Source organism: Mesocricetus auratus, unplaced genomic scaffold, assembly GCF_017639785.1.
Source record: "Mesocricetus auratus isolate SY011 unplaced genomic scaffold, BCM_Maur_2.0 Super-Scaffold_100010, whole genome shotgun sequence".
In the NCBI taxonomy this organism is placed as follows: domain Eukaryota; kingdom Metazoa; phylum Chordata; class Mammalia; order Rodentia; family Cricetidae; genus Mesocricetus; species Mesocricetus auratus.
The window spans coordinates 49564765-49808659 of record NW_024429194.1 but is presented as its reverse complement, the minus strand read 5'-3'; the positions used below and the strand labels follow the sequence as shown (position 1 = coordinate 49808659).

Below are 243895 nucleotides of genomic sequence, written 5' to 3'. Positions count from 1 at the left end.
AGAAACCATCTAGCTAGCAAATATGAAATGCATATGGGCTGTCTACGGCAACACACATGTGAAAAAAGAAAAATTAGCTCCTCTGTAACAATGAAACCGTATATATTTCATGAGGCTGACAGGAGTGAAAGTGAGAATGACTCCTTTGAGGCCACACCACCAACCAACTTCTTCGAATATGTAATTCTGGAAACAGCTGGAAACCGATACTTTTCCCCGTTAGCTATTCATGATGCTTCTTTTCTTGGCTTTACTGCAGGCTTGAAATCCTGGGCACTAATGCAGCCTCTACAACGCATCACCCATCCACTGTTCACTGACTTGGGAAATAGCAACTCGCTGACAGCTTTCAAGGGAAAGTTTCCACAGAAGAGGAGGGACAGAATTCACCATAATCAAAAGGGTCCTAGTGGACTTACAACACACATGTACTTCATTTGCTGGAGTAGAAACTCCTTCCCTCATCATGTTCACACTTTCCAAGTAGTATTTATCCATCATCAGGACCAATGTGAAGTAAGCCTATTCAAAGAAGTGAAGGTGTACCACGGTCTTCTATAAGATAACCTCCCATTCATAGTGTTAGCTTTTACGGGACAATTTACTACCATAGGCCTTTGTATATGTTCAAAATGCTACATCAAAAGTTTTGGGTGAATGATTTCTCAGATAAAGTTCACTATGCCTGCAAACCAGGCCCTTCTGTAGAAATTGAGACATGGATGGGTAATTGCATCACATTTAACCACAGACACAGGTTGAGTGGATAGACTTCAATATTTGCACTTGCTAAGGAAGCAGTAGGATCCGAGGTGAAGAGGCTAGGAAGCACTGGCTCCACCCACTCCAGCACTTGGAGATAGGTATCTCTGAATTACTGAGAATGACTTCATTAGTCCTATCATTAGGACAGTGATTACTAATGGCAACTGATTCTTAGCACATTATTTACTTTCCAGATAGCAGAAACCTTGCAGGGTCACAAAGCAGCTCCTGTACCCTTCATCATCTTCACTATCATCATCATCGCTATCATCACCATTATCAACCATCACTGTCATCATCTTCATCATCAATATCATCCTTATCATCACTATCATAATTATCCTCATCTTTACTATCATCATCATCCTCATCATATCACTATCATCATCATCACTATTATCATAATCACTATCATCCTCATCATCCTCATCATCATTCTCAAACAGGAGACCATTTAAGGTCCTGGCTCTGCTTTTCCTGGGTACCCTCCCAGGCAGTGACTCTTAGAAGTAGCTGTAGGGCATGGTGAAGACAATTTTTTTCAACTTTTGTTTTACTTGTTTGTTTTTTTTGAGACAGGGTTTCTCTGTGTAGCCTGGTTGCCCTGAAACTCACTCTATAAACCAGGGTTGGTCTCAGACTCACAGATCCAGCTGCCTGAGTGCTGGGACTAAAGGCGTGAGTCCCCACCGAGGACAATTTGAGGGAGTGGATTTTCTTTCCACCACATGGATTCTGAGATCAAACTCAGGTTGTCAGGGGCCTTTCACAGTTGAGCCACCTTTCTGGGCCATGATCTTAAAGTTCTCTTCTTCCTGTGCGGACCTCCTGTCCTGGGATTGGAGGTGTGTACCACCAGACCTGGTTTATAGGAGCTAGGGATCAAAACACGGGCTTCGTGTTGCTAAGAATACACACTAGCAACTGAGCTGCAGCCGCCCGCATGCCCACTCTGAAGCCGGGGGGTTCACATGTGGAGGCTCTGTCCCCGTTCTTTCCAGCTCCCAAACCTGCTCCCCTGGAAAATGCTCAGTGAGTTGAAGGAGAAAAGGAAGAGGAATTAGGAGCCACTAGGTGTTGGGCATCCTGCCTAAAAACAGAGAAATGATTCAGAACTGGTGGAAGGGGAAATAACCCTGAGAATTAAAACCATTTACCAGGCAGACAATTCAGGCAGCCTTCTCACCTGCTCAGCAGAAACCCCTTCAGTGCGGGCTAGGCGTAAGCCTTGAGGAGGTTTCCTAGAGTCCATATCAAGATGACACAGTGACTATCAGCATAAACTCAGGCAGGAATGCTAACCACCCGCCCCCTCCCTCATCCCAGCATCTGTGGTCTGAGGGCCAGATTTGGACAAGGCTTGATCTGCAGATGTTATTTGAAGTCTCTCCCACACGAGGCATTGCCAGCTTGTGGGGAGCCCAGCCTCTGTTGGCCATTCTGAGCGCCCAATTTTACTGGAATCAAGGCCCTTTAGATGTTTTATTGTTCTCAGATCTTAGATTCTCTTAAGATTTTCCTAGTATATATTGTATCCTGGGGTCTGTCCAAAAGTTGAACACCACATGTGTGGCTGAATATGGAAATCATGACACAGAAATCATGACACGGAAGAGTCCAGAGCATCACATGATTTGTTTTGTTTTTAAAAAGGTGACTCTGACAGTTATGTTGAGAACAGAGGGGGCGTGATTAGTGGGAATCATCCCTGAAGAGAACATGTAACAGCTCAGTGCTGTAGTCCCTGTGTGGGATAGCATTTGTGTTTTGTCTGCAGCAGTGGCAAGGAAAGGAGACAGAGAAGATCCAATTCAGGAGGCTGGGGAGGTGGCTTAGTGGGTAAGAACACTTGCTGTGACATGAGGTCGTGAATTTGGACTCCCAGTACTCATGATTAAAAAACAAACAAACAAACAAACAAACAAACAAAAGCCAGCTTTGGAGGGAAGGTGGACCTAGGTGGACCTAGGGAGCTTAATGACAATACCCACCCAGAATCCTCCTCTGGTCTCTGTGCACTCGCGTGTATGTGACTTCTACCACTGAGCTACACCCCAGCCTTAATACTTATTCTTGAGGGGTCTTAGTGTCTCGACAATATAACTATTTGGACCAAATGGCCTAAGCCTCTCTAATTAAGTGGCCCATAGGTTTGCTAGAGAATACAATGTAATAGTTCTAACACATGCCCACCATTATCTTACTAGATTCTCATTGCAACTATGTGAGAGAGTATTGTGTGTGTAAGAGTGTGTGTGCATGTGAGTGTGATGTGTGCATGTGAGTGTGTGAGTATTATGTGTGTGAGAGTGTGTGTATGTGAACACGTGTGTACATGTGTGTGAGTGTTCATGTGCAAATGTGAGTGAGTGTATGTATAAGAATGAGTATACATCTGAATATGTGTAAGTGTGTATGTGAGAGTGTGCAAGTGTGTGTGAGAGAGTATGTGTGTGTGTTTTTTCCTAGTTTATAAATTAGGAAATTCAGGCTCATGGAGTTTCCATGATTAACTCAAATGCCAATAAAATTAGAACCAGCTTTCATTCCAGGTTTTTTAGATGAAGACCCCATCCACTTCCTCTGTGATGAGAATTGATAACTTCTGAGCAAAGGTGCCACGGGGAGCTAAAATCAGTGCTGTTGTGTTAATCAGTTGTTCTTTTTTCGGTCAGCGTGCAAACTACTGGGCTTCACTGTGGCGTTTTTCATACACACATCATCACACTTTGTTCTTAGCCTTCCTCCTGCCCCTCCCCCATCTTAATGTGGTTGTTGTTTTTTTTTCCTTTTTTTACTAAATAGACATTCCATATTGTTAAATCTATACAAATATCGTTCTAGTGGCTCAGATGGAAGTGATGGAATATGGAGGTGGTGATATACTTATAATCCCAACTACGACAGGGGTTGACTCTCCTGCTCAGTTCCTGGCACACACTAAGGAGATATGAGCTGTTGTAATTATTGTTTAACTATACATGGTCTTGTTCGTTAAATAGTTCAAGTTGGCCTCAAAATCCCACTCTTCCTACTGCATCCTTCCAAGTGCTGGGGCCACAGGCTGTGTCACATCCCCACTCTGCAACAGTACAGTTTTGTCGCTGCTGCTTGCTCGGCCCATTTCTCCCTATGACTTAGAGAAGACTTCATTGGTTTATGTACTCAAAACTACATATATAAAATCTTACATATTTAAGTTAACCCTGTACAATCGGGGGTAACAAGGTTTGTTCAAACTTGCTATGTAATTTAGGGTGACCTTGAACTTCTGATCCTCTGCTTCTGCTTCCCAAGTACAGGGATGGGATAACAGGCATGTATCATCACACCTGGCTATTAATACCTAAACACACACACACATATATATACACACGCACACATACACACATATATACACACATATACACACACATACACATACACACACATATATATACATGCATACACACACACACACACACGCATGCACACACACACACACGGCACCTAGAAATTATGCTGGGGTATATGGTCATTCAACATTGACACACTCTTCAGTAGACTCCCTGCCCTGAAAGTACTGGTAGCTTTATATAAATTTCTGAGAACTGAGGTTCCAGTTGAGTTAAAAGTTATCATAGTTACACCAAAGGGAAACACAACTTAAGTGAAGTTTTCAGTTTTAGAGGAGTGGACAAAGGGTGTGGAACTGGTGGTGAGTTGGGAAGGATCTCGGAAGGAGTTGGAGGGCACTGTGATCAGAACATATTATATGGAAAAATTTCTATTAAGATGTTCTTACTAATGATTTAATCCTATTTATATACATTAACTCCTCATCACAAACTGGTATGCCTAGATCAATGCCCTCAAGGGGAGGATTGTCAAGTGGGAAGCTGTGTGTGGAGCCGGCTAGCCCAGCAGCCACCATGCTTACAGCACCACCTTAGAACTGACTTTTGTTGTTAAGTTTTTCTTCATATTGATTTATTTAGTTTATGTGTATTAGTGTATACCTGGTTTTATGTATTATGCCATATGTGGTTGTATGTATGATTCCATGTGTGGTTGTATGTATGATACCATGTGTGGTTGTATGTATGATACCATGTGTGGTTGTATGTATAATACTATGTGTGGTTGCATATACTATACCATGAATGGTTGCATGTATGATACAATGTGTGGTTGCATGTATGATACCATGTGTGGTTGCATATACTATTACCATGTGTGGTTGTATGTATTATACCACATGTGTGCAGTTCTCACAGACATCAGGAGCATGGGGTTCCCTGAAACTGGAGTTACAGATTGTTGTGAGCTGACAAGTGGGTGCTGGGTCCTCACAGCTATCCTCCTGCCTCATTCTCTGAAAAGTTGGTGTAAGCTGGGTGGTGGTGAGATATACCTTTAATCCCAGCACTTGGGAGGCAGAGGCAGGTGGATCTCTGTGAGTTTAAGGCCAGCCTGGTTTACATAGCAAGTTCCGGGACAGCAAGGGATACACAGAGAAACCCTGTCTCGGGGGTGGCAGGGGAGGGAGTCAGTGTCTTGGGCTATCTCCCTCTAGGCTGCAAGCCACTAACTCCTGCCCAGACTTGCATGGGACAGTGGGGGGGGTGCTGCTGACCAGTGTCCCAGCTGCTCACCCTGCTCGGCAGCAGCCACTGTGCCACTGGTGACATCCGTACCAGTGACAACCACACCGACAGCAATTCTTCCTTGTGGGTAGACTGATGGGGGAGTGTTCTTCTGATTGACTGATGGCCAGACAGGAAGTGACATAGCTAGGCAGAATCAGGATATAAGCAGGGACAAACAGGAATTTACTCTCTGCGGAGATGCTGAGCAAGTCATCATGTAGCAGGCAAAGGAGTTGCAGGTCTGGCATTCCCCGGTAAGCCAAGACTGTGGAAATTCATGGATTAATAGAAATGGGTAAATAATTAAGACAGAGTTAGCTAATAAGAAGCTCAAGCCGTCAGTCAACAGTTTCATAATTAATTAATGTAAGTTTTGTGTGTTCACTTGGGGCTGACGAGTCACTGGGACCAGGCTGGCAGGAAAGAATGCCCATGCCAGTAGATGGCTATGTGGAACCAGACCTCTCTTATCAGATTGCCCATGCTTGACCCTCTCAGAAGTTCTTTTTTTTTAATATTCTGGCTTTCACATGATTAAAAGCAAGACTGAGCCAAGGTCTAGGTCCAGCTTTGAAATGTTTATCCTCTACTGTCCAGAACCCATGGATGGGGAATGTGTGAGGCTGCTCTCCACACCAGAGGCACACGACCACACAGGTGGCCACCAGCCATGTTTCAGGCCTTGAGCTCTGACAGTTCGTAGAAGCTGTGGCCTCTGTTGGTTTGAGGGGACAGTGTTTCCTTACACCTGTCACCATCAAGACATTACATCTAATTTTCTGCCTGTATAACACTGTTCTTTTTAGAGTCTCCAGAGACTGAAGGACAGTTACATACTAAAGACACTGTGTAGTCCACTTACCTAAGCTCCACTTAACAAAAACAGTAAAGGCCTTAGGAATGCAAGGTTGTCTTGCAGGAACTGTGGCAGGGGTGAGGGTAGGAGGGTAAATACTATGAATCGGGGAGCTTGCAGGGCTAAGGCAGGATAAGGCTGGACTGGGAACTTGTTTCCTGCGACTCCACTCTTCTGCAAGACCTCTGATCTCTGCTTCCAACCCAGGCCAAAACAACTAAGCCATATTTGGGGTGAACTGCATAAAATTAGTGTTTTCCCAGTCCAAAAGGTAGGATGTAGGTAAATTCATTTTGGCTCAGTACAATAATCTGCTCTCCCAAAGCCTTCTGCTGGCCTCTTTTGTGGCCTTGTTTTCTGTTTCGTGAATAATTTGGTTTCTACGTGACCTTTTCCTCTATTCTGTGACAAGGCTCCTTGAGAGTGGAAGCCTTAGCTGTGCTCATCTTAGCCCATGATGAACCCTACCATACTTGAGTGGATGAGACAGCTGCAAACTTCAGGTAAGTACATCTTGGAAGAGGGACATATAGCTCAGAGCAGTGTGCACAGTGTCAGGGACTAAAGGCTGAACCAACAAGGCCACTGCTCTGGATGAGAGTGGGTCTCAGTGAGACCCAAAGAGATGGGTCTCTTACTGCCACGCAGGGGTCTGGATTGCAGTAATGTGGATAGTTGGGGTCAGATAATTCCTTAGTGTAGGTGGCTGGGTTGTGCATCTAGGACATGTGGCCTCTGTTTTCCAGCAGCTCATTGTACTTCCTCACTATGGAATCCATTCAAAATGTCTCCAGATCCTGCCTGGTGTCCCTCTGGAAAACAAAGTGTGCAAAGGTGGAGCATTGCTCACCATGCAGCGTGGTGATACAGGGAAACCGGAAAGGATGAGGAAGAATCGTGAAGGTGAAGCGAGACAGAGGCCACTGCACAGGCAAGGACATGATGGCCTCCCAGAGTTTCAGGGGACCAGGTGCATGAGTGACACACATAACTGACAGACAGCTGAGCACACGCCCTCTCTCTTTTCAAAGGACATCCTACCAAGCCTTGGTTTTGGATTTGCCTATATTCCATGGCTGCCTCCAACCCCAGCAGTGTGTGGTGTCATCAGAAGACCCTTGTGGACCAGGTGAGACCACTAAGATAGAATAGGCTTGGTGCTAGCACAGCTACAGCTCAGAAGTCACACACTGTCTTCCTTCGGTAAGACTTTTTTCTTTCTTTATCAGGAAGGTGCTGGGATTTGAACCTGGGTCCTTGAGAATAGTAAATGTGTACTGAACCACTGAACTGCACTTCAGCCTTGCATTAATATTTACTTTTGTGAGTTGTTTTAAGTGTACAAAAGACTGACCAACATACAAGCAGCAGTTACAGTGTGCCCATAACTGCATGCTGTCAGAGCCCTAGACTCTCTCTGGTCTTTGAAGCCCTTTGAATGCCCTCTTGCTGACTTCAGTCTCTTTCCACCCCCAGGAGAGGAAGAGAGCTGTTTTCACGCCTATTCATTCAGCAAACATTTCTCTAAACATTCCAGTGTTACATTGTGAGAAGTCATGAGAACACCTTGGAGGGCCTGTGACCTATACGAGTTCTGGCTATATTCTGCCGCACAGAATCTAAAGGTGGGCTTGGAGCTGCTGTGGGTTGTGGTTTCAGTAATCAGGAGGAGCTGGAGGTGTTGTGGAGAAGCTCAGAGACAAGCTAGAACCTGCTGGTCCTCCATGCCTGTTGCCACACGGAACCGCAAACACCCTCAGAGAGGAATGGTGGCTGCTTCACAGCAGGTTGGGGTGACATTGCCCTCCTTCACCAAAAGTGCTTTCCCAGGATCCCAACTGATTTCATGTTCCCAGTGTCCCCAGGAGAGGTGTGCACACAACTCCTTTCACAGGTGAGGAAATGGAGACTCAGAAGTGTTGACTTGTCCCACGTCACATGGTTTGTAAACGGCAGAAATGGGAGTAGAGAGGTTCATGGCTACCTCTGGTCACCCACATCCGTTGCATCATGGCCTAGCCTGGCAGCATGCCAGGGGTTCCAGTCACTGCAGCAGAGGATCAGGGTTAGGAACTGGCTAGGATATGGAGCCCCCTAATTGCCCTGGAGAGGGTGCAAGCAGTCTCTAGGGATAAGAACCCCTACAACTGTCACTGGTGGCATTTTTTGTTGGTTTAATTCTCCAGTGAATTGGGGGGTACAGTGTATGTGCTTAATTGTTACCTATTCAAGTTTCATGAACATGGTACCAAGGATTTATAAGTCAGTTTCCACTGCAGGTATTGGTTTTCTTTGGTAAGGACTTCCTCATAAAACTCAAATACTGACTAAGCTTCAGTGGGCCTAGGACAGGAGGTACTTGTACCCCTCCTGTGTTACCAGATGCCTACAACTACAGAAGAGACCATGTAGATTTCACAAGAGACAAATGCACAATCCAATGCTTCAGTATAGTCCTATTGAAAACTTCCCCAGTGTTAAGCAAATTCTTAAGTTTCCCATCTATTTCTTTCCTCTAGCTTGTCATCATGCAGCAGTCAGACTACGGGGCTGGGATGATTGAATGTGATCATTATGGTACAGTACTAACCTCATTTTCTTGATCTTTAAGAACTAGAAAAGACTTCCTTCATTATGATGCTGTTCTAAAACTAAAAAGCAGTAAATAAAATACATGGAAATACTTATACAGCAACACAACCAAAATAAATCCATTAGGTCAGCCTTCAGCTCTCTGCTTCACAACTAACCAGATTTGACCAGGAAAAACCAGTTTTCAACAAAGATTACTGGATGTGCACATTTTTCTGCAGATGAATAATGCCTACATATCTAGTCACTATAAATCACTGTCTCCTGACCCAGACATGGGAAACTACTTTTCAAACTATTTATACATCTTTTTTCCTTTTCAAGTTTTTCCTTTCTATACAGAAATGCACTAACTTCTGTCCAGTTATCCAGTCTTGTTGGAATCTCAAATATAGAGTGTTTGAAGGACAAAGAAGTAAATAAAATGTTTTTTAAAACTCCACCCCTCACCCACACATAAAAGGCAAAGGCAACATCCAAGGAACTGCACTCAAGTAATAGTCTGACAGTCCAGCATTCTGAACTTGGCCATTAACTGCTCAGATTTGTGAATGAGTATCTGCCCCCACCCCAGCCCTGCCACCCAGGACCAGCTCCAAATGCATTCTTACATTTATTTACTTTTCAGATAGTGACCTCCACCATGGCCTGTGTGGAGGTCAAAGAACACCTTGTGGAAGTTGGTTCTCTCCTTATACTGTGTGGGTTGCCACTTGGTGGTGGCAAGAGCCTTTGTCCACTAGGTCATCTCTCCTATCCATCTAATCCATTGTTCATCACATGACCCAAATGTATTCTTACAAAGATTAAATGTGTTGTATGCAGTGATTTCCTCTAAATTACTTGCTGTCATAAAAGGAGGCCGTTGACTGAATTATCCATGATGCATCTTCAAACGTTTCCTTTCTTGGTCATCATGTACAAAACACACTTTATGTACATCAGTAAAATTTTCTTATATATGAATTATATATGCAGAATATCCTAGTTCAAGTAATAAGTGTAATGTCCAAATTGGGAGCCCCAAGACATCACTCATCTTTAATTTTCAAGTTGTTTGAGTGCTCTAAAATAGCACTGGTTTTAAAGGTGACTAAATAGTTTATATACTCCAGGATGCCATTATGGATCTTCAATTAAAAGCCTTTCTACTCAGCTAAACTACCTTCTTAGAAAGGTACTAGTAGATATTTATTCAAAATTGGTTATATTATTTCATAGAGTAGCAAGACAAAAAAGTAATTTTGGAAACAGGGATAGGAATCCTAAATAAATTAGTAAGCTCTCAAACTATTGCAGTTTAAATAAGTAATCACAGAAAATGTCATATTTTTGTGGAAACGTTTTATTTATTTGAAAGGAAACACCATGAATATACCTGCCTTACTCTTTCAAAGTAATACAAGTGCATGCCCAGAATCCAAGTAAGGAGCATACTGCTCGATGAACCATCTTTAAAACGCTGAAGTACAGTGCTCACGAAGAGTAGAAATGGAGAGTCCAATTACCAAGCATAATACGTAAGAGTAAGCACATACAATTCAATGGTCATGAAAAAATAGAGGATTAATCAAAATATTTTGTTTAAAAATATGAAATTCAAGTTATGTGGAAATTGTATGCATAAAACCTAGTGTATAATCAGAAGAACTCTTCAATGGTCACTTCTAAGAACAAATTAACTTGAGTTAAAAAGTTAACCTTATTTAACTTCTCTCTTTGAAAGCACTTCAAAACTTCACTATTCAAATTAAAACACCAATTTGAACCATTCCAAAATGCATTCCACATTGCTTACCACATGCCCCCCATCCCTTTGTGGTGTGTGAAGACACATCAGCTAAAGGATCTAAGCAAGGAGCCAATCGAGGGAAGAAAACCTCCCAATCAAATGAGAGTCCAAGTCTAGTCTTTACTTTTATTCTTTCACTTCCCACTGTTCCTCTTCGGAGAATACGCAACTCTGAGCAGCTTGTGGATGCACATTCCCTCTGAGACTCTCCTGGCCACCACACAGTGTGGCCAGCACTGACCCCCCTCTCCATATGACAAGAACCTATGCCAGGCCTCAAGACCCCTGGACTACAGGAGTAACATTACAAAAGGGCCAGGTGATTCTAGTATTACTGCAACAAAAGGGGAGATGTCTCTCGTGATTACTGCTTAGTCACCTTGATATCAATTAACCATTTAAATAAAGCTTAAAATGAAAAACTAGAAAGCCAACTGCACACAGACAACCTTAGGAAAACGCAAAGTAAATAATAACCGCACCACCAAGTCTCCTCCTCTACTCCCACCCCACGGAATTCACTTTTCCTACAAGAATCCTAAACCTCCACATGGGTTTTCCCTTCTGCCGACAAGAACAGACTCACTTGTCGGAATCAGTGCACTGGAAGCTGCAGGACCGACAGGCAGTTTCCAGTCCACTTTATCCATCAGGCTGGTCTTCCCTAGTCTCAGTCCGCACACCTGAAGTGATGGAAGCCTCTGGAGAAGGCTGCTGAGGGGAGCCTGCTTGGCTCCCTGCTGAGGGGGTGGGCAAGGAAGGCCCCACACACAGTGGAGTCCTCCTCAGCTTGATCACTCGGTTGGGCGGAGACTTCTTGTCAGAGAGGAGCACCTTGGCTGCTGGTGGCTGTGTGGCTTGGTTCTCAGCACTTTGGGCTTGAGGGGAAGCAGGAGCATGCCCAGATGCTCCCGTGGCCACAGAGCACTGGGCTGCCTTTCCATAGCTGCCTCTTTGAGACCGGTTTGCTGTAGCCTGAGAGGAGATCTGGGCAGCACTGACAGGTGACACTCTCACTGAAGCTGAGTTCTTGACTTTAATTTGGGTGCTTGTGGAAGGGCCCAAAAATCTGACAGGCTTAGGACCAGCCTTACAGTTGACACCTTCATCCTCTTCATTGAGAGTTAGCAGCCGCCTGGAAACACAGAAGCACCCCTGTTTCAGCACTTGCACTTTGGAGAACCCCAAAGAACAGGTCTCCAAAGTTCACATTCAGGGCTAACAAAAAACAGCAGGAAGTTTATAGATAGCATTACAGACAGCAACCCGCCTCCTCACTCATCCCCACCAAGGTCAACTGAAAAGTAACAAGTTTACTAGATACTGGTTCCATGGCTTTACAAAATGTATCTTGAAATCATACACAATTCCACCAGTGAGTGTCTGGAGTGCTGGGTAAGAATTAGACTACATATCACTCTGTCCCCAAGAGCTCTGCTGTGCTCCACAGAATAATCAAGATTATTCAGAGCTTTAGTCCAAGAACTGCAGAGTTCACAAGCTTACTGACAAGAAAAGGTGATTCATGACCAAATAAATGCTTAAATGCTACTCTCCAACTTGAGCTTTAAGATCCCTGAGGACACAGAACGGCCTGAAGGGTTCAGGAAAGGTGCCTGTTTAACTGCTGCAATGTATTCATTCACCAGTCACCATAGCCTTGACAGCCCCTAGACATCTTGTGCCACACGTTTGGGGTCCTGCTAGAACAGCCAAGTCCATTCTAACGTCGGATAGTTTTGAATATGAAAAGTATTGAATAAATTACGAGTCCTGAACTGAGTCAACCGTACATTATAAACAGCCTAAAAAGGAAAAACACTGCCAAAATTGACCTTAAACCCGTGACAGTCACTGGTCGGTGGTGGCGCACACCTTTAATCCCAGCACTTGGGAGGCAGAGGCAGGCGGATCTCAGTGAGTTCCAGGACAGTCAGGACAGTTACACAGAGAAACTGTCTCAGAAAAAAACAAAAAAAAACAAACAAACAAAAAACCCTATGACAGTCCCACCTTCTCTGCCCTGGTTTTCCACCTGATTCCTGTCCTGAGACACTCAGCATATGGGGAACAGCGAGCTTCCATGAGCTTCCTCTCCATGGGGCGGAAAGAAGCTGCAGCACAGCACAGCGAACACTTGTCCTTGGAAACTGAATCATAATCTAGTTCTATGAATATTTCCATACATATAGCAAAGAACGCTAATATAATATACTCAACTTTCAAATGCTACTGAACACTTGAATACATCACTTTCATTGTCTGGTCTACACATCAAAAACGATGCTTCCTACAATCCCAGAGAAAAGATCCCTGACAAAGAGGGAGGTCACCATCAGTCATTCCTGTCTGCTTTGTTTCCCGTCTCTAACTGAACTCTACAACAAGGTCTCTCCAACTTGGTACAATCACCATTCCAGTAAAAGAAATCTTTTGTTGGAGGAAGCTATCAGTAGAATATACGCCAGTAACCCTGGCCTCTGCCCTAGCCACTAGCATCCACCCTCCTATAGAGCACAACCAAAAAACTCCAAACATTGCTACATATTTCAGGAGGGGAGAGTGTACAAAAAAGTCCATCCCAGTTGAGAATCACTGCTCTAGGCTTGGCATTTGCTGCTGGTTCAAATGGCAAAATAATGATAATATAATCAATGTATTTTTTTTACAAAAAATAAAATGTTGCAAAGAAATGATTACTAAAAAAATGCACCAACTTCTCTTCATTTCTTTGAACAATCCAGCGGGAAGAAGTAGGAAAGCAGATTTGAAATTCTAGTTATGAATCAAACTAAGAACAAGTGATCAAGAAACAAAAACACCTCCTGATACTATGAGTAAAACTGAGACATTAAAAAAGAAATACAATTTTACATGCACTTAAGACACAACTGAAGACATAGTCATGCAGTGAATTTAATGCTAATAATAAAATATTACCGAATAAAAATTCTATTTGTGTCAATAGAAAAGAAAAAGAAAAAGAATTCAGAATAAGGCACAGGGAATTTCAAGTACTAAACCTACAGAGACTCTTTACTATGACCAATAAATCCCGGGTTTCCCTTCTGTGGGAGGACAGCATTTCCTCCCAGTGTCCACCACTGTTCTTATAGCCACCTTCTGCTAACAAGAGCATACCTCCACAGCTAGAATATAATCCCCTACTTTTTCATAGTTTGAGTACTGTTATTTATTGAGATCATTATTTCATTGATAATGTAGCACATGCATGTAGGTGATAAGAAGCTTAATCAAGTCAAGAGTTACTCATTTCCCCTTTATGATGGCGACAAAACATATCAACTAGAGTTAAAAACAAAGTAGAATCACAGATAACCTCTTTCGGATTGGGGCCATATGACGCAGGCTTCCATGTAGAGGCCGCTCTTCCAGGGTCCAACACTCTATCAGCTCATGGGGCACACGCCAGTAGCTTACACCTTGAAGATGAAAAGATAATTAAGAGAGCCATGGGTAAACATTGTGTGTCTAAGACTGCCCAGAGGCGGTCTGCACCTTGTTCCTCTCAGATGATGAATGGAAGTGCGCACAACACGAACAGGAAGTGCTCACTGGTGGCGAGTGGAGTAAAACTCATGAGCTAGATCCAAGAAGAGCCGGCTGCAAGCCAGGGCTCTATGGTTGCCTGGCCTAGAAAGTGGCTCACCGTATGTTCATGTGACTGAGTGTATGCTGGTTAAGGGCACAGGTTCTGACCCAGTGTCTAAATCCCACTCTGTCACTTACTAATGTGACCTTGGGAAAAGTTTTCCTCACCCTAATTATCACAGTATGTACTCCACATGGAAGCCGTGATCATCAGACGTGAAATGCTCAAAACAGGTTAAGCACTCTGAAAACCTTCTGGGCTTTACAAACAGTTGCAGCATTAGTTATAGGTGTAAAGGACGTGAACATTGGTGGGTACACACCACTGCTTTGCCTACCGCATTGGTCACCAGACATGGCTCAGTAGTTAACAGCACTTGCTGCTCTTGAAGGGGACTGTAGCAAGTTCACAGCACCCATGTCAAATGGCTCACAAATTCCTGGAACACCAGTGCCAGGAATCTCAGGACCCCTTCTGGCCTCTGCAGATACTTGCACATGTGTGGGAATACATACAAATAAAAAAAAAAAAACTTTAAACAAGAACAATCTGATACACTTTTGAGTCAAAGCTTAAAAGTGTATCCTCACGAGCCTCTAAGTAAAAGAAGCCAGGTGTAAAAGGCCACATATTTTATGATCCACTTATATGAAATATCCAGAACAGGTAAGTCCACTTTGACAGAAAAAGGACTGGGGGTGGGAGGGGCTGCAAGAGAAGGTAGAGAGGAGAGCAAGGGGGGTTCCTGAGATGATGAGAATGTTTGGAACTGCACAGCTGGTTATATGCAGCAAATGCCACTGATCCACACACATGTTAAACCAGTTCATTCTATATCATGTGACTTCAATAAAAAAACACACAAAAATTATATACACAAAAACATACTTAAAAAATAATCTTCAATAAAAAATTGTGTTTTTTTTTTTTTTTTTTTACAGTAATAGCTCTCAGGTCCCCAGAATGAGATCAGTGTCTTTTTTAATCATTAAAGTTCTGGTAAACATAACTACCTTAGTAAATTGGGCATATAACATTTTATATATAACAGATATACCTAATACTCAAGAAATCAACGGCCCTCATTAAGGCCAACACTGAAACTATTTGACTACCATTTCCAAACATATATTCTGCTACAAAAGTATTCCTAAACTTGTCTAATAAGTTTGCCTGACTTTTCAAGTCACATTTATCACAAAATTTACATGAAATAAAATGTACTTTTTTAAGGGACACAGTTCAATGAATTTTGACATTGCATAGTCATTCATCTGTCATGACTAGAAGTTTCCTAATACCACTTCCGAGTCGGTGCTTCCCCTCCTAGCTTTGTCTTCTCCCCAATGTCATATAAATGAGTCATAGAATAGCCACACTTGTGGTTTCTTTAATGTACTTTACCAAGATGTATCCACATTGATATATAGATAACCATGGCGTGTGCCTGTAGATTACTGCTCAATAGAGTTCTCTTGTGTGGATGTGTCACTGCAACTAGTTTAAGGACTTATTTTAACACTGGTGTTCTGAGACAGCTTACTGCTACACAGTCCAGCAGGCTGGGCCTGATCTGGCAAGCCTCCCGCCTTTGCCTCCTAGAGCTGGGATGACAGGCTGGAGTTACCAAGCTCAACTATAACCCTTTCTTTCCTACTTATAAGTGATTCACATTCATTGTACATAACCTGGAAAATCTAGAAAAGTAGACACACGAAAATCAAGGGTGGGGACACAGCTTAGTCGGTAAAGTGCTTATTATAAACATGAGGCCCCTAGGTTTGATCCCCAGAACCAACACCCAAAACAGAAAATCAAAATCACTCCTTAACCTTGAACTCAGTGAGCCTCCTGCCTCAGCCTCCTCAGTACTGAGTGTACAGGAATGAGTCACATGTCCAGTCAATTCCAGTCTTTGTTCTTTTGTTTGCTCTCTTTTTTGTTAACATTTACTTTAATTTGTGTGAACATGGACATGGCCCAGTCTACACCAGGGGTCAGAGAACAGTTACAGGAGTTTTCTCTCCTTCCACCATGTGGCTTCTAGGAATTTAACGTGGGTCATCTGGCTTAGTGAAAAGCACGAGCCTCCTTGCTTACATCTTATGCTCAGGTTAGAAGCACACTTCTTAGAGTGCTGCCAGCTACACCACAGGTCTAAATAAACTCTTATTTAATTAAGTAAGACAACTAACAGGACCGTCCTTGATGTCACTGAATTATAAATAGATAATAATATCTAGCAACTCATGCATGGGGGTAAAGACTTGAAAGCAAACTGCCTCTATATCACCTTATGGTGACAGACATCTGACACAATAAAAAGTGTACTCCTAGAATGAGAGGGGGCGAAGTAAGAGGGATGGACAAAACAAGGGATATAGAGGAAGAGAGATGCAGCATTTACTCTTACTTTGTGTTTGGGATTGATGGTGACACAAGCCTATAATCCCAGCACTTAAGAGGCAGAGCAGGAGGATAGTCTCAAGCCCCAGGGCAGCCTGAGCTACAACGGAAGACCTTGATTCAGAGAGAGAGGGACGAAGGGAGGGAGGGAGAGAGAGAGAAGCACACCTGTGTCCATGAAACAAAAGAACTGTACTGTACCTTTTCCTTCCCAGGCATCAAAGGCATCCATCATTTTCTTCAGCTCGGCTACTGAGTAATAGCTCCAAATGTACTGAACATTATTTCCTGCCTCTCTAGAAACATGGCAAACATGTAATGAAAATCTATTTCTATATGAATGTGTCTATTTATATCCAGCAAGCATATGCTCAATAAATACTAGATAATCAAGTTAAAAAATATCTAAGCACAAGTCATTCCTCTATGACCCTAAGCTTAGGTGTGCACTCATTAATTACATCACAGTCTAATAATAAATTGGATCTCCTTTTCATGGTAGTATCTGTCAATTCCACAACATGAAAATATATCAATCTATTTTTAAAACATCTTAAAAATTTTACATATATACATATATATCTGGGCATAGTGGTTCAAGCCTTTAAACCCAGCACTTTGGAGGCAGAGGCAAGCAGATCTCTGCATCCCAGGCTATCTTGTCTCAAAAACAAACAAACAAACAAAAAACCAATGAAGCAAAACCAGCTAACTCTATTTAGAAAAGATCTAACTTTACGCCATTTTCCTTGCTTCATACCAAGTGCTTGGACAGTTTATGCAGAAATACTATTGCCTGGAAAGGATTCAGAAATGACAGTACTTCCTGTCACCTGAAGGCAAGCTTATGTGGCTATGGATTAGTACTAGTGTGTGACCCACTTCACTCTCCCGCGGAACATATATAAGATAGAAAATATGTTAAGTGACTTTACCAGTACAAGTAATATTATAGGGTCATAATAAGATGGCAACTTGTAAGAATTTAACATGTCCAAATAATAGAAGCCAAACCCTGAAAGGGACAGGCACAGCATGCAGTCTGACCCTGGGTCACTCAGTGGGCCTGGTGACCCTAGGCTAACTCTTTGGCCCACACTGTGGTTAGGGGAGATATTGGGCACATGACTTCTTCCTTTCAGCTCTATAAAGGCCTATCATGGGACTTGAGAACCACCGTACTCGATCCTGCAAAAGGCCTAGGGCTGAAGTCTCTGCAAAGGGTATAATGCTCACCTGCTCCAGAGACGCCCATCCCACAGCTCTGAGGGCTCTGTGCCAAGCCCACAGCTTCTTGTCATCAAGCATGGTATTTCATACAATCACAATTCTTAAAATGGTTAAAAGATGCCAAGATTTTATGTTGTTCTTTTCCACATTTAAATCTGAACATACCTTTTGAAGATACTTTTACTGTGAATTCTTCCTCCCAGTTGCTTGTCAATGGCATCTGTGCCATCAGCTTTTGTAGCATAGACACCAATAATTCTACTTTCACAGCTTGCACCAGATGTGTTCAGATAGTGGAGAACCCAAACTGTTGGTTTATTGCAAACCAAACCATATGAATCACAGAAGTCTGTTAAAGCCTAAAGCAAATACATATATATAAATTTAGATTTAATTATGGAACAAAAGATAAATGTGCTATATTACTTTCAAGTAAAGCTAAAATTTGAGCTGATCATAAAGAGAAATAAAATGATTATAAATTTTAACTTAGTCTATAAACATAATTGTTATGAATTAATTGGAGGGAGGGTTTTTTTCTTTGTAACAACAACAAAAATCTTAACAACTCTTCATTTAGAGAAAATACTTTTCCAAACAGAATTTCTCTTTTATCTCTTCTTCTGGCTTGCCATCATCACTTTTAATTTTACAATCTTCATATAATAATTAAAAGTTAGATCTCTACTTTCCTCATTAGAATATTTTCTCAAACTTCTCACTTAGCTTCCATTTTTCAGCAGGTCCTCATTTTTAACTCCAAATTCCAACTGTGAACTAATCAAATGAACTTGCTCTTCTGCACTACAAGGTAGCTACTGGGTGAGGTCACCTGGCATTTACATACTTAGGTCATGCATTCATTTACTTGCAGAGTAAGTACCCACTGTCTGCTGAGCACCCTTAGGTCCTGCAGTGAAGAAGAGAGCCAGGCCAAATACTCCGGGTTCATAGCCAATACAGCAGATAAACACAGCCAAGCTCTCAGCACACCACATACTAAGTCTGGCCATGACCACACAAGGAGCACAGGACAAGGGACTCCTCTTAGTACTGTGACAGCAGCCTCACTGAGAGAAATGGCACTGCTGATTTAAACACATCCAGGATATGCAGCTTAGTCTGACAGATCCTTAGTGTCTGGGAGAGCAGGTAACATGAAGATGACATCTACCACATGTCACCTCTCACCTACTGCTTACCTACTCAGTCATGAAGCCAGGGTCTGTAAAGGGAAGCCTTTCCTTGAGAGAAGCCTTCCCGCCAGCCTGATTCCAGAGCCACATTGAGTCCCAAATAAACACACAGGAGGCTATATTAATTATGAAGCTGTTTGCCTTGCTTGTTTCTTACTGGCTAGCTCTGACTTAAGTAATTACCCCATAATTGTTAATCTAAGCATTTCTCTTACCAGAGAACTTTCCGGGCTTCCTACCCCATGGCGTTACATCTCGACTCTCTGTGTTTCTCCTTCCCAGAGTCCTCCTGGACTCCTAGTCCCACCTATCTTGGTTCCCTATTGGCCAACAGTGCTTTATTGACAAATACACAGGACTTCCCCCATCAAGGGTCCTCACATGGCTTGCACTTTCATTTAATCCTGCAAAATAACTCCTCTGTTGATCTATAATATTATGTGTGCACCTATAAGAATTCCAAACTATACTAGAAACTGTTTTAGGGCAAGAACTGGATTCTAATTTCTTGGTGCTCCACAGAGCCCCCTTTACAATGCCATGCATGCCACAACATTTGAAATAAATGGGTTTTGACTGCTGGAATACATGCAGGCACAAAAACTGTAGAGCTGGGACTCAGAAGACAATGCTCACCCTCTCTAATCTTCCAGCAAGTCTTTTTTTGGCCTTTTCTACCATTTGGTTAAGTAGCATTATCAAGACTATCACTTGGCAATTAAATGTATGAAACATCAATAGCAGAATTCATAAACCCATGCAAATGCCTAAAGGGGATTTTGTGCTGCACTCCTAATAACCAGTCATCCATCAGTTTGCTTCCTGAACTGATATCAAAATCTAAAGCTCAAATCAGTTCATATCAATTTTCAGGATCAACAACTGACAACAGAAATAATTATGTGGTAAATAGCAACAAATACAATAGCCATTAATAGGACATAGATAACAAGGCTCTTCAAGTCATGTAAAGATCTTTAAAATGTGATAGAAAATAAAAATGTCTTTAAAAAATATTTGCTGGTCTCAAAGTGAACTAAGCATGTCTCTTAATATGACAAACTGCTACACTCACGAAGTCAGGTAAGAGTTTATTATTTAGCAGTCCAATTCTTTAAAAAAAAAAACAAGTTACCTTAGTAAATAAAATAATACCATCATACCTTCATTAATGATAGTATTTCTCTAATTTAAAAAGAGCTTCAGAAACCAAGTGTAGTGGTGTGTACCTTTAATCCCAGCACTCAGGAAGCAGAGGCAGATGGATCTTTGTGAGTTCAAGGCCAGTCTAGTCTATAAAACCAGTTCTAGGCCAGCCAGGGCTACATAGTGAGACCTTGTCTCAAAATAAAAACAACAATAATTTCAGAAGAATAGTTCTGTTAAAAAGAATCAAATATATTATATCTTCAGATAGGTACATAAACTTAATAAAGTTTTTTTTTCCCCTAGAATTAACTTTGGCCTTTAAACATGAGTAGGAATAATTAAGAAACATATTCAAAATGATTACAAACTGCTTCATGCTTGGTATATGTGACATCACAAACTATGCAAAATAACATACTGCTTTGTGCATAATAAATACGTATTTTAAAACTTGAGAAAATGCCAAGACCTTTTTAAGTTCTATATTTGACCTTAAAGAATATGTCTCCATTTCATTGGCCAAGTGGTCAGACAAGCTGTATGGATAAGGGATGCCAAAATAATCAGCCTCTTCTTGCAAGGCAGTTCGAGTCTGCTCATCCGAGGGGATCTGAACTTCTCCGTGGAGATAATCCAAAATGTATTTAAATAGCTGTCCATCACGGTCAATAATGCACGCCCCTAGAAAAGAGTTCCAAGACAATTGTGCAGAGTCATCAGTTTTGGTTCTCTGCTACTGAATGACCCACAATCTGAACCCTCCATTTTCAATCATACACACTAGCTCACACAAAAGCACATGGCAACACTGACTCTGCAACAGCTGCTCTGTCAGCTATGAGGGGAGCTGCTTCTCTGGGGAAACACTTTCTTCCTTGAAGAGCACAGAGAAAAGCTATTATACAGTCAGCTTCCATCCATCGCCCACAATGTCACATGAAAGGAACAACTTTCAAAACACAGTGATCCATAATTAGGTCCTGGTCTGCCTTTATACCATCTCACTTCTTTGTCAACATACAGCAGCAGCACCATAGACTTTAGAAAATACTATTTAATTTCTCTACATACTTAACGAATCCCAGTACAGTCCTAATGAGGTCAGTAATTAGGAGGCTAGTATATGTTCCAATGCAATGAAGAAAATCAAAAGGAATTTAAAATCGATCCCCACTTGAATGAACATTCACACCAATGCTCCAGGCTTCAAACATTTACCGGATTCATCTGTTTTCAGAGGGAAGCGCCCACTAAACATGGATGCCAGCATAGAACCCTCAAAGCGGCACAGAGACTCTCGCCGGGCTGTGTAAATGCAGCCACCCACATTCAGCCGAAGAATGTCTAGTAGGCCTTCTGCTCTGTGGTCGGCCATGTTTCCTTGGACTCCTGGAGTTTTGCTGTAAACTTTCAGAAACTTTGAAACAATTGCAGTCCCAGACCTCTGTAAAAACAAAGGACAAATATCACTGATCTTGCTGAAAATAAATGGATATGATAAACATATTTTAATATTATGTTTTGTGAGATATGAAAGACATCTGCAATACGCTAAGTTGGGAAAATTTGTATCTGAGGATTTATAAATATCCAAGAATTATAAAGCACAGTAGATAAAATGACTAAAGAATTATACAAGATAATACATAGTCAGGCACATGAAAAGCAAAGGCAAGACGTGCTTGTAATCTTTGGCACTGATACGTTTTTTAACAAGTCTGAAGGAACCATCTAGACTGAAGAGAACAGCGTGTAATACGGGGAACCACAGGGCTTTACCAATTACAATCACTGGGTTCTTGGGTGAATCACTTATCTTCATTTTCTTGTTGTCTCAAATATAAAATGGGGGCGGCAATGGCTTAAAGATCTCCAGAGAAATAATTAGGGTGACACATAAAACACATATTGCACAGACTACGTATACAGCAAATGATAAATTATACATGACGATACAAAATTTCCCATAGAGTCTACACTGAGAAACTTGAGACAAACTTTGGAGACTAAGGAAACAGAATTAACTGCCGATAACTGTAATCCTTAAACTGTAGTTTATTATACAACTAAGTAATATATCATTTATTAACTGGGATCAAAGTTTATTTATATCAAGAGCTAGAGGGATGGCCCACGGTTGAGAGCACAGGGCTATTCTTACAGAAAGCCTAGGCTCAATTCCCAGCACCACATGGCTCACAACTGCCTGTAACTCCAGTTTCAAGGGATCTGATACCCTCCTCTGGCCTCTGTGGTCACATGGTACGCAGACAGATATAGACTCAGGCAAAATACCCACAAACACAAAAATAAACAAAATGTCCAAAAATGAGTTCTATCTATACAGGTAGCCAGATTGCTCTAGATTGCTTGTCAGTCATCCAGTTCTTTCATTCTAAAGTGGCCAAAGCTTTGGGGAAGTTTGTTGTTGGTGTTTTGTTTTTGTTTTTTGTATCTTTATCCAGTCTGAAGATTGTTAACAAATGAATGTGGTTCTCTACGAAATCTGAAATGGGCTGGAAACATACTGTCACCACTGACAACCTGCAGTATCTAAACTTCTATAGCAACTCTTTAAAGGATTGCCAAACTCAACTATATCCACAGCAATTCATTTTTACTAACCCATCAACTGAAATCCTTCCCCGGAGGCACCAACTTCACATTAAAATCTGAGGAAGGCCGACAAAAACCATTAGGAATCAACAAGGTTCAGTCTTCCAAAACCACCTACTGATGTGGCCTCTTGCTGCCTCAAAGTCCTGGAGTAGCATTCCAACCAGTCAAAAGGCATGGGACAGAGTGGGTTCACCGTCCGAAGTTACCTGTTCCCTAGAGTTCTAGTTTCATGTTCCTATACAAGCCTCATTTCTTGCAAGATCTTTCCCGTGCAGAGTTAGAATCCTTGCACAAACTCTGATTTTATTCCATGTGTTTAATCTCTACTTCTTCCCCCTCCCCACTCCTACCCTAAGCTCAAGAAAAGGAAGGGCAGTGTTGTTCTCAGCAATTCCCATTTACTGAATGCCTACTGTGTACCAGACACTGTGAAGAGAACTAGACAGACATTACCTAATTCACAGAAAAAAACGTTAGCATACAAGAATTATTGTCCCTACTGACAGATGAGAACTGGGGCAAAAAAAGAGAAAAATCACTGGTGTGTGCGATGTCCACACAAACTTGCCTGTTAGTGAGCCATGGAGCCTGTCATAACCCAGGGCAGCCAGGCAAACCTGAGGGGCCAGCTTCAGGTTGTCATGGACGCACCCACAGACCATCCCCGATTAACCCAGTTCCACCTCTCGGGCTCCTGGTTTAGGCCCTTCACTCACATCAGCAGCCATCTGGGGACCCCAGCCCCTGTGACTGAGGCCTCATGCTGTGTGAAGGCAGGGCTCCCTCAAGGCCATCTGCACCAAACCGTCGAGGATGTCTGCTGAAGAGGCAGACTCCCCGGCCACAGCAGGCTCTGATTCAGGAGTCTGAGAGGCGGGGATCGGCGTGCCGGCACTCCACTTTGAGAAACACAGTTCAAGGGGCTCACACTGCTCCGCCCCAGCCGGACAAAACCCAGAAGGGCAGGCAGGCAGGCGAGGGAGCGGGCGGGCGGGGATCACCGGGCCCCGCCGGGGGTCTTTCTGGGCCGGCAGACCCCAATTCGGTCCACGCAGGCGCCTGCATTCCGAGGCGCCCGGGTCATGAGAGCGGCCGGGACGCCCCCAAGGCTTCGGGCCCGCCACCCACCCGGCGCCCGGCTCCTCCGCACCGGCAGGCGGAGTGGCGACTGCCTACTGACCTGCGGCCGCCAGGCCCTCGGCGCAGCCGCCCGACGCCGCGGGGCCGGACGCGGAAGTAAGCCGGCGCCCACTCGGATGCTCCGCGACTAGTAGAGCGGAGCGACCCACGGCGCCCCCGTGCGGTCCCGACGCGTAGTGCGTCAAAAGGGGAAGGAGGCCTCGCCCCGGGTACGCCCCGCCCCCGTACGGTGATGACCACACCCCCAAGCGCCTTCCGGAAAGAAGGAGTCTGGATCCCTCCTAGGTCTTCCTGTCATAGAAAAGGTTGTCTTCCAGCCCTGGGGAAAAGCTGCTCCGATCATAAATATGTAACTTGGGAATATCCATTGGCAGATTTTGTGGCTTTTTCCACACAGTATTCTTTTTGGCTGTGACAGCTCTGAAAGGTGGTAGTTGGTTTCTAGAAATATTTTTTTATTAGATCTTTGGAAATTTCACACGTCACCCTAGGACGGTAGTTTTATTCTTGTTACAGGAAGGAAAACTGATGAGAGGGAAGCAACCATTCATTCAATATTCTTGCACACCTGGCTCTGCATTAAGTCCCTTGCCGAACTATTTAATATCTTCTTAATAAACTCCACAAAAGTCCTTTCATCTTCCAACTGCACCCTTTTGGGCAAGGAACAAGGTGTTTCGAGATGAATGGGACAGTCCTGTTTGCCGAGCACTCCACCAAATCCAGACTGAGATCTTCAATTCTGCTTAGGAAAGAGGCCATTGAGAAGTAAGGCTGCTGTCCCTCAGCAGGAAGCATCTTGGGAGACAGGGAAGGATAGGGACCAGACACTGAGAATGTAGCACTGGTCAAGACAGTGTCACTAGTTTACATTCTAGTATTTTCCATCACTATGACCAACACCTGACAGAAACAACGGGGCTGGGGTTGGGGGAGATTTGGGGTGAGATTCAAAGGTGTCAGCTTGTCGTGGCAGGGAAAAACAGTGCACATCATGGAGTAGGAAAACAAAGGTTGTTCTGCTGGTGGCTTGGCTTTCCTTTCACTCTTTTATTCTACCAGGGGACCCAACCCATAGTATGACGCCACCACATTCAAAGTGAGTCTTTCCAGAACGCTTACTCCTCTCTTGCTGTGTCCACATAGACACATACATAGGTTTGCATCACCAATCATCGTAGGAAAAAAATTCTGAAAGTATTTTAATCACTTTAAGCATACCTGATCAACTCTGCTAATGTGGTCTGAAAGCAGACATAGACAATGCGAAAATGAATGTTATTGCAGTCCAGTTTTATATAGAAAGTGAAATTAAAATTTCTTATTGCACAGGTTAAGAAATATTCTTCAAAATGTGCAAGTTTTTCTGTAACACTAGTATGTGATATCTATTCTTACATCACGGGCTATAGAAAACCAAAATGGCTGCTTTGGGTCATCACTTGCCTTCTTTTAAGTGGGAGAAACAGATGCTAATCAAAATAGTTACGAATTTAATGCTATTTTGAGTGATAGCTGCCTCAGAGCAGAATCAGGGCAATGTTGGGTTGAGATGAAACCCTGAATGGAGATTCCGTTGCGGATATGGGGAGCTTTAAGCTGAAAACTAAAAATGAGAATGGGTTCGCTTTCTGAAGAGACTCAGTAATTATATTTTAGGGACGGGAGATTGCAATGAAAGTCATCGGGGCACAAAAGAACTTAGAAATGTGTAGAGAGAAGGAACCAGTGTCTCTGAAGCTGGCTGGGTACTGGGACACAGGGAAATGTGGGAGAGACAAAGTTGAAGAGTTAGTTAGGAGTTTTTATTGTTTTGAAAGAAGGTTCTGCTATGTAGATCAGGCTAGCCTGGAGTCCGTTATCCTCCTGCTGACTGGTGGGATTTCAGGCATGCGCAGCAGAACCAACCCATCATAGAAGTCACAATTTAAAACATCTGTGGCCATAGTAAGGGTTTAAATCATAGTTTGAGCATAATGGGGAACCATTAACAAGGCTTAAGCAGGGAAGTAACATTGTGAGCATGTGTGTGTGTGTACTGAAATGAGAATAAACTGGAAAGGTATAAAATTGAAGCAATCAACTGTTGTAATAATCTAGAGGAGAAATGTAGTAGCTTCTACTGGACTCATGATGGTTACAGAGGAAAGTGGATAGCTCATGCATGTAATGTACTTAAGAAAAAGAAAGGACATGGAATCTACTAGTGAATCAACCATGCTGTTTTAGTTCAGCTCCACTGGGCAAGCATCAGACAACAGGATCAGATTAGGTGTGCAAGAGACTTACTGAGGAGGGAAGAATAGGAAGGCATCCGAGAGGAACTGAGAGAGATTAAACTGGCTGCAAGTGTGATCCCTGCAGAGACCAGGAAAGGGCAGCACTTGTGCAACTCTAAGAAAGCTTCAAACTGGACATGGTGGCTCCCACGTGTGAACACTGATTTGGGGAGACTGAGAAAAAAAACTATCATTAAGTTTGATAAGTCAGCCTTAACTACATACTAAGTTATAGGTCAAGCTGGGCTATGGTGTGAGACCAAATAAGAGCATTTCAAAGAAACCAGTAGAAGCCTTCGAACCACAAGAGTCCAAAGTCTCCAAAGCCCAAGTTTGCCTTAGTGTCCCCGCTACATTCAACTGCCAGCAGGGGGCATCTGAAGGAAGTATTACAGCTTTTAGTACAGGGATGGATTTCAGAGCACAACAGCCAGTGTAATCAACAGTGCTGGAGATAAACTCAAGACTACCACCTAGAGGACAGAAAGGAAAGGGGGAAACGGGAGTACCTTGAACTTGTTATTAGCTTGAACTGAATAATGGCAAATTTCCTAAGATGATGCATTATGGGGGAGAATCACACATACTAGAGGGAAGAGATAAGAAGCTGTCCCGTGGAGAGATAAACAGGAATGAAGTTATCTAGAGCTCAGGAGTGAGGGTCTGTGATAAGGTGTCCATTTGGAAGGCACATGAAACTAGATGGTCACCTGCAGAAGAGACAGATAGAACGCTGACTTCATCACTTCAAGGTCAGATTTACAAGAATCAGTCAGAGGAGGAGGAAAACCAAAAGGATAGGAGTCACAAGAGCCATGAGATCAGAGCCACTGCTATCAAATGCCACTAGGAAACAAAGGTCCATTAACTTGGTAATGCTGAAGGTTTGGGTATTCTGACAATTATGGTTTTAGGTCTGCATTAGTCAGCATTCCATTGGGACCAGGAAACAGAGAGAATGGATTGAAGGAAGCCATGACATCTTGAAAGTCCCCAGTGACCTTGCATCTTCCCATGAACCCTATTTCCTAAGGCTCCACTGCCTCCAATACTGCTACAGGTTGGAAACCAAACCTTTAACACATGGCTTTGGGGTACATTTATAGCCTGACCCATGACAAACACTATGGTAAGGCTACAAGCCCAGATTAAAGGGGATTAGAGAGTAAACAGGACATGGAACATTAAACATGACTCTCTAGGGTTGGTTAATTATAAAGAAGAGGGAGGTAGGGTATGGGTATGTTGTACAATAGTGTTTTCCTCCAGCATGACAAGATACCAAGGCAACTAGAACAGAACGGTACAGTGGTAGCCAAAGCTATGGGGATGGCAGTTGACAGTCTTTAGCAGGCCATTACTCCCTCCCCAGCACAAGTGATCTTAGGAGATGCTAGTGTAATGTTAAGTAAAGCCTGGTTGGAATGGGACTCTGTGGTACAACTGCTATAAGATTGCTATGCATGGTGGAGTGGGACTTTTTTGGTCACTTATTGTCAGTTCCTTATTTTTCTATCTGTGCCAACTGGGCTGCATTTAGACACACAAAAGGATCTCAAACAGACGAATTCATTATTTTCTGCAGCAGCTATTCCTTTGTGATGAGGGTGGATATGAAGATGGAGGGGTCCATGTGCTGATGGGATGTGCTGAAAGGCCCTGTGCATGCCGGCCCTTACTGGGAAGTTGATATGTAGAACAGGCTAGCCTTGAACCCACAGAGGTCTGTCTGCCTGCGCCTTGTGCATGCTCGAATTAAAAGGTGGGTGCTTCTCCAGGCCCAGCAGGAGTACTCAAACCTTAGTGCACATACTTGTGGATGGAAGTTGGAATGCAGATGACAGTCCAGCTTCTCAGTACCATCAAGAATCTGGGTTAGAGTGTGTGGGTAAGCTACAACTGAAAGTTATCCAGCCAGACAATGGACTAAGTCTCTGGTTATCTTATTCCTTCCCAGACAGACCTCCCTTCCAAACACACACACACACACACACACACACACACACACACACACACCTAGGCCAGCAACACAGGGTCTTGCCTAAATCACTGAAATATTCTTGAGTCATCAGAAGTCTCCTGACCCCTTTCCATCTATCACTAACAAAGCTCCTGGGGTTTTTCTGTTTGGTTTTGTTTTTTACAAAGTTCAACTGATCCATCTCCCCATCCACAACCCCATCAAACTTCTCTACAGTACACTCTGTAAAAAGCCACGCATTCTAGGCTGACCACTAAAGGTGCATCACCTGACTTCCAGCTCTGCATCATATGACCATGTGTGGCCATGCCCCTGGCACCCCAGGGGTTCACAGCTAAGCTATGGCTGTCAGCCTGACGAATCGGAAGTTGATTTCAGAGCTTCTGCTGCAGCTGTGCTTTCCATGGCGCCTTCCTTCCCTTCTTTCACTCTTCTTTACTTCTGAATTATTTCTGGAGGTCCTTGTGCAATCTCAGAGTCTTGTCGTCACAATGTGGAGGAATGACTTATTTATTTTTCCTGCCTTCTCCTCTGCTAACAGATGAACTGCATTACTGATCTTTAACCTCAGCAAAGTCCACACTCCATGTATAGAAGGAAAAAGAAGCTGGCAAGCAGGAAACATGAAGAAATTCAAATGATGGGTTCCATCCGCAAAAGTCAAAGGACAGATGACACAGATTGTTTAGGTTCAAATACCAGCATGCCCTTCACTAAATCTTACAGACATTATTTAACTTTTCTATGCCTCAATGTTCTCAATTGCAGAAGGGAAGCAGACTCCTGCCAGGGAAGCAGGTAGACCGACCGCAGATCTTCACCTTTCCCTCTGCTCCTCCAAATCCATTCCCCAGCTCACTCTCAGATCTGCTGCAGAATGCCTGCTGCCCCCTCCCTTATCTCAGTGGATTCCACTGGCCTTCCCCCTCCTCACCTCCCTCCCCACACTTGTTGCATTGTCCCAGGCCCAACTGCAGCAGGCACTCCCTGGGAACCCACAGGCCACTCTGACCAGGGAAGCAGGTAGCTACCTGCAAATCATCACCCCTCCTCCTGCTCCTCCAAATCCAATAGCCTAGCCACACCCCCAACTCTGTAGCAGACCTTCTGCTGTGGCCTCTCCTCTCTCTCTACCACCACTCCCAGGGAAATAAACAGATCCTGGTGAAACACCTCACTTTTCTCCCTCCTCATACCACCCCGAACACATCTCTATTCTTAAATGTCAGCTCCCAATACCCAGAAACACATTTTACCTGAACCCTCCAGTGGTCACAACTATCAGGACTCCAGACAACACACAGCCATCACACGCTCCTAAGAACTAGAGAGAAAACGGAAACCAAAGAACAAAACATCCACCCAACAAAGACCAGACATCAGCATCTAAAACTATTATAATCTTCCCAATCCCAGAGGCAAGTGTAAAAACACAGTAACAGCCAGGACAATATGTCTCTACCAGAATCCAGCAACCCTACCACAGCAGGTCCTGAGTATTCTAATAGCTGAAGCACACGAAAAAGATCTTAGAACAGTCTTTATGAATAATATAGTGGTTATGAATATGGACCTATAAAGAGGAAATGATTAAATCCCTAAAAGAAATCTATGAAGACAAATGAACAGTGGAAGGAAATGAATAAACCATTCCAGACTTGAAAGTGGAAATAGAATCAATTAAGAAAACCCAAACTGAGGCAAATCTGGAAATGAAAATCTCAAGAACTTGATCAGGAACTATGGGGGCAAGCTTCACCAACAAAATACAAGAGTTGGAAGACAGAATCTTGGGCACTGAAGACAGGATAGAAGAAACAGATATCTAGGTCAAAGAAAATGTTAAGTCTAACAAACTGACACAAAATATCCAGGAAATTTGGGACACTATGAAAATACCAAATCTAATAATGATAGAATAGAGGAAGGAGAAGGAAACCCAGTTCAAAGGCCCAGAAAATATTTTCAACAAAATCATAGAAGAAAATTTCCCTAACCTAAAGGAGATACCTATTTGTTAGTTAGGGTTTCCATTACTGCGATGAAACCCTATAACTAAAAATCAAGTTGGGGGGGGTTGACCTACACTTCCAGAGTATAGCCCATCATTAAAATAAGCCAGAACAGGAACTCAATAAGGACAGAACCCTGGAGGCAGGAGTTGATGCAGAAGTTATAAAGTGATGCTGCTTACTGGCTTGCTTTCATGGCTTTGTTCAGCCTGCTTCCTTACAGAACCTAGGACTGCCAAACCATGGATAGCACTACCCAGTACTTAAAATATGAAAGACATCTATCTGTGTAGGCCCTTCTGGGTTTTAGGACTCTCCCCATCAATCATTAAGTAAGAAAATGCCCTACAGCTGGATAATTACAGAGGCATCTTCTCAATTAAGGTTCCCTTCTTTTTGTGCCAAGTTTCCATAAAACTAGCCAGGACTCCAGTCAAGGTACAAGAAACATACAGAGCACGAAATAGACTGGTCCAGAAAAAGTATCTTTAGTCCATAATAATCTAAATACTAAACTTACACAATGAAGAAAGAATATTAAAAGCCACAAGGGGAAGAGACAAAGTAACATATAAAGATAGACCCACTAGAATCACACCTGACTTCTCAATGGAGACTCTAAAATCCAGAAGGGTCTGGAAAGATGTTCCACAGACTCTAAGAGACCATGGAAGCCAGTCCAGACAACTATACTCAGTAAATCTTTCAATCACTATAGATGGAAAAAATAAGTTATTCATGATAAAACAAAATTTAGGCAACAATCAAATTACTGGTCATTGATATCTCTCAATATTAATTGTCTCAACTCCCCAATAAAAAGAGACAGGCTAACAGGATGGATTAGAAAACAGGATCCATTCTCCTGCTCCATAAAAACAAAAAACAAAAACCTTAACACCAAGGATAGACATTACCTTGGGGTAAAAGGATAGAAACGTATTTTCCAAGCAAATAGACCTAAGAAGAAATCTTGTATAGCCATTTAAACATCTGACAATGTAGACTTCAATCCAAAACAAGTCAGAAGAGTTAGAAAAGGACACTACATACTCGTCAAAGGAAAAATTCATCAAGAGGGCATTGCAATTCTATGCACCAAACACAAGAGCAGTCATTTAAAGTCTCCCGAGGCCAGGGCCAGATGATTTTAGCACGAATTCTACCAGACTTTCAAAGAAAAATTAATGTCAATACTCATCAAATTATTCCACAAAACAGAAACAGAAAGCCCAGCTGATTTTATGAAGCACAGTAGCCCTGCTACCCAAACCATATAAAGATCCAACAAAGAAAGAGAATTACAAACCACAAAATTTCTCAGTAAATTACTACAAATAAAATCCCTCCAAGAACATACTAAAAAGGTCATCCACTATGATCTGGTATGGTAGTCTTCATACCAGAAATGCATAGATGATTCAACATAATAAATTGACAAATATAATCCACTACATAAATAAATTGAAAGACAAAAACCACATGGTCATCTCATTTGATGCAGAAAAGGCCTTTAAGCCTTCATGGAAAAATGTCCTGGAGAGTTTAGGGATACAAGGAACATACTGATACATAAATAAAGGTAATTTACAGCAAGCCCATAGCTAATATGAATTTAAATGAAGAGAAACTCAAAGAAAGTCCATTAAAATCAGGAAGAAGACAAGGTTGTCCACTCTTTCCATACCTATTCAAAATAGTATTTGAAGTCTTAGCTAGACCAACAAGACAACTGAAGGAGACCAAAGGGATACAAATTGGAAAGGAAGAAGTCAAAGTATTGACTTTATTTGAAGGTGACAGATAAGTGATGCAAAAATTTCCACCAGGAAAATCCCACAGTTGATAAACATTTTCAGTAACTATCTGAATACAAAAATGGACTTATCAAACTCTGTAGCCCTCCTGTATACAAATGACAAATGGATTGAGAAAGAAATCAGGGAAAAGGCTGGGCAGTGGTGGCGCATGCCTTTAATCCCAGCACTCGGGAGGCAGAGGCAGGCAGATCTCTCTGAGTTCGAGACCGGGCTGGACCGACAGCCTCCAAAACAATACAGAGAAACCCTGTCTCGTAAAACCAAAATAAATAAATAAATAAATAAATCAGGGAAACAACACCTCTCACAATAGCTTTAAATAATATAAAATATCTTGGCGAAGCTCTAACCAAGCAAGTGAAAGACTTGTATGATTTAAAAAAAAACATTCAAGTCATTGGAGAAGACATCAGAACATGGAAAGATACCCCATAGTCATGGAGCAATAGAATTAACACAGTAAAAATAGACAGAAAAGCAGTTTATACACACGCACACACACACCAGAATAGCTAAAACAATCCTGACAATTAAATAGTTGCTGAAGGTGTATCACCACCCCGATTTCAAGTTGAATACAGAGTTACTGTAATAAAAACAGCATTTTTGGCACAAAACAGACATATTTATTAATGGAATCAATTGAAGACCCAGATACAAATCCACACACCTATGGATGCCTGATTTTTTTGTTTTGCTTTGTTTTTTGTTAAGGAAGTCAGAAATACATGCCGGGGAAAAAAGACAGCATCTTCAACCATTGGTGCTAGTCAAAGTGGATGACTATGACCATGTGGAAGAATCCATATAGATCTGTACTTATTGCCTTGCACAAAACTCAGCTCCAAATGGATCAAAGACCTCAACGTAAAACCAGAGACACTGAACCTGATAGAAGAGAAAGCAGGGAATAGTTTTAAATTTGTCAGCACAGGACGACTTTCTGAACAGAACAACATCAGCACAGGCACTAAGATCAACAATTAATAAATGGAACCTTATGAAACTGAAAAGCGTCTGTAAGGCAAAACACACTTCCAATAGGACAAAACAGCAGCCTACAGAATGGAAAAAGATCTTCACCAACCTCACATCCTATAGGGGGCTGATTTCCAATATATATAAAAAACTCAAGGCACTGTATACCAACAAACCAAATAATCCAATTAAAAGTGGTGTACAAATATAAACAGAATTTTCAACAGAAGAATCTCAAATGGCTGAGAACACTAAAGAAATGTACAACATCATTAGCCACCAGGGAAACAAAAATCAAATCTTTGAGAGCTATCGTACACTTGTCACAATGGCTACTATCAGTAAAATAAGTGACTGCTCATGCTGGCGAGGATGTGGAGTAAGGAGAACGGTCCTCCATTGATGGCGGAATTCCAAACTTGTACAGTAACTAAGGAAATCAGTAGGGCTGTTCCTCAGGAATCTGGAAATAGAGTACTTCAAGATACAGCTTTTCCACTCTTGGGCATATACCCAAAGGATGCCTCATCTCACCATAGAGACACTTGCTCAACCATGCTCATTGCTGCTCTATTCATAATAGCCAGAAATTGGAAATAACCTAGTTGCCCCTCAGCAGAAGAATGGATAAAGAAAATGTGGCAATTTACACTATGCAGTACTATTCAGCTGTTTAAAAATGATACCATGATATTTGCAGGCAAATGTATGGCACTAGAAAAAATTATCCTGAGTGAGGATGCCACACCCACAAAGGTGTGTATTTGCTTATATGTGGATATTATCTGTTAAATCAACAATAATCAAGCTACAATCCATAGAACCACAGAGGGCAGGCAGAGAGTAGGCAACCAGAGAATACAGATATCATTAGGAAAGGGAAAGGGAATAGATAGTCATGAATGGATGGAGGGACTAAAATAGGAAGATCTAGGGGGAGGGGAGAAGAGAGGGGATTAAAGGAGGGAATACAGGGAGACAGGGTTAAAATTAAGGGACATTGAGGGGTAGTATGAAGCATAATACAATAGAAGCTTCCTAAAATGTATACATATATAAAGGTGATCTAAACGAATCACCAAATATTGGGGAGACTGAATCCCAATTGGCCATCTCTTGTCACTAAATGAAACTTCCAGTACTGAGATTGGGTTATATCTAATTGAGTTGTTGGCCAAAGAGAATTGCCAAACAACCCAGGCTGTTGCCAAAAAAATAGATTGCTCTCCTCAAACTGTCAGTGAGGCCCCATTGGTGAAGACAATACTATACAACTCACTGAACTTGAAGAAGTCAAGATGGTATCTATATAAAGTCTTCATCACCAAAAGAGAAATGTAAACAACAAGCCAGCCACAAACCCTTTGTTCTATGGTGTCCTGCCTATAATACATGCTAGGGCAGCGATGGCACAAAGTATATGGGAGCAAGCAGCCAATACTGATGGTTCTTAAGGCCTATATCATGAGATGGAGCCCATACTGACACTGTGAACCAGAGACTAGATAGTCCAGGGACCTAGGGTAAAACCACAGTAATAGTAAAATGACTCCCAGTGGTATTCTGCTATAGGCAGTGATTCTCTGGATCAAGACCCCTTTGGGGGTCACATATCAACTATCTTACTTAGAAAATATTTATATTATAATTCATAACAGGAACATAATTACAGGTTGAAATAGCAACAAAATAATGCTATGGTTGGGGGGTCACAACAACATGAGGAACTGTATTAAAGGGTTGCATACAAGGAAGACTGAGAATCACTCTTCTCTACTCATAGATCTGTGCCTTGCTCAGCCATCGTCCCAGGAGCTTTCTCCAGCAGCAGATGGGGACAAATACACAGACCCACAGCCCAACAATTTCAGAGAATGAGAGACCTTGGAACGTCATCCTAAATTGGATGTTTCCATCAAATCCCTCCTTTCAGAGCTCAGAGAACCCTATGAAAGAGGAGGCAGAAAGAATGTAAGAGCCAGAGGGGATAAAGGACACCAAGAAAAGCAAGGCCCTCCAAACCAACATGATCAAAGCTCATATGAACTCACAGAGACAGAAGCAGCATGCACAGTTCCTGCATTCTGCAGCAGATCCTCTGTGTAAGTTTTATGGGCTCCAGTTTAGTGCTTTTCTGGGATTCCAGAGTGTTGGGGAAGTCCTGTTATTTGCCTGTGCATTTGTCAATAAAGTACTGCTGGCCAATAGGAATCTAGATAGGTGGGGCTAGGAATCCAGGAGGATTCTGGGTAGGAGAAACACAGGAGAGTCAACATGTGACGCCATGGGGGTAGGACGCCGGGAACTATTCTCCGGTAAGAAACATACTTAGATTAACAATTATGGGGTAATTACTTAAGTCAGAGCTAGCCAGTAAGAGACAAACAAGGCCAACAGCTTCATAATTAATATAGCCTCCTGTGTGTTTATTTGGGACTGATGCGGATCTAGAACCAGGCTGGCAGGAAAGCGGCTCTGGAACCAGGCTGGTGGGACGGCTTCTCTCAAGGAAAGCTTCTCTTAACCCCAGAGCATGTGAACTAGTGGGTCTCTGGTTCTCGTGCCTTCTTTCAGGCTCTTTTCCTTTTGTTTGTCTTGTTCAACTCCAATATGATAGTTTTTGTTTTATCTTATACATTTTTTGTTATAGTTTATTATTCTCTCTTAGAAACCTGTTCTTTTCTAATAAGAGAGAGAAAAGGAGTAGATCTGGTTTTTTGTTTGTTTGATTGATTTTTCGAGACAGGGTTTCTCTGTATTGTTTTGGAGGCTGTTCTGGAACTAGCTCTTGTAGACGAGGCTGGCCTCTAACTCACAGAGATCCTTCTGCCTCTGCCTCCCGAGTGCTGGGATTAAAGGCATGCGCCACCACCGCCCAGCTTGAAAAAGAGTAGATCTGAATGGAAGGGGAATGGGAAGGAACTGGGAGGAGTAGCGGAAGTAGAAACAGTAATCAGAATGAACTGTGTAAAAAAAGACTCTATCTTCAATGAAAGGGAAAAATAAAAGTGGAAACAATAGTGCCTATCAAACAGGATCACTGTAAGAATTTAAAAGAAAAAACTAAAGGGCTTGGCACAATATGTGCAACATGGTGAGTACTTGACAAACATTATCTGCTGCTGTTAGTACTTACCACTTACCAGGCACAGCAGGAAGTTTTCTACTAAAGAAAATAAAAACAATTACCTTAGTAAAGTGGCATAAAACAATGATATAAAGCTTTGCAATTTGGGGGAGGGTTTGGCCAGCTCAAAATGTCCTTTCTAAGCTTGGGTAAATCATTGTCCTATGAATCTAAGTAAGAAGGAGAAATGTCCTCTAATTAAAAAGATCAAAGTAAGTGGACAGGGTTTTCAAGACTCCCTTGCAGTTAGGACTCATATGATTCAGGCTTGCCTAGCTACACATATCCAGCTCAGGTCCAAAACAGGAACTAGTGACACAAAGCCACACTCAATTTTCTTATAGACAGCACCGGTGGTCTGAAAGGTAGCATCTAATATAGGGAGTTGGCCTGGCCTAGGTACCTTGAGAGGCATGCACCATGGGTTTTTCAGGTTAGAGTCCATAGCTCCTGGGGCACTGTGTACCTTTCCGTTCCTGGGAATATTGCACTCCCTCAGTGAAGTGTTCATGCCGTTTTGTGTTTCTCTGTATATCCCTTTGGAAGTCAAAGAAGCATGGAAGCTTGACAGGATAATTGGTCTTGGACATTAATCTTGTATATCCTGTAAAGTTTGCAAGTATCATTGTATCCTGGAAACTACAACTATATTGATTCCTGCAGTTGCCATTGTATTCTGCTTCTGATAAAGGTATAAAAAGTCTGATTGCTCTCCATAAAAGTTGTCACAGCCTCAGTTTTGCTGTGGCCCCTCCAACTAACCTGGTTTAATTCCTCACAACCATACCAGGTAACCTTGGCTCAGTAGATAAGTGTGGGCGCTTACAATGTAGTACAAATGCTGTCTTGTAAGCTCACCATCATCATCATAGAGTGTGGTAATTAATAGTGATTATGTAAATGGAGTTCCAATTGGTCTAAATAATATAGAGGAAAACGCTGATATCAGGGGGAAGACAGAACAAACCAAAGATACCTTTACGTCATTAGCATCCCAGTGGAAAAGAAAGTGAGTTCCTATTTCTTCCTACTTACATCCTCTCTTTGCCCAGCCATCTCACTTCCTGTCTCCACCCAGCCATCTCACTTCCTGTCTGCCTGTACAGACCTCCAGACCTCTAGAGTTAGCTAGTGGCAAGCTCCATCCTCTGATCTTCAGACAAGTTTTATTTGTACAAGCAAGATGTCACCACATGACTGTCAATGTGACAGGATCTGGAATCAACAAGGAGACAAAGTTCTGGGATTGTCTAATAAAGGAGTTTCTAGGTTAGGTTGACTGAGGTAGAAATATCTGCCCTAAAGGTGGCGTTTCCATGGTCCCTGACTGAATAAAGAAGGAGGAAGTGAGCTGAGCACCAGCAGTCATTGCTCTCTGCTTCCTGACTGTGGATGTAATGTGACGAGATGCTTGAGCTGCTGTTACCATAATGTCTATGGCATGATGCCCTGAACCTCAAAACTATGAGCTGAACAAGGTGGTTCTTGTCAGGTATCTGGTCACAGAAAAGCAACCAGGGCAGAAATCCATACTGAGAATTATGGCTGTTGCTATGATAAACATGACTGTTCTTGGGCCCGTTGAAGAGTTTACAACTCTGGGCGAGGATACTGAGAGCAAAGTTTAATGGGCCATTCTGGTGGAGGTTAGGAGGGGACATTAGCAAATGTGGACAGTGCTCATCTGACTTGTTAATGTTGGAAACTGGGCTACGTCACAGTTATGCTCACTGCTCCTACCGGGTCCACAGTGAGGAAGGACAACAGCTGGATGGAAATGATATGAAAAGTGGGACGCCTGGAAGGGAAGGAGAGAGAATTTGAAACTGTAGACAAGGCTAGGTTGAAGCAGCAGAGATGCTTGTTAAAGAGCTTAGCACCTTTGAAGAGAGACCTTTGCTCTACACGACCAGTCAAAAGCTCCATCTTGTGGAAATTACAAATTAATTTGAAAGGAGAAAGACTAAAGTTGAGGAGATGGCTCAAGAGTTACAGCTCTTCCATGTAGCAAGGGTATCCACAGAGCCCATATAAATAACGAGTTGGTGTGGCAGCCTACATGTAATTCCAGCCTCAGAGGGTGGAGACAAGGGGTCCCTAAAGGAAAACATACAACAAAACAGATATTATCCCTACCTGTGTTGCAAACTCTGCATTTGACTGAGACACCTGCCCCAATGAATAAAGTAGAATACCAATCGAGGAAAATCTCTGATATCAATCTCAGGCCTCTACATGTTATCCCCCCCAACATGCACCCATACACATGTCTACTTCAGGAGAGTGTCACAATTAAACGGTGAAACCCATTAATTAATTTAATTAACAATAATTGTGCCCCACATAAAAACGCCATGGGCTATAATACTGCCATTTCACAAAGCTACATGTAATTCACTTATTTTACGGACGAGGCATTTACAACAAGGGACAGACAACTAAAGACTGAGCCACAACTAATTATGTCTCCAGAGGCTTAAGCCTGGGCTCCCATGCCCATCTATTGTTGCAAAGGTGAAGTTCACCTCAATGTATCATCATTTTAGGTTTCTAGGGGTGTCTGACAAGCATTTACATTTTCAAAAGGTTTTTAAAATAATTTCAAAGCTCTTATACCCTCTTATTTGCCCTAAAAAACAAGCAACCCCTTAAAAGGAAGAGGTGTTTGAATCACTGCCCTGTTTTTGGCATTTGTGGTACCCCTGGCTTCTATCTCCTTTTCCTATTATTTTAAATTTTAACATTGTAGCTACAAGGCAAAGTCTGTTGCTAAATATATTAGTTATTTCCCCCATTGCTGTGACAAAAACCTGATGAAAGCGACTTTAGGAAGGAGGTTTATTTGGGCTGGGGATAAAGTTGTCATGGTTAACAACTAGCTCCATTTCAAGCTGACTTTCAAACTAAGTTACTGTGTTAAAAAGAAAAACCCAGGAGTGGAAAGGATCTCCTTCTTAGCCTAATCACAGGATGTCTAGACCCTAAGGTCAGCCCCATTAGGTTGAATCTTGACAGCAATCTTAAAGTGAAAACTGATCTCAGAGCCACCTGGCTCATCTCCCCAAATTGCTCTCCCTTCCCCTTATTATGTAACTGTCATTCTAAAATATTAACCAGAAATCTACTCTGCTTCTGTAATCTTGCTTAACTGTTGCTTGCTCTGGAAAAACAAACGAAAAACATGATAATGCCTCATGAAGCAGAAAATCATGCTGTTTCTCAAAAAATGGAGACAGTTGTTCTTTGTACTTTAAAAAACCCAGCCCTCCTTCCCCTTTTGCAGCAGCTCTCAGATTTGCTAAGGAGGCTGTGGTTACAACATTGGTATAAATTAAAAAAAATTGTTTTTTTATATTTTAAATTGAAGTTTTATTTTGTGGGGGTCTTTTCCTGGTGGTTTTATAATCTGAAACACATTCTTGTATGACAAAACTTTTCCTGGGTAGGGGACATAACACACATTTTGACTCACTCCAGATAGGGAACCCACAACAGACCAAAGTATGGATACCATCTAAGTCCAACCTGGCACATCAATGAGTTTTATTGAGATTACTTACAGAAATATGGGTGAGGGGTTCCTTACAGGAGTTCCTTACAGCACGGGTGACAGGTCACAGAGCTGGGAACCTGGAGCTCTCTTCATGCAGCCTGCAGGCCACTCCACAGGATGGACACTGTCCTTTCCAGGCTCAGCTGGTCTCTGACTCTTGCAGGCAGCTGATCTGGCCTCAGGGGCTTTGCAGCTTTTCTCCTCTGAGAGTTCTCTCTGTGTTCAGCTTCATTTCATCTCAGCATTTCAACTTCCTTCTGTCTGAGAGAGACAATCAACTTTTGTTGATTACTCTGGCCAGGAGAGGTCTAGTGAATCTGGTCAGTTTCAGGGACTTCCTGAGACTATTTCTAGTTGTTTGCCTTTCTGTTTAAAGAACTTCCTGCAGGGTGGACTGTTTTGATCTCAGAGGGAACTGTTACACAAGCCTGTTATAGCAAGAAAGGTGTGGTAGTGGGTGTTATGCCCAGTCCACAAGACACCCAGAGAGACCACCAAGGAGCTGACTCCCTGAATGCAAGTGCACAGGGTTTATTAAATTCAAGCCTAGGCAAGGATCTTGTCCCACAGACTGATGGCAGCAGATGCACGAGAAGGCCCCAAGCCTCATAAGTGAGGGATTTATAAAGGCAAAGATCACAGAATGGGGTTAGGGGTACATTACGGGCTCGAAGCTGATTGGCTGCAGAGTTCAGGGGGCTTGGGGACATTCCAGAGGTTTATCTCTTGTACCATTTGTGCCCATAAAAGTTGTTTCTCAACTTTTGGGGTTAGTTGCCCTGAGGTCTCCCCTTCCTACCTGTTGGAGGCTGTTTGTAGTTATCTCCCCTTCCTGCCTGTCATTTGCTGCTGTAACTTACTCAACTGGCAATAACATGGAGTATGGAAAAAAAGAAACTATAACATAGATTGAATACTTAATGAAATAGGTAAACTAGATATAGGTTAGTTAATCACTAAACTTTAGAGTCCTTAAGGTATAGAACAGGAAGTAGTATCGCTGGGTCTAATGGAAGTTCTATTTTTAGTTTGGATCAACTTGAATTCCTACCAGCAATGTATGAGAGTTTTTTATTCTCATAAGATTTTTTTTTAAATGATAGCCATGCTGACTGGAGAGTGAGATGTAATCTTAATACAGTTTTAATTCCTTTTTCCCTGAGGCTCAGAATGTTGAACTGCTTGCACACTTACTGGCTATTTATGCTTCATTGTTTTTGAAAGGGAGGGGGACGCTTGTGGCAGGCTAGTGCTTGGATTTAGAGTGCATATGCACATACTTGCACGAGGAGTTCGTTCTCTCCTTCCTCCATCTGGGGCCCAGACAATCAAACTCAGTCCATTAGCCTTGCAGCAATCACGGTTACCCGCTGAGCCATCTTACTGGCTTCTTCCTCTGAGAACTGTCTATCCATTGTGTTAGTTATTAATTGGTCCCTTTGGCTTTTATTGATGTTTAGTTTTAAACTTTTTCATATCTTCTAGATATTAACTTTCTGTGAGATATGTAGTTAGCAAAGATTTTCACTCATCCTATAGGCAATCTCGTCATTCAGTTTTTCCTTTGTTCTGCAGCAGCCACTTGTCAGTTCTTACTATTCTTCCTAAGACACTGGAATCCTTTTTTAAAAAGTTCTTGCCTAGTCAGCTGTGGTGGTGCACGCCTTTAATTCCAGGACTTGGGAGGCTGAGGTGTGTGGATCTCTCTGAGTTTGAGGCAAGCCTGGTCTACAGAGTGAGTTCCAGAACATCCAGGGTCATTATACAGAGAAATTCTGTCTTGAAAAACAAAACAAAAAGTTCTTGCCTATACCTATATCTTGAAATGTTTTCCTACATGGATTCAACTAGAGATCAACATATTCAAGAAATTAGACACAGAAAGGTGAACATCACACTTTTCTCATTTGTAGGCACTAGGATTCTTTATAGATATATAAAGCCATTTACACACACACCACACACACACACACCACACACACACACACACACACACACACAACACGGCATCAAAGCACAAGGAAGACTAGGCAAAGGGAGGAAACAAATGGGAGGTGGGAAGGGAAGGGGAAGAATAAAGCTAATGGGATAGGGGTTGAATACAGTCAAAATGGATGACATCCCTAAATTTGTCATGAAGCCTGGCACTATGTGCAATGAATATACAGCAATTCAAAACTCAGTAAGTATTTATGTAAAGATTTAAAGTTTTCTTCTCTATATCTAGGCTTTCTTTGTTCACTGTTACTCCCAAATTTGGCCAAATGGTTTTTATGGTTTCATCATTTTTTCTTTGTATTTTGTTTTGTAAATTTATTTTAAAAGATGTTTTCATATCTCCCCCCAATGTATGTATAAAGCAAGCTGCCATTCCATTGACTCTTTAAGATGCAAACTCTTAATAATATTCAAATGTCCTCAAATGATCAAAAGAAAAATGTCAAAACATGAAGTTGACCCCAATACCTTATGGTAAATTAAAAAAACATGGTATTAAATTTTTTAAGATTTATCAATTTACTTTTAATGTATAAATGTTTTGCCTGCATGTATATATATGCACTATATGTGTATTTGGTGCCTGCAGAGGCTGGAAGAGGGTATCAGAGCCACTGGAACTGGAGTGACAGAGGGTTGAGAGCCACCATGTGAGTGCAGGGAACCAAACTGGGTCCTTTGCAAGATCAACAAATGCTCATAACCTCTGAGCCATCTCTCCAGCTCCCTACTGCATTTTTAATATGATGGAATAGAGCAACAGTTATTTTAGTTTCCCTAAATTCTTCATATATATTATTAATAATCTGTGAAAGGAACCAAACTGACTTGGAAAATCAGTTGACTTTGAAATACAGTTGTGAGAACTTAAAATGCCAGTCTGTGTACTCCGTTAAAATGGAGTATCACCGGGGTTGGGGATTTAGCTCAGTGGTAGAGCACTTGCCTAGCAAGTGCAAGGCCCTGGGTTCGGTCCTCAGCTCTGGGGGGGGGAAAAAAAAGACAAAATAACAAAAAGACCAAAAAAAAAAAAAAGGTAAAAAAATGGAGTATCACCGCTGCTCTTCCCAGCACAAAATGAGAAGGGCTTTTAAGATTAGCGTGAAGAAGCAAGGATCCCCTCTGGAAGGCCAAGATCCAGAAACTGGACACAGGCAAGTAATCTCACAGTGAACAGCACAAGTCCTGAGAAAGACATGAGGTGCCTGTCAACCTTTCGGGTATCTCAATGATCGGTGGCGCATTTCTTTCCCACCAGAGTTCATGGAAAAGTCTACAAGAGGCTCAAATACTCACGCTGCCCTCTTGCCGCAAGCGGCTCACCCGCGGCTCGCCCAGCCACGCCCACTCGGCTCTGCCCAGCACGTCCCGCCCCTTCCGTCTTCCACTTCCGGGTAACAGCGCGCCTTTGCGCCGCCTTCTCAGAATCCGATTGGCTGTCTCGTTAACCGCTAACCGCCGCGAAGTTTAAACAAATGCTAGTCCGGGTCTAGGTGAGTTGTAGAGTTGTGGCTAGCCCCGGAGCTGGCGGGGCGGTAAGTCGGCGCCGGTGAGGCCAGCAGGGCCGCCGCGTCTGCGGAGCCCGAGCCCTTCTCGGCTGGTTCCCTCGGCGCTGCAGTCCTCCCCTCCCCGCCGCGGGGCGCTGGGTCTGGAGAGCTGGCGTGGGATCCGGGCCGCCACCTCTGGTCTGCCTTTGAGTTCCCAGCTGGGCAAGGGGTCGAGCCACCAGCTTTTTTCAGGTCAGTACCCCGAGGGAAGATCCGGATCCCTGTGACCGGTCTGTACCGGGTCTGCTACGTCTGCCTGCGCGCTGAGAGCTCCCGCACCTCTGCCTAGAATGGAGAACCCTGAGCTTGGTTTGGATCTGGGATGCTCTCTGGATGAAGGATCTAATTCAGGAGAAGGGGCGGTGGGATTTTGGTTTTAGAGAGCTGAGACACTGGTTGGGTGAGAGTTGCAGAGTAATAATGAAGGAATCCTGAGTGCGGACCAGATAATCCAGTTCCAGTTCTGGGCACTGCGCATCCATTAGCTCAGTTCCAACCAGGGATTTAGCCTTATGTCCTGTATCCTAGTATACTTGGGAATTGAGACTTATAGATGTTCAGCTCATTTGGGTAAAATGTTCAACAATCGGAACCATTACAAGTAACTCATCCTGGATCCATACCCCAAGGGGTCTGGTTTTGGCTTCTGTTAATGCCTCTTGGTGAAGTCATTGATGTATTGGGCCGTTAAGGGAGACTCTAGTTTCTAATTTGAGCATTTGAATGGGCGACAACGCCATTTATTAAATTAAGGGATTGCGTCAGAATCAGCTAATTGGGAAGGAAAGTTCGGGTGAAATTAATTGTTTTTGGGGGGAGGGAGGGCTGGAGTATTTGAAAGACAGACTTGGTTTTTATATTCGGTTCCCTTTGGAGTGTGTTGGAGGTGACAGTTTATTGCTATGTGCTGCCGTCTATGGGACAGCAGTCATCTTTGATTTTATACTTTCTGGTCTGGGAGTATGTATTGCCTGTGTTCTTTTGGGTGTAGTTAACCTCTTTTGGTTGGTGTTTTCCTTCAAATGTAAAGAGCTGTATTTACTTTCAGACAAATTTGCTGAAATTTGGTTTTCATCATGGAATATCTTATTTTCTCCATCTCTAGTGATTGAAAGTTTTACTGGGTTTGGTAGTCTGGACTGGCATCGGTAGTTTCTTAGTCTGTCAGGCCCTTCTGACTTTTAGAGTCTCCATTGAGAAGTCGGGTGTAATTCTAATAGGTCTGCCTTTAGGTGTTACTTGGTCTTTCCCCCTCTCATCTTTTAATATTCCTTTATTCTGTATGTTTAGTGCTTTGATTATTATGTGCCAAGGGGATTTCTTTTCTGATCCAGTCTATCTGGTGTTCTATATGTCTCTTGTACCTTGACAGGCATCTCCTTTTGGTTAGGGAAATTTTCTTCTATGATTTTGTTGAAAATATTTTCTGGGCCTTTGAACTGGGTTTCCTTCTCCTTCCTCTCTTCCTGTCATTCTTAGATTTGGTCTTTTTAGAGTGTCCCTGATTTCCTGGATTTTTGTGTCAGTTTGTTAGACTTAACATTTTCTTTACCTAGGTATCTGTTTCTTCTATCGTGTCTTCAGTGCCTGAAACACTGTCTTGCATTCTGTTAGTGAAGCTTGCCTCCATGGTTTCTATTCAGGTTCTTAAGTTTCTCATTATAGATTTGCCTCAGTTTGCGTTTTCTTGATTGATTCTATTTCCACTTTCAGGTCTGCAATGGTTTATTCATTTCTTTCCACTGTTCATTTGTTTTCATAGATTTCTTTTAGGGATTTATTCATTTCCTCTTTATAGGTCCTTGTTCATAACCACTATAATGTTCATAAAGGCTGTTCTAAGATCTTTTTCATGTGCTTCAGATATGTTAGAACACTCAGGACCTGCTGTGATAGGGTTGCTGGATTTTAGTGGAGACATATTGTCCTGGCTGTTACTGTGTTTTCACGCTGGCATATGAGCCTGGATTGGGAAGATTATAATAGTTTTAGCTGCTGATGTCTGGTCTTTGTTGGGTGGGTGTTTTATCCTTGGTTTCTGTTTCCTCTCTGGTTCTTAGGAGTGTGTTGTGGCTGTGTGTTGTCTGGAATCCTGATTGTTGTGACCACTGGCGGGTTCAGGTAAAATGTGTTTCTGAGTATTGGGAGCTGACATTTAGGAATAGAGATGTGCTGGGAGGTGACTTAGGAGTTCCACAGGAGGGAGGAAAGCAGGATGTTTTACCAGGATCTGTTTATTTCTCTGGGAATGGAGATAGACAGGGAGGAGAGGCCACAGCAGAAGGTCTGCTACAGAGGTGTGGTGAGGCGAGGCTATTGGATCTGGAAGAGAGGTGAAGATCTGCACTCCGCCTACCTGTTTACCTGATGTTTTATATTTTCTTTTGGCCAAAACTTTAGAAGAGTTGAGCTTTAATGTTGAAACATTATTGTGAACTTCTTCCCTGTTGCAGAAATCCAGCAAGCCATCTTCCCAATATTTTGCTGACAGCTTCCAACCTCTGCTCAATGCTTTTCACACACCTACATTTCAACAGTGAACAGATTTTTTCCTGTTGAAGAGTTCTTCCATTTGTCCATATTTGTTTCTATCACAGATGTTTATCCCAGGAGCTGCTATGTGCCCGGCACAAAGAGTCAGTAAGAGTTCAGTAGCAGACAAGTTTGACAAAAATCTGTGCCCCCATTGAGTTTACATTTTAGTAGGAGAAGAGAGATGATGAAATTATTTTGAATTTGGAAGGCTCATTAAGAAAGTGACATTTGAACAAAGACTTGGGGCAGCATTGCTATAATCTCTGTTCTTCCCTGTGAAGATGCTTGTGATTGCATTCTCGTTCAATGAGAATCTCACCACTGGATTCTTAAATCTGCAGACTAGACATAGATTGGGAATCGCAGGTACCTGGTTTGGTCATTTTCCAGCCTGCTATAGGACCAGTTACAGGCTATAGAACTGGAAGAGAATTAGAATGAGGAAGATAAGGATGATGGGATTCTTGTGATAGACTTGAAAAGAATAGTGAGAGAGTTCTGTGGACTCAAAGCAGGTAGTAGTGGAGTAGTTGAATATCTAGGGTAGGAGGGTGCAGGTGACAGGGTTTTTTTTATAGGTGTATACATGTGGAAACAAGGAGATGTGTGGAGGGAGTATAGATTTGGGAGGTTGGCCCCATTGAAACACAATGCCCAGCATCGCCTCCATCTCTGTTTTCTCATCCGGGAAAGCACTAAGCACTAACCACTTCTCCAATATCTTGTGTGTTAGAGTTAGTATTCTTGTCCTATTGTATGATTGTTTGTCTTCCTGTTTATATTATATTGTAGACTTAGTAAACAATAAATCTAGTAGACATAGGTAAGCTTATAATTTCCAGTCTATTCTTCCAGCCCTTTACTGCTCCTTGAATCAGTTGTTTCTTTTGTGCTTCCATTATGACCCTCTTACGTGTCTAAGATTATGTTTTTTAATAATAACAGAACAGTGTCTTTTCACCCTGGATTATTCCTTCCATAATAGGAAGGACCCTGCCCTGTCACCTGCCCCTAGCCCATAGTGTCTTCCGGGCATATATAATACAGGTCTGAATGGAAAAACAAAACAAAATATTTTTTGGAGTGCACTATTTCTCCTGATTATATAAATTCCTATTTTCAGTTTTTATGCAAAGGACTTTGCAATAGTTATGTATGCAGTTTAAGTCATGGTGGTTGCTTTTTAGAATATATCAGTTTACTTTTATTAATCAGTACTATAGTCTCTCCCCATCCTTTCTCTTCCTTTCACTTTAGTGATGGAGTACCCAGTGATGGAAGTTAACTCTGTTACCTCAGGAATTAAGAGACGAGTGAAAGACAGAATTGGGAAGACAAAGTTGAATGTTTCTCTTGCTTCAAAAATCAAAACAAAAATATTAAGTAAGTGTCATTCATCTTAATTCATCTTAAGCTTCACTTATCATTTACCTTTCTGAAGAATCGATTCACTTACTACCTTATTTTAAGAAATATAGCAAGGTTAATTGGTACTTTTTCCATTTGATCTTTATTATGGTTTTTAGCTCCCCTGCTGAATGGTTTTGCTAATTTACCCTTGGTGATGGCTGAATTGTAAGCAGTGTGGCTGGGGTATCCCCAGGCCTCTTAGCTTGCAAAGATAATACCAACATGGCTTTTCTGCAAAAGAGCTAAAAGAGTGAATGATTTGATTTGGCATGTTCCATGGCAAATAATAAGTAATCTAGAGGATCTGTAGGTAAACCTTGTAAATTAGTCATGTGCCCGCAATGGCCATTTCCTCCTTCATTTATCAAGACCATTTGGAAAACAGCAGGAAAATATTATTCTTTTTGGCCAAGGGTCTCCGAGTGAGACCGCTCTGTGCCAAAGATAGTCCTGCTTGGAGTCTTTTCTTTTCAGATTTCCAAACTTTCTCTGAATATCTAAAAAGGTTATATTTTAGTGAGATGTGTTAGCTCATACCTATAATTCCAGCACTCAAGAGACTGAGGCAGGGGGAATCACAATTTTAAGGATAGCCCCTAACTGCATAGCAAGGCCCTGTCTCAAACATGTGTGTGTATATTAAACTGTGGAGTAGGTAGGTTTTTGGCATGTAGTAGAATCTAAGTCCAAATTATGAAAATATAATTATGATTTAACTCTACTGAAGAAACATAATACTTTTAAGGTGAATATAAATCATCCTTTGCTACCATTTCAGTAATGGTTTATGTCATGCTGACATATTTCTTTTCATTAATAATGTCAAGTTTATATTGCAAGTCGATTACTAGAAAAGGTGTTATCTTCTGGATAGAGGTGAAGATCCCACAGGTCCCAGACAATCCGTCCTTTCATTTGAGGGTTAAGAAATGGTATTTGGAAGCATAGACAGTTTTATTGAGTTGTGGAGCCACAGAAACCTCTGTAAACATTTCAGGTCAGCTGCCCTATCTCCTGTGTGTCCCCAGTGAGACTGTGAGGTCGGCTCTCCTTTGTCCCCAGTGAGAGTTTGAGGTCGGCTCCCCCGTGTCCCCAGTGAGACTGTGAGGTGGGCTTCCCACCCTGCTTGTGGTCAAGGTGCGAAGTGGGTCAGATGGCAGCATCACAACCACCTTGTGACGACTGTCTGCAGTGCCACCACTCCATTCTTCCCAGCTGTACGCCTCTCAGCTTCTCATCTTCTCTCTAGCTTTTGTTTCTTCAGCTTCAAACTCTGGGTATATTTTTTTTTCCTAAAACAATACTTGTTTTGCCATTCTTTTCCAACCATCATTTGAAATTTATAAAGTAAATTGTACTTTTTCTGAAATTATTTTACTAAGGAATGTGAAATTTTATTAAAGAAATATAAAATGCAGTTCAGTATTAACTTTTAAATATTTTGCAGACAATTCTTCTATTTTCAAGATCTCACTAAAGCATAACAACAGAGCATTAGCTCAGGCTCTAAGTCGAGAGAAAGAGAATTCTCGAAGAATTACTACCGAAAAGATGCTATTACAAAAAGAAGTAGAGAAACTGAATTTTGAGAATACCTTTCTTCGCCTAAAGCTAAATAACTTGGTATGGAAATTGTATTGTTTTGGTCTCTACATTAAAATAGAATCTTTTAACTATGTTGCTACAGAAATGCTAATTTTTTTAAATTCCAGTTGTAGAGAATTATTGAAAGTCTGTGCTAAAAGACAGGCACCTCTTTGTAATAGAATAACATCTTAAATCTTATTCTAAATGCATGCGGTGTGGTCTATAAGCCAGGATAACACTATGACCAACATTTGATTGCCCACTGTAAGCAAATTGGCCCATTCTTACATTTTTTCATGCTGAGCATAATTCCTCTAATGAATTGAAGAGGGAGTTCCTACAGTATTTCTGTTCTCTCCCTTCTTTGGGTTATTTATTTATTTATTTATGTTTGTTTGTTTGCTTTTTGAGACAGGGTTTCTCTGTAGCATTGGAGCCTGTCCTGGGACTTGCTCTGTAGACCAGTCTGGCCTTGAACTCAGAGATCCATTTTTCTCTGCCTCCCAAGTGCTGGGAATAAAGACGTGCACCACCACCTCCCAGCATTCTGTTCTCTTTAATTTTGCATTTCATTGGCTATATGCCAAACAAAATGGAGATTGTAGTCCTTTGTTCTTTCTTCCAACCTCCAACTATGGACAGAGCAATGAGAGTATCTGACTAAGTTGTAATTATAGTTTTAGGTTTAAAATGAATAGAAATTAGTTTAAAGTGGAAAAATGGCCTGTAATCCTTTGATGATTAAGTTCGTATTACTAACCAACTATGTTGATTTTCCATTTGATATGTGATAGTAAGAAAACAGAAAAATAAAAGAACATTTATAACTGATGTCATAAGTGTTCACAGTTTTTCTGTGTGCATACCTGTTTTGACTGTTCATTAGCATTTGAACTTAATATGATCTCAGTTGAAAACAGTCACCAGGTGCGATTTCATGTCTGAATCCCAGTAGCTTGGAAGCTGAGGCAGGAGGTTTGCCTTGAGTTCAAAGCCAGTCTCTGCTATGTAGTTAATTCTACAGCAACCTGGGTTACAGTATGAGACCTTGTCACAAAAAATGAGAATAAAAACAATCTTCTTATACTGATGCTATCCATAAATGTGTGGTATCATTACAACAAACTCTGAATCTAAGAAATATTTATTTTACATTCACAGAATAAGAAGCTTATAGAAATAGAATCACTTGTGAACAATAATTTGATAACTGCAATTGAAATGAGCAGTCTTTCTGAGGTAAGTGGGTTCATGTGAGTAGAGCCATTTTGTAGCATTACTAAAGATAGTTAAGATTAGTTAAATTGCATCAAGGTTAGAACTTCAAATGTCCAAAGAAATAACAGTAATCATGTATAGCACATCATTTGTATAATTGGCTATGAAATCATTAAAATCACATTTTTATTTAAAATAATAGATTAAACAGCTCTTTGGAATATAGTGGCTCACCAAACAGATTTAGAAACAAAGTCATAGTAAAAAGGTAGCATTTCAAGTTAGAAAAGAATTTATTTTAAAATAAAAAAACAAATTAAAATTATATTAGGGTAAAAAATAGAGGCAGATCTTATGTATATCAGTCTCTAAGATAAATTCTAGGTGATTACATAAAACAGACACACAGAATCAGTATAGGAGCTCACTTGGAGAAGTGAAAGAAACAGTTTGGTGAGATGTGGAAGAAACTAGTCCCAAGAGTACTGCTTAGCTAATTGTTGTGAATTATGTGACAAGCCTTGTCATTGGTCCTTTAAAATGGTGCTAAAATCACTGTTCCCAGAGGGTTTTTGTTTTCCTTTGGTGAACTCAAAGACAGCTGGGGTTAGAAGGAAGAGGGAAAATAGGAGCATGTGGGAACAGAAGTGAGAGGATGAAGGTGAGCTTGAGATTTTGCTGCTTGCTTTCTTGGGATTGTGACCAAGCAGACAGGCTTTGAATCACCTTTCACAGTTCCTTTTCACTGTGGTTGTCACTGATGGAGGCAAAGGGGAGTACAGACGTCCTAACTGAACAGTGGTTCAGAGCACGGGTGAAGGCTCATACCCACTTCTGTCTTTGCCCTCAGTTTCTAAAGCTTCCTTCATTATTTTGTAGGTGTGGGTATGGGTGGGGGCCCACATGCCATGATGGGTTGTGGAAGTCAGAGAACAACTCTCAAGAGTTGTTTCTTTCACATCTGAGTCTGGTCTTGAACTCGGGTCTTCTGTGTGTAAAATGCCTGCGGAACTATCCTGCAAAGCCAAAGTAAATACTATTTTTTTTTCAAGTCTTGTTGTACATATGGAGGTCAGATAAAACTTTGTAGTTGATTCTCTCCTACCTTAACATGGGGTTGAACTCAGGTTATCAGGTTTTCTTGCAAGTACCTTTATGCTGCAGTAACTTAGGGATTGACCTAACTAGAATGACTGGGCACAAAGAAACAACAGACTCAGAAAGTGAAAAGCTGGAATCAGGTGGACCATGTATGCTGATGGAGGTGTACCACCAGCAACCCAGAAACAGGAGGAGGAGGCAGGTTAGCTAATGGAGGTGGTAGCGGGTCTTTATAGGTGATTGGTCTCAGATTGCAGTCATCCCAATCAGTTGATAACTTCGTGTGCACACTGATTTTAGCTAAGAGTCAGCTGTATCAGCGCTCATACTGGAGTCAGGGAAAGCTTTGCCATTATTCTGAATCTAGCATGGGGGAGGCCTGGGCTGAGGTATTGTCCCTCGTGTCAGTAATACACATTTTCTAAGGACTTCATCCACTCCCTACACCTTTACCCACAGAACTATGTCCTATTGTTAGACACATGAGTTGTCTTTTGCTGTTGCCTTGATGTCAGTGTAGAGTACTTTTTTCTCCTGTATCTTTAAATTTTTTTCTTTTCTGGATTATTTTTCATCAGTACGCAAAAAGCTTCTAACTCATCTTGAAAGCAACAAAAGACACATTCCACTTCTCAGCTGGTGTCTCAGTTTTACTTTGTGAGAGAGTTGTTCCCATATTCCTTTCTTTGAATCACACCTATGGCTTCTACATCACTATTGCTCTTCAGAAAGTGAGTGATAATGGTAGCCTTACAAGATCCCAGGGGCAGTTGTCAGTCCTTAAACTGTTCTTAGACTTTCAGGACACTGCACTCCCCAAAATCTTTCCCCATCTTTCTGCCTGTTCTTTTAGCCTGTTTATTGATTTCCTTCCCCAACTAAGTGTTCAGAGTGTCTAAGACTCAGTTCTTAGATTTCTCTTTTCTATCTATACTCATTCCCACTAAGTAATTTCACCAGTCTTTTTTTAAAAATTACTAACATGTACTGGTAGCTCCCAAATGTGTGTTTCCATGCTACATAACACATATGTAGTAGACATGAAGACATTTTGTTTGTAGCTATAACTATCATGTGTGTGTCTGTATGTCTGTATAGTTGTATACATTTGTATTTCTGTTTATAGGAAGTGGAGAAGATTGCTTAACAAAAATATCAAGAATGGTTATCATTGGAAAGTTAATCTTATTGTTAATCCTATACTTATTCAGCTATTAAAGACTAAAGACTGACATACACAGGGTCCTGAGTTAATCCACAGCAACACACATGCATGGTGCAAGAATTGTTTTGTTCTGTTTCTGTTGGTCCTGATATAATTTGCTATTTTAATGACAAGTCTGACATGATAGACTATTTCTTACATTTTCTTTGTTTTATTCAAAAATAGTTCCATCAAAGTTCTTTTCTCCTGTCAGCTAACAAGAAGAAAAGGATCAGTAAGCAATGCAAGTCTGTGCATCTTCCATTTGCAAGGTAATTGTTTAAAATGTGGTTAAATACTGACTTATGTTTCTGCTTTAGAAGAAGGTAGATAAATAGTTTGTAACATTGCTTTGTTGAATTAGATATTTTCATAGACTTCTATTTTAAACTTCAGCATAGTATCTTTAGTTACCTGGGCTGCAATGACACTAGCTTAGAATACAGACTTCATAAAACACTGTCAGTGTTCTCTTGGTCAGCCTGTAGCTGTGCTACTGAGATGGAAATGGGGATATCCTCAGTGTATAGTGGTATTCAAGTTTTCATTTTTACTTCCCTGATGACAAAGAAAGTTAAGAATTTGTTTATATGTGTTATTTGAGTTGTATTTATTTTTTTACTTTGTGTATAACAAATATTTTCTACTTTCTGGCTTGCATCTTTTCTTTTTTTTTTTTTTTTTTTTGTCTCCTTGGGATATTTAGATGAACAGTTCTTTGTAAAGCCCAGTGTGTGTGTGTCTGTCTGTCTGTGTGTCTGTGTCTGCTTGTGCGCCACAGAGTTTGTACACAGGTCAGAGGACAATTTTAATGGTCATTTCTTTTCCACCGTGAGTTTTAGGGATCAAACTCAGGTCCTCAGATTTGCATGGCAGCCACTTTTATATAATGTGCCAACTCACTGGACCTAAGCCTACAGTTTTGTTTTGTTTTTTGTTAAAATTTTTTGGTAATGTGTCATTTCTCTTAATAAAGTAAGATGTCCTATTTCTTTGTCAGGTTTTTAACTCTTCTTTAAAGAATTCTTCCATTTTTCATTTCTCAATCATCTAAAGAGTCAAATTATAATGAATCAAGTGCAGCCAGCCTACACAATAAGACTGTCTCAGAAAAAGCAAACATAGCTTAAGATTCCTTTGTCACTAGTTGCTGAGAGTTTCTTCATGAGCTGTTCAGTTAATCAAGTGCTTTTCCTGTTGCTGTGGAAAAGACTGCTTTTCTCTGTTAGTATAATGAATGTTTAATGTTTTTCTATTCATATAATGAAATGCAATGATTGGTTGCTTATTATTATTAGTGTATGTATTTGTACACATAGGGGTACAAGTGCATGGCATGCCTGTGGGGTTCAGAGGATAACTTTGTGGAACCTCTCTGCTTTTATGTGGGTTCTAGGATTGAAATCAGGTCATCAGGCTTTGCATGGCAATAATATGTTACCTGCAGGGCCATATCTCTCAGTGATCTATTTCTGAATATTATTAAACTACCATTGCATTCCTTTACTGTATCAAAAAATTGTAATAGTTGTTTTAAAGGTGTTTTGCATGTATATTACAATGAAAATAATTTTCTTTTATTGCAGTTATTTTTTCTGTGTTAGGTATTTTGATTATGCTGATTGATAAGTTCTGTTTTCTGAAAGTATATCATAAAGGATATTTTTCTTTAAGAACTTGAGAAAAGTTGTCTATGATTATAGTTTTCATGCAGAGAAATTTTTATAGCATCTCATTTCTTTTTAAAATACTTTTCTTATCTTTAATTATGTATGTGAGTGCAGATGCTCATGGAGACTAGAGGGGAATCCTCCTGATGCTGAGTTATGAGTAGTTGTGAACTACTCATAGGTAGGAACCAAATTCGGGTCCAAATTCGGGTCCTTAGGAAGAGTAGTACATGTTCTTGACTGTTAGGCTATCGCTCCAGCTGGTATCCCATTTCTTTAATAATCCCCATGTTTTACTTTTCAAGTTCTTACTTTTCCTTCAAATAAGTTTTACGTTTCTTCTAAATGGTCAGATTATTGGCATATGTATAGTGATATCCTTTTCTACATACTTTTGTAAAGCACAGGATTTCTCATTTCATTCTCACTTGCCTTTAGGGTTCCATTAACTTCAGAAAATGATGATGATGATGATGATGATGATGGTGGTGGTGGTAGTGATGGTGGTGGTGGTGGTGATGGTGATAAATGGAAAACAGAGTGTAACAACAGAATTACATCAAAGACATCAGCTGATACCACCTCTTCGGAATCAAGACAATCCTTGTCCTTACATCAGTGTGATTTGGAATTATTACTTCCTAAGAAAGAGAACCAGAATATATGTGGCTCAAGTTATTCAGAACATACTTCTAGTGTTGATGTACTTCCTAAAGGTAGGATTGTTTTAAAGATATTCTGTAGTTATTTGTTCAGCAGATTTTCCTGAGGGCAACAATGTCTAAAAAGCTCATGAGTTAGTGTCTTAGTTTGGTTTCTATAGCTGTGAAGAGACACGATGACTAAGGCAACTCTAATAAAGGAAAATATTTCATTGGGGTGGCTTGCTTATAGTTTCAGAGGCTTAGTTCATTATCATAATGGCAAAGAGCATGGCAGCTGAGAGTATGGCAGCATGCAGGCAGAAATGGTGCTGGAGAAGTAGTTGAGAGTTCTGCATCTTTCAGGCAACAGGAAGTGAACTGTGTCACTGGGCAGCATCTTGAGCATAGGAAACCTCAGAGCCCACCCCCACAGTGGCACACTTCTTCGAACAAGGCCACACCTCCTAAGAGTGTCACACCCTATGAGATTATGAGGGCCATATAATTCAAACTACCACAGTTAGGTAGGTCTCTTGTATTACTAACTTGTACTTGCTAAGTTCTACCATTTAAAACTAATGGTGAAAATTTCAACTTGAAGTAAATATCCTGATAAATGTCAGATCCACAGGTTCCTAATACTGTTAGTCTAGAAGCAATCTTCAAAAATGAGCACAACTAAGACTTCCATTTTGTTTAGCTGTTACTTCAAAAATACTTACATTCATGTATATGAAAAGTAATGGTCTAGATGGATATAGTGACTTTTTCAAAATCATAACCAGTTAGTCATTATGATGGTTAGTTTTAATTTGTCAACTGAACATAATCTAGAATCCCTGGAAAAAGAATCTCAGTGAGAGATTGTCTAGATTAGGTTGTCTGTTGGCATGTTATGGAAGATTGTACCGAGGTGGGAAGACTTGCCCCTGTGGGTGGCACCATTCCCTAGGTAGGAGATCCTTAACTGTTCAAGAGTGGAGAAAGCAAAATGAATACAAGCGTGTATCATTCATTGCTTTCCTTTCTTGAATATGGATGTGACTGTCTGCTTCAAGTCCCTGCCACTTTGATTTCCTGACAATGATGGACTGTAACCCAACTGTGAGCCAAGTAAACTCTCCCTTAAAGTGCTATTGTCTGTATATTTACCAGAGCAGCAGAAATGACACTGATAGTGCTAATGAGCTGGAGTAATGACTTAGTGAGAAAACATGATGACACATTTCATTTACATGGTCTTCCTAATTGATGATCCTGTGCTATAGTCTATGGTGCTTACATATTTGTTAGATTTTTCAGACTGGAATACGGAACCTTAACTGTTAAACTTAGAATGTGGTAGTTTTCCACAGTCATGCTGATAAAAGATTAATTGGAATAATTGGAGTACTCGCGTGTGACATTTTACATCTGAATCCATGGAAAATGCATACCATTGAGCATCACTCAGCCTCCACCACAAGATTAAAATGGAGTATATCCAGCAGTGGAGCTATTACTACTTCTAGAGCTTAAGGAGATTGGTGAACTCAAATGATAGCAGCAACTCCAATAAGGAAGCTAATTTTTGCCAGCTTGAATTCTGAATAATAAAAGGACCTTAGAACAGATGATCAGAAATCCTCTCTGTGAAATAGCTAAGTATGTTTTGTTTACTGTAGTTTAATAGTTATTTTATATTTCTTTATTTTGCAGAAAGCTGTGATGACTCAGATCAAAGTCCTAAGAGTTCTCTGAGTGAGATGAAAACTGCCCCATCTCCCAGCTTCAGAAGGGAAAAACCATCACTTAATGTGACTGAGAGGAGGAAGCGTGGGTCTTCTACTGCAGATAATCTATATGTGACAGACTTAGATTACCAACATATTTCAAGTCCAGGATTCAATTGGAATGATAAGATAAGTGGTTGTACTAGTGAAACCAAAAGTAATCTGCAAAGAAATACACAGTGTTTTCCTGACTTGCCTCCAGAGTCTGCCAGCGACCCTAATGCACAGCACATGGAGACAGTGCAGAAGACTGATGACTGTCAGTTGCAAAAAACTGTGTACGAAAACGCTGACATGGATTTAACTGCTAGTGAAGTAAGCAAAATCATTACCATTTCAAAAAGCAATAAAAATCAAAGTAAGAAAAAGGCAGATTGTAGAAAGGAAACTTTTAGAAAAGTGAAAGATCCAAGCTCTGAAAAAAAGAGAGAAAGATCAAAGAGAAAATGTAAAGGTAGTTCAGAAATGGGTGCTGAAGGAAAAATGGAAAGCAGACCAGAAAGAGGCTCTGTGGTCCTAGATGGCAGAGGGGACTCAGAAGATCCAAATTGTATTCCCAGTACTGAACAGTTGCCTCAGGCAACCATGCTAAAGAAAATCACCCTCCAGAGCAGCTGGGATCAAGAGAACATACAAAGTACAAAGAGGAAGCGAACACATAGGACAGGTGAGCAAGAGGAAACAGGCTCTTTCTCTCAATGTGCAGTCAAACTCCTTCAAGATAGCAAATTTGATCAGTGTCAGAATACCCTACATTGTAATATAAATAAGCCTTCTCGACAGACATTTGTAATTCATAAATCAGAAAAAGATAACTTATTTCCAAACCAAAAAGATGAAGAGACCAGTAATGAAAACTTAGAAGTTGCAAATGAATTTCATAGAGCTAATATTTCCACCAAAGATAATGAAAATATATGTGACTATGAGACCCAGACTATGTTGGACTTGAAAAAGTATGTCAATGCTCAGCAAAATCAAACAAAAGTAAATAAGCCTAAACAGAAAATAAATCGGAGGACAAAAATAATTTCTAGTATGAACCAAATATATGAGGATAATGACAAAGATATTTGTGTTTTAGAAAAAGATAACTTTCCCCTCCAAATCCAAGCAAATAAAGAGACCACCTATGGAAATGTAGAAGCTTCAAAACAATTTGAAGCACCTCCACTTTTCACAAGAAACAATGAAAACTTACATGATTGTAAGACCCAGAATATTCTGGATTCGCACAAGCAGATCACTAGTATATACCCTGCTCAAAATGAATCCCAAATTAGCAAAATCCCTAGGAAGAAGGTAAATCGCAAAACAGAGGTAATCTCAGTCTCTGTAGTGAATCATTTTAGTAATGACAGAGGTGTTCATTGTTCAGAAAAGGATGAGTCTTTCTTACTTGAAAAGGATAAAGACATCCCTGAAACCTTGAAAGACTTAAGTAAGTTTGAAATGCCTGCTTTTTGTAACAAAGATAGTGAAAAGTTATGTGATTATCAGACTCAAAAGCTCCTGGGGTTGAAAAAGGATGACCATAATGTGCAACCTGCTTGTCACAATGATTTAAAAGTAGATAAGAAGCCTAGACAAAAGGTACATCGAAAGACAGAAATCATTTCTAAAACTAATCAAAAACATGAAAATGATGGAGAAAGTATACATGACCCATTAAATAAGAAGCTTTGTCAGGAGGTTAATAAATCGGAAATTGTTTCTCAAATGAACCGAATACATGAGAATAGTAATGAAGATATGAATGGCTTTAAAAGCTTTATCAAAGACCAAGATGTTATGAGTTACTGTGGAGAAATCAATGGTAATAAAGAGGAAAACTGTGATCCAATTCCAGATGCTTGTGTACTAGTTAAAAAACACAGGAAAAAATTACCAGGTGGAGCCAAAAATATATTGACAGGTGATAAGAGCAGACATATTTTGCAGTTAACAGATTCTTCACAGAAGTCTGTCACCTTAGAATCTGGAGTACACCATGACAATAAGCAAACAGATTCTGGTCTTGGAGAACCAACTAACCTGCCAAAGAGCCAGAAGCAAAGCACTGTGAGCACGCTGGAAGATGCCTTCTCTATGGGTGTGGTAAAAGGAGAAAGCTGCCCAGCCAAAAAAATTAATAAATTGACATCCAAATCAAAGAAAAGAAAGACCTCCCTAGATCTTTCTTCAGATACCCATGGGGTGGTGGAGATAACACCCAACACTGACCACACACAACAAATTGATAAGGAAAACTATTTGGAGAATGAGAAAATTACCAAGAGTAAATCAGACTTTTGCACAAAGGTATTAAAACCTTTATCTCAGATATGTTCATCTAACATAAAGAATTCTTCCTTGGATCACGTGTGTGAGAATTCAGTACCTTTGAGTATTTCTTCCAGTAAAAATCTGATGATGGAGGAAAATTCTTCCCTGGAGAGTACATGCATCTTTCAAGCAGGTGATGATGCTCGTGAAAAGATGAAGGAGAGAACTCATAAAAGCTGTCGCAGAACACAAATGTTGGGAATAGGTAGGCCAGAGTTTTAGAATTATATTCTTTTTACTTAACAAGCGCTGTATTTTCTGTTGAAGTGGCCATTTTTGTGCAAAATTAAAAACAGTGTGACTGTATATATAAAAACAGAAGAAATGAAAGTTTTGTATATTGAGAAGGTAGCACATTATCTTGGGCATTTAAATCTAAAACTCGGTTTAGCCTTTACTACTACGTTATTTAATAGTGGCTTTAGGCAGATAATGCCTCTCTTTGTATGTTTGGAGGAAATTAAATGTTTTAAATGCATGTAATAGGAAATTGTATTGAATTAATTCTACAGAAGACAACTGCCAGTTTTGTAAGGTGGGGCTCAGTCCAGCAGCATACATTTAATGTGATCAGAGCAGCATTAAGACCAACTCCTTTTCCTCAGGATACATGCATATAAATGTAAAGGTTAACAGATGCAGAGTGTACTAAGTCATTTATAAAGCAAACATCAAGCTAAGAGTAGATAGTGAGGACTTTGATTAGAGGAAACTGCAAAGATAATCAAGTCAGTAGCATTTTAGACTAATGGATAGGTAAGACTTTTAGCATTAGTGTTCACTTTTGTTTAACCCTGGTTGTTAAAATAATAGATATTATAAATAATCAGATAAAATCAGGAGAGAAAACCCTCTGAGAATGTCAGTCACCATTTACCATGTATACACAGACTTGAATCTATGTATACATATACTTGAAATCATAATTTTCTTTTTGGTTTTGTTTTTTGGTTTTTCGAGACAGGGTTTCTCTGTGGCTTTGGAGGCTGTCCTGGAACTAGCTCTTGTCGACTAGGCTGGTCTCGAACTCACAGAGATCCGCCTGCCTCTGCCTCCTGAGTGCTGGGATTAAAGGCGTGTGCCACCACCGCCCAGCTTGAAATCATACTTTATATAAAACTATTTGTTCCACTTCTTCCTCAATGTCCAGTCATAAGGATTTTCTTTGTTATCAGAGATTTTATAACATTAGACATTCTTTCATAAAAGTTTTTCTACTTGGGACCAACATTTCAATGTGTCTATAGAACACTACAATTTTTAGGCTAAGACTAGTCTACATAAAGAGTCCCAGGGTAAAAGAATTACAAGAGTCTGGAGCCCGGCGGTGGTGGCACACGCCTTTAATCCCAGCACTCAGGAGGCAGAGGCAGGAGGATCTCTGTGAGTTCGAGGCTGGGCTGGACCTACAGCCTCCAAAACAATACAGAGAAACCCTGTCTCGAAAAACCAAAAAATAAAAAGAGTCTGGGTGGTAGGATATGTTAGAGGAATAGCTCATCTTGTCTGCCTCCATGACTTTTACACACTGAGTAACCAGAACTGTATGTGTGAATGAGTGCAGAGATACCAATGTAGGTTTATGACAAGTTGAACCATGAAGAGCTTTTGTGATTTTAGAGCAAAAACATTGTAGGCCTTTTTCTGGTATCCTGGCTAGTTTTATGTCAGCTTGACACAAGCTAGAGTCAGTTGGGGTGAGGGACTCTGAATTGAGAAAACGCCTTCTGCAGGCAAATCTGTAAGACATTTTCTTGGTTAGTGACTGGGGAGGGCCCATCCGATTGTGGATGGTGTCATCTCTGGGCTGGAGGTCCTGGGTTCTATAAGAAAGCAGGCTGAGCAAGCCAAGAGGAGCAAGCCAGTAAGCAGCAGCCCTCCGTGACCTCTGCATCAGCTCCTGCCTCCAGGTTCCTTCCCCGATTTCCTTCAGTGAGACTGAGTGAAGTAACCCTGTCCCACCCAAGATGCTTATGACCCTGGTCTTTATCATAGCAGTGAGAACCCTAAGTAAGGCAGTTGGTTTATTTTACATTTTAAGCCCCATTTCCTCTCAAAATTGAATTTTTAAGTTTTAAAATTTGTTCTCTTTGATTGGTGAACTGTTTTTATTTACTTCATAGGTATTTCCATATCTTTATACATGCTTTTACAAATATTTGTGAAAATATTCTCTTTAGATAGAGGAACATCCCAGGACTTGGTGGATAGCAGTTCTGTTTTGAGTAACACTGCTAACTCTGAAAATGCGTCCGAAGAGCAGTCTGCGCAGCTGATGAGAAGGAAAAGACAGTGTGCCCCTCTCAACCTGAGAGAGCCGAACCTCGTAAGGCAAGTGTGACAGGGCATATTACTGTGCTTGAGAAATGCTTTGCCTGGATTAGTATTTGAACACACCTGGATGTCAGTCACTAAAACATTAGTGTATAACACAATGTGAACTTGGTAGAGATGAAAACAAAGTGAGCCTTTCGTTTAAATTAATATAGTTTCATTTAATTTTCATCTTACTACTATCATTTTTGAAATTTTATTTGGTAGCTATAATTTTTTAAATTTGTTGAATACAATTTGCCAATTACTGTTTTCATAGCTATTACCCACATTTATTTCCTGTGTTGCTCCCTAGAAATCAATGTGGTTTATATTTCCTTTGGTCTCAAAGAGAAACTTTTTTTTTAACTACAACTATACACTAGCAAAGACTTCTACCCAATTTCCCCACTCCTCAGTTTCAGTAGTTGATAACAATGTGCTATATTCGATTCAGCTGTAATGCTTTTAAAGCAAATCTCTGATACTGCGTTGTTTCATTCAGAAAACACCTCTGTATTTGTCTTTAAAGAATAAGGCTTTTCTTGGGCTGGAGATATAGCTTAATCAGTAAAGTGCTTGAACAAACATGAGGACCTGAGTTCAGATCCCCAGAAATCTTGTACAAGTCAGGCCGAGCAGCATGCACCTGTGTTCCCAGTACTGGAGAGGGTAGAGAAAGACAGCAGGATCTCCGGAGTGTGCTGGCTAGCCAATTTAGCCAAATCTGAGAGTTCCAGCTCAGTGAGAGACCCTAGCTCATGAGGAGGACATCTTGATATTGACATCTGGCCTCTAAATTCTCTCTCTCTCTCTCTCTCTCTCTCTCTCTCTCTCTCTCTCTCTCTCTCTCTCTCTCTCTCTCTCTCTCTCTCTCTCTCTCTCTCTCCCTCCCTCCCCTCCCTCCCTCCCTCCCTCCCTCCCTCTCCTCTCTCAAGAATTTCTTAACAAAGTTACCTCATTACAATTAGGCAGGACTGGGCTTATATCTCAGGGTATAGCTTGCCCTGCATGCAGGAAGCTCCAGTTCAAAAAACTATCAATAAATTCTTGCTGTCCGCTAATTAGTCTATTCAAATTTCCTTGATTGCCATAAAAATACCCCAATGACTATTTACATTGTTTTGTTCAAAAATCTCATGTTTTTAAAGTTAAGTCAAATAATCTCATAAAAATCAGGTTTTTCTCAAGATTTTCAAAAAAAATCATTTTACACAAATATTTTCTGTAAGCTAGAGAAAATTATCACAAAATGTCCTTTGTATTATTTCAGTTTTCTCCTTTTATAAAAAACCTGATTTTGACCAGCATTTTCAAGTAGTAATCAGCAGATGGCAGTACTACAGGGGAGGGTGAAAGGAGAAGGGGGAGAGGGAGGGAGAGAGAGAGGTGGAAAGAAAGGACCTAGGGGTTTTCACAACATAGTTTTTTGGGGATGCAGAATATGTCTTTTGGGGGATGTACTATATATTTCACCCATTTAAAAGTGTATAGAACCATGGGATGGGTTTTTAAATATTCACAGATAAGGGATACGGGACATACTTCAATAGGTGAGCCCTTGCCTGGTATGTACAAGACCCTGGATTCAATTCTGATTCACCAAAGAAAACCCTCTCACAAATATGTATAGCTACTATCACAATCAGTTTTAGAACATTTCTTTATTTCAGAAAGAAATCCTGTACTTCCATACTTCCTAGTTGTAGATAGCTTTATTCTGTACATCTAAGAGCATAATTGTATCTAGTCATTGTAACTAGCTTATCCCATTAGCACGATGTTTTCTGGGTTCATCCCTGTGGTAGTTGTACAAGTATTCATTCCTTCCTATATTAACCAGTACTTTTCTGTGTGAATAGACTACAGTTTTGCTTTATCCATTTATGGTGATTTACTTGACTTTTGTTTTTTCATTTCTCTTCCCACTTGTTTCTGCTATTATGAATAATGTTGGTTTGAAAGTTCATGTGTAAATTTTTGCATGACAATGTTTTAATTTCTCATTGAGTTTACACTCAGAATTGGAGTCATCTAAGTGCTAGACTTTTACATTACTGCCAACTGTGTGTTAGAGTCCACTTTCTTTTTACTCTCATCTCTTGTTTGGCTCTTTGGTTCTAGCCCTTTATGAAGTTGTATCTTACCATGTTCTCATGAGTAATGTTGTTGAGCATCGCTGGGCAGTGGTGGCGCATGCCTTTAATTCCAGCACTTGGGAGGCAAAGGCAGACTGATTTCCGTGAGTTCAAGGCCAACCTGGTGTACAGAGTGAGTGCCAGGAGAGGCTCCAAAGCTACACAGAGAAACCCTGTCATAAAAACAAATAAACAGGTGGAGGGAGAAGCGGGGAGCTGGGATTGACATTTGAAGCATACATGTTTCTAATTTAAATAAAAAAACATACATAAAATAAAAAAACAAACAAAAATGTTGTTGAGCATCTTTTCATGTACTTACTGGCTAATTGTATACCACTAATGGCCTTTCTCTGTATTAGAATGCTAATCAGAGCCCTAAGTTAGGTTTAGCTTTGTTTCTCCTTAACTGCATCATCATCACACCCATCAATTCCCTGGTCCTTCTTTTTCTCTCATGATATCTTGAACATTACAGGTTACTTCTTTTGAAGAATATCCACAAATTAGGTTTGTGGATATTTTAAAGTTTTTGTCCTCATGAACACACTGAGGCTATGCTTTTTAGTGAATTCCACGTGCAGGATGCATCTTTGTTGAGACATCAGGAATTCATTGTATTAGTCTGTTTCACTACCATATTAAGGCTAAGCTTGATCTCTTGGCGACCATGGTATCCACTGGGTTTCTACAATGAAAATTTGATGTTTTCCTTCAGGATTTGGGGGAGATACTTTGAGTATATATCATATTCCTCAAATTTTTTCTTAGTGATTTTAGTATTTATTAGTAGATTTTGCTTGAAATCAATACCAGTGTGATGTATGAGACCATTACTGACTTTCTGTTCTACTGTTTATGAGGAAATACTGTCTTTTCTTTCTTAATATTGACACAGTGAGGTGAAATAATAGCCCCATATTATATTCTAGTTGAAAATCCAATATTATCCATCTTTACTTCATTATTGCAGTGATCCCTACTTTGGTATTAGGAGCCCCTTCAGACTAGCTTCTGACTTCATACTCTTTTGACCATTTCATTCCTTTCTGACACCACAGATGTTCCAGGTTCATCATAATGTTTTTCCTGCCCTGGCCCTGCAACCAGAAACTTTCAGGGATTCTGATTTCCTTGATTGTAAAATTATGTTTAGCAACCAGAATCTAGGCCTTACATATGTTCATGGCTGATATTATATAGTACCGCCTGTGATTGCTACACAGTATTACCATGAATCTAGTAGCTAAAAAAACAGCATTTATTATTTCTCAGACTGTAGGCATGGCTTAATTGGTGTTTGGCTTAGGGCTTCATAATACCACAATCAGGGTGTCAGAGAAACTGGTTCCCATCTGGAGGCTCTCCTAACAGACACTGTTAGTAGACTTTTCTCATCTTGATTTTGGCCACAGACTGCTTTCACTTCCTTGCCACATGGGCCTCCCTCCCTCCTCCCCAGAAGGCCACTTGCTCGAAGTGAGCTGTGGAGTGAATCTACAGCAAAGCCCTCTAGTGAGATAGTGTTCTATAATGAAATGTACTCTCAGAAGTGGGATGACCTCTCACCCTTGTCATTTTATTAGTTACTGTTCCTGTCCACAATCAACTGGAAGGTCTTATATAAAGACATGAATGCCAATACACGGTGATTGTAGGTGGTGTTCTTATTAAAGTCTGTCTACCATAGGGAGTATGATTGGGCCCTTTGGAAGCATATGTATATATATATTAATCCACTATTGTATGATGAAAGATTTCCTGGGGTATACAACACACATGTCTACTCACATCAGGTAGGAAACCCACAATAGATGGATACCAACTTGGTTAACCAGTGGGCTTTATTGGGGTTACTTAAAGGAATATGGGTGAGGGGTTACTTGAGTAAATATGACTCAAACTAGCTGCATCACCAAAGCCCACCCTAGCATGGGTGACATCTGGGAACCTGGATCACACTACATAGCCTGCAGGCCATCAACAAGTTGGACAGGTGCCTCAATTGGTCTAAACCATCCAAGCAGCTCAGCTGGTTTCTGCCTCTTCCAGGCAGCAGCTCTGATCTCAAGAGTCTTCTTTGCAGCTTGGTTATCAAAGAGTCTTCTTCAAGGCTTAGTTTCCTTCCATCTGAAGAGGACTCTCAAGCTTTTATTGCTTAGTATGGGGTTCTCAACCTTCCCAATGCTGCAACCCTAAAGTTCCTCATGTTGTGGTGATCCCAACTACAAAATTATTTTTGTTGCTACTTCTTAACTGTAATTTTGCTGCTGTTATGAATCATAATGTGAATATCTGTGTTATCCAGTGATCTTAGGCCACTGCTGTGAAAGGGCCATTCCACCCACACTGCCAAAGCGGTTGTGGCCCATAGGTTGAAAACCACTGCTTTAATGAATCTGGTCAGTTTTAGGGACTTCCTGAAGCTATTTAGGGTTATTTACCTTCCTGTTTAAGGAACCAGCAGGATGGAATGTTCTAATCTCAGAGGAAACTGTTGTGCAACATCTACATAGACATACACTTACTCTCTATGTATTATGTATATAATAAAACCATGATATATTAGAGTTATTTAATACCTCTAGTTTTTTTTTTTTTTTGGTTTTTTCGAGACAGGGTTTCTCTGTATTGTTTTGGAGGCTGTTGGTCCAGCCTGGCCTCGAACTCACAGAGATCCGCCTGCCTCTGCCTCCCGAGTGCTGGGATTAAAGGCGTGCGCCACCACCGCCCAGCCTAATACCTCTAGTTTTAATGCAATACCCTAGGGTTCATTTTAGCATTCCCCTTTGCTTGATTTGTAATCTCTCAATCACTGAGAAGCCTAGTTCTCATTATCTAAAACTATTTACTTGTTTGTTCAATTCTAGTACATAATTTCATAATTATGATTCCATGTCCCCATTAGAAGCATTTACCACCTGCACTGATCTATAATTCTTTGCCTTGGATTAGATAATCTAGTAAACCAGTGAGGTTTAGGCATTACTGCTTCTCTTTGATTGTACCAGTGTGCACTCCCACCAGCCCTGCCATAGAGCACCCTTACCCTCAACAGAATGTACTGCCGTACTTTAAATTTGTGCCAATAGTAGGCGAGAAAGGTTATCTTGGCACTGTTGTATTTGCATTTCTGGGGGTATTATCCCTATGTTTACTCTGTCCTCATCTCTTATTTTTTTCTCTGACCTATCTTATATTAGAAGTTCTACAGTGAAATCTGTGTTGCTATGTCCCTATCTGTCTCCTCTGTTTAGTCTTTGTTTTCAGAAAGATAATTGCTCTAACTTAACATAAAATCATGATTATATATTCATTATGGATTGTGTATTTAACTGTTAAAATGCCTTTTCATATTCAATGCTTTGCAACTTAAAAGATAAAGATTTTTAAAATAGCTTTGTTTCATCTTCCTGATGACTCCTGTATCCCAATCCTCAAGTGTGGGAGTATCTACCTGAAATGGACACATCTCCAGTATTGTTTCCAAACAGACAGAAGAGAGTGACAGCTGGGTTGTTATCATTCACTATTTTTACTGAAAGTATATTGGGATTTGTGTTTAAAATGTTTTATCAAGGCCAAGTACTCCAAGTGATAATGTCATTGGCTCTGGAGATGAATTAGGGAAGAGAAGGGACCCTGATGCCCAGCTAGCCTTTTCTGCGTTTTCAGTTTGGGACAGTATGCATACGTTTCATCCAAAACAATACAAACCTTACACATGGGCTTGCACACACCACGAAGAGATGCAATGCCACCTACAATAGTACTGTGGAGGATGATCAGTCCTCTTTCTGAGAAATAAGAATGTTGGGTGAAATACTGAAAAACAAAGTAAACTGAATGTACCTCTTAACTAACATCAATGTAAAAAAGACTCAGATCAGAGCAAGGTGAGCAGGAACCCAAAGAGGTAGGTGGACCAGTAGCTGGCTTTTGCCAGAAGGTGCTTGTCTAGCTAGGGGAGGCTGACCTAGATTCCCAGCCTTATGATCCTGGGGCAGAATGAATATCCTAGGGCCTGGTGGAAATGCAGATTCTTTCAATAAAGTGAACTATCTCAGTAGAGCAGCAAACTAAAAGTAAGTTCCTACTGACCTTTTCAACCCCTGGAAATAACTCTGGTCCTGAATGTGGAACAAACATAAGAAAAACCAAGCCCTTATTCCGATTTCAGCTACAATCTAGTATCTGGAAAGTGTAGACATGGAGTTGAGGATGGAGTGTAAGAAACCCATGAACTGTAGTTTTCCTTTTGTTGTAAGAAGCAAGGCAGATCTTGTCTGGAGGAGGACACCTCCTTCTCAGGCCTCATGGATATTCCACAGCTAATGTTCTGAGATGTGAACAGCTAGCTCACAGAAGACAAACAAAGCAAGCAACTACGAACCTCGGGCCACTCTGGAGTAGCAGGATGGAGTAGGAAATGAGTGCCTATGGTTCCAGACAGGAGACGCTTGAAGATGACCACAATGTTGAATGAAAATAGCCAGTCCCAGAAAAGCAACCACAGTGTGGCTCCATTGAGCTAAAGAAACTAATAAGGTAAACCCAAGTACTGTTTTAGGAGTACAATCCTAGGTGCTAAAAGCTACAGAGGAAAAAAAAAAAAGCTCTGGTTCTCAGTGCTACCCTCATCCATGTCACAAAGCTGTGGTTTAAGGAAACTACTTACTGGATATGATTTTTTTTTCTCAGTTCTTCACAGAAAAAACATAATAAGCTTGGAATTATTATTGCTGATGGTACTTTTTCTTTTCTTTTGCAGCAAAATGAGAAGATGAAGTAGACAATGGATCTTAGTTTCTCAGTTCTCAAAGCACAAATCAGAAGAGAAACGTAACTAGGACCAAGACATGAAACATGAAGAATATTCTGTTTGGTTTTCACATGAAGAAGAGTTCTGTTGTTTTCTTTTTTTTTCATTTTGGGGGAGCTTTCATGGATTATTGCTTTGTCTATTCTTACATTGAGGTATATGTGCATAAAATAGCTATATTTCAAATAGCAAACTTTTTTTTAAAAAGCATTGGTCATCACATACCTTGTTAATTTAAATTTCTATCAAGTATTATTTAACCATTCAACTATTTTCCTTTTAAACAAATAAATACTTCTGCACTGGTTATCTTATATCTTGTTTTTTGCTTTTGAGCCATTCAGTATACATGAAGATCAAAGAGGGTTTGAAAATCATCTCCTGTCCAACCTGTTGCCATTCTGCTTTTAGAAATACTTATTAGGAGCCGGGCGTTGGTAGCACATGCCTTTAATCCCAGCACTCGGGAGGCAAAGGCAGGCGGATCTCTGTGAGTTTGAGGCCAGGCTGGACCGACAGCCTCCAAAACAATACAGAGAAACCCTGTCTCGTAAAACCAAAAAAAAAAAAAAGAAAAAGAAAAAGAAAAAGAAACACTTATTAGGGATGAGCACTTTTTTTTTTAAATCGCTTCAGCTATATGTAATCTTATGATCCAGGCAGTGTTAGCTATGAAGGTTACTGTTATCTCAGCAGGATCTAGGGTCACGTCAGAGACAAACTCTGAGCGTGTTGTGAGTGGCTTTCTAGACTAAGGAAGGTGGGCAGGGCAGCAGCAGCTCACAGACTGGGGTCGTGTATGAGGGAAACGGAGAAGCTGATCCGAACACCAGCCTGGATCTTTGTTTCCTGACTGGGATGAGAAGGGAACAGCCACCTCACATTCCTGCTGCCCAGCCTTCTCCACCATGCTGGATTTGATCCCTTCAAACCACAAACTGATAAACCCTTACTCACTTACTCAAGCTACCTGTCAGGTATTTGTCCCAGAAAAGTAGCCAATACCCAACTTTCCCAGATCCTATTTGAATTTTATTTATTCTTTTAATACATGTGTATTTGTCTATGTGAGTGAATGCCATGAATGGAGGCAAGAGGGAGCCACTGAAGCTTGAGTTAGAGGCCATCGGGAACTGCCCGATGTGAGTGGTGAGAACTAAACTCAGTCCTCTGGAAGAGCAGCAAAGGCTCTTAACCACTGAGCCATCCCTCAGTCCACATAGGGAAGGGAGGCTGGGCTTACTTATTGCCCTGCCTTCTCTCTCAGATTTATTAAAATTATGCGGGTGTGTGCAGGTAAGTGCAGGACCCTGAGGGATCCAGAAGAAAGCCATGGGCGCTAGGAACGGCACTTGGGTTCTCTGAAAGAGCATGAACTGAACCGACTCTAGCCCACTTTCAGGCACGTTTCAACTTGTTTCTTACAATGTGAAGGAATAATTCTACTTGTGCCCACAGCTGTGGGGAACCAAACATTGAAAACATAAGCTTATGGGGAGAATTCCTATTCAGATCCTTCCAGGTAAACACTTCAATTCCAGTTAACCATTATTTCACTTCTATTAACATGACTGAAAAGCAATTGGCCCTTAGTTTGATTTGTCTGAAGGTCAGATAACATGATCTGTTTAGAGAAAAGTTACTGATTAATGAACCCGTGATCTTCTCTTAGGAATAGTTGACCATTAACAAACACATTTTTTGTTGGAGAACAGGTAGAAATAAGAGTTTTAAAACATGAGTCTGAGTTCCAGGACAAGCTCCAAAACAATATAGAGAAACCATGTCTCAAAAAAAAAAAAAAAACAAAAAAGCAAAAAAAAAAAAAATGAATCTACTTCATCTACAATTACACTAGTATTACTCAAGCCGAATGATCTCCAAAATTAATGATTTTGAAAGTCAAAGCAAATGAAGCTGAAGAGTTTTTATTTTCCTTGATTATGATTCTCCAGCCATGCAAAGCTTTTCTTATCTAGTCACATGTCTGTTTCCTTAAAACATTTGCTAGTGATGGAAATAGCATCTTTGTCTTGTTCCTAATTTCTATGAGAAAGCCTCTTCTGAAAGAGTTGGTATCATGGCCAGAACACCTGTTATGATTGCATCTCAGCATAAAGAATCATATTTGAGAGTTTTTGAAATCCCAGTTGGTGCTGACTTTGTCAAGTGCTGCTTGGAGCTTATAAAATTTGATTAGCCAAGAGATCCAACCAAGAGATAAAATGCACAATTATTGTTTGCTGTAGTCTAGAACTGAGAAGGCAAGGGAGAGGAGCACCTGGGGTACCACAAAAGTGACTCCAGAAATCACCCACACACCTTCTCTGAGGTGGGACACAGAAAGAATGGAATTAAACTCCAAGACAGGCTGGAGAGATGACTCAGACGTTAAGAGCACTGGTTGCTCTTCTAGAGGACCCAGGTTCAATTCCCAGTAACCACATGGTGGCTCAAAACCATCTATAATGAGACTTGGTTCCCTCTTCTGGCCAACAGGCATAGGGGCAGGGTGACATTATATACATAATAAATCTACAAAACAAAACACACCTCCAAGTGTGAGCCCTGGGCCTCTTGCTGGTTCCCCAGAAGAGATGTGATGACTGATCTGCTAGTGTGGATCAGCAGATGCTGCTGGAGTAGGGAAGTATGGACTCTGGGTAACAATAGCAAGTGGTCTAGGACTATTTACTCTTCAATGGAATGATATGATGAACACAACCAGAGATTTGTTGATACTGAAACCTTATGTTGTTTTGCTGGCTCAAAACACAGGATTCCCCTGCCTTGGCTACCAAATGCAGGAAGAATTACAAGTGTGAGTCACATTAAACCAAACTCCACTTTTTCATACATGCCAGCCATCATCATCTCAACTCTAACTTGACACTTTCCTGTATGGTACCAAGACTGACAGTTTTCTGTTCTTTGCTAGCTGATCTGTTTTAACACTGCCGACGGGGCCACCAGAGGAGAATAGTACACAGGGCAAAGGGCTTTTTTTTTTTTTCTAATGACTGACACTTTTGTCAGCGTCACCCTAGCAATGGCATTTTGCCCAACCGTACCAGTTGGTTCCAGTTGCCAGCTTGCTTCAGCATTCCCAGAATCAGCCTGCTGTTCAGTCTGGAGCTGTGCACCTCCGTGAGAGGCCACAGCCTGCCTTCTCACAAGACCCCTCCTCCTCCCTTTCAGCCCTCCTCACAAATCTCAGGTCTGACCCCTGAAAATCCCCCTCCTGAGTTACTGACAAAGACTGGCAGTGACCTCCCTCAGAGGTTCCCCAGATAGCTAGGTTTTATTTAGCAGCCCCTTTTCTTTGTTTTTTGTTTATTTATTCCAGATAGGCTTTCTCTGTAGCTTTGTAGACGAGGGTGGCCTCGAACTCACAGAGATCTGCCTCTCTCTGCCTCCCCCAAGAGCTGGGATTAAAGGCATGCTCCACCACCACCCGGTGCCACTTCCCTTTGTTACCACAGTTGGTTCTTACCCATTGCTGGAAGCAGCAAAACTATATAGAAAAGATTGTGACGTATCCAGAAAGTTTACATATACATCTACTATTTGTTTCTGCAATCCCACTTTTGGGAAACTATCAAAAATTCTCTTAGACGAATGTCAGGGTGCCATGGTACGTGCTAACAAACAAGAGCAGGAAAAGCGCCCTATCCACCGCTACCACCACAGCAAGTCTAACAACTGCCAATGGTCCTTTGAAGAACCTGTGAAATGAAAGTATCTTTTCACTCAGTTGTTGACCTAGAAAGGGAAAACTGTCATTGGAGAAGATTCAGTTTGCATCTCCAGCAGAATATGATGCAGGGATAAAAAGAATCCCCCCCCCCCCGTTTTATTGATACTATAATATTGATGTTTTTGTTTTTGAATAGATGTATGGAGAAAATAAAGCAAATAGCTTGGGTTTTTTTTTTGTATTTACTTTCTGTGTATGTGTGCACACAGGTGTGTGTGTGTGTGTGTGTGTGTGTGTGTGTGTGTGTGTGTGTATGTGTGTGTGTGTGTGTGTTATGTGCATGCCTGGGGCCCTGGGACATCAGAAAAAGGAAGTCAGATTCCCTGGAACTAGAGTTACAGATGACTGTGGGGGTTGGAAATTGAACTCTGTTAGAATAACAAGTGCTCTTAACCACTAAGCTGCCTCTCTAGGCTCTAGTTTAAGATTTGAGAATCCATATTGTTGGCATCAGGACAATGGTACAATTAATTCTAGCTCTTGCTCTGTGCACTATTGCTGATACAGAATGCCCAACACTGGACAGTTTATAAGGAAGACAGGTTTGTTCTACTCCTGATTTCTGGAAGCTCTTAACCCCTATCATCCCCCAGCCCCTGTTAGCAGTATTCTTCAAAAAAGAAAATGTATGCCAGGTATGGTGGCACACACTTGCACACCTTTAAACCCATCACTCAGGAGGCCGATGCTGATAGGTGTCTGTCAGTTCAAGGCCAGTAAATGTCCAACCAGCATAGCTATATAGTGAGTCTTTGCTGCAGGAAAGGAAGGATGAAGGGAGGAGGAGGAAGGCAGGAAGGAGAAAAGGAAGGAAGGAACAAGTAGGAAGGAAGGCAGGAAGAAGGAAGGAAGGAGAGTGTGTGCACACACACACGCTTTGTGTCTACTGATGCATTTAGGGGTAAAACACTGTGTCTGAAATTTGCTTGAAGATATCCAGGAAGCCAGGAAGTGTTAACCGCTTACCACTAGAGCTCCTGCTGGAGTTGTGAGATGTGGGTTATTCTCTTCTATTTACAATCTTGGCAAGTTTTCACAATGAAAATGTTGTGTAGCCCAGCACTCAGGAGGCAGAAGCAGAGGCAGGCAGAGATCTGTGACTTCAAGTCCAGCCTGGTCTACAAAGAGTTCCCAGACAGCCAAGGCTACACAGAAAAACCCTGTCTTGGGGGAGGGGCGGTGCGTTTGCATGAACAATATAATCTAGGAGGGTGTACTAAGTTAAATGAGGTCTGAAAATGAGTTTGATCTCATCTGAGATGTGCCAAGTTTTATAATGTAACGAGAGAGAGAAAAAGTTACCTTCTTTTACAAGCATGTGGATAAGTATTCCCAAGTAAATAAACACAGTTATTTGTTGTTAATGGCACTGGACTCTGAGGATGTGACTCAGCAGTCTGACCTCCCCTTAAACAAACTGAGAGAATTCAAAGCAACTGGAAGCCAAGTCCAATAAGCTAAACAGTTGTTGGCAAACGGTTACCAAAGCAAAGACTGGAGACTTTCTGATCTGCAGCGCTGCTATGATGCACAACCCGTTCCATCGATGCCAGAAGAGTTCAGTGTGTCTCCCTCTTGGCACACTCGATAGGGGCCAAGATAGTTTTCCTGTTGAGAACTGGGCAGCACTGACTCTTCCAGAACTTTCTGGGTGGGTGGAGGCTTGAGACTCAGACAAGCCACACCCCTCAGCCTCAGGCAACTTATTCTCTCCCAAGGCAGGAGCTGCTCTCAGGACCTGCTGGGACCTCAGGAGTCATGGACCCCCAGCAGCTGCTCTTCTTTGTGAATGGCAGGAAGGTGAGTGCTCTCAGGTTGCCCAGGCAGGGCAGGCCCTGCCCCTGTCCCTGGTCTTTCCAACCCAGGGCCCTGTGATTTCCTTGAGACCCGGGCATGGGATGACTTTGCAGGATCACTACCTGTGCGTAGGAGACAAAGGACAAGTTTCAGAATGGCCTGAATCCCAGGGCCTCTCTCCTCCCAACATTCTCTTTAACTGGCTTTTCTATCATAGTGGGTGGGATACCCAAGTCCATTCCTTCCTCACACAGCAGGGAAAAGACCCTTGTTCTTGACCATCCAGCACCCTCACAGCTCTGACTAATAACATCGAGCGGCACATTCAAAGAGATAGCCTCAGTTCTCAGTGTGCCTGGGTGAGCAATGCCTGTAGTCACAGGACACAGTGACACACTGACTGAAGCTGCCCTGCTATTTCTCAGATGAAGCCTGACTTTGTGAAGTCACAGCAAGTTCCTGGCACATCACAGCTTGTCAGAACCAGACTCTGGGGGACCCCTTCTCAATGTGACAGTAGTTTTGTTTCTGTGTGTGCTTTGGCTCTGTTCCAAGCAAGGCCTGATGTTTGTAAGCAGAGCCCCTGGGCATCATTTACAACCAGGTTCTGGGCAATGACCTTGCTTACTGGAGTGTTCTCAGTATAAACTGATGGCACTTTGTGGGTGTGGGAAGACACCTGCGATCCACAATGTAGGTGTTCCTCTGTTTGGAGCCACCTGCGGCCCCTGCATATGGCTGTGAACAGAGTCCTTGCCCTGGCTGGCACTGGCTGACCCTCAGGAAGTCAGAGAAGGTTTGGCACACACCCTTCATGTGTGAGGTCTGTTCTGAGGCCATGAGTTGATTCCCACAGCTGTGGTTTTGGAATGCGTTTTCTTGAAGACTAGCATCTCTCCAAGCCCCCAAAAAGTTTGTGTGTCCCTGCTTTATGGGCCTCACATGGGGTAAGATGGATCCTTACTGGGCTCCATTAGGGCCGCACAAGACCAGTGTGAGATAGGCTAATTGGATGCAATGTCTGCCTTGTTCCTTCGTGTTTTCTTTTGCATAGCAGAGTAAGCACACGAGTCTTCAGTCCCCACTGAACAGACAGGGATTCCCTTACAGATCACTGAGACAGCCGCATGGAATCACACCACTTTACTAATGGGGGCCGTGCTACCCCCCCCATAAGGAGTGATCATCAATATTCAATCTATGCTTTTTTCACAGCCTACCATATGTCAAACTGTGTTTGGCTTGTGGGATACAGCAAACCACAGAAATGATGAGGCCTGGTTGGTGTGGAGTTGACACGTCCTGGGGTAACAGCTAACCCGGGTATACATATGTGGAGAGAGTGTGGTGTCAGGCAGTGACAGTTGCTGGCATAGAAACAATGTGAGGTGGGCAGGATCTCATGGGGTAGATGAATGGGTTGGTTTGGACTTTCAGAGCTGGGCCATTGGAGCAGTGTCTGAGATGAGGTAGCCAAGCAATGTATGTAACGCAGAAAGAACATTTTGGGCAGAGAAACCTGGCGCACAGGTCCTGTGGCAGGAGAATTCTCCCACCCCCAGAGAACAACTGTTGGAGCTGCAGAAGTGGCCAGGGGCCAGAGTGCAGCCTTATAGGTGATGCTCAGGGCTGAGTTCAGGAAGGCAGCCACCATGCTTAGTCTGCAGTCTCTCACTTTCTCCCTCCCCTGCTTCCAAACAGGAGATTATTACAAGTAGTGCAACCTTATGCTCTATTGATTTTTAAGAATAAAGAGCCGTTTCTTATCTGAAGACTCATTTAATCTCTTAGTCACACTGCTGGCACCACTGGGGACCTCCAAGTGCCTTGTTCCTGGTTCTGGGGCCAAATGTTCTGTCATGATTGTAAAGTAGACTCTAGAAATACTGGTTTAGGTTTTGAAACTGTCCCCTCCCTAACCTCACCAAAGCAAACATCATGCTAGCATTTCCCGCCCATTTGTGTCCCTCCCTATATTAGTGAAGCATGTGTTTCACCATTGGTTAGCAAGTGAAGGAATGTTGGGAGAAGCATGAGAAGCCACTGGAGAGAAGGTCCCTGTGAAAAGCCAGTCTCTGTGATTCAGATCTGCCTTTGCAGGACTCCTGGAACGAGAGAACCGTTTTCAGACATTCAAGGAGCAGAACTTGGTGAAAATTAATTCAGTGGGCAGAAAGAAAGGTTAGAAATAACCCAGGTTTCAAACCTTAGATGTTCTAACAGAGTGAGAGTGTGAGTTGCTGTGAGAAAAGAAGGAAGAGAGCAATGTAAATAAACGGCCAAGAAACTTTTCTGAGGACTGAACTCATCCTATGGAAAGAGTGTGTGTGCATGGGTGTGCACGCTCGGACACACACACACACACACACACACACACACACGCAACACACTCTTCTGTATCACATGTCTGCTAAAAGGGCTTGATTTTTTTCCTGTAAAGGCCCGAGTAGAGTTGCAGGAGGAGTCTGCACTTCGTGTGTGCCTTCTTTTCCTTCCTTCCAGAGGGACAGAGTAAGGCAACAAGGAAAAAGATAGTTAGGCTTTGTGTTATATGAAGACGTCATGCTGCTGTCTGTTCCATGAATGCCATGGGACATGAAAGCAGAAGAGGGGACCAACTGGGGAAACAACGGAAAAATGCCACCAATGCATTGTTTGATACACTAACTTAAAACATTAAATTAAAATTTTATTGTATGTTGCCCTGGCCAGCAGGACTCAACGAAGGTCGAGCCCACGGAAACCTGGAATGAAAGGGACAAGAGACACAAAAAATGGACAGCAAGACAGGCTCTCTGATCAAGCTGCACTTTTTAATTTTCTCACAAGGATTCTTATAGTTGTTGAAGCAGGAAGCTTGGCAGAGCAGAGGGGTTAGGTGGGAGAGGCTATTGTTCTTGGCAGGATATGTTCCAAGGACTCAAGTCTGTGGCTTGGGGAGTATGAACTACAGGCCTTGAAAATATGCTGTACAGCAAGATAAGCAGAAACAGAGAAACAGAAACTTGACTAAGTGTTAGCCTCTAAGAATACAGTAGGAATATTAAGATGGCTTTTATTATGCTATCCTTATTTAGGGCCCTCCACACCGGCAATATTTACAAGAGGTTCAAGTGTCGCTCCCAGCAGTATGTGTATAGGTGCTTTTGCTTACACACACACACACACACACACACACACACACACACACACACACATGTATGTATGTATTATGTGTCTGTGTAGCACATGCCTGCTTACAACATTAATTTTAAGGAATTTAATCAATGTAGAGAAAGCAGAATTCCAGGGAGCCATGACCTTCCATCCTGTTTCCGTGGCTGCAGCAGACTGTCTGCCAGCCCAGATGCTTCAGTGTGCCTAGCTACACAGCCTTGCCTGGCTCGGCACTGGCGTCTACAGCTTTAGTCTGTGTATTTGGGGGCGTGGTTCGTTTCTGTCTCCAATAACACAAGCTCTTGGTCCTGTGTGTGTAACTGTGTTTCTCTTGCACAGGTGGTAGAGCAACATGTCGATCCTGAAATGATGCTGTTGCCGTACCTGAGGAAGAATCGTATCCTTTGCTGTGTGTTGTGAGAGTGTGCATTTGTGTGTGCTAAGTCTATGAGTCTGTGAGTGTCTGTGAGTGCATATGTATCTGAACATGTGAGTGCATATATCTGGAAGTCTGTAGCATGTCTGAGCGTGTATTTGTATGTTCTAGTGTGTGACTTTTGGAGGAATGTGAGTATGTGGATGAGTGCAAGTGTGTATGTGTGTGTTTGATATGTAAGATGTTTGTGTATGTCTGTGAGTATTGTTTGTGTGTGTAACTGTTGGAGAGTATGTGTCTGAGTGAGAGAGAGTTCATTAACGTGTGCATACATGTAAATGTGTAAGAATGTGAATATTTGCCCAAATGTGTTAGGTATGTGTATAAGTCCTGTGTGTGTGTATGAGAATGAATTAATGAGCCTCTGAGAGTGTGTGCAAAGTGTTTGCAAGTATGTTTGTGTGTGAGAGTTTATGGGAGTTGGAATATGCAAGAGTTTTTAAGTGTGTGAATACAGGCCCTTGAGTGTGTACACATGAGTGTAACTAAATGAGTATACGTACTTGTATGAGAGTGTGACTGGGTTTGTGTGTGAGAGAGCATTTTACTTAGAGTGTCTGTGAATGTGTATATGTGAGTGTGAATGTGTGTGACAATATATGAGTTGTGTGAGAATTACTGTCCTTGTGTGTGTTTATGTGATATAAGTGTGTGTGTGTGTATGTTTTTGTGAGTGTATGTGGAAGTAATGAATGTCTGGATGTCTGAGAGTTAAGTGAAACATTGTGATGTGTTTGAGTGTGTGAGTGGTGTGTTTGAGTGTGTGAGTGGTGTGTTTGAGTATAGGAATAACATATGTCAGTATGTGAGTGTGTGTTTGAATGTGTGTTAGTGTTCTCTTGCCCTCCTCTTTAACAGGAATTGGGTGATGTAAAATGAAGAAACAAGCAGGGAATTAAAGAGAAGGATGTTGAAAAGCATGAATTAAGAATCCTCTAGAATTAACAGACAATAGTCATACCTTATCCTCAGTGACTGATGTTTATGCAGTGAGAGAAAGAAAACATCAGACTTTCAAAAGTAAATGAAAATTGGGAAGTGCACGGTGGTGACACTCACCTTTAACCCCAGGACTGGGACATAGAGGCAGGCAGATCTCTGTGAGTTCAAGACTAGCCTACTCTATATTATGAGTAGTAGGACAGCCAGAGTTGTTACACAGAGAAACCCCGTTTCAAAAACCTATAATAACAATAACAATAGTAATAATATAATAGGAATGAGAGAAGAGATTTGAGGGAGCAGTCAGAGGTGTCTCTGACAAGATGCAGACAAATGACTTCCTGTGTTTCTAGTGTGACACAGATGGTTCATCCAGTATTTATAATATAGCATTTTGTACATTTCATCAGAGAGCTCCATAATGATGAGGGCAGATATACAGAGCATTCGCACCTGCAAATTTTCAAACACTTCCATGCATAGACCCTTCTTCAGTCTGGTCCTACTTTTGGCAGCCAGGATTCCAGCTTCATACAGAGGCTGGCACAAGCAGTAACGCACAAAAGGAAGCAGGAAACCGAGAGACTTAGGTAGCAGCCGTTGGAGAATCCACACTGAACTTTCCTGTGCGTGTCTGTGATGATGCCGCGTCCTAAGTAAGGACTGTTCTAGAAAGAAAACCATAGTACACAGTATCTTTAACTCAGCTTCTTCCAGTCCGACTCACAGGCACTAAGTATGGCTGTGGAGGGGGAGGCTGTGGCGCCTGCACCGTGATGGTCTCGAGATACAACCCCAGCACCAAGACGATCAGGTACCTCACAGCAAAGTCCAGCTCTGAATGAATCTGCAGTTCTCAACTTCATCTTCTGCCTTCACAGGGTGAATGTGTATGGAGAACTACTGTGTGGAAATACCTGTGCTAAGAACTGAGGACAGTCTCCTTGCTCCCACGCGGGCATTCTCCATCCGTGAGCCTGAGAGCTCTGCGTCAAGAGACAGTTAGATGGCTTCACTCTCCTACCTAACACTACATGTGCTTTCCTATTTTGTTTACCTTCTGTATTTACCTTCAATGAACTATGGTTCCACAATTTATCTGTTCCGGTCTCTCTCCCCTCCTCTTCTGGGACTCCACTCATGCATTTGTTAAACCACTTTCCTCATTCCCCAATTCCAGATGAGGTTCAGGACCTGAGCAGCCACCAAGGCTGTCCCATGCCTGCATTCCTTGGGAAATCTCCTTGTTTCCCAGCCTGACTGCCAGCTCTTTAGGACACTGAAAGTTCTCTTTGGGCTCCTCTCTTGCTGTCTGTGCTTCAGGAGGTCTTTGACCACCATGCTGCCTTATTCTGAGCCCCTAAATGGTAATGCTGACATTATCCTCAAGGTAAGCTTAGCATTTTCTCTCATGAGCTTCTTTGTTTCTGGGCCTGGGTAGTAATCTCTCTCAGCTCATTCCTCACCCCTGCTTTGAGCCACTTCCCCTGCCACCAAGCATCCAGTGCACACTGCTGGGAAGAGTCCATTAATGATTTGCTGACAGACACTCTGGTTTCTGCTTTCTGTAACATAAGGAGGACTCTTTATTTTCTTACATTTCAGAAACACAGCAACTGAATCTTAGAGATGAGGACAACTGTTCATATATCTTCTCTCTTACTAAGAATTGACAATAGAATGCAAGTTTTTCTTAAATTTTAATGAATCCCTTTTAAGTAATGAATTATATTTAATGGCTTTGTGTGTTACATTATTTCAAAGTAGCAAAACAAACCCACAATAGGGGATTATTTTTAAGGATTTATCAGACAATTATTATAGACAATGTGTACATCCATGACCATCTACCTATGACACTTCCACAGAGGTGTGCATACAGAATTAAAGAGCATGTGCATTTTAAAGTTATTTTTTGTCTTTCAAATGCACTGTCTCCCAGAAGAACTCAGAGAGTGTATTTACACTCATGAATGGCAGGAATGCCATTTCCCCAAGCCTTGATTAGTAATAGACATTCTAATGTTTGAGAACATCTGGAATTTCATTTGATGAAATGGTGTTCTCTATGTTTAGTTCAAACCTTTGCTGATCACAATGGGCAGGGAAGACTTTCCTCTTGTGTCCACCCCGTCTGTGGTTGTGGATAGGACGTGAGAGCACTTTAGGTGTTGTTGGAATTGGGCGTTTTTGGCCATGGTCCTGAGTGTGGAATAACTCTTCACCTGACACTAGTTCTTCCCTTTAAGAGCAAGCAACACCACACTCACTTTATTGCCCAACCAGCCTTGCCCCATCTCCACCAGCAGGGTGAAGCAGCTTCAGGCTCTCACCAGTTACATGTAATTAGAGAGTGTCAGCCCATCTGAATGGGAAATGATTAAGTTGGTTGATGCTTTCAGGAATTGGAATTATGAGGTCTAATTTTAATTCTGCCACCAGCACTCCAGCTGTGACCCTGAATAAATCATTCTGATCCTCAGATCTGGTTCTGAAAGATGAGTTTGTGCTGAGAATGAAACACAGATTCAGAGCCTGGGACATCACTCCTGACCTGCCTATGGGAAACGCCCAGGGGTGCTCAGTCCCCTTTCCACTGGATGTCATGTAATTTGTCACCTATGCTTCTCTTTTGCATTCTGAAGACATCATCCGGTCAATGCCTGTCTGACCCCCATCTGCTCTCTGTATGGTACAGCCGTCACCACGGTAGAAGGCATAGGCAGCACCACAACCAGACTTCACCCTGTTCAGGTGAGGGTGCGCTGCTTCCCCAAAGGGACTCAGAGAGTAGCAAGTCTGGGTCCTGCTATGTGGTCACTGATAGCAGCTGAAAAGCTCTGGAGCTCAGACTGAAGCTGGGAGCTGGGACATAGGAGTAACTGACTTCTTGGGAGGGTGCTTCTGGAAGACTAGAAGACTCCCTTTACTTTGGGAAATGCTGAGACAACCAAGTTTGTTTCCTCTGTGTTCCAATCAGAGGAACAGCTCTATCTTGTGTTTTCCAAATAAGAAGGAAACGGCAGCCATGTGCATTGATGTGCATAATTTTTGTTTTTTTGTTGGAATGTGAAAGACAACTTGATTTAAATGCTGAATTAAAAATATCATCCCCGCACCCATACCAAAAGATGTGTTGGGCTTGGTCTTGTGGGTGGATAGTCTCTATCCATGGGTCTTTAACTTTACTTAGAAGGCGCCTTGCTGAGGGCTGTTGCTCTGACCTAGTCCAGTTACATCAGTGCACATGAGCACACACCCCCAATATGCCATTGCTCCTTGTCTGGATCCAGTTATTGAGGGCCATGGGTGTGGAGTGGACACGAGAGCGGAGAGGTAGGAGCCACATAGGAAACAGCCAAAATTCACCTTCTGTAAATGTGACAAAATCTTGGGTTTAATGTTCTCAAACCCCATTAAGCTAACGGAGGAGGATGCTGCCTGCGCAGCAGTGAGACTTAACTTCCTGCATGCAAAGGGACCCTTTAGGTTTTACTCTCACAGTGAGCTCTCATTGGTGCAATGCTCTAGGAGACAGTGCCATACCATGCTCTGGGAGACAGCCCCAGAATGTCCTTGTCACTTTAAAGTCAGACCCCGAAGTGAAAACGGTGTGGAGGGGAAGAGTATGGAGAAAATAAAGCAGTGTTTATTTCTCCATTGGATCTTGGGTTCTAATGCTTTGCAAACTCCTACATGCTAGAGCACTAACACATCTGTGGGAAGTCCAAAATTCTCATGAGAGGTAGAGGTGAAGGTGTGCCCGTGTTCCTGTCTAAGCATGTGCTCTAGCACGCGTTTTTCATGTTTTCCAACTTGAACATTATGTGGTTATTTCTTTAAGGATTTCCTCTACTGCAGTGGTTCACAACCTCACTGCATGCTGAGGAGTCTTTAAAAGACATACAATTTTACGTCCCCCCGACACTAAAAGTCTGTTGAATTGGTGTGATAAACTCCCCAGTCATTCAAATCCTCAGAGTAACTCACTGCCTGAAGTCAAGCCAAGCAGCTTAAGGGGCTCAACAGTCAGACTGCTCAGTCCAAGGGAAATCACCTGAGATGTGGGTTTTTGGAGCCTCCTCTCCAAGTCCAAGTCCAGTGAGCACAAGAATGTCCAGGGGATGTTGCTCTGACTTTGTTGACCCGGAGGAGAGTGCCAGGTCTGCATTTCTATCTCTGTGCTTCCAGGAGAGGATCGCCAAGTGTCATGGAACACAGTGTGGATTCTGTACTCCTGGGATGGTGATGTCCATGTATGCACTGCTCAGGAACCACCCGGAGCCCACACTTGATCAGCTTACAGATGCCCTTGGTGGTGAGTATGCTTTTATTTTTAAGTTGTGATGACAGAAATAACTGGACACCTATCATATCATGTGCTGAATTAAATGCCATTTGAAAATTCATTTATAAAATAATTCCCATTATCATCTTACTTAGTAGATGGAGCAGTTGAGAATTAGGGGGAGGTTATTAGAAATTATCCTTCCTGTATGCAGAAGTATTGGTTTCTCGAAGTCAGTCTGCAAACAGGATCTCCACATTGTGTTTGAGGGATGGGTTGCTTGAGGCTCTTTCTTTCTTTCCATACTGTTTACTACAACCATCAGAAGGCTGGGTTATTCACCCACCCTGGGAAAGACACTTCATGTCTGAGTGCTGCACTTTAACCACTGTTTTCTGTTTGCTGAGTGTGTTAGGGGAATCCTAAGCAACAGGCCTGACTCTGGGGAACCCCCAGCAAACCAGGTCCCAGCCCTCATCCTGGAGATCAATTGGAAAAGTGAAGAGGAAAGGAATTATATTTTCAGTGGGATTATACTGGGAGAAGAGGGAGGCTGAACGTCTCATGTCCCTTTCGACCGGGACACTGACAAGAGAGCCTTGGTTTAAACAGAGGGTATAGCGTATGAGCAACAGGCCGGGGCTGCACAGCTGAGCCTCGGTGTTGTTCCCCTTGTGGTGTCAAGGAAGTTGTTCTGGGGTCATCTCCATTGATGCCACAGGAGGTTTGTCTATCAAGCCTGTGACCCCGGGATTCAGACTCAGGAGATGGTTGCTCCTTAATGGTGCAGGCTCATCCTGGGTTTTCTGTCTGCAGGACTCTTGGGAGTTATAGGACCATGACAGAAGGCTTCTGGGTACCACTCCAAGGGGTCTGTTCAGGACATTTGAAACTGTCCCTGTAACTCTTAAAAACACCTTAGTTATCTGTGTATGCTCTGCCTTGAAGAGAGAGGAATAGTGGCTTTGGATAACAGTCTAAAGGATTTCAGGCCTCTACACAGAGTCGACCTGGACTCTCACTGAAGTGTGAGGGGAAGGAGACATTTGAAATGAAAGCAGAGGTGGCTGGTGTCATGTGGAGTTTAGTTACTATCATTCATATAGGTCCAAGAGAGGAGTCAACAATAGATTCTTTAGCAAAAGCAGCGTCTAGGTTCTGTGACAGATTTGCTCACCACCACAGAGCACTGGTCAGAGGGGTGTCACTGAGTATAGTTGTAGTTGGACTGAAATCTGCTAGTGATGCTTATATTGATGACATCCCTCTCTCGCACAAGCACATGTGCCTGTTGTGCGCACACGCACACCTGTGTGTATGTGTACATTGAGAAGATTCTGAACACATTTAAGAGTTAATAGCTTCTCAGATTCTCTGTCTGCCTGGTGAATGCTTCCTGCCTCTACTTGTCTTTGTCTCCCACCTCTTATTTCTTTGCCAGGAAACATAAGTCTAAAGCTTGCATGTTTACTTCCTCTACAAAGTGTTCCAGGGACACTCAGAGTGAACACAGACAGAGAGGCCTGACCTAGCACCTAAACTGGATCCTGCCCGATTCCCTGGATGTTCCATTATTACTTTATGTCTGTTTAGGATGCTTAAATCTTGAGGGAGTCTGGTGATGGTGGTGCATGCTTTTGATCCCAGCACTTTGGAAGCAGAGGCAGGTGGATCTCTGTGAGTTTGAGGCCAGCCTGATCTACAAAGTGAGTTCTAGGATGGCCAGGGATACATAGAGAAACCCTATACTGAAAAACAAAACAAAAAAGGAGGAAACCTGTCCCCAGAGAACTTGATCTAGTGCTGTTTCTAAAGCCTCAGGAGCTGGGGAAACAGGCTCAGTCAGTCAGTGTCTGGCATGAGGACCTGGGTTTTGATCACTATCTCCCACATGAAAGTCTGGGATTAACGGTGTGTAACCACCGTACTGGGGCAAGAGGATGTACAGACTGAGGAGGACCCCTGGAGCCCATGGGCCAGCCAATATAGTAGAACTGATGAGTTCCAGGTTCACTGAAAGACTCTGTCTCAAAAGTACATGGAGAGCAAGGAGCAAAACCCCCAGTGTCCACCTCTGTACTCCATATATACCCATACACAATTGTACACACACCAACAGATGTGTACATAGACCACACACACAAATACAACATGACCTCATTGTGGGGGTCGAGTAAGGACACAGAACCATAGTGAGAGAAACACTGGTGAAATCATTTATTGTTAATAATGGTTGTGCTTAATCGCCTCCCAAGGTAAAAAAAAACAACCCACTTTTCCAACTGTACTGTTACAGAACTGGTTTGATCAGTTGAAACTTCCCTCTATGTCTCTCTCTCTCTCCTTCTGCCTTTGCTTTGCCTCTGTCAAAAACTGATAGCTGCTACAGTAAGTATTAATAATGAGAGGAATCTTCCTTAAAAAAAACAAGAAGAAAATCCTTCTACTGTAACATGCATGGATTATAGCACACAATGTTAAGACAAACAAGCCAGACCCAGAAGAGCAAGCACTGTATTATATAAAGACCCTAAAATAGTACAATAGAATGGAGAATAGATTGGTGAACCAATAGTGATTATCTGAGGTTGGATAAGGAGAAAATGAGGAATTATCTATCATTCAGCGGTTACAAAATTTGTTATACAAAATGAACAAGTTCAATAGATTCAACCTGGTTCCCACAGCTATCCACACTATGTAAACCGCTGCTGAGAGGGTAGGTCTTCTGTGAAACGCCTTCTTTCAGGCTGAAGATCAAGGACATAAATGGCACAAGAACACAGAATGATAGGCCTGCTCATGGTATCGACCCTGAAGATGGATTTCCACTGTACACTATCTCCAGATACATCAATCACTAATCAGTTGATTACACATGCATGTGAGTTTATGTCAGTAGCATCTCAATAATGTGGCTATTGTTTTAAGTTTAGCTCTTGATTGTAGCTGCAGAACAAGTTTTGTCTTTAAATTGTGTTAACCATCTGTCTCAAGAGGAGGGTATAAAATGTGTTTATAGAGAATAAGTACAGATAGCTGAGATGTTATACTGCAGGACTCCTGACTAAATAACCCAAGATGCTTATGTAAAAATGAAATTTTAAAGCCGGGATTTCAGAATTAAGGCATCAAAAGAGTTTTCTTCTAAGATGGGGTCGTTCATGCTGTCATTCACTTGGTGCTCCATACCTCTGTCCGGGCACTTGAGTAACAGGACTGGCTCTGTCTTCTTAGGAAATCTGTGCCGCTGCACTGGATACAGGCCCATAATCGACGCATGCAAGACTTTCTGTAAAGTAAGTAGAAAGGAATGCATGTTCAAGAGCATTTTCCCCCAAATAAAGCAAAACGGTGTAGGAGTGGCTGATTGTGTTCATAGCAGTGCTCATTTTTACTAATATCCTGTATTAGTGGTCCTTCACCTCTCATCTCAAGGTCTACAATTCCTGTCTTTCATTTCATCTTGTGCAGGAGGCTGACCTTCCCTGCCTGGGAAGTCAAACTGTGAGCATCTATCAGTTTGTCATTGGCCATAAGTCATTCCTTCTAAGAAGTTGTTCTTGACCTGTTTGTCTAAGTTAGGGACCCTGTCTGGGTGCCCATAGTCTCCTGCAAACATGATATGTGTCTGTGAGTGATACAGCTTAACACTGGTCACAGTATTGTCTAGTTGTCCCTGTACCACCGTATGTTTCTAATGGACTGACTATTTGACAATGGTTACTGCCAATCCCCAGGACAGGGTTACCATATTCTAATTGTAAGCTACTCAATCATTAATATTAATAGAACTAACAAAAGCCTATGAAAGACTTTGCTTTTTTCTGAATTTTTATACAGCTATATAGAGGAAAAGGCTCTATAGAATTTTAATACACATTCAGTCATGATGGGTCCTCCCTTTCCACCAGACAATCACTTCTGCAAGGTGAACTATGGAATCAATACCTCATAGATAAGATCAAAGCAAGGCATTAATTCTTCTTACTACTATTAGTGGTATTTAAAATATTGTTAGTGTCAGTAATTAATATTGATAATGCTTATTGCTATATGACAGGATTACCTAGTAAGAACTTTGTGAAGTTTACAGAATAATCACTGGTATTCAGAATTTATTGTAAACTTGCTGTCATTAGAGTTAGCTTGGATATGTGGAAGTATAAGTGGTTTTCTTTTACAACGCTTATGATATTGGTTCTACAGCTTCAACTGTGGCACCCAGGTAACAACAGAGTCACCATGGAATTCTGATGGGCTTGCTTTGTTTTTCTCCATTAGGCTTCTGGATGCTGTCAAAGTAGAGAAAATGGGGTGTGCTGTTTAAATCAAGGAGTAAATGGATTGGCAGAGTTACCAGAAGGTGATGAGGTCAGTGAATGGTAAAGTTGTTATGAAGTTGTTCAATACAGGAGCAGCCAGCGACCTAGTCTTTGGAAGAATCAGTGGCTGCCCGAGTTGATGACTTTGACTGTGTCAACATGTTCCCTCTCCCATTCTCACTGTCTCTATATGTTCTACAAATTCAGCCCAGGAAGAAATTGGGGTGGAGAAAGGAGGGTGACCAGGTACTGTGGTACAGCTGGGTGAGAGGAGTGGCTTCTGATTGTCCTGTAGCACAGTGGTGTGACAGCGTTTGACAATCAGTTGACTATTTCAGAATAACCAATAGAATCTTTAACATTCTCCATACAGAGAAACAATGTCTGAGATACTAGGTGCTAAACAGTGACATGATCTTATCATGTGTGTGTACTGCAATGTCACTCCGTCTTACAAAGAGATGCAATTAGCATAACAATTGAAAGCACAGGAATTTAATATATAAACCTGTTGTATCCACTCTGTCCCTTATTGCACACATCGGCCCTATCCAATCTCTACTATTTGTAGGAGAGAATTGATTCTAGAATCTCTCGGTTTTTAAACAGTATTTCCAGCGACCAGTAGCAAAGGAGACAGATGAAAGAAGAAAGACAGAGAGGTGGCGACTCCAACTCTCTCTTGATCTCTGTGTCTTTTGCTCCTTCTCCTCCACTGTCCCAGACTCAAGGGAATGTGTAGGGAGCTGATGGGTGCAGAGGCACGCTGCGAGTTACTAGAGGCCAGGTCTGCATCAGAGCCCTTGACTGGCAGCTAGGATCATGACTGACTAGTTCCTTTCCTCTTCTGTTTGTCTGAATGCCTTCTGCTGGGGGGAGAGGAGGTCTTGTGAAGCTCATTCTGTCCTCTGACTTACCATGTAACTAAGCCAGCTCTTGAATTCATGCTGTTCTGGAGTCTGTCTCCCAAGTCCTGTGATTATAGCCATGTGCCACCTACCTGGATTGTCTGACCATCTTCCTCCAGTCTCATTTCATAAATAATTTAACATAGAGGTCCTTGACAGTAATATAGTAGTCACCCCTTGTCTACAGTTTCCCTTCCTGCAATCTGAGTGACCTGTGCTCAACCATATTCTGAAAATATTAAGTGGGAAATTCTAGAAATAATTTATGTTTCAACATGCATGCCATTGTGAATAGCATGAGGCACTCTCACTATGCTCGCCCATATCTCACTTAGAATGTGAACCACCCCGTTGTCCAATGTATCCATGCTGCATACTTTTCTGCCCATCTGTCACTAAGTAGTTGTCATTGGTATCAGTTTGACTAGCACAGTATTGCAGTACCTGTGTTCAAGGTACTTAATAATGACACCAAGCACAAGCTTAGTGAGGCTATAGTTCAGATATGACAATGAATACTTACAGGTACTTTTTTTCCAGGGAAAATGTGTTTAATACTAAAGTATGTTGCTAATATTTGCAGTAAGAATGAATAAGGAAAATTGAAAAGTGTGTAAGAACCTTGCAAAGTTCAAACTGCCTGTAGTTGTGTGTACCAACAGGCATCAATGTCCCCTGAAATTAGGGGGCACTACTGTAACTTCTGTCATTTTTTCTTTTTAAAGACAAGTCCTGAACTCTTCTCAGAGGAGGAGTTTCTGCCACTAGACCCAACCCAGGAGCTGATATTTCCCCCAGAGCTAATGGTAAGGAAGACTGTTGTTCATCTAAAAGAGCTCGGGTTCAAATGGCAGGAGTGGCCTTTTCCAAAGCTGATGGTGTGGCTGTCAGAGGTCATCAGGAACATGTCACTGTACAGCAGACAGTGGTTAATGCAGATATCCTCAGCTTGTCAAAGTAGCGAATAATTACCTATGGAGTGCTCTGCTCAGCATGAAAGGGACATCTACATTACACTCCACCCCCAAAACTCAGGGACCACTGGGAAAAGGGAGAAGAAGTAGTGTCCTCTAGACATGACATGGTCACTGCACTCATGAATTCAGTCTGCAAAAGCTCAATGTAGTCAACATTTAGCATGCAGAGGTGAGAAGTACATGAATCCCACCCTTAGCTGATACAGTTAAAGGCTGCTGGAGAGGGAGGGTCAGTTTTCATCAAGTACATGACTCTTTCTAGGGTGACCATGACCCAGGCGATGGCCTCATATGCATCAGTATATGGAGAGCACAAATTGTATTCAGTAGGTTTTGGAGGAAGAAAAGGGGACATAAAGTTGGAAGGATGGAGCCAGGTGTTAGTTGGGCACACCTTTAATTCCCAGCACTCGGCAGGTAGAGGCAGACAGATCTCTGTAATACAGCCTGGTCTACAGAGTGAGTGCCAGGACAGTCTCCAAAGCTACACAGAGAAACCCTGTCTCAGAAAACAAACAAAAAAAAGTTTGGGAAGATGGAAGGTTAGTTAACCTTGGAGTAGTTAGGGGAAGAATGGAAGGGAATATAAGGAATGTATACTGTGTTCATATAGAAAATTCTCAAAGGATTAATAGAATTTTATAAAGGACAAACTGATGGGCAAACAGGCAGCACTCACCCGTCATCCTTGCCTCAGAGCCCAGGCAAGGTGGAGAGGGGAGGGTAGAGCCGCCATGAGGGTTGGAGGATGTAAACACAGCTGGTGATACGTGTTAAAAGTCATGAAGATACAGTCAATGTGTTCAATGTAGACTTGTTTTTCCTTCCTCTTATGCTGAAGTTCATGTTTCCATAGAATGATTTGACAAAATGCGTAGATTGTTATGTTAGTGAACACCAGAATGAGTTACTGTGAGGTATTGGAGAGCCAATGGGAGCATGAGTTTCCAGGAGTAAACTACAGCCAGACTTTAACCTTCAACTCTGGCTCCTGGTTAAGCTCTACTTCCAGGTCACAAAACTTAGTTCTTAGAAGATATGTATGTCTTTTCTCTGTTTCAATAAAAATAGAGTGAAAAGAGATGGGAATTTTGTTAGAAGTTCTTTCAAATCCCTGTTGTGTTTTCAATAGGTAATGGCTGAGAAGCAGCCTCCCAGGTCCAGAGAGTTTTGTGGTGATAGAGTGACATGGATTTCCCCAGTGACCCTGAAGGAACTCCTGGAACTTAAATTCAAGCATTCCCAGGCCCCCATTGTCATGGGCAACACCTCTGTGGGTATGTAGACACCCTGGGACAGCTCATGAGGGAAACAAGCTTCATGTCGGTTTCTTGTCAGGAGAACAGGTAGAAAACACAGTATTGTTCAAGAGATGTTACAGCAATAGAAAATTGCCTGCCCTATTGGAGCAGAGGTGGGCACCATGGTAAGTCAGCAGGGGGTCTAGCCTATGCTTCACTAGAACAGAGGATTCTCCCATGGTAAGCCAACTGCAGGGCTAGCCTGTGCTTCACTGAAGTAGAAGGTGGCCCAATGGTAAGCCGGCAGCAGGTATCAGTGTTCTGGCTTTCCATCTGGGGACCACACTGGTTCTCCTTCTGAAACTGCTCTGTCTTTCCTGTCTGGGTGGGGTCTCTGTGAGTATAATATGTTTTACTTAAAAGACAGTTTCAGAGCTTTCTCTTTTCCCACAAAGTCCTAGTGTGGCTGCCCATCTCTTTGAATGGCCTCCAGGACCTTTTCCAAGTGAAATTTAAGTGTGCATGTCACACAAGTTTTAGGGATACCATTTCCAAAAATTCCAAAGTTTAATCTGCCTCTGCCTCTGCTTGTGGTTTGCAATAAACATCTAGATAAAAGGAAACAACTTTCAGATGTCTAACGACATGGGCTTAACCATAATTTCAAAATAGGAGAGTAATTAACAGTCATATGTTCTAATCTTGTGTCTTTCCTACAATCCCTTAGGGCCTGCAGTAAAGTTTAAAGGGGTCTTCCACCCCATCATAATTTCTCCTGACAGAATTGAAGAGCTGTGTGTTGTAAGCCAGGACCATGACGGTGAGTTCTTCTGGTTTTTGTTTCCCTGGAAATGCACTCATCAGGTCACCTGCTTAGTCCAGCAGCCAGTCAGGAGAGAGATGTTTCTAGTTAGAATTCACATTGTCTTCAGGCAGAGTGGTGAGGACCTGGTGGGAGTCCAGGGGGAATTCTCTAAGTTCCACCAGACATAGTTTGAAAAATCGATTGTCACTGGGAAACTTTCCTATCTGCAGTATCAGGGAATGAACAAGTATTCTAGGAGGATCTATGCCATGTGTGCAGAACAGAAGATGAAGATGAATGAGACAGGCTGGCTGCTCTCCATAGCACAGCAAATGGAGGAGAGTTGGGTGTTAAGCAACTGCAGTCTGGCCTTTTTCATTCCTAGGAAAGGAATTTGGTTTAATGGCAGTGAGAAGCCACAGTCATTGTAGTGTGTGTTTGGGATAAAGTTACAAAATTCACTTCTTGGTGATGATGTATAGTATCTCTGAGATCTTGGGACATGACTGAACTGAGTCTCAGGGTAGCCATCTGTGAACTGAGCCTATTAATATCCTGTGGTTTGTTTTAATATGTGGAGGTTTTTTTATGCTACTGTAATATGAGATAAACTCAGTAGACATGAAAGTTAACCTCCATGACCGCCAATAACACCTTAACTAACCCTCCCACACATCACAGCCACCACCACACCCACTTCCATCACCATCGGTGTCTCTGTCATGATCATCATCACTACCACAGTCACACCACCATCACATCACTCAAGGTCACAACGCCATGTATCCAATATAAAGATTCCATGTCTGTCACTTTGGTCTAGCATTGTTAGGCCATCAGTGATCACACGGCATTACTTACACAGACTTTATTTCAGGGCTGACCCTAGGTGCTGGCCTCAGCCTGGATCAGGTGAAGGACATTCTGGCTGCTGTGGTCCGGAAGCTCCCAGAAGAGAAGACACAGACGTACCGTGCCCTCCTGAAGCACCTGAGAACTCTGGCTGGCTCCCAGATCAGGAGCATGGCTGTATGTATTTGGCAAGTCAGCTTGGGCATTGTGGTCTCTGGTGACCGTAACTGATGGCTCCTTTCTGTTCTTTAAACACACAAAAGAACAGTCCGTGTCTGTCCCTTCCCCAGTCCCCCACCCTCACCCCCCCATCACTCACTGGGTATCTGGGTATTTCATGCTTGTGCTTTGTAACTATGTAACAGAGTGAAATACCTGCTTTTTAAAGTCTTTAGGGGGCCACATTGTGAGCAGACATCTGGACTCAGATCTGAATCCCATCCTGGCTGTGGGGAACTGCACCCTCCACTTGCTGTCCACAGGTAAACAGCAGTTTCAGGGTGGGGAGTTATTAAGCTTCATTTATTTCTCTCACCTCTGGGGAGGCAGGGAGTCCGGTATGGAAAAGGACTGTTTACTAAAACATTACTAATTTCCTTCCCTTTCTAAGGCTGAGAAGTTCATCAGTCTGTCTTAAAACTATCTACCAGTCTCTCCATCTGTATCTTCTTGAGACCTTGATCTATCAGGGGCCAAACTATTGGACCTGGAGACCTGATACTGTCTTTACAAATGTGTTTGCCCGCATTTATACCTGTCCTGGGATTCTGTTAAGTATTTTTTCCCATCTCCATGGACAAGCTTGTGTTGGTTAATGTCCAGATGTGAGCTGATCATTGGTGCAAACTATAAACTCTGGAGCCACTGAGCCCCTTTGGTTGCAGACATTCTGCCTGACACATGGGTTTTTGACTCCCATGTCATCCATGCTTTGGATTTCTACTCTGTCTCATTGAATGCTCACCAATCTTTTCAACTGAATGCTTATCAGACATCATGCTGAAATTATGTAGTTGACTATTATTTTTGAAATTTAGGGCAAGACTATTCTTTCTCCAGTTTTTCTAATAATTTTAGGAAATTTTTATAATTGCTTTTCTACAAATATATGGAGGCTTCATTTAAACTGTGAACTAGCTTTCTGTTACATACATCGTGAAACATCAGCTCCTAGCATTTAAACTTGTAAGTAGTCTTAAGGAGGAAAATCTAAATTCTGAGTTTCAACTTTAGTAAAACACCTTTGAGAGAACTCCTGTCATGAGAAGTAAGGCTGGATGAGAGACTATGAACACAAAAAGCTTTTTATGTTTTTTTCATTGTTATATTTTCCTATGGCTTTAAACTGTTCCTACCTCCAGTCCATTGACTGAAGGACTGAAATTCTTTACATGCTGGTGTGGGTGGAGCATACCCAAATAAAATAGCACTCAGTGGTGTTAAGTTCACTGAAGGGATTTTTTTTAAATTTACCGTTGGAGATGATAGGTTTCCTGGTTATAGACCAAAAACTGGAATGGTTGTGCATTGACTTGATCAGGTATCAAAAGGGATATTGATATCTGGTGTCTCATGGGAAGCCCTAGGCTATTGGGAAGAGGATGCTAAGGTGCCTGTTCTTTGTGAATCTCTGGGTGCTGTTGTCTGTAAGCAAGGAGATAAGGCAAAGGAGGGAGGAGGGCTAGACTGGAAGAAACGTTGTAAGATGTTGTAAGATGTTGTCAGAGGACACACACACACACACACACACACACACACACACACACACACACACACACACACACACACGCCAGTAGAATCTTTTCCCAGTTCGGGAATTTTATTCAAGAGACTGAAGATTCCAGAGAAGGTGTCATTTTTTTCCACAGATGGAGAACGACAGATCCCGTTAAGTGAGCAGTTTCTCCGCAAGTGTCCTGATGCAGATCTTAAGCCTCAGGAAGTCTTGGTCTCAGTGACCATCCCCTGTTCCAGGAAGGTGAGGATGGCCTTCCTCTCCATTCCCCAGTGCCCCAGCATCTGTAGCTTGAGTGGGCTCAGGACAGACACGTGTTTGCAGAGCCTGAAGCTCACTCTAGGAAGTGACAGAGGTCACTGTTCCCTGGGGGATTTGTGCACAGTCACTGCTACCCTGGTGTGAAGTCCCCTGCCACTTCTAGATCTAGGAGATCTTCCTCAAGAACTAGTAGATCTTCTTCCTTCTTCCTCTGCCTTAATCTCTAAAGATTTTTAAAGACATTCTTTGTCCTTTCTGACTTCTTCCCTAAGAGATACAGGATTCGATCCTGCCTCACGAAATGTGATGGTTTACGGGAGCTGCCCTCCCAAAGAAGCATACACGGAGTGGCTCAAATAATGGAATTCATTTTCTGGGAAGTCTGGGGCTAGATCTCTGATGTCGGGGTGTCAGTAGTGCTGATGTTTTCCTTTGAACATAGGTGCCCACCTTCTGCTTTTTTGTGGTCCTTTCCATGACTCTGTCCACTTCGGCTCTTACCAGGGCCCTCACTAGTTACCTCACTTTCACCTTAGCGATTCTAACACCCTGTCTACAAGAGCTGAGAGACCGGGGTTAAAATCCCAGCCTCTGAACTTAGGGAACGCGGACAGAGCCCATAACAGAAGATGGGCTGAAATCAAATCACCCCTTCAGCATGGAGTGGTCTCTCAGGGAGTTCTGTTTGTGCCTTTTTCTTCAGTGGGAGTTTGTGTCAGCCTTCAGACAAGCCCAGCGCCACCAGAATGCACTAGCAATTATCAACTCTGGAATGAGAGTCCTATTTAGAGAAGGAGGAGACATCATTAAAGAGTTATCCATTTTGTATGGTGGTGTCGGCCCAACCACCATCTGTGCTAAAAACTCCTGCCAGAAACTCATCGGAAGGTAAGACATTGTGTCTTTAGCTTCCAGGTAACAGAAAAACCCAGCCAGTGGGAAGCTGCAATAAAAAGAAGAAAAAGACTTAGGATCTCACAGTTTGATGGCTGGAACCCCAACAAGATTTCATAATCAATTTCATGTTGCTTTTTAGCAAATGCAGAAGTGATTTTTATATAATCTGTGTATGTAGTGTGCGTAAGCACACAAGTTTCTACGTATGTATGTGTATGTGTGTCTGGTATGTGTACATGTGTATATGTGTATGTGAGAGACAGAAACAGAACGGGGGTCAGATGCTCATTCCCTGTAGTATAAATTTGCATTCTTTTGTGGGAGATTAATTTACCCTGATGAAAAACAGATCATGTGCTAATTGGTTTCTAACCATCTCTTGCTTACCTGAGTTGATTTATCTGTGGTGATAATAGCTAATCTTTCTTGGGAACTTACTAGACAAATGAACAGAGAGAAGTAATTCAGCGTATGTGTCTTAAACCTTTAATGGTTCAGACAGCCTGGTGCATGTCTTACTTCAGTTTCCTTAACCCCATGAGCCCAGGTATTCTATTTAACACTGTGGAACATGTTTCCTTAGCTGTCAAAGAAGAGACTCAAACCTACCTTGTGAGTCCCTGTGAGAATTCTGTAAGTGAACACACACAGTGCTAATGTAGGTGCTGCCATACAGAAATGACCTAGGAGTAAACAAGGCAGTGAGTGACTCCTGAGCTCAGGAATTCTGATGGGTGAGGTTGTGGTGAGACCCAGTCCAGATGCTTGGAGAGTGGCCGACCAGCCTGAACTCCACTCCTCCTCCTCTAAAGACTGCAGCTGGCTGCCTCATCTGTCAGCCAAACCTGTGAGGTAATGAGTTCTGCCTGTGAGTCTCCTCCTCTGCCTCTCACAGGCCCTGGAATGAAGAGATGCTGGATACAGCGTGCAGGCTGCTTTTGAATGAAGTCACCCTTCCAGGCTCTGCTCCCGGGGGGAAGGTGGAGTTCAAGAGGACCCTCATCATCAGCTTCCTCTTCAAGTTCTACCTGGAGGTGTCACAGGGTTTGAAGAGGATGGTAGGTGGGACTCATTTTGTGAACTGTGGTGACGAAAGCAGAGGCACAAGCCCTGCTGAGGAATGTGGACTATAATGGATGACAAACTGGAATCACATCCTAGTGATGGCTTTCCACGGGGCTGTCTGTGGATGGCTGTAAGTTAGAGGAAGAATTGCAAGGGGGCACAGACCTGCACAGGGTTTTGCTGAACACCACTCAGATACTATATCTTCGCATCTGTCTGTATAACACTGAGAAAATCCTGTTCCTACATTTGATTTTCTTGTCTGGGTTAACTGCCCTCCACAAGACAATGGCAGCCACTGCTGTATTGTTAAGCGAGTCATTGCAGGAAAAATGTTTAGTGAGGTGTCCAGTGATTGAGAGGCATGCTGGGGAGAAGTGACAGTATTTAGTAAGGCTACTGATATGCACGCATCTTTCACCTGCTCTCCCTTATCACAGGGCTATGTTATTGTGATACATATGTGGTACATATGCTGCATATATGTGCGACAACACAACTGGAAAGAAAGTTCTCTGAAAACCATTTCTTACAATCAAGCCATGATTGCTTGCCTTGTATAGAGAACAACACAATAATTTTAAATAGGGGGGAAGAGTGGGGAGAGGCGTTAATTTGATCAAAACTCATTATACAGATATCTCAAAGAATTAATAAAATTACATTAAATAGATAAATACAGGAAGTCTTCCCATGGAGATTTTTTAAGGTTGTCCTCTCAGTATAGATGAAAACAAATAAGAACCAATTGGTTGTATCACATCTTTAGAGGGGTAAGTCAAAATCATGTATAAATATTATACTACTACCAAGTAACCAAAAGTAAAAAGATAAAACTAATTGTAGACACTCCTAATGAATAGCAAATAATACAGTCCTTTGCTGAATTAGCTGATATATTTGAAAGCTTCTGCACTTCATGTACCTTCCTCTCTTTGAAAATAATAACTGTTGGTAACTTTATTTTCTATTAAAATTATTTAATTGTAAAAATTAAATAATTATTAAATTATAAAATAATCACAAAGTATGTTGTCCAATGTCACATATAAAGTAGTGCTTGGCCTACTCTTCTGTTTTCAGAAGACATCCTCCTGTGTGGTGACAACAGCAGTGCCATCTCTGCACTGGCAGATGCCACCAAGCAACTTTGGGGATGTTTGCAGTAATAGGCATTGGTTCTGACTTTTCCTGCTTTGAGTTTTGTCTTTTGTGTTTTATTTGACTTCTGTTTCATTGTTGTGTTGGTGTATATGACCCTTGCCCCAGACACTTATGAAACAGAGATGATGGCAGTCAATGATATTCTGATTTTTGTGGTTTATCACATCATGTAGGCAGATATGTATCTGCATGTTCCTGTCCTATGGTCAGGTGGGATCTGAAAGGGTAAATGCTTAATCAACTCCAGACTTCAGAGTAGAGATGCTTGCTGGGAAGTGTACCAGCTTCATTCCTCCCCTAGAGCATTCTGGGAGATGTTAAATGTCTACTCTCATTTTCCTCTGCAGGACCCAAGGCGATATCCTAGTCTGGCAGACAGGTATGAGAGTGCTTTAGAAGATCTTCATTCAAAACATTATTGGAGAACATTAACCCACCAGGTTAGTGTGTGTGTGTGTGTGTGTGTGTGTGTGTGTGTGTGTGTGTGTGTGTGTTCCTTTGTGTGTGTACGTGAGTGTGTGTGTTTAAAATCAAAGAGGCAGAGCAGTGGTGCACACTTTTAATCCCAGTACTTGGGAGTCAGAGGAAGGCTGATCTCTGAGTTCAAAGCAAGCCTGGTCTACAGAATGAGCTCCAGGACTGTCAGGGCTGTTACACAGAGAAACCCTATCTTGAAAAACAAATAAACAGACAGACAGACAAACACAACAAAGACAGGACTGCAGGGCCTTTGCCTGTTGGAGACAAGTTGCCTTCCAGTGTTCATTAAAACTTCCAAACTAGATTGAGAGTGCAGTTCAGTGGTAGATTATGGTCAAGGCCCTGAGTTTGATCCCTCTTACATCAAAAAGAGAAAAAGAGAAGTAACCAATTAGAAATCCCCTACCAAAAAGAAACCTGGAAAATGATAAAGAAATATGCCTGGTTTTGTCTTAAAGATTTTTTTTTAGTATGGTTTCAGCCCATGGACACAAACAAGCTGGCTGTTGCTCCATGCTTCCTACCCTGGCATTGTGGCCTGTGAACCAAGCCAAAGACTAGTTCTGAGATGGACCATGAGCTGGACCTTGTCATTTCAGATGACAAGGACACACCCCTGTCCCCAGGGGCCATGGAACCACGGTGCAAGATATTGCAACAGCTGGTAGTTTGTTTTGTCCTGTATTGGGATACTTTCCTTTCCAAGTCCTTCCTGTCCACGTGGTTTTCTGCAGATTACATTTTATTGTGAAATCAAACAAGAGTACTAAGAGCTATTTTCCAGATTTCCTGATGAAGGCTGACTACTAGAGAATGTAGAACTCTCCGTAGCCCTGAATGTTCTGGAGATCACTCTATGGAGCAGACTGACCTAGAATTTAGAGATTCACCTGCCTCTGTCTCCCAAGTGATGGGATTAAAGCCATGTGCCACCACTGCCTGGCTTTCCTGTAGCTTTCAAATGGGAGGTTTAAAAAGCAGTGTGAGAGAGAAGGACACAATGTGATAGAGTTCAAGAGGAGGGTTTTTTTTAATTAGTGGAAAAGGATCTCACAAAAGGGAGAGGGAAGTGGGAGACTGGTCTTAGGGGACAGAAGACAGAAGCAGCAGGAGGGAGGAAAGGGGCAAAGGGGGTGGGGGGAGGAACAGACAGAGAGAGGGAGAGAAAGAAAGAGGAGGATGGGAGGTGGGCAGGGCTCTTTTAAAAGGGAACATAGTGAATATGCACAGGTGGTGTTCTTAGTGGCTGCAACTAAGGGCCTATCCTGCCAGGACTCCAAAGGCAGGCCAGCACAGATACCTGGATACTAACAACAACATCATAAAAACATAACCCGGAGCCATTCTATTGGCTAACTGGATACGATTTAATGCTTATTTCCTTGAAATTATTGTCAAGAACCTGGACCCAGAGTTTTAAGTCAGGAATGGGAAGAGATTTTAAAACTGCAGTGCATGTGATCTGCTGGCAGAGTTGTTATAAGAACTTATATCATGGCACAGTGAACACTGGAGGTGTTGTAGGTCTCTTGAGGTTTGGAATTCAATATGTTCAAAAATTTACATATGCCAAACTGCTTTGGAAGTGAACAGCTACCTTTTCCCCTAGTGTTCTGTGAAACACAGTCTGTGACTTATGGGGACCCTTATAGCACTTTGGCAATGTATTGCATTTCAGGGAGGAGCCAAAGTCAAGTGATGAACTATAGAAAACTGAAAGTCTCTCAGTAGTTGATATGGGACGGATTTGTTATGCTGGGTTCTGAGACAATGTTTAGGGAGCAGTGTGTCTCCCACATAGATGTATTTTGTTTTCATTTCCCCTGTGGTCTCAGTTTCTCTCTCTCTCTCTCTCTCTCTCTCTCTCTCTCTCTCTCTCTCTCTCTCTCTCTCTCTCTCTCTCTCTCTCTCTCTCTCTCTCTCCCGTCTCTCTCATAAGCTTGCTTTTAAGCATGCACACACACAAGCATCCATCTGAGCTTCTAGAGCTATTTCAGCTATCACAAAAGTACATCTCCCAATTCACTTACTTGCTTTGGAAGTTCACTTTCATCACCCACTTCACAAACACAAGGTCATCAAGGGACAGAGGAGGGTTGTGTGGCATTGAGGTCCTTGATACGGTAGACCCTTGCATCTCAGCTACTGTTGTGAGGCAGAGATGGCAAGGGGGAAACACATGGTGGAGCAAACTGTGAATCTCATACCAGCAAGTAAGAAGGAGACAAGGGCGTGCTCCCCCAATGGACTATAACCTCTCCTTCCACCTCATCCCAGCAGCACCCAGCTGAGAACCAAGCCTTTGGGAGACATTCTGCATCTAGACTGTCCCTTATGGATTCAGGAGATCACCTGATTGAGGGGATACCCACCTTTACCCACTGTGTCTATAACCATGTTACAAGTCAAGTGCACTGGCCCGCTGTTGGTTCCAGCTGGCTGATAGTTTGAATAATCACTTTCCACATTTGGCTGTCACAGGCTTGAGAATTTCCTCAGTGCTTTGGCAGAACTAACACAGTAAAGTTTTCTTCACAGTTGTGAAATGTTCCATTATTTACAGTAAAAAGGTGTTAGCATTAATAATAGAAAGCTCCAGAAGCCTTATAAATCCCTGTGAACACATTTACTCAGTGTCCAAGCCTATAAGTTACCTAGAATTCTGTTTTTAGGATGGAAACAAAAAAATCTCTGAGAGTATTCTTTAAAAAACAAAAATGAGATGTGGGTAATTTTTCACTCAAATAATGGGCAAGCTGAGAGCCTAATATAATATGATTTTGGTACTTTTAGGAAGATTTTTTCAGAGAAATCAATGTCTACCTCTGCAGCACTTGAGAAAGCATGCCTGATGATGCCTTATCATCTGTTTTTCTTTTCCTCGCCAGTCAGGTCTCTAAGGAGGTGGGAGGTTATCAGGGAAGCTGAGCAGGTGGGATCTGAAGAGCTAGTGGATGTTGGGGCAGCTTCAGATCCCTGCTCAGGCCTGAATCCCCCAGTGTGAATCTGGTTGCATATTAAAGAGAGACTGAAATCCCTGTGCTTAGACAAGTGCAGTTTCCCATTAGAGTCATGTGGGATCTGCATTGCAAAAACTAAGGAAAATAAAAATGTATCATGTTTCCACATTCCAATTTGATTACCAAATTGTGCTAATAGGCTCTTTGGAATAGTGAAAATAGTGACAGTTTTCACACTCAGAAGTGTTCTGGCTTAAGCATAATTTCACATAGCTACTATCTCATGGTAGACTCACACTCTGTGATTTTCCTACAGTCTCCATAGAAATATAAAAGTTAGATGTTGGTTCTTTATTAAACAGAATGTAGACCCAAAGCAGCTTCCTCAAGACCCAATTGGGCGTCCTGTCATGCACCTTTCTGGTATTAAGCATGCCACCGGTGAGGCCATCTACTGTGACGACATGCCTGCAATAGACCGGGAGCTTTTCCTGACCTTTGTAACCAGTTCAAGAGCACACGCCAAGATTGTGTGAGTGTCCTCACCCACAGCTAGGAGATTCCCCCGATGTCTAACTCTGCTCTGTTAGTAGAAAGTAGTGGTGTGGAAAGGGTAAACGGAGGCTTGGTGACACCCACACCAGAGATGAAATGGGATTGGAACGTAGGATTCCTCACAAATGTCCTGCATAGAGTCATTTTACTGTGCCCCTGTGCTTGGTGGTGAATTGTTAGAGCAGTTACCTCCCCAACTCCTTATTTCCCAACTGCTACATTCTCAGTGTCTGTGGGCCAGGAGGCTGCCTTGTGATGCTGTCTGCTGTCTTCCTAGGTCCATGGACCTGTCAGAGGCGCTCAGCCTGCCAGGCGTGGTGGACATCATTACTGCAGATCATCTTCAGGAAGCAAACACCTTTGGCACAGAGACGTTTCTGGCCACAGATGAGGTATTGCCTTTTTGATTTCTTTTTGAACAACTTTCCCAGTTAATGGCACCTCATAGAGATAGTGTCTAATTTGTCATACCATGAAGAATTCAGTATTCTTGAGCAGTAATTATGAACTACTGATATTCTAATAGGTATGAATTGAAGTTTATTCATTTCCCACTTGGGTGAAGCTGATTGGTTATGTGAGCTGCTTTCAAGGCTGGGGGTGCATGTGACTCAGCTGTTGGAGTGCTTGCCTGGTGTGTAGGAAGCCCCAGGATCCATCCCTGCCAGCACCACTTAGACTGGACATGGTTGTGTGTTAATCTAATACCCGGTGGTTGGAGGCAGAAGGATTAGAACTTCAGGGTCATCCTCAGTTACTTAATGAATCTGAGGCTAGCCTGGGATACATGAGATCCTGTCTTTAAATAAAAGAAATAGATATTTCTGAGTTTTATATTATTATATTATATTATTTTTATATAATTATATGTAATGTTATGCTGCCAAGAAGTGTCAAAGAACAAATGCACAGAGAACGGTTTGTGTGATTTGCAAACCTCTCCCACAAGTCTGTTTATCTATTACCCCATTCCCAGTGGTCCACGATGCACGTTTTGAGTTAAGTTGGTCTCCCCAGTATGTAGTCATCCCTGGTTCTTTTTTGTTTTTTTTTTGTTTGTTTGTTTTGTTTTTTTTATGTTTTTTGGTTTTACGAGACAGGGTTTCTCTGTTTTGGAGGCTGTCGGTCCAGCCTGGCCTCGAACTCACAGAGATCTGCCTGCTTCTGCCTCCCGAGTGCTGGGATTAAAGGCGTGCACCACCAACGCCCGGCGATCCCTGGTTCTTGACCTGAAAGTCCTCCCTCCCTCTCTAAAGTCAGATTCTGATTGAACCAATCAATGATTCATTCTTCCGCACTGTTATGTATCCCATGGTATTTTTCAATTGAGCTCAGCTCAACTCCAAAGACCACCCTTTCTTCTTGTGTGAAGTTCATTTATATGTTGTAGACACTCCCCTACCTACTGTAATTCCTGAAGTGAGAGCTCATACTTAATTTATGTGTATATTACATGTGCTGATTCCCAGATGGTGTGAAGCCAAGAGAAGCTGTTCTAACATAGGCCAGTTGAAAGCTTCAAGTGATATGCTTTGGCTTTGGGATCTCAGGCTACTGCAGTACAACAAAGACAGGATTGAAGCACCCCTAGGCAGGACCATGTAAACTTACTTACATGTAAAATTATGGCCTTTAAATGTTAAATAATCAATCAAGAGTTCCAGGCTGCACATCGTACCTGTCCTCTGATGTCTACCCCACACAAGCAGAGATTTGTGTCTCTCAGAATGGGAGAGAGGGCCACAGTCAATGACAGGTGCCACTGTGTTGTGTGCCCTCTTCTCTGTGCCACAGGTACACTGTGTGGGTCATCTTGTCTGTGCCGTGATTGCAGATTCTGAGACACACGCAAAACAAGCCGCAAAGCGAGTGAAGGTTGTCTACCAAGACTTGGAGCCTCTGATCCTAACGATTGAGGTATGAGATCAAGTCGATGGCAGTTCAGGAGCCAAAAAGCAGGTGTGAGTGGCATGTCTGTTACATAGGGATAAGAAAATCTGATGCAGTGGCTTCCAGAGCCCAGGGAATCCATGGGCTCCAAGTGTGAGCATCAGCAATTCCCCAGGAACCTGGCTCTTTCTGTCTCCTCTCTGCCATTCACAGCAGAACTTCCTCCCCTGAGTCCTCAGAGAGGGCAGCTGAAAATCTTGTGCTCTCTGTTCATGTTTGTGAGGAGAGCCACACGATTGTCCCAGTGCTCCAAACACAGGTCCTGAGATCCAGACTCATTTGTCCACATCTGTCCCATGCCTACCTCTGGATTAATGACTGACCAGATGAATGGAAGGAAGAGCTGTTGTCACAACTGAGATGGGTGTTGGTTAGATTTTTTTAAGTGAATGGGCTGTTAGGGTGTAGAGACATAAACAAAGGCATTAATATGGTTTGGAAGGGGAAAGGGCAAAGTGCTGAGTGGGCAGCAGGAGCAGCCGTGGTAGCAAAACCTGTCCTATAGCTCAAATTCATAGTGTCTCATGCTTTGTCAGGTACACAATGGGAACTGACAAGATATTCCATAAAGCATACAGTAGACACCACTTTCCTATTCTTGAATGCACATCTCATATATCCAGGAGACATGGATCATATGATGCCTACAGAATTTTGGCAAATGGAAAAACTGTGTGTCACATTTCTATCCTAATTTTCATATAAAAGTTGAAAAGTTATAGAGGTTGTATGACTTGCCCCATGAAATGATAGTAGTCACCTATGCATTCCCGTGGTTCTCCAACATGGCCTTTGCATCAATGTTAACAAGCAAGGCTTCCAGGCTCTCATGGTACCCACGCTCTCAAGTGTGCCCCACATCATCCAGTTTTGCCTCTCTCGGAATGGGGGAGAAGGGCACAGACAGGAGCAGATCTGAGGGTGACTCCTTGACAGCAGAGGCCTCCTGTGCCACAGGCACACTGTGTGGCTCATCTTATCTTACAATGAGGAAACTGTTGGCCAGTGTCTCCACTTAGCCTTGAGTGTGTTTCCTGTCATGCCTTACACCTAGGAACATGGTCCTTGCTTCTGGAAATTTCCCTTAGTATTTTCAAATTAATATAAAGTCACGTGAAAAGGACAAAAATAAAGAAGTTATATTGTTTTTCTGGCCTGTTTGAAGCTAAAACCCCCCTTTCAGTTTCTTTCTTTCATTCATTGCATGGTGTTCTTGGCTACTTTGTATATTTTTTCCCTGAAAATTTTGTTTTTGAGTTGTAATTACTTCTGAAAGAAATTATTTGAGTAATGATTCATCAAATTGTCTTTGGAATCTTTACCAGTGACTAAGTATTCACTTTCCCCCTTTTTGCTTCACAGCCAAATGAAAGTTGTGCGTAGCCGTTTCCCTTTCTATCTCATTCTCAACTACCAGACTGCTAATTGCTTGCAGAAAACACCAGACTTGGTCTTGCATGAGAATCACCTGTCATTTTGAACTGAGATGAAGTTCTCCTGTGTCATGCAGCTGCCAGTCTATGTCAGAGAGCTCTGCCCAACTCTCAGCACGTGGCAGTCCTATTACAGCCTTCCTAACAAGGAGTGTTCAGGAAACGCACCCAGAGAACAATCAGCAACTGGGATTGTGGTACCCAGGCAAGCCTTATGTGAACCATCAATCCATGGCTGGTGGCCCCTGGTGCGCCACTGCCCTGTGCGAATGAAAAGCTCATGGCCCTGAAGGAGGAGCTAGAGTTTAGCAGGCAGAGTCTCTGGTTGTAGTCATTAGTGGTTTTAGCTAGCACTTACATGGCACATAAGCCATCCATGTCTTTTACAGTCTCGTTTTACAGTCAGATGTATGCATTCCTGCCACAGATGATGTCCAGAGAGGCCTACAGTCACACACTAGCAAGTGGAGGAAATGACCATGGAAAGATGTCTCTGTCTGGGTCTGAGTGAGTTAAGTGGCCTAGGTTACATAGAGTGAATTAGTAATCCCAGAGAAACATCTGCCTAGAAAACAATAATTCCATTCTGGTTCCCCAAGGTATTAGGTTTTTTCTGAGCAGGCTCAGTGTCCTTGGACTCACTGGGCACATTTGCATTTGGAGAAATCTTGGGGGATTTCTGAAGCTTTCAGCTTATCTTCCCAGGGCCAGTGGGAGAGTGCCTGGATTCCTTCCACAAGGGGGATGCTATCCAGACCTGATCATTTCACACAGCACTTGGCACTCCCAATGGCAGGTTTTCTAACCTAGGATGCCTCACTTTCTACTCTCTGCAGGAAGCTATACAACACAAGTCCTTCTTTGATTCAGAAAGGAAACTGGAGTGTGGGGATGTTGATGAAGCATTCAAAATGGTTGATCAAATTCTTGAAGGTAAAACTTCCTTTAAAATGGAGCAGCTGGGAAACATTCAGGGCATGTCTAGTTTAGGGCTTCCTTTGCCTTCTAGAAATCATCCCACAGCCTCACATCTGCCTACAGCATAGGTCCCTGGCTCCATACCACCTTTCCCTGTGCCTCTGGTGGAATCCCAAGTGGTGTAAGGAACCCAGAAATAGGCATCTTCTCGTCCAATCCCAGCCTGTCCAGTTACTGTGACTTCCTTCTCATTGTTGTAGGACATTGTCACCAAATACAGAATTCTGAATTGACTACAGTACAAAAGTTCTGTACCACTTCCTCAGGTCACCATGGTTACTGAGGAGAAATAATAGAGTGTACTTCGAAGTGCTCTTTCTTGTAAAGCAGGCACTGACATTTTCTCTTGTTGCTTTCATGATAGGATAGTTTTGTGTTTAGTTTTAAAAAATTGAACTTTGCTGTGTCATGCCAAGGATTTCATTGGATTTACCCAGTTTGGGGTCACTCAGTTTCTTAAATCTGTGTGTTCATATTTTCGGTGAAGTTTGAGAAATAGTCAACCATGACTTCTCAAATAATTGATTTCAGTGACACAAAGGTCAACGTCCCTTTACTTTGTCACATGGCTTAGGAGACTCTCCTTTTTTCTTGTCTATTCATTACATTTTTCAGATTTGTGTGTTTGTCTGAAGGGATTCTGTCATCCTAGGCTTCTCTCCTTAGGGTCCTTTTGGCTTTCATGAGGCTGTTTGTTTTTCTATAGGTTCAAAATTAATTATATAACCAGCACATCTTTTGATGTCCTCTCGGAGGTTGAGAAACAAAGGGGAAATGAGAAATATATGTCTTTTCAAGCTTTAGCACCTAATTGACAAGAAGCAGTTAGGACAGTATTGGAAAAGAAGTGGCAAGGCACTAAACGCACTAAATCAAAAAGAACATGAGTGGAGGATTCAGGAGAAAGGAGGGTGTGGTGAGGGCCAGAACTACCCAGGAAATCCTACAAATAAGACGCCTTGATTTGCCTCTGTACTGGGAGTGAGGTTTTATTGCCTGTGGGAGTTTTGAGATTTCTGGCTTCTTTAGAACCAACATTGACACACATGAGGTGCATGATGGTGGTTACCCTGAAAGACACTTGCCAATGGGATCCTTTCCTTGTATCCTGAAGTCCCTAATCACTCTGCTTTTCCTGTCTACTCTTTAGTAACTTCTGTCAGTTTATAGTGTGTGTGTGTGTGTGTGTGTGTGTGTGTGTGTGTGTGTGTGTGTGTGTGAGAGAGAGAGAGAGAGAGAGAGAGAGAGAGAGAGAATATAGAATGGATTTATTTGGTACAATATACGAGAAATAGAAACACAATTATCTTTTATCTAGATAACAAAGGAAAAGTCAGTGTTTGTTGGTGAAGAAAAGATTATCCAAGTTCCTTCTTAAGAAAGCCCAGCGACACTGGCAACATCACTAGCAGGACACAGATACATTCTGACAGGCATGAGTCATTATTTGGTAGATAACAATTAGACTAGTGGACTTACAGATAGGCCTTATCACTTTGGGTTGGGCTTGGGAGATGGCTTTGGAATACAAACAAACAGTGAGTGTTTTCCCCAATGGCTTCTTGATGCCATTTTTTTTGTTGGATATGACACTAATGATTCCATTTTGCACAATTAACTATCACATTTCTTAAATCCCTTTACATTTAAGGTTTAGGTGATTAGATGTATTTAGTGGGAGTAATGGGGGCTGGGGGACACACAATATTCCATCTCATCTTGGAACTAGAAGTCCCCTGTCACAGAATTTTGACTCTAGAAACTCAGCTCTCTTTCCATAGGGATCTAGCTGCACATACTAAGGGGTATGAGAGTCCTCTCTACCCCTGTGCTTTTAACTTGAAAGCTGAATGTCGTTATTTGTCACTTTCACTGTGGCTTGTCTGTCTAGAGATCACTTGATGGAGTTTCCATGTCATGAGACAAAGGGAGTGGGTGGGAGAGACTGCCTGTTTTATCTGTTGGCTTGTGACTTTTAAGTATTTTCCAAAACCAGGTGAAATACATATAGGCGGCCAGGAACATTTTTATATGGAAACCCAAAGCATGCTTGTTGTGCCCAAAGGAGAGGATGGAGAAATTGATGTCTATGTGTCCACACAGTTTCCCAGATATATTCAGGTAATGTGGGGTCATTGTGGGTGGGGGATGTGGCTCAATGTCTTCTGACAGCAAAATGTACCATGAACAATTACAGGCAAAACAACATATTTTTTTTAAAGTCCTAATACACAAATAAAATTGGATATAACAGCCATATAGTTTCCTAACTTAGAAAAGGGTTTATATTAAAGTAGAGAGACATCTTTGTTTGTGGATCCATAGTTTTAAAATCAGTTATGCAACCAGCAGGCATCTTTTGATGTTCTCTTGACTGTTAAGAAACAAAGGGAAATGAGAAATGCCTGTCCTATCGAGCTGATAGTACCCAATTGACAAGAAGCAGTCAGGACACAGTATTGGAAAAGAAGTGGCAAGGCACTAAAGCCACTAGGTCAAAAAGAACATGAGTGGAGGATTTAAGAGAAAGGAGAGTGTGGGAAGGGCCAGAACCACCCAGGAAATCCTACAAACAACGCCTTAGTTTGCTTTGTAGTTAGTGAGGTATTGGAATAGAGGCTGTCCCTGGCAGTTCTGCAGCACAAACACTACTCATTCATTCACCCACCTGTCTCTTCTGAAATTATCAGTTTCCGATGTCCGTGTCCCAGGCACTCAAATGCAAGGAAGGAGATGATGCCTGCTGGATTGGGCTAAGCATGGATTTAAAAGTCAGGGAGCAAAGTGGAGGGATCCAGAAGCGTGGGGAGGTACCAAGAACCCAGAGGAGGAGGAGGAGTTCATGAATGTGAACAGGGACACTGGGGAAGGTCTATCACCAAGAGGGAACAAATGACTGCTCTTCTCAGCTCTTCTGCTCCATTCCCTGTGTGACCATGGGCCATTCATCTTGGGTTCCCCAGCAATAAATAAAACAGTTGTTAAGACAGGATGATCTATATACATTAGGATGACCAAAACAGGAACCCACATTCTGGGATGACCAATTAATCATTATCCACAGTACCCAGTAAAGATATTAAATGTAGAAAAAGGCAAATAGAGAAGCCATGAAGACCATGACCTCACTGTTTCAGGAAACATACCTGAGGAATTAGCGTGATAAGGATACTCTGGATATAGTTCTAGCAGGCACAGAAATATCTCACTGCTGTAGAAATAAGTAGGTAACATTAATAGTACTGTTGGCAATGTCATTCTAGCCAAATATCCACAAGCATGGTTGTAGGTGATGGTAAGGTTATTGGATATTTTCCTCTCTGTCATTTATCACAACAACATGAACCTCATGTCTTGTGTATCATATTGAACATTATGGAATCCAATTTTGTAAAGGTTCTGACCCTCAGGGGAACAGGCTTCCTGTTTAGCTTGTGGATATGGCAGTGATGACCTTAAGTCTTGCTGAAGATGGGCCACAATAATGACAACTGGTATTGTCCACAGGAAGTAGTTGCCTCTACCTTGAAGCTCTCAGTCAACAAGGTCATGTGTCATGTAAGGCGTGTTGGTGGTGCCTTTGGAGGAAAGGTGGGCAAAACCAGCATCATGGCAGCCATCACTGCATTTGCCTCCAGCAAGTAAGTGGGGCAAATCTGTTAAAGCAACTAAACTGAAGTGAAATCTTTTTGTTTTTTTGGATTTTCGAGTCAGGGTTTCTCTGTGTTGTTTTGGAGCCTGTCCTGGAACCCGCTCTGTAGACCAGGCTTAGTCTCTAACTCACAGAGATCTGCCTCTCAAGTGCTGGTATTAAAGGCATGCACCACCAACACTCAGTTGAAGTAAAATCTTAATACTGGCACTTGTAATGAGAAAGAATCACAGTTAATTTATATAAGATCACACATGACAAACCAACAACAAACAAGATGTCAGTTTATTAAATGTCTATCTGTCATTTTCAAGGTATGTAACAAGTGAAATACATATCAATTACTGAAAAACATGGTGAAACCCATTGTAAAAAAATATTACAATGTGTGGGCTGGTGTTGGTGGCCAACACCTGTAATCCCAGTACTTAGGAAACAGAGGCAGGTGGGTCTCTGAGTGTTCAAGCACAGCCTGGTCTACAGATTGAGTTCCAGGACAGCCAAGGCTACAGAGAGAAACCCTATTTCAAACACCAAACCAAACCAAAAAACAAACAAATGAATAAATGGAATATTATAATAATTAGAAACCCAACACAAACAGGTCCTAAGTAGGTGAGTTTTTTTGTGCCAAGCATTGAGAATCTGTTCTATATTATTATAGACCTACTTAATATATATAACCTACTTAATCTCCCCAAATCAATCACTCTTCTTTTGTCTCTCTCTCCCTTCCACCCTGTGTGTTTGTCTTTCTTCCTTCCTTCCTTCCTTCCTTCCTTCCTTCCTTCCTTCCTTTCTTTCTTTCTTTCTTTCTTTCTTTCTTTCTTTCTTTCTTTCTTTCTTTCTCTCCCTCTCCCCTTCCACCCTGTGTGTTTGTCTTTCTTTCTCTTATCTCTCTCTTGAATCAAATAGATGCTTTTTGGATGAAGCTTACATTTATTTATCTCACTGTTTTCAAGGAGGATGTTAATACCTCGCCACAGGAAATTACCTTTGGAGCCAACACACCTAGAATGTATAATATCAGTACAGAATAATAGCTCACTTGCTTGCTTGTTTCATTCTTCTTTATTTTCTATCTCAGACATGGTCGTGCAGTCCGCTGCATTCTGGAAAGAGGAGAAGACATGTTAATAACTGGAGGCCGCCACCCTTACCTTGGGAAGTATAAAGTGAGCAGAGGAAGGAGTGAGGGAAGGATTTGCGCTGCAAACAGAACAGTCTATAAAGGCACATGGCAGCATTGACTACTCTGATGGGGAAGGAAAGGGGCATCAACAGACGTGTCTATGTCAGGGTGTCTACTGCTGCCGTGAAACACCATAACCAAGAGTTTAGGGAGGAAAGGGTTCATTTCACCCACGTTTCCATATTACAGCCCTTCATTGAAAACAATTAGGGCAGAAATTCAAGCAGGGCAAGATCCTGGAGGCAGGAGCTGATGCTGAGGCCACAAAGGGATTGTCTGCTCCCTATGGTTTTCTCAGCCTAGTTTCCTATAGAACCTAGGAACATCAGCCCAGGGGTGGCACCACCCACAATGGGCTGAGTGTTCTCCCATCAACCACTAGTAATAATTAATGTGCAACACCTTGCCTAGAGCTCAATCTTATAGAGACATTTTCTTAATTGAAGTTTCCTCTTCTAAGATGAATCTAGCTGATGTCAAGTTGACAGAAAAAACAGCCAGGACAAAAGAGCAGTCTGTTTTTTGTACTTCTTGTGCTCCGTTTAATTACCATCCAGTTCAATGAGATTTCCTGCTCTGCTCAGAGATGTCAGCTGCAGAGAGAGAACCAGCTAGCCCTGTGAATTGCAGAGTGAATAATTGGAAAACCTGTGACTGTGTGTGTTCATGAAAGTAGATCTGATAGTAATTCTTTTCACACATAAAGGTAAAAATAGAATAATTTCTGTAACAATAGTGCTATATGAAATTGCAATTATTTGCCAATGGTTCCTCATTTTTTAAATATATCAAGCATATCTTGAAAAACCATGACACAGAAATTCCTAGAAAAGTTTCTATAGTAGAAAATAATTATCTTTTGCCTCTTAAAAGACTATTTTACATTTTAAAGTTGTCTGACAGCTTTAACAGATAACCAAAGTCTCTCAGGATCTTAAACCTTTATTATGCTGTTTCTTATTTAGGTAACAGCCTTGAAGCCAGCATAGATTTTTGGAGGGAGGGCTTGCTCTAATCATTCAGGGAGTTGTTTCTCTAATGACACCATATCCCTTTAGACTGCACTCTCAAATATTAAAACCATGAAGTGCCTTATGACTATTTCAATTCACATTTAAATTAACAAAATACAATTAAACTAAGATTATGTTCTACTTTTGCATTAACTATTTCAAGTACACAATGACCACCTGTAGTTATTGTCTACCATATAGTACATGTAGACACAGAATATTGTCATCATCTCTGAGGGTTCTATTGGAACCCTGTGCAGAGACTCTGAGTCCTCCACAAAGCCATCTACACAAGGCAGTAGGCAAAGGCATACTCATGTGGATGATACATCAAGTGCCAAGCCTGTAAGTGTTGGGTCTTGTTTCTGACTACCACATAGTGTTTTCCTAGGAGAACTAAGTCAGCTCCATATCCAAGAAACAGCTGTCAGATCTGAGTCCATGAAGCTTTTCCAAAGTATGGCTGAGCAAACTTTCTATAGACTTGGCCTCCTGAGCCTGTACCAACAGTCAGTTCTCCCCTGCCCCAGGTTGGATTCATGAACGATGGCAGAATTTTGGCCCTGGACATGGAGCATTACTGCAATGCAGGGAGCACCCTGGATGAGTCATTATGGGTAAGTGTATTAAAGGAAGTTTTCTTTCTCCAAGGGTGTTACACAAAATGATTCCACCCAGGAACTATTCACTCTTTACCCAATGCATAATGAAGGTATGGATACTCTCACTGCAGGATACCATAGAGTTTCTCATTGCAAATTACAAGTGTAGCCCAAAGACCTTGGCCAAGCATGCATCTGTGTTTCCTCTCTTTGCATTACACGCCTAGATGTGAGCAGTAGACCAGGCTTTCCCAGCTTTGTCCCTTAGACAATATTAAGTGTGTAATTCTTCATGGGGCTGTCCGTGCATTATGAGATAGTCACCAGCATCCTTCACCTGTAGACGACATTGGCGTGTTACCTTCCAGTCTTAGCAGGCATAAGTATTCCAGACATTGTAAATATCCACATTTGGTAGAAGGAAGGATTTTCTCTGGTTGAGTATATGTGCATTAAAGCAGATACCAGAACTCCTTTTAAAAATTTGACACTGCTGAAAGCTAGTCTTTTAAGCAAAAAGAAATATCTATACTGTTTCATTCTATAGCCCCACTGCTTAGGAGCTATAAACATATCCAAGGCTTTGGAAATAGCTGAAAGTTGAAAAACTGCACTTGCTTTAAAGTGTGAAAATTAAAGATAATAATTAGGAATTGAAATCCTTTAAAATTATTTTACATCAAGATATATTTAACTGAGGTGCCATGTCTTTTGGCGTTTTCTCTGAGTTGTGAAGAGGGGAGCTGTTTCCAGCCTGGTTTCCTTGTGAGGTGTCTGCACGGTGGGACATGAACAGAAGGCCAAGGTCTCTCACATCCATTCTGGGTTTCTCCAGGTGATAGAAATGGGACTTCTGAAGATGGACAATGCTTACAAATTTCCCAACCTTCGCTGCCGGGGCTGGGCCTGCAAAACCAACCTTCCATCCAACACAGCTCTCCGTGGGTTCGGCTTTCCTCAGGCAGGTCTGGTCACTGAAGTCTGTATCACTGAAGTTGCAGGCAAATGTGGGCTGTCCCCTGAGCAGGTAACTCTACCCTAATCTCCTGAATAAAAGATGCTGACTATATGAGATAGCAATGCTTGGGATCAGTCAGGTTAAAGAATTAGTGAGGTGATCTGGAGAATAAATATTTGCCTGAGTTTGCCCAGTCAGCTAGTTAATTCAGTCAGTAACCAAGTTAGTGGTCTTGCCTTATCAGTGCCCCACCTTATAGAAACTGAGAAACACTATTTATAAGATTATGAATTGGATTTTCACCTTGTTAGTGAGAAGTTACCTTTATTGGGGTTGTGATACAATTGTGTATTGCTATAAAAATGTTGGCAGCATATATATATATATATATATATATATATATATTCTATTTCAATCATACTTTAGTTTTCTAAGACCATGATGCTGGTATCAGTTTGATTCTGATGATTGTATATCAGCTGATGGTACAAGATCTTACCCAGAGGGGGTCACATGGAAGGACAAGAGGTGGAGAAAGGTTTAGCAATGACACTCACTCTTTGTTAGTAATTCAATCCCATGGGAAGTAACCAGGATCTCATGAGAACTATCAAGGCTCTAGATAGGACATCACTTCCCACCTGACCTCACCTCTGAAATGTTCACCATCCCAACACCACTATTCTGAGAAGCTCAACTCGCTAGCTTGTTCCTGCCTTTGAGAGATAAACAACACCCACACTATAGCAACAGTGTAACCATCACTGAGGGCTTCCAAAATCCTTTCATCGTTTCCCTAACATCTGAGGCAGCTATCACAGGGTATCTTCAGCCTGGAGGACCAGCCTTCAGCCTGCACAAGACTTGTAAGGAATCCGCAGCATTGGTGGGAACTGAGACTTTTCTATCTGAGGTAGAAAAGAAACCCTCAGACAGTGTCTTGATGGTTTGTTTCTTTATTCTGCATACTTCTGTGCGCTTCCTGCATTCTAACTCCGTCTTTCCTGTTGATGTTTCCTTTTTAATTGTCTCTCTTGAGGTTTTTTTTCTAGCCCATTTTAGCTTCTTCATCTTCCTCTTCTGTCCTTTTCCTTACAGCTTCTATACCCCATAAAATGTTTCAGGCAATACAGGGGCTACACGGGGGTTACATTCCATTTCTCAAGTGAATAATTACATGTAAAAGATTAAAAACATAATTGTCCCACTAACTCACATGAAATATGTCTAAGTAACTTGCCAGAGAACAAAGAAGGAGCAACTCTTTCATTAGCAAGCTGCAAATTGTTGTTTTAAAGAAAGAATCAATCACTTTATTTTATATCTTGAGAGGTAATCTTATAAGGAATTTTAAAGGAGTCATAAACCTAAGCCAATGAAGAACATAAGGAAAATGAGAAAATTGTGCATTTATATCCTATGTAAACATTTTGAACTAACATCCTGTAAGCATGTTTAGTAATTTCCAGATTCTCTTTGGGTTCATAGGTGCACAGAGGGTACCAGGTATAGGATAAAGAGACCTTGGGGTGTCCTCTACTTCAGGCTCAGGTCAACATTCCTGAGCTTCTAGAAATCTTTTAATATCAGTTCAAATCAGCGCTCCCAAGAAACTGTGACACCCTAGTGTAGCGATATATTTATGTGCCCCCTGGCACCGCAACTGTAGCACTGGTGACTCCCTTTTGGGAATGGTCACAGGTGTGGACTTGACTGGTTAAAGAGAATAAGATTGGGGCTCAGGGCCCCTTCTCTGGTTGCAGAGAGCATCCTAGTGGCAGGGTCTCCATCCTTGGAGCAGGAGTCTGCTACAGTCACTTGTTTCCTATGTAAGTTATTTTCTTCAAATAAACTCCACTTCATCTTACTGGTCAAGCATCCTGATTTCCATGCCTATATCCTAGAACTTGAAATATCAAATCAACTTTCTATCCTGTGTGTAGCCTTTGATCACAAAAAGAAACTTGTATCCCTGTCTCAGGTCTATAAAGTCAAATTGTTTTCTATTTCTCTGACCAGCCAGAACTTCTCTCCCCACAGTGTTTCTGAATAAAAGCTTTTTATGTTTCTACATCTCGGTCTCCTGCTCCACGTCCTCTGCACAAATCCAGGACCCAGACGGTCTACACATAATAAACAGTCAGCTGAACTTTTAGTGTTTAGGATGCATACCCATATGAGAAAATGGATGCCAGGAATCTGTGCAGAAAAGTAGTCACTGTCCCAGGTCATCAACCAGACCTCCCAAGGAAAGAGTGTGCTGCAATCAGGCTGCTTTGCTGTTTCAGCCCTGACCCAACATATGACACAGCTCAGCTATATGTCCTTGTTAATTTTAATTAATCTTCTGGGGTTGTTTATCTTAAAAACCATTAGTAAGGCATCTGGTCTAACCTAAAGTTATTTTAAAGCTTTGCTTCTGCTAATAGTGAACACCAAAATCTGTAACTGGGTCTTTTCAGCATTAAGAGAATCAGAGCCAGCCTGGCTTCTGTGTTAATTCAATTGTTCACGTTGAGTGTTAACCAGAGCTGTGTTCTAAAGTAGCTTCTTCAGTGGAACTCATAGGCCTTAGCTGTGAAACATATCCTTGTATATTTTTATTTGTAAAAACTCTGCATAAGCTATCATTAGTATTATCACTTAGACAACATAGTTAAGGGGAGAATAATCTTCTTGACAATCTACAGATAAAAATGCTCAGTAGATCCAGATGTATTCATAAAATAAACACATCAAAATACACGCAGTGTGGGTCTCTCCACATCCACTCACACCGTATCATCCCTGATACCAAGGAAAAAGGTTGTAGCAGCAATATGTAAACTCACAACAGAAGCAAAAGACAGTCCAGAGTCATGCCTTGAGAAGGGCTTTAGAAACAACTAGGCAAAATGTAGGTCAGCCCTATAGGATGGGCAGAAGTGGATGAACAGGACAGTGAGTGGATAATACTATGTCTTCTGAGCTCCCTTACTTTTTAATCTCCTTTCATAGGTTCGAACCATCAATATGTACAAGCACATCCATAATACCCACTACAAGCAAGAGATCAATGCCAAGACCCTCACTGAGTGCTGGAGAGAATGCATGGCCAAGTCTTCCTACTCGATGAGGAAAACAGCTGTAGGGAAATTCAATGCAGAGAATTCCTGGAAGAAGAGGGGGTTGGCCATGATCCCCCTGAAGTTTCCTGTGGGCATCGGATCAGTAGCCATGGGACAGGTCAGTTCTTAAAACATAGTTTGAATGACACCTAGCAGAGGCCTGAGGCCTGGGGAAACAAAGATACTGAGGAAATGTCCCTCACATTGGATCAGTCATATGATGGCATTGGTCAACTGTTAAACCCCACCCAGGTTGTGCTTAGCAAAGCCTGTATTACTCTGAGACATGAGAACTTGTCTGCTTATGCCCCCAACATGGGGAGAAACATTCTTGGTGGGAAATGTAGGTGACCCTTGGTTTTCCCCTGGTTGGTGCTGAGCGGCTGACATAACTTCCCAGGGTCCCAAGTGTTCATGTGTCCAGTAAGAGACTCCTGTTCTAGACACTATGACTCAGTGTTTCAAGACAAGAACTAGAAATGGGAAATTGTGGAGTCTTGGGTGGCCTTCTTCACTAGGTGAGGGTTAATTAAACATGGAAAAGTAAATTATTTAACTTTTTAAATGCAATTTTAGGAGTTGGTTCTCCTTGTATCTGTCAAGAGGGAACTGTTGCTATGGCTCCTTATCTGACTAAATAAGTCTTTGCTTAGCTACTAAACCCCACTGTGTATGTATGTGTGTGTCTGTGTATATGCATGTGTTTGATGTATGTGCATGTTTCTTATACACACAAATAAAAATAAAACAAATCTTTAGATTTTGTCTTACCCTACACTCTGGCAAACCTACAAAAATTATGTTCTAATTTTCAGTGTGAGAACACTGAAATTAGGGAATTTAAACACCTGCCCCTACCCCACCACTGGTAGAATCTAGGCCAAGGCTGACAGTGGTGTGCAGGCAGCTGTGGGCATTGTCTCCTCAACGCACCCTTTGATGGAAGTGAGGTGGGAGTCAGCTGACCTGAGGAGAGAGGAGGCAAGGCCAGCCCTGCAGCTTCATCCTTAGAGCTGTGAAGAGGCCTCCGTGGGCACCCTGTGCTTTAAGCTGTGCTTAGGGCTGTGGAGGGTGGGGGTCTGTCACACACAGAACACTTGCTGGAAGCACATCCTGCAAGACTATGTTCTGCAGAGAGCAACGAGAGGAGGGAACTAGGGATGAGACTGGAGGCCTCCTCTCCATGGAAGGCCTGCACTGGTGGGTTTGTCTATGCAGGGCCTGATCTCATCTCTATGGTGATTCTGTCTGTCTTCTGGCAGGAGGCACAGGGGGGCTAGCCATCTGTTTCTTAAGATGCCGTTACTAATTAGGGGCATTTAAAGACATGTATATCCAGGATATCTACCCCCCCCCCCCCGCCCCAGTCCCTGGGCAGAGTAACATTCATGTTGATGTGTAGAGACCCAATGTTTAAAATGCAAATGTATGCACACATAAGTTGAAGGGAAGAGGATAGCTGTCTCCACACATGCTCCCATAGTTGGAGGTCATCCAGACGGTGAGAGACAGAGCAAGATGTGACCTGACCATGCCTAACTCCTGATCCCTCTCTTCACTGCCTCCCATTGCCTTCCCTAGCAGAAGCAGCTCTCACCCAGCTGCTCAGGGTTCAAATGCACTTGACCTGCAGATTCTTTCATGTCTCTACTGTGAAACATGAGGGATGCAGGTGGCATCTAGTTAACTTCTGCATTTCCAGGGCTTATTTCAGAGGAATAGAGTAGGGCTCCAGATATGGCATGACTGGGGCATTATGGGCCTCTTAAGATTAGAGGTAACTTCTCACCAAGTGGGTGAAGTTCTCTCCATACATTGGAGAGCCGTCTGGGTCAGCACTCTTTTGTGTTGGTTTTCTAACTAGAGCTTTGTGGAATTATCTTTTGTGGTGCTAACAGTGAGCTATATGGTTACTTAACACAACCAAATTTGACATTTTTAATGGCCTATGAGTTTGGATACCACATAGAACTAATTACTCAGCAGGCTCTGACACAAATCCCCCCTCTGAGGCCCACAGGGAGAATGCTCTCACAGCAGGGTCATACAATAGAGAGCATATGAAATCCAGTGCCATTGTAGCTTAGTCACACATACTAAGTTCACATATGAATCCTACCCTCATTCACCAGAGCCGATAAGACAAAATACAAAACCTATCAACTTATTGAAATAGACCAAACAAATCATAGTGCTCTTGCAAATTCATGTATCAAGCATGTTGAGCACCTCGGCCATCTGAACATTATGTCCAATGTGAAGTGATGACTCAGGATCCATCCTTACCAGAGTACTGTGAAATGTAAGAGACCAAAGCTCAGAGAGACTGTTCCATCTGGCAGCACAATGCAGGCAGCCAGCTCTGAGCTGTTGGAAGAGGATCACTCCTTGTGTTCATTTGTGAAGACGTGCCAGGAACATGAAATGGGGTCTCCAGGAGTGGTGTAAACACAATCTGTCCCATCCCTGCAGGGTCCTTATGTATACTACTGTGACCCGATATTCTAAGACTGTCTGTTTGGGCACTGACTGCCTTTTCCCTCAGACATAGGCTATCCTTTTGTCAAAACATCAGTAGTTTACACCTGTTGACCAGGAAAATGGACATTGCCTTCACTCTCACAAGTGTCTTCCTTTGAACAGTGGTGATTTCACCTTCTTCGCTAGAATAAAACACACCTTTGGATGTTTATAAAGGAGTAGTTCTCCAGGTGTGGTCCACAGGCCACAAAGGTATGTGAACCTTCTAGTGGTCAAAGAATTGATTTAGTAAAACAGTCCTTTGTGTAGGTTTATGTGGTGACTGATGTGGAATTCCTGAACTTTGACTTGTGACCAGAGCTGCTTAGAAGTGATCTGAATAATAGAGTTTTGGTAGAATTTTAGGTTTACGAAGTAGAAATTAACTTGCTACCATAATGTTCTATAGATGTTATCTTTACAAATACCAAATTAAGACAGGAACACCGGAGAGAAGGCAGTGTTTGTTGTGGCTCACAATTTGAGGGCACAGTCCACCATAGTGGACAGTAACTTGAGACAGATGGTCACTCGGCATCCACCTTCAGGAAACAGCTAGCAATCAATAATGTGTCTCAGCTCATTTTATGCTTTTAATACAGTTGAGCAACCCAGCACGTGGAATGGTGCCACCCACATTTAGGTGAATTTCCCCACTTTAAGCCACCCAAACTCCTGACTCCTTGGTTAGAATGCCCAGAAATTTCTCTTGTGAGTGATTTTAGGTGTCTTTGACTTAACAGTCTAGATAAACAATTGCAGGTAGCACAGTGAATTTACCTTTATAGTGAACATTTCTAGCTCAGCAAGACTTGGAAGAAGCTCCATGCTTGACAGTGGTAAAATACATTCACTTAGTCTAGCTGCTTCTGAGTAGATGAACTTTTAATTCTGTGAGCAACTTGGTTGTTTCTGACTCCTTCAGAGGACCTACACAGTCAGATGATGACTCCAGATATCTGCAGACCTGTGCCAAGATGGTTTAGGTCAGTGGTTCTCAATCTGTGAGATACGACCCCCCATGAGGGTCACATATTAGATATTTACCTTACCATTTATAATAGTAGCCAAATTACATCTGTGGAGATAATTTATAATTTGGGGCCACTACAACATGAAGAACTCTATTAAATGGTTGCAGTATTAGGAAAGCTGAGATCCACTGGTGTAGGGTGATCCTAGGTCTTTTTGCAGCCAAACAATCAATGAATGTGTCTCTGTGCACCTTATTTGGATTTGCATTTGGGCATTATCACTATGCAGCACTTGTCCTGCCATTGGTCTGGCTTTGGTTGGAATACATGTATGTATGTCTATATATATGTATGTACGTATGTATGTATGTATATATGTATATAAAGAAAGAGAGACAGAGACAAACAGAGAGACAGAAAGAGGCAGAGACAGACAGAGAGACAGAGAGAGACACATAGAGAGAGAGACAGAGAAAGGGAGGGGAGTCAGGGTCTGGGAGGAGGGGTGGAAAGTGTTTTAATTTCAGTATTATGTCCTGACAGGGGTAAGCCTTCTTCTGATTGGCCTCTTTTCAACCCTTCCGTAGGCAGCTGCCCTGGTTCATATTTATCTTGATGGCTCTGCACTGGTCACTCATGGTGGGATCGAGATGGGGCAGGGTGTCCACACTAAAATGATTCAGGTAAGAATACAAACCATGGATTCTTGAGTAGGTCCTCACAGATGTGTTCATGAGAGAAGACTGTGAACATCTTTCTCTGTCCCAAAATAAAAGGGTAGGATGCTGTAATTTGACTGCTTAAACATTAATCTATTTGCAGAAAGTGGTAAACAAGTCAGTTTCATTATTGAACACCAGAAAAGCATGTGCCAAAGATGGGTTTGTTTTATTGATAAAGAGGGCTACGTGTTTGCTTTCGGCTTTCATTTGGATGTATTGAAAACTGAATTGTCCTCTTGTGAGTTTTTGCTGGGAGGTGAAAAAATGTGTAAATTCTGATGGATTGTAGTGTTTCTTGCCCTTTTCATATTAAGCGCTATGAACAATCAATAACATAAATCGGACTAGATATCTCTACCCAGTGCTTATTAGCAATTCTGTGTTAGGGTCTTTATATTTTGTTTGATTTTCTTACTGTAAATTGCTAAGATGTTGCTGGTGTAATTTGTTCATTGTCAGGTGTTTTTCAACTAACCTTACAAGAATGAGCACTGCTTTGTGTCATTTCAAATTCTTCAAATTTGCCAGGCATGGTGAACTGGCCTATAATCCCAGCACTCTGAAGGCTATAAGACATGAGGATCAAACTCAGGCCAAACTCAGCCACATAGAGACATCTTGTCAGAATAACTAAACAACGACATTCTTAACAAGCATGATTTTAATGACTGCAGGGGATGCGTTTGTAATTAATTCTACCCCAGATATTTGACTATGCAACGAATATTCCTAAAATAAACCCATTGTTTCCTTAAACTGCCTCTCCAGCGGAGGAGTTACTGGATCATGGGGTGTGAGTATTTGGAATCACTGACACACATTACTAAGTTGTTTTCCATTAAATATCTGTTGTGTTGTGCCCTTAACACTAAATTTGATGAATTGTTGAAATAATTAGATAATTTGCCAGGTGAATGAAAGCAGCTCAAGTGATGTATTTTTGATTTTTTTTTAATTATAGGAACTGGGGATGCATAAGATTTTCAGTTCGTTTACTTATTTGTTTTTGTTTTCATGGTGCTAGCACCTGAGACTTCTCTAGTTCTACTTTTATATGAGATTTCAGTGTTTTCTTCTTGCACCAAAGAAATTATGTTGAGAGCCTGTGACTCTGTCTGGACGCTTTCTGAGAGCCTCCCATCATGGAAGGCTCAGGATGCCTGTGTCCTTGGACAAGCTGTGGACAAACTCTATCAAGCATACTGCTAGGCAGAGAGATGAATCATCTAACATGATTTTCTCCAGCACTAAAAGTACAGAACAAAGCAACCTCCAAGCCCCATGCTGGCCCTCAGCTCCCTCTTCATCCCCTCCTCTGTGATGCATGTGTTCCTAAGGCCATGTCCTTCCTGAGAGGTGTTCTTTTCCTGCAGTGTGGCCAGAGATGTGCATAGAAACCAGACAGCTCCTGCTAAAATGATGTCCTCTTTGCTAGAATTTTGCAAAGTGTGGTGGTAAAAGTAGCTCCACAGTGTCTATTTCATTAATAAAGAGATGTGGGTGAAGCTTTTCCTCCTGGAGTAAGGGATAGTGTGGAGCCTTTTGCTGATGTTATTTCAATGAGAAAATCAACAGAAAAGAAATTTGTTTAAACCTTGGACTCCACACTAGCTACCAGGATTTTAGAAGGGGGTATTTTTTGTACCTGAAGGAAGTCATTGTTCAGCCTCTTCATCCTTGTCATGCATATAAGGGCTTCACACATGTGCTATGCTAGCCGGGCATGTGCACAGGTGTCCAACTAACCAGTATATGAAAATAAACTTATGTTCAAAATTCCAGGTGGTCAGCCGCGAATTAAAGATGCCGATGTCCAGTATCCACTTGCGTGGGACAAGCACAGAAACCGTCCCCAACACAAATCCCTCTGGAGGGTCTGTGGTGGCAGATCTTAATGGGTTGGCAGTAAAGGTAAAGGCTGCTGTAGTTGCTTCATTCATTAACCTTTCAGGTCAAATCCATAGCTGGAGATCACAGGCATCGTTTATCTATAAATTCTCTCAGTCCAGGGCAGGGCAGGCACGCAGACCCAGCAGATGACACAACACCCTGCTTCTTCACAGGGTAGCAAGTCCTTCTAATGCCACCCCACACACCTCAGTGGCTCCCCCTCCTGTGTCAGACTTCTACCTTTGACCAGAGCCTCTCCATCCCAGTTCCATTGCCCTTCACTCTGGCTTCTTGAAACCTGAACAAATGTGCCCAGAAAGCTAATGTTCTGCAGTCAGTGAGTGGTGGTGTGCAGTGGTCCTTCTGTTAGGTCTTGACATAGTATAGTGTGTAAGGCAATTGTCTTAAACCAGTGCGTGTTTGACAAGCTCACACACACAACCCTGCATGAAGCCTTTCATGTCATCTTCTACTGCATTGATGCCCATGTGTGCTTGTTCCTATGTACCTGTGAGGTAACTGTGGGATGACATATCATGTTGTTTTGACATTGATACTTCCACGAAATGATTAGAATTTTCACCTAAAATAATCTGCAGGATGCCTGCCAGACTCTTCTAAAACGCCTTGAACCCATCATCAACAAGAATCCTCATGGAACTTGGAAGGATTGGGTAAGACTCACTGGCTCTCTAAGTTTTATCATAGAAACAACCAAGAGAGAGGAGAGGGGAGAGAAATAAGTGTGAATTATGTTATTCAAAGGCACTGGCATTGCATAATGACAACTAAAAGACCCCTCTGCATGTGGCATATGGGGATCCACACAGTGGGAGAAGTAGTGTACCCAGGGATGTTTCTTACATTTTTTGTTGTGAGCCTAGCTTTAATAGCTCAGCCATCTCTGCATCCCCCCAGGGACGTTTCTAATACAGAGAAAGATGGCGTCCATGTGACAACTCCTGCCATAAGCTACAGTTAATGGACGTTTCAGCCTGTGGATCCTAGGTGCTTTCTGGATGACAGCTGTGTGTTCTTCTCCCTTGGATTCCCTCTTACTAGAATAGAGAAACAATGCTGGCAGCATTCTGAGAAGCTCAGGTAGTCACTCATTTAGAGACAGGAAACCAGAGACTGGAGAGATGCCTCAGAGGTTAATAGGACTGTTGTTCTTCCAAAGGACGTGGGTTCAATTCTCAGCACCCACATGGCAGCTCACAACTGTCTGTAACTCCAGCTCCAAGGGATCTGATGTCCCCTTACTAGCTTCTGTAGGCAGTGCATGCACAGTCACATATACAGGGAAAATCCCATACACATAGGAATAAAATAATTTATACAAAACAAACAGGCAACCAGCACAGGGATATGTTCTATTTAAGTCACACACACCAGTGGACTGAGAACATTCACCTGCTTCCTGATACCCTGGCAGTGGAGTTAAAGGAGAAGGTACACCATCTGTAGAGAACTTGCTAACTTCAAAATGGTAGATTGTTAGGTGTTAGATGAGATGGATAATACGTTCATAAACCCCTGACATAGCTGTCATGCCGACTGCTCTAGATTATTAGTTCTGCATGTCAAAGCACAGGTTTGGCAAATAGTGTGTAGAGTTTTGCTTGGGAAGACTCCAGGACTGAGGGTGCTCAGTAATAGAATGTGTGCTTAGAATGCTGGAGGCTCCATTCAGTCTCCTATATCTCACCCAAAGACTCCTACTATTTCATAAAGGTCATTATGTAATTAATATGTATGGAGTGAACTGGATGGTGGTGGTACACACCTTAATCCCAGCATTTGGGAGGCAGAGGCAGACTGATTTCTGAGCTCCAGGCTAGCCTGGTCTACAAAGTGAGGTCCAGGACAGCCAGGGCTACTCAGAGAAAACCTGTCTCAAAACACAATAATAATAATAATAATAATAATTTTATTACTATTACTATTATAATTATGGAATATGAAACTTCTTAATCTGGGCATAGATGATGTTTTCCCCTGCCTAGGCCCAGAGATGTTAAAAGTGGCTGTCTGGACAAAGTTGCATCCAGATGTAATTCAGGAACAGCCCTCCTTTGCCATCCATTGCAAGTTGCTGCCACTGAGCCTGCCTTCTTCCGTAATGCTGTACCTTTCCCCATCCCACTTGAGTCTTCTGACCTAGCCTTTGGTTTCTGTTCAGTAATCAATCATATGTACTTGCAGAAACAGGAGACCATTTGACGGAAGTGGCACAGTTTAGTAAAACAAGTTCTCTCAACTGAAACCGCTATGAATATACAGTATAAAATTAAACATCAAATCATTGTGCCCAAAATTGGCCATGTTAATAGCCTAAGTCTTTCAAGATGACTGAATAGATCTCTTCATAAGGAGTATGTGGATAACCATTATAGTTAAATTTATGAGCATAACGCATCAGGGCAGACACTTTTTACAACCATAGGCATGGAACAAATGCTGCTATACACACAGTGAGCCGTGAATGTTTATTTATATGGAAACTGTGACAGCAAGAGTTCATCGTGGGCCTCTCCTTGTTACTGCTATACTACGCGGTACAGATGAAACTAAGTCCTGAGCATCTCTCGGGAATCCTTCTTACATCATGCTCTTCTGGTCCCTCACAGGCACAGACTGCTTTTGATCAGAGCATCAGTCTCTCTGCTGTTGGCTATTTCAGGTAAAATGTCCCTCGATCCTACGTCATGGACAATACCAGTATGAGTTTTGAGGAAGAATTTCAGTTCTATTTGCAATTTTGTCTCCCGGCCTAACTCACTAACTTCAGTTTGCCTGCTGTTGGAATAAACTTGTATCTGCTAATTAATCCAGGTATCCAGAAGACCTGTTGTGGAGAAAAAGGTTCACAGAGGTGAACTAGACTTGAGTGCTAATTTGGGTCATACTGTGGCCATGATGTAGCCTTATGATAACTGGTGCTTGTAATCCACAGCTGTAGCTTTTTGTTGAAAATGGAATTTATTCCTAAAGTTAAGAAACAAGAGTGGGGGGGGAGAGTTAAACCCATAAATAAGATATGAACATCCTGTATTGGCAAAAAGCAGATCTGACTCACTGTATAGATCTGAGAACCACAGCCTCTAGGAAACCATTGGTTGAATATTTCCATAGAGAGTGAATGCCAGCACAGGGCAGTGTCTGGGAATCCTACTGGCTCCCAGGAGTAGACACTGGAAGTGTTTTTCATGGCCACCTCCAGGTTGGGGAAACAGAGGAGGCAGGGCATATAACTTAGCAGGCTGCTGGCCTAGACTTTATTTTACCTTTGACATCCATGGGGAGTTCTCACAGAAGACTGTGGCATGGAGCAAGCATAGAGCCTGTGGTAGTGCCAGGTATTGGAAGCCAGCAGCCTGATTCCTCACACACAGTGCTGTATCTTGGAGCCAGAGGGAGAAAAAGCAGATAGACGAGCCCCTTTGAACCAGTGTTTGGCTTAAGATGCAGGTTGAACTCCCAGTCAGATGACTATAGAAGAGGTGTTTATTGGCCACATGTATAGAGCATGTGTTATATGCTGCCATGTCCCTGTACACATTACTCCTCTGAGTGGGCCATCTCCCTTTGGGCTAGCTTAATCATCGTCTGTGTTTTCAGGATTCGATCACTTACAGTGCTCCTCAACAATTCTGTTTCTTTCAGGGGTTATGAGTCAGACATAAACTGGGAGAAAGGCGAAGGCCATCCCTTCGAGTATTTTGTGTATGGAGCTGCCTGCTCAGAGGTCGAAATAGATTGCCTGACTGGGGACCACAAGGTCAGTCCCACCTGGGAATGCCTTCTGACTGTACTTGTGAGATGCTTCAACTCCATACCTGCTGCCTACTGGTAGGCAGTTGGGCGTGTGTGAGTTGCACCATGCATTTGCCCTAAAGGTGATATCTTCATATTACTAGATAAAAACAAAACTCATTACTAACCTTAGTGGTATAATGTCTTCTATGGAAAACAATAATCCTTCCTCTTAAGTGCTATCTTTTTACAATTGTAACTGCTAATAGGAAAGAATTCAATTCAAAACAGCCTGATTAGGGCTTCCATGTAGACTATTGTCCTGACCTCTTTTGAGATGTGTCTTAGTGTGATGTTCTTGAAAGACACCACAGGTGTCCATAGCTTGTTAACAAGGACCAAAGGCCACCTAGGAAGGCAGTGGCCAAGCAGACCCTCTCCTTGAACAGTTGAAGTGTCATTATATGCTTTTGGGTATGTGTATTCACACTCATGTACATACATCTACTATAGTTTCAAAGCCTCATCTTCCTTTCTTGTGAGTGGTATTTAGTGGTACAGAAAACACTCTTGGCCATTATATAATTAATGATCACAGATACATTAAATGCGGTTGCAGTCACCTTCACAAATGCCATGTGACTAAGATTCTTGTTTAATGATAATCTGCCCTAAAACCTATCCAGAAGCAAGCTCCAGCTTTTGATATTTCCAAATACATTTTGTGTCTTCATTCCTAGATGGCTATCATGTATAATTTTTATTTAATATGCTCTTACAATATATTTTTAAAGTATAGTCAGCCTTTTCTGGGAAATTATAATAGCCTTATTGCGCCTCAATCCTAGAATATCTAATCTGTCTGGATTCTCACTCAGACCGTGTCTCTTTGGTGAATGTTGGACTGAGGCTAAGGACTTGGAGTGATAATCCAAGCATGATTGTGACTTAGAGTAGCTCTTCCATTCTGTGCTGAAAATTCTCTCATGTTAACTAATTTCTGAATCCCTTTGCCCTCAAATAAGTTACTGGAAGCACATGTTTAGATTTTCTTATGTCTTGGCATTGTTAAGAGCTGAGAACAGTAATAATTAACCAGGTGTTGGTACAGGGATTTGTTGTTGCGTATTTTAGTGCAATTTGACCTTTCTTGACTCATTCATGCTTTTTAACCAGGGTCACAAGCTGCTAGACACTCATAGTTACCAAAGGTAGACCTGGACCAGTGCTCTGAGGTTGTTGTGTCACACTAGTCACAATTAAAGACATGAGCTGTTGTGCAAAGCAAAATCAAGCTTTACAAAGAGAATTACAGCTCAGTGGGGAATTAAGGGAAAGTGAGAGACTCTTCAGAGTGGAGGGGTTTCCAATAGGGAAAAAGCCACCAAACTTCCTTGGCAAGGGGTTTTTTACAAAGTTCTAGTGGAGAGTGGAGGAAGTCTGGATAACTGCTATTAGATGTTAGCTATCTGTGATTATCGTAGGCTGAGCTAGTGGAAGTTCCCCACATGCCATGAATATCCGTCTAGCTCAACCAGGCAGATGTTCAGGTGGCGCCTACCCAGTTAGGATGATTTATGGTCACACTCACCTCTGCATAAGGACATATGGAAGGAAGAGGTGCTTCCCCTTGTTCCTAGAGGGCTTTGGGTGAAGTGTTAGAGAGTAGGTTGCGAGCCTACCATCAGCAGCCCAAATGTCCTGTCGCTCCTCTATGTATTTAACTTGGTTACCTCATCTCCAAATAGAAGCCCTGTTACTCAGCATTCTCAGTGTTCCAGACACTGCTGTTTTCATCCTTCACCATCCCTTTAACTCCAGCCTGTTCTCACAGCAACAACATTTTTCCTTTGCCTTGCTACCTACAGAGATAGCTCATGCATCCGTAGAAAGTTCTAAGAACTTTCAACTTTCAGAGTAGGTGTTTTTTGTGGGATTCCCGCCTGGGTCCTGTTGCTGCTTTCAGCCCCCAAATAACACACAAGACACTATATTAATTATGAAGCTGTTGGCAGTTTGTTATGGTTTCTAATCGGCTAGCTCTGACTTAATTATTAACCCATAATTACTAATATATATTCTTATAAGGATTTATCTTTCCGAGAACGCCAGACTTGCGTTCTTTCCTCCAGGAATCACATGGCGATGACTCACCTCACTACATTTCCCAGAATCCTCCTAGACTCCTGGTTCCACCTATCTTGCTTCCCTATTGGCCAACAATGCTTTATTCCACAACGACCAATAAGACGACATATACACAGAATGACATCCGTATCAGGTGTTGTGGGTAATCCTGCTTGAATACCCCTTGCAGGAGTGGGTAAAAAGACACAGCATCAAAGAAGCAGCCACTGGGAGTCAGTGGGTAGCAGGGCATGCTGCAGAGTCATTTATTAAGGAAGTTTGACCTGCCTTTATACCCACTCCCAAGGTCCTATTGGCTCAGGTGCTGACTCCGCTGCTTATCCTTTCCTCATTGGTGTCTTTTAGTCAGTAGTCCTTGGGTGTAGGGGCAGGCTGCTCAGGGTGGAAGTGCCTGTCAAGCATGCTCATATGGGCTGTCCTGGGTACCTGGGCATGGTCACTGAATCTTGGGTAGGCTGGCCTGCAGATTCTCCTACAAGTAGGCACCATACATAGACAAATGTTTTAGGGTTTTTTTTCTTGTTTTTGTTTTGTTTTGTTTGGGTTTTTTTCTCTTTGGCAATCTGCCATCTGGCTCCCAAATAAATAGGCAGAGAGTTATTATTACTCATGAAAGCCTGGCCTTAGTTTGGTTTGTTTCTTTTCTATCTTAAATTATTCCATTTCTCTTTAACCACGTTTTCCTCTGGCCTTTTTTAACTTCCTTTATTCTATATGTGTTTTTTTCCCTCTTACCCTGTGTCTGGCTATGTGGCTGTGTTGCTGGGCTATGTGTCCTCCTCTCCTGCCTTTCTCACTCCTCCCTCTTCCCTAGATTTCCCCTCCTACCAGCCACACCTGTTTCTCTCTCCTGCCTAGATATTGACCGTTCAGCTCTTTATTAGACCAATCAGGTGTATTAGGCAGGCAAAGTAACAGAGCTTCAGAGTTAAACAAATGTGGCATAAAGGAATGCAATACATCTTTGCATCATTAAACAAATATTCCACAGCTTAAACAAATGTAAAACATCTTAAACTAATATTTCCCAATAAAAAGTCCTCTCTGGAGGCCAGTTTCTTAGCCATTCTCACGTTGGTGATACTGCCTTCCTGAAAAATTTCCCAGATTTTGAGCCTACATCTATAGGAATATGAGAGCTACTTATTGCTATGTAACAAATTGCCCCCAAATTAGCAACTGAAAACAATGAATGTTTATTTGCTCATATCACCTCTGTGGGCCAAATAGCTGAGACAACTTGGTCTATCTAGTTAACTATAGCTCAGGATTTCTCATGAGGCTATGGCCAGGCATGTGGTGGGGGCTACAGTCATAGAATCTTCTTCTAACCACCATCGAATTGTTGCTAACGGGAGGCTGTGGTTTCTCCATGACTGTTAATCAATTACCTCCTTTCCTTGAGTGGTCACTTTGTCCACTTAGCATGTCAAGGACAGAGTAGCTGACTTCTTTGAGATTTATGGGCTCCAAAGAATATTGAGAATATGAACATGTGGGAGGACCACTGAAACAGAAACCACAGTTCTTTCTAATCTTGTTTCAGAGTGATAGGCCTTTGTCTCTGCTGTAGTCTAGTGGTCACAATGGCTGGCTTTGCCAGAGATTAGTGGGGGGGGCATGCATAGGCTGTGAATAACAAGTGGAGGAATTCATTATGTGCCTGCTTGGAAGCAGACCACCACAGTTCAGTCCCAGAAGGATACAGTGATGGAGAACCATAAGCCCACATCTTTGACAGGCAGAACCTTCACTAACATTAGACTTTAGAGTGCCCCCTTCATCTCCCATGGAGGCCACTTGTTTTCAGAAGAGCAGTCAGGCTATATGGAAGAGAACTTTTCATTTCATTGTGTCTTTTGATAAATTGCAGGGAGACATTCTGGATCATTAACAAATTTTCTGCAGAAAAAAAAATTGTTAGTTGGAAGTCTGAGACCAAATAAGAATACCTGTGTAGTTTTTGTTTTGTTTTGCTTTTTTGTTTGTTTTTGGTTGTCTGTCAAGGTAGGGTTTCTCTGTGTAAGAGCCCTGACTGTACTGGAACTCACTTTGTTCCCCAGGCTGCCTCTGCCTCTTGAGTGCTGGGATCCAAGGCAGGTGCCACTACAACACAGCTATGCTTTTTCTTTGCTTCTTAGTAATCGTATAGAGAATGTGTTAGCATGATGGAAACCATCATTCACACCAAAGAATCTACAGATTGTTGGAGAACAGAAGTGTAGCAAGCACACAGGTATACCTGGTGTTTTATGCACTTTTAGGTTTGCTCTTTCCCCACCCACAGAATGGAAGCTCTACAGCAATGCAGAGCAGTTTAAACTTTTTTTCTTAGCTCCACGGTTCAACAAATGTCACTGAGCTGGATAGACTCGATGTACTAGCTTGGATAGCAGCCACAGAGTTTTGCAACAGGGTTGTGAAGGCCAAAGATAATTGGCTTGTGTTGTTTCACTGTTTGTTGTGGTGGATTAATGCAGTCTCTTTCATCAGCTAATCAAAAGCGAGAGAATTCTTTTATGCCCTTGGAAAACCAATAGTGCTGAATCAGGGGTTAAGAGTGTTTGTGTGGGGGCTGGAGAGACGGCTCAGTGGTTAAGAGCCGTTACTGCACCCGCAGAGGCCCCGATTCAGTTCCTAGTACCCACATGGTGGCCTATAACTGTCTGTAACTCCAGTTCCAGGTGACAAGTCACTCTTCTGGCCTCCGTGGGCACCAAACATGCACGGAGTGGCCATACACACTGTACCACCAAAGGAGAAGGTTCCTGGACTTCAATAGTTTGATAGCTGGATCTTGGTAGTGAGCCTCCGGAAGTGGCCCAATAAGGGGATAGACCTTGGTGCTAGCTTTAAGAATGTAATCAAAGCCGGGCGTTGGTGGCGCACATCTTTAATCTCAGCACTTGGGAGGCAGAGGCAGGTGAATTCCTGTGAGTTCCAGACCAGCCTGGTCTACCGAGCGAGTTCCAGGACAGCCTCCAAAACAATACAGAGAAGCCCTGCCTCGAAAAAACCAAACCAAACCAAAACCAAAACCAAAACCAAAAAAAAGAAAAAAGAAAAAAAGAATGCAATCAATCTAATAGTTTTTTTTTTTTTTTTTTTTTTTTTAGCAAGACAGAGGGTATCGGGGAGAAGGGAAAAGCTGACGCCAGAGTCCTTCACATACATATAGGCTAACACTCATCCACATGAAATAATAAATAAATCTCTTTTTAAAAGAAATTCACAGTGGGGACTGGGACTGGAGCTCAACTGGTGGACTATTTGCCTGGGATGTCAGAGACCTTGGGTTCATTCCTCAACACCACACAGGCCAGGCATGGAGGTGCAAACTTCAATCCATCTGGAGGAGGGGGCAGGAGAACCAGAGGCTGAAGGTCATCCTCAGCTACAAGTCACATTCAAAGTCCACCTGGGCTACATGACACTTTCGTAAAAAAACCAAAAGTTTTCAGATAACAAAATTTGTCACATGATATAGTTTTTGTTGCTGCTTTATCATGAATTAACATGGTCAGTGCAAAGAAAGACTTTGTCCCATATCTGGCAAGAGGTGTTTCTCAGTTTCTTCTCTCTGTGGTATCTGCATTAAACTATGGGTTTGTTGTTGTTGCTGTTTCTAGACACTCAGAACAGACATTGTGATGGACGTTGGCCACAGCATAAACCCAGCCCTTGACATGGGCCAGGTACGTGCAATTCTTTTGTCTGTTTACTCTTTGTGGGACAAAAAATGCTGGGAGGTCTCAAGAGGAGCCATCTACTTGCTGGTCACCTGAGAACCTTCCCCTAGTAGGCTGGGTCTGTTCCAGGTCAGTCAGGGAAGAGTTTCATCTGCCTCCTTGGTGGAAAGCATGACGGCAGGTTGACAGACCCTGTGAGTACTCATCTTGAGTTATCATTGCAATGGCTAAAACCCAAGTCTTCTGACCTGGAATCTAGCACTGAATGGAACATACAGAAATGTTTTTAGGTGGGCTCCTGGTGACTCTCTCCAGATACCCTGGAAGGCCCTTGAACTGCAGTTCTCAAGGGCAGACAAGCAGCATGCAGTAGAAAGACTCCTGGGCATATTGCCTCACAGGTAGTCATTCCTTCTTTTCTCTCAGATTGAAGGCGCATTTATTCAAGGAATGGGACTCTACACCATAGAGGAGCTGAGTTACTCTCCCCAGGGCGTTCTGTACAGCCGTGGCTCAAGTCAGTACAAAATCCCTGCCATCTGTGACATCCCCACAGAGATGCACATTTCTTTTCTTCCCCCATCTGAACACTCGAACACCCTGTATTCGTCTAAGGTAAGCTCTGCTCCATGACTGAGTCCATGCTTCCTTGATGTCTGTAGGGTGGACAGACATTGGTCTGCTTGGTTGTTCCATGTCTACTGAGATTACAGAGGGAGTCCCTATTGAACATTCTAATTATAGAGTAACTTACCAACATGGTAAATTGCTTCAAATATTCCCAATCTGCCTAACATGAACTATCAGATTCCATTGGTCATTTTACGTTACAATAATCATCTTTATGTCTATATGTATGTGTTTGCTCTATTTGAAATCATTTTATAAACTAGGATTCTAAGTAGTTAAATTATTTTTCAATAACAATTTAATCATAGTTATAGATTAAATGTATAGATTATATGTATATTATTATTATATACTGCAAGTATGTACATATACAAGTATGCATATATATTCAGAAGGGAGAGCAGTTAATGTCATAAAGCACATGGCTCATTTCTCTTAAGGGTCTGGGCGAGTCTGGGGTGTTCCTGGGATGTTCGGTATTTTTTGCCATCCGTGATGCAGTGAACGCTGCACGAGAGGAGAGAGGCATATGTGGACCATTGAGTCTCAACAGTCCACTGACTCCAGAGAAGATCCGAATGGCCTGTGAAGATAAGTTCACAAAAATGGTATGCTACACTCAAGAGAAAAACATAAAATTCCTCATTCTGTCCCCTGGCTATGGCCAAGTTTTCTTTAACCCAGTGCTGTGGTTTTTCCACAGAGGTAAGCATAACAGGAACTTCTTAGGGCACCTGAGAGTGACAGAATGACTCTTGAATTTTGCCCCTTGGCTGTGTCTTTTCATCAGCCTGGCCTTGCTTGGTCTCCTGTGTGCTCAGGTCCTTAACACTTGAGGGGAACTGAGGATTCCTTCTCTCAGTTTTGTTCCCCTGAGTCAGGTTCCGGAGTTCAGGGACTATAGTCTGACCCTGAGACACCTGATGGAGAATCAAGGTCACTCTGCTATATACCTGCTGTTGCCCACACAGACACTGGCAGTGACAGAAAGAACCTTCCTGCTGAGCACGCACTCCGTGTCCTGTGTGTCTGTACAGCAGCATGATTTGTGATCTGTGATTTTGTAAGGGCAGCCATGCACTCGGCTACCTCTCTAGGTACAAGTTCCCTTCTCTTATGGGGTGTCCCTCCTACACTCCTCCCACAGTCTCTGAAGAGGATCTGGACACCACAAAGAGAAACAGACATTGACTCCAAGTTTCCTTAGTCCCTCTCCACATGGAGTTGAAAGCTCTCCCTTTGCTAGACCTTTGCTAGACCCTCTCCAGGATGCATCTCTACATCACATAATGTTATTCTCTAATCTCACTGGCCTTGAAACCTGTGGTGGTTTCACCTTCATTATCTTCTGCTATTTTTAACCAAAGTCACAAGCATGTTTCTGAGTTATAAGCATCCAAATTTGCTCTTTCCTACCAGATTCCAAGAAATGAACCTGGATCCTTTGTTCCCTGGAATATACGTGTGTGAGCCACATGCGAGCTTTTGGAGGACTGGGTCAGCTCCATTGCAGAGTGCAACTCCTGGTCTGTCTGCTCCAAGTTCTTACTATGAAAGCCAGATTTCACAGTCCAGAATTACTTTCCATGAAGCTGATTTGGAATATCTCTTCAGGGTACTTCAGACGTACCTAAGCTATTAAAAGCATATTTTAAATTGCACAAATATTAAATTGTTTCCTCTGAGGAGAGAATTCATAATTCTGTCCCTTGAATCCTTCCAGCTAAATATGACACCTGCCTGTGCCTCACTTTTGGTTTGTATACACCAGCAAAAACTATATTGTCTAGTGAATGATGTTGTTATAAATAATTTCTTTCCTGTTGTGATCTGTAATTTCATTCCTTTCATTCATGCCTGAGAACAATCACCCCACTCTCTTTGTCAGGATAGATACACGGCCCCATATCTGGGACCATGGGGGTTAGGAGGAGACAGATAACTGAACGTCATCCAACTACAAAGGTGGCCACAACATTCCCACCACTCAGAAGGGTGAGAAAGGAGGGTGTAGATTCCAAGGCCACCCTATGGTCCAGCAAGACCCAATCCTAACAAAACAAGGGCTAAGGATACATACATACACACACACACACACACACACACACACACACACACACACACACACATATATATATATATATATATATAGAGAGAGAGAGAGAGACCCATAGAATAGGAGAAGGTATTTGCAAATATATGACAAGAGTATTGTGTGCAGAACACTTACAACTTGTAGTTAAAGAAGAAATAACTCCAATTTTTCTTAATGGACCAATACATTGAGTAGACAGAGATGTGTAAATGGCCAATCAGTTCATGAGAAGATGCTCAGTTTTGTTTGTCCTTCAGAAATGTAGGTCAAAGCTGTAGTGAGATGCCACTCACATACAATGTGACAGGAGTAGTGGGAACTGTGGACAGTGACACATGTTAGCGGGATGTGGAGAGACTATAGGCTCCATTCATTGCAGGAGGGATGTACACTGTGCAGGCACTGGAGAGCAGCTGGGCAGGTAAAACATCACACAATTTACACATGATTACTATAGTAGTCAATACGTGTTCACAGATGAATCTACACACAAACACTCAGAGCATTTTTCACAATACCAAAAAGGTGGGAAAATGTTCCCCAAATGATAATGTTTAATAAAATGCAATATATTCACAAAAGTGAATTCGTTCAGTTCTTCATAGGGATAAAGTATGTATACACACTACAGGAGATGTGAACAGGTGAAAACATTATATAAAACGAAAGAAAATACACAGAAAATGACATCTATATTCCACCTATACAAAAGGTCTCAAATTGGCAAGTTCTCAAAGATGAAGTGAATGCGTGTTTGCTAGGGCCTGAAGAGACAGAGGAACAGGGAGTGACTGCTCATAAACATGGGGTTTTCATTGGTGGAGATTTCTGTAGGGAAATCAACAGAATCATACATGTTGTTCCAATTTACCATCTGGTACTGTTATGAATACCATTGCCAAGAGCAACTTGGGAGGAGGGGTTTATCTGACTCACACATCCTGATCACTACTGGTCATTAAGGACAGTCAGGGACAAGAGCACCAGCTGGAGCAGAGGCAGAAACCATGGAAGAAGCTGCTGACTGGCTTGCTCTCCACGGCTGGCTCAGCCCGCTTTCTCAGTCATCCAGGGACAGCAGCACAGGAGTGGCACTGCCACAGGGGACTGCATCAATCACCAATCATGAACACGCCCCACAGCCTTGCCTATAGGCCAATCTGATGGAGGCGTTTTCTCAACTGTGGCTCCCTCCTCCCAGATGATGCTCAGGTCTACTGACAAAGCCAACCAGCACAGACCTAAAAGGATCAAATTATACGCTGTGGATTTTATCAGATATTTCTCAAAGAACCTGTGGAGAGAGACAACTTGAGGAAGTTGTGACTGGAGTCTGTAGAGCTTGGGACACGGCTTGACCTTTGAATCTGAATGAATGCAGGGAACAGAAGTAACGTGAAGCATTCTTCAATTTTAAGGAGCCTCACTGAAGCTGTCTTCTCAGATGGCAGAGGACAGGGAAAACAGGCGGGAACAGTGTTCTGCTTTCTCCCTTCTCCCTGGCAGCTGCCTCCCTTGTGGTCCTGTGCTGGCTTCTCCTGCAGCCATCCCTCCAAGTGTAGGCTCCTGAGGGGATCCTTCTTTCTCCTCACCCCACACCCTGATTCTGGCTCTTGTTTTTCTTGCATTCATTTTTGCTTCCCTTCCAAATGGTTCTCCACATTGAAGCCGCAGTTCTGTAAGGACTTGTGGAGACACATCTTTATCCTGTCTGCACACGTGCAGAGGACACACGCTCATGCTGTGCTCTTAACTAACAACCTCCAATGACATCCTATCAACAGGATCTTATCCTGGATCCCTAAGGAGCATATGTACACTGTGTGAGATATGCCATGTCTATCTGCCCAACCTTGTCTCAGGGGCCCCTGATCTGTCATGGATCCCTGTATCCTGCCCCTCATTTTGGAGCCACTGCCTCTTTCCTCTGCCTGAAAAATGTCATTTCCACCCATTCCTGTGTCTGCCTGCCTGTCTCTCTGCAGTGTTTCTTGTTAGGATGCAGGTCCTGAGGCAGTGAGAAGGACGGGTGGACAGCATCCAGAGAAACGTAGAATAGGGAATGGAAGGAGGAGGCAGGCAGTGAGCAAGTACCTAGATACACACCATCCTGTGCCAGCTTCTCTCCCTCAGCTCACAACTTGGCTCACAGGTCAGCTCACACCTCAACTCACACACCTCCATGGAACAGAGTGGAATGTCCCTGGTGACAATAGATGAACACAGAAAGAGTCTGACCTTGGTTCACAGGTTGGTTAACACCAGATGTAGGTAAGGATGGGATGGCAAGTATGCATGGCAGTCTCTCTAGCATCTGGTGAGGGACACATTTCCCCAGTGGACTGAGTTTTAGATGGTGCATGTGATTATCGTCTTCTTAGGGAAAATGCAAGGGTCCCATGGATATAACAACCATAGGGCAAGAGATGGTTTGGCCAGGTGTTCAGAGCATAGGAAAAGATGGGAGGGCAGGGGGGTGCAGACAAGAGGTGTATAAGTGGATGAGAGTAAGCATGATGTCGGAGGATTTTTATTATCACAGGTGTCTTAGTTACATTCCCATTCCATGATAAAATACCATGGCCAAGGCACCTTATTAAAGAAAGCATTTAATTTGGGCTAATGGATCCAGAGCATAATAACTCTATGTACATGACTATCATGGTAGAGGACATGGCAGCAGGCAGAGCCTTGGAGCAGTAGCTGATAGCTTAGATATTCAGGCAACAACCATGATGTGGGGGAGGGAGGCTAAGTAGGAATGCTGTGCTCTTTTTAAATCTCAAAGCCCACCCACAGTGATACGTCTCCTCCAACAAAGCCACACCTCCTAATCCTTCCAACACAGGTCTGCCAACTGGATAACAAGCATTGAAACAAATGAGTGTATGGGTCCATACTCATTCCAATCACCACAATAGGTTGACACCCTCAAAAAAGCTTCCATGATAAAATTTACCAGCCAAGCAACTGAACAAAATGTCATGGCCTCTCTCCTCCTCAGTTAGCCCAGTGCTGACACAGGGTGTGATAGGTTGTGACAGCCATCACATTCCAAGGACTCACATTTACTCTTGCCTCTGAAGGTCTCATGAAACAGTGTGTCAGAAGAGTCTGCAGCCAAGTGTGAGTCTGGAGCCCCCCCACATCACTCATGCTCTGTGCTACCAGACAAACTCAAGTCTGACAGTGCTGCAATGGCCTAGTAGAGACATAGCTGGAGCATCAGGTAGGTAGTCCCACCTCTCAGGATGCAGATGTGTGACGTGAAATAAATATTCACTGAATATGTAGCAAGTGGATAGTCTCACATTAAGAAGAGAAATGCCAATAGCATCCTCTTATAACCCGAGCTCTCTGGTGCATCCTGCACTTCTCTGTAATCATCATTAATTTAAACAAAACGTTAATCTGGTACAGTAATGGCAAAGGTTGCTAAGATGATTATTTTACTTAGCTCTTCTGAGGCTGGTGGCAGCCTATGGTTCCATTTCACCAATCATTCGCCACAAATCTTGGTTGAAATGATAAAGCCTCCTTGGAGTGCAATCTCCTCACCTACACATTAAGGACTTTGGTCCTTTTCACTGAATGCTTTGTGAATCCAAATGTCCTGATTCTGAGAGTTGGCTGGGGATAGTACAAAGTTCTAATGCTGCCAGATGTTGTGGAAAGAGCTGGCTATGTCTAATCTGGAATTTCTGCACCTCTGCATGCATAAGGAATTTTCTACAAATTCTATGCTTCTCTACACCAAGGCCAATTCAGGTTAAAAGTCTAAGATGCCAGTGGCTGCTGTGAACCTGTGACCACATACCTTCCCAGAGAGGGGCATGAAAAATGAGATGAGCACTTGGTCTGGCTTCAGGCTTGCATCTGGTAGTCCGGCAAGAAAGCGATCATCCAGAGGCATTTGCTGTGCTCCTTCTACCAAAGGAAAAGCATTTCATCAAAGGACTAGAGCATTGTGACTTTTTACTGCTAATATCCAATGGTATTCTTATTCTAAAAACAAATTCCAAGCTGGGCAGTGGTGATACATGCCTTTACTGCCAACATTCCTGAGGCAGAAGCAGTTAGATCTCTGTGAGTTTGATACCAGCCTGGTCTACAGGGCAAGTTCCAGGTCATCCAAGATAACACGGAGAAACTCTGTTTCAAAAAAAATTCCTAAATAGAAAAATAGCTACTCCCAACATCATGCTACCCCATGATCCGGTCCTCACCTGGAAAATGGTCTTCTCCCCGAAGTAGCAGTGTCATCCAGTGTGTGGGAAACTCTGCCTAGCTTACAGTGTGTGACTTAAGGGGCAGGACAACCTGAATCAGTGTGTACAAGTGGACACAGTGCCAGATGGTGTGTGTGTGGGATTGACAGAGAATGCATGAATGAGAAGGGTGGGGAATATGGTGAGTGTCTGAATGGATATTGTCAGCACGAGGACATAATTCCTGAGGACAGTGACATCAATAGGTGAAATATAGATAATGTCAGCCATGTCCATCAACACATGAAACAACCATAAAGTCATGTGATTATTTCAAACCCAAATCCTAAAACAAAGACCCATAAATAAGCATTACACTTCTGGATAAATCCACCTGGGGAAGGTGAAACATTTTTTCCTTGTGACACTTTGGGAACTCTTGGGGTGTGTGTCTTCCTTCTGAACCTGGGTAAGGATGAATCTTTTTCCTTTGAAGGTGGGTGTGATCTGTGTCCAGAAATAACAGACATTCTGGAGCAGAATTGATGGAAAGGGTTTTGGGTCAAATTAATGAATACACTTTTTGATCAAAAGTCAAGTTAAAAATAGACTGACTTTTCTTGTGTAATGTGTAGCTCAGGAAGGGTTTTCTTTTGTCATTTATCTCACCACACGGGGACTACTTTCTTGTCCTGTCCTGCTGGAATCTCCCTTTCAAGTGTTTATTCCACAAGGTGAACATCAATGTTGATTTACTTAGCAACCCTTGACTTCATGAAGGGCATAACGTGATCATGATGGATCCTCTCCTGTAGATTCTGATATAGAATTTCCTGTGATAGGACCCATGTGACACTGGTGGTCCAGATCAATGGTATAATGTTTGCCTAGTCCTGACACTGATCCAACATACATGCACACACACAGTACACACATACACACAGACCACACACAGATATACATGCATGCATGCACACATGCACATGTGTAACACACACACACACACACACACACACATACACACACACACAGTGCCTGCTTCTGCCCTGGTCTCTGACAGTAAGCTCTAGAGCCCTAGGCAGGAGAGCTCGCAGATTGTTTGGTGTTAGTGTGTGCCTATCGATTTTGTTTCATGATAAAAAATCTTAGGCCTTTGTGATTTTCTGAGAGGTCAGAGCATCTGACATCTAAACTCCATGGGATTTCTTGCATGAGGGAAGCATCCTTTTTATTAATGAAGTGACGCTTATAGTGGGTATTTGAATGGCCTCAGGATGGGAGCTGGTTGCCAGGAGAACCACCCATGTGAAAGAGGGCTGATACTTAAGCAAACACACCAGTGGGTTCCTTATATGTAATATGAGGTTCTAAAGACTGGGTTCAGATGATGGAACATGCAGAGGAGACAGGTGAGTGGTTGGCGTGGAGAGGACTTAGAAGCTCTGTGTCCTTTCCCATAAGAATTGCCCTGTGATGTTTTCACCTGGCACACAGACACACACACACACACACACACACACACACACACACACACACACACACACATATATATATATATATATATAGAGAGAGAGAGAGAGAGAGAGGGAGGGAGGGAGGGAGGGAGGGAGGGAGGGAGGGAGGGAGGGAGAGACAGGTCATATAGTAAACAGGCAAACACAGTTGTGGTGGTTTGAAAGAAAATGGCCCACAAAGGAAGTGACACTATTAGAGTGTATGGCTTTGTTGGAGCAGGTGTGGCTTTGTTGAAAAAAGTGTCATTGTGGGACAGGTTTGGAGGTCTCTTTTGCTCAAGCTTCACACAGTGTGACAGAAAGTTTACTTCCTGTTGCCTTCTGATCAAGATGCAGCCAGCACCATATCTGCCTGCATGCTGCCATGCTCCCACCATGATAATGGACTGAAACTCTGAACTGTCACCTGCCAATTCTATTAGAGTTTTCCTTCGTAAGAGTTGTCATGCTCATGGTCTCTTTTCACAGCAAAGTGATTGCCTGAGTTTTGGGAGCCAATGTAGCAACATAATAGAAACAAAGGGTGGGGCCATGGAAACCCTGATTTTGGTCAGAAGTCCCAGAGACCCAGTTTGAGGTTGGGGTCTGAAATGGGGACAGTCTTGTAATCAAGTCCTCAACATGTGTAAATTGAGCCTAAGTTGAGAACAGAGTCAGAATCTGTTCCAGTTCAAGTCTGCTGGAGAACGGCAGGGTGTGTGAACCTGGACATGTCTGGGATTTAGAGGAAGTAATTGCTTGCTTTGGAACATAAATATACAAACATAGGACAAGGTGGGACATATCTCAAGGTAGACAAAACTGTCATGGGAGTAAAACTCTGCTGTACACCATTCAGCGTCTGTAACATGAGCCAAACACAGTAGTCTGACTTTTGGCAATGATCACGTCCAGTGACATGTTCTTTGTGATAAAAGCGACTTAAGGAAGAAGGGATTTATTTTGGCTCACAATTCAAAGGTCTAATTCATCATAGGGTGGGGGGTTGACGCCAAGGTGACAGGTGTGGGGAGAGAGAACTGAAATTGGTGATCACCTGCTGAAGCAATATTGAGGATGCAATTTCTTATACCCAAATAAGGGTTGAGGTCCAAGGTAGGCAGTCTGCTGATAATATATGCATCCAAGGACTAAAAGAAATATTAGGAGCAACCCAGTGCTTTTGTTGTGAGTGCTGAATTAGACAGAGGATGTCATTTCTTTTCAGGATAATTCAGCAATTAGAATAGAACATGCCAGTATGGTTCCAGGTTCTTTTGAAAATTCTGAGATATTTACAGCAATGACTTGTCATTTTATTCTAATTACTTACAAAAAGAAAGTAAGACTGTGAAAACCACCTCAATCAGGGAGGAGCTGAAGTTGGGATTTATGGATGAGGTCATTATTCTGAAGTTTTGCATGTGTAACTTTTGTGACAGCAGACAAAAAGTGTTTAAATAAGTAAAACCACACAGATTGCTTAGAAGTATTGGTGGGAGGGTGGGACTATTAGTGTGGGGCCATAATAGGGAGCAGGTGTGTTTAGCATGATGAAGATGTTGAGTCCTGGCATGTTTGAAGGAAGAGACCAGTTAACATCTTGAGACAAGTGGCATCTGCAGGGTGGAAAAACTTTGTCTCCTTCAAGCCAATCCTTATGGGACCTATCCTGGCTGGCAGCATACTGAGAGATTCTGGGGAGATAGGGCATGGGAAATGTGGCCTGTGACAGGACCCTGTGCTCTGAGCAATCTTCCTCTCCGGAAAAACCACTAAGGGTTCCACCAGTAAAGAATCAGTTGGTGAACTACAGATGGGACAACCAATAAGGATACTACAGGCATCCCAAGACAGACAATTCATTATGTGATCCAGATAAGACATCCAAAACACAAATCCACTGTGCTAGTCTTGATGAAAATGGCCCTTTAGGCTGACAGTGGTATAATTAGGAAGTGTGGCCATTTTGGAGTAGGCATTGCCTTGCTAAATGACGTTCATCACTGGGGGGTGAGGGGTTTTGTGGTCTTAGATGATCAAGTCAGGGTTAGTGGTTCACGGTCTCTTCCTGTTGCCTGTGACTCCAAATGTAGAACTCCAACACTATGTATGACTGCACTCTGTCATGCTTCCTGCCATAATGACACCAAAGGCCAGCCCTAATTAATGCTTTCCTTTATCAGAGTTGCTGTAGTCATGGTGTCTCTTATAGCAATAAAATCCTAACTAACAGACCCACAGTCATCAGAGATTTAAATTGGACTGAGTATCAAACCCAGGACCTCACACTTGCAAGGTGGATGATCTACCACTGAGATAACCCTGTCTTTCATATAGAGAGATGGAGGGCTAGCAATGATAACTCTGATCTACATTACTTACTGTTGATATTATTCATGTGGCAATTGTACTTACAGTTAATATTTTCATCTTCATATTACAGAGGCAGTATAGAACCAAAAGAGATGTTGAGTCAAATGTGTAGCTCTCATTCATGTCTGTTATTTTCAACAAACCCATATTTATAAGGTAACAAGTCCAAAAGTCTCTATGACGACTATCTAGAATGGAGAAACAAATCCTCAATACAAAATTACAGGCAGTATCTAAGTCATGGAGAATGAACCAGGGGGCATCATCTCTGCATTAACCTGGCCATTTAAGTGGCTTACTCCACAGGTGTCTGAAATAGGTAACTTTTCATTCAGCCTCATGGAAAACATGGGTGGCTATAGTCGGAAAGAGAAATACTGATTAATGTCATCTTTCCCCACCTAGAGGAATGTGTAGAAAACCTACAGCCATGTTCCTGATCTGATGCCCTGACAGGGTCCTCAGATGCTTCAAGAGAGCATGGTATATCTGTGTCCTATCCTTGGAGAGCCTGGAGACCACACTGGCCAAGATGTCCTTTACCTAGGTCAGGCTGAGATCAGCACCCAGTGTCAGTCCTGAATGGGTGACAGTTTTGTTAATATTCTCTAAGCCTGTAAATAAGAGAGAGAGAGTAGGAGAAAGATAGCCAGAGTTGATTATGATGTTGCCTTTTTTACTCATACATATTCCGTGTGTTTATTAACAATCTTATAACTGCAAAGGAGAAACAAAAGCACATGTAATACTTGATCCCTGAAAGGCAACCAAAACCATCAGGGCATTTCACTGCTCTCTGATATTACATATCCTGACTTGTGGCTAAGCAACTCTCCGATGCCTCTCTGCACCATCACCCGCCAACCCAGCATCAGGGTTTTGATTTCACATCTTACTTCCCAAGATGTAGTTTGGTAGACTGCCCAGTTATCTCCCTACCTAATAGCATGTATCTCTTTTGTGATATACTAGTCCTAGCTGTAGTTTGTGTGACATCTGCCTTCACTATCAGATGATAACTTCATGATGGCAGGGGGAAGATCTGATTTAGACCACTGTATCTCCAATGCCTTGCACAACCCTTGTTTCCTTGGTTTACTCTAAACCTTACCCATCTTAAAGTTGAACTTGAATTCCATTTCTTTGTCAACATGCTCCTTCTCATTTTTCTTTATTTGTATGTGCATGTTCACCACCATGCATGCGGGAATGCCTGCATTTGTGCCAGCACATGTGTGAAACATGCTTTCAGGTAGAGGCAAAGGGTGGAATTTAGAAATGTCTTCCATAAGACATTGCTCAAGGGTCTCTCAGTCACATTCAGAGCTGGCTGATGTGGATAGTCCTGATACTCAGCTTGCTCTGGGTATCATCCATCTCTGCCTTATACATCTGGGATGACAGGCAAACCATCACACCCACCCAGCATGTACATTTCAGGGAATCCAAACTCTGGTCCTCAGGCCTGTGTGGCAAGTGTTTCAACCACTGAGCCGACTCTCCAGCCCTGCTTTTCTCATTTCTATTATTTACTACCAAACCTGTATTTGTTTTTATGTGAGCAATTTTCTATCATTGTCAGGTGAACCATTATCCTTACAGACACTCTAAATAAATTCTGACCTGCTTCATTCATTAAGTAACTGATTCTGAGCCTCCACTGTGTGCAACATCCTGGGCAAAGAATACAGAGGAGGTCTCCTCTTAAGTGAACGTTCGATAGGGAAAGAGATCACTAGGCAAGTAATAAATAATGTGATTTCAGCTACAGTAAGTGCTAGGAAGATGTGGAAAGAGGTGTTTGCAAGCACCTCCTGATGACACTTCTGGTCCTCGTGAAGTGTCACCTACCAGCAGCCATGTTTGAAAATCTCGTTGGCAAACCAGAAAGGTGTAGCTAGCACGTCTCTATTTTAACAGAACATCCTGATTCAGTCTCCATCAGAGTCTCTTTCTATAGAAACATTACAATGTATAATGGCTTACATGTCTACGAATGCAAATGTTTCAGATTCTGTTTTATCAGCGTACACTCAGCAGAGGGAGCTGGTGACTTAGTTTTGGCAAGCTGCACCAAAGGGCTGTGGCCAGAATAATCTGCAGGAAGCAGGCTCTTGCCTGGCAAGGGTTGCCTGTCTCATGGTGTGAATGGGTGTGGCTGATGCTTCATCCATGGGCAGAATTCCCTTCAGTAAGGTTATGGGTTTTTGCCCAATATGTTAACTTAGAACAAACAGCCAAACTCATCTAGAAAGACAATACCTGCGCACCTGTCCATCTCTCTACCCTCCATGTTTTTTTATCCCACATTGAACTCAGGATATCAACTTGCTTGGCCTGTCCTCATTGGGCTGTGATTTATCATTGACTAAACAGATATCTCTGCCAGTGGAGATTACAAACCATGGATCTACTTACAACTCAGCAGCTGTTGAGAGAGCGCTGAGGACATGAGAATCTGTTATTGATGAGATAAAGACAGAGAAATAATTAATTCCTCCCATCATGCTGTTATGCAACTCAGCAACATTGAAAGCAAAGGTGAAGACAGCAAGCTGACACCTTGTGAGCCTCTGTGTATTGTCTGCAGTTTCCCAGTTTCTCCAAGGACAAGGCTGCTAGGAACATGTGGGTTAGTTAGGATTTCCCCAGAACAACACATGGTCTTCTGATGGGGGAAGTCCTGTACATTTGTTAATAAAGCACTGTTGAGCCAATAGAAATGTAGATAGGTGGGACTAGGAGTCCAGGAGGATCCTGGGAAGGAGAAACACAAGAGAGTTCAAGATGTAACCGCCATGGGGTAGGAAGCCCAGAACTATTCTCTGGTAAGAGAAATACTTAGATTAACAATTATGGGGTAATTACTTAAGTCAGAGCTAGCCAGTAAGAAACAAGCAAGGCCAACAGCTTCATAATTAATATAGCCTCCTGTGTGTTTATTTGGGACTGATGCGGCTCTAGAACCAGGCTGGCAGGAAGGCTCCTCTCAAAGAAAAAGCTTCTCTTTACAGTCTTCTGTACTAGCTGCTTCTACAAGACAAAAAGCAAAAAGTAGTGAGAGAGAGAGAGAGAGACAGAGACAGAGAGATGGAGACAGAGACAGAGATAGACAAAGACAGAGATGCAGAGAGGGTTAGAGAGGAAGGGAGAGAGGAAGAGAGACAGACAGATGAGAGAGAGAGAGAGAGAGAGAGAGAGAGAGAGAGAGAGGGAGAGAGGGAGAGAGGGAGTGTGTGTGTGTGTGAGGGAGGGAGGGAGAAAGAAAGCGGTCTACTCTGTAGCCTAGGTTGTCATGGAATTCACTATACAGCCCAGGCTGGCCTCAAATTTATGGAAACTCTCCTACTTCAGTTTCTCAAATGGGAAGGTTACAGATGTGAGCTGCCAACCCTGGCTTAAAAAACAACATTGAAGGAAAAATTCCTTTCTCTCTCTAAACTCATTTGTTAATAGAAAATACACAAGGTGTTGAGAAGAACATGGGCACATGTGGTTCTCAATCTAGTACTTGTAACTTTTTTTATTACTTTAATTGTAAATAGCTTGCTTCACATGTCAATCCCAGTTCCCTCTCCTTCACCTACTCCTGCACCTCCCCTTCCCCCCCCCCCCCAGCCTCCCACCCTATCCCCACTTCTTTCCACATAGGGAATATTCAGAATCTGTCATTTCACTCAGGGCAGGGTCCAGGCATTCCCCCTAATAATAGTCCAGGCTGACAGGCATCCCTCTTTGTGTTATGGACACACGAAGTCCGTTTATATGCCAGGGATATACACTGATCTACTACCCAGAGCCCCATAGGTTGCCCAGGCCTCCTCACTGACTCTCACACTCAGGGGGTCTGGATCAGTCCCATGCTGGCCTCCCAGATGTCGGTCTAGGCTCCAAGAGCTCCTGCTTGTTCAGATAAGCTGTCTCTGCTGGTTTTGCCAGCACATTTTTTCCAATTTGCTCATCGCTCCTCTCTCTCTGTAACTAGGTTCCATGGGTTCAGTTTAGTGTTTAACAATGGGTGTTTGCCTCTGATTCCATCAGTCACTGGATGAAGGTTCTAGGATGGCATATAATGTAGATGTCAAGTTCATTATCAGGAATGGGCATTCAAGGTGGTCTCTACACTGTTACTTAGCTTGCTAGTTGGTGTCATCCCTTTAGATCACTGGAGGTCTCACTGGTTCCAGATCTCTCTTCTAAGCTATGACTCCCTCTAATATGGTATTTCTCATCCTGTTCTCCCCCCTATTCTAACCCCCATTTAACCTTCCTCTCCCACATGACCTACTCTCTCTTCCTCTTCTCCCCCTCTCTTTTTTTCCAGCTCCCACTCCCCCACCACCACTTCTCCATATTCCCAATCTGCTCAGGAGATATTGCCTCATTCCTCTTCTCTGGGTACCATGCATATCTCTCTTAGGTTCTTTCCTGTTTCCCAGACACTCTGTCAGTGGAAGTGCAGACTGGCACTATCCTGATCCATGTCTAACATCCATATATGCGTGAGTATATACCATGTTTGTCTTTTTGTGACTGGGTTACAACACTCAGGATGGTTTCTTCCAGTGCTGTCCTTTTACCTGTGAATTTCAAGATTCCATTGTTTTTTTCTGCTGAGTAATACTCCATTGTGTAAATGTACCACATTTTCTCTATCCACTCTTCAGCTGAGGGGTATCTAGGTTGCTTACAGGTTCTGGCTATTACAAATAATGTTGCTATGAACATAGTGGAACAGATGTCCTTGTTGTATGAATTTGCATCTTTTGGATATATGCCTAAGAGTGGAATTGCTGGGTCTTGTGGTAGAATGATTCCCATTTTCCTGAGGAATCTCTATACTGATTTCCAGAGTGGGTGTACAAGTTGGCACTCCCACCAGCAGTGGAGGAGTGTTCTCCTCTCTCCACATCCTCTCCAGCATAAATTGTCTTTGGTGTTTTTGATTTTTGCCATTCTGACAGGAGTGAGATGGTATCTCAGAGTAGTTTTGATTTGTATTTCCCTGATGGCTAAGGATGTTGAGCACTCTCTCAAGTGTCTATCAGCCATTTTAGACTCTGCTATTGAGAATTCTCTATTTAGTTCTGTACCCCACTTTTTAATTGGATCCTTTCGTGTTTTGGAGACTTGCTTCTTGAGTTCTTTGTAAATATTGGAAATCAGCCCTCAGTCAGTTGTAGGTTTAGTCAATATCTTTTTCCATTCTGTGGACTGCCTTTTTGTCTTGTTGACTGTGTCCTTTGCCTTAAAGAAGCTTCTTAGTTTCAGGAGGTCCCATTTGTTAATTGTTGACCTCAGTGTTTATGGTAGTGGTGTTATGTTCAGGATGTGGTCTCCTGTACAATCTCGTTCAAGGTTACCTCCCACTTTCTCTTCTAAAAGGTCCAGTGTGGATGGATTTATGTTGAGGTCTTTGATCCATTTAGACTTAAGTTTTGGGCATGGCGATAGACATGGATGTATCTGCAGTCATCTACATGTCAGCATCCAGTTATGCCAGTACCATTTGTTGAAGATGCTTTCTTTTTTCCATTGTATAATTTTAGCTCCTTTGTCAAAAATCAAGTGTTCATAGGTGTGTGGGTTTAAATCAGGATTTTCAATTTGGTTCCATTGGTCTACCTGTCTATTTTTGTGCCAATACCAAGCTGTTTTCAGGACTATAGCTCTATAAAAGAGGTTGAGGTGATGCCTCCTGAAGTTCCTTTATTGTATAGGGTTGTTTTGGCTATCCTGGGTCTTTTGTTTTTCCATATAAAGTTGATTATTGTTCTTTCAAGGTCTGTGAAGAATTGTGCTGGAATTTTGATAGGGATTGCATTGAGTTTGTTGACTGCTTTTGGCAAGATTGCCATTTTTATTATGTTGATCCTACCAATCCATGATCATGGGAGATCTTTCCATTTTCTGGCATCCTCTTTGATTTCTTTCTTTAGAGACTCAAAGTTATTGATATACAGGTCTTTCACTTCTTTAGTTAACATTATCCCCAGATATTTGATGCTGTTTATGGCTGTTGTAAAGGGTGGTGTTTCTCTGATTTCTTTCTCAGCCACTTTATATTCTGTCTATAATATGTCCACTGATTTTTTTGTTGAGTTAACCTTGTATTCTGCCACTTTGCTGAAGGTGTTTATCAGCTAGAGGTGTTCCCTTGAGGAGTTTTTTGGGTCACTTACATAAACTATCATATCAAATAGTGAAAGCTTGACTTCTTCTTTTCCTATTTGTGTCTCCCTTGTTCCCTTTTGTCTTATTGCTCTAGCTAGAACTTCAAGTGCAATATTGAAGAGATATGGGTAGAGTTGACAGCCTTGTCTTGTTCCTGATTTTAGAGGAATTGCATTGAGTTTCTCTCCATTTAGTTTGATGTTAGCTGTTGGTTTACTGTATATTGCTTTTATTATGTTCAGGTATGCTCCTGTTATCCCTCATCTCTCTAGGACCTTTATCATGAAGGGGTGCTGGATTTTGTCAAAGGTTTTTTTCAGCATCTAGTGAGATAATCATGTGCTTTTTCTTTTGCAGTTTGTTTATATGGTGGATTACATTGATAGATTTTCTAATGTTGAACCATCCTTGCATTCCTGGGATGATCATGGTGGATGATTTTTCTGATGTGTTCTTGAATCCAATTTGCTAGTATTTTTGCATCAATGATCATGAGGGAAATTGGTCTATAGTTCTCTCTCTTAGTTGTGTCTTTGTGTGGCTTGGTTACCAAGGTAATTGTAGACTCATAAAAAGAATTTGGCAGTGAGCCTCCTACTTCTATTGTGTGGAATACTTTGAGGATTATTGGAATTAGCTCTTCTTTGAATTTCTGGTAGAATTCTGCACTGAAGCCATCTGGGCCTGGGCTTTTTTTGGTTGGGAGACTTGGATGACTGCTTCTATTTCATTAAGGGTTATAGGTCTGTATAGAACCCACTCTTTGTTTCATTGATTCTTTGTAATGTTTTCCTGGTTTCTACTTGATTGATTTCAGCCCTCAATTTGATTATTTCCTGGCGTCTACTCCCCTTGGGTAAGTTTGCTTCTTTTTGTTCTAGAGCATTCAGCTGTGCTATTAATTCTCTAGTGTGACTGTTCTCCAGTTCCTTCATGTGGTCACTTAGTGCTATGAAATTTCCTCTCAGCACTGCTCTCAGAGTGTCCCATAATTTTGGATATATTGTGTCTTCATTCTCATTGAAATCCAAGAAGTCTTTAAAAATATTTTTTTATTTCTTCCTTTACCCAGGGATGGTGCAATTGTCCATTGTTCAATTTCCATGAGTTTGTAGGATTCCTGCGATTTGTGTTTTTGCTGAATTCTAATTTCAATGCATGGTGGTCTGATAAGATTCAGGGGGTTATTTCAATTTTTTTGTATCTGTGGAGGTTTGCTATATTTCCTATTATGTGGTGAGCTTTAGAGAAGGTTCCATGTGGCGCTGAGAATAAAGTATATCCCTTTGTGTTTGGGTGGAATGTTCTATAGATGTCTGTTAAACCAAGTTGGGTCATAACTTCTATTAGTTATTTTGTTTCTTTGTTAAGTTTCTGTCTGGAGGACCTGTGTTGCCGTGAGAGCAGAGGGTTGAAGTCTCCTACTACTAGCGTGTGAGATTTTATGTGCGATTTGGGCTTTAGTAATGTTTCTTTCATGAATGTGGGTGCTTTTGTATTTGGGGCGTAGATGTTCAAAATTGAGACTTCATCTTGATGGACTTTTCCTTTGATGAATATGAAATGTCCTTCTTCATCTCTTTTGATTGATTTGAATTTGGAGCCTAGTTTGTTAGATATTAGGATTTCTACCCCCGCTTGTTTCTTGGGTCCATTTTATTGGAAAATCTTTTCCCAACCCGTTACTCTGAGGTAATGTCTGTCTTTCATGTTGAGATGTGTTTCTTGTATGCAGCAGAAGGAAGGGTTCTGTCTTTGTATCCATTCTGCTAGTCTGTGTCTTTTTATAGGCAAGTTGAGACCGTTGACATTGAGGGATATTAATGACCATTGATTGATGATTCTTGTATTGAAGGGCTGGTGCTTTTCCTGTGTGGCAGGGATAATGCCTTTCCTAAAGCTGGGGATGTAGGAGGTTGGGGTCTGGAAGGACTGATCCTCATCTACTTTCATGACAAGAATGTCATTGTCCTTCTGGTAAGGAATAGGTGGGTGGGGATTTTTACAAAAGGGAATTTTATTTGGGTCTTTTAGAAGCAACAAGATCAGAGCTATCTTTTTGTACTTCCTGTTTGCTTAGTGTCTTCATCTTAAAATAATTCTTATGTCAAAGTAGCATATTTGGGGATGTATGAACTGAAAGAGCTCCCAAGGGCAGAAGCTTTGTTTTTGTAGGACTATCCCAAGTCAGTCACCCACAGAGGCTTGGTAAAATTGAGGTGACATAATTTTGTAATTCCAATACACTGAAGGACCCAGGCAGTGATCCTCAAAGATGTCTAGACATCATTAAGTGATAGAAACACCTCTAAATCCCTAGGGGAAATGGCATACACTACTTATGTAAGACTTTTAGGGTACTGTGAGCCCTGAATGTTTGACATTATGAAGTATATGCCTGCCAGTTTTCTTTGTCCACTTGACTATACTTATAATTGCCTAGAAGACATGCCTCTGTCATGTCTATGAGGGTGTTTCTACAGTTCAAGCAAGGAGGAGACTCCATCTTTAACATGAGCACCTACATTCCAAGGGCCACAAACACAGACTGAATAAAATGAGAAAGTTGGGAAGCCCACTGAATTCCAGTTTCCTGAATGCATATGCAACGTGACCAGCTACAGTATGTTACTCTGGTAAGCACTCCTCACCCCTACAATGTAAACCCTTCTTTCCTTAATTGCTATGTGATGAATAAAGTTAGTAAAACAAAGTGTGTACTGATCTTTAATTGATAATGATAAAGGATGAGTTTCTCACTTTTTTGGTATTATGTGAAGAAATTATTACAGTATCTAAACCTGCCTATTAAATTATCAGAAGGAATAGTTTAGATGACACAAGATACCTATACATGATAACACTAATATATGTATATATACATATTTATATCATATACATATATAATTGCATTATATGAATCAGTGTACAATTTTTCTTCCTCTAGGAATGGACATCATTCCTCTTAAAATTTTTCTGAACTAGCTTACGTTCTGTTGTTTGGTGAACATCAAGAGCAACAGTAACTTGGGAAGGGAAAGATGATTTGATTTCCTCCTCCAGAAAATAGTCCATCACTGAGGTAACTCAAGTCAAGGACCTGGAAGTAAGAGCTGCAGCAGAAACCATGGAGGCACCTTGATTCCTGGTTTGCTTTCTGACTTCTGTTCTGATGGCTTCCTGATAGAGACAAGGCTCACCTGCCTATGGATGTTACCCCAAAGTGGGCTCATCCCCCATGCATGTGTAGACATATAGAAGATTCCCACAGATACTCCCACCAGCCTATCTGATCAAGGTCGTTCTTCAGTTGAGGGTGCCTCTTCCCACAGTACTCTTGGTTGAATCAAATTGAAAACAGAAACCAACCAACACATTTTCTAGACAGTTTCACAGTAACCATTAAAATACAGTATTTCAATTTCTCAAATATTTTAGACTGATTAGATAAACAGAATGCTTTTAAAGTCAGATGTAAAATTATAGTCTTTTGATATTGATTTTTGTATACATCCCAGATACTGACAGACAGGCTCTAATGGCTACCTAATGAACTCTTCTCCTGCAAGTCAGGCAGTTTCCACCATCTTGTTTTCAACAAAAAGGAAGGAAAGCAGTTGTATCCACTAATGGACCATTTCAAATTAATGATAGACCTCTATACTGTCTAGGGCATTTTATCTTAACTTAAAGGGGTGCAAATAACTAACTGGCATCACCATAGCAAGACTGTTCCCATTCCTGTTGATTTACTTATGTGGAAAAATTGCTCAGTGCAAGTATTGGTCAGACCAAGAGGAACAAACAGGAATAGCATTAATGCCAAAAGTTGTCTCAATCTAGAACAATGTGACATTGTCTCTCTCATCTGTATGTCCTCTCCTGTCTCTCCTTTCTCTCTCTCTCCTCTGTGTTTGTGTGTGTGTGTGTGTGTGTGTGTGTGTGTGTTGAAGCCATTGAGAGGTACAATTTCAAATTATTTTACAAATGTTCTCATAAATTTTGTCATTTTGATCAATTGTGTATTAAATAAAATGAGGATAATTTCACAGTTAAAGACAAAGGTCACAGAAAACATTTAATGTTACAATTTATTGTAGAATTGTGTAGTAAGGTAAGCAGACTTTCAAATATAAGACCCATTATGACCAGATAAAGATCAGAGGTTTTGAGAAACCACTATGAGTCCACATGTCAGAACATTTTTTGAAAAAGATTTTGGGAAGTAGAACTATAGAAACCTACCCAAATATATCCTCCTGTGTTGGTCGTCTGTGTGCTGGGATCACAGTTGTGTGTCACTGCCTTGGCTCTGAAAACCATATTTTGAAGTTGTCTATACAGTGATATGGTGAGATAAAACCCACAGCAATTATCCCTTTGGAATCTACCATGAACCTGGGGACACTATCTCTCTGTGTGTGATCCAGGTACAAGCATTACTATCTGAAGAAGATGGTTCGGTCAGAAACACTTAAGTCTAAAGGCTGTAATAAATATGTTCTTCCAGTACCTCAGGTACTCCCAGCACATATACCTGTGCCTCAAGTTCCCATGGTACATCTCTATAATATGGATCTTTACCTGTGTTTAGACTCCATGCATGGAATCTCACTGGTGGTCCATTCATCTTCATGTGGAGACTCCTGGAAAACACTTTCCAGATGCCTGGTGCCCTATGATCCACACTGAAGCTGCTTCTCCCCTGCCTCCCAGACTTTACCTTTTACTAGACAGAAGTGTGCTGATGTTCATGAGGTCTGAGCATACAACTACATGCCATGCACATGGAGACAAGGAATAAAGAAATGTGCCAGATACCTACATCACAGCCTGCTCTTAAGTTCAATGCAAAGATTGAAACCATCAGTCAAAAATAAAGGGGAAGCTTCAAAATACAGCTTTCTGGATAATCCATGGGAGATGATTGTGGTAGTTTAAATGTTATTAGTCCCATAATTTCATAGGGAGTGATATTATTAGGAAGTGTGGCTTTGTTGGAGTGGGTATGGCCTTGTTGGAAGAAGTGTGTCACTGTGGAGGTGGGCTTTGAGGTTTCCTATGCTCAGGATCCCACCCAGTGTCAGTGGACTTCCCGTTGTCAGAAAGCTATAGGACTCTCACCAACTCCCCCAGCACCGCATCTGCCTGCATGCTGCTAAGTTCCCTGCCATGATGGCAATGTACTTTACCTCTGAACCTGTAAGCAAGTCCCCCCAATGAAATGTTTTCATTCATAAGAGTTGCCATGGTCATGGTGTCTCTTCACAGCAATTGAAACACTAAGACACAAATGAATCGTATTTATTGAAGACTATATACATAATGGTAGGGCAGAAAATACTTGACAAAGAATAATGTAAGACGACAAAGCTTCAGAACTGTGTTAGGTATATATGATAAAGGCAGAGATCTATAGAAATCAGTGTATAAGTCTCACTTCTAGGTAGGCTCTCCTGACACTAAAGAAACATAGACAACTTTGTCTAGTTGCCACCAGGATGTGGATGTCAGTGTTTTCTACTACAATCCACATTAAAGTTGTGTCTGTACTCCATGGTCATCACATTTTTAAGTTACTTAATGTTTTTAATCACATCCAATAGGAGCTCAAGGTCAAAAGAGTGGCCAAGTTGAGGGTCAAGGTCAACACAGTGGCTAGGGAAATTTTGATGTCAGGATATGGAGGATTGTACCACAGTCTTGAAGCTTGTGCTGCCCCTTGTGGTGGTTCCAGTATCCTCTGAGGAGTTGGTGTTGCTAACACACATGAGATCATCTTGTCCTGGATCAGTTGGGCACACAATGACTTCTGGGTGCGGCCCACACACCCATCATGCCAGTGTCTGCCCAGATTGTTTCTCTTGTGTGGCCCAGATATCGTGAAGGCCATGGCTTGGGGTCCTGGGTCCTCTAAGTTGATAAATCTCCTGGGTGTGATGAAGAGAGAATGAGGCCTACAACTCTCAAAATTAAATTTGACACAGGCTTCTGGGTGGTAAGTTAGCATCCAGCTCACACTGATTTTGACTGGCCTTCAGTCATGAGTTTCAGAAGCCTTATTTATGAATCCAAAATTTTTGATGAATGGAATGGTGGGGTTGGGGATCAAGTGAATCACAATAAGACCCTGTGCCATCTAATTCTTCTTGATATTAAGGAGAGTGGTTCCTTATCCAATTTAAACTCATTGCATAGTCCGTGCTCCCTTGCTGTGAGTGTACTTCTGGGTCATATGGAGAGAGGGTATGGCCCACATACTCTTAAATTTAAGCTAGACCCAGGTAGTATTAGGTACTCAGGCAGTATGTCATTCTTCAGACAACCATCTCATGGTGTTAAAGTGTGTTCAACTTTCTTGGAGCAGTAGGTGCGGTCTAGGTCAGACTTGAAGTCAGCTATTTATCCTTGCTCTCTGAAAGTCCTTATACAGGAAGAGCTGGGCACAGAGGATTTTCTGAGTGCGGCCCACACACTCTTGATCCCAAGCTGTGTTATTGTTATTTGATGTTTATGTGTGGCCCAGATTACTAGAGAGCAATGATGTCTTAACACACCTGATGTGAGAATGGTTGTTGACTGTGTTGGAAGAATGGCAGGAACATCCTACAAAGTGTAGTGGTACTACAAAGAAGATTCTAGATTAGCACTGGTAGGTGTTCATGTCCTATGATGTGTTGTCAATCATCAGTGCAAGAATGGTTGTGGTTGAGTCCAAATTTCTAAGTGAAATGCCATGGATTCGGTCACAAATGAGGCTATGATTTGTCCAACAAAGTAAATTGAAGTGTGAAAATGCCTGGCCTCAGACCAGGACTTCTTCATGAGTATGTCCATTTCTTTTGGTCATTAAGGTGATATTTGTTCCAGGTCACAAATGAGGCAATGATTTGTCCAACAAAATGAATTGACATAACATAATGCCTGGCTTCAGACCAGGTCAGTGTCATGGTTATGTCCATTTCCTATGGTCGTTAATATATTGTCCCTTTAAGCCTGGCTCTTTTAGGTGGGATCTTGTCCTGGGTTGACTAGAGGGTGTGTCCCACACACCATGTAATGCTAGCCCAGGTTACTTAGGGTTCAAGGAGGTGCTGGGTTTCCTTTGATGTCTGTTTATTACCTCGAACCTGTGTCAATAATGTCATTATCAAGTTCCCCTTCTTGGAGGGGATAATACATCCAGATTTCAGCTAATCAGATTAAGTTCTGGGTTTCCCCAAATTCTTCGTGAGCAGGCTATGCCTAGAGTTGCATAGGAGAAATTATTGTTCTAAGAAAAAAAAGTCAGTCAAGATATGGTGCAGGGTGCAGTATAACACCCTTTTTGATAAAGTGCATCCATGTTATTGGATTATTTAGGTGTGCCTTTGGCACTTTATGGCAATGTTGTCATCCTTGTTAGCTTGTTGAGGATGTCTGAATTGAATGAAGTGTGTGTAAGAGCCACACTTCTGGTACTCAGAATGTCAGCTTATATCAAACAGTATAGGAAGTATAGAGTGTTAGTCCAAGACTATCAGTGACATATCAGTGACAAGGTGGGATGTGTGTGCACTGATGTCTTGTTGGTTGTAAAACAAGAACTGAACTTAAGGCCTTATTCAGAGAACCTCATGGTACAAACTGTTAAACAGTGTTGTTTCACTTTAGTGTTGCCCTGGGCAAACTTATTTGGTTGGGTTCAGGCCTCTTTGGGAGAGAATTAATCTGAGGTAGTATTACATCTGATATTGTGCCCAAACTTCCTCTGTGTCAGGGTTTGGCCCAGGCCTGTTCCTTTGGAGGGACTACCCAGGCCTCACATCTCTTCTTGGTTTTGCCTAGGTTCAAGGCCTGTCCCGGGCCACATCTTTGTTTGCTGTGGGCCTGGGCTTCAGTCCCCCATATTTTCTCCTTTTGGTCCTTGACTTACTTAGGGTCTGAAATTCTCTCTTGGTTTCTAAAAGAGTTCTTTTGGTTCAGGGAAGGCCCAAACCCTCATCTCTTCTCACTTTGGGACTGGGCTTCTTCATGGTCAGAATGAGCCAGGGGAATACTCATTTCTTTGTTTTGGCCCTGGCTGGTTTCTTTAGAGGAATTCTCAGAGGCCCAGATACCTTCACGTTTTGGACCAGAGTTCTGTAGGGTCAGGGATTTGCCCAAGCCCACATCTCTTCTCAATTTGGGACTGGGAATACTCGTTTTCTAGTTGGGCACTGGCCTCTTTCATTTGATTGGCTCAGACCCATATCTTATCCTTTTTTTGGGCCCAGGCTTCCTTAGGGTCAGGGATTCCCAGAAGCCCAAGTCTCTCCTTATTTTCAAACTGGGTTCTTCTGCTTCAGGAATTGGCCCAGGCGCACATATCTTCTTGCTTTGGGCCCGGGCCTTTTCAAGGTCAGGATTGGCCTGGGCACACTCATTTTCTTGTTCTTTGCCAGGCCTCTATCATTTTATTGGCCCAGGCTTCCTTCTCTGAAAAATTGGGCCCAGACTTATTTTGGGTAAGGGGTAGTCCCAGGCCCATATCTCTTCTTGCTTTGGGCCCGGGCCTTTTTAGGGTCAGGATTGGCCTGGCACACTCATTTTCTTGTTCTGACCCAGGCCTCTTTCCATTTATTGGCGTAGGCCTAATTCATTGCATAGTTGGGGCCAGGCTTCTTTAGGGGCAGGGTTGGGCCAGGCCCACCTCTCTTCTTGCTTTGGGCCCGGGCCTTTTCAGTGTCAGGAATGGCCTGGGCACACTCATTTTCTTGTTTTTCACCAGGACTCTATCATTTTATTGGCCCAGGCTTGATTCTCTGAATAATTGGGCCCAGACATCTTTTGGGTAAGGGGTAGGCCCAGGCCCACATCTCTTCTTGCTTTGGGCCTGGACCTTTTAGGGTCAGGATTGGCGTGGGCACACTCATTTTCTTGTTCTAGCCCAGGCCTCTTTCATTTGATTGGCCCTAGGGCTAATTTTCTGGATAATTGGGCCCAGGCTTTTTTTGGGTAATGGGTAGGCCTAGGCCCACATCTCTTCTTTCTTTGGGCCTTGGCCTTTTAGGGTCAGGATTGGCCTGGGCATACTCATTTTCTTGTTCTGGCCCAGAGCTCTTTCTGTTTATTGGCCCAGGCCTAATTCTCTGGATAATTGGGCCCAGACTTCTTTAGGTTAAGGGATAGGCCCAGGCCCACATCTCTTCTTGCTTTGGGCCCGGGGCTTTTCAGGGTCAAGATTGGCCTGGGCACACTCGTTTAATTGTTCTGGCCCAGGCCTCTTTCATTTATTGGCCCAGGCCTAATTCTCTGGATAATTTGGGCCAGGCACTTTAGGGTAAGGGTTGGCCCAGGCCCACCTCTCTTCTTGCTTTGGGCCCGGGCCTTCTCAGGTTCAGGATTGGCCTGGGCACACTCATTTTCTTGTTCTGGCCCAGGCCTTATTCTCTGGATAACTGGTCCCAGACTTCTTTAGGTTAAGGGATAGGCCCAGGCCCACATCTCTTCAAGGGATAGGCCCAGGCCCACATCTCTTCTTGCTTTGGGCCGGGCCTTTTCAGGGTCAGGATTGGCCTAGGCACAGTCATTTTCTTGTTCTGGCCAGGCCTCTTTCATTTGACTGGCACAGGCCCAGGTTTCCTCTCTTAATCGGGCCGGCTTCTTTAAAGTCAGGGTTTTCCATGGGTTCCCCTATATTCTGATTGGGGTCCAGGCTTTTTTTAAGGACAGGGTACCTGTTTATGTTTAGGGTGGAGGTAGTAGATCCTTTTCAGCCCATGCTTGCCAAAATCTTTGAGTTGGTCTATTGTCAACATTTCTGAAAAAAAAGAAAAAGAAATGTCTGGTAGACATTGATAGTGGACAATACTAGCATTTTAAATGTTCTTAGAACATCACTTACCTGTCCTCTGAGAAACATGCACAAATACAGATACAAATAGCCCACAGTTCACATGAAAGAATTATATAATATACAAAGAGGAAATATGTAGGAGAGAAAGCTAGTTGATTAAAACCTTCCTGTTGCACAGCTGACTGTCTATGGTGGAGTGGATATCCATGACCTAATTTGGAAAGACTGTTGCTTTTAGGTTTTGAGATACACACATGGGAGTCCCACCAAGACCCTATGGTATATTTCCCTTCTGTGATCTGAACCCTCGATGGAATATCACAGCTACAAGAAACAGCAGAGATTAGACCTCCCACAATCTAGAGGATGCCTTCCTAAGGCATTGGAGGCTCTACAGATCGTCACAAAATCTTTATGCTGTGTGGGGATGGCGTCCTCTCTCTGTATGTCATACATGACTGTGTTCAGTCAGGGTATTTCTCTGATCCTTGTTATTGTAACCCTTCTCAAGGTCAAAACTGTCTTGTCTATCAAAAACCCCTCAGACACCTCATCTGCATTTGTCACTCCTCCTAAGAGAGGCCCCTTCCAAGTACACTGGAGTGAGATTACTTCTTCACCCACAAAATTTTCTGCAATCATTTACCTGAAATAGATCCCTGACTACCTTCTCTTGAGCTAAATCTTGGTCCACTATACTGGGCTCTGCTGCCCTCAGAACTAGGTCACACCTGTAACCATGACAGTGACCCACATGTGAGGTCACAGAGGCCAGGCCTCACTCTGTCTGTTAAAGCTCAAAGGCTGTCGATGCCCACAGATGTCTTTTGGGCTGGTACTTAAGGGAAGCACCTGAAGGCTTCCCTTAAGATCATTTCTCGGTTACGAGATCGTATCCTATCCTTCTCCTCCAGGGAACTTCACCCCAGGAACCAGCATGTTCAGTGGGGAAGGGTCCTACTCAGCCCTAAGGTGCACAGTTCACCTCTCGGTGTCTCATTTCTGCTCCTCAGGTTATCAACATTTTCTCTTGTCATGAGATTTTAAGTGTGCCATCTGCAGGCTTTTGGGTATCAAGTTGATGGAAAATGTTGGTGTGCAAACTCTCTCATTACCACCATTAAATATAGCTTGCAGGAGGACTGCCCAGAATGCAGGATGTCATGAAATTCCCTTGCCTGGCCCTGCCATGATATAGTCAATGACTTCTGAGAATGTCACTCTGAATCCAGCATAACAGCAGAGCTACATCTTGTCGTTGTTTGGAAACTGGAGTCCCAAGGCAGGTGTTGGCTCTTTCTCACCAGCTGTCACCTTTTCTCACAAATACAGGTGGAGGTTAGTAGGAGAAAATTGACAAAATTCCCTCAGATATGCAAACAGATTCAACCACAAATATATTAACACGCTTCATAAGTAAAAGTTTAAGTTTGAAAATAAGATGGAGCGAGTATGACATCAGTGTTTGTGGCCAATCTGGGAAGGGACTACAAGCTGAATATAAAGATGTCCAGGAAGGTTCATGTCTATAGAAGTTCCAGGGAAGCATTCCAACCTGTGAAGCAAGTGCTCCCGGTGGGGATGTCACTAACAGGTGGGTGGTGCAAGTAGTTATCTTTAGCATTCTGGAGGCTCAAGCCTTAAGTCGTAGACTATGCACTGAGTTGACACTTTCTTCAGAGGCCTCTCTTCATTAAATTATACAATACAATTTAAATTTAAATGTGGATAGCTTAGAGAGATGGCTGTAGTTGTGTTTCATATTGTATCCCTGACTTCGGGCCATGCTGGTTACACCCATAATTATAAACAATAAGGATCGTGCTGTGAAGAAGCAAAGTCCCTTCAGACGTCTGCAGTAATGACTTTGACACTTTCCCTACCTTCCCTCATGCTGTGGGCTGCCATAGCTGATGGTTGTCCCTGGCTTAGTCACAATAGCGTAGCTTCATTCTGAACCAGCCTGGAGCCTCAAGTCTTCTCATGTGATACAGGGTGTGTATGGATATCCCAAGGCCTCATTCTTCAGTGAGTTGTGGGTGTTGTATTCCTGAGTCCTTGTTAAACTAGTTCTTTGTCACACATCTACAGATACTTACTGCAGCTTTTTCTACAGCTATAGCACAGGTCCTGTTGAAGGACCATATTTTGGCTCATATCCTTCATCACCCCTGCCTCCCACTATAGCACAGTGAGGTTCAATTGGGCCTTCATCCCAGGAATCCTGTGTATATTTCTCCATCCACAGAGGCTGAACCTTCCTCTAAATACATCCAAGTGAAAACGTGCATAAGCACAGAATTATAAAGGGGAGTACTGCCATGGTGCTTCCTGTGATAGTGACATTGGTGTCTATCCCCATGTTATGGCACCTGTCTATCTTAGTACAAATGAAAACATTGCTGCCACCAGGAAATAGAGTTCTCAGGGAAGATCAGACATCAGTGCCAGGGATGCTTTTCCCACACTCCCCGAACAACTTACGTGTGATGATCAAATGTGAACTTACAAACTGGAACCCTCCTTCCTTCTCACCTTGGTCAGAGGCTGGAGTCTTGGTCCAGATCCACATGTGTGGCTTCATCCCAAGGTATCTCCATCTGTGAGTGGAGGGGTTCCTCTCAATGTGGTCTTGAGGGGCCAGTCCCACTGCTATGAGACTTCTGACTCCTGCTGTTTCTAGTTCTTCTTAGGATGAGCTGTCCTCAGGATGGGACATTTCAAGTACCTCGATAGGTTTCAGTGTCCCCATTTAAGATCTGAATAAAGAAGTGCTCAAACTGAATGAGTCACGACCATGATTAATTTCAGGTAGGGTCCATCACAGAAAACAGCCCAAAACATACCCAGTCACATGCACTTGCTGTGACTCAAGCCCTCCTTCTGGACTCTGGCTGTCCTCAGGTAAGACCACCAGCATCACTAGGGCATGTCTATCCTGTGAGGTCACAGAGGCCTCACCTACCTCATTCTGACAATCACAGGTCATCCAGACCTCAGTTCTCTCCCAGCCTGACCTATCCTTGTTCTTTGCCAACCTATACGCAAACATCCTTGGAAGCACTTAGCTTTGGGAAAGCAGCTAGCAGTGCCTCAGGGTTATTTCCATGAGGATCTATTACAATTCTCTTCTGTCATTCCTCCATTTTCCCACAGGTACCATCACCCTTGAGAGAAAGAACACAGTTGACAATGCTGCTTTCTCAGCTCAAATGTCTGAACTCACACTCTGCCTCATCATCTCAGGTTCTTCATAGGCACCATGGTTCATTGTTGGCACTCAGCCTGTGGGGTACCATCTTCTGCCCCTTCTACCTGGTTCCAACACTAACCTTATCTTATTGTCTGCCTAACTCTCTGCATCATTAATCTTTTAGCTTGAGTTTGGTTGAGGTTATTAGCTAGTGCTTGCCTGGCATTCCTGTGGCCCTGGGATTTAGAATGAACACAAAAATACATAGATGAATAATGAATAAATACATACAGCATGGATGAATCACTATAGAGTCACAGGCAGAGCCCACCATGTGAGGTACAGAGACTCCTGGAAGCACCTGCTTTTCCTTGTCCCATTATCAGCTGACCTCTCACTCAAAAAGCTGTGTGCAAGAATGATCAAGCTGTGCAGAAATGTGTCATGTCCTTTGTTCCCATGTGTGTGCAGGTCATGCAGTGGTAGGCAGGCTATGATAGCCCTGCTCTGACGTGGGACTCTTTGTCACGACTGTTCTTCCCCTGCGTTGGAACTTCAGTCTCTCAAACACCAGGTTTCCAGTGTTTCTCATGAAGGGCTGGTGGACATAAAACATGACTGACACCAAACAGGGGAACTCCTGGCCAACCTGGCCATGGGGCTAACATGCATTCTGTGTAGACTTGAAATGTCGTAAGGCTCAGACATTAATTGTGAAAATCTTGAAACTTTTGGCTGAATTACCCTGGCTCCATCCGTGGAGACAGACATTGTTTCTCCTGGCATGAGGATGTTTTATGGTAGTCCCACTGTGTTTTTGCATTTAGACAGCCTCCCATGTGACTTGACTCATGAGCATGAGGACCCTGTGGGGGTCATTTGGAGGTTGTGGGAAGTCAGACAGGCTTTTACGGCAGGCAAAGTGGAGGCCACTGTTGCATCTTGAGTCTGACCATCTACTGTCCTTCTCATGGGTTCATTGGGAATATTGGTGGTTGTCTACTCTGGAAATCAGTTTACAGGTGGCAATACTTGGGCATAGACACCTTGTATTATTCAATACTAAGATGATAAAAGGGCTGAAAAAGAAATCAGAGAAACATCACCCTTTACAATTGCCACAAACAACATAAAATACCTAGGGGTAACGCTAACCCAGCAAGTGAAAGACCTGTATCGCAAGAACTTTGAATCTTTAAAGAAAGAAATTAAAGAAGGCCTCAGAAAATGGAAAGATAGCCCATGCTCTTGTATAGGTAGGATCAATATAGTAAAAATGGCAATCCTGCCAAAAGCAATCTACAGATTCAATGCAATCCCCATTAAAATCCCAGCACTTTTCTTCACAGACCTTGAAAGAAATTGACCTGTTTACCCAAAGCATGACCCTCCCTTAGGGCTGAAGGACAAAATCTGGCCAAAACTGACTATATTCTGGAATTAGAAAAAACTGGAAATAATTTTAAATTCACCTGCACTAGCACCAAAAGATATACTGAGGTGTCAATTCTGTGTTGAAACTCACATTTGTGTGTGGTTCTCTGAGTTTAGCTGAACATTTGCGTCACTATTCAGCCAGCCTAATCTCTGTTAGTATCTGTAGCTTCAAGTTTTTGACAGTTTCTACTGGACATGAGCAGACTGCTGCACCCCTCAACTCACAGCATCTGTGACGGCTCATATAAGACCTGCATAATACTGAGCCTGTCATCATTCCAGAATAGATTGGTGAGCCGCTCACATACCCTAACCCATAGATGAGAATCTGTGAATAGTTGATGACTGCTGCAGAAGGAGTGAGTTTTCTTTAAGGGTGCAGCCCCTGGTCAGTTTATTAGTTTGTGACCCCAAACCCAGCAGTATATGGGCAGCTTAAATAAGAGTCAGTGGGTTTTTGTCTTTTTTAAGAATAAGGACATAAAAGGCGAAAGATTTATACGATCTGAAGAGAAACCAGAGAGATCTCCAAAATTTACAAAGAACTCAAGAAGCAAGTCTCCAAAACACCAAAGAATCCTATTAAAAAGTGGGCTGCAGAACTAAATAGAGAGTTTTCAATAGAGGAGTCTAAAATGGCTGAGAGGCACTTGAGAAAGTGTTCAACATCCTTAGCCATCCGGGAAATGCAAATCAAAACAACTCTGAGATACCATCTCACTCCTGTCAGAATGGCTAAAATCAAAAACAGCAATGACAATTTATGCTGGAGAGGATGTGGTGAAAGGGGGACACTCCTCCATTGCTGGTGGGAGTGCCAACTGGTTCAGCCACTTTGGAAAGCAGTATGGAGATTCCTCAGAAAAATGGGAATAAACCTACCACAAGACCCAGCAACTCCACTCTTAGGCATATATCCAAAAGATGCCCATTCATACAACAAAGATGTCTGTTCCACTATGTTCATAGCAGCTTTATTTGTATTAGCCAGAACTTGGAAGCAACGTAGATGTCCCTCACCCGCAGAGTGGATAGAGAAAATGTGGTACATCTACACAATGGAGTACTATTCAGCAGAAAAAAATAACGGAATCATGAGATTCGCAGGCAAATGGATGACACTAGAAGAAACCATCCTGAGTGAGGTAACCCAGTCACAAAAAGAGAAACATGACATGTACTCTCTCATATATGGATTTTAGACATAGATCTGGGGAGTGCCAGCCTACAATCCTATGGCCAGAGAGTCTGGGAAACAGAAACTTCATTTAGTGGCTGATCGAAGAACAGGCAGACTCCCTTGGTTAAGTAATGAGCTGAACTCAAGGAAGCCAGTAACAGAGAGGGAGGACTGATGATCAAAGGGATTAAGACTGGGCTGGTTTAACCCCCAGAAACAGCTGACCAGACAAAGGTTAACTCTTGAATCCCAGGCATCAGCCTGGGAATCCAGCATGGGACTGATCAAGACCCCCTGAATCTGGGTGTCAGTGAGGAGGCCTAGGGAATCTATTGAGCCTTGGGCAGCAGATCAGTACCCATCCCAAGTATACACACGGACTTTGGAATCCCATAGAACAATGTGAGGTGCACTCTCACCCTGAACTCTTGGGGAAGGGTCTAGGCCCTGCCCTATATGAAATGACAGACTATGGACACCCCCATGGAGGGCCTCACCCTCCCTGGGGGAATGAGGGGTTAACGGAGGGGGGGTTGGGGGAGGGCACGGGAGGAGGGGAGGGAATGGGAGAGGGACCTGGAACTGACTTTTGAAGCAACCTCGTTTCTTATCTAAATTTAAACTGGAAAAAAAAGAATAAGGACATAAAGCTAGGGGTAGGGAGCTGAGGGTAGATCTGGAAGGAGTTAGTGGGATGAGTATGGGGTAAATAATATCAGAATATATTGTGTGAAATTCTCAAAGAATTAATAAAAATATTTATTTATTTATTTATTCAGCTTCATGCATTGGCCTCTTTGGACCTCCATGAACAAACACCTCTACCACATGCCTGGCCTCAACAGCTTTCTTTAGTTGTGAGGGAGATTATATAACCTCTTTCTTGTATCATTGGCTCTAAAGCTGTAATTCTCTATCTGTGAGTTTAGGGGGAACTTTTTTTTTAAGGGAGTGACATTTGCCTCTGTTATCATCTTGTCCCCTATGTAAGGGAGTTTCCTTTTAAATTGGCATGTTAACCAGGGAAAGGGGGGAGACATATTCTTTTCCATGCTAATTCCAGCTGACTTTGGGATGCGGTTAGGGACCCAAGGAGGCTGAAATGCTAGTCAAAAGCAATAAGGGAATTCAGGCAATTAGGCATCTATCAGGAGCAGCTGATTGCCAGACTCTGTTGAAGAGACAGGGGTGTCCACATTGGCTGGACTGGTTCAAGTCGACATCAAGTCCAGAACTTGTGTACTTTAGGAGCAGGCTGTGATCAGCAACTGATGTTTAGATGTGTCTGCCAGAGGCAAAAACCTGTCTAAGACATGTTTAAACTGGGAACAGAAGTTAAAACTTATGTATATAATTGGAACTCTTTAGATCCAGAGCTTTAGTGACTAGGCAGGGAGGGAGTCCCAATACCAGGGCAGAAAATCCAATCCTTATGAACAGACAGGTGGGATAACATAGGACATACTTATCTGAAGTCCTTTTGACCTGTGAGAAATGGATAGGGTGTTAGTTCAAAATGTTTATATATGATATAATCACACAGTTTTCTCATTTTCCTGTTGCTATTCATTAGCTTGGGTTTATGTCTCCTTTAAAATTCCTTATAGTATTAACCTCTTATGACAGATAATAAAGTGGTTGATTCTTTGTTTACAACCACAATTTGCAGCGTACCAATGAAAGAACTGCTCCTTCCTTGTTCTCTGACAAGTTACTTAGACATATTGCATGTGAGCTAGTGGGACAATTCTGTTTTTAATCTTTTACATGTAATCATTCACTTGAGTAATGGAATGTAACCCCAGTATAGTTCCTGTATTGCCTGAAAGATATGAGGCCATCGCCTGGGTCATGGTCATCCTAGAAAGGGTCATGTACTTGACGAAAACTGACTCTGCCTCTCCAGCAGCCTTTAACTGTATCAGCCAAGGGTGGGATTCATGTACTTCTCACCTCTGCATTCTAAATATTGACTGCATTGAACTTCTGCAGGCTATGAATTCATGAGTGCAGTGACCATGTCATGTCTAGATGATGCTCCATCCTCTGCCTTTTCTAAGTGGTCCCTGAGTTTTTATGGTGGGTTGTAATGTAGATGTCCATTCATGCTGAGCAGATCATCCCACAGATAATTATTCTCTATTTTGACAAGCTGAGGATATCTGCATTAACCACTGTCTGCTGCACACTGACATGTCCCTGATGAGGTCAGACAGCCACACCATCAGCTTTGGAAAAGGCCGCTCCTGCCATTTGACTGTGAGCTCCTCTAGATGAGCAGCAGTCTTCCTTACCATCGGCTCTGGGGGACACATCAGCTCCTGGGTTGGGTCCAGTGGCAGAATCGCCTCTTCTGAGAAGAGTTCAGGACTTTTTTTTTAAAAAGAGAAAATGACAGAAGTTACAGTAGTTCCCTCTAAACTCAGGGGACATCGATGCCTGTCAGTACCCCAAACTACAGGCAGTTTGAACTTTGCAAGGTTCTTACACACATTCCATTTTCCTTAATCATTCTTACTGCAAATTTTAGCAACATACTTGAGTACTAAACATACTTTTTCCCTGAAAAAAAAAGTACCTTGAAAGTACTCACTGGCATGTCTGAACTATATCCTCACTAAGCCTGTGCTTGGTGTCATTACTAAGTACAGTAATGGTTACTTGAACACAGGTACTGCAATACTGTGCTAGTCAATCTGATACCCATAAAAGCTACTTAGTGACAGATGGGCAGATATTGTAAGCAGTATGGATACATTGGACAACGGGGTGGTTCACATTCTAAGTGAGATATGGGCGAGCATAGTGAGAGTGCCTCATGCTATTCATAATGGTATGCATGTTGAAACATAAATTATTTCTAGAATTTCAAACTTAACATTTTCAGAGTATGGCTGAACACAGGTCACTCAGATTGCAGGAAGTGAAACTGTAGACAACGTGTAATTGTCTAGGACGTTTATGTTAAATCATTTGTGGAATGAGACTGAAGGAAGATGGTCAGACAGTCTAAGTATAGTGACACATGCCTATAATCCCAAGACTTGGGAGACAGAGGTAGGAACAGTAGGAATTCAAGGTCAGCTTAGTTACATGGTAAGTCTGAGGACAGAATGAGCTCCACAGACCTCCTCTCCCCCCAGCAGAAGGCATTCAGACAAACAGAAGAGGAAAGGAGATGGTCAGTCACGATCCTAGCTGCCAGTCAAGGGCTCTGATGCAGACCTGGCCTCTAGTAACTCCCAGCGTGCCTCTGCACCCATCAGCTCCCTACACATTCCCTTGAGACTGGGACAGTGGAGGAGAAGAGCAGGAGCAGCAGACACAGAGATCAAGAGAGAGTTGGAGTCACCATCTCTCTGTCTTTCTTCTTTCATCTCTCTCCACTTTGATACTGGTCACTGGAAATGCTGTTTAAAAACTGAGAGACTCTAGAATCAATCCTCTCCTACAAATAGTAGAGATTGGATAGGGCCGATGTGTGCAATGAGGGACAAAGTGGATACAACAGGTTTATATATTAAATTCCTGTGCTTTCAATTGTTATGCTAATTGCAATTCTTTGTAAGACGGAGTGACATTGCAGTACACATACATGATAAGATCATGCCACTGTTTAGCACCTAGTATCTCAGACATTGTTTCTCTGTGTGGAGAATGTTAAAGATTCTATTGGTTATTCTGAAATAGTCAACTGATTGTCAAACGCAGTCACACCACTGTGCTACAGGACAATTAGAAGGCACACCTCTCACCCAGCTGTACCACAGTACCTGGTCACCCTCCTTTCTCCACCCCAATTTCCTCCTGGCCTGAATTTGTAGAACATATAGAGACAGTGAGAATGGGAGAGGGAACATGTTGACACAGTCAAAGTCATCAACTCGGGCAGCCACTGATTCTTCCAAACACGAGGTCGCTGGCTGCTCCTGTATTGAACAACTTCATAACAACTTTACCATTCACTGACCTCATCACCTTCTGGTAATTCTGCCAAACCATTTACTCTTTGATTTAAACAGCACACCCCATTTTCTCTACTTTGACAGCATTCAGAAGACTAATGGAGAAAAACAAAGCAAGCCCATCAGAATTCCATGGGGACTCTGTTGTTACCTGGGTGCCTACAGTTTAAGCTGTAGAACCAATAGTATAAGGTGTTGTAAAATAAAAGGAGTTATACTTCAACATATCCAAGCTAACTCTAATGAAAGCAAGTTTACAAGAAATTCAGAATACCAGTGATTATTTAGTAAACCTCACAAAGTTCATACTAGGTAATCCTGTCATATAGCAATAAACATTAACCATGTTAATTATTGATACTAACAATATTTTAAATACCAGTAATAGTATAAGAAGAATTGACGCCTTGCTCTGATCTTATCTATGAGGTATTGATTCCATAGTTCACATTGCAGAAGTGATCGTCTGGTGGTGGGGGAAGTTCCACCATGACTGAATGTGTATTAAAATTCCACAGAGCCTTTTCCTCTATGTAACTGTTTAAAAACATAGAAAAACCACATATTTTATAAGTTTTTGTTAGTTCTATTAATATTAATGATTGAGTTGCTTTACAATTAGAATATGCTAACCCTGTCCTTGGGATGGACAGTCTCCATTGTGAAATAGTCTGTCTATTAAAAACATACGATGGTACAGGGACAAATAGATCATCCTGGGACCAGTGTTATGCTGTATCACTCACAGACACATATCATGTTTGCAGGAGGCTATGGGCACCCAGGCAGGGTCCTTAACTTAGGCAAACAGGTCAAGAGCAAGTTCTTAGGACTGACTTATAGCCAATGACAAACTGATTAATGCTCACAGTTTGACTACCCAGGCAGGGAAGGTCAGCCTCCTGCACAAGATGAAATGAAAGACAGGAATTATAGACCTTGAGATGAGAAGTGATCCTGGATTAGTAAAATGACTACACTATAAACACAATCAGCCACTCCTACACTGTTTTGCTTTATTTGGGGGAAAATGCTCTTGACCATGCATTCCTTTCTACTTACTTTACAGAAAGTCTTGCATGCGTCGATTATGGGCCTGTATCTAGTGCCGTGGCACAGATTTCCTAAGAAGACAGAGTCAGTCCTGTTACTCAAGTGCCCGGACAGAGGCATGGAGCACCAAGTGAATGACAGCATGAAGGACCCCATCTTAGAAGAAAACTCACGTTGATGTCTTAATTCTGAAATCTTAGTTTTGAAATTTCATTTTTACATCAGCATCTTGGGATATCTAGTCAGGGCTCCTGCAGCATATTTTAACATCTCAACCATCTGTACTTATGTAAACACGTTTTATACCCTCCTCATGAGATAGATGATTAAATGACACAATTTAAAGACAAAACTTGTTCTGCAGCTACAGTCAAGAGCTAAACTTAAAACAATGGCCACATTATTGAGATGCTACTGACATGAACTCACATGCATGTCTAATCAACTGATCAGTGATTGATGTATCTGGAGATAGTGTGCACAGGAGGACCCAACCCCAAGGTCAATAACGTGAGTGGACCTGTCACTCTATGTCCTTGTGTCATTTATGTCCTTGATCTTCAGCCTGAAGAAGGCGTTTCACAGAAGACCTACCCTCTCAGCAACGGTTTACATAAAGCAGTGTGGATAGATGTGGAAACCAAGTTGAATCTATTGAACTTATTCATTTTGCGTAACAAATTTTGTAAGCTTTGCTTGATAGAATCTCATTTTCTCATTCTCCAACCTCAGATAATCACTATTGGATCACCATTTCATTCCCTGCTTCTACTGTACAATTTCAGCTTCTTTGTATAATACAGTGATTGCTTTTCTGATTCTGGCTTATTTCTCTTAACATTGTGTGCTGTACTCCATGCATGTTGTTACAAGGTAGAAGGATTTTCTTTTTGTTTTTTTAAGGAAGAATCCTCTCATTATTAATACTTATTGTGGCAACTATCAGTTTTTTCAGAGGCAAAGCACAGCAGAAGAAGAGAGAGACAGAGAGGGAAGTTCCAACTGATCTAAGCAGTTCTGTAACAGTAAAGTTGGAAAGGTGGGTTGTTTTTTTACCCTGGGAGGCAATTTGGCACAACCATTATTAACAATAAATGATTTAGCCAGTGTTTCTCTCACAATAGTTCTGTGTCTTTACTCTACCCCACTATGAGGTCATGTTGTGTTTGTGTGTTTTCTGTGTACATATCTGTTGGTGTGTGTGCAAGTGTGTGTGAGTACATGTAGAGGACATAGGTTGACACTGGGGGTCTTGCTCAGTTGCTCTCCACATCCTTTTGAGACAGAGTCTCTCAGTGAACCTGGAACTCATCAGTTGTACTAGATTGGCTGGAAATGAGCTCTAGGGGTCCTCCTCAGTCTGCATCCTCCTGCCTCAATATAGTGGTTACTCACCATCACTCCCAGACTTTCCTGTGAGCAGTAGTGATCAAGACTCAGTCCTCATGCCAGACACTGACTGAGACAGTTTCCCAAGCTCCTGAGGCTTATTTTAGAAACAGCACTAGATCAAGTTCTCTGGGGACAGGTTTCCTCAAATCTTCATTATTTGTACATTTTCAGCTTGTCTTTTTTTTGTTTCTCATTTTTTGTCTTGTTTTGTTTTTCAAGACAGGATTTCTCCATGTATCTCTGGCCATCCTGAAACTAACTTTGTAGATCAAGTTAGGTTCGAACTCACCGAGATCCACCAGCCTCTGCTTCCAGAGTGCTGGGATTAAAAGTGTGCAACAACATTTCCTGGCTCCTACATGCCTTAAGCATCCTAAACAGCCATAAAGCAACAATGCATTCTCCAGGAAATCAGGCAGGATCCAGTTTAGGTGCTAGGCCAGGCTTCTCCACATGTGTTCACTCTGAGTGTTCCTGGGACATTTTGTAGAGGAAGTAAACATGCAAGCTTTAGACTCATGTTTTTGAGCAGAGAAATAAGAGGTGGGAGACAAAGACAAATAGATCCAGGAAGCATTCAATAGGCAGACAGAGATTCTGAGAAGCTATTAAATCTTAAAATGTGTTCAGAATCTTCTCAATGAATACACACACACAGGTGTGCATGTGATCACAACACACACGTGTGTGCTTGTGCAAAAGAGGGATGTCATCCAAATAGGCATCACTAGCAGATTTCAGTCCAACTACAGCTATACTCAGTGACACCCCTGTGACCAGTGCTCTGTGGTGGTGAGCACATCTGTCACAGAACCTAGACGCTGCTTTTGCTAAAGAATCTTTTGTTGACTCCTCCCTTGGGCCTACAGGAAATGATAGTAACTAAACTCCACATGACACCAGCCTCCTCTGCTTTCATTTCAAATGTCTCCACCTCACATTTCAGTTAGAGTCCTGGTTGACTTTGTGTGGAGGCCTGAAATCCTTTAGACTGTTATCCAAAGCCACTATTCCTCTCTCTTCAAGGCAGAGCACACACAGATAACTAAGGTGCCTTTAAGAGTTACGGGAACAGTTCCAAATGTCCTGTCCAGACACCATGGAGTGGTAGCCAGAAGCCTTCTGTTATTGTCCCTCAACTCCCAAGAACAGCAGAGCCCTGCAGACAGACTACCCAGGATGAGCCTTCGCCATTAAGGAACAACCATCTCCTGAGTCTGAATCCCAGGTTCACAGGCTTGACAGAAAACCTCCTGTGACATCAATGGAGATGACCCCAGAGCAACAGCAACTTCCTTGACACCACAAAGGGAGCAACACTGAGGCTCAGCTGTGCAGCTCCTGCCTCTTGCTCATGAGCTACACCCTCTGTTTAAACCAAGGCTCTCTTGTCAGTGTCCCGGTAGACAGGGACATGAGACTTTCAACCTCCCTCTTCTCCCAGTATAATCCCACTGAAAATATAATTCCTTTCCTCTTCACTTTTCCAATTGATCTCCAGGATGAGAAATGGGACCTGATTTTCTGGGGGTTCCCCAGAGTCTGAACTGTTGCCTAGGATTCTGCTAACACACTCAGCAAACAGAAAACAGTGATTAAAGTGCAGCAGTCAGACATGACATGTCTTTCCCAGGGTGGGCGAATAACCCAGCCTTCTGATGGTTGTAGAAAACAAGTAAACAGTATGGAAAGAAAGAAAGAGCCTCAAGCAACCCCTCTGTCAAACACATTGTGGAGAGCTCTCAGGCTCAGGGATGGAGAATTCACGCGTGGGAGCCAGGAGACTGTCCTCAGTGCTTAGCACAGGTCTTTCCACACAGTAGTTCTCCATACACATTCACCCCGTGAAGGAAGAAGACAAAGTTGAGAACTGCAGACTCATTCAGAGCTGGACTTTGCTGTGAGGTACCTGTTCATCTTGGTGCTGGGGTTGTATCTCAAGACCATCATGGTGCAGGCGCCACAGCCTCCCCCTCCACAGCCATACTTAGTGCCTGTAAGTCGGACTGGAAGAAGCTGAGTTAAAGATACTGTGTGCTATGGTTTTCTTTCTAGAACAGTCCTTACTTAGGATGCAGCATCATCACAGACACGCACAGGAAAGTTCAGTGTGGATTCTTCCATGGCTGCTACCTAAGCTTCACAGTTTCCTGCTTCCTTTTGTGCGTTCCAGTTTGTGCCAGCCTCTGTATGAAGCTGGAACACTGGCTGCCAAAAGTAGGACCAGACTGAAGAAGGGTCTATGCATGGAAGTGTTTGAAAATTTGCATGTGCGAGTGCTCTGTATATCTGCCCTCATCATTATGGAGCTCTCTGACGAAATGTACAAAATGCTATATTATAAATACTGGATGAACCATCTGTGTCACACTAGAAACACAGGAAGTCATTTGTCTGCATCTTGTCAGAGACACCTCTGACTGCTCCCTCAAATCTCTTCTCTCATTCTTATTATATTATTACTATTGTTATTGTTATTATAGGTTTTTGAAAAGGGGTTTCTCTGTGTAACAACTCTGGCTGTCCTACTACTCATAATATAGAGTAGGCTAGTCTTGAACTCACAGAGATCTGCCTGCCTCTACGTCCCAAGTCCTGGAATTAAAGGTGAGTGTCACCACCATGTCCTTCCCATTTTTCATTTACTTTAGGAAGTTTGATTTTTTTTCTCTCGTGGCATAAATATCAGTCACTGAACATAAGGTATGAATATTATCTGTTAATTCTAGAGGATTCTTAATTCATGCTTTTCAATATCCTCTTTAATCCCTTGCTTGTTTCTTCATTTTACATCACCCAACTCCTGTAAAAGTGGAGGGTAAGAGAACACTAACACACTCTTTCAAACACACACTCACATAATGGCATACGCTATTCCTACACCCAAACACACCACTCACACACTCAAACACACCACACACACACTCAAACACATCACAAACTTACACTTAACTCTCAGACATCCATACATTCATTACTTCCACATACATTCAAAAAAACACACGCATACACACACGCATACACACATGCATACACACACGCATACACACATACACACATACATGCACACTTACATCACACAAACACACACAGTAATTCTCACACAACTCATATACTGTCACACACATTCACACTCACATATACACATTCACAGACACTCTAACTAAAATGCTCTCTCACACACAAACCCAGTCACACACTCATACAAGTACATATACTCATTTAGTTACACTTATGCATACATACTAATGGGCTTGTATTCACACACAGAAGGAGTCCTTATTGAACATTCTAATTATAAAGTAACTTAACGACATGGTAAAATGCTTCAAATATTCCCAATCTGCCTAAAATGAACTATCAGATTCCAGTTGTCATTTTACGTTACAATAATCTTCCTTATGCCTGTATGTGTTTGCTCTATTTGAAATCAGTTTCTTAGGGTAGAATTCCAAGTATAAGAACAGTAAGATCATTCTGGGCCTGAGTTACCTCACTCAGGATGTTTTTCTAGTAGCATCCTGCAAATTTCAACATGTCATTGTTTTTTTTAACCAATGGGTAATACTCCATTGTGTAAATATACAACATTCTCTTTATTAACCCTTCTGTTTATGAGCATGTAGATTATTTCCATGCTCTGGCTATTACAAATAATGTTGCTATGAACATAGTTGAGCAATTGTCATTGTGGTATGGTTGTGCATCCTTGGGGTATATACCCAAAAGTGGTATTGATGTGTCTTGAAGTAGATTGAATTCCAGTTTTCTGAGAAACTGCCATACTGATCTCCAAAGTGACTGTACACATTTGCACTCCCACCACTTGTGGAGGAGTGTTCCCCTTACTCCACATCCTTTACAATATAAGCTGTCATCAGTGTGCTTTGTTTGTTTTGTTTGGTTTGGTTTGGTTTTTTTGAGACAGTGTCATCAGTGTTTTTGATCATAGTCATTCTGATAGGTACAAGATAGTATATCAGAGTCGTTTTGATTTTCATTTCCTTGATGGGGAAGGATGTTGAGCAATTCCTTAAAAGTCTTTTGGCCATTTGAGTTTCTTCTGTTGAGAATTCTGTTTAGATCTGTACCCCAGCCTGGGTTTTATAGCAATAGTCTGTCCCTACAAAAAGGGTCTAAGGATATAGTTGGTTACAGTGTACTTGTCTAACTTGTTCAGGGCCCTTGGTGCATTTACAGCATTGGAAAGAGAGAAAGAGAGAGAAAACCACAAAATAGGAAAAGATATTTGCAAATGTATGACAAAAGTCTCCTTACAGAATACTTGCAACTTAGTAGTTTAAAAAAACAAATGACTCCAGATTATGTATTATTTTTAATTGACTGATATGGCCAATAGAAGAGATGTTTAAATGGCCAATCAGCACATGAGAAGATGCTCAGCTTCGTTTGTCCTTGAGAAACGTAGGTCAAAGCCATAGTGAAACACTACTCACATACACTGTGACAGATGTAGTTGAGGAAATTGGACAGTGGCACCTGTTAGCAGGATATAGATAAACTAGAAGCTCTATTCATTGTGCTAGAGGGATGCACACTGTGCAGCCACTTGAGAACAGTCAGGCAGTTAAAAAGTTAATCAGAATTTGCACGTTATTATAGGATTTAATACATCTTCACAGATGAATCTACACACAAACACTGAGCATTTTTCACAGTACCAAAAAGGTAGGAAAATATTACCCAAATGTTAATGTTTAATAAATAAAATGCAATATATTCACAAAAGTGAATTCATTCAGTCCTTCAAATGGATAAAGTATGTGTACACACTACAGGAGATGTGAACAGGTGAAAACATTATATAAAATGAAAGAAAATACACAGAAAATGACATCTATATTCCACCTATACAAAAGGTCTCAAATTGGCAAGTTCTCCAAGATGAAATGAATGAGGGTGTGCTGGGCCTGAAGAGACAGAGGAACTGAGAGTGAGTGACTGCTCATAAACATGGGGTTTTCATTGGTGGAGATTTCTGTAGGGAAATCAACAGAATCATACACGTTGTTCCAGTTTGCCATCTGGTACTGTTATGAATACCATGGCCAAGAGCAACTTGGGAGCAGGGGTTTATCTGACTCACACATCCCGATCACTACTGGTCATTAAGGACAGTCAGGGACAAGAGCACCAGCTGGAGCAGAGGCAGAAACCATGGAAGAAGCTGCTGACTGGCTTGCTCTCCACGGCTGGCTCAGCCCGCTTTCTCAGTCATCCAGGGACAGCAGCACAGGAGTGGCACTGCCACAGGGGACTGCATCAATCACCAATTATGAACACGCCCCACAGCCTTGCCTACAGGCCAATCTGATGGAGGCGTTTTCTCAACTGTGGCTCCCTCCTCCCAGATGATGCTCAGGTCTCACTGACAAAGCCAACCAGCACAGACCTAAAAGGATCAAATTATACGCTGTGGATTTTATCAGATGCTTCTCAAAGCACCAGTGGAGAGAGACAACTTGAGGAAGTTGTGACTGGAGTCTGTAGAGCTTGGGACACGACTTGACCTTTGAATCTGAATGAATGCAGGGAACAGAAGAGGTGTGAAGCATCCTTCAGGTTTAAGGGGTCTCACTGAAGCTGTCTGGTCAGATGGCAGAGGACAGGGAAAACAGGCGGGAACAGTGTTCTGCTTTCTCCCTTCTCTCTGGCAGCCGCCTCCCTTGTGGCCCTGTGCTGGCTTCTCCTGCAGCCATCCCTCCAAGTGTAGGCTTCTGAGGGAATCCTTCTTTCTCCTCACCCCACACCCTGATTCTGGCTGTGATCGTTACTCCATGTTAGAAATGGATCTTCTGCTGAGGCTCTAACTCTGAACACAGTGCTCTGATGGTGATGAGGGTACCTTCAGACAAGGTCTCCGATGCTGGCTGGCGGGAATCTGTTCCATACACCAGGGAGACCTCACACTCATGGGGATCTTCTGCCCTTGACCACTAAGTGCTGCCTCACAAGCACATGCCACCACTTGCTCCAAGTCTTGTGTTTGATTGTGACTTGGATGTCTCAGACCCCCAGGCCTCATGTGTCCCAACCGGATCTCCCAATGGTATAACTGTCCCTGAATTGCTAGACAGAAATAGAGAGTCAGAACCGCCCAATTTGTAAAAACATCTTTCAGGTATGGCAGCCTGTCAGTTCCCCTCTGAAACAGTTTTTAATGACATCACTGTTTCTTCAGCTGATGTTCCTGCAAGTCACATTCATTTGCTCCTGGCCATTGCAATAGTTGCCTCTTCTTTTTCTTGCATTCATTTTTGCTTCCCTTCCAAATGGTTCTCCACATTGAAGGCATAGTTCTGTAAGGACTTGTGGAGACACATCTTTATCCTGTCTGCACATGTGCAGAGGCCACACGCTCATGCTGTGCTCCTAACTAACAACCTCCACTGACTTCCTATCCACAGGATCTTATCCTTGATCCCTAAGGAGCATATGTACACTGTGTGAGATATGCCATGTCTATCTGCACAACCTTGTCTCAGAATCCCCTGATCTGTCATGGATCCCTGTATCCTGCTCCTCATTTTGGAGCCACCCCCTGTTTCCTCTGCCTGAAAAATGTTCTCATTTCCAACCATTCCTGTGTCTGCTTGCGTGCCTCTCTGCAGTGTTTCTTGTCAGTATGCAGGTCCTGAAGCAGTGAGAAGGATGGGGATAGCATCCAGAGAAAAGTAGAATAGGGAATGGAAGGAGGAGCCAGGCAGTGAGCAAGTACCTAGATATACACCATCCTGTGTCAGCTTCTCTCCCTCAGCTCACGCCTTGGCTCACAGCTCACCTAAAACCTCTACTCACATGCCACCATGGAACAGAGTGGAATGTCCTTGGTGACAGTGTGAGGAACACAGAAAGAGGCTGAACTAGGTTCACAGGTTGGTTAACACCAGATGTAGGTAAGGATGGTATGGCAAGTATGCATGGCACTCTCTCTAGCATCTGGTGAGGGACACATTTCCCCAGTGGACTGAGTTTTAGATGGTGCACGTGATTATCATCTTCTTAGGGAAAATGCAAGGGTCCCATGGATATAACAACCATAGGGCAAGAGATGGTTTGGCCAGGTGTTCAGAGTATAGGAAAAGATGGGGGGGACATGGTGGGTGCAGACAAGAGGTGTATAAGTGGATGACAGTAAGCATGATGTGTGAGGATTTTTATTTTCACAGGTGTCTTAGTTACATTTCCATTCCATGATAAAATACCATGTCCAAGGCAACATATTAAAGAAAGCATTTAATTTGAAGTTCATGATGCCAGAGGATAGTAGAGTCCATGATTACCATGGCAGACACTTGGGAGCAGGCATAGTCTTGGAACAGTAGCTAAGAGCTTAGATATTGAGACACAACCATGAGATGAGTTTGGGTCGCTTAACTGGGGATCTGTGTTTTTTTAGACCTCAAAGTGCATCCCCAGTGATACATCTCTACAACAAACCACACCTCCTAATCCTTCCCACACAGTTCTGCCAACTGGATAACAAGCATTGAAATACATGAGTGTATGGGTCCATACTCATTCCAATCACCACAATAGGTTGACACCCTGAAAAAAGCTTCCATGATAAAATTTACCAGGCAAGTAACTGAACAAAATGTCATGGCCTCTCTCCTACTCAATTAGCCCAGTGCTGACAGCCATCACATTCCAAGGACTCACATTTACTCTTGTCATCTGAAGGTCTCATGAAACAGTGTGTCAGAAGAGTCTGAAGCCAAATGTGAGTCTGGAGCCCAACCACATCACTCATGCTCTGTGCTACCAGACACACTTAAGTCTGACAGTGCTGCAATGGCCTAGCAGAGACATAGCTAGAGCATCAGGCAGGAAGTCCCATCTCTCAGAATGCATATGTGTGACGTGAAATAAATATTCACTGAATATGTAGCAAGTGGATAGTCTCACATTAAGAAGAGAAATGCCAATAGCATCCTCTTATAACCCGAGCTCTCTGGTGCATCCTGCACTTCTCTGTAATCATCATTAATTTAAACAAAACATTAATCTGGTACAGTAATGGCAAAGGATGCTAAGATGATTATTTTACTTAGCTCTTCTGAGGCTGGTGGCAGCCTATGGTTCCATTTCATCTATCATTCACCACAAGTCTTGGTTGAAATGATAAAACCTACTTGAGTGCTATATCCTCACCTACACATTAAGGACTTTGGTCCTTTTCACTGAATGCTTTGTGAATCCAAATGTCCTCATTCTGAGAGCTGGCTGGGAGATAGTACAAAGTCCTAAAGCTGCCAGATGTTATTGAAAGAGCTGGCTATGTCTAATCTGGAATTTCTGCACCTCTGCAAGCATAAGGAATTTGCTACACATTCTATGCTTCTCTACACCAAGGCCAATTCAGGATAAAAGTCAAAGATGCCCGTGGCTACTGTGAACCTGTGACCGCATACCTTCCCAGAGAGGGGCATGAAAAACAAGATGAGCACTTGGTCTGCCTTCAGCCTTCCATCTGGTAGTCCTGCAAGAAAGCAATCTTCCGGAGGGATTTGGTGTGCTCCTTCTACCAAAGGAGAAGCATTTCATCAAAGGACTATAGCATTGTGACTCTTTTATTGATAATATCCAATGGTATTGTTATTCTAAAAACAAATTGCAAGTTGGGCAGTGGTGACACATGCCTTTAATGCCAGCATTCGGCAGAATAACCAGAATCAGTGTGTACATGTGGACACAGTGCCAGATGGTGTGTGTGTGGGATTGACAGAGAATTCATGAATGAGAGGGGTGGGGTATATGGTGAGTGTCTGAATGGATATGGACAGTATGAGGACATAATTCCTGAGGACAGTGACATCAATATGTGAAATATGGATAATGGCAGCCAAGTCCATCAACACATGAAACAACCATAAAGTCATGTCATTATTATAAACCCAAATCTTAAAACACAAACCCAGAAACAAGCATTACACTTCTGGATAAATCCACCTGGGGAAGGTGAAACATTTTTTCCTTGTGACACTTTGGGAACTCTTGGGGTGTGTGTCTTCCTTCTGAACCTGGGTAAGGATGAATCTTTTTCCTTTGAAGGTCGGTGTGATCTGTGTCCAGAAATAACAGACATTCTGGAGCAGAATTAATTGAAAGGGTTTTGAGTCAAATTAATGAATACACTTTTTGATCAAAAGTCAAGTTAAAAATAGACTGACTTTTCTTGTGTAATGTGTAGCTCAGGAAGGGTTTTCTTTTGTCATTTATCTCACCACACCGGGACTACTTTCTTGTCCTGTCCTGCTGGAACCTCCCTTTCAAGTGTTTATTCCACAAGGTGAGCATCAATGCTGATTTACTTAGCAACCCTTGACATCATGAAGGGAACACGTGATCATCATGGATCTTCTCCTGTGGATTCTGCTATAGAATTTCCTGTGATAGGACCCATGTGACACTGGTGGTCCAGCTTAATGATATAATGTTTGCCTAGCCCTGAGACTGATCCAACATACATGGACACACACAGTACACACATACACACAGACCACATACAGATATACATACATGCATGCACACCCACATGCACACGTGTAATACACACACACACACACACACACACACACACACACACAGTGCCTGCTTTTGCCCTGGTCTCTGACACTAAGCTCTAGAGCCCTAGGCAGGAGAGCTCGCAGATTGTTTGGCGTTAGTGTGTGCCTATTGATTCTGTTTGCTGGTACAAAATTCTTAGGCCTGAGCGATTTTCTCAGAGGTAAGAGCATCTGACATCTAAACTCCATGGGATTTCTTGCATGAGGGAAGCATCCTTTTTATTAATGTAGTGACGCTTATAGTGGGTATTTGAATGGCCCCAGGATGGGAGCTGGTTGCCAAGAGAACCACCCGTGTGAAAGAGGGCTGATACTTAAGCAAACACCAGTGGGTTCCTTATATCTAACATGAGGTTCTGAAGACTGGGTTCAGATGATGGAACATGCAGAGGAGACAGGTGAGTGGTTGGCTTGGAGAGGACTTAGAAGCTCTGGGTCCTTTCCCATAAGGATTGCCATGTGATGTTTTCACCACCCACAGACACACACACACACACACACAAACACAGACACACACACACATACACACACACACATATATATATATATATAGAGAGAGAGGGGGGCAGATCATATAGTAAATGGGTAAACACAGTTGTGGTGGTTTGAAAGAAAATGGCCCACAAAGGAAGTGACACTATCAGAGTGTATGGCTTTGTTGGAGAAGGTGTGGCTTTGTTGAAAAAAAGTTTGTCATTGTGGGAGGCAGGCTTGGAGGTCTCTTTTGCTCAAGCTTCATACAGTGTGACAGAGAGTTTACTTCCTGTTGCCTTCTGATCAAGATGCAGCCATCACCATGTCTGCCTGCATGCTGCCATGCTCCCACCATGATAATGGACTGAAACTCTGAACTGTAAGCTGCCACCTCAATTAGAGTTTTCCTTTGTAAGCGTTGTCATGCTCATGGTCTCTCTTCACAGCAAAGTGATTGCCTGAGTTTTGGGAGCCAATGTAGCAACATAATAGAAACGAAGGGTGGGGCCATGGAAACCTTGATTTTGGTCAGAAGTCCCAGAGACCCAGTTTGAGGTTGGGGTCTGAAATGGGGACAGTCTTGTAATCAAGTCCTCAACATGTGTAAAGTGAGCCTATGTTGAGAACAGAGTCAGAATCTGTTCCAGTTCAAGTCTGCTGGAGAACGGCGGGGTGTGTGAACCTGGACACGTCTGGGATTTAGAGGAAGTAATTGCTTGCTTTGGAACATAAATATACAAACATAGGACAAGGTGGGACATATCTCAAGGTAGACAAAACTGTCATGGGGGTAAAACTCTGCTGTACACCATTCAGCGTCTGTAACATGAGCCAACGACAGTAGTCTGACTTTTGGCAATGATCACGTCCAGTGACAAGTTCTTGGTGACAAAAGTGACTTAAGGAAGAAGGGATTAATTTTGGTTCACAGTTCAATGGTCCAATTCATCATAGGGTAGGGGTTGAAGCCAAGGTGACAGGTGTGGGGAGAGAGGATTGAAATCGGTGATCACCTGCTGAAGCAATATTGAGGATGCAATTGCTTACACCCAAATAAGGATTGAGGTCTGAAGTATGAGCATCCAAGGACTAAAAGAAATACTAGGAAGCAACCCAGGGCTTTTGTTGTGATAGCTGAATAGACAGTTGATGACATTTCTTTTCAGGATAATTCAGCAATTAGAATAGAGCATGCCAGTATGGTTCCAGGTTCTTTTGAAAATTCTGAGATATTTACAGCAATGACTTGTCATTTTATTCTAATTACTTACAGTCTCTCCAGCCCTGCTTTTCTCATTTCTATTTTATACTACCAAACCTATATTTGATTTTATGTGATCAGTTTTCTATCATTCTCAGGTGAACCATTATCCTTAAAGACACTCTAAATATATTCTGACCTGTTTCATTCATTAAGTAACTGATTCTGAGCATCTGCTGTGTGCAACATCCTGGGCAAAGAATACAGATGAGGTCTCCTCTTAAGTGAACCTTCGATAGGGAAAGAGATCACTAGGCAAGTAATAAGTAATGTGATTTCAGCTACGATAAGTGCTAGGAAGATGTGGAAAGAGGTGTTTGCAAGCAGCTCCTGATGACACTTCTGGTCCTCGTGAAGTGTCACCTACCAGCAGCCATGTTTGAAAATCTCGTTGGCAAACCAGAAAGGTGCAGCTAGCACGTCTCTATTTTAACAGAACATCCTGATTCAGTCTCCGTCAGAGTCTCTTTCTATAGAAACATTACAATGTATAATGGCTTACATGTCTACGAATGCAAATGTTTCACATTCTGTTTTATCAGCGCACACTCGGCAGAGGGAGCTCGTGACTTAGTTTTGGCAAGCTGCACAAAAGGGCTGTGGCCAGAAGAATCTGCAGGAAGCAGGCTCTTGCCTGGCAAGGTTTGCTTGTCTCATGGTGTGAATGGGTGTGGCTGATGCTTCATCTATGGGCAGAATTCCCTTCAGTAAGGTTATGGGTTTTATGCCCAATATGTTAACTTAGAACAAACAGCCAAACTCAAGAGTCCATCTAGAAAGACGATACCTCCCCACCTGTCCACCTCTCTACCCTCCATGTTTTATTTATCCCACATTGAACTCAGGATATCAACTTGCTTGGCCTGTCCTCATTGGGCTGTGATTTATCATTGACTAAACAGATATCTCTGCCAGCGGAGATTACAAACCATGGATCTACTTACAACTCAGCAGCTGTTGAGAGAGCGCTTAGGACATGAGGATCTGTTATTGGTGAGATAAAGACAGAGAGATGATTAATTCCTTCCATCATGCTGTGATGCAACTCAGCAACACTGAAAAGAAAGGTGAAGACAGCAACACTGACACCTTGTGAGCCCATGTGTATTGTCTGCAATTTCCCAGTTCCTCCAAAGACAAGGTTGCTATGAACTTTCGGGTTATTTAGGATTTCCCCCAGAACAACACATGGTCTTCTGTACTACCTGCTTCTACAAGACAAAAAGTAGTGTGTGAGTGTGTGTGTGTGTGTGAGAGAGAGAGAGAGAGAAAGAGTTATAGACAGAGACAGAGAGACAGAGACGGAGAGGCAGAGAGAGACAGAGATGGAGGGAGAGAGAGGAAGAGAGACAGGCAGATGAGAGACAGACAGATGAGAGAGGGAGAGAGGGAGGGAGGGAGGCAGGTAGGGAGGGAGGCAGGGAGGGAGGGAGGTAGGGAGGGAGGGAGAAAGAAAGAGGTCTACTCTGTAGCCCAGGTTGTCATGGAATTCACTATATAGCCCAGGCTGGCCTCAAATTTGTGGAAAGTCTCCAACTTCAGTTTCAAATGGGAAGGTTACAGATGTGAGCTGGCAAACCAGGCTCAAAAACAGCATTAAAGGAAAAATTCCTTTATCTCCCTAAACCCATTTGTTAATAGAAAATACACAAGGTGTTGAGAAGAACATGGGCACATATGGTTCTCAATCTAGTGCTTGTAACTTTTTTTTATTACTTCAATTTTAAATAGCTTGCTGCACATGTCAATCCCAGTTCCCTCTCCCTCACCTACTCCTGCACCTCCCCTTCCCCCCCCAGCCTCCCACCCTATCCCCACTTCCTTCCTCATAGGGGATATCCAGAGTCTGTCATTTCACTCAGGGCAGGGTCCAGGCATTCCCCTAATAATAGTCCAGGCTGACAGGCATCCCTCTTTGTGTTATGGACACACGAAGTCCGTTTATATGCCAGGGATATACACTGATCTACTACCCAGAGCCCCATAGGTTGCCCAGGCCTCCTCACTGACTCTCACACTCAGGGGGTCTGGATCAGTCCCATGCTGGCCTCCCAGATGTCGGTCTAGGCTCCAAGAGCTCCTGCTTGTTCAGATAAGCTGTCTCTGCTGGTTTCGCCAGCACATTTTTTTCCAATTTGCTCATCGCTCCTCTCTCTCTGTAACTAGGTTCCATGGGTTCAGTTTAGTGTTTAACAATGGGTGTTTGCCTCTGATTCCATCAGTCACTGGACGAAGGTTCTAGGATGGCATATAATGTAGATGTCAAGTTCATTATCAGGAATGGGCATTCAAGGTGGTCTCTACACTGTTACTTAGCTTGCTAGTTGGTGTCATCCCTTTAGATCACTGGAGGTCTCACTGGTTCCAGATCTCTCTTCTAAGCTATGACTCCCTCTAATATGGTATTTCTCATCCTATTCTCCCCATATTCTAACCCCCACTCAAACTTCCTCTCCCACATGACCTACTCTCTCTTCCTCTTCTCCCCCTCTCTTCTTTCCAGCTCCCACTCCCCCCCACCCCTTTGCCATATTCCCAATCTGCTCAGGAGATCCTGCCTCATTCCTCTTCTCTGGGGTACCATGCATATCTCTCTTAGGATCTTTCCCGTTTCTCAGACACTCTGTAAGTGGAAGTGCAGACTGGCACTATCCTGATCCATGTCTAAAATCCATATATGAGTGAGTCCATATCATGTTTGTCTTTTTGTGACTGGGTTAACTCAATCAGGATGGTTTCTTCTAGTGCCATCCTTTTACCTGTGAATTTCAAGATTCCATTGTTTTTTTCTGCTGAGTAATACTCCATTGTGTAAATGTACCACATTTTCTCTATCCACTCTTCAGCTGAGGGGTGTCTAGATTGCTTCCAGGTTCTGGCTATTACAAAAAATGCTGCTATGAACATACTGGAACAGATGTCCTTGTTGTATGAATTTGCATCTTTTGGATATATGTCTAAGAGTGGAATTGCTGGGTCTTGTGGTAGATTGAATCCCATATTACTGAGGAATCTCCATATTGATTTCCAGAGTGAGTGTAGGAGTTGGCACTTCTACGAGCAGTGGAGGAGTGTTCCCCTCTCTCCACATCTTCTCCAGCATAAATTATCTTTGGTGTTTTTTATTTTAGCCATTCTGACAGGAGTGAGATGTTGTCTCAGAGTTGTTTTGATGTGCATTTCCCTGATGGCTAGGGATGTTGAGCACTCTCTCAAGGGCCTCTCAGCCATTTTAGTCTCCCCTAAATTGAGAATTCTCTATTTAGTTTTCCACGCCACTTATTAATTGGATCCTTTGGTGTTTTGGAGACTTGCTTCTTGAGTTCTTTGTAAATTTTGGAGATCAGCCCTCGGTCAGATGTGGGGTTAGTGAATATCTTTTCCCATTCTGTGGACTGCCTTTTTGTCTTGCTGACAGTGTCCTTTGCCTTACAGAAGCTTCTTAGTTTCAGGATGTCCCATTTGTTAATTGTCGATCTCAGTGTTTATGCTACTGGTGTTATGTTCAGGAAGCAGTCTCTTGTACCAATTCATTCAAGGGTACCTCCCACACTCTCTTCTAAGATGTTCAGTGTGGTTGGATTTATGTTGAGGTCTTTGATCCATTTGGACTTAAGTTTGGGGCATGGCGATAGACTTGGATCTATCTGCAGTCTTCTACATGCCAGCATCCAGTCATGCCAGCACAATTTGTTTAAGACGCTTTCTTTTTTCAGTGTATAATTTTAGCTTCTTTGTCAAAAATCAAGTGTTCATAGGTGCGTGGGGTAAACTCAGGGTCTTCAATTTGGTTCCATTGGTCTACCTGTCTATTTTTGTACCAATACCAAGCTGTTTTTAGGACTATAGCTCTATAATAGAGCTTGAAGTAAGGGATGGTGATGCCGCCTGAATTTCCTTTGTTATGTAGGGTTGTTTTGGATATCTGGGGTCTTTTGTTTTTCCATATATAGTTGATTATTGTTCTTTCAAGGTCTCTAAAGAGTTGTGCCATAATTTTGATAGGGATTGCATTGAATATGTAGACTGCTTTTGTCAAGATTGCCATTTTTATTATTTTGATTCTACCAATCCAAGAGCATGGGAGATCTTTCCATTTTCTGGCATCCTCTTTGATTTCTTTCTTTAGATACTCAAAGTTCTTGATATACAGGTCTTTCACTTCTTTGGTTAACATTATCAACAGATATTTGATGTGTTTATGGCTATTGTAAAGAGGTTTCTCTGATTTCTTACTCAGCCACTTTATCATATGTCTATAATAGGTCCACTGATTTTTTTTAGTTAACCTTGTGTCCTGCCACTTTGCTGAAGGTGTTTATCAGCTCTAGGAATTCCCTTGCAAATAGTGAAAGCTTGATTTCTTCTTTTCCTATTTGTATCCCCTTGATCTCCTTTTGTTGTCTTATTGTTCTAGCTAAAACTTCAAGTACAGTATTGAAGAGATATGGAGATATTGGACAGCTTTGTCTTGTTCCTGATTTTAGAAGAATTGCATTGAGTTTCTCTCCATTTAGTTTGATGTTAGCTTTTGGTTTCCTGTACATTGCTTTTATCATGTTCAGGTATGTTCCTGTTATCCCTGATCTCTCTAGGACCTTTATCATGAAGAGGTGCTAGATTTCGTCAAAGGCTTTTTCAGTGTCTAGTGAGGTGATCATGTGGTTTTTCTTTCACAGTTTGTTTGTATGATGGATTTCATTGATAGATTTTCTAATGTTGAACCATCCTGCATCGCTTGGATAAGCCTACTTGATCATGGTGGATGATTTTTCTGATGTGTTCTTGAATCCGATTTGCTAGTATTTTATTGAGTATTTTTTGCATCGATGTTCATGAGGGAAACTGGTCTATAGTTCTCTTTCTTAGTTGTGTCTCTGTGTGGCTTGGGTACCAAGGTAATTGTAGACTTGTAAAAAGAATTTGCCAGTGAGCCTCCTCCTTCTATTGTGTGGAATACTAGGAGGAGTATTGGAATTAGCTCTTCTTTAAATTTCTGGTAGAATTTTGCACTGAAGACATCTGGGCCTGGGCTGGTTTTTTTTTTTTTTTTGGTAGGGAGACTTTGATGACTGCTTCTATTGCATTAAGGGTTATAAGTCTGTTTAGATTATTTACCTGTTCTTGATTTAGTTTTGGCAAGTGATCTCTATCCAGGAAATTATACATTTCCTATACATTTTCAAATTTATTTCTATTTCAGCGTTCAATCCTTCAACTGGTTGATCTGCTTCCTTCATTTTTTTTGTTTGTTTTTTTCTTGGCATTCTTTAGATTCTTTGAGAGATTTATTTCTTGAATTTTTTTGGAATGCCTTTCCCCCCATTTCATGTATTTTTTGTTTGTTTTTCCTTCTATTTCTTTAAGGGATTTCCAAGTTTCCTCTACCAGCGTCTCTAGCATCTTCATAAAATAATTTTTAAGGTCTGTCTCTTCTGCTTCATCTATGTAGTCCTTTTCAGGTCTTGCTGGAGTTGGTCTCTAGATTCTGGTGCACTCATGTTGGTCTTTCTATTGCTGAGTGAGCTTTTATTCTGTCTTCTTCCCATCTGTTCTTCCAGTGGGTGCAGGTGGGGTCTTACGGTCTCCAGTGGTCTCCTTTCCTGAAGCAGAAAGTTGAAGCTGAAGCTGGGGTCACTGGAGGTTGGGGCCTGGAAGGGCTGATGTCTTTCCCGTGTGGGCAGGTCCTCTGAAGCTGAAGCTGGGGTTGCCAGAGGTTGGGGCCTGGTAAGTCTCATGCCCTTCCTGAAGCTGGGGATGTAGGATGTTGGGGTCTGGAAGGACTGATCGTCATCTACATTTATGACAAGAATGTCATTTTCCTTCTGGTAAGGAATAGGTGAGTGGGGAATCTTACAAAAGGGAATTTCATTTGGGGCTTTTAGAAGCAAGAAGTATCAGAGCGATCTTGTACTTCCTGTTTGTTTAGAGTCTTCAGCTTAAAACAAATCTTATGTCAAAGTAACATATTTGGGGATGTATGTACTGAAATAGCTCCCAAGGGCAGAAGCTTTCTCTTTGTAGGACTATCCCAAGTCAGTCACCCAAGGAGGTTTAAGAGAATTGAGGTGATATCATTTTTTAATTCCTAGACACTGAAGGACCCAGGCGGTGATCCTCAATGATACCTAGACATTATTAAGAGAGAAACAGCTCTAAATCCCTAGGGGAAAGAGCATACACTACTTATGTAAGACTGTTGGAGTACTGTGAACCCTGAATATTTGACCTTATGAAGTATATGCCTGTCAGTTTTCTTTGTCCACTCGACAACACTTAGAATTGCCTAGAAGGCATGCCTCTGTGATGTCTATGAGGTTGTTTCTAGAGTTCCAGCAAGGAGAAGTTTCCATCTTGAACATGAGCACCAACATTCCATGGGCCACAAACACAGACTTAATAAAATGAGGAGAAAGTGGGAAGCCCACTGAATTTGTTTCCCAAATGCATATGCAATAGGATCAGCTACAGTATGTTACTATTGTTATACCTTCCCCTACAAGGGAGCACTCCCCGCTCCTACAATGTAAACCCTTCCTTCCTTAAGTTGCTAAGTGTTGGGTGTTTCATGACAGAGATGGGCAAAGTTAGTAATACAAAGTGTGTACTGAGCTTTTAACTGATAATGATAAAGGATGTTTCCCAATTATTTGGTTTTATGTGAAGAAATTATTACAGTATCTAAAACTGCATTTTAAATTATCAGAAGGAATGGGAGTTTAGATGACACAAGATACCTATACATAACTCTATGTACATATGAAAAAGATTTTGGGTAGTAGAACTCTAGAAAACTACCCAAATATATCCTCCTGCGTTGGTCGTCTGTGTGCTGGAATCACAGCTGTGTGTCACTGCTTTGGCTCTGAAAACCATATTTTGAAGTTGTCTATACAGTGATAGGGTGAGATAAAACCCACAGCAATTGTCCCTTTGGAATATACCATGAACCTGGGGACACTATCTCTCTGTGTGTGATCCAGGTACAACCATTACTATCTGAAGAAGATAGATGAGTCAGAAACACTTAAGTCTAAAGGCTGTAATAAACATGTTCTTCCAGTACCTCAGGTATTCCCAGCACACCCACCGGTGCCTCAAGGTCCCATGGCACATCTCTATAATATGGATCTTTACCTGTGTTTAGACTCCATGCATGGAATCTCACTGGTGGTCCATTCATCTTCATGTGGAGACTCCTGGAAAACACTTTCCAGTTGCCTGGTGCCCTATGATCCACACTGAAGCTGCTTCTCCCCTGCCTCCCAGACTTTACCGTTTACTAGACAGGAAGTGTGCTGATGTTCATGAGGTCTGAGCATACAACTACATGCCATGCACATGGACACAACAAGGAATAAAGAGATGTGCCATATATCTACATCACAGCCTGTTCTTAAATTCAATGCAAAGACTGAAACCATCAGTCAAAAATAAAGGGGAAGCGTCAAAATATGGCTTTCTGGATAAGCCATGGGAGATGATTGTGGTAGTTAAAATGTTATTAGTCCCATAATTTCATAGGGAGTGATATAATTAGGAAGTGTGGCTTTGTTGGAGTGGGTATGTCCTTGTTGGAAGAAGTGTGTCACTGTGGAGGTGCGCTTTGAGGTTTCCTATGCTCAAGACGCCACCCAGTGTCCTGTTGTCTGAAAGCTATAGGAATCTCACCAAACCCGCAGAAACACATCTGCCTGCATGCTGCCAAGTTCCCTGCCATGATGGCAATGTACTTTACCTCTGAACCTGTAAGCAAGTCCCCCCAATGAAATGTTTTCATTCATAAGAGTTGCCATGGTCATGGTGTCTCTTCACAGCAATTGAAACACTAAGACACAAATGAATCATATTTATTGAAGACTATATACATAATGGTAGGGCAGGAAATACTTGACAAAGAATAATGAAAGACGACAAAGCTTCAGAACTGTGTTAGGTACATATGATAAAGGCAGAGATCTATAGAAATCAGGGTATAAGTCTCACTTCTTCTAGGTAGGCTCTCATGACACTAAAGAAGCATAAAAAACTTTGTCTAGTTGCCACCAGAATGTGGATGTCAGTGTTTTCTACTACAATCCACATTAAAGTTGTGACTATACTCCATGGTATTACATTTTTAAGTTACCTGATATTTTTAATCATATCCAATAGAAGGTCAAGGTCAGCAGAGAGGCCAAGTTGAGGGTCAAGGTGAACAGAGTGGCTAGGGAAACTTTGATGTCAGGATTTGGAGAATTATACCACAATCTTGAAGCTTGTGCTGCCCTTGTGGTGGTTCCAGTATCCTCTGAGGTGTTGGTGTTGCTAACACACACAAGATCATCTTATCCTGAATCTTTTGAAGACCAGGTAGCAGTTGGGCACACAATGACTTCTGGGTGCGGCCCACACAACCATCATGCCAGTGTCTGCCCAGATTCTTTCTCTTGTGTGGCCCAGATATCCTGAAGGCCATGGCTTGGGGTCCTGGGTCCTCCAAGTTAATAAATCTCCTGGGTGTGATGAAGAGAAAATGAGGACTACAACTCTCAAAGTTAAATTTGACGCAGGCTTCTTGGTGGTAAGTTAGCCCCCAGCTCACACTGATTTTGATTGGCCTTCAGTCATGAGTTTCAGAAGCCTTATTTATGAATCGTTGTCATGGTTATGTCCATTTCCTATGGTCTTTAATGTGATGTACTGCCTCTTTAAGCTTGGCTCTTTGGGGTGGGATCTTGCCCTGGGTTGACTAGAGGGTGTGTCCCACACACCATGTAATGATAGTCCAGGTTACTTAGGGTTCAAGGAGGTGCTGGGTTTCCTTTGAGGTCTGTTTATGACATTGAACCTGTGTCAATAATGTCATTATCAAGTTCCCCTTCTTGGAGGGGATAATACATCCAGATTTCAGTTAATCAGATCAAGTTCTGGGTTTCCCCAAATTCTTCGTGAGCAGGCTATGCCTAGAGTTGCATAGGAGAAATTATTGTTCTTAGGAAAAAAAGTCAGTCAAGATATGGTTCAGGGTGCAGTGTAACACCCTTTTTGATAAGGTGCATCATGTTATTGGATTATTTAGGTGAGTCCTTGGCACTTTATGGCAATGTTGTCATCCTTGTTAGCTTGCTGAGGATGTCTGAATTGAATGAAGTGTGTGTAAGAGCCACACTTCTGGTACTCAGAATGTCAGCTTATATCAAACAGTATAGGAAGTATAGAGGGTTAGTCCAGGATTATCAGTGACAAGGTGGGATGTGTGTGCACTGATATCTTGTTGGTTGTAAAACAAGAACTGAACTTAAGGCCTTATTCAGAGAACCTCATGGTACAAATTGTTAAACAGTGTTGTTTCACTTTAGTGTTGCTCTGGTCAAACTTACTTGGTTGGTTTCAGGCCTCCTTGGGAGAGGATAAATCTGAGGTAATATTACATCTGATTTTGTGCCCAAACTTCCTCAGTATCAGGGTTTGGCCCAGGCCTGTTCCTTTTGAGGGACTACCCAGGCCTCACATCTCTTCTTGCTTTTTGCCTAGGTTCAAGCCTGTCCCAGGGCCACATCTCTGTTTGCTGATGGCCTGGGCTTCAGTCCCCCATATTTTCTCCTTTTGTTCCTAGACTTACTTAGGGTCTGAAATTCTCTCTTGGTTTCTAAAGGAGTTATTTGGTTCAGGGAATGCCCAAGCCCTCATCTTTTCTCACTTCAGGACTGGGATTCTTCAGGGTCAGGATGAGCCTGCGGAATACTCATTTCCTTGTTTTGACCCTGGCTGGTTTCATTAGAGGAATTGTCAGAGGCCCAGAAACCTACAATTTTCGGTCCCAGGTTTTGTATGATCAGGGATTAGCCCAAGCCCACATCTCTTCTCAATTTGGGACTGGGAATACTCATTTTCTAGTTGGGCACCAGCCTCTTTCATTTCATTGGCTCAGACCCATATCTTATCCATTTTGGGGGCCGAGGCTTCCTTAGGATCAGGGATTCCCAGAAGCCCAAGTCTCTCCTTATTTTCAACTGGGTTCTTCTGCTTCAGGAATTGGCCCAGGCCCACATATCTTCTTACTTTGGGCCCAGGCCTTCTCAGAGTCAGAATTGGCCTGGGCACACTCATTTTCTTGTTCTGGCCCAGGCCTCTTTCAGTTGATTGGCCCTAGAGCTAATATTCTGGAAATTAGTGCCCAGGCTTCTTTAGGGGCAGGGGTGGCCCAGGCCCACATCTCTTCTTGCTTTGGGCCAGGGCCTTTTCAGGGTCAGGAATGGCCTGGTCACACTCATTTTGTTGTTCTGGCCCAGGCCTCTTTCCATTTATTGGCCCAGGTCTAATTCTCTGCATCATTGGGCCCAGGCTTCTTTAGGGACAGGGTTGGCCCAGGCCCACATCTCTTCTTGCTTTGGGCCCGGGCCTTTTCAGTGTCAGGAATGGCCTGGGCACACGCATTTTCTTGTTCTAGACCAGGCCTCTTTCCATTTATTAGCCCAGGCATAATTCTCTGCATCATTGGGCTCAGGCTTCTTTAGGGACAGGGTAGGCCCAGGCCCACATCTCTTCTTGCTTTGGGCCCGGGCCTTTTCAGTGTCAGGAATGGCCTGGGCACACTCATTTTCTTGTTCTGGCCCAGGGCTCTTTCCATTTATTGGCCCAGGCCTACTTCTCTGAATAATTGGGCCCAGACATCTTTTGGGTAAGGGGTAGGCCCAGGCCCACATCTCTTCTTGCTTTGGGCCCGGGCCTTTTCAGGGTCAAGATTGGCCTGGGCACACTCATTTTCTTGTTCTGGCCCAGGCCTCTTTCATTTGATTGGCCCTAGAGCTAATATTCTGGATAATAGTGCCCAAGCTTCTTTAGGGGCAGGGGTGGCCCAGGCCCACATCTCTTCGTGCTTTGCGCCCGGGCCTTTTCAGTGTCAGGAATGGCCTGGGCACACTCCTTTTCTTGTTCTGGCCCAGGCCTCTATAATTTTCTTGGCTCAGGCCTACTTCACTGAATAATTGGGCCCAGACTTCTTTTGGTAAGGGGTAGGCCCAGGCCCACATCTCTTCTTGATTTGGGCCCGGGCCTTTTCAGGGTCAGTAATGGCCTGGGCACACTCATTTTCTTGTTCTGCCCCAGGCCTCTATCATTTTCTTGGCCCAGGCCTAATTCTCTGCATCATGGGCCCAGGCTTCTTTAGGGACAGGGTAGGCCCAGGCCCACATCTCTTCTTGCTTCGGCCCGGGCCTTTTCAGTGTCAGGAATGGCCTGGGCACACGCATTTTCTTGTTCTAGACCAGGCCTCTTTCCATTTATTAGCCCAGGCATAATTCTCTGAATAATTGGGCCCAGACTTCTTTTGGGTAAGGGGTAGGCCCAGGCCCACATGACTTCTTGCTTTGGGCCCGGGCCTTTTCAGGGTCAAGATTGGCCTGGGCACACCCATTTTCTTGTTCTGCCCCCAGCCTCTTTCATTTGATTGGCCATAGGGCTAATTTTCTGGATAATTGGGCCCAGGCTTCTTTAGGGTCAGGGTTGCCCCAGGCCCACATTTTTCTTGCTTTGGGCCCGGGGCCTTTTCAGTGTCAGGAATGGCCTGGGCACACTCATATTCTTGTTCTGGCCCAGGCCTTTTTCAGTTGATTGGCCCAGGCCTAGGTTAGCTCTCTTAATCGGCCCGGTCTTCTTTAGGGTCAGGATTTTCCATGGGTCCCCTTGTATTCTGATTGGGGTCCTGGCATTTTTAAGGTCAGGGTACCTGTTGATGTCTAGGGTGGAGGCAGTGGATCCTTTTCAACCCATGCTTGCCAAAATCTTCAAGTTGGTCTATTGTCAACATTTCTGAAGAAAAAAGAAAAGTCTGGTAGACATTGATAGTGGACAATACTAGCATTTTAACTGTTCTTACAACATCACTTACCTGTCCTCTGAGAAACATGCACAGATACAGACACAAATAGCCCACAGTTCACATGAAATAATTATACATTATACAAAGATGAAATATGTAGGAGAGAAAGCTGATTGATAAAACCTTCCTCTTGCACAGCTGACTGTCTATGGTGGAGTGGATATCCAGTTACAAGAAACAGCACAGATTAGACCTCCCAGAATCTAGAGGATGCCTTCCTAAGCATTGGGGGCTCTACAGATCGTCACAAGATGTCTTTGCTGTGTGGGGATGGCTTCTTCTCTCTGTATGTCATACATAGCTGTGTACAGTCAGGGTATTTCTCTGATCTTTGTTGTTGCAACCCTTCTCAAGGTCATATCTGTCTTGTCCATCAAAACCCCCTCAGACACCTCATCTGCATTTGTCTCCCCTCCTAAGAGAGGCCACTTCCAAGTACACTGGGGTGAGATCACTTGTTCACCCACAGAATTTTCTGCAATCATTTACCTGAAATAGATCCATGACTACCTTTTCCTGAGCTAAATCCTGGTCCACTATACTGGGCTCTGCTGCCCTCAGAACTAGGTCACAACTGTAACCATGACAGTGACCCACATGTGATGTCACAGAGGCCAGGCCTCACTCTGTCTGTGAAATCTCAAAGGCTGTTGATGCCCACAGATGTCTTTTGGGATGGTACTTAAGGGAAGTACCTGAAGGCTTCCCTTAAGATCATTTTTCGGTTACGAGCTAATATCCCGTCCTTCTCCTCCAGGGAACGTCACCCCTGGAACCAGCATATTCAGTGGGGAAGGGTCCTACTCAGCCCTAAGGTGCACAGTTCACCTCTTGGTGTCTCATTTCTGCTGCTCAGTTTATCAACTAATTTCTCTTGTCATGAGATTTTAAGTATGCCATCTGCAGAATTTTGGGTATCAAGCTGATGGAAAATGTTGGTGTGCAACCTCTCCCATCACCACCTTTAAACAATTTTTGCAGGAGGATTTCCCAGAAAATTGACAAAATTCCCTCAGATATACAGATTCAACCACAAATATATTAACACATTTTTCATAAGTAAAAGTTTAAGTTTGAAAATAAGATTGAGCGAGTATGGCATCAGTGTTTGTGGCTAATCTGGGAAGGTTCTACAAGCTGAATATAAAGATGTCCAGGAAGGTTCATGTCTATAGAAGTTCGAGGGCAGCATTCCTACCTGTGAAGCAAGTGCTTCCGGTTGGGATGTCACTAACAGGTGGGTGGTGCAAGTAGTTACCTTTAGCATTCTGGAGGCTCAAGCCTTAAGTCGTAGACTATGCACTGAGTTGACACTTTCTTCAGAGGCCTCTCTTCATTAAATTATACAATACAATTTAAATTTAAATGTGGATAGCTTAGGGAGATGGCTGTAGTTGTGTTTCATATTGTAGCCCTGACTTCGGCCATGCTGGTCATAACCCATAATTATAAACAATAAGGATCGTGCTGTGAAGAAGGAAAGTCCCTTCGGACCTCTGCAGTAATGACTTTGACACTTTCCCTACTGTCCCTGAAGCTTGGGCTGCCATAGCTGATGGTTGTCCCTGGCTTAGGCACAATAGCATAGCTTCATTCTCTACCAGCCTGGAGCCTCAAGTCTTCTCATGTGATACAGGATGGGTATGGACATCTCAAGGCCTCATTCTTCAGTGAGTTGTGGGTGTTGTATTCCTGAGTCCTTGTTAAACTAGTTCTTTGTAACACATCTACAGATACTTACTGCAGCTTTTTCTACAGCTATAGCACAGGTCCTGTTTAAGGACCATATTTTGCCTCATATCCTTCATCATCCCTGCCTCCCACTATAGCACAGTGAGGTTCAATTGGGCCTTCATCCCAGGAATCCTGTGTATATTTCTCCATCCACAGAGGCTAAACCTTCCTCTAAATACATCCAAGTGAAAACGTGTCTAAGCACAGATTTATAAAGGGGAGTACTGCCATGGTGCTTCCTGTAATAGTGACATTGGTGTCTATCCCCATATTATGGTACCTGTCTATCTTAGTACAAATGAAAACATTGCTGCCACCAGGAAATAGAGTTCTCAGGGAAGATCAGACATCACTGCCTGGGATGCTTTGCCCACACTCCCTGAACAACTTACGTGTGATGATCAAATGTGAACTTACAAACTGGAACCCTCCTTCCTTCTCACCTAGGTCAGAGGCTGGAGTCTTGGTCCAGATCCACATGTGTGGCTTCATCCCAAGGTATCTCCATCTGTGAGTGGAGGGGTTCCTCTCAATGTGGTCTTGAGGGGCCAGTCCCACTGCTATGAGACTTCTGACTCCTGCTGTTTCTAGTTCTTCTTAGGATGAGCTGTCCTCAGGATGGGACATTTCAAGTACCTCGATAGGTTTCAGTGTCCCCATTTAAGATCTGAATAAAGAAGTACCTCAAACTGAGTTAGTCACTCACACGATTAATTTCAGGTAGGTTCCATCACAGAAAACAGCCCAAAACTAATCCAGTCACATGCACTTGCTGTGACTCAAGCCCTCCTTCTGGACTCTGGCTTGTCCTCAGGTAAGACCACAGGCATCACTAGGGCATGGTTCTATCCTGTGAGGTCACAGAGGCCTCACCTACCTTATTCTGAGAATCACAGGTCATCCAGAACAGAGTTCTCTCCCAGCCTGACCTATCCTTGTTCTTTGCCAACCTATATGCAAACATCCTTGGAAGCACTTAGCTTTGGGAAAGCAGCTAGCAGTGCCTCAGGGTTATTTCTGTGAGGATCTATTACATTTCTCTCTTGTCATTCCTCCATCTTCCCACAGGTACCATCACCCTTGAGAGGAGGAAAACAGTTGACAATGCTACTTTCTCAGCTCAAATATCTGAACTCACACTCTGCCTCATCATCTCAGGTTCTCCATAGGCACCATGGTTCATTGCTGGCACTCAGCCTGTGGGGTACCATCTTCTGCCCCTTCTACCTGGTTCCAATACTAACCTTATCTTATTGTCTACCTAACTCTCTGCATCATTAATCTTTTAGCTTGAGTTTGGTTGTGGGTTATTAGCTAGTGCCTACCTGGCATTCCTGTGGCCCTGGGATTTAGAATGAACAGCACAAAAATACATAGATGAATAATGAATAAATACATACAGCATGGATGAATCACTATAAAGTTGCAGGCAGAACCCACCTTGTGAGGTACAGAGACTCCTGGAAGCACCTGCTTTTCCTTGTCCCATAATCAGCTGAACTTTCCGTCAAAACGCTGTGTGCAAGAATGATCAAGCTGTGCAGAAATGTGTCATGTCCTTTGTTCCCATGTGTGTGCAGGTCATGCAGTGGTAGGCAGGCTATGATAGCCCTGCTCTGAGGTGGGACTCTTGGTCACGTCTGTTCTTGCCCTGCGTTGCAACTTCAGTCTCTCAAACACCAGGTTTCCAGTGTTTCTCATGAAGGGATGGTGAAACCAAACAGGGGGACTCCTGGCCAACTTGTTCATGGGGCTACCATGCATTCTGTGTCGACTCGAAATGTTGTAAGGCTCAGACATTAAGTGTGAAAATCTTGAAACCTTTGGCTGAATTCGTCTGGTTCTATCCTTGGAGACAGAAATTGAAGCTCCAGGTATGAGGCTCTTTTACGGTAGTCCCACTGTGTTTTTGCATTCAGACAACCTCCCATGTGATTTGACCCATGAGCATGAGGACCCTGTGGGTGCCATTTGGAGGTAGTGGGAAGTCAGACAGGCTTTTACAGCAGGCAAAGTTGTGTTCACTGTTGCATCCTGAGTCTGACCATGTACTGTCCTCCTCATGGGTTCATTGGGACTATTGCTGGTTGTCTACTCTGGAAATCAGGTTACAGGTGGCAATACTTGAGCATAGACAAACATGTATTATTCGTTACTAAGAGAAATTGACCTCTTTACACAAAGCATGACCCTCGCTTAGGGCTGAAGGACAAAATCTGGCCAAACCTGACTAAAATCCTGGAATTAGAAAAAACTAGAAATAATTTTAAATTCACCTGCACTAGCACCAAATGATATACTGAGGTGTCATTACTGTGTGGAAACTCACAGTTGTGTGTGGTTCTCAGTGAGTTTAGTTGAACATTTGTGTCACTATTCAGCCAGCCTAATCTCTGTCAGTATCTGTAGCTTCAAGTTTGGGACAGTTTCTACTGGACATGAGCAGACTGCTGCGCCCCTGAACTCACAGCATCTGTGACGGCTCATATAAGACCTGTATAATATGGAGCCTGTCATCATTCCAGAATAGATGGGTGAGCCGCTCACATACCCTAACCCATAGATGAGGATCTGTGAATAGTTGATGACTGCTGCAGAAGGAGCGAGTTTTCTTTAAGGGTGCAGCCCCTGGTCAGTTTATTAGTTGGTGACCCCAAACCCAGCAGTATATGGGCAGCTTAAATGAGAGTCAGTGGGCTCTTGTCTTTTTAAGAATGAGGACATAAAGCTAGGGTTAGGGAGCTGAGGGTAGATCTGGAAGGAGTTAATGGGATGAGTATGGGGTAAATAATATCAGAATAGATTCTGTGGAATTCTCAAAGAATTAATAAAAATATTTATTTATTTGTTTAGCTTCATGCATTGGCCTCTTTGAACCTCCACAAACAAACACCTCTGCCACATACCTGGTCTCAACAGCTTTTTTATATCATTGGGGCTAAAGCTGTATTTCTCTATCTGTGGGTCATGAGCCCTTTTACAGTGGTATTGAAAAATCCATTCATACGTGGTGTCCTAAGACCATAGGATATTTACATTACAATCCATCACAGTAGCAAAATTACAACTATTAAGCAGCAATGCATGTAACATTTTGGTGTGAGCCATCATAGCATGAGCAACTATATTAAATGGTGGCAGCATTAGGAATGTTTGAACCACCTTTCTAAATCCAGAACCACTGTGGGAAACTAAAAGTTATACTGCTTCCTGAAGATGGAACATTGCCCCCTCGTTCAAATATATTTTCACCAGTTTTCTGGTTTTTATGTTTTCCTTCACAGTCTAAGATTGGCAGTCCTGGAATTCAGGCTGTAGACCATGTTGTCCTTGAACTCAGAGATCCACCTGCCTGTGCTTCAAGAGTGCTAAAATATCAGAAGAACAGTCTCTAGTCCACATACTAAAATTCTTTTCCTCTGAAACCTCCTGAGTCAGGCCCTCACAGTTCAAATCATAATCAGCACCACTATCTTCCATACTCCAACTGGTAAGGCCTATTAAAGTATTCAACTGCTTTTGTAGTACAAAGTCCACAATCCTCAAAAAAGTGTGGCCATCCAAATCCAACAATACACTACTCTGACAGCAATTACTGTCTAAGCTAGGGTTTTATTTCTGTGAAGAGACACCATGATCATGTCTAATAATTTGAATATAATTTGACTCTATAATCTCGTGAGGAGTGGCACTATTAGGAGGTGTGACTTTATTGGAGTGAGTATGGCCTAGGTGGAAATGTGTCTCTATGGGGCAGGCTTTGAGCTTTCCTGTATTCGGGATACTACTCAGTGTCTCCACTTCCTGTTGCCTTCTGATCAAATTACAGCCTCCCCCATGTCAGGCAGAATGCCTCCATTCTCTCTACCATGATGATAATGAACTGAACATCTGAACTGTATGTGAGCCACACCAAGTAAAATTCTCATTTATAAGATTTGTCATGGTCATCTTATCTCTTCACAGAAATAGAAACCCTAACTAAGACACCAGGGCAGCTATATAAAGAAAAGCATTCCACTAGTCTGGCAAATAGTTCAGAGGTTTAGTCCATGATCATCATGGAGTGAAGCATGGTTACATACAGGCCGTCATGATGAGGGGAGCTAGCTGGAAGTTCTACTTCTGGATTCACAGGTAGCAGGAAGAGAGAGGACCACTGGGCCTACCTTGGACTTCTGAAACCCCAAAGCCTACTCCCAGTGACACACTTCAACAAGGCCATACCTTCTCCAACAAAACCACATCTCCCAAAGTGCCACTCCCTAGGGTCCTATGGGGGTCATTTCATTCAAACCTGCACAAAGACGGGTGCACCAAAACTTGACGGTAAGTCCCTATTGCTGGAAACACTACAGGCTGTGGTCATAGGATATGGGTAAAACAGATGTGTTCTGTGTATGAACACAGTTCAAGAAGGGAGTCCTGTGAGGAGATTTCTGAGGGCCTGGGAGAAAACACCAGATAACCAAGACAAGAGTCTTATGACCTCAATTTCTTCAAAAAACACAGAATTGTTCTCAGATCATGTTTTCATACTGCTCCCAGGTGTAGTGCATAGGAGTTGACTTCAGATTTTTTATTACAACTGGCTATATTCATTTGTTTACATGCTTCTATAGAAAAACATATTTTTGCCACATGAGGCTTGAAAGTCATGCACAGCTTGTCAGCCACATGTGGCTTCCTTTGTGTTTGGTCACTTTACATGTGATGCAAAAAGCAAAGAGACTTTTATTGAAGTTATTTAACTATATAAACCCATTAGCCTGGGCCCTTCATCCATCTACATTGGCTGATGGCTGGAGAAAGACCCCAAGCAACCTCAAGGCCCTCCCAGGGCAGTTTCTGTGCTCTGTGTTTCACTGTTGTGCACTGTCCTTAAAGCACACCCAGAGCTGTAAAGCACAGCCCCACCAGCTAACTTCTTGTTGGTTCCCTGTCACAAAGAGGGCATCTGACCTCCTAGTGACCAGGACAGGAACGGTAATATCAGTCAAGCATAGGGTAGCCTGTCATGGCTGTTAAAACAGGGAGGCTGGTCACTACATTTCCCCCCCCCTTCTAGAAATACCCATGACAGGACTAAATGATGAGTCCTGCCTGTGAGGGGCTCAAAGGGGTGTTAAGAGGCCCTGCCATTAGTCAAAAAAACTTTTTTAAGGGAGTGACAATTGCCTCTGTTACCATCCTGTCCCCTATGTAAGGGAGTTACCTTTTAAATTGGCATGTTAACTAGGGAAAGGGGGTGACATATTCTTTTCCATGCTAATTCCAGCTGACTTTGGGATGCAGTTAGGGACCCAAGAAGGCTGAAATGCTAGTCAAAAGCAGTAAGGGAATCCAGGCAATTGGGTATCTATCAGGAGCTGCTAATTGCCAGACTCTGTTGGAGAGACTGGGGGTGTCCACATTGGCTGGACTGGTTCAAGTACACCTCTCACCCAGCTGTAGCACAGTACCTGGTCACCCTCCTTTCTCCACCCCAATTTCCTCCTAGGCTGAATTTGTAGAACATATAGAGACAGTGAGAATGGGAGAGGGAACATGTTGACACAGTCAAAGTCATCAACTCGGGCAGCCACTGATTCTTCCAAACACTAGGTCGCTGGCTGCTCCTGTATTGAACAACTTCATAACAACTTTACCATTCACTGACCTCATCACCTTCTGGTAATTCTGCCAATCCATTTACTCCTTGATTTAAACAGCACACTCCATTTTCTCTACTTTGACAGCACCCAGAAGACTAATGGAGAAAAACAAAGCAAGACCATCAGAATTCCATGGGGACTCTGTTGTTACCTGGGTGCCTACAGTTGAAGCTGTAGAACCAATAGTATAAGGTGTTGTAAAATAAAAGGAGTTATACTTCAACATATCCAAGCTAACTCTAATGAAAGCAAGTTTATAAGAAATTCTGAATACCAGTGATTATTTAGTAAACCTCACAAAGTTCATACTAGGTAATCCTGTCATATAGCAATAAACATTAACCATGTTAATTATTGATACTAACAATATTTTAAATACCACTAATAGTAGTAAGAAGAATTGACGCCTTGCTCTGATCTTATCTATGAGGTATTGATTCCATAGTTCACCTTGCAGAAGTGATCGTCTGGTGGTGGGGGAAGTTCCACCATGACTGAATGTGTATTAAAATTCCACAGAGCCTTTTCCTCTATGTAACTGTTTAAAAACAAAGAAAAAGCCACATATTTTATAACTTTTTGTTAGTTCTATTAATATTAATGATTGAGTTGCTTTACAATTAGAATATGCTAACCCTGTCCTGGGGACAGGCAGTCTCAATTGTCCAATAATCAGTCCATTAAAAACATACAGTGGTACAGGGACAACTAGACCATACTGTGACCAGTGTTATGCTGTATCACTCACAGACACATACCGTGTTTGCAGGAGGCTATGGGCAGCCAGGCAGGGTCCCTAACTTAGGCAAACAGGTCAAGAGCAACTTCTTGGAACGAATGACTTATGGCCAATGACAAACTGATTGATGCTCACAGTTTGACTATCCAGGCAGGGAAGGTAAGCCTCCTGTGCAAGATGAAATGAAAAACAGGAATTGTAGACTTTGAGATGAGAGGTGAAAGATCACTCACTAATACAGGATATTAGTAAAAATGAGCACTGCTATGAACACAATCAGCCACTCCTACAACGTTTTGCTTTATTTGGGGGAAAATGCTCTTGAACATGCATTCCTTTCTACTTACTATACAGAAAGTCTTGCATGCATCGATTATGGGCCTGTATCCAGTGCAGCGGCACAGATTTCCTAAGAAGACAGAGCCAGTCCTGTTACTCAAGTGCCCGGACAGAGGCATGGAGCACCAAGTGAATGACAGCATGAACGACGCCATCTTAGAAGAAAACTCTTTTGATGCCTTAATTCTGAAATCTTAGCTTTTAAATTTCATTTTTACATCAGCATCTTGGGATATCTAGTCAGGAGTCCTGCGGTATATTTTAACATCTCAACCATCTGTACTTATTCTCTGTAAACACGTTTCATACCCTCCTCATGAGATAGATGATTAAATGACACAATTTAAAGACAAAACTTGTTCTGCAGTTACAATCAAGAGCTCAACTTAAAACAATGGCCACATTATTGAGATGCTACTGACATGAACTCACATGCATGTCTAATTAACTGACCAGTGATTGATGTATCTGGAGATAGTGTGCACAGGAGGACCCAACCCCAAGATCAATAACGTGAGTGGACCTGTCACTCTGTGTCCTTGTGTCATTTATGTCCTTGATCTTCAGCCTGAAATAAGGCGTTTCACAGAAGACCTACCCTCTCAGCAACGGTTTATACAAAGCAGTGCAGATAGCTGTGGGAACCAAGTTGAATCTATTGAACTTGTTCATTTTTCATAACAAATTTTGGAACCTTTGATTGATAGAATATCATTGTCTCATTCTCCAACCTCAGATAATCACTATTGGATCACCATTTCATTCCCTGCTTCTACTGTACAATTTCAGGTTCTTTGTATAATACAGTGCTTGCTCTTCTGGGTCTGGCTTATTTCTCTTAACATTGTGTGCTGTACTCCATGCATGTTGTTACAAGGCAGAATGATTTTTTAAGGAAGAATCCTCTCATTATTAATACTTACTGTGGAACTATCAGTTTTTGACAGAGGCAAAGCAAAGGCAGAGGAGAGAGAGACAGAGAGGGAAGTTTTAACTGATCAAAGCAGTTCTGTAACAGTAAAGTTGGAAAGGTGGGTTGTTTTTTACCCTGGGAGGCAATTAGGCACACACATTATTAACGATAAATGATATTGCCAGTGTTTCTCTCACAATGGTTCTGTGTCCTTACTCTACCCCACTATGAGGTCATGTTTTATTTGTGTGTGTGTTCTGTGTACATATCTGATAGTGTGTGTGCAAGTGTGTGTGAGTACATGTGGCACTGGGGTCTTACTCAGTTGCTCTCCACATCCTTTTGAGACAGAGTCTCTCAGTGAACCTGGAACTCATCAGTTGTACTAGATTGGCTGGAAATGAGCTCTAGGGGTCCTCCTCAGTCTGCATCCTCCTGCCTCAGTATAGTGGTTATTCACCATCACTCCCAGACTTTCCTGTGAACAGTAGTGATCAAGACTCAGTCCTCATGCCAGACACTGACTGAGACAGTTTCCCAAGCTCCTGAGGCTTATTTTAGAAACAGCACTAGATCAAGTTCTCTGGGGACAGGTTTCCGAAAATCTTCATTATTTGTACATTTTCAGCTTGTCTTTTTTTTTGTTTCTCATTTTTTGTCTTGTTTTGTTTTTCAAGACAGGATTTCTCCATGTATCTCTGGCCATCCTGAAACTAACTTTGTAGAACAAGTTAGGTTCGAACTCACCGAGATCCACCAGCCTCTGCTTCCAGAGTGCTGGGATTAAAAGTGTGCAACAACATTGCCTGCCTCCTACATGTCTTAAGCATCCTAAACAGCCATAAAGCAACAAGGCGTTCTCCAGGAAATCAAACATGATCCAGTTTAGGTTCTAGGCCAGGCTTTTCCACATGTGTTCACTCTGAGTGTCCCTGGAACACTTTGTAGAGGAAGTAAACATGCAAGCTTTATGCTCATGTTTCCTGAGCAGTGAAATAAGAGGTGGGAGACAAATACAAATAGATTCAAGAAGCATTCGATAGGCAGACAGAGAATCTGAGAAGCTATTAAAACTTAAAATGTGTTCAGAATCTTCTCAATGAACACACACACAAAGGTGTGTGTGGGCATGCAACATGCACATGTGCTTATGCAAGAGAGGGATGTCATCAAAATAAGCATCACTAGCAGATTTCAGTCCAACTACAGCTATACTCAGTGACACCCCTCTGACCAGTGCTCTGTGGTGGTGAGCACATCTGTCATAGGACCTAGACGCTGCTTTTGCTAAAGGATCTTTTGTTGACTCCTCCCTTGGGCCTACAGGAAATGATAGTTACTAAACTCCACATGACACCAGCCACCTCTGCTTTCATTTCAAATGTCTCCATCCCCTCACACATCAGTGAGAGTCCAGGCCGACTCTGTGTAGAGTCCTGAAATCCTATAGACTGTTATCCAAAGCCACTATTCTTTCTTTCAAGCAGAGTGCACACAGATAACTAAGGTGTCTTTCAGAGTTAGAGGGAAAGTTCCAAATGTCCTGAACAGACCCCTTGGAGTGGTACCCAGAAGCCTTCTGTTATGGTCCTACAACTCCCAAGAACATCAGAGCCCTGCAGACAGACTACCCAGGATGAGCCTGCTCGATTAAGGAGCAACCATCTCCTGAGTCTGAATCCCGGGGTCACAGGCTTGATAGATAAACCTCCTGTGGCATCAATGGAGATGACCCCAGAACAACTTCCTTGACACCACAAGGGGAACAACACCGAGGCTCAGCTGTGCAGCCCCTGCCTCTTGCTCATGAGCTACACCCTCTGTTTAAACCCAAGGCTCTCTTGTCAGTGTCCCGGTAGACAGGGACATGAGACTTTCAACCTCCCTCTTCTCCCAGTATAATCCCACTGAAAATGCAATTCCTTTCCTCTTCACTTTTCCAATTGATCTCCAGGATGAGGGCTGGGACCTGATTTTCTGGGGGTTCCCCAGAGTCTGAACTGTTGCCTAGGATTCTGCTAACACACTCAGCAAACAGAAAACAGTGGTTAAAGTGCAGCACTCAGACATGACCTGTCTTTCCCAGGGTGGGTGAATAACCCAGCCTTCTGATGGTTGTAGAAAACAAGTAAACAGTATGGAAAGAAAGAAAGAGCCTCAAGCAACCCATCCCTCAAACACAATGTGGAGATCCTGTTTGCAGACTGACATCGAGAAACCAATGCTTTTGCATTCAGGAGGGATATTTTCTAATAACTCCCCTAAATCTCAGCTGTTCCATCTATGAAATAAGACGATAGTGGTAAATAAAAGTATTTAAATGAATTTCCAAATGGCATTTAATTCAGCACGTGACATAGTAGGTGTCCAGTTATTTCTGTCATCACAACTAAAAAGTAAGAGCATACTCACCATCAAGGGCTTCTGTTAGCTGATCGAGCGAGAGCTCCGGGTGGTTCCTTAGCAGTGCATACATGGACATCACCATCCCAGGAGTACAGAATCCACACTGTGTTCCACGACACTTGGCAATCCTGTCCTGGAAGCAGAGTTAGAAATGCAGACCTGGCAATCTCCTCTAAGTCAACAAAATCAGAGCAACGCCCCCAGGACATTCTTGTGTTCACTGGACTTGGAGAGGAGACCCCAAAAGCCAACCTCTCAGGTGACTTCCCTAGGACTGAGCAGTCTGACTGTTGAGCCCCATAAGCTGCTTGGCTTGACTTCAGGCAGTGAGAGTGAGTGACTCTGAGGATTTGAATGGCCAGGGAGTTTATCAACTCCACCACAGCAAAACAGTAAGTCAACAGACTTTTAGAGTGTCGGGGTGAGGTAAAATTTTATGTCTTGTTTGTCTTTTAAAGACTCTTCAGTGTGTAATGAGGGTGTGAACCACTGCAGTAGAGGAAATCCTGGCAAGAAATAACCAAATTATATTCAAGTTGGAAAACATGAAAAACGCTTGCCAGAGCACACACTTGGGCATGAACATGGGCACACCTTCACCTCTATTTCTATCTATCTATCTATCTATCTATCTATCTATCTATTTCATGAGTGTTTTTGGTCTTCCCACAGATGATTTAATACTCTAGCATACAGGAAGTTGCAAAACATTAGAACCCAGGACCCAATGAAGAAATAAATGCTGTCTTTATTTCTTCCATCCTTTTTCGATCCTCATGATTTTCACTTTGGGGTCTGACTGTAAAGTGACAAGGACATTCTGGGGCTGTCTCCCAGAGCATGGTATAGCACTGTCTCCTAGAGCATTGCACCAATGAGAGCTCACTGTGAGAGTAAAATCTAAAGGGTCCCTTTGCGTGCAGGAAGTCAAGTCTCACAGACTGTCCAGGCAGCATCCTCCTCTTTTAGCTTAATGGGGTTTGAGAACATTAAACCCAAGATTTTGTCACATTTACAGAAGGTGAATTTTGGCTGTTTCCTATGTGACTCCTACCTCTCCCTTCTCTTATCCACTCCACACCCATGACCCTCAATAACTGTATCCAGACAAGGAGCAATGGCATATTGAGGGTGGGGTCTCATGTACACTGATGTAACTGCTCTAGGTCTGAGCAACAGCCCTCAGCAAGGCGCCTTCTAAGTAAAACTGCAGACCCACAGACAGAGTCTGTTCTCTGTCAAGTCCAACCCAACACATCTTTTGCTATGGAGGGGGACTGATACTTTAAATTTGAGCTTTAAATCAAGTTATTTTTCACTTTCCAACAACAACAAATCAAAAATTGGATGCATCAATGCACATGGCTGCCTTTTCCTTCTTATTTGGAAGACACAAGATAGAGAGGTCCCTCTGATTGGACACAGAGGAAACAAAGCTGGCCATGTCAGCATTTCCAAAGAAAGGAGAGTCTTCTAGTCTTCCAGAAGCACCTTCCCAAGAAGTCAGTTACTCCTATGTCCCAGCATCCCAGCTTCAGTCTCAGCACCAGGGCCTTTCAGCTGCTATCAGTGGCCACGTAGCAGGGGCCAGACTTGCTACTCTCTGAGTCTTTGGAACTCAGAGTCCCTTTGAGGAAGCAGCACACCCTCATCTGAACGGGCTGAAGTCTGGATGTGGCGCTGCCTATGCCTTCTACCGTAGTGACGACTGTACCATACAGAGAGCAGATGGTGGTCAGACAGGCATTGATGGGATGATGCCTTAAGAATGCAAAAGAGAAGCGCAGGTGACACATTACATGACATCCAGTGGAAACTGGACCGAGCACCCCTGGGCACCTCCCGTAAGGCGGGTCAGGAGTGATGTCCCAGGCTCTGAATCTGTGTTTCATTCTCAGCACAAACTCATTTTTCAGAACCAGATGTGAGGAGCAGAATGATTTATTCAGGGTCACAGCTGAAGTGCTGGTGGCAGAATTAAAATTAGACCTCATAGTTCCAAGTCCTGAAAGCATCAACCAACTTAATAATTTCCCATTCAGATGGGCTGACCCTCTCAAATTACATGTAACTGGTGAGAGCCTGAAGCTGCTTTCACCCTGATGGTGGAGCTGGGCCAAGGCTGGTTGGACAATAAAGTGAGTGTGGTGTTGCTCGCTCTTCAAGGGAAGAAAGATTATTAGGTGAAGAGCTATTCCACCCTCAGGACCAGGGCCAAAAACGCCCAATTCCAACAACACCTAAAGTGATCTCACTTCCTAACCAAAACCACAGACAGGATGGACACAAGAGGCAAGCTTTCACAGCCCATCATGATCAGCAAAGGTTTGGACTAAACATCGAGAAATACCATTTCATCAAATTAAATTACAGATGTTTTCAAACATTAGAATGTCTATTACTAATCAAGGCCTGGGGAAATGGCATTCCTGCCATTCATGAGTGTAAATACACTCTCTGAGTTCTTCTGGGAAACAGTGCATTTGAAAGACAAAAAATAACTTTAAAATGCACATGCTCTTTAATTCTGTATGCACACCTCTGTGGAAGTGTCATAAGTAGATGGTCATGAATGTAAACATTGTCTATAAGAAACTTTACTGATAAATACTTAAAAAGAATTCCCTATTGTGGGTTCGTCTTGCTGCTTCAAAATAATGTAAACACAAAGCCATTAAATTCATTACTTAAAAGGGATTCATTAAAATTTCAGAAAAACATTGCATGTTTAAGCAATATGTCAACTTTTCTTCCATATGATAAGAACAACAGAGTGAAAAGATATCACTTGCTGAGAAGTAAATATAAACACTGGTTGACTAACTAAGTGCCAGGCAGAGCTGCAGGTGTTGGAATTCACCAGTGAACAGAGACAGATCAATCCCAGCAGGGTGTGTGTTCTAGTTGAGGAAGATAGACAAGTCTGCAGTGCACTTAGTCAGTGAACTTAGTCAGTGAATAAATGAATGGGGCAGAAGAGAATGAATGAATGGAGGGGACTGAGGATAAATAAATGGAGGTGAAGAATGAATGAATGAAGGGGACTGTGAATAAATGAATGGGGAGAAGAGAATGAATGAATGGAGGGGAAGAAAATGAGTGAATGGAGTGAAGAGAATGAATGAGTGGAGGTGAATGTGAATAAATGAATGCAGGGTTCTGAGAATAAATGAATGCAGGGGAAGAGCATTGCCTGTGTAAGTACTCAGGGAGGAGTGAGCATATTAAGGCTTCTGCTGGAATCTGTGTGATTTGAAGGAGGTCAGCATGAAAGGCACACGGGCAGCATATGCGTGGGCCCTGAAGTGTTGAGCTCAGACATCTACAAAGAGAAGGAGACAGAGGGAAAAACAGTGAGGATGACGCACAGAGAAATTGGGACAATGAAGCCACTCAAGGCGTGAGCCACGTAGATCCAAGGGAGCAAGCTGCAGGGATTCCTAGTGAAGGTGAGTTCAAACACTGGGCTAAATGTGCCCAACCACAGAGTTTAGCAGTAACAACCTGTAAGACTGTCTTGCCTAAAACCAGATTTAGCCAGAAAATCTTAAAAGCATATTTTAAAATTCATCTCCTCAGAAGCTGTTGACAGTGATGGCTGCTGGGGAAGGCGAGTCAGCTTTCTTTAGGGTGTGGCATGTGGAGGTCAAACATGGTCCAGTGGATGCCACACCCATGAGGACGTGAGTTGTACAAACTGGATTCAGTGGGTTATAAAGAAAAAGACAGGACTTGGGAGTGGGGTGCTGCAGAAGGAATTGGAGGGAGAAGAAGGGAATATGATGGAAATAAATTGTATACATGCATGAATTTCTGAAAAAGTAAAACATTTTATATGCATGTATATTTAACATGTATATATTAAATTTTATGTATATAAATGACATATATCTACATACCTGTGATATGGAGTACATGAGAAACTTTAAAACACTATATTCTATTAAGTATCAATTCTTAGTAATTCTTAATAAGAGAGAAGATATATGAACAGTTGTCCTCATCCCTAAGATTCAGTTGCTGTGTTTCTGAAATGTAAGGAAAATGAAGAATCTGCCTTACGCTAGAACAAGCAGAAACCAGAGTGTCTGTCAGCAAACCATTAATGGTCAATGTGGGAGGATACAATGGCTTAAACCCAAAGCTGGACTCTTCCCAGCAGTGCGTACTGGATGCTTGGCGGCAGGGGAAGTAGCTCAAAGCAGAGGTGAGGAATGAGCTGAGAGAGATTACTACCCAGGCCCAGAAACCAAGAAGCTCATGATAGAAAATGCTAAGCTTACCTTGAGTATAATGTCATCATAAACATTTAGGGGCTCAAAATAAGGCAGCATGGGGGTCAAAGATCTCCTGAAGCACAGACAGAAAGAGAGGAGCCCAAAGAGAACTTTAGTGTCCTAAAGAGCTGGCAGTCAGGCTGGGAAGCAGGGAGATTTCCCAGGGAATGCAGGCATGGGACAGCCTTGGCAGCTGCTCAGGTCCTGAACCTCATCTGGAATTGGGGAATGAGGAAAGTGGTTTAACAAATGCATGAGGGGAGTCCCAGAGTAGGAGGGGAGAGAGATCAGAACAGATAAATGTGTGAAACCATAGTGCATTGAAGGTAAATACAGATCGTAAACAAAATAGGAAAGCACATGTAGTGTTAGGTAGGCGAGTGAAGCCATCTAACTGTGTCTTGACACAGAGCTCTCAGGCTCACGGATGGAGAATGCACGCGTGGGAGCCAGGAGACTGTCCTCAGTGCTTAGCACAGGTCTTTCCACACAGTAGTTCTCCATACATATTCACCCCGTGAAGGAAGAAGACGAGGTTGAGAACTGCGGATTCATTCAGAGCCGGACTTTGCTGTGAGGTACCTGATCCTCTTGGTGCTGGGGTTGTATCGCGAGACCATCACGGTGCAGGTGCCAGAGCCTCCCCCTTCACAGCCATACTTAGTGCCTGTGAGTCGGACTGAAAGAAGCTGAGTTAAAGATACTGTGTGCTATGGTTTTCTTTCTAGAACAGTCCTTACTTAGGACGCGGCATCATCACAGACACGCACAGGAAAGTTCAGTGTGGATTCTCCAACGGCTGCTACCTAAGTCTCGCGGTTTCCTGCTTCCTTTTGTGCGTTACAGCTTGTGCCAGCCTCTGTATGAAGCTGGAAAACTGGCTTCCAAAAGTAGGACTAGACTGAAGAAGGGTCTATGCATGGAAGTGCTTTGAAAATTTGCAAACACTCAGACTTTCACACACTCACATTCCTCCCAAAATCACACACAAGAATATACAAATACACACTCAGGCATGCTACAGACTTCCAGATGTATGCACTCACATGTTCAAACACATATGCACTCACAGACTCTCACAGACTCATAGACGTAGCACACACAAATGCACACTCTCACAACACACAGCAAAGGATACGATTCTTCCTCAGGTATGCCAACAGCATCATTTCAGGATCGACATGTTGCTCTACAACCTGTGAAAGAGAAACACAATCACACACACACAGGAACAAGAGCTTGTGTTAGTGGAGACATAAACGAACCACGCCCCCAAATACACAGACTAAAGCTGTAGACGCCAGTGCCGAGCCAGGCAAGGCTGTGTAGCTAGGCACACTGAAGCATCTGGGCTGGCAGACAGTCTGGTGCAGCCACTCAGACAGGATGGAATGCCAAGGTTCCCTGGAATCCTGCTTTCTCTACTTTGATTAAATTCTTTAAAATTAATGTTTTAAGCAGGCATGTGCTACACAAACAGGTATGTAAGCAAAGCACCCATACACATAAAATAAAATTTGAATTCAATGTTTTAAGTTAGTGCATCAAGCAATGGATTGGTGGCATTTTTATGTTATTTCTGTTCTTCCCCTCCCCACTGAGGTCCCCCAGCTGGTCCTCTTTTCTGCTTGCATGTCCCATGGCATTCATGGAACAGACAGCATCATGGCTTCTTCATATAGTCACAAACCCTAGTCATCTTTCTTCATGTTGTGTTACTCTGTCCCTCTGGGAAGGAAGGAAGAGAAGGAAGAGAAGGCACACACCCAGTGCTGACTCCTCCTGCAGCTCTACTCGGGCCCTTGCAGGAAAAATCAAGCCCTTTTTGAGGAACATGCAATACAGAAGACTGTATGGCATGCACGCCCATACACACACACACACACACACACTGACACTCACACACAGTCACGCTCATACACACACTCACACACACACACTCATACACACACACACTTTCCATAGGATGAGTTCAGTCCTCAGACAAACTTCACGGCAGCTCATTTACTTTACTCTCTTCCCTCTTTTTCACAACTCACACGCTCACACTAAGAACATCTAAGGTTTGAAACCTGGATTTATGTTGAGATCTTTGATCCATTTGGACTTAAGTTTTGTACAAGGCGATAAACCTGGATCTATCTGCAGTCTTCTGCATACCAGTACCCAGCTATGCCAGCACCATTTGTTGAAGATGTTTTCTTTTTTCCAATGTACAGTTTTAGCTTCTTTGTCAAAAATCAAGTGCTCATAGGTGTGTGGGTTAAAATTAGGGCTTTCGATTCGGTTCCATTGGTCTACCTGCCTATTTTTGTGTCAATACCAAGCTGTTTTCAGGACTATAGCTCTATAATAGAGCTTGAAGTCAGGTATGGTGATGCCTCCTGAAGTTCCTTTATTGTATAGGGTTGTTTTGGCTACCATGGGCCTTTTGTTTTTCCATATAAAGTTGATTAATGTTCTTTCCAGGTCCTTGAAGAATTGTGATGGAATTTTGATAGGGATTGCATTGAATCTATAGACTGCTTTTGGCAAGATTGGCATTTTTATTATGTTGATCCTACCAATCCAAGAGCATGGGAGATCTTTCCATTTTCTGGTATCTTCTTTGATTTCTTTCTTTAAAGACACAAAGTTCTCGATATACAGGTCTTTCACTTCCTTGGTTAACATTATCCCCGATATTCGATGCTGTTTTTGGCTATTGTAAAGGGTGATGTTTCTCTGATTTCTTTCTCAGTCACTTCATCATCTGTATATAATAGGGCCACTGATTTTTTTGAGTTTACCTTGTATCCTGCCACATTGCTGAAGGTGTTTATCAGCTCTAGGAGTAACCTTGCGGAGTTTTTTGGGTCACTTATGTAAACTATCATATCATCTGCAAATAGTGAAAGTTTGACTTCTTCCTTTCCTATTTGCATCCCCTTTATCTCCTTTTGTTGTCTTATTGCTGTAGCTAGAACTTCAAGTACAATATTGAAGAGATATGGAGAGAGTGGACAGCCTTGTCTTGTTCCTGATTTTAGAGGAATTGCATTGAGTTTCTCTCCATTTAGTTTGATGTTAGCTTTTGGTTTACTGTACATTGCTTTTATTAAGTTCAGGTATGTTCCTGTTATCCCTGATCTCTCTAGGACCTTTATCATGAAGAGGTGCTAGATTTTGTCAAAGGCTTTTTCAGCATCTAGTGAGATGATCATGTGGTTTTTCTTTCACAGTTTGTTTGTATGATGGATTTCATTGATAGATTTTCTAATGTTGAACCACCCCTGCATCGCTTGGATGAAGCCTACTTGATCATGGTGGATGATTTTTCTGATGTGTTCTTGAATCCGATTTGCTAGTATTTTATTGAGTATTTTTTGCATCGATGTTGATGAGGGAAACTGGTCTATAGTTCTCTTTCTTAGTTGTGTCTCTGTGTGGCTTGGGTACCAAGGTAATTGTAGACTTGTAAAAAGAATTTGCCAGTGAGCCTCCTCCTTCTATTGTGTGGAATACTAGGAGGAGTATTGGAATTAGCTCTTCTCTGAATTTCTGGTAGAATTTTGCACTGAAGACATCTGGGCCTGGGCTTTTTTTTTTGTTTTTTGTTTTTTGGTTTTTTTTTTTTTTGGTTGGGAGACTTTGATGACTGCTTCTATTGCATTAAGGGTTATACGTCTGTTTAGATTATTTACCTGTTCTTGATTTAGTTTTGGCAAGTGATCTCTATCCAGGAAATTATCCATTTCTTATACATTTTCAAATTTTGTAGAGTATAGGTTTTCAAAATATGCCCTGATGTTTCTCTGGATTTCCACGGTGACCGTTGTTATGTCCCCCTATTCATTTCTGATTTTGTTAATTAGCAAGCTCCCTCTCTGTCTTTTGGTTAGTTTGGACAGAGGTTTGTCTATTTTGTTGATTTTCTCAAAGAACCAACTCTTTGTTTCATTGATTCTTCACAATGGTTTCCTGGTTTCTACTTGATTGATTTCAGCCCTCAATTTGATTATTTCCTGGCATCTACTTCTCCTGGGTGAGTTCGCTTCTTTTTGTTCTAGGGCATTCAGCTATCCTATTAATTCTCCAGTGTGACTGTTCTCCAGTTCCTTCATGTGGGCACTTAGTGCTATGAACTTTCCTGTCAGAACTGCTTTCAGAGTTTCCCATAAGTTTGGGTATGTTGTGTCTTCATTCTCATTGAATTCGAGGAAGTCTTTAATTATTTTTATTTCTTTCTTTACCCAGAGATGGTGCAATTGTGCTTTTAATATTTTCTCTTTATTCTATAGGTTTGATGTTTTGATTATTATGTGGCAAAGTGACTTCTTTTTCTGGTCCAGCAATTTGGTGTTCTGTAAGATTCTTGTATTTTCATAGGCATATCCATCTTTAGGTTACGGACGTGTTCTTCTATGATTATTGAATATGTTTTCTGTACCTTTGAGCTGTATTTCTTTGCCTTCTTCTATACCTATTATTCTCAGGTTTGGCTTCTTCACTGTGTCCCATATTTAATGGATATATTTGTTGGTTTTGAGATTTTCTTTGGCTGATGACTGTATATCCTTTAATGAGTCTTGGTCACCTGAGATTCTCTCTTCTATCTCTTATATTCAGTTGGTGATACTTGCATCTGTAGTTCCTGATCTTTTACCTTGCTTATTCTTTCCAGTATCCCCTCATTCTGTGTTTTCATTATTGTTTCTATTTCAGCGTTCAATCCTTCAACTGGTTGATTTGTTTCCTTCATTTTTTGTTTGTCTTTTCTTGGTATTCTTTAGATTCTTTGAGAGATTTGTTTATTTCTTGAATTTTTTTGGTTTGCCTTTCCCCCCATTTCATGTATTTTTTGTTTGTTTTTCCTTCTATTTCTTTAAGGGAATTCCAAGTTTCCTCTATGAGCGTCTCTAGCATCTTCATAAAATAATTTTTAAGGTCTGTCTCTTCTGCTTCGTCTATGTAGTGCTTTTCAGGTCTTGCTGGAGTTGGTCTCTAGATTCTGGTGTACTCATGTTGGTCTTTCTATTGCTTAGTGAGCTTTTATTCTGTCTTCTTCCCATCTGTTCTTCCAGTGGGTGCAGGTGGGGTCTTACGGTCTCCACTGGTCTCCTTTCCTGAAGAAGAATGTTGAAGCTGAAGCTGCGGTCACTGGAGGTTGGGGTCTGGAAGGGCTGATGTCTTTCCCATGTGGGCAGGTCCTCTGAAGCTGAAGCTGGGGTTGCCAGAGGTTGGGGCCTGGTAAGTCTCATGCCCTTCCTGAAGCTGGGGATGTAGGAGGTTGGGGTCTGGAAGGACTGATCGTCATCTACTTTCATGACAAGAATGTCAATTTCCTTTAGGTAAGGAATAGGTGAGTGGGGAATCTTACAAAAGGGAATTTAATTTGGGGCTGTTAGAAGCAAGAAGTATCAGAGGGATCTTCTTGTACTTCCTGTTTAGTGTCTTCAGCTTAAAACAAATCTTATGTCAAAGTAACATATTTGGGGATGTATGTACTGAAATAGCTCCCAAGGGCAGAAGCTTTCTCTTTGTAGGACTATCCCAAGTCAGTCACCCAAGGAGGTTTAAGAAAATTGAGGTGATATCATTTTGTAATTCCTAGACACTGAAGGACCCAAGCAGTGATCCTCAATGATATCTAGACATTATTAAAAGAGAGGAACAGCTCTAAATCCCTAGGGGAAAGGGCATACACTACTTATGTAAGACTGTTGGAGTACTGTGAACCCTGAATATTTGACCTTATGAAGTATATGCCTGTCAGTTTTCTTTTTCCACTTGACAACACTTAGAATTGCCTAGAAGGCATGCCTCTGTGATGTCTATGAGGTTGCTTCTAGAGTTCCAGCAAGGAGAAGTTTCCATCTTGAACATGAGCACCAACATTCCATGGGCCACAAACACAGACTGAGTGAAATGAGGAGAAAGTGGGAAGCCCGCTGAATTTGTTTCCCGAATGCATATGCAACAGGACCAGGTACAGTATGTTACTATTGTTATACCTTCCCCTACAAGGGAGCACTCCCCACCCCTACAATGTAAACCCTTCCTTCCTTAAGTTGCTATGTGTTGGGTGTTTCATGCCAGAGATGAGCAAAGTTAGTAATACAAAGTGTGTACTGAGCTTTTAAATGATAATGATAAAGGATGAGTTTCCCACTTTTTTGGTTTTATGTGAAGACATTATTACAGTATCTAAAACTGCCTTTTAAATTAATAGAAGGAATGGGAGTTTAGATGACACACGATACCTATACATAACTCTATGTATATATGAAAAAGATTTTGGGTAGTAGAACTCTAGAAAACTACCCAAATATATCCTCCTGCGTTGGTCGTCTGTGTGCTGGAATCACAGCTGTGTGTCACTGCCTTGGCTCTGAAACCATATTTTGAAGTTGTCTATACAGTGATAGGGTGAGATAAAACCCACAGCAATTGTCCCTTTGGAATATACCATGAACCTGGGGACACTATCTCTCTGTGTGTGATCCAGGTACAACCATTACTATCTGAAGAAGAGAGATGAGTCAGAAACACTTAAGTCTAAAGGCTGTAATAAACATGTTCTTCCAGTACCTCAGGTACTCCCAGCACACCCACCGGTGCCTCAAGTTCCCATGGCACATCTCTAGAATATGGATCTTTACCTGTGTTTAGACTCCATGAATGGAATCTCGCTGGTGGTCCATTCATCTTCATGTGGAGACTCCTGGAAAACACTTTCCAGTTGCCTGGTGCCCTATGATCCACACTGAAGCTGTTTCTCCCCTGCCTCCCAGACTTTACCTTTTACTAGACAGAGGTGCGCTGATGTTCATGAGGTCTGAGCATACAACGACATGCCATGCACATGGACACAACAAGGAATAAAGAGATGTGCGAGCTATCTACATCACAGCCTGTTCTTAAGTTCAATGCAAAGATTGAAACCATCAGTCAAAAATAAAGGGGAAGCGTCAAAATATGGCTTTCTGGATAAGCCATGGGAGATGATTGTGGTAGTTTAAATGTTATTAGTCCCATAATTTCATAGGGAGTGATATAATTAGGAAGTGTGGCTTTGTTGGAGTGGGTATGGCCTTGTTGGAAGAAGTGTGTCACTGTGGAGGTGCGCTTTGAGGTTTCCTATGCTCAAGACCCCACCCAGTATCAGTAGACTTCCTGTTGTCTGAAAGCTATAGGAATCACACCAACTCGCCCAGAACCACATCTGCCTGCATGCTGCCAAGTTCCCTGCCATGATGGCAATGTACTTTACCTCTGAACCTGTAAGCAAGTCCCCCCCCAATGAAATGTTTTCATTCATAAGAGTTGCCATGGTCATGGTGTCTCTTCACAGCAATTGAAACACTAAGACATAAATGAATCATATTTATTGAAGACTATATACATAATGGTAGGGCAGGAAATACTTGACAAAGAATAATGTAAGATGACAAAGCTTCAGAACTGTGTTAGGTATATATGATAAAGGCAGAGATCTATAGAAATCAGGTATATGTCTCACTTCTTCTAGGTAGGCTCTCGTGACACTAAAGAAGCATAAAAAACTGTCTAGTTGCCACCAGAATATGGATGTCAGTGTTTTCTACTACAATCCACATTAAAGTTGTGACTATACTCCATGGTATTCACATTTTTAAGTTACTTGATATTTTTAATCATATCCAATAGAAGGTCAAGGTCAACAGAGTGGCCAAGTTGAGGGTCAAGGTCAACAGAGTGGCTAGGGAAACTTTGATGTCAGGATTTGGAGGATTGTACCACAGTCTTGAAGCTTGTGCTGCCCCTTGTGGTGGTTCCAGTATCCTCTGAGGAGTTGGTGTTGCTAACACACACAAGATCATCTTGTCCTGAATCTCTTGAAGACCAGGTAGCAGTTGGGCACACAATGACTTCTGGGTGCGGCCCACACACCCATCATGCCAGTGTCTGCCCAGATTGTTTCTCTTGTGTGGCCCAGATATCCTGAAGGCCATGGCTTGGGGTCCTGGGTCCTCCAAGTTAATAAGTCTCCTGGGTGTGATGAGGAGAGAATGAGGACTACAACTCTCAAAGTTAAATTTGACGCAGGCTTCTTGGTGGTAAGTTAGCCCCCAGCTCACACTGATTTTGATTGGCCTTCAGTCATCAGTTTCAGAAGCCTTATTTATGAATCCAAAATTTTTGATGAATGGAATGGTGGGGCTGGATATCAAGTGAATCACAATAAGACCCTGTGCCATCTAATTCTTCTTGATATTAAGGAGAGTGGTTCCGTATCCAATTTAAAATCATTGCATAGTTCGTGCTCCCTTGCTGTGAGTGTATTTCTGGGTCATATGGAGAGAGGGTACGGCCCACATACCCTTAAATTTAGCTAGACCCAGGTAGTATTAGTTACTCAGGCAGTATGTCATTCTTCAGACAACCATCTCATGGTGTTAAAGTGTGTTCAAACTTCTTGGAGCAGTAGGTGCGGTCTAGGTCAGACTTGAAGTCAGCTATTTGTCCTTGCTCTCTGAAAGTCCTTATACAGGAAGAGCTGGGCACAGAGGATTTGCTGAGTGCGGCCCACACACTCTTGATCCCAAGCTGTGCCATTGTCATTTGATGTTTTTGTGTGGCCCAGATTACTAGAGAGCAATGATGTCTTAACACACCTGATATGAGAATGGTTGTTGCCTGTGTTGGAAGAATAGCAGGAACATCCCACAAACTATAGTGGTACTACAAAGAAGATTCTAGATTACCACTGCTAGGAGTTTACTTCCTATGATGTGTTGTCAATTATCAGTTCAAGAATGGCTGTGGTTGAGTACAAATTTCTAAGTGAAATGCCATGGATTCGGTCACAAATGAGGCTATGAATTGTCTAACAAAATTAATTGACATGTGAATATGCCTGGCCTCAGACCAGGACTTCATCATGAATATGTCCATTTCTTTTGGTCATTAAGGTGATGTTTGTTCCAGGTCACAAATTAGGCAATGATTTGTCCAACAAAATAAATTGACATGACATAATACCTGTCTTAAGATCAGGTCGTTGTCATGGTTATGTCCATTTCCTATGGTTGTTAACATGATGTACTGTCCCTTTAAGCCTGGCTCTTTGGGGTGGGATCTTGCCCTGGGTTGACTAGAGGGTGTGGCCCACACACCATGTATGATAGTCCAGGTTACTTAGGGTACAAGGAGGTGCTGGGTTTCCTTTGAGGTCTGTTTATGACCTTGAACCTGTGTCAATAATCATGTCATTATCAAGTTCCCCTTCTTGGAGGGGTTAAAACATCCAGATTCCAGTTAATCAGATCAAGTTCTGGGTTTCCCCAAATTCTTCGTGAGCAGGCTATGCCTAGAGTTGCATAGGAGAAATTATTGTTCTTAGAAAAAAAAGTCAGTCAAGATATGGTGCAGGGTGTAGTGTAACACCCTTTTTGATAAGGTGCATCATGTTATTGGATTATTTAGGTGAGTCCTTGGCACTTTATGGCAATGTTGTCATCCTTGTTAGCTTGCTGAGGATGTCTGAATTGAATGAAGTGTGTATAAGAGCCACACTTCTAGTACTCAGAATGTCAGCTTATATCAAACAGTATAGGAAGTATAGAGGGTTAGTCCAAGATTATCAGTGACATATCAGTGACAAGGTGGGATGTGTGTGCACTGATGTCTTGTTGGTTGTAAAACAAGAACTGAACTTAAGGCCTTATTCAGAGAACATCATGGTACAAACTGTTAAACAGTGTTGTTTCACTTTAGTGTTGCCCTGGGCAAACTTAATTTGTTGGGTTCAGGCCTCTTTGGGAGAGAATTAATCTGAGGTAATAATACATCTGATTTTGTGCCCAAACTTCTTCCGTGTCAGGGTTTGGCCCAGGCCTGTTCCTTTTGAGGGACTACCCAGGCCTCACATCTCTTCTTGCTTTTTGCCTAGGTTCAAGCCTGTCCGAGGGCCACATCTTTGTTTGTTGTGGGCCTGGGCTTCAGTCCCCCATATTTTCTCCTTTTGTTCCTAGACTTACTTAGGGTCTGAATTCTCTCTTGGTTTCTAAACAAGTTTTTTGGTTCATGGAAGGCCCAAGCCCTCATCTCTTCTCACTTTGGGACTGGGATTCTTCAGGGTCAGGATGAGCCTGCGGAATACTCATTTCCTTGTTTTGGCCTTGGCTGGTTTCATTAGAGGAATTGTCAGAGGCCCAGAAACCTACAATTTTTGGTCCCAGGTTTTGTATGATCAGGGATTAGCCCAAGCCCACATCTCTTCTCAATTTGGGACTGGGAATACTCATTTTCTAGTTGGGCACCAGCCTCTTTCATTTCATTGGCTCAGACCCATATCTTATCCGTTTTGGGGGCCGAGGCTTCCTTAGGGTCAGGGATTCCCAGAAGCCCAAGTCTCTCCTTATTTTCAAACTGGGTTCTTCTGCTTCAGGCATTGGCCCAGGCCCACATATCTTCTTACTTTGGGCCCAGGCCTTCTCAGAGTCAGAATTGGCCTGGGCACTCTCATTTTCTTGTTCTGGCCCAGGCCTCTTTCAGTTGATTGGCCCTAGAGCTAATATTCTGGATAATAGTGCCCAGGCTTCTTTAGGGGCAGGGGTGGCCCAGGCCCACATCTCTTCTTGCTTTGGGCTCGGGTCTTTTCAGGGTCAGGAATGGCCTGGGCACACTCATTTTCTTGTTCTGGCCCAGGCCTCTTTCCATTTATTGGCCCAGGCCTAATTCTCTGCATCATTGGACCCAGGCTTCTTTAGGGACAGGGTTGGCCCAGGCCCACATCTCTTCGTGCTTTGGGCCCGGGCCTTTTCAATGTCAGGAATGGCCTTGGCACACTCCTTTTCTTGTTCTGGCCCAGGCCTCTATCATTTTCTTGGCCCAGGCCTACTTCACTGAATAATTGGGCCCAGACTTCTTTTGGTAAGGGGTAGGCCCAGGCCCACATCTCTTCTTGATTTGGGCCCAGGCCTTTTCAGTGTCAGGAATGGCCTGGGCACACTCATTTTCTTGTTCTGGCCCAGGCCTCTTTCCATTTATTGGCCCAGGCCTAATTCTCCGCATCATTGGACCCAGGCTTCTTTAGGGACAGGGTTGACCCAGGCCCACATCTCTTATTGCTTTGGGCTTGGGCCTTTTCAGGGTCAGGAATGGCCTGGGCACACTCATTTTCTTGTTCTGGCCCAGGCCTCTTTCCATTTATTGGCCCAGGCATAATTCTCTGCATCATTGGGCCCAGGCTTCTTTAGGGACAGGGTTGGCCCAGGCCCACATCTCTTCGTGCTTTGGGCCTGGGCCTTTTCAGGGTCAAGATTGGCCTGGGCACACTCATTTTCTTGTTCTGCCCCCAGCCTCTTTCATTTGATTGGCCGTAGGGCTAATTTTCTGGATAATTGGGCCCAGGCTTCTTTAGGGTCAGGGTTGGCCCAGGCCCACATCTCTTCTTGCTTTGGGCCCGGGCCTTTTCAGTGTCAGGAATTGCCTGGGCACACTCATTTTCTTGTTCTGGCCCAGGCCTCTATCATTTTCTTGGCCCAGGCCTACTTCACTGAATAATTGGGCCCAGACTTCTTTTGGTAAGGGGTAGGCCCAGGCCCACATCTCTTCTTGATTTGGGCCCAGGCCTTTTCAGTGTCAGGAATGGCCTGGGCACACTCATTTTCTTGTTCTGGCCCAGGCCTCTTTCCATTTATTGGCCCAGGCCTAATTCTCTGCATCATTGGACCCAGGCTTCTTTAGGGACAGGGTTGACCCAGGCCCACATCTCTTATTGCTTTGGGCCCGGGCCTTTTCAGGGTCAGGAATGGCCTGGGCACACTCATTTTCTTGTTCTGGCCCAGGCCTCTATCATTTGATTGGCCCAGGCCTACTTCTCTAAATAATTGGGCCCAGACCTCTTTTGGGTCACGGTTGGCCCAAGCCCACATCTCTTCCTGCTTTGGGCCGGGGCCTTTTCAGGGTCAAGATTGGCCTGGGCACACTCATTTTCTTGTTCTGGCCCAGGCCTCTTTCATTTGATTGGCCCAGGCCTAATTCTCTGCATAATTGGACTCAGGCTTCTTTAGGTTCAGGGTTGGCCCAGGCAGACATTTCTTCTGTCTTTGGGCAAGGGCCTTTTAAGTGTCAGGAATGGCCTGGGCACACTCATATTCTTGTGCTGGCCCAGGCCTCTTTCAGTTGATTGGCCCAGACTCAGGTTTCCTCTCTTAGTCAGTCAGGTCTTCTTTAGGGTCAGGTCAGGTCCCCTTGTATTCTGATTGGGGTCCTGGCATTTTTATGGTCAGGGTACCTGTTTATGTTTAGGGTGGAGGTAGTGGATCCTTTTCAGCCCATGCTTGCCAAAATCTTCAAGTTGGTCTATTGTCAACATTTCTGAAAAATAAAAAGAAACGTCTGGTAGACATTGATAGTGGACAATACTAGCATTTTAAATGCTCTTACAACATCACTTACCTGTCCTCTGAGAAACATGCACAGATACAGACACAAATAGCCCACAGTTCACATGAAATAATTATACATTATACAAGGATGAAATATTTAGGAGAGAAAGCTGATTGATAAAACCTTCCTCTTGCACAGCTGACTGTCTATGGTGGAGTGGATATACATGACCTAATTTGGAAAGACTGTTGCTTTTAGGCTTTGAGATACACACATGACAGTCCCACCAAGACCCTATGGTATATTTCCCTTCTGTGGTCTGAACCCTTGATGGAATATCACAGTTATAAGAAACAGCACAGATTAGACCTCCCAGAATCTAGAGGATGCCTTCCTAAGCATTGGGGGCTCTACAGATCGTCACAAGGTCTCTTTGCTGTGTGGGGATGGCGTCTTCTCTCTGTATGTCATACATAGCTGTGTACAGTCAGGGTATTTCTCTGATCTTTGTTGTTGCAACCCTTCTCAAGGTCATATCTGTCTTGTCCATCAAAAACCCCTCAGACACCTCATCTGCATTTGTCTCCCCTCCTAAGAGAGGCCACTTCCAAGTACACTGGGGTGAGATCACTTCTTCACCCATAGAATTTTCTGCAATCATTTACCTGAAATAGATCCCTGACTACCTTTTCTTGAGCTAAATCCTGGTCCACTATAATGGGCTCTGCTGCCCTCAGAACTAGGTCACAACTGTAACCATGACAGTGACCCACATGTGAGGTCACAGAGGCCAGGCCTCACTCTGTCTGTGAAATCTCAAAGGCTGTCCATGCCCACAGATGTCTTTTGGGCTGGTACTTAAGGGAAGTACCTGAAGGCTTCCCTTAAGATCATTTTTCGGTTATGAGCTCATATCCCGTCCTTCTCCTCCAGGGAACGTCACCCCTGGAACCAGCATATTCAGTGGGGAAGGGTCATATTCAGCCCTAAGGTGCACAGTTCACCTCTTGGTGTCTCATTTCTGCTGCTCAGTTTATCAACAAATTTCTCTTGTCATGAGATTTTAAGTGTGCCATCTGCAGGATTTTGGGTATCAAGCTGATGGAAAATGTTGGTGTGCAACCTCTCCCATCACCACCTTTAAATAATTTTTGCAGGAGGATTTCCCAGAAAATTGACAAAATTCCCTCAGATATACAAACAGCTTCAACCACAAATATATTAACACGTTTCATAAGTAAAAGTTTAAGTTTGAAAATAAGATGGAGGGAGTATGACATCAGTGCTTGTGGCTAATCTGGGAAGGGTCTACAAGCTGAATATAAAGATGTCCAGGAAGGTTCATTCCTACCTGTGAAGCACGTGCTCCCGGTGGGGATGTCACTAACAGGTGGGTGGTGCAAGTAGTTATCTTTAGCATTCTGGAGGCTCAAGCCTTAAGTCATAGACTATGTACTGAGTTGACACTTTCTTCAGAGACCTCTCTTCATTAAATTTTACAATACAATTTAAATTTAAATGTGGATAGCTAAGGGAGATGGTTGTAGTTGTGTTTCATATTGTAGCCCTGACTTCGCCATGCTGGTCACAACCCATAATTATAAACGATAAGGATCGTGCTGTGAAGAAGCAAAGTTCCTTCAGACCTCTGCAGTAATGACTGTGACACTTTCCCTACCGTCCCTGACACTGTGGGATGCCATAGCTGATGGTTGTCCCTGGCTTAGGCACAATAGCATAGCTTCATTCTGTATCAGCCTTGAGCCTCAAGTCTTCTCATGTGATACAGGCTGGGTATGGACATCCCAAGGCCTCATTCTTCAGTGAGTTGTGGGTGTTGTCTTCCTTAGTCCTTGTTAAACTAGTTCTTTGTTACACATCTACAGATACTTACTGCAGCTTTTTCTACAGCTATAGCACAGGTCCTGTTTAAGGACCATATTTTGCCTCATATCCTTCATCATCCCTGCCTCCCACTATAGCACAGTGAGGTTAAATTGGGCCTTCATCCCAGGAATCCTGTGTATATTTCTCCATCCACAGAGGCTAAACCTTCCTCTAAATACATCCAAGCGAAAACGTGTATAAGCACAGATTTATAAAGGGGAGTACTGCCATGGTGCTTCCTGTAATAGTGACATTGGTGTCTATCCCCATATTATGGCAGCTGTCTATCTTAGTACAAATGAAAACATTGCTGCCACCAGGAAATAGAGTTCTCAGGGAAGATCAGACATCACTGCCTGGGATGCTTTGCCCACACTCCCCGAACAACATACGTGTGATGATCAAATGTGAATTTACAAACTGGAACCCTCCTTCCTTCTCACCAAGTCAGAGGTTGGAGTCCTGGTCCAGATCTACAGGTGTGGCTTCATCCCAAGGTATCTCCCTCTGTGAGTGGAGGGGTTCCTCTCCATGTGCTCTTGAGGGGCCAGTCCCAATGCTATGAGACTTCTGACTTCCAGTTCTTCTTAGGATGAGCTGTCCTCAGGGTGGGACATTTCAAGTACCTCAATATATTTCAGTGTCCCCATTTAAGGTCTGAATGAAGAAGTGCCTCAAAGTGAGGGAGTCACTCACCTGATTAATTTCAGGTAGGTTGCATCACAGAAAACAGCCCAAAACCTACCCAGTCACATGCACTTGCTGTGACTTAAGCCCTTCTTCTGGACTCTGGCTTGTCCTCAGGTAAGACCACAGGCATCACTAGGGCATGGTTCTATCCTGTGAGGTCACAGAGGCCTCACCTACCTTATTCTGAGAATCACAGGTCATCCAGACCTCAGTTCTCTCCCAGCCTGACCTATCCTTTTTCTTTACCAACCTAGATGCAAACATCCTTGGAAGCACTTAGCTTAGGGAAAGCAGCTAGCAGTGGCTTAGGGTTATTTCCGTGAGGATCTATTACATTTCTCTCCTGTCATTCTTCCATCTTCCCACAGGTACCATCACCCTTGAGAGGAGGAACACAGTTGACAATGCTGCTTTCTCAGCTCAAATGTCTGAAGTCACACTGCATCATCATCTCAGGTTCTCCATAGGCACCATGGTTCATTGCTGGCACTCAGCCTGTGGGGTACCATCTTCTGCCCCTTCTACCTGGTTCCAACACTAACCTTATCTTATTGTCTACCTAACTCTCTGCATCATTAATCTTTAGCTTGAGTTTGGTTGTGGGTTATTAGCTAGTGCCTACCTGGCATTCCTGTGGCCCTGGGATTTAGAATGAACAGCACAAAAATACATAGATGAATAATGAATAAATACATACAGCATGGATGAATCACTATAGAGTCGCAGGCAGAGCCCACATTGTGAGGTACAGAGACTCCTGGAAGCACCTGCTTTTCCTTGTCCCATTATCAGCTGAACTTTCCCTCAAAAAGCTGTCTGCAAGAATGACCAAGCTGTGCAGAAATGTGTCATGTCCTTTGTTCCCATGTGTGTGCAGGTCATGCAGTGGTAGGCAGGCTATGAAAGCCCTGCTCTGACGTGGGACTATTTGTCAAGTCTGTGCTTCCCCTGCGTTGCAACTTCAGTCTCTCAAACACCAGGTTTCCAGTGTTTCTCATGAAGGGATGGTGAAACCAAACAGGGGGACTCCTGGCCAACCTGGTCATGGGGCTACCGTGCATTCTGTGTAGACTGGAAATGTTGTAAGGCTCAGACATTAAGCGTGAAAATCTTGAAACCTTTGGCTGAATTAGCCTGGCTCTGTCCTTGGAGACAGAAATTGAAGCTCCAGGCATGAGGATGTTTTATGGTAGTCCCACTGTGTTTTTGCATTCAGACATCCTCCCATGTGATTTGACTCATGAGCATGAGGACCCTGTGGGTGCCATTTGGAAGTTGTGGGAAGTCAGATAGTCTTTTACAGCAGGCAAAGTGGGGGCCACTGTTGCATCCTGAGTCTGACCATGTACTGTCCTTCTCATGGGTTCATTGTGACTATTGCTGGCTGTCTACTCTGGAAATCAGGTTACAGGTGGCAATACTTGGGCATAGACAAACATGTATTATTCATTACTAAGAGAAATTGACCTCTTTACCCAAAGCATGACCCTCGCTTAGGGCTGAAAGGTCAAAATCTGGCCAAACCTGACTAAAATCCTGGAATTAGAAAAAAACTAGAAATACTTTTAAATTCACCTGCACTAGCACCAAATGATATAGTGAGGTGTCAATTCTGTGTTGAAACTCACAGTTGTGTGTGGTTCTCAGTGAGTTTAGCTGAACATTTGCTTCACTATTCAGCCAGCCTAATCTCTGTCAGTATCTGTAGCTTCAAGTTTCTGACAGTTTCTTCTGGACATGAGCAGATTGCTGCACCCCTGAACTCACAGCATCTGTGACTGCTCATGTAAGACCTGTATAATATGGAGCCTGTCATCATTCCAGAATAGATGGGTGAGCTGCTCACATGCCCTAACCCCTAGATGAGGATCTGTGAATAGTTGTTGACTGCTGCAGAAGGAGCGAGTTTTACTTAAGGGTGCAGTCCCTGGTCAGTTTATTAGTTTGTGACCCCAAACCCAGCAGTATATGGGCATCTTAAATGAGAGTCAGTGGGTTCTTGTCTTTTTAAGAATAAGGACATAAATCTAGGGTTAGGGAGCTGAGGGTAGATCTGGAAGGAGTTAATGGGATGAGTATGGGGTAAATAGTATCAGAATAGATTCTGTGGAATTCTCAAAGAATTAATAAAAATATTTATTTATTTATACAGCTTCATGCATTGGCCTCTTTGAACCTCCACGAACAAACACCTCTGCCACATACCTGGCCTCAATAGCTTTCTTATATCATTGGGGCTAAAGCTGTATTTCTCTATCTGTGGGTCATGAGCCCTTTTACAGTGGTATTGAAAAATCCATTCATACGTGGTGTCCTAAGACCATAGGATATTTACATTACAATCCATAATAGTAGCAAAATTACAACTATGAAGCAGCAATGCATGTAACATTTTGGTGTGAGCCATCACAGCATGAGGAACTATATTAAATGGTGGCAGCATTAGGGCGGTTTAGAACCACCTTTCTAAATCCAGAGCCACTGTGGGAAGCTAAAAGTTATACTGCTTCCTGAAGATGGAGCATTGCCCCCTCATTCAAATATATTTTCACCAGCTTTCTGGTTTTTATGCTTTCCTTCACAGTCTAAGATTGGCAGTCCTGGAATTCAGGCTGTAGACCATGTTGTCCTTGAACTCAGAGATCCACCTGCCTGTGCTTCAAGAGTGCTAAAATATCAGAAGAACAGTCTCTAGTCCACATACTAAAATTCTTCTCCTCTGAAACCTCCTGAGTCAGGCCCTCACAATTCAAATCACAATCAGCACTGCTATCTTCCATACTCCTACTGGTAAGGCCCATTAAAGTATTCAACTGCTTTTCTAGGACAAAGTCCACAATCCTCAAAAAAGTGTGGCCATCCAAACCCAACAATACACTACTCTGACAGCAATTACTGTCTAAGCTAGGGTTTTATTTCTGTGAAGAGACACCATGATCATGTCTAATAGTTTGAATGTAATTTGCCTCTATAATCTTGTGAGGAGTGGCACTATTAGGAGGTGTGACTCTGTTGGAGTGTGTATGGCCTTGTTGGAAATGTGTCTCTATGGGGCAGGCTTTGAGCTTTCCTGTGTTCAGGATACTACTCAGTGTCTCAGTTCACTTCCTGTTGCCTTCTGATCAAATTGCAGCCACCCCCATGTCAGGCAGAATGCCCCCATTCTCTCTACCATGATGATAATGAACTGAACCTCTGAACAGTAAGTGAGCCACACCAAGTAAAATTCTCATTTATAAGATTTGTCATGGACATCTTATCTCTTCACAACAATAGAAACCCTAACTAAGACACCAGGGCAGCTCTTATAAAGAAAAGCATTCCACTAGTCTGGTTAATAGTTCAGAGTTTTAGTCCATGATCATCATGGAGTGAAGCATGGTGACATAGAGGCAGACATGATGAGGGGAGGTAGCTGGAAGTTCTACTTCTGGGTTCACAGGTAGCAGGAAGAGAGAGGAACACTGGGTCTACCTTGGGCTTCTGAAACCCCAAAGCCCACTCCCAGTGACACACTTCAACAAGGCCATACCTTCTCCAAAAAACCACATCTCCCAAAGTACCACTCCCTATGGTCCTATGGGGGTCATTTCATTCAAACCTGCACAAAGACTATTGCCATTGATCTTGATGGTGCACCAAAACTTGACGGTAAGTCCCTATTGCTGGAAACACTACAGGCTGTGGTCATAGCATATGGGTAAAACAGATGTGTTCTTTGTATGAACACAGTTAAAGAAGGAGTCCTGTGAGGAGATTTCTGAGGGCCTGGGAGAAAACACCAGATAACCAAGACAAGAGTCTTATGACCTCAATTTCTTCAAAAAACACAGAATTGTTCTCACATCATGTTTTCATACTGCTCCCAGGTGTAGTACATAGGAGTTGACTTCAGATTTTTTATTACAACTGGCTATATTCATTTGTTTACATGCTTCTATAGAAAAACATATTTTTGCCACATGAGGCTTGAAATTAATGCACAGCTTGTCAGCCACACGTGGCTTCCTTTGTGGTTGGTCACTTTACATGTGATGCAAAAAGCAAAGAGACTTTTATTGAAGTTATTTAACTAGATAAACCCATTAGCCTGGGCCCTTCATCCATCTACATTGGCTGATGGCTGGAGAAAGACCCCAAGCAACCTCAAGGCCCTCCCAGGGCAGTTTCTGTGCTCTGTGCTTCACTGTAGTGCACTGTCCTTATAGCACCTCCAGAGCTGTAAAGCACAGCCCTGCCAGCTAACTTCTGATTGGTTCCCTGCCACAAACAGGGCATCTGACCTCCTAGTGACCGGGACAGGAATGGTAATATCAGTCAAGCACATGGTGGCCTGTCATGGTTGCTAAAATGGGGAGGCTGGTCACTACATTGCCTTCTCGAAGTACCCATGACAGGACTCAATGCTGAGTCCTGCCTGTGAGGGGCTCAAAGGGGTGTTAACAGGCCCTGTCATTAGTCAAAAAAACTTTTTTTAAGTGAGTGACATTTGCATCTGTTATCATTTTGTCCCCTATGTAAGGGAGTTTTCTTTTAAATTGGCATAATTACCAGGGAAAGAGCGGAGGACATATTCTTTTCCGTGCTAATTCCAGCTGACTATGGGATGCGGTTTGGGACCCAAGAAGGCTGAAGTGATAGTCAAAAGCAGTAAGGGAATTCAGGCAATTGGGAATCTATTGGGAGCAGCTGATTGGCAGACTCTGTTGAAGAGACAGGGGTTTCCACATTGGCTGGACTGGTTCACATCCACAGCAAGTCCAGGGCTTGTATACTTTAGGAGCAGGCTGTGGTCAGCAATTGATGTTCCTATGTGTATGCCAGAGGCAGAAACCTGTCTAAGACATGTTTAAACTGGGAACAGAAGTTAAAACTCATGTATGTAATTGGAACTCTTTAGATCCAGAGCTTTAGTGACCAGGCAGGGTGGGAGTCCCAAGACCAGGGCAGAAAATCCCATCCTTAGGAACAGACAGGTGGGATAACATAGGACATACTTATCTGAAGTCCTTTTGACCTGTGAGAAGTGGATCCAAGGTGTATGGCTTTTGATCCTCTGAAACCTATGCAAACTTTATTATACAAAAGGACATAAATGTTATAGACACATTAGCATTATCAGTCTGTACTGAAATCCATATTGCATTTTGAGTCCTGGCAAAAATTACAGATTTGGACTAGATTTGTGTTCTCAAATTATCATCTTTTCATTGCATTGATTCTTTGTATTATTTTCCTAGTTTCTACTTTATTGATTTCAGCCCTTAATTTGATTATTTCCTGGCGTCTACTCCTCCTGGGGAGTTTGCTTCTTTGTGTTCTAGAGCTTTCAGCTGTGCTGTTAAATCTCTAGTATAACTATTCTCCAGTTTCTTCATGTGGGCACTTACTAAGTACAGTAATGGTTATTTGCTAGTCAATCTGATACCCATGACAACTACTTAGTGACAGATGGGCAGGTAATGTACACAGTGTGGATACATTGGAAAATGGGGTGGTTCACATTCTAAGTGAGATAGGGGTGAGCAAACTGAGAATTCCTCATGCTATTCATAATGGCATATATGTTGAAACATAAATTATTTCTCGAATATCCCACTTAACATTTTCAAAGTATGGTTGAACAAGGATCACTCAGATTGCAGGAAGGGAAACTGTAGACAAGGGGTAACTGTCAAGGATCTCTACGTTAAATTATTTGTGGAATGAGACTGGAGGAAGATGGTCAGACAGTCTAGGATGATGGCACATGCCTATAATCCCAGGACTTAGGAAATAGAGGCAGGAACAGTAGGAATTCAAGGTCAGCTTAGTTACATGGTAAGTCTGAGGACAGAATGAGCTCCACAAGACCTCCTCTCCCCCCAGCAGAAGGCATTCAGACAAACAGCAGAGGGAAGGAGCTGGTCAGTCTCGATCCTAGCTACCAGTCAAGAGCTCTGATGCAGACCTGGCCTCTAGTAACTCACAGCGTGCCTCTGCACCCATCAGCTCCCTACACATTCCCTTGAGTCTGGGACAGTGGTTTTGGTTTTTAAAACCAAATGATTCTAGAGATCAATTCTCTCCTACAAATAGTAGAGATTGGATAGGGCTGATGTGTGCAATGAGGGACAAAGTGGATAAAACAGGTTTATATATTAAATTCCCTTTCCCCCACCCTCCCACCCTATTGCCAAATCCTTCCACATAGGAGAATTCCACATAGAGTCTGTCATTTTACTCTGGGTAGGGTCCAGGCACTCCCCTAAGAGTCCAGGCTGAGAGAGCATCCCTCTTTGTGCTACGATACTGCCACTGATCTGGACCCCAAATGTGAATGTCAGTGAGAAGGCCTGGGCAACCTATGGGGCCCTGAGCTGTGGATCAGTGTCTATCCCTGGTATACAATCTGTCTTCATGTGCCTATAGCACAAAGAGAGATGCTCTCTCAGCCTGGACTCTTAGGGGAGTGCCTTGACCCTACCAAGATTAAAATGATAGACTCTAGATATCCCCTATGTGGAAGGATTTGGCAATAGGGTGGGAGGAAGGGTGGAAGGGGAGTGCGGGAGGAGGGAGGGAGAGGGAACTGGGATTGACATGTAAAACAAGCTATTTAAAATTAAAATAAAAAAATAAAATGCATCTCCTCAGAAGCTGTTGACAGTGATGGCTGCTGGGGAAGGCGAGTCAGCTTTCTTTAGGGTGTGGCATGTGGAGGTCAAACATGGTCCAGTGGATGCCACACCCATGAGGACGTGAGTTGTACAAACTGGATTCAGTGGGTTATAAAGAAAAAGACAGGACTTGGGAGTGGGGTGCCGCAGAAGGAATTGGAGGGAGAAGAAGGGGAAATATGATGAAAATAAAATGTATACATGCATGAATTTCTGAAAATTAAAACATTTTATATGCACATATATTTAACATGTATATATTTAAATTTTCTGTATATAAATGACATATATATGTATATATACATACCTGTGATATGGAGTACATGAGAAACTTTAAAACATTATATTGTATTAAGTATCCATTCTTAATAATTCTTAATAAGAGAGAAGAAGTATGAACAGTTGTCCTCATCCCTAAGATTCAGTTTCTGTGTTTCTGAAATGTAAGGAAAATGAAGTGTCTGACTTACATTAGAATAAGCAGAAACCAGAGTGTCTGTCAGCAAATCATTAATGGTCAATGTGGGAGGATACAATGGCTTAAAACCCAAAGCTGGACTCTTCCCAGCAGTGCCCACTGGATGCTTGGTGGCAGGGAAGTGGCTCAAAGCAGAGGTGAGGAATGAGCTGAGAGAGATTACTACCCAGGCCCAGAAACAAAGAAGCTCATGATAGAAAATACTAAGCTTACGTTGAGGATAATGTCAGCATTATCATCTAGGGGCTCAGAATAAGGCAGCATGGTGGTCAACGATCTCCTGAAGCACAGACAGCAAGAGAGGAGCCCAAAGAGAACTTTCAGTGTCCTAAAGAGCTGGCAGTCAGGCTGGGAAGCAGGGAGATTTCCCAGGGAATGCAGGCAGGGCACAGCTTTGGCAGCTGCTCAGGTCCTAGACCTCATCTGGAATTGGGGAATGAGGAAAGTGGTTTAACAAATGCATGAGTGGAGTCCCAGAAGAGGAGGGAGAGAGACCGGAACAGATAAATGTTTGAAACCATAGTTCAGTGAAGGTAAATACAGAATGTAAACAAAATAGGAAAGCACATGTAGTGTTAGGTAGTAGAGTGAAGCCATCTAACTGTCTATTGATGCAAAGCTCTCAGGCTCACGGATGGAGAATTCACGCGTGGGAGCAAGGAGACATGACTGTCCTCAGTGCTTAGCACAGGTCTTTGCACACAGTAGTTCTCCATACACATTCACCCTGTGAAGGAAGAAGATGAGGTTGAGAACTGCAGACTCGTTCAGAGGTGGACTTTGCTGTGAGGTACCTGATCGTCTTGTTGCTGGGGTTGTATCGCCAGACCATCACGGTGCAGGTGCCACAGCCTCCCCCTCCACAGCCATACTTAGTGCCTGTGAGTCAGACTGGAAGAAGCTGAGTTAAAGATACTGTGTACCATGGTTTTCTTTCTAAAAGAGTCCTTGCTTAGGATACAGCATCATCACAGACAAGCACAGGAAAGTTCAGTGTGGATTCTCCAATGGCTGCTACCTAAGTCTCGCGGTTTCCTGCTTCCTTTTGTGCGTTACAGCTTGTGCCAGCCTCTGTATGAAGCTGGAACACTGGCTGCCAAAAGTGGGACCAGACTGAAGAAGGGTCTATGCATGGAAGTGCTTTGAAAACTTGCAAACACACAGACTTACACTTTTTCACACACTCACATTCCTCCCAATATCACACACAAGAATATACAAACACACACTCAGACATGCTACCGTCTTCCAGATGTATGCACTCACATGTTTAGACACATATGCACTCACAGACTCATAGACTTAGCACACACAAATGCACACACTCACAACACACAGCAAAGGATATGATTCTTCCTAAGGTACGGTGTTAAGAGAAGCTTTTTCTTTGCTAGCCGCTTTGGTTTATCCCCTGCCAGTCGCCTGGGCTCTGCCGCATTGTAGTCCCCAAATAACACACAAGACGCTGTATTAATTATGAAGCTGTTGGCCTTGCTTGTTTCTTACTGGCTAGCTCTGACTTAAGTAATTACCCCATAATTGTTAATCTAAGTATGTCTCTTACCGGAGAATAGTTCCGGGCTCCTACCCCATGGCACTACATCTTGAACTCTCTTGTGTTTCTCCTTCCCAGAATCCTCCTGGACTCCTTGTCCCACCTATCTAGATTCCTATTGGCCAGCAGTGCTTTATTAACAAATGTACAGGACTTCCCCCATCATCTCCTCTTTTCTGTTTAAACAAAAAGAAAGGTCTTAACTTTAACATAGTCAAATTGTATATAACAGAACAGTTATCAAGTAAGAACATAGTTACAATATTTTAGCAAGATTTAAAGAACATATCATCTATCCCATTCTTGTGAGTCCAAAGTTCTATATGTAGCTTATCTTTTATCATAACTAAGGAAAACTATAATTATAACTATCTGTCTTCAACTCCATCAAAGACCACAAAAGGATAATATATAAATACTAGAAATGACAGAGACATCTTACTGCCTGGACAGTCACCCGAAGTTCCTCTGTAACGTTGGGGCATCCATCTTCAGCCCATAGGCCACAATGTGTTCAGAAGATTTCTCAGCAAAGTAGGAAATTTCAAACTGTCCATCTGCATTGGCAGTCTGTCAGTCATTTCTCTGTGTCCTGCAGAAAGTCTCGTAGACTCTTTCATGAAGCAGGAACCCTGTAGGACTGTTTGAGTTCAGCAGTCACTTCCCTGTGGGTCCTGCATATCCAGATTATACAGCAACAGTCAAGCAGTCCAGGCAAAAGCAGTTTCTTGCCCAAATGGCTAACCTTGCCATGTTGAAAGCAAACTCCATAACAAGTTTCTTTGATGCCCATCTTCCTCTCAGACGTAATTGGTGCTGCCAGGAGCAGACATTTCTCATTGTCAAGAAAAACCTAAACCATTTTAAATGCCATTTTCTGAAGGTCTTTGAGAGGTTTGAAGACTGTTTATCTATCTCAAATATATTTCTGTATATCTAGAAAACCTAACTTACCTAACTATAAATTCTATTATAAGTAACTATCTATAGTCTGTATTCAATTACGCATTACGTTTTAAAAGATCAGTATAAGCACAATACTTAATCAAGAGGAGAAATATACACATCACAAAATTGACCTTGAATTTGTATCAATAAATGAAAAACCATACCCATACCATAATTCCCCTTTTTACCATTAAAAAGAGATTGGCTGTGATCATTAACCAATTATAAACAATCCCGTTTGAATGAAAACAAATATTTATTAACAAGATGGGAATTAGGACGCCGCTCATTCCAAACTGCTTCGTGCTGGAAGGGGGCGCTGTTTATACCATGGGGATCATGACAAAACTCAGAAACCTTATAAGTCCTTATTTTCAGGGTCTGTGAAGCTCCATCATCTTAGCTGTCTCAATTGTTGGAACACCTGGCCCACTGCTTCCGGGGGTCTTGGTTCATCAAACCACAGAAGCCTGGAAGGAATCCTCAGCTTTTCATTTTCTGTAGAAACATAAACAAAAACTCCTTTTCGAAGTAACATATCCTTATACTTAAATTTTGAAGTCAAGGCATTTTCAAAAGATATAAATTGAATAAATTTAGCAGCATTTATAATCATAAACTGTACTTTAGCAGTTGTTCCTTCCTGAGCAATCAAAAAACTGAAAAACACAATTGCATACAGTATCCAGACTTTCTGTGTATTTTCCATTTTACGTGGCTTATTTATTTATCTATTATTACTCTATTTCTTTTACTTTTATTTATTTTTCTTTGAGACAGGGTTTCTCTTTGGAAATCCACCTGCCTCTGCCTCTGGAGTAAATCCTACCAGCGTGCGCCACCACAAAGCCGGCTTTTCTATTTATTTACCACGTTGCCGTTTCATTTCTCTCTCACTCTCATGTATATTTTTAAACACACTGTAAACCTTTAGAGGTTTTTCTTTATCCAAGTCTGACTTTACTGTAAATCTTTACGTTTTTCTGGCCATGTGTCTTATCTGTAAACCTGCGGCTGTTTTAAACTGATGTTTTTTTTTTCAAGATGGTGGGCGTAAGCGTGACTCCAGCTACTGGCTTGGAGATGTGGTCACCGCCACTTCCAGCTGTAAGTACAACTTTTAAATCGTTAGCAAAGCCTCTTAAAGAACCTTGTTGGTTTTTTTTTTTTTTATGCCGAGTCAGGAAGACTCGGTAAGCGAGCCCTGTGAATCTCGGCTTGTCGCTAGCAAAACAGAGCACACCTGAGAAAAATGCTGCTACCAAAAATCTGTGCTTCTCTCTGTTCTTCTGTTTCTAAAATTCCTTTAAAGCTTTTGTCATTCTATGTGGAAATTCAATCCCGCTCCTGATCATCATTGACCCTTCTGCTTCTAATGTGTGAAATCCTTTGATGAGAATTTGTATTAACTCTTCTTTAAATTTCTGGTAGAATTCTGCTCTGAAACCATCTGGCCTTGGACTTTCTTTGGTTGGGAGACTTTTGATGACTGCTTCTATTTCATTAGGGGCTATAGGTCTGTTTAAATTGCTTATTTGTTCTTGATTTAATTTTGGTAAGTGATATCTATCCAAAAAATTGTCCATTTCCTTTAAACTTTTGAATTTTGTGGAGTACAGGTTTTCAAAGTATGACCTGATGATTCTCTGGATTTCCTCAGTGTCCATCATTGTGTCCCCATTTTTATTTCTGATTTTGTAAATTTGCATGTTCTCTCTTTTGCCTTTTGGTAAGTTTGGGTAAGTTTTGTCTATCTTGTTAATTTTCTCAAAGAACCAACTCTTCATTACATTGATTCTTTGTATTATCTTCCTAGTTTTTACTTTATTGATTTCAGCACTCAATTTGATTATTTCTTGGTTTTACTCCTCTGGGGTGAGTTTGCTTCTTTTTTTCTAGAACTTTCAGTTGTGCTGTTAGTTATATAGTGTGACTATTCTCCAGTCCTTCATGTGGTCACTTAGTGGTATGAACTCTCCTCCTAGCACTGCTTTTAAAGTGTCCCATAAGTTTGTGTATGTTGTGTCTTCATTCTCATTGAATTCTAGGAAGTCTTTAGTTTCCTTTTTTAGTTCTTCCTTGACCCAGGAATGCTGCAATTGCACATTGTTCAATTTCCATGAGTTTGTAGGGTTTCTGCAATTTGTGTTGTTGTTGAATTCTAACTTTAAAGCGTGATGGTCTGATAAGATAAGGGAGTTATTCCATTTTTTTATACCTGTTAGGTTTGCTATGTTACCAAGTATGTGGTCGATTTTAGAGAAGGTCCCATGTGGGGCTGAGAATAAGGTATATTCTTTTGTGTTTGGATGGAATGTTCTATAGATGTCTGTTAAATCCAATTGTTTAATAACTTCTGTTAGTTCCTTTGTCTCTTTGTTCAGTTTCTGTCTGATCGTCCTGTCTAGTAATAAGAGTGGGATGTTGAAGTCTCACACTATATGTGTGTGGGGTTTTATGTGTGATTTGAGTTTTAGTAATGTTTATTTTATGAATCTGAATGCCTTTGTATTTTGGGTATACATGTTCAGAATTGAGACTTCATCGTGATGGGTTTCCCCTGTGATGTATATGAAATGACCTACTTCATCTCTTTTGATTGTTTTTGGTTTAAAGTCTAATTTGTTAGATGTTAGGATTTCTACCTGCTTTCGCTTGGATCCATTTGATTGGAAAATCTTTTCCTAACACTTAACTCTGAGATACCTTATGTCTGTAAGTTGATGTGTGTTTCTTGTGTGCAGCAGAAGGATGGGTTCCATGTACATATCCTTTCTTTTAGACTGTGTCTTTTTATAGGTGAGTTAAGACCATTAATATTGAAGCATATTAATGACCATTGATTCTTCATTCTTGCTTGTTTTGGATTTGTTGTTTTTGGTGGTATTGTGTGTGGATTTCCACACCTTTTTACTTGACTGTTGGTAAGGTGGAATTATCTATTGCCTATATTTTTGTGGGTGTATTTAACTTCCTTGGGTTGGAGTTTTCCTTCCAGAGCTTTCTGTAGGGTTGAATTAGTGGATATATATTGTGTAAAAATGGTCTTGTGAAGGAATATCTTGTGTTCTCCATCTATAGTGATTGAAAGCTTTGCTGATTATTGAAGTCTGGGCTAACTTCTTTGGCCTGTTAGTGTTGGTACAATATCTATTAAGGACCTTCTGGGTTTCAGAGTTTCCATGGAGAAGTCAGGTGTAATTCTGATAGGTTTGCTTTTATATGTTACTTGGCATTTTCCTTTGCTGCTCTTAATATTCTTTCTTTATTTTGTATGTTTGGGGTTTTGATTATTATGTGTTGAGGGATTTTTTTCATTGTGTACTCTATTTGGTGTTCTGTAACCTTCTTGTATTTTCATAGGCATGCCTTTCTTTAGATTGGGAAAGTTTTCTTCTGTAATTTTGTTTGAATATGTTTTCTGCACCTTTGAGTTGGGTTTCTTCATCTTCTACACCTATTATTCTTTTTTATATACATTTTTTATTTTTAAATTCAAATTAGAAACAAGGATGCTTCACATGTCAATTCCATATACCTATTATTCTTAGGTTTGGTCTTTTCACAGTGTCCCATATTTCCTGGATTTTTTGTGTTAGGGATTTGTTGGACTTAAGATTTTCTTTGGTCAATGCATCTGTTTCTCCTAGTGTATCTTCAACACCTGAGATTCTCTCTTCCATGTCTCCTATTCTGTTGGTTATGCTTGCATCTGTAGTTACTGATTGTTTACCCAGTTTTTCTATTTCCAGTATTCCCTCAGTTTGTGTTTTATTTATTGTCTCTATTTTAGTTTTCAGGTTTTGAACTGTTTCTTTCATGTTTTTTATTTTTTTCTTGGTTTTCTTTAAGAGACTTGTTGATTTCTTCTATTTTTGGTGTGTTTTTTCTTTCATTTCTTTAAGGGATTTTCTCATATCCTCTTTGAAAGCCTCTAACATTTTCATGAAGTTGTTTTGTAGGTCATTATCTTCTGCTTCATCTGTGTTGGGATGTTCAGGTCTTGCTGGTGTATAGTGTCTAGTCTCTGTTGGTATCATATTGTTTTTTCTGTTGTTGAATGTGTTCTTTTTTTAGGCTTATTTATTCATTTGTTTTTGTTTTTCCAAGTCAGCTTTGGAGGCTGTCCTCAATCAGTAGACCAGGCTGGTCTCGAACTCACAGTGCTGGGATTAAAGGCGTGTGCCACCACTGCCTGAATGTGTTCTTATATTGCCATCTTTCCATCCCTTCTTCCAGTGGGTGCAGGTGTAGTCTGTTCCTCCTGGTGGGTATGAGTTCAAGGTTCTGTTCTGGTGGGTGGAAGCAGGTCCAATTCTTGAATGGCTCTCCTCTTCCCTTGTATGGAGGCAGCACTAATACTGGGAAGTTGGCAGACCCTGTAAGGGCTGTTCTGCTGGGATGGCTTCCCCAGTGTGCACACCTCAGGCCTCAGCAGGCTCTGAGAATGGCACTGCCAACATATTCTTTAAGCCATTGTATTTCCTTGCCAATTTATATACTTTATTTAATGTGTTTTTAGATCCCTGTTTGGCTAAATCTCATTAAAGTAATTTTATAGAAAATACAACTGCTAATTTTTATAAAGTTGATGAAAATTTATACTTTCAAGAACCATGTAAAAACACATTTTCACACCCAAAAATGGAGGAAAAGACAAAACACCACAAATATGTGAATATAATAATTAATTTTGATGTACAAAATAGTTTTATTTTTAGGGAAAATGTTGTTTAAAAGTCATAAAATTAACCCAGAATCTATATCTATCTACAACTCATAACCATTTACAAATGAAAAATTTGGTTTTCTTTAAGAGAGTCTCTAGTGAAATTATTCTTATGGGTATGCTGTATTCCTAGCAGTATGACCAAGAAGCAATGACCTCAATGGCACCTTTGGAGGTTCTTTGTCTCATAATGTTTTGTCAGGACACTTTTTAAAATTCTTACAGGTCCTTTGTGTATATATTATGGCTTCTGGTTTTGTGTTTTTATAGGATTTCTGTGTGTGCAAATGTGCATGTCTCTTGATTTACGGTATGTGTTTCTTTTGCTTTTTCTTTGGTCCATTTTCTTCTACTTGTTTGTTTTGTCTTATTATAATGCATTTGTTTTTGTTTTATTTTATTATTATTCCTTATATGCTTATTTTTTAAATGAGAAAATGAAAATGGGTGGATCTGGATGGGAAATGAAGTGGGAAGGAACTTTGAAGATTCAAGGGAGGGGAAACTATAATTAAAATATACTGTATGAAAAAATCTATTTTCAATAAAATTTTAAGAAGGAACAAAGTGTTACAGAACTATGAACTGATCCATAGAGACTACTTGTTTATACCAGCAAGGTCTTTAGAGTATCCCTTTCTCATCAGTGACACACCAATAAACACAGTAGAAAGTCAGGCCAGGGAATTTCCTGTTTGGCTCCTTGCTGCTTGTCATATGTCCATAAGCCACAGGGCTAACGGTTCAGGGTGGCTACTAGTTAGCATCCAAACTGTGAATAGGATAAACATTTGTGTAGTGATTTGAGAAAAAGATAAAGAACTGTTTAGAGATCCTAAAGCTTGTTAAAGAATTGTAGGTATTACGGCCACTTTATGATGTACAATTCACTACCAGATAGGAAATTGTTGCAAATAAGAGATATAAGAAGACCCAATTTAAAACATATCAAAATGTTTGCTGTTGTGCCTCCAGGAAAAACAAAAAACAGTCTTACTTTTGCGATTGTTCTTAATCCCTTCAGGGTCTGTGGTAACTTATTCCTGTAATTCTTTGATTAAAACAAGGAAAATATATCCAACATGCAGAGCTAGAATCCAGCACAAGTTGCCATCAAAAGCTTTGTGGAAAAGGTTGCCTTGGAATTTGACACATCAGGGCTTTAATCACACTTCCACAACTCACTAATTCTGGGACCTCTGGGAATTTATGTGAACCCACCGAGGTTTTGAAATGAAAGCATGGCTTCAGGTTTGATGCTGTGCTGCTGAACTCAGTTGTGAGTATTTCACTTATGTTCTTACTTTAAAGAATGCTGACAATCATGGTACCTGTCAAGGCACACTGAACACGATGCCACTAAAGGGTCCTTGCAAGACACAGTTCCTAATTATATACTGAACTTTGTTTTTCATAATGATAGTCTCAAAAATTAAAACAAGGCCAGAAAATCTGAGTTTTCTTCTGCTTGCTTTATTGGGCAGTTCTTTATTGACTTATAATAATTATGTATCTGTCTAGAGTACAGTGTGATAGTTCAGTACATATGTACTGTATATAATTCTTAGATGAGGGAAACTATATCAATAACTTCAAGTATTTATCATTTATCTGGTTCAGTACACTAAAATTATTCCTACCACTTATTCTGAAATACAAAAATAATTGTTGTCTACAACAGTTATCTCATGGTTAAATTTCTTCCTCCTACCCAACTGTTACTCTATACCATGAACTATCTTGTTTCTATAACCTAACCCTCCCTAGAGCCTCATCACCACCATTCTTGGTTTTAACATCAGCTTTCTTTTGGGCTTTTACATATAACTGAGATTGTATAGCATTTGTCTTTTTTGTGACAGATTATTTCACTTAACATGTTTTCACCCATAAATTTACCATTTATGTCATGATTTATTATATTTCCTCTTTTATTTTTCCCATTTATGTCATGATTTATTATATTTCCTCTTTTATTTTTCCCCAACATATGTTTATATTAAAACTTGTTACCCATTCCTCCCAGGTCCACCCTTGTACCCTCCCCACCCTGAAGAAGAAGAAGGAGGAGGAAAAGGAAGAAGAAAAGAAGGAGGAGAAGAAAGAATAAGAAGGAAGAAGAAAAAGGAGAAGAAGAAGAAGAGAGGAGGAGGAAGAGGCAGAAGAAGAAGAGGAGGAGGAGGAGGAGGAGGAGGAAGAAGAAGAGGAAAAAGGAGTCCAGTTTGTGTTGCCCATGTACTCATTGGAAACTGGTCAAACTCCCAGTGACCAGCCCCTAAAAGAGAACTGAGTCTCTCCCCACTCTATGCCAGAAGCCATCGACTGTGAACTGTGAAGAGCTACACTTCAGCATCTTTATCTAAATTTTTAAGGCCTATGATCAATATCTTCCTGTCTGGACTATTTCTAATTTTTTTGTGCATGCAGGGGTGGGGGGCAGAGGTTCCCTGTCATGTTGGTGCTAGACTCTTATTCCTCTGGAACAATTACTACAAATAAACACCTTCTATAAGTTTCCTTGGTCACGGTGTTTTATTTCTCTCTACTACAGCTTCGATTAGAAACTTGTGAGTCAATGATAGCATTCTCAATGGATGGTACTTTTCACTGAGAATGAGCTATAACCTTTAGAATTTATTTTACATTATTTTTTCAGGTCTGATTGTGTGTGTGTGTGTGTGTGTGTGTGTGTGTGTGTGTGTGTGTGTGTGTGTATGAATGCAAGTTCCCATAGAGGCGAGAGGTAGTGGATTCCATGAATCCAGAGTGACAGGTAATTGTGGGCCACTGAACATGGATGTGGGGAACATCTGCAAAAGCAGTAGTTGTATGTAATTACTGAGTCATGTTTTTAGCCCCGTCTTTATGTTTTAGATAACATTTGTGAGCTATCAAATTTGCAAACAGTGGGGTTATATATTTGATAATAAAACCCAGTAATAGATTTTAATATGCATTAATGTAATAATGATGCTTATGTGGGAAATCAAAGTCATGAACTCTGTGGTGTAAAGAATAAGGAACAGGTGTGCATGAATACAATAGCTGGGTGAGACACTACAGTCATAAAGTCTGTGGTACAAAATGGAAGAGGACAGTGAGGTTCCCTTGGCAACTGTTTCTGTTAAAATGGTTTTGCTTTAAAAGTTGGGGCTAGGTTAAATAAATGATAACCAAACTATAATCCATAGACCCAGAGATGTTAGATATAGAGGAAGGGACTAGGGAAGACACATGGATCTCCCTGGGAGCGGGGAATAGAATAGATTTTATGGATGGACTGAGGGCAGGGGGGCATGGGAATGGGAAGTAAGGAGTGCAAGAGGAGATGGGGTTGAGGGAGGAAATGCATGGAGAGAGAGAGAAAGAGAGAGAGAGAGAGAGGGAGGGAGTGAGGGAGGGAGTGAGGGAGGGAGGGAGAGAGAGAACTGAGGAGTATTTGAGGGCTGAATGCTGTAATCAGGATATATTGTACGAGAAAAAATGTGTTTAATAAAAGGAGGAAAATGATGACTAGGCTATCATTAAGTGTTAGAGCAACTACCTAACATGTATAAAACCCAGATTTAAGCCCAGCAAAGCACGTGCTTGCTTGTGTACACACACACACACACACACACACACACACTTTTTTGAATACAAGAAAAATTTTCCAAGAGATTTTTCTTAAACAAAAGGTAAATGCTAATATCTTAAAATTAAGCTGAAAATAAGAGATAGCTTATAATGCAGTGATGCTTATGGTATACTAAATTGCAGCCATATTTGGTGATTCTTCAGTTCTTGTAATTTTTAAAGATTGTATACATCACCTAATTCCTACACATAATATCTGTAAAGTTGTGTCTCTGTGTGGCTTGGGTACCAAAGTAATTGCAGACTTGTAGAAAGAATTTGCCAGTGAGCCTCCTCCTTCTATTGTGTGGAATACTTTGAGGATTATTGGAATTAGCTCTTCTTTGAATTTCTGGTAGAATTCTGCATTGAAGACATCTGGGCCTGGGCTGTTTTTTTTTTTGGTTGGGACACTTTGATGACTGCTTCTATTGCATTAAGGGTTATACGTCTGTTTAGATTGTTTATCTGTTCTTGATTTAGTTTTGGCAAGTGATCTCTATCCAGGAAATTATCCATTTCCTATAAATTTTCAAATTTTGTGGAGTACAGGTTTTCAAAATATGCCCTGATGATTCTCTGGATTTCCACAGTGACCGTTGTTATGTCCCCCCTTTTCATTTCTGATTTTGTTAATTAGCAAGCTCCCTCTCTGTCTTTTGGTTAGTTTGGACAGAGGTTTGTCTATTTTGTTGATTTTCTCAAAGAACCAACTCTTTGTTTCATTGATTCTTCACAATGGTTTCCTGGTTTCTACTTCATTGATTTCAGCCCTCAATTTGATTATTTCCTGGGTGAGTTTGCTTCTTTTTGTTCTAGAGCATTCCGCTGTGCTATTAATTCTCTAGTGTGACTGTTCTCCAGTTCCTTCATGTGGGCACTTAGTGCTATGAACTTTCCTCTCAGCACTGCTTTCAGAGTTTCCCATAAGATTGGGTATGTTGTGTCTTCATTCTCATTGAATTCCAGGAAGTCTTTATTTTTTAATTCTTTCTTTACCCAGAGATGGTGCAATTGTGAATTGTTCAATTTCCATGAGTTTGTAGGAGTCCTGCGATTTGTGTTATTGCTGAATTCTAATTTTAATGCATGGTGGTCTGATAAGATACAGGGGGTTATTCCAAATTTTTTTAATCTGTGGAGGTGTAGGGAGCCGCCCCCACATTCTCCGTTACAAGATGGCGCTGACACCCGTTGTCAGTTGGAGTAAACAACCTTGGTGCGCATGTGCCTGCTACTTTTCTATCCCTTACTCTCTGCCTCTCCCGTGGCGTCATATGGGCTGACAAGCAGGAGCCAGTCAGGAGATGACACGTCCGAGGCGGGGACTGCTGAGCTATATAAGGGTTGGGCTTTTCGCTCCCCGGGTCTCTGCTCTGTAAGCTTATGCTCTCCCTCTCAAGATGCATTAAAGCTGTTCTGCAGAAGGATCCTAAGTGTGCCGCGTCGTTCTTGCTGGCGAGACGGTAGCGCGGGACATGGAGGTTTGCTATGTTTTCTATTATGTTG

General features: G+C 42.4%; 3 protein-coding genes across 10 annotated transcripts; 2 read left to right on the top strand and 1 right to left on the bottom strand.

The window, feature by feature from the left end:
- Positions 1 to 10168: 10168 nt before the first annotated feature.
- Positions 10169 to 43118, bottom strand: Kctd18 (potassium channel tetramerization domain containing 18). 5 transcript variants are annotated; one of them, XM_013121132.3, is made up of 8 exons: positions 43031 to 43118; positions 39744 to 39997; positions 21446 to 21671; positions 20697 to 20908; positions 18048 to 18241; positions 16854 to 16948; positions 13974 to 14076; positions 10169 to 11768 (listed from the first exon to the last, which is right to left on the bottom strand). In XM_013121132.3, exons 3-8 carry the CDS (start codon positions 21600 to 21602, stop codon positions 11276 to 11278), a joined length of 1254 nt encoding a protein of 417 aa, XP_012976586.1. In that variant the 5' UTR covers positions 21603 to 21671; positions 39744 to 39997; positions 43031 to 43118; the 3' UTR covers positions 10169 to 11275. The 5 variants fall into 5 exon arrangements, with proteins under 5 accessions (XP_012976586.1, XP_040609527.1, XP_012976587.1 ...); XM_040753593.1 differs by having other exon boundaries at positions 39744 to 39993; positions 43031 to 43106; XM_013121133.3 differs by lacking the exons at positions 39744 to 39997; positions 43031 to 43118 and adding an exon at positions 24027 to 24132.
- Positions 43119 to 43123: 5 nt separating this feature from the next.
- Sgo2 (shugoshin 2) lies at positions 43124 to 68327 on the top strand. Of its 2 annotated transcripts, none has more exons than XM_040753592.1 (9): positions 43124 to 43227; positions 47074 to 47199; positions 48674 to 48849; positions 49975 to 50052; positions 52523 to 52608; positions 54445 to 54722; positions 56349 to 58952; positions 60928 to 61078; positions 67970 to 68327. In XM_040753592.1, exons 2-9 carry the CDS (start codon positions 47076 to 47078, stop codon positions 67983 to 67985), a joined length of 3513 nt encoding a protein of 1170 aa, XP_040609526.1. In that variant the 5' UTR covers positions 43124 to 43227; positions 47074 to 47075; the 3' UTR covers positions 67986 to 68327. The 2 variants fall into 2 exon arrangements, with proteins under 2 accessions (XP_040609526.1, XP_040609525.1); XM_040753591.1 differs by lacking the exon at positions 43124 to 43227 and adding an exon at positions 43235 to 43473.
- Positions 68328 to 73321: 4994 nt separating this feature from the next.
- On the top strand, positions 73322 to 133671 carry LOC101842897 (aldehyde oxidase 1). Of its 3 annotated transcripts, none has more exons than XM_040753588.1 (35): positions 73322 to 73577; positions 77070 to 77127; positions 78826 to 78922; positions 80754 to 80862; positions 82300 to 82426; positions 85634 to 85695; positions 86681 to 86770; positions 88355 to 88435; positions 89739 to 89883; positions 90575 to 90667; positions 91530 to 91681; positions 91893 to 91986; positions 93373 to 93482; positions 94204 to 94388; positions 95293 to 95455; positions 96974 to 97066; positions 100429 to 100598; positions 100899 to 101013; positions 102416 to 102538; positions 104841 to 104937; positions 106979 to 107103; positions 108490 to 108623; positions 109722 to 109809; positions 111370 to 111456; positions 112277 to 112468; positions 115397 to 115624; positions 119588 to 119683; positions 121505 to 121633; positions 122212 to 122286; positions 124243 to 124295; positions 125279 to 125393; positions 131146 to 131211; positions 131632 to 131820; positions 132276 to 132443; positions 133255 to 133671. In XM_040753588.1, the coding sequence occupies exons 1-35, from the start codon at positions 73536 to 73538 to the stop codon at positions 133303 to 133305; spliced, it is 4002 nt and encodes a 1333-aa protein (XP_040609522.1). In that variant the 5' UTR covers positions 73322 to 73535; the 3' UTR covers positions 133306 to 133671. The 3 variants fall into 3 exon arrangements, with proteins under 3 accessions (XP_040609522.1, XP_040609523.1, XP_040609524.1); XM_040753589.1 differs by lacking the exon at positions 73322 to 73577 and adding an exon at positions 75662 to 75755; XM_040753590.1 differs by lacking the exons at positions 73322 to 73577; positions 77070 to 77127; positions 78826 to 78922 and adding an exon at positions 78964 to 79498.
- The last annotated feature ends 110224 nt before the right edge of the window (positions 133672 to 243895 follow it).

What these genes read in the sequence shown, in the direction of transcription:
- Kctd18 (XM_005080893.4), bottom strand. An exon ending in TCTGAAAACAGATGAATCCG is followed by an intron (nt 20,909 to 21,445) that starts GTAAATGTTTGA and finishes ACTCTTTTCTAG; the next exon opens with GGGCGTGCATTATTGACCGT. An exon ending in ATGGCCCCAATCCGAAAGAG is followed by an intron (nt 11,769 to 13,973) that starts GTTATCTGTGAT and finishes CTGTGTTTCCAG; the next exon opens with GCGGCTGCTAACTCTCAATG.
- Sgo2 (XM_040753592.1), top strand. Translation starts at nt 47,076, where the DNA reads ATGGAGTACCCAGTGATGGAAGTTAACTCTGTTACCTCAGGAATTAAG. An exon ending in AAATGAGCAGTCTTTCTGAG is followed by an intron (nt 50,053 to 52,522) that starts GTAAGTGGGTTC and finishes ATTCAAAAATAG; the next exon opens with TTCCATCAAAGTTCTTTTCT. An exon ending in TGTTGATGTACTTCCTAAAG is followed by an intron (nt 54,723 to 56,348) that starts GTAGGATTGTTT and finishes TTTATTTTGCAG; the next exon opens with AAAGCTGTGATGACTCAGAT.
- LOC101842897 (XM_040753588.1), top strand. Translation starts at nt 73,536, where the DNA reads ATGGACCCCCAGCAGCTGCTCTTCTTTGTGAATGGCAGGAAG. An exon ending in CCCAGCACCAAGACGATCAG is followed by an intron (nt 78,923 to 80,753) that starts GTACCTCACAGC and finishes TGCATTCTGAAG; the next exon opens with ACATCATCCGGTCAATGCCT. An exon ending in CCAGACTTCACCCTGTTCAG is followed by an intron (nt 80,863 to 82,299) that starts GTGAGGGTGCGC and finishes CTGTGCTTCCAG; the next exon opens with GAGAGGATCGCCAAGTGTCA.